This window comes from Mchenga conophoros, linkage group LG9 (genome assembly GCF_057382185.1).
Source record: "Mchenga conophoros isolate Kocher_MC1m ecotype Shallow Benthic linkage group LG9, M_conophoros_male_GT1.1, whole genome shotgun sequence".
NCBI lineage: Eukaryota > Metazoa > Chordata > Actinopteri > Cichliformes > Cichlidae > Mchenga > Mchenga conophoros.
The window spans coordinates 25,386,324-25,669,463 of NC_140534.1; the positions used below are offsets into that span (position 1 = coordinate 25,386,324).

A 283,140-nucleotide genomic window follows, 5' to 3' on the forward strand; every position below is an offset into this window, starting at 1 on the left:
ACCAGGACAGAGAGCCCGGCGATCGAACCAGATACGCTTCCCAACCCCCTGAGCCACGGTCGCCCCGAGAAGAGAGATATTGTATGCATGCTGGGAAATATTTGTTCCATCATCTAGTAAGACCAAAAATAAGAAGTAATTTCTTTTTTCTTTCTCTTTTTTTAAAATTTATTTTAAAATGTTTTACGATGTTGCAATCATTTGCTTAATTCTGAATGATAACCGCGCTAAAAAAAAAAAAAGATAATTTCCCCCTATATCTTTGTCAACATCGCAGATACCTCAAATTTAGTTTGCATCCATACAATTTGTTTTACCCACAATGCACAGCTATGCTAGCGGCTCTGTAGCACAGCACAGAGGCTGCGAGCGGAAAAAACAACAACAACAGGCTACTTTACGAAGGCAGCTGCATGGATAGCGTAAACAACCAAAGCAACAACGACGACCAGGATTTCACATGCAGTGATATTTCCTCAAACCAAAATGCTCCTTAGCCTTAGAATGTGAGTACTCTGGGATCTTAAGTGTTTTCCACCACCCGAAGTGACATTAACCCGCTCCTTTAAGTGAAAACTGGTTGAAAGCTAGCGGGCTAGCACGCTAGCTTCCTGCATCTCTATGTTTGAGCGTCTTCCGGCAGCAGTGGCGGCAGCAGCAGTGCCATGAACAGTGGACTCCCACCTTCAGCTGCTCCGCTCGGGGGTGCCGGGATACCCAATGTCAAGGTGAAGTTTTGTCGATACTACGCAAAAGACAAAACCTGCTTTTATGGAGATGAGTGTCAGTTCTTGCATGAGGATCCGTCCTTGGCGAGTTTGCCGCTGCACGGCGGCGGCGGCAGCCCTGTCCCGTTGTCCATGGCCGGGGGTGGTGGGACGCCAGCGGGGTATTCCCTTGGCGGCTCCGCGGCGGGCTGCCCGGGCGGTGGGGGCACCGGCGTGCCCAAGAAGAGTGAAACATTGGGGCCTGCGAGTACGTCTCTGGAGGGGCAGCTGTTAACCAGTGAGTACAAATGACTGTAAACCAAGGCCTCGTGCAGGGTGACTGACTGTGACTTTACTTTCGGGCCTCACGGAGCTTTGTTAAAATTTTGCCCGAGGATTCACTGAGGCCTCTCAGCGCCAAAACAACGTGGTTTACTTTTACTTGCCAGACATTAGCAAAACAGCCCAGCGTGCAACTAGCATATATCGCGCTCTTTAACTGTCGCCTCACAAGTTTTGACTACACGTTGTGTTACCAGTATCTTAAAAACACAAAACATGAGCCATGCTGCTGTAGCCGAGGAGGCCTGTTGTGTTGTGTGACAGCTGTGAGTGGGCAGAAATCCGCGTCCCACTAACGTTAGCTCCTGCAGCTAATAGCCAGCTAGCGTTAGCTAAACTATGTTTAAACTGACCACTTTAACTTATTCTACCTGTTTGGGTTTCTCCTCCAAAAAAGGAGAAATGAGTGTTTTTATCAGCACTTTGCATTTTCTTCTTCACTTAACTTAAAGTGAAGTTTAGTGTTGTTCTCCAAGTTGAGTCTTTTCTAACACTAGCCTACCTACGCTAACGGTTTAGTAGGCATTGTTTTTGTGTGTTGTGTTTTTGTGTTTAAGTAGCATGCACTTTGCAGTCGTGCATTAAAAGCTGCCCTGGAAGTATTACTAAAAAAGTTTGCTGGTGGTAGCTATCACCTTGGGTCAAGCTTCAGCTGCGGCTCACTGTTTACATGCTTTCAAACTGTGATTGGCTGAAGACGCGCTCACTTGTGCACACATTAGCATGAGTGCATTACATTTTGGACTGTGTAAGCAATTATCTCTAACTGATATGGTCTGGTTGCAGTCCTAATCTGCAAAACTCTGCTTTTATTGTCATCTACAGTCCCAGGGATGGAAGGCGCAACCCTGAGCGATGCCAATCTTACCAACTCTTACTTCAGCAGCAGCTTTATTGGGGTCAATGGATTTGGAAGTCCAGCAGAGCCTAAATACTCAATGATGCAGGTACAAGAGGGACGCTGTAGGTCTGTCACAGTAAATGTACAGTTAAACGAACTGAAAATGAATATATGCGTGTTTTGTTTTGCTATGTTAGGAATACAATGCCTATGAAATTCTGAGTTGATGGTATACCAGTTACATTTCTGTATTGAGTTTGTTGTTATTGCCCTTTCTTTTTTTACAGGGAAACATAAAAACAGCTTCACAATAAACCAAAGTCTTCAAGTTCTTCATCACTCCAACTTTGAACATTTAGCTACTGTGAAATCGATGTGACACAATAGGTTAACGTCAGCCACTGCCATCATTAAGTTTCGTCTTTTGCTGTTGGGAGTCATCGAGGCATTTACTGGCGGGTATATCGCTACATCCCCAGTCAGTGGTTTTCACATGTACGTGACTGGCAACATGGTTATGTTAGGGTTGAACCTTATTTCTTTTCTTTCTTTCTTTCTTTTTGTGCCGTATGCAATAACTTTACTAGTAGACAATGCCCTCAGGCATGCTTTTGAAAGTTCAGATGCTGCTAACGATCTAAACTTGACTCTGCAGGTAGACTGCGTTGCTTTTTGGCCAGTGTTTAATGTCATTGAGCTGCCTCTCCAGTGAGTCTCTCATCTTGCTTTTAGACCAGCTCTGAATCCTTTGTCTTGGACTGTGGCTAGTGATGGTAGTCCTTGTTCAGCTCTCTGGGAGATCTGTTGTGAGCTTGAGGGCCACTCAAACCAGAACCTGGAGCCAGGTGAAGAGCTGGTTCACGTGCTCCTATTTCAAGCTGACAGAATGCTACAGAGCAAAACAAAGAGTGACGTGACCAGCCCAAAGCAGTGAAGTTGGACTATATCCAAAACCCTGGCCTCATGAAAGAGGCAGCTGAATTTGTAGATTAGTTATTAATTTGACACCAACTACTTTGGAACTAAAACATTTATAGGTTTAATACAGCAACTGGCTACCAGCAGCTCCAACCTACCACCACAAAAAAAAGTTTTAGGTTTTTGAAAGCATAATTGGAGACTAAGGCCCTGCAGTTAAATTATTTTATGGTACTTCGTTGTATTTTGATGCACATAATTGGACAGCAGGGTGCTTTTTGTAACACATCTCCTCTGGATGCTGCTCTCCTTAGCGAATGACTACCAGCAGCAGCTCTCCCAGTCTTCTCAATGATGGTGCCAAGAACTTCAGCCACAGCACTCATGGTAAGCTGTATTGAGATATCTTTGGGGCACTAGCTGACACTCATCCACTGAAGTTTGGAAGGGGCCTTCAACACTTTGTGCTTTGCAGATCCAGTGAACTCCCCGACGTCCTCACTGTTCAGTGATTTTGGTGCTCTTAGCATTTCCCAAAGGAGAAAGGTGAGCGTACAAACATTGGGTCATAGCATTAAAGTTCTTTAAGGGTTCAGGATTACATTTTTATATAAGGAAGTACTTGAAGCCAAGATGAGTTAATTTGCCTCCAACAAGACTGATAGACGACTTTTAATTTTTCCATTGTTTTCATTTGTGTTGGCAGGCTCCTAACCCGGCAGCGAGTGAATTCATCCCTAAGGGAGCTCCACGTATGGCCAATATGGCTCAGTCCACTGTCCAGGCCTTCCCCTCACCTCTCTTTGCACATCCTGGTCTCAGCAGCTCCACAGCTGCTGCACTGGCTCCAGGTGTGGGTTTTTTGAGAACTACCCTCTACCCAAACACTTTCTGTTGGGCTCAATTTTGTTTTTCATCTTTAGAAATTGTAATACTTGAGTTCGTGAGGGATTTCCTTCATATATTACTGTGAAATTAAATCTTTTCCTAAGAAACGTTTCTCATGTTCTGTCTCCTTTTTCAGGAATGTCGTTGTCTGCGGGATCTTCTCCTCTTCACTCCCCTAAAATTACGCCACACACCTCACCTGCTCCCCGTCGACGCAGTCACACCCCAAACCCTGCCAATTACATGGTGCCCACCACCGCGTCTGACCAGGGTGCACACATTATCCAGAAAGAGACTGTAGGGGGGACGACCTACTTTTACACAGACAACACCCCGGCACCAATGGCTGGGATGGTACGGATACACTGTGCATTCAGTCACTTTAAACACAACAAAATGAATATCACTTAAATCAGTCTGCATTTTTAAGTTTTGATATAAATATGAGTTATTTAATAGGCTTCATTGAGATGTAAATTCATGGCCTAATAGGGACTGTAATTTGGTTTGTTTTTTGTTTTTTTTGTTTTTTATGACATCACAAGAGTTTCATTCTCTCGCATTCATTTGCATAGCTGCCTGAAAACAATATTTGTATGATCAGACTGGTTTCCATTTCTCAATAAATAGGAAGCTGTATTTTCTTTTTTCTGGTTGTTGCAGGTGTTTCCTACCTACCATATCTATCCCCCCACGGCGCCACATGTGGCTTATATGCAGCCGAAAGCCAATGCCCCGTCCTTCTTCATGGCTGATGAGCTTCGACAGGTATTGTCCTTGTTGACCAAACATTCCCCTTCTCTTCTCTGGAGCTTTATAACTGATGTCTTCTCCACTTGTTTCTTCTTCAGGAGTTGATAAACAGACATCTAATAACCATGGCCCAAATTGACCACTCAGAAAATCCAGGTAGAGCATCTACATTGTTGACATTATAAGGGATGCTTGTGACAACTGACCTTAAACATGCGCTTATAAAACTAAATGGCTGTTTCAGTGTTCTATTTTCTATATTTACATGTAAACAAACTAGCACTAGTGCTCATTGCAAGTCTGATGTAGAGTTATTCTGTCCTGTTAGTGTGCAATATGTTGGTTGTGGGCTCTGTGGGTATGTGTGTGTGTGTGTTGCTAAGATTGCAACTACCACAAACACAGCACGTCAGCAGTGCTGTGGAGCAACAGACAGCTTTTCAGTGTCTTCCTTAAGGCACGTGTTGGAAAGTCTGGCTCAGATTCAGTTTTAAAATAACTCAGGCTAGTAAGCCGTCATTTTTTGTTAATAGTTAACTCACTGGAGATGATGCCACACACGTTGCTTTTGATCACAAATCCTTGAGCTTTTGTAATAGAGTGAATGTCCGTTTCAGGCTCAGTCTTGTTTTACTTTTGGTTTCTGTCACGCTCCTACTTCACCTTCTTCAGGGACTTTTTTAAAAATTCTGCTGTGACTGGTTTTCACAATTATTCGAGATAGTTTACCGTCTGGGGAAAAGCTCTTGGTCACTAACAGGGAAAACAAGATTTCTGATTGTTTTGCAAACAAGCTTTTTGTACCACAGGAATATGAACTTTACAGTAAATTAAACCAAAAATCTTGTTTGTTGCCACTAGGGTTGGGCGATTGGACGAATATATCGACTATAGGTTGAGCCCATCGGCGATCGTTTTAACGAGGGCGATTTATTTATTTGCCCATGAACAAGTTTTCTAATAAGGATTTAGCTAATAGAAGCAGCCAACAGAAAAAATAATAATAGCGCTGTTTTAACAGCACCCTCTTTCATCTGCGAGCAAATGCACCCTCTTCAGAGCGTGCCCAAATGCACCCTCTTCAGAGCGCGCCCAAATGCACCCTCCTCAGAGCGCGCCCAAATGCTTGTTGATGGAGCTGCAGAAGCTGGTGATAGCCTAGCATACTAATTCGGATGGTGGACACGTACATGCTCATGTAAGTTAGTCGTGTTTGAGTACTTTGCTCGCACTATACGACTGCACAAGCGGCACACCACTTTGGTTACATCCTTAGGTTTACCGCTCTCATCCCAAATTGGTGACTTTATATATATTTTTTGTGCTGTCAGCGTTAATGTGCGGTCATCACGACTAACGGGATTAACAATTAACCCATCTGGAGCGCAGACTGAGTCAAAATCCTTGAAATGTCTCTGTCAACGCATTTTGGACAGTTTGTCCAAAGTTCATTCTGCGCTCCAGACGGGTTGAGCGCGTTAAAATTTTTAATCGTGATGATTGAATTAACACCGCGTTAACGCTGACAGCCCTAATCTTTTTTGGAAATTAGTTTGTCCATCTTTGGACTTCTATCTTGTAAATGCGCAAATCAGTCTGTGCATGATTATATTGCTCCGCCTATCAAAAAGTGAATCTATCACCCATTGTCGATTATTGGACTAAGGATTGTCGGTTGGAACATTTTTACATATCGCTCAACCCTAGTTGCCACTTACATTTTAAATCTTTACTTTTTGTGCAGTATGTGGTGTTTTTTCTCTCTCTAAAAATGCCTGTTTTTGGTAGATGTACCATCTGAGGTGGACAGCTATCACAGCCTGTTTCCCCTCGAGCCCCTTCCCCCACCAAACCGCATGCAGAAGACCAGCAACTTCAGCTACATCACCTCGTGCTACAAGGCAGTGAATAGCAAAGATGACTTACCGTACTGCCTGAGGAGGATACATGGTAAGAAATGTGGCCATCATATGCATTTTTCTCAGATGCCACACACCATGTCAGATAATCCTAAGAGTTGATTCACCCTCCCAATAGCCCAGTTTAATAAGCGAAAGAAGCTGTTCCAGCATTTCTAATATTGTAATGTTGTATTGTAATGCCTGAGCCTGGTTCTGCCAGAGGTTTCTTCCTGTTAAAAGGGAGTTTTCCTTCCCACTGTCGCCAAAGTGCTTGCTCATTGGGGGTCATATGTTTGTTGGGTTTTTTCTCTGTTTGTATTATTGTGGGGTCTCCTTTACAATATAAAGTGCCTTGAGGTTAGGGCTGCCACAAACGATTATTTTGATAGTCGACTAGTCACCGATTATTTTTGCGATTAGTCGACTAATCAGATCATCATCCATTGGACGTACAGCGTACAGCTTATTGCACCAGCAGCATCTGGTCTTATATAACTATCATTAGCTTACAGCTTGAAGTGTTTGTGCTAACTAAAAATAAAGACAAGATGGTAGTTTATTAATTTTTAATGAAATTTGCAGATTGTTTCGGTGAAGTTTAATAAACTCCTTGCTTTCTAAAATATAACAGGACACCGGAGTATATTCTCCAGCGTCTCACACTTCTGATAATCAGCTGTCTGCTTGACAGTTTTAGCTGTGCAAAAACTATAACTTTAATCTCAGCCAAACCGATTTACTCAGGAACAAATAAAATACTAAAGAAAGCCAAACAATAACATTTTTAAGTTATCTAAGTGACTTATATATATGTTTAACCTGACTAGCGAAAGACGGCGGTGGGTTTGAAAACGATTTGCCGGGAGTCCGGTGTTCTCACGGCTCTAGTTAGCCTTGCCCCCGCCTAGCTAACGAGCTAGTGGGTAACAGATGTCTCCGAAAACGTCGGAGCGCTTTTGAAAATATGCGGTGTCTTGATAAACTGAGCAGATATTTGAGGTTTACACAGCTACATTCTCGCCTTAAAATATGTTAAACGTTTATTTTGTGACCCAGAAAGAATAATAAGAGTAAAGTTAAAACTACTAGCTGCCGCCATTGTTGACAACTGCGCTGGGCTGCGCTATGAATTCTGGGACACAGCTTCTTCTTCTTCGGGGTTTAACGGCAGCTGGCATCCTTGTACATGCAGTGCTGCCATCTTCTGTTTCAGTCCGTTATTACACTCTTAAATCCTACTACTCATTCCTGCGTCCTTTGTGATCTTACAAAGCTTCAAACGATGCGTCGACTATTAAATTAGTCGTCGACGATTTTAATAGTCGACTAATCGTGGCAGCCCTACTTGAGGTAACTGTTGTTGTGATTTGGCGCTATATAAATAAAATTGAGTTGAATTTAATTAAATGCTTTCATGGGTGCACTGCAGCTCTAAACTTTCAATACATTACTTGGGGGGAGCTGCGACTCAGTCTGACAGAACAGATTTTTATCTCGTAAGCTCTGTAATGCAACGTTTACTTAATGTCCAGTTGAGTTCATGTTAGAATAGAACATTCAATACCTGAGTGAATCCAGCAAGCAGGTGTAGTTCCACCTTCATGCTCTTTCCAGGATCTGCTCCTCCCCAAATGAGTATTTCTGTAACAACAGGCTTTCTAATCTTGTCTACTACATTTGGCCAATGTCCAGACCAGAGAGGTATACCCCACGAAAGTTTGAATATAGCTCAAACTTGTGAGTGTGACTGTGTGTGTGTGTGTGTGTGTGTGTGAGTGAGCAAGCTGGTTTGACAAAACCGAAACTCCCAGTCGGACAGTGGTTATCAGCTGTCTCTGTTAAGACGGCTTTCTGTGTCAGGCTCTGTTTTGTTTACATAAAAGGGAAGTTTCACATATCATCTGACACTTCTTCACAAAATAATCCCTATGAGTACCGCCTACTCCAATAAGAAGCATGTAAGATGAATATGATGATGATAGAGACCATATCAGCATTAACAGTAGAAATCAACACTGCTGGAAATAAGACAAGAGATGAATGCTATAGAAAATAATGTTAATATTGGGATTTAACTCACAGAGCAATAATTAATTAATGAATTTGATCAAATTATTTTAATGCCAAGGACGTTCTGAAACTTTAAACTCCATAGATTTAAACATGAAATGTTACCTTCCCACAGCCTAATAAAGGAGTTGTGGAAATTGCTTTAGTTTTATAGCAGATAAAACTGAATATTAATTTTATTGACTTGCATCGTGTGTGTGTGTGTGTGTGTGTGTGTGTGTGTGTGTGTGTGTGTGTGTGTTTTATGAGCTGCAATCCCAATCTAACATAAAATGAATGTCTTATAAATAATTCATATTTTTAATATGCAAAGGTTTCCGCCTCGTTAACACAAAGTGCATGATGCTGGTGGACATGTGGAAGAAGGTTCAGCACTCAAACACTGTAACATTGAGAGAGGTCTTCACCACCAAGGCCTTTGGAGACCACTGTGAGTGTAATCAGCTGTATTTGAACAGAAATTTTATATAGCTACATGATTTTAGACTTGCATTTTATCTGGTTACATAACTATATTTTATACTAAATTGGCTCAATGTTTTCTCACGCTTTTGTCTTCTTCCCCAGCTTTGGTGTTCTCGTATGATTTCCATGCAGGTGCAGAAACCATGTTCAGCAGACACTTTAATGACCCAGCAGCAGACTCGTACTTCACCAAAAGGAAATGGGGTATGCTGACTGTCCCTCCCTTCCTCGTCCTTTGCTACGAATAGGCCTAGCATCACCTCACACGCCTTTCTGCACTCCCTCCCCTTCACACATTTCGACTCTGTTTACTTGTTTGATAATGAGGTCATCGGCCCAAGTCTATTTGAGTGCATGCTTTCATGATTGCATTGCATGCAGTTGTGCTCATGCCATGCTTATAGGTATGTAGGTAGATGGGTTAGATTGTGCAAACAAATAATACATGATGTTTTTAAGAAATTCAAAGTGTCTAAAAATATGTTTTGGAGAGGGTTTTTTTGTGTTTTTTGAAGTCTTGTTTGGTAGCCTAAGCTGACGGTTGGCAAGCATGGGTCTTTGTGATAGACACACGGGGACTTGGAGGAAACTGTGGCTGAAACTGATCCTAAGGCAGGTGCTGTTAAATAGCCTGTATACAGGAATGACAGACAGAGGAAGCAGAGGCATTCAGACCTTGGTCTTTGTGTCATCCATTCCAAACACTGATAAGAAACCACAACAAATGAGATGTATATACAAGCACGTGTGTGTATATAACAAGTGTCTCTCAGATGCCTTTGCACACGGGTACATGATGATTATACACCGAAATACCAGATAATGTCATCTGAAGCCATTTCATTCTGGAATGGTCTTTAGTGAAACAAACAGGTTCCTTATTCTCACATGTTGCATTGTGGTTTGATTGTGTTGTACACACCCTAACGCTCTACTGCCTGACTTACATTACCCAATGCGAGTGGTTCACATTGGTTGTAAAACTTGCAGGGGGATTACGAGAAAGAAGTGAGTACTGCCCCGATAATAAACACGATTTCTAGAAACGGTAAGCGGTCTTGCCTTATGAGACGCTTGTTCAAACTGACTGAAACGAGTATTTTGATGAGTAAGAATTTCATTAGCGGTTCTCAGTGATGTAGTGAACTCGTCAGTTTTACGTAAAGTAGGCTTCCACAGTTAATCACATTTTAATCTCGGTCACAACTTTGGCTTCCCACAATTAAATGACCATAATTGACTGATATTAAAATTGCGTGCTACATCAATAGAACGCAAAGTAAGAGCAAATCCAAGTGCTCCTTAATCGTCTCCCATGACCCTAACAGCATGTGCTAGTCACAGCTGTTCCCTGCATCCGGTTGCTTGAAGTTTCCGGGATGCAGTCTGGCCCAGGAAAACTTTGTTAAAAGATCAATATAAGATGTAACAGGCCGTTTCAAAACAAAAATCAAATGTCAGGACTGGAAATACTTTGGCTTCAGTGCAAGTGATTTTTAAACAAGAATAAATCCTATGCAAAGCATACGGAGTTGTCTGCACCACAAAGCAACACAGCTAACTTACTCGGCTGTCTGAAAATAAACTGCTGACTAAATGCATGAAGGCCGGAAAGAAGCCTGTACAGCGCATCAGGGTCTCCATCAGCTCACAAAACCACACTGAAATCTCCAATGCCAATAACATTTGATGTGTGTCCACCAAACGCATACATAACGAAGGCTTCAGAAAAGTTGTGGATGACTTTATCCTCCTGCGCAATTTTTCCAAATTGGTAAAACCTGCGCACAATGCAAAACCTCACAGGGATCTCACAGCTGTTGAGTGCTTTACAACTAGTTTAATGTGCATCCAACAGATGCACATTAAATGAATGAATGAATGGAATGAATTCCTTCATATTTTGTTTTTAGAAAATGCAATTAAGTCACTTCTTAACTGCAAACAAAGTTGCAATTAACAGGAATGCAGCATAGTGTAAAAGTAAAGATACAGTAAACAATATGTCATTGAGCTTCTTGATTTTATCAGGAATTTTTAGTTGTTTTCTGAGTCTGCACTGTCGCTGAGCTTGTTAATCTACACACTAAAGTTCATGCGTTTTTACTCATATCAGACCTCTAAGAAACAGCTTGTCATGAAGATAAGGTTACTGAGGAAGTAGTCTGAGGATTAGTTCATAAGTAATGTAAAACCTCACACCACTTTTGTGCAATAAAACTTTTTTCTCATGTGCAGGACAACATGAACCCCCTCCACCACGGCAGCACGCGGGTCTTCTCCCAGAATCCCTCATCTGGGCATACATCGTCCAGCTCAGCTCAGCCCTGCGCACCATCCACACGGCGGGCCTGGCCTGCCGTGTGATGGACCCCAGCAAAATTCTCATCACTGGCAAGACCAGGTATACACGCTATTCAAGTGTCTAAGCACATATTTCATTGTTCAGTATGGATATAAGAATCATAGCCTGTCTCTTATAACCATAAATGTCCATGTGTGAAAGAACATGAATTTATTGTTAAGCTCAGAGATGAAACTATGACTTAAGTGTAAAAAAAAAAAAAAAAAAATCTATTAAAAGCAAAAGAATATTTTCATTCAGCGCTTACGTTTTTCATAACAACGCTACTGTGCATGCACAACAAACGTGTATGTTACCTAATGCCTAATGCGCTAATCTTTGTAGGTTACGGGTGAACTGTGTTGGGGTGTTTGATGTCTTAACATTTGACAACAGTCAGACCAATCATCTTGCCCTTATGCCACAGTACCAGGTACTTTATCAGCTTCATGTGAAATTATTTTATTTTAGTACTGTCGTTCTGTTTTACTTCAAAAGCTGAGGAAGTGTGGTTAAAGTTTATTTTTGTGTCGTTTTTGTAGCAAGCAGATCTCGTGTCACTGGGCAAGGTTGTGCTGGCTTTGGCATGCAACTCCCTGGCTGGCATACAAAGGGAGAACCTGCAGAAGGCCATGGAGCTGGTGTCTATCAACTACTCTTCAGACCTCAAGAACCTCATTCTGTAAGGGGGTGGTGGTGTGATGTTGCCCAGTTTGGGGGGGGGGACTAAAATGCCTGCACTTAATACCTGTTTTGGGTTATCACTGGTATCTGTAGCTTGGAGGAATCTTCAGTTTACTTCCCTGTTTTTTGGTGGTAGAGTGGCTAAGGTGATGGCAACCAGACCTAAATTAATAAAATGAAAAGTAAACAAGTCAGTTAACATTGTCCACCTAATTTATCTGTATTAGTCTAGCTTGGTGTGAGAGTCCAAAGGCTGCTACATACTGCTGTTATTTCCTTTGTATGTTCCTTATTTTACTGCCTGTTACACATGTCGCGTGTCAGTGTAGCTGACAAACTCATGCGATGTGAAACAATATTAATGGACGTGGCGGTAAACGCATTGGTTTTATCGTAAGTGCAATAAAGGCTTCTGTACATGTATTGCAACAAACACAACCACATTGAGACTGAACAAAAAAGTGTTGTCAACTCATTCTGACCACAATCCGTGGTTTAACTTAAACTATTTCAAAAACACAAATAAAAGCTGTCCGTGGGGCAAGAAGGGACTACTGAGCCTTTACTGTTAGCTTCCTCTATGTTATGTTAGCTCTACCACGAGCAATCAATGCACTTCTGCTGACAGGTATTGTAGCAATACCTGTCAGCAACTTTGGAGTCGTGTCAAACTTCTGTAGGATTAATTGTAATCGGAAATGATTAGAACATTTAAAAAAAAATCTTGACCTAGGATTCAAATAGTCAGATTTTATGCATTTCTCAGTGTCTGTGTTAGTCCTATGCAGTGTTTCTGTTATCTGAAAGACGTTTATCTTTATGAAAAAAGAAAAAAAGACGAGGTCTTCAGCACCTAAACATGCAATCATGCGATTCGTGTATTGAATAAGTAAGAAGAGCTGAGAAAAATATCTGCAGGGACTTTCAGTCAGTGTGACCTTTTTGTGGTGGTGTGAAGCTAAATAACCTTTGAAGTTTAATGGCCATTGACTTATCAGATCTGCGTCCTGTAAATGAAGTGAGAGTTGACCTCTTAATAGAACTGATGCTTTTATACTTCAGTAAATTGTGACATGCAGTATACTCAGGCTACTGTCACAGGTGGCATAATAACATGTCAGCTGAGTTTTCACTTAATTTTGTCTGCGTATAGATGAAATTAACCAAAACTTAGCATATAAGAGAAAGCTGGAATCTGATTGGTTAGTAGCGTTTGATCTTCTAATTGAAGCACTCACACTTGTGCTGTTTAAGGTTTTAGCAGTGTTTTATACCTTTTTGTCCACGGCTTGCACCTTATACTTAATGGTGAAGAAGAAAATGGCAGTGTGTAAAGAAACCGCCTTCTTGTGAGTGCAGTGGCGCCTGACCTGAACTCGCACGAAGGTAAATTGTTGCTGTGTTTTGCAGGTATCTGCTGACCGAACAGTCTCGCCTGCGCAGCGTCAATGACATCATGCCGATGATTGGAGCCAGATTCTACACACAACTGGATGCGTCGCAGATGAGGAATGACGTCATTGAGGAGGATCTGGCCAAGGTATGATGAAAGTTATGTTGAATACACAGAGAAGGTCTGAACAGAAAACGTGTCTGTAACATGAATCAGCCATATTGTTTACTCCATGTGCGGTGGATAAAAGGGGGTATTACCTTGGTTAGCAAATAGGGAAGTTGTGTGTGTGTGTGTGTGTGTGTGTGCACGCACAGGATGTTGTACAGTATATTGTGGACTTGTTGGAGCATCGATGTGTGAAACGCCCAACCCGACCCCATCTCAGTCTTTTTCTTTCGGTCAGGCCCCAGCTTCCTCTTCCGGCCTTGTCTCCGTGCTGACACGCCAAGTGAAGTAGCTTGTGGGGTTTTGTTTTTTTTCTTTGTTTTGTGTTTTTTGTTTTTTTTGTTTTTTTTGTTTTTTAACCCTCCTAGCTGCAGACCCTGTTTACTATCTATTCTGAGTAGGTGTTATGAAAACAGAGTTCTTTAAATTTGAGTGATGTCAGTAATGTTTCATGAGAACACAAATGGTTCTCAGTAGTATGAGTTTTTTAGTCCAAACTCAGCTAATGACAGTATGTAGATGAAGCTGAATGCATGCCTGCGTGTGTAAAAATAGCAGTAGCCCCCTGCGTTTTCCTGGTCACTCTTATATTGTTGAAGAAAAGCTTTATTTGAAAGTTAAGTTTCATGTAAACCATTTTGAGTTTGTGGTTGCATCATTGTAACAGTGCTGCTGTGTTAAGTTACAGGTTGTTGTTGCTTCAGCCATGATGCTGCTTTTAAAGACACTCGTTAATCTTTAATTTAGATTCTAATTTGGTCATTTTGCCAAGAAGCACTCATTGTTTTGTTTTCTTGTGATGTAGATGTAGTAATACAAATACAGCTGGTATCTATCACTGGTACCCATGCTTGATATTTTTAGCCATCTGGAACACATCAGATTGAATGATTTTGAGGTAGACAAAGGAAATCTCATGTTTGGCTCTGCTTGCAGCTGTAACTGTTCATCAGATAGGGAGAGGGTTAACAAAATGAAACAGACACTGTTCAGTCAACTCCAGAGACCCCCCCCCCCCCCCCCCCCGCCCCCCTCCAAACAATGTATCCGTAGCAGTATGTTTACAGTAAACGGTATGTAATTTAAACACTATGGTTATTTGCTAACGATACAAAGAGGAGATTTGAAATGTTTTTCTCCTAAACTGTATGAACTGTGTGAATTAATTGCCAGCAGGATCTTTTAACAGAAGCTTGGACAGAGCATTGTTTGCACCTCATTCTTTTAACAGGTCCCTGTAAGCTTTTCATTTGCCTCAACCTCATTCTTTCACAGTATTTCAGTTTGTAATACCTCAGTGGTAAAAGGATGGGTGAATTGCCGTCAACCCGCTGGGCGGGCGAGCGGTTTGGACAGCTAAGTTTATGAATCCGATAACTGGACAGCCAGTCAGCGCAGGAGCTTCAGATTCATACCATAGGTGCATCTACTTAAATTTCTTGGATGTTTGAATCTCAGTAACTTGAATCTCAAGCTCAGAGTAAGTTTTCTGAAAATCTTGTGACTGCGATAACTTGAGAACAAGCGGACGTGCAATTTTGAACAGGTGCACAGGTGTGTCTACTAGAAGGCTGAGGGGGTAGCACTGGTGGTTGTTTTTATTTTTTGTAAATTAACGCTTTTAAGTGCGACAGACCTGAACTGCAGTCAGCCCTGATTTAGGCTTCTGCAGTGAATGTCTGTAGAAGCTATGATGTAGCCAGCGTAAGTGGCTGGCATTTATGCTTGTGTAGCTGCTTTGTGTGTTAATTACAATGTGATTGTGTCCCGGTTGTTTACATGTGGTGCCAGCCGATGGAAAGAAATACAGTTCCTGGGACGTTTGTTTGTTTGTTTGTTTATTTTTTTGTCCCTCTAGTTTTTCCTCTTTGTTCATTCCCTCGCATCCACTCTGATCATTTGCTGACATTTGTGAGTTCTTATATTATTATTTTGATTACTATCCCTTCTACTGAGACAGACGCGTAATGTGGTTTGGCATTGCCTTACTGAAAAAACTGCCCCATAAACCTATACATGTCATTTGGTATTGGTAGTATCGTCACAGATGTGCAAGTTACCCGTCTTGTGCAATAATGCAGCTCCACACAGTCATGAAGACTTTGCTCTAATGGCAGGCAAATTCAGCCTGAAGAACTCAGCATCTGTGATTTGCAGAAAGAATGTCTAATGTTGATTAGCCAGGCCACAGTAGAGGTAAACACTTCACTTCAGAGAAGACAGCAGCGTTTCTGGATCTTGTTATTACAAGTTCTTCCATTTGCATGGTTTTCCGCTTTCCTTTTTAGTCAGTGTGGCCTGAGTGGTGTTGAGCCTCGATATTTGCATGTGTCTGCATTTGCTGAATTTTTAAAATTATTTATATACTAGACCAATCTCTGACCAAATCCCCAAATTCTTGTTTCTCAGCATCACAGTGAGAAAAACCACAGTTTTTCACAGACTTTTTTAAAAGACTATTGACTATTATTAACTCATTTTTTTTTAAGCGGCATGAAACTATTCCGGTCTTTGTCCCCAACATCATCGAAACTTGTTGCTGGTATCAAATTCCAAAACGGCAAATATTTATTATGAATCAGTTCCTTAGTTTCGGCGTTTTGGATGTTCTCATTTTCATTTTTAAACTCTATATATAGTTCAAATAGATCATTGCATTCTGTTTTTATTTCCTTTTAGGTTTATTGGATCCTGAAAAAGTTTATTTTTTTGTTAGTGTTAGTAGTAGTTTTCTTCTGATTCAGTTAGTGGACACAGAAGCTAGTCTGAAAATACTGTTACAGAAAAATGAATCCTGAATACATTTTCAAATGAGCCGAAATGATTGGCCAGTTGATTTTCAGTAATTGTCGCTTTGTCCAACAGTGAAGATACAGTTGACAGGGTGAGACAGAGGAAGAAGAGAAAGGAGAGGCAGGAATTAATTATATCTGCAGACATGAAGGTGAGCTGTAATTTGCTGCAGTGCAGTAATCTGTCATGGAGTGAGCAACATCACGTTTTCAACAACTTTAGGTGCAGATTTAAAGTTACAGTACGCGTTGGTGAAGAGTGTCTAGCATTCTTGGGCTTGGACACGATATGAGAGTGTAAACAAGCTGTTTTTCAGAGGAAAGGTGTGAATTTTGGGACACTCAAGCATTCACTGGCATACCATTAGTTTATAACCATCTGTTGTTGTTTAGCTGGCCTGTTGTCAGCTATCCAGAGATGAGAGGGTCCCACGTGTAATCTGCTGCCAATAAGTAACTGCAACAATATCTGGAATAAGCAAGCATGTTTATGCCTGTTTTTGTTCATTTGTGCAGTTCAGGAGATAAGGGATGAGGTGGAAATGAGGGAGGATGTAACAAGAAGGAGATTATTAAAATATACATGTACAAGTGTTAAAAGAGATGTTCGTGCGTGTGTGCTTTTTTTTTTTTTTTGGTTTTTTTTTGGGGGGGGGGGGTGTTTAAAGCTATACTACATGTATCGCCAGTCTCTAGCCACAGACAAACAGGGAAATGGCGACGTCTATCTCAGCATGACATGACAGCATGGCAACTTCCACAAACTGGCACCTGCTCGCATTTATTTTTAATGGATTATTTAAGTTAAAGATGTTTATGAGAATGCATCACATAATTCCACCCTAATCAATGTATATTTATGAGTACATCATTCTTTTCTCTATTATGTGGATTAGGTTGGGTGGTTTTGATGTGTAGGAGCCATGATGTAGGTGTAATATTGGTTTACTTCTGTCTTGCACGTCTTTGATTTCAGAGAATTGTTTTTTGGGTTCACTTTCAGTCAGAGGGAAGTATCTTGTAGACCCCGTGAGAGAAAACTGAGCTCAGCACCATGTATGGGCAGAAAGTCAACAGCAGCGGTTTCAGTTTTTGGAAGCATTCCTTGCAGGGGGAACCTGAGCTTTTGATTTGAAATTGGTGTTTTATAAGAGAAAATCCCACTGGAATATATGTTTGTTTATTTATTTATCTCCCTGCCCCACCCATCAAATTTAAACCCCCTCTCATTTGGCCCATATTCATTGCACTTAACATCTGTACTCTGTTTACAGCTGCAGGAATGAAAATACAATTTAAAGCAGCATTCACTGCATGTTGGTAATGAGTGGGGAATTTTACTGCCTGCTATCGCCACTAGTGGCAGAGTATTTTTCTCCTCTGGTGTTGCTTTCAACGTTGCTTCTTTCAACTGAAAGAAAAATGAAAATTTCTGGTGCAGACAAATAAAATTGGCCCCCCTGTTTTGTTTTGTTTTTTCTGCAGGAGGTGCAAAATGGCCGACTCTTTCGCCTGCTGGCCAAGCTGGGCACCATAAATGAACGTCCAGAGTAAGTACCACTTGTTGAACATTGCATCATAGTGTGTGATTTATTTCTGTTACAACTGCATAGTCTTGTGTTGTGCCAATCAGATTCCAAAAGGACCCAACGTGGTCAGAAACAGGCGACCGGTACCTGTTGAAGCTTTTCCGGGACCACCTGTTTCACCAGGTGACAGAAGCGGGGACGCCCTGGATTGACCTCAGCCACATCGTCTCCTGCCTCAACAAAGTCAGGGAGCTTTCTTTTTTTGGTCTCTTTTAATACTTTTGTTTTTAAATAAGCAGATATTTGATAAGTTGTGCACTTCGTGGAACTATTTAATGTGTACAAGTTAGGCAAACATGCACAGCAGCCCAATTTTCTGTTAATGCTTCAATAGCATAGGCTAAAATCGCACATCAGTGTGCCCAGTGACTGCAAATGGAAGTTAAAAAAAAGATTAACATGTTTTACAGTGTAGCGATTTTCCAAATTTCAGTTCCAAAACACTGAATTATACAGTATGTCAGTCTGAACCAGCACCATACATGTGTAGATCCTTTTTAACCACCAGCTTAACTTCCTTGTCAAGCTGTCACCGTTTTTCTTAACACTTTAGTTCCTCTTTTCACTTCATTAGCCTGAATCTAATTAAAGCTGTGACTTTTCGCAGTTACAGCCTTTTCATTTGAGTAAACTGTTGTATGAATAGCTGCACTCACTGTTAAATTTGTGTCAGATAGTCTTATCCTGTTATCGGTGCACCCACATGACCTTGTGACTTGCGAAAGCGATCCCAACTGATTGTCAAAACAGTTGCTTTTCTCATAAGAATGAATTGCTTTTGTATGCTAACTGTAGCAAAACAGAAAACAACACTTACAAAATATACTTTTTTTTAAAAAGTTCTGTTTCTTGTGTTCATTTAGCTGGACGCAGGCGTTCCTGAGAAGATCAGCCTGGTGTCTCGGGACGAGAAAAGTGTCCTGGTTGTGACCTACTCGGACCTGAAGCGCTGCTTTGACAGTACCTTCCAGGAGCTGCAGGCCGCTGCATCCGGCTCTCTGTAGCGCCGCTTTCAGGCCCGGCAGGGTGGAGTTGCCGGGACCTGGAGCACATTTTTGCACTACAGTGGAGGACCAGGCTCAAAGAGATGACATCAGCATGGCAAAGGCAGCGGGGCAGGGCTTCGTGAACCTCAGTCACATACACTGACCCTGTCCACCAGGAAGGCTTTTCTAAAATGTAACTTTTCTTTTTTAGTTTTCTTAAACCCCACAGCTGAAAGTTTAAAAACAAAAGGAGGAAAACAAAAGTTTAAGGACAAACATGGAAGCTGTGACGAACACATATGATGACATTTTTTTAAGATTTGGGGAACAAAGTGAGACACAAAACATGACGTTTTGAACTTTTCCTGCTTTTATTGTTTGTTTCTACAGCTGGGGTTTATTTTTCTGAGGAGGATGCACTAAGATTTTAATTTTTTTGTCAAGTTTTGTTATTTTTATGAATATGTGTGAGTGGCCTACAGGGTGAACAGAGAGCTAAAATCACACATGGACATAAATTACCAGAGCAGACTCGGAATTGAAACAAAAACAAAAAAAAAGAAATCTAGCTTTCTACTGACTGCATCTTTCTTCCGGTTGGAGACCACACCCCTTCATTCTGAAGCACTTGGAGACGGGAGACACCACTCAAGGCTTTCATTGGAGTTGGACAGCTAACTAGCTTTAGCCTTGGTTGATGGTTCCCTTTTGACAAAAGGAAATAAAACCACTTGGGTAGGGCGGGAAGGGTTTGTAAAACTGGAAAACAAATAAGGTTTTCAGACATTTTGGTTCAGGAGATTATGGAATTTGGATTCATTTGCAGTGGGGTGGCATGGAATGGGATTTGGGATTGGGTGGGTGGAGACTTGTGGTGTCTATGGGCACTCAGGAAGAGGTGTCTTCTCCTGGGGTAGTGTGAGATGGGGTGGGGTGGGGATGCGTGGTTTCTGTTGGCACTGAGGAAGGGGTGTCTTCTCCTGTTGCCGTCTACCAAGTGTTTGTTTCATATGCAGCAACCACCTTTGGTCAATGGACATGGTCGTGGCATCTACCGCTCAAGGAAGGGTCATTTTGGCTGTGCTACCCAACACTTGGGTGTAGCCCATGGGTGGGGCTTCTGTTGAGGTGGAGCCATAGCTGCCTCTTTGTGGAATGTCCTTATTTGGTCCCACACCTATCTTCTCACCTCTAATGTCCCTTATATATGTCTCTTTCTTACTGTTCCCTCTTTTTCCATCCCTTTTATCCCAAACTTCACCTCCCCTCAGGGGGTCTGGGCCCCTCTACTTTTGAGAAAAAGCAATGCTTTTGTGACTTTTTCCCAGCTGTTTTTTTTCTTTGCTCAGTTGTTGTGCAGGAATGCATGATGGGAAATTGGGAGGGCTGTCAAGTTTTCTTTTTTTGCTTTTTTTTTTTTTATTCTGTGGACCAATTCCAGCAGGGGTTTAGGTAAATGGGAAGGGGATGGAGGGCGAAGGAGGATACAAACAGGGCACCACCTGTAATTTGTTTTATTTGCGTGTTTATTTTTTTAAGATCATGAAATACAAACGTGCTGGAGACACAGCAGCAGCGCTGGCTGCTGCACTCACTTGGATGACTTGGCTTTCTCTCAGGATGACGAACAGCTGGATGGGCCCAATGATTGAATGTGTCTGGCTGTCATTGGCTGCCCCTTGTCCAGTCATATAGATGAGCTACAGTGGAGTGGGCGGGACGTCTTCAGATGGCGGTTTTAGGAAGTTAATGTAAGTTTAAGACATTGTGGGGGGGATTTCATGTTGCCCTGAAGCACAGATCTACTTTTGGTTCATTTAACATTCAGACATTGTTCATTTACCTTCAATTACCCAGAAAACAACAAGCTAAGTTCTGCCAAGCTACAATTGCTGATTCGTCCGATTCAGATTTTTCATAGAAACATTTAAATGTTACAAACACGAGACTTTAAAGTGACAAAGACTCTAACACACAGTCGACACAGTTGAATCATGATGATAGAGGTCAAAATCAAGTAAACTGTCCCAGATGCAGTCGACTTATGTGAGCTTTTCAGTGCGGTCTGTTCTTGGGGGCAACAACAAACCTTCAGGGTGCTGGCTGTGTTAGATCATGTACTACTTCCTCTGTTTTAGTAAATGAGAAAAAAAATGAACCGACAAAACTTATCTGGTGAATGTGGTGCTTTAGGAAACCCTTTGAAACAAACTTGCACACATTTTGAAAAACACACACGCCCCTCCTGACTCGGCCTGTGTAACGTCAGTGCTCATATCACTGTATTCCACATGATAACACACACTCCGGTTAATATTAGTGATGACCTTCTCCTCTTCCCCAACATCAACACACCTACAATCACCATCTTAGTATGTTTTAAGCCCCTCTTGTGTTCTTGTCTCAAATTTTTGCAATATTTGTGTGTACAGCAGTATTTTAATAAAGAATACCAAAACTGATACTGATGTTGAGTCTTTTTTTGGGGGGGGGGGCAGTTACAGAGACCATCATTTTTTAATATATAGGTAAAATATAACAGTCATACATAATAAAAACATGGATTTTACTGTATTATAAACACATTCCTCTTTGGTTTTCTTTGAAACTGCATGATGGGCTTTAACCTCACTTATTACTGGTTTAAGGCACTGCTGTAGCTTATCTCCTTGGGTGGGTGGCTTGTGCGGAAAGGCTGCTGAGACCTGAGTTTAAGCTTGCCCTGGACCATTTCTTGTGTGTCATTTCCTGCTTTCCTATACCGACTTATCAAAATAAAGGCTGAAACTGCACAAATAAATAAAATGGAAAAAAGTCTTAACTCACTCCTGTTTCAAGACAAAATTAAGATGCTTTTATTTTCACAGCAAGGTCATGTTAAAAACTCGCAGTGTGACACACAGGACTTCATCTGGGAATAAAACTGAGACCATGAGCACACTGAATCTTTTCCAGTGGTATTCCACCAAAGTGAGATTTCAGAGTTTTTAGATAACCTTGCAGTGAAAATAAAGGCATTTTAATTTTATCTTCAAATGGCAGCGTCTTAGGCTTAAATGGAAACAAAACAATACAGGTATCCCTTCTAAAGAGCACCTCAACTAGAGGTGGGTTCAATGGAGGACACACTCAGAAAAAAAAAGAAAGGGTGGTCTTTAATGTGTAACCTGCATTTGGATGTGATATAGAAAAAAAAAGAAACATTTATGTTGTCCAGAAAAGGCAAAAGCAGCTGTATACGGATTTGGGCTGTGATGAAGTCTTCAACAGAGCTGTCTGCCCACAACTAACCAACTAGTATTATAAAGAGGAATATACAAACAGGATCAACTAATCATAACTAAGCTAATCTTTGCACATTCAAAGGTTTTTGCAAATGGAAACAAACCCAGCATGAATGATTTTATGAATTAAAGAATACATTGAATTAAAATACACATACTCAGTTGACAGTTTATTAGATACACTTAAATCTTGGAGTCTAACACCGTGGCCTAAAAAAAAAAATCACATTGAGTCTTGGAGAGCGTGGAGGATCTATCGTCCTCACACCAGTTTCATTGTCAGATATTTACCGTAAAACATGAAACGTGTTGAGGCGGCTGCTGTTGGGATTTGATGCTATATAAATAAAATTAAATAGATTTGTTTCGTCTGCAGTGGAGACTGTGAAAAAGTTAGCGGTCTAAAGACGCTTCCTATTAGAACAGCTTTGCATTATTCACTGTCGAAAAACAAAATCCTTGTTTATCTTCAGACTACGCCTTAATGCAACTCCAGTTTGTCACCTTTCTAAAATAACTAGTCTTAGGTACCAGCTTCCCTCTAACTGGTTGCCCTTGCAAACGGATGTTTTAAGCAGCAGTTGAAAATATAGACTTACTAACATGGTGACCTCATTCAATATTATGGCCATGCCGCTGTATTTTTATGGTAGGAATAAGGAAACTGATAGCAGGTTCCCTTTAATGAATGTAATTTTTTACCGAGGCTGTTGTGTTGGACCGCAAGATTTACAGCTACGTGTACCTATTAAAGTGGAAACTGAGTAAAATCTACACTCACAAATGGTCAAATTTAAGGTAGTAACATTTTGGTTGCATAACTAAAATAAATACAGGTACATACATTGCGTCTAGCTGTATAATTCAGTGGATAACAACTTTTTCCAGCATGTAGTGGTTGTGCAAGAGGAGCAGTTATTTTATACAGCAGTGCTCCTCTTCACAAGGCTTCAGGCATGAGGTACCAGTACAATAAGCTCTGATAGTTACATACTAGTGAATACATTCTGCATAACTGTACGGGTATAAGTATTGTCAGGTAAGACTTAGCTGCTCGTAGAAGGGGTAATGTGATGGAAAAGCACTGAGATAATACTTGTGAGGACGCTTTGTTGTACAACAGCATGTGATTTTGCAAAAGTTTCTTAACCTCCTAAGACCTGAACTCTTACACGGCATGCATTTCTAATTTCTCTTTGATATTTGGGCATATTGGGGCCCGATGAATGTAAGAACAAAGAATTACCGGATTCTTTTTTTTAACCTTATTTTTGTTTTTAAGAAAAATAAGAGCCACATAAGAGGATATTATTTTAAGATTTTGATAGAACAGTAGTAGTATAATGTCCTTGTAAGTGGATATCAGGCCCTTGCAGAGCAAAATTGAGTATTTTGGTCAAAATAACCCAAAATGTGATGTCCACATATGTGGACGCCAGGTCCTAGGAGGTTAAACGAGTTTGGCTGAAGTATCTGGGGCATTTAGACGTGCAGATACTATAAAAAGTGAGGTGGGGTAGATTAAAAAGTGTAAGATGAGGTCTGGAGAAATTATAAAAAGCTGTATAAACCCTGTATGAAATTGTGAAAAATACACAAGCGTGGATGCTAAAGGGAGGGGTAGAGGAAGGCTGAGTTATAGTCTGGAGGAGGGGAGCCTCCCTCGTCAGACTCCCAGTCACATGGCAGGATCGAGGGGTCATTTTCACGGAGGCCTGCAATGTCACTGCACAGGAAGGGCACCTGGGTGTCTCGACACTTGGTGAAGGTGAAGAACCTAAACAGACAGATTGAGATCAATTGCCTCGTTTAGCGTGCACTGACAGATGAATTGAACATCGAGTGGTCACAGATTATAGATCTTTACCTGCTGAGTTTCCTGTGCTTGCTGCTGTTGCTCTTCGTCATATTCTTCAGTTCCTCAGATGGGAGGACCATGCCACTGTCGGTCTGCTCATCCTGAAACCAAAAGTATCAGTGTTAATAGATATCCTTGATGTGATATGTTTTCAAATTAGCAGAAGTGGAGGTGTTTTCTTACATCAGGGGTGGTTTGGTCCTCGCAAGGCAAATGCTCAAAAGTCTGCAGTGTGGCCATGCCCCTCATGTAACTGCACAGATTGGGTTCAGATTGAAAAAGCAAGTTGGAAATAGAGGAAAGTCACTTTCTGTCCATTTTTTTGGTTTTATTTCTCAAGACTTCTATATTAGAATTTATTATTCATGACCGTTCAAGTTGACACTTATGTGCTGCACTTGCTCATTCTCTTTGTTTTTCCTTTTTTTTTTTTTTTTACCTCAGGTTTGTGACTGCAAGCGGATTTTCTTTGAAGGCCTCACAGCGATCGCTTTCTCCAGTCATAAAAGATCCCAGAGGAATATAATCCTTCCCATCCTGTTAAAGAGAAAGTATGAATTGGGGGCATTTTTAAGGCCCTTTGTGTAGACAAATGTTGTTGTAATGATCTCTGACCTGTTGCACTCTCGCTTGTAGCAGCTCTCCCATTGTCTCCACCAAGTTAGTGAAGGTGGGTCGGTCGGCGGGGTTGCCCTCCCAACATGCTAGCATTGTGCTGTAACTGTACACAGAAGACACACAGGTACACAGCATTTGCAGAACTCTGCAGTAATGTGAAAAACTAAATATAAGCACCTTTAACACCTTTGCAAAACCACTTTTGGCAGCAATAAAGTTTAATTAATCGTTTTCGGTATGTCAATGACATCCCGAGATCCTGTGGCTGCAAAACAAGCCCAAATCATCACCTTTTCTCCACCACCGTGCAGCTGGTATGAGGTGTTTGTGCTGATATGCTATATTTGGCTTTCACCAAACAAGGTGCTCTGCCAAAGGTCTCCACTTTGCACAATTAATCAAATTTTTTATCTTGATCATGATTTTCTTTTTGCCTCACGCAATTAAATTGAGCACGACTGGGTGATATTTTAATTGCATACAAAAGCAGATCAAGCACTTTCTAAATCAGCACCTGACCACACGCTGCATATACTGATCACAGCTTCTCCCTGCACACAGTGCAGCTTAAAGTTTCCTGAACTGGTCTGGACAAGCAACAAAATCTATGACAAGATTTATAAATCAGTCACATTAAAAGACTTATTTATGACAAAATTCAAATGGGAAGTGCTCGTCCCTCAAATTCGATCATCATCATCAACACACACCTGAATTCCCCAGAAGAGCAAACTGCCCAAACTTCTACTTTCATAGAAGCAGCTCATTGTTGAAAACAAGTTAATCACGTGCATCTGATTATTAGCACCAGGCTGCTCCTTACCCTCTTAAAGCCTATGGAAAAAGTAAGAATGTGTCTGATTGCACACAAACAGACATGATAGCAGACATAATAAACTGGAAAGTGCGACACACAGATAGCAACAGAGAAAAAAAGTGTCTACTCTAAACACACTTAAAGATTAGCAGTATGATAACAGAATGGCTGTTTTGGGAGTCCAAAACAAACATCTTTCTGTGAAACTAAGAGCTGTGGTTAAGGTTGAAGTCAGTGGTTGGACCTATTTTGGGTTCAAACATCCGCTCAGATCTCTGGTGAACAGAAGGTGGCAAAACCTGCTCCTAACCAGCTCGATCAAAGTTGATCAAGTTGAACAAAAGAGAGCAAATATCAATCAGCTTATCTGAACTTGAATAACCTTAAATGAACCTTAACCTTAAATTGTAAGTTAAAGGTCAATTAAGGATATATAGTTTTTGATTGTTTAAACTTCTAAAAAAAACCCGTTTAACTCTCTTTCATACACACACACGGTCAAAACAGTGTCCAAAGTTTTAAATAATGAGGTCAGCATATGTGAAGATGATCCCTGTTTGCCCACAGCTCAGGCTTCAGACAGCACTGAATGCTTTGATTTTGTCGTAGTCTAGCATGAGCTCTGTGCGATATCAAAGAGAGCAGATATGCATAATGTGGCTATCCGAGGCGCACGGCTCTGGCTGTAAAGACACCAACTCCGCCCACATGCTGTTCAAACCTTTTGTTTGTGACGAGCACACAATTAGAAGAAAGCCTGCTTCATAAGAAGGCCTTAACGGAGGCTCACAGAGAGAGGAGCTAAGCAGCTTCTGTTAGACAGTGGACGAGCTACATAAGAGCTGCACAAGTTGCTAAAGTTTAGCCAAGAATAAAAATAACAGAGCTGGAAATGAGCATTGGTCACCTTACAGTGTTTTTTCAAAAGAGGATAACTTTATCAACCATTTCAGATCTTTTAAACCTTCCCATCCATCACCCATTGATCGATCAATAGGTCTGGATGGGTCCCTGGACCGAAGGTCAATCAGTAAATAGATAGTGGAGTATATTTCCTCCCCATAAGCAGCTGTTAATAGAAAGTGATTGAAGAGACTGGCTATGATGATGCGCTGACAACTAAAGATTAGCAACACATTTTGTTCTTGGAGTTCTACATGCAGGGATTTTCTTACTGTACAAAATAATAAGGTATACATTTCTGCACAACCCAAACCACCAGCTCTCCAAATCACTGTGCAGCTGTGCAATTTTTGAGAAATAAATATCAGCTCACATCTCAGGCGTGCTGTATTCTGGCACCCGCATCCTTGTTCCCCCTTTCAGCCTGTGGCAGAACTCTTCATCTATGTGAAGTCCAGGGTACGGGGACGCTCCTATTAAGTGCACACATTTTGGTTCATGAGGCTCATATGCTTGTGCAGACATTATGTAATGATTGTCCATCCCGTGCCTATGTTCAGAAAAAGCACAGGTCTCTTACCCAAAGAGAAGATCTCCCACAGCAGTATGCCGTAGGACCACACGTCACTCTGGGTGGTGAACACCTTGTCAAAGATGGACTCGGGAGACATCCACTTGAGAGGGAGTCGGGCCTGGCAGACGGTGAAGACACAGGATTACCAAACCTGGCTTATGTGAGAAAACTTTGAAGGATGGCTGATTCCAAAGAATCGCAACAAATCTTTTTAGGGAAAACAAGTTCATGATTTTTTGCTTCATACCTTTGAACCACTCAACATAATGAGTTTATTTATTTATAAAAGCCTTGGTGATAGACTGCCATGACAAAACTACTTCCCCATTTTGGACTGAAAACCACACTATATGAACAACACTTTGCAAGATGTGTCACTTTGTGTAAAAAAAAAAAAAAAAAAGAGTAGTGTGTCATCTTTTTCAAACTAGGTTCCTCAGAAATACTCACATCTCCTTTGCGGACGTAGTCGGGGTCTTTGTAGATGTCCCTGGCCAGGCCGAAGTCACATATCTTCACCACTTTATTGTCTGACAGTAAAACGTTCCTCGCGGCCAGGTCTCTGTGAATACACTGATGCAGGCGCACACAGAACACAGATGAGGACATAAAACCAGTATACGTGTATGTGTATGCCCACAGGTGGAATAGCAAAGAGTCAGACCTTGCGAGAGGCCAGAAACTCCATTCCTCGTGCCACCTGAAAGCTGAAAGAAATGAGATCCTCCAAGTAAAGAGGGGAATTGGGAGCAGTTTGTGGATCTAGAAGCAGAAGAAACAGAGAGGTGTCAAAAGCAGTTTGATTAATGACGAGAATAAAATGTTCACCAGGCTCAGGTCTTACAGAGGCCCTGCTCATCTCTCTCATCAAAGTCTGTGTGAAAGCTGCTCTGGTCGTCGGACACGCTGCTGTCCCAACACTGCCCTCCACCTTTTACTCCAGCCAGCTGAGTGAATCAAATAAAATACTGCATGATGAAGTAAAATTTAACATCTTTAAGATCGTCCAAGTTGCTGGTGAACCACATAGTGGTAGGTTTAGGGTTAGACTGCAGTTTAACTGTATATCAAACATGCCTTACAAAGCACGTGTCTTGCAGGTATTTTGGTCTTACAGCTCCTCTGCTATAAGATTACACTTCAGGTATGTTAGATTGGATTGAGGACTGAGGCAGACGTGTCCTCTGAGATCTTCTAAATTGTAGTTTTTAAATTATTTGTTAGTGGAAAATGAATGAAAACATATTTTGCTTTTGGGAACTGAAGAAACTTTTGAGCTATTTGTGAACTTTGAAATTAGAGAACATTGTGTCCCGCTTAAGAACTGATAAACATCTTTGAACTTAAAACCGATTGCAGAAGTGAGTTTTTTAAGTGTACGGTTTTGTAACCGTGTACAGCACAAGGGAGTTAGTATTGTTCTGTCAACCACAAGTAACTCAAAGGTCTGTTTTATTTTAAAAAATAAGTTCAGCAGCTGAACTCACCCGGTCTTGTACAAACACGTCTCTCTTGTTCTTTAAGAAGGTTGAAAGATTTCCAAAACGACAGTACTCGACAATGACCATGAGCGGTCCTGTACACACAGGACAGACACACAGTAAGTAAGTGCAAGGCAAGGTTATCACAGCTAACTAAACCTAAACTAAAACTTAAAGTAGATGTGAAAAAAAAAACACAGTTTAGTTAAGAAGAAATAAAAATAAAAACTGGACTTTTGAACAAAAATAATTTAACTGAAATTATTTTGTGAACTTGTAAACTTACAAATTAAATACAAATATAGAGGAAATATCCTTAACTTTAGTATTAGTTAGTGTGATAAACATTATAGTAAATTATGTTCTTACAAATTTGGTAAAACTTTGCCTGATGAGGCTTTGATGGATGTGCTTATTGAGTTTGTTTTTACAGATTTTCCTAAATATGACATATGTCCTCTATTCAATAATAATTAAAAATAAAAATAGAAGATCAAAGCTAATGGAAGAATAGTGAAATTAATAAGACCTAACCCAAAACAAATGGGTTTCAAAGAGTTAAAACTAAACTGAAGTGACAAAAAACTGTCTTGAAACTGACTGAAACTAAACTGAATTAAATTAATAAATGAATTAATAAATAAAATAATGATAAAACACAATAAATACAACAAACTGTAACAACTCTGTTGTAAGGCCACAGATGCGCAGGTTCAATTAAATTAACAGGAACACAGTGACTCCACACATATGTGGTGACAAATGCATGGAAACCCCTCGACACACACACACACACACACACACACACACACACACACACACACACACACACACACACACACACACACACACACACACACACACACCTCCTGGTTTGGTGCAAGCTCCCAGAAGGTTCACGACATTCAGATGGTTTCCAATGTGGTTGAGGATCTTCAGTTCAGTCATCAATGCGTTGTGTTCGCTGGCTGTAGCGCCCTCTGGTGGATAGAAGGAAGAATAGTAAAGTGAGTGTCAGAAAAGGGTTTTAGTAATAAGGTAAGGGTAAGGGTTTTAGGTAGTTAAATTTAACCGAATATCATGGACCTAACCTTTGAGCATCTTCACAGCCACAGTCTTGCAGCTGGTGCCGTTGTCTATACCAAATGCAGTTGCCTGCATGACTTTACCAAAGGCCCCACGGCCTAGAAGCTTTCCTGAGAGAAAAAAGACAGCGTGAGAATGTGAATGAAACGGATACGGGAGGTGTGTTTTGTGTCTTTTTAAAACAACTCAGTTAATTATGATTATCATCCAATCCAGATGTGAGGAGCTGATAACAGAAGACTTTAGACCGTACCAGCTGCCCATCTGTCCAAATCCCGCCCTGATGACCGTAAGAGCTGATTAGTTTCGGTAAACACTGTTTACATGTCTCATGCTGGGGTTAATTAGCTGAGCACAGACAACACAGACTAAAAGTCTGATTAATGGAATGAGAGTCACTCCCAATAATAAGCTGATAAGGTCTATGAGAAAATCCTTGTGTTGTTACGTGGGCTTAAATACCTCCTTTCGCTCCCACTGCATTCACAACATCAGTCTGATCTCAGCCCACACAAGAGTATCAGCTAAAAACAAATTTTCTTTAATAGATTGAACCAGCATACCTAATTTCAGGCGCTCCCGGGGGAACTCCCATTGGTTGGGGTCATAATGCAACCTCTCGCACTGCTCATCTATCGGCCCCTCTCCTGTGTCCAGTACGATTGACAAGTACTCGGTTTTGGTGTATGAGCTGTTGGGCTTTGGAAGACAGTCGGTATCAGTTAAAAGAAAAAAAGAAAAGAGAAAATACTTACTACCGTTTTTCATCCAGAACCTGGCAGATCAGCTTTAGAGGGACTCTGAGACATTGAAAAGCAAGCGGACATAAATAACTATAAAGTCAGATTTTTAGTTACTGTGAAGCTGAGAGCATCTTTAAAAGGTTTGTCTATGCATAAAGGAGACATTAAAATCATAGATTTGTCATCAAATCATGTCGTCAAAAGCTATTATTTAATGAGCTAGTTTCATTTATCATATTCTATTATAATATACGATATTATATATTTTATATGTATCATATTATTACTATTATTACTGTATATAAATGTACCAGCATAGAGCATAGTTTGCACCCTAGCAACCGTTTTCTCTAACAACGGCACGTTGAAAAGGAAAAAAAATTTAAATTGTGCAAATTAATTGTGCATTCAAATGCACAATTAATTTGTTTTTGTGCCTATCGATGTCAACGCATTAATTTGTATATTCTGTTGTAGACTAAGCCGTCGAGCGGTTTCCGTAGTGTAGTGGTTATCACGTTCGCCTCACACGCGAAAGGTCCCCGGTTCGAAACCGGGCAGAAACAGACCTTTACTTTAATCTCTCTAAAATAAATAAATAAATAAATAACTGAATATCCCGGAGGAACCCACCCGAGGGATTAATAAAGTATCATCTAATCATCTAGTTTAATCTAAGCCACTAGTTCTTTAAGCATATACAAACACCTTGCATCAGTCTAGGAAAATAAAATTATTACGGAAATTGTTATTTCCTAGCATAAAAATATTCACTGAGAAAAACGTGAAAGAGGAGAGGGAGGTTAAAGGAAGAGCTGAGGTGCTGGTGAAAAATCGCCCTCAATCCCAACACAGTTAACTTTGGTTCTGTGAATTCAGGATGATCGCCAAAACATGATGGGCATTTGTCATGGTCATCCTCCATCAGTTATTCTTTCAGAGACATAGAAAACATAACTGACTGCAGGATGGAGTACCTGCGCCAACTTGGAGGGGTAAGCGGATCTTAAGAGTAAAAGTGGAGCCTCTTCCTGCCCATCTAAAGCTACCACCAAAGCTACCAAACATCAGCCAGAGTCGCATTACACAAGTCCAATAAGTGGGATAATGGTAGGGCAGAAGTGCTACAGTGTGGGAAACACTTAGACAAATAAAATAAAAGTGACAGTACGCAAACTGCTGTGAGGCAATCAAATTGGCAGGAGAGTGAGAAACACTCAGCCACATGACAAACAGATGAAAATAGCATATACAACACTGTAGGATCACAACACAAGGCGGCTGCGCAGCAAAAAGGCTCAGCTCTATTATTCACAATCAGCACCTGTAATGTCGACATGGCTGTTGGATAATGGCTATTACTGTAGTGTTGCCTCTGTACATAATTACAGTGGATGCGATAGAAGTGGAAGACGTTCAGTTTTAATTACAGGGATTTGCAAAAGTATTGGATTTACTGTTTATGAGTTATAGACATTTTTTATACAGATTGCCTCGTTTTTAGAGGCTCAGAAATAATTGGCAAGCAGTTTCATAAGCCAGTGAGGGCTTTCCCCCATTTCTTTTAATGACAAACTAAACAGATGAAAGATCTGGAGCTGGTCTGATTCCAAGAAACAGAGGTCATTATTAGACCAAGAAAACGCTCAAATAAACCTATCAGCGAGAGAGGAAAAAAGAAGGAATGCAGTGGGCAGCTCTGCAACATCAAGGGGCCTCAAAAAGAGTCATGGAAAAACTAGTTTGGACAGATGAAACCAAGGTTACCAAAATGATGGGAGGAAAAAAAAAGATTGGAGAAAGAGAGAAACTGTGGATGGATTGTGAAGTGTACAGGATAATGATCTAAAGCATACTGTAAAAGCAATCTAGGACTTTTTCAAATATATGAAGTATAGAAAACATAAAAGTGATAGTACATATTTTTCTCATTATGCATAAAACAACAAAAAAAAAACCAAGCAAAATAATCCTCTCACCTGCTTCATTTTTCGTATGAAGAGCGTGATCAAAAACCAAAAGAGAGCAGCCACCACACAGGTACAGGTGAGAGTAGGGATTTCAAGAAATGAGCTTTCTGGAGCACCTGCACACATAAACACACCCAGTAGCTTAATGCTGCTTAAGTCTCAAGGTATTTATTCTTTACTCTACATAAAAATCCTGAGCAGCGGAGGGTAGAATATATGTACATAAAAGAATATATTAATTGATAAAATTAATGTTTATTCCTTTTTGCAGTTATGAGAATTACAATAGTTTATCAGACTGAGGTACTTGATGCTTTAATTATCCATCCGAATGGGGTCACTGTGATTTCAAGGTCACATAACGCACAGAGACCATCATCCTTCCCTCTCATTAAATGTGGGTTTATTACTATTTTCAAATCTTTTTAATGGGATGATGAAGAAATGCCCAGCTCACTACTATGTGGAGCCTCTTGGAGACGTAGGCCGGACCCTTCCGGAGGAAATAAAAATGGGAGACAGCTTCCTTCCTCACTGATCCGAACACAACACACACACACACACACACACACACACACACACACACACACACACACACACACACACACACACACACACACAGACAGTCAGTTCTCTTTTTCCAGACCTGGACTGGGAGGAACCCCAGAGGTCCTGCCTCCTCTACTACCTCCGGACGTCAGTGTGTGTGTGTGTGTGTGTGTGTGTGTGTGTGTGTGTGTGTGTGGGTGGGTGTGTGAATGAGGGAAACTGAACAAAAGGCTGAGTACGTTTATGTTAAGACGTACTTTGATCAATGTTTACTTAGAAATTAATAAACAGACGTTCATCATCCTCCATTAATAGAACTGACACACTCTCTGTATAAACACTACATCAAAACAATGTGATGTACTTTACTAAATGTCTGCATCCACATTACACACCTATTTAAACACGTGAAAACAAAGCACGTTCAAAAGTGGTTATATATGGATGTGTTACATAGGCAACTGTGTGGAGAGCCAATTAAAAGGCAGCGATTCTTACCGCTAACCCATATGTAGGCCGAGCTCTCAGCAGACCCCCTCTCATTGGTTGCCTGGCACGTATAGAGACCCTCGTCCTCCACTGTGATCCGGTCAATATGGAGCCTTGCTTCCTCTGCTGATATAACAATACCTAAAGACGGCATCAAATAAATTACAGACCACCGGTTTACCGCTAAAGTTTACGCGTTAAGATTTCTTTACCTGATCCCTGCAGCAGAGCACGCTGGTCTTTGTACCATGTGATGGTTGGGGGTGGGACCCCTCGAGATGGACAGCTGAGGGTCACTGAGCTGCTAACATTAACGGTGCAATCTGTCAAATTACTCACCAGGACAGGAGGCTCCAGGACTGAAGGGGGAGAAAGAGATGAATTATGATAACTTTAATCTGAATTTTCTGCTTAATCTGTCTCATGTAATATTTGAGAGATTGTGTATTTATGGGACTTATATTGCCACTAGTACTACTTCTAATAATAATAATGAGCTCAAAAACATTCTGAGTGGTTCCTCGACAAACTACTGCAGCAGTGTCAGTGGTTCCTTGAGGATATTTAGCATCTAACAGTGCAGCACAGATGAGTGTTTGGGTGTAATCTAACTGAATGCATTAATTATACTGTCCTTGTGGTTTATGCATGTATTTCCATTTCCCCCTTGTTTTATACTTCTGCTCCACTATATTTCAGAGGTAGGCGATTGATTTTACTTCATATCATTATTGAAGACGTATAGTAGTTTTTTACAAATATTTTTTGCAGCAAAAAACACAAAAATAATCAAGTTTAAACATTCATTTGACAGATTACCGAGACACCAGAGTACTGTTTAAAGCAAAATCATCTCCACTTTGATTGTATGGTAACATTATGCCATAGTGAGTTATTTTCCTTTTTGATGAAATAAAGAAACATTAGCGAGCTTCAGACGTTTGTGTCATCTTGTACATTTCTATTGCAAGAATAATTTGTACTTTGAGCACATTGTTTCTTGCAGTTTCCACTGCTGTGTCTACTTTTAGCTCTGTTTTGATCTATACTAACTAAGGAAATGGAAGTCTCTTTTGCTTATTGCCAACTTTGTTCATTTTCATACTCTTCATTACAGTTTTTCCGCTTTGCCTGTTGTGGCCAAAATTAGTGACTGCTGAACAGTAAAAATACACCAGAACAGGAATCATGAGCCAAAATACATGATGATTGTGTATTTTAGCTGTATATACAACTACAGAGTCACCTGAATATGGCATTAATTGCACACACACGCACACACAAACATAAATTTGTAAGATTATTGTTTGCTGAGGATTATTTAAAATCTGTAGAAATGCAACCAGAGCTATTTTCTCCCACAGTTCTCTGGATCCGTGCCACTTCTGGACAATAAGTATGAGCTGGTAGTGACACATGTAGAAGAATGGGCTTGATGAAAACAGATTTTTCTTTATCATGGAAAAACACAACTGTGCCCTTGACTTTGGCCCTACAGCTGCTCATGTTTGGGTCGTCTGGCACCTTATATCGAACTGTCAGCTGTACGCTACTTGCAAGTGTCACCAGTAGTGACACTTTGAATAATTGATAAATAAATGTATAGATGAATATGAATGGAGTTGCATAGATGTTTTCTTCTTCTGTGATTTAAATGTTAAATTAGCAGACATTTGGATCATTTTAGGATTATTTTGGTTACACCTTTTGAGCTAAAAGTCCCCGTAGTTGACCTTTAAAGTAACTTTATAGTCTCTACATAACTTGAGGTACAGTAAGGATCCATTTACCCACTGCTGATAATAAGAACTAAAAATAAGAACTTCTCAGTTCTTGTGGGCTAATCTGTTTTTTCACCACTTGATAATTAACAAAAAAACCCCAAAACGGCCAGTTTTTACAGTAGTCACAGTCGTAGTTACAGTCTTGAACAGTTTTGTGATAAAGTGAAACTGCTGCTATTTGTTTCCCATAGTTTTCTGGATCCGTGCCACTTTTGGACAATAACTACAATGCTGTAGTGACACACGTGGAAGAGTGGCCTTGGCTTAAACCTGTGACTCAGCTGAAGTTTGGGTCCTCTTGGGCCTTTTTTTTTTATTAATAACCCTGCAATACAAAGAGCAGCAACAATGGGGTGAATTCAAGGTTAATAAAATTAAACTCAAAACTCAAACTAAGTCTGAAAAACTAATAATAAAAATGATTATTATTATTAGTAGTTTTTATTGAACTTCATGACAGATTAAAAAAAACAAAAAACAACAAAAAATTAATTTGGATTGGAGTTTTAACTTGCATTATATTTGCAACATTTCTTCCCTTCAATTTATTGCTTAAAAATCTATTGTGCAATTTTATTTTTTAAATTTTATTTTATTTTTGCCTGTCCCATTTGGTTCTTTAGCCGTCAGAATTGTTTTCTGAAGACCAACAAGGAGACCCAATGGATTTACTTTGCCAAATGGATCATCACGGCCTTGCCGTATTGGTCCATTTGATCGACCTTTGTTGTTATTATTTATTTTATTTTATTTTCAGTTGTTACAGACGGGACAGACATGAGTGAGGGATAGGAAAGGGAGAAAGAAAGATGAAGGAAAAGAAAAACAAGGGAAGAGGGACAGTGAGAAAGGGCACTTAAAAAGAGAAAGAAGAGAAAAAAAAATCTCCTGGATCACCTGTTGAGAGAAAAAGAAGTGAAAACAAGCAAAACAAAACAAAACAGAGCAACATACTAAACACAACACCATCACGTTAATCTAGCTAAGTGTAAACAGCAGTAAATACTAAATATTGAATGTTGTTGTGTAGCAAGCAGGACCGACAGCGCACAATGTGCTTGGAAATAGCAGCCAATAAAGGTGTAGTTTATGTCTATGAACAGTGAACACCCGTTTGCACACCTGTGTGCATCAGCGCGCTTGTATTCAAAAGGTTTCCCCATGTAATGGTCTGCTAGAGGGTGTAGAGAGCCATAGCCCTGTCCCCCAGGGCATGAAGCAGGCATGGAGGAGTTCCAGGCCCCAGACATCCAGAGGCCCCAGAGTGCGAGAGCCCAAGGAGGACCACCGGAGGGGCATCCATGCCACCCTCCTGGGAAGAGCTGAGGAGAGCCCCAGATGAGGGGTCACCCAATAGCCTCAGAGCAGAAGCCAGAGGGGGCTGCAGTGATGTTCTCGCCGGCTCTGCCGGCAGCCAGCTGTGCCAGGGTGAACCGAGTCACAGGCCCAGAGCCCGGAGGCCTGAGGGCCCCCTTTGCCCCGGAAGAGGAATGACCGAGCAACAGGCACCAGGCCCTGCCAAGTAGCCACCGGGAGTGAGCTGGTACATACCTGAGCGCCCAGCCCCCCTGCCCCGATGGCCAGCAGAGAACAGGGGTGTGTGCAATTTTTTAGTGTGGGCGGTAATCACACTTCTGCTGTAGGAGTCTCAAAAACGTACAAAAAACTCACGTAACAAATCTGACTCATTCAGTGTGAAGGGGTTAAAAAAAATAAGCCATCTGAAATAAAATAGAAATATCCAGGAATTGTTCTTAATTTACGTCAACGCAACATTCTGGACAAAGCTTTGGTACATTTTCTTTACTAAGACGTTGGATGTCTACATGACACGACTTTGAGTTCAGAAAGTGTTGTGTGTATTCATAGACAGAGAGTGACTCCTGTTTTGAAGTGATAAATAAAAGGAGTAAAAGTGAAAGTAATAAAAATGAAAGTAAAACTACGGATTTTCCAACTAGAAAAACTGAGCTGAAACAATCAAAAATCACTCCGGAAATGAAGTGAAACTGAATTGAACTAAAAACAAAAGAAAAACCAAAACTAATTTCAGAACATTTTCATTGTGCGGACAGCTGCTTGTGCGTGAGTGCATACAATGAGGCCAACACAGCTCTTATACACTATAACTGCACAATGATACATGATAATAAAAATAGATGACTTCATACTCTCCATGTTTAAAATTTTTCTCAGTTTCTCCCCTTTTCTTGTTTTTCCAGCCCCACCACCACCACTTCTTTCATCCTAGTCACCCTGTATCTCTAGTAATTCCCTTGCTGGGTGTCCCGTGGGAGGAAGTTGACGCGCTAAGCCCTGATTGTATTGAGAACAGCCGTAAAAGACACGAAGAAAAGTCACTTAACCACAGCAACTGATTGTTGTTTCCTCTATCTTCCTCCTGCACAACAATTGATGATTGTCTGCGAGGGCTGGGGCCTGACAGTGTCTGATTGGCTGATTGTTCCTGCAGCGCTGCACAGGGGCCTGTAAATGTGGCATTGTGGGAAGTGCCATTGTGTGCTCTTCCTCCAGTCAAGAGCTCATTCCCACGTGAAAGAGGTGCTGAGCTGGAGTGCAAGAGCAAAGCTAGGGTGGGGCCCCAGGAAACTAAGGGGACCCATTCCCAAGCAGCAAGACCTCTGTGAATGTGTGTGTTTGCAAACAACTGCAACATAAAGTACTAGAACAACATGAAGAGGCTGTGAGTTTAAATGTCCTCAATATGTCCTTTTTTTTCTTTTCTTTTTATAGAAAATTAATTTTAAGTTAAACTCCTTCTGTAAGTATGCAAACACATATTAAAGATCGCCATAAGCAAAACAGTTCAAACTACAATAGGTTTCACTTATCTTCAAAAGCTTTGTGCAGTTTTAAAAGGGTACTGTAAAAAAAAAAGCTTTCTTCTTTATGAGTGCGTTAGGTTGAGATGACTCACTTGTCACCTCCACCTGTGTGTCCAGGTGTGTCTCCTGCCCGGTGACGATGTGGCGGGCGGAGCATCTGTAGGCTCCACTGTCTCTGGCCGTCAGGTTGCTTATTAACAGGACCAGCGAGTTGGAGAACTCTCCAAATGTGAACTGCTGATTATTCAAGCCGCGAGACTGGGCTTCCTCTGTGTTGTTCACTCTCTGCCATGACAGTGCTGTGTACAGGTATTTATTGGCTAAACAGGTGAGGTGGAGGTCTCCACCCTCTCTGGCCTCCTCCAGCTGCTTTACACAGAAGCCTCCAGGGACATCTGATGGAGACACAGAGCAGAGAAATACATGGATTAGTTGGAAAGAAGAAGTAAGGAGGAGGTATAAACAAATAACCCTCCACTGAGATGAATAAGCCGTCTCAGTTTCCCAACATGCGAGTCTGGATCCTGACTGGTGCCTGAAACCAGGAGAGCTCATTCTACCAAGTCTTCATTTCTATAACCTTTGATGACTATGTTGAATGGCTATTGTGGGTTAAAGCAGCTAGTGGAATACAGTAAAAAGGCTTTTTATTTACTTTAGCCATCTGAAACTTCCCGTGGAAACGGCTTGAGAGTTTCCTGATGGCAGATAGTGTTTATCTTTCTCGAACACCCCAAGGCCTCCCGAAATAAGTGGACCTGCCAGTCCAAGGAAGTGCGCTGCACGGGGAAGTGGAATGATAAGAGCGCCAGGTTCCTGTTTCGCTCTTGCTCACACACTAAAAGCTCAGCGCAGCCTGACTGCAGACACATACACACTCAGGTTTTACCTGTACAACACACTTCACATGGCATGCAAAACTACAGAGTACGAAATGTACGTGATGCATGCAAACTGTTATGTGCTACCGGGTATTTTCAACTCTGCCTGATATCTTTGTGCAGGCATTTCTGCTCAGCTTTACTTCAGTTCTTGTATCTGAACAGTAATTCACACTTCTGGCTGCCCTTTGTCTCCGGTTCTGTTCATAATTTTTATGGACAGGATTTCTAGGCGCAGCCAAGTGGCGGAGGGCTTTCGCTTTGGTGGCCTCAGAATCTCATCTCTGATTTTTGCGGATGATGTGGTTCTGTTGGCTTCATCGGGTGAGGGCCTCCAGCTCGCACTGGAGCGGTTCGCAGCCGAGTGTAACGCAGCGGGAATGAGGATCAGCACCTCCAAATCTGAGGCCATGGTTCTCAGCCGGAAAAGGGTGGAGTGCCCACTCCGGGTCGGGGATGAGTTCCTGCCCCAAGTGGAGGAGTTCAAGTATCTCGGGGTCTTGTTCGCGAGTGATGGGAGAAGGGAGCTGGAGATCGACAGACGGATTGGGGCTGCGGCTGCAGTAATGCGGACGCTGCACCGGTCAGTCGTGGTGAAGAGGGAGCTGAGTGTAAAAGCGAAGCTCTCAATTTACCGGTCGATCTACGTCCCTACCCTCACCTATGGCCACGAGCTGTGGGTAGTGACCGAAAGAACGAGATCGCGGATACAAGCGGCGGAAATGAGCTTCCTCCGAAGGGTGGCTGGCCTCTCCCTTAGAGATAGGGTGAGAAGTTCGGCCATCCGGGAGGGGCTTAGAGTAGAGCAGCTGCTGCTCCACATCGAAAGGAGCCAGCTGAGGTGGTTCGGGCATCTGGCAAGGATGCCCCCTGGGCGCCTCCTGGGCGAGGTGTTCCAGGCATGTCCCACCGGGAGGAGGCCCCGGGGCAGACCCAGGACACGCTGGAGAGATTATATCTCTCGGCTGGCCTGGGAACGCCTTGGTATTCCCCCGGACAAGCTGGAGGAGGTGGCTGGGGAGAGGGAGGTCTGGACCTCTTTGCTTAGGCTGCTACCCCCGCGACCCGACCTCGGATAAGCGGATGAAGATGGATGGATGGATGGGCTTTAAGTATATCTGCATCATACTGACTGCAGTTTTATTTTATTATTATTGTCAACCATTTAAATCCATTGCTCTGAGACAACAAGGTCTCTTTTTATATCAGTGTGGTGATCTTGCTGCAATACTCTTGCAATACTCAATATCCTTATCTTTTTTTGTTTTTCAAACATGATCATTATGCGAATAAGCTTGTATGCACATTTGCACATATTTATGGCCTCTTCATTTACTGCTAATGTTGACTGAAGGGTATTTTGTTTTTCATACAACATAGTAAAGATGTTGTAAGCTCAAGTTCATCATAAAACCCTGAAAATGTGCCAGCCATTAGGGAATGCATGAATGTGTGTGTGCGCGCATTGGTGTAAAAAGCAAATCAATATGAATCATAGATTTCAGAGGATTTTAATCTTCATGCTAGTAATGGAGTTGTTTACAGTTAAGTTTTTGAATAAAGGTGTTTTTCATGTGTGCTATTTTGCCTTTGTGGATTTCAGCTTTAATTCAATGCAAAAGTATTGCATTAACTGTTCTTACACACAGTCCCACATTTTTAGAGGCACAGAAGTAAGAGGTCAACTGGCCGACAAGCAGTTTTTCCCTTGAAAGTTATCATTAGACTAAAAAAACCCAAATAATCTATTATACTCCTTAAAAATAATGATTCATGAATCCACTTGCCAGCTCTGCAACACCAAAAGGCCTGAAATACCAGAGAAGGTGACTAAAATGGATGATCGCAGAATTCTTTCCATGGTTAAGAAAAATCCCATCACATTATCTAGTCAAGAACAGTCTCGAAGAGGTAGATGCATCATTGTAAGGTCTACAATGAAGAGACCTACATGCGTGTAAATACAGAGGGTTTGCAAAGGTACAAACCATTGGTTACATTCAGGAACAAGAAGGAAGCATTAGACTTTGTCAGAAAACAAACTAAAAGAGCCTGCACTGGTGAAAAAAAGATCTTTGGAAAAATTAAAACCAAGTTAAACTTGCACCAGAATGAAGAGAAAACAGCTCATGAAGTTTACCGCATCATCTGTCAAACATAGTGGAGACAACGTGATGAACCTGCCTCTTTTGGTTGCTGGGCTGGCAGGTTGTCTTTGTGTGTTTTGTGTTAGAGATGCACAGCGGGTGTGGTTAAGTTATTAGTGACTGGGAACACCTCGGCCCAGTCTTCACCAGTATAGACGCGCACTCCATTTGCTCCCTCGGGGGGAAAAACAACTCGACCTTTTTCCTTTTCTCTCTACCCAAACAACATTTCACTCACCACGTTAGGCAAAAAGCAAACATGCCAACACTACTCACTTACTGACTGAGGAATGTTTTTTTTCCTTTGTAACTTCATTGAGTTTTGTTGAATTCAAATAAAATGTTTTTGTTGTTTTACTTGACTAATGGTCTGATTATGTGTCACAGCTTTTAAGCCACTCGTGACAGAATAGTAATGTATGGCTGCCAAAGGAATTAAGGCACTATTGTACATTCATGATGTGAGAGCTGCTAGAAGTAGTAGGATGGATTGTAAAGTGTACAGGGTTCTATTCTCTGCTCTGATTCAGCCAAACGGCACAAAACTGATTGGACAGTGCAACCCAAGAGTTTCTTAAGTCAAAGAAATGGGATATGTTTCAGTGGCCAAGTCATTCACCTGATCTCAACCCAACAGAGCACATTTCACATGTATTAAATACAAAACTGAAGGCACAGAGACCCACATACTGAAGGCAGCTGCAGACCTGGCAAAGCATCTTAGGGACGAAAACAGGACATTTGGTGATGTTCATGGGTTCTACACTACAGAGAGTCACTGACTGCAGATGGTTTTTTTATCCAAATATTAAAAACAATCCTTATATTTAAGATTATGTTAGTTTATCTAATTGAGTGTTTAAAAAAGGGTGGGCTTGTGTTAAAAGCTGTCATTTTTAAACAATTCATGCAATACCTTTTTAAAGTCCCTGAATTAAATCTGAGAGTCTGCTCTGCAGTTTCATCTTGAATGTTTGAAATTCCACTATAGTGGTGTGCAGAGTCAAATCTGCAAAAAACTAAAAGAAATCTAACTATATATTTGAATGGGTAAAATAATCAAATAAGTATAAGATAGTTTGGTGTTTCTATTTTGGGAACATGCAGGCTCTGCATAAAGAGACTTCGAGTTAATGTACAAAGGATCAAGCAGAAGCTTTACTCCATGTTTATGATGTGGGAATAAGGAAAGAAAACTCCCACAATGATTGATCTTGTCTGGGATCACCTGTGATGTAGAAGTGGATGTCTAGCTGGTCTGCCCCCGCAGAGTTGGAGGCGATGCAGCGATACACTCCAGACACAAAGGCCTCTGCGACAGTCAGGACCCCCACCGTCTATGGAGAGCACAAACATCCGCATGAACAAACCGGCACTTAGGACATTATGAAAAACACCCACATTCATAAAGTTCAGGCTCATTACCTCTGCCACTGATGGCAGGAATCATGTTTTCCATGGGCTCACAATAGCGGTCTCTGAGCCAGACCTCTTGCCCATTTCCAACTTAGTAGGTCAACACTCGTATTATAGGTGAGAAGCTCTAAGTGTGTGCGGGAGAGACTTTACTACGAGGGAACCTGCAAGCGTGTGCAGTGGAGTGTCCCTTTAATAAGAGGTTTAAAATATTATGCACACTCTTTTTTGGATTAGTGCACCTGCAGGAAAGGAATATGCCAGAATTTGGACATGAAATTTTTCCTATAGAGCAAACTGGGATTTTTTTTAAAGCTTATTTTCTACAATAATATATCACAGCTTTTCTGTCAGTCCCAGTGTGTATTTCTGTTCTTTACTTACCCTTTTCTTCCCCCGAAGCACTTCCTCTCTGTGCGTAACACTCAGGATGTGGTTGTGTGTAAACAAGGCGGGAAGACTCTCTGTCACAGGGCTCCATAGTGAGGAAGACGTGGGACACACACACCTTGAAGGCGGAGGAAGAGAGGGACTCAGCTGTGTTTGACAAAAATAATTTTTGGCTGCTTCCAGGTGTGCAAGTGTTTTTCTCAGCTGTGCTCAGCAGGAGGAAGAGCAGAACATCAGGAAAACGCTTTGACAGCTGCTGCTTGATGTTAAACCATGAATCACATCATCGTTACTATCACCACATTTTTGTCAATAGCCTCATGTCGTCTTTCCCTGCCCTGCAAACTGACAATAGTGGATCTTTGAAGTGCTATGTAATGTTGGATTGTTCATCTATGAAGGATGCAGAGGTGGTATTGTCATCCTGCCGATTAACTTCCTTCTATTCTTAACAAATTAGCCCACATTTCCAGGACACGAGTTCCTGTCCCTCAATGACTCTTGCAAGTTTAAATCCATAGATTACACACCGGAGGAGCTGTGGGAACTTGAGCTTATGCAAGACGCTTTTTGGTTATTTACGCACATCACCTCATGACGAAAAAATTCTTAAATTATACAAGAGTTGGGTGGGGCCTTAATACACATAGACTGCTTGATCAGTTAGTTTCGCAACTCTAGGAGAGAAGATCATCGCTTGGGTTTTTTTTCTCTCCATGTCTTGTAATTAGTCTGTGTAGGAAATGCTAAATGCTAAATTCATGAATTGAAATTATCTAGATCAAATATGATGTGATGTAAAGAGAAACAAAAATACAACCAGGAGTGAGTTATTTTTTTGCAATATAATAATGATGTTAATAGTATCGTAATCTGTAGATATTAATTTTATTTCCTTCTTAAACACACTTTAAGGTGTTCCCAGTGTAGTAAAAATAAGTGCAGGATTTCATTATTTTAATAAACTTGATATAATTTTGAGTATGATTTTTTTAATTTGTATATAATATATGCATTTAGAGTAATTTACTGAAATTTGTTTAAATGTTTATCAAAATATATCATGTGAAAAAAGATTTTGACCATAAATTGATCTTGTTTACCAAAACAACCCCAAAAAACATATTCAGAAAAATTGTACATGTATTCAAATGAGTCATTACTTAAACAATTACTGCAGTGTACATAACAAAGTCATAACAACATAATTTTCATATGTGATACTGTTACGTTCCCCTGAGCGGTCTAGGCGGGGAGGGGGAAGTAACAGAATTGACTGGGTCAGAAAAAGGAGTCAAGGAGGCAAAAGGGTTAAATTAAAGAGTTTTATTAAAGTTTCAATTTATACTAACTAAAAGAGACGGACAAGCCGCTATTACCATTTAAGGAAACAAACAAAACTCAGGCGTTGGTCAATAAAGTAAAACGTAAGCCAAAAAGAAAGAGCAGCTCACTAGCTGAAAACCACCAAAAACACAGCTCACTAGCTGTAACCACACTACTGGCACTCTGGCCCAGAGCTCACCTTTCCCTGGGCTTAAATACTTTTAATTACTGATGTGAGTCAGCTGTGTAACAGGGAAAGGTGGCACCTCAGGCAGAAGAGGTGGTGGGACACGCCCACACAGGCACCTTCAGGAGGAGAGAGGCCCTGCTAGGGCCGTAACACCCCCTCCCATAAATACAAACCCGTGGTTTGTCAAACTATCACGATAACCAAAACAAGTCCATAACCGTTTCATCACCTACTTGCAGGCTTTCCACCTACCAAACCCCATAGCAATGGTTGGGCATTTCCTGCGGAAGCTGCCAACCCCATCTCAGTGGGTTCACAACATTGACAGAGAGTGGCCCCAGACCCTTGAAAGAGTGTCCCATGTGATAGCCAGGGCTTGGAACCATCATATGTGGAGAACCCAGCAGGCAGCTAGTGGGCTTTACTGAAACACTTTGCAGACGATTCCTCAAGTCATCGGTACAGGCATGTTTGTTAGCCAGGGTTGCGGGTCTTACTGGTGGTTTTATACACAGTCTGTTCCCCTGCAGGTCATTTTGGGGACCTGGGAAATTGTCAACCAGCGGCCGTTCAGGGTTAATTGACCCCTTACACTGACCACAGGAGCCCCTTACACAACTATGCCCCAAGTGTGGTCCTTTGCTGGGCCTGACAACCTTGTTAGTTTGAGAACCATGAGTGACTGTTTTCAAATCAGGCCTTCTTCCCTTTCGATACGCTTTCCGCTTAAGTTTCACACAACCAGCAACCACATGGCCAGGCTTGTGGCAGAAGAAACAGTTTTGCTTTGGAACTTGAAACCACCACTTTTTCAGCCTCGTTAGCTGGCTCCCTCCTAGCTCTCCAAGATGTATTGTAGTGAGAAGGGATGTCACATTCTACAGCATTTGTTTTATGAGTTGGGGTAAACTCATCGGCCAGTATGGCAGCCTGCTGTAAAGTGGAAACCCTCTGTTCACTTAAATAAAGAGCAATACACTCAGGAACAGAGTTTTTAAAATCCTCCACAAGCATGAGCTCACGTAACGACCCCAAACTGTTAACCTGGCTTGCAGAGCACCACCTACCAAAAAGCTTTGCCTTCTCCCGAGCAAAGTCAAGGTAGGACTGACCCTGTGCCAACTCCAAACCTCGAAAGTTCTGCCTATAGGCCTCAGGCACAAGTTCATAGGCTTGGAGGACGGCACTTTTGATCTTTTCATAAACTAGGCTGTCCAGCCTAGACAGACCAGAGCAAGCTTGCTGAGCCTTACCTGTGAATTTACACAGCAACATCAACCCCCACACGTCTTCAGGCCACTGTAATGCAGTTGCTATGCTTTCAAACACACTGAAGAAGCTCTCAACACTGGATTCACAGAAAACGGGAACCAGGTGGATGTTACTGCTTACAAACGAGCTTCTAGACACCTGTGCACTGATGGCTTCATCAGCCATTTTGGGGGCCGGAGAAGGGTTAGAAAACACCCTAATTAGGACACTACCACACCCGTCTGCCAACTCACTCAGAAACTACACAACTTAGTTTAACTGACCAACTGACCTCTTACAGCATACACAATAAACAAACAACTTACCCAGTTCCTAAGCACAACAACCTTTACCTACCCATCTTCTGGAGCGTGCTGGGCTCGAGGCGACTTGAAAGGCAGAACTTCAGCGACCGGGGCCCTGAATTGCCTACCCCCAACAGGGAACTAATCCCCGCCCAGGATTACTCCGAAAATAAAAAAGGCAAAAATAACAAAATAGTGCCCGAAGGAAGAACTTAATAAGCTCAGCTGGACACTCACCTAACTTAACTGGGAAGTTGAATGTCTAAAGGTGAAAAAAAACAAGATAATCAAAAACCAATTCCAACTCAAAACTTCCTTTTCAACAATCCCGGACGAGCCCCCACTTGTTACGTTCCCCTGAGCGGTCTAGGCGGGGAGGGGGAAGTAACAGAATTGACTGGGTCAGAAAAAGGAGTCAAGGAGGCAAAAGGGTTAAATTAAAGAGTTTTATTAAAGTTTCAATTTATACTAACTAAAAGAGACGGACAAGCCGCTATTACCATTTAAGGAAACAAACAAAACTCAGGCGCTGGTCAATAAAGTAAAACGTAAGCCAAAAAGAAAGAGCAGCTCACTAGCCGAAAACCACCAAAAACACAGCTCACTAGCTGTAACCACACTACTGGCACTCTGGCCCAGAGCTCACCTTTCCCTGGGCTTAAATACTTTTAATTACTGATGTGAGTCAGCTGTGTAACAGGGAAAGGTGGCACCTCAGGCAGAAGAGGTGGTGGGACACGCCCACACAGGCACCTTCAGGAGGAGGCCCTGCTAGGGCCGTAACAGATACCTTATGTGCCTGGATGCTGTCAGTACAAAGAACAACAGTAAGAAACATTATAATCACTTTGACCTTCAGATCGCTCTATTAACCCTTAAAGGAGAGATCAAAGGTCAAATGTGACACGACATATGAACCCGTGACAACACACTATACAGTTGTAAGAATCATAGTTTATTTTTATAAGTTTACAAGTTATTTTTCAAATTCTGACCAATAAATCATTAAGTTGACTTTGAAGACATTGGTGGATGTACGCCTGTCTTTAATGGACACAACATTTTTATCAGAATTCATTCAAAACCTTCTGACCGATCATGTTTGCCGACCTACAGGCATAAACTTCTTGGTATAAATAATAACTCTTGTGCTTATTCAAAATGTTAACTATTCAGATCAAAATTTTAAATATTTTAGCTATAAGGAAATGCGTGGATATAATTATTTCTACTATATAAGTGATGTTTCTGGAGAAAACACAGTCACACTGCATTCAAGCGTTGCTTAAAAGCAAACAAACATTTAAAGGATTTATTATCTGAATGCTGTTGAAGTTTGCTGTCTCTGAAAATGATTTGTGCTTCTTGTTGCTTTGGTAGCTTGAATTTCTAAGGTGCATCAAACCAGATGAAATGTCATGTGAATTGCATTTTAGGAAAGATTCAAACAATAATAATGTCACCTCTCAGGAACTGAAACTAAGTGAAGGATGATGCATTTATGAAGCAAGCTGCTCACATTTGAAAAAAACACAACAGTATGGCTTCTGTTTGATTGTTGGTCCACAATTTAAATATAGAAGGATGTATAAATTAAAATAATCCAAAATTCTGTGATTTATAGAATCGTTAAACAGTTTTATCAGTGGAAAACAGAAAAAAAATGCACTATATTAGGATATATAGTTAGTGTTGGATCAGGTGACCATGAGTCCTCCCTTAGTTATGGTGCAATAGGTCTCGGCTGCTGGGCGACTCCCATGATGCACTGAGTGTTTCTTCTTCAGTCACCTGTTTCACTCGCTCTGTGTTAATACACATTTCTGCATTTCATTATTATTAAAATCTGGCTCTCTTTCACAGCGTGCCTTTGTTTGTTTTCCATCCCTCAACCTAACAGGTCGCGGCAGATGGCCGCCCCTCCCCGAGTCTGGTGTTTCCTTTCCATTGCTCATAGCAACTGTTGTTGTGATTTGGCTCTAAATAAATAAAATTCAACTAAATTCAATAATAAATGGTTAAGATGAGCAAATTGTTAAATTCAGCACCAACAGTCACACAGTTCTGTAAAACGTTTCAAAAAAATTGACAGTGAGGCAACAATACACTGGAAAAGTTACGCAACGCTAGCAACGCTGGTGAAACCTGTAATGTTAGGAGTGAAGATGTGGAGGAATTCACTACTCTGTGAAAGACTGTGTGTGCACAGAGCAATGTAAAATGTTTCTCAACATGAAATTACAAAGAACTGGGGAGTTTCATTAAGAAAAAAAACAAGTAAGCGCAGACTTTCAGTACTGAGCAAAAAGCAAAACTGAAAGTCTGATCTACATTAGAAACAAGTTTGAAATCATTGCACCTCTGAAAACAACTATCAGTTAACACAGCTCGTCTCTGCGCCCACATATTCAGGTTAACACTGAAACATAAAAAAAACTATATATATATCTTGCCTAATTTTTGCAAAACCAGATTGCAACAAGCTAATTGTGTAGTTGCGCTGCCACTCTGGTCCAGACCTGCTATTGAAAACAACTCATTACAGTGAGTAAAACCCACGCTATAATCAGATTTGTCATTCTTTTTTTTTCTTTTTTTTGCTGTAAATCAACAAGCAAAGAAATCCTCAGAAGTTTCAAAGGACCATATAGTCAATCATATATTTTTTCTAAAGTTTACAATTTTTATTTATTATTTATATTCTTTTCAGATTTTAATAAATATCTTACAATGCCTCATGTGAAAAAGGCAACCTTTACAAACGTTCAACGTTTATGCTTGCTAATTATTTGTGTTGAGATTTACTTTTTCATTTAAAAAAAAAACGTGTAGATGTTATTACAAAATAGCTAAAATAGTTTATATTATAGTGAAAAAAAATATTGCACCCTCATTTCATCTAGTGAATACAATTTTGCTTGTTTAACCTCCACTCTTCCACGGCATGCATTTTTAATTTCTCTTTGATATTTGGGCTGATTGGGACCTGATCAATGTAAAAACAAAGAATTACTAGATTCTTTTTTTTAACCTAATCTATGTTTCTAAGAAAAATGAGAGCCACATATGAGGATATTCATTTAAAATTTCGATAGAACAGTAGCAGTATAATGTCCTTGTAAGTGGATATCAGGCCCTTGCAGAGCAAAATTGAGTATTTTGGTCTAAATAACCCAAAATGTGATGTCCACATATGTGGACGCCAGGAGGTTAAAGGGGAAATGAGTCTGTTTGCAGAGAGACAGAAAACCAAAGTGTGACACGGATTAGATCTCCGGTGGATTCAGTTTATTTGTTCTCACATTTAATTTGTCACTGATCCGGAAAAGTCCTGCGTGTGTTATCCTCTATCGCCTCTCAGCTGGACAGCTACTGCCCAGTTCCACTTTCTCTCGCTTGCAGAAGGCTCAAATTGCAGCAGATCACTTCTGTTTTAACTCGGCCGCACTGACTGCCTGTGAAGTTTTGAATAGATTTTAAACAATGGATTAGCTCCACGATACTGATCTTTTAACTCAGTATTTTGCCTCCAGGTCACTGAGGTCATCATTCCAATGACTTCCCTCACTGCCCTCACGTAAAAGCTAAAGGCGACCTTTGAGGTTATTGCCCTCGGGCTCTGAAACAGCGTACCTTCCCACAGAAGAAGCTGTTCAGCTGACAATGTTAAATCACCTCTAAATACGTCACTGTTTTTAGATTTTTAGGTATTTTAGTCAAATCTGAGGTGTCTCTCGGTTTGGTTGAGCTCACTATAATTTTTTTCTGTTACAGTCACAGTTTTTTATCATTGGTAAAAATTTATTTGTGTTTTTATTCAAATTTTCTGACTAATGTTTTTCACTTATGATCTTTACTATGTTCTCTGTTTACGTGTATGTGTATGTTCCTGTTCAAAAAAAACTGACTTCAAGTGATTAAGCTAACACTTACTGAACTGTTAATTATTCATGTCAACCACTAATGTGAAGCCAGTTTAAATCCTGAGCAATGAATAAATTCTCAGTAACTTACAAATGTTAATGTCTTAAGCTGAGGTATTTGTAGCTCACATACCTCAGCACAACAAGTACAGACTTCACCTCCACAGATTCAAGCTCTCCTGTTTGTGCCTCACTTTCAGTACACTGCAGGTGATCATCTGGCTGCACACAAACAGCCTAAATAGTGAAGAAGCGTTACTTAAATACGTAGAAAAATATAATAAGGGTGCGTTTAGTTTCTAAATTCAACTATAAAAGCTTTTTAAAACTAGCTGTTATTACAGAATTACATTTTTAATGTGAAAAATCTGGTGCGCACCTGCAGACCAAGCCACTGGGCTGAAAACTGAAGTTTCCTCACATACCCACTGGAGGCTGGCTCCACAGGTGAGTGAATCCCTGTAGACTCCCATGTCTAAATGGCCAGTTTTGCAGCAGAAATAAACAAACCTGGACTTTGTGTGCAGGGGTGATTTCTTTTTTATTTTTATAAAACAGCTACCTTATAAAAGGATGCCCCCTCCTTTTTTTTAAGACATTAACTCTCCTCCAGCTTGTAAACGATCACTTCCACTTTGTTCACTGATGCTCTGCCTGTTTATGGATGTGCCACTGCCCCCCTCCTCTCACCTCTCTGTCTCTGTCTGTATCCTTGTCGTCATCTTTTTCTGTCTGCCCTGAGCTCCTCCCTGTCTTCGGTTCCTCTCTGCTCACTGATTGCTCTTCCTCTTGGCATCGAGATAGTGTGCGAGTTACACAAGCGACCCACCCTGTGCATGACACCAAGGGCCTGACACACACATGCTATGCGAATGCACACAGACACCCACACCTACAGTACCATACCACCCAGCTAATACTCCCACGCCTCTCAGGAAACACTTTCTGACTCAAAGTCGCCCTCACACACACACACACACATACACAAACACACACACACATAGAATTAGTTAGATGGATGCGTGAACATGAACATGGTTAGACACAGAAAATGAACACGTATAAATTTCTATATATGCACGCAGACACACCACATTCACACAGTGTGTGCTTGCAAACAGGGTGAGCAGCGGCTGCTTGGGTATATGAACGGACTGCTTCGAGTTGTGTATCAGAGGGGTCATCTGCTGCCTTTTCTTCCTTTCCTGTTATGTTGCTTAAAATACACTTTTACTGCTGCAACTGTGTGTTCCTGTATGAGCCCCCAACCCCCCAAAATAACCGTGGCGCATGTAAACGAATACACAAATATAAGCAAGGTTTAATGCAAAAAAACACAAACAACTGATATAACACTTCAGTACAGCTTAAGAGAGTCATACAGAGTCAAATATTGTCATATGTAAGTTAGTTGTATAAAATTATTAAATATTAGATTCATATATTACTCATAGAACATCTGTATACAAGCAATTAATCACATTAGCAGACACCCGTAGAATAGGATACACACACACACACAATTGTGCGCAAGCACACACGCTGTCACCCTCTTTACGCTCACATGCACAAATGGACTTTATTCAAACACTTATGCTACTCATTCTCATAAAATGGCTTGTAGTATCACGCATACACTTAGATTTTAATTAACTTCTGATACAAAGACAACAGGGCTGTTATACTGACACCATATGACACATAAATGAGACATTTTGATATGGGATGATAGTGAACGACACAGGAGCGACACAGGATCGTCTCTGGCCTTCTCAGACTTCCTACATGGTAGGTATCTGCAGACACTTAGTCTGTTAATAGAGAACTGAAGGAATCCCATAGTGAACAGCACAAAGCATGTCCTCTCTCCTTTTTCGCCCGTCCAAGGTAAGCACACTGATCTTCTACTGGTGGTTAAAAAAATCGCAACAGAAACTCACAGCTTTTTCTCGTTTTCTCTTTTGGTTGTCAAAATCAGATCGGGGCTTGGGACAGGCAGGCACGGTTCATGCACCCATTTTAGTACCACTCTAGGACACAAAAAACAAGCAAAGCAGCTCCAGAAATGTGGCTGGTGGATGGGTGGAATTGCACTTTTTCTGGCTCAAATGTCTGTGAAATATAAAAAGCATCGAACTACAGGACAGCCTGGTGTAGCGGGGAGACTTAAACTGGAAAAAGGAAGGAAATAAATAATCAGTGAAGCAGGTGTCCTTATATCCTTAGTGTTGTGGTGTATATAACTCCTGGTTTTTTGTATCTCCTGGTCGTCACTGCTCAGCAGTGTTCCAAGTCACTTTACTCATTTTCCAGTATACCGAGCTTGCGATTGTCACTATGGATCACTGATGATGTCACTGAGGGTTTTGGCTGCTGTCGAGAGGCACCGATGAGTGTGTGGAGGTGGCGGTGATGTAGGGGGAGGGCTCCAGAGTGGGAGGTGATGGGGAGTTTTTCTTTTGTAAATGTGAAGGATGCTGGGTTGTGGTGCAGGTCAGGGCTGGTGATGGAAGGGGGTTTAGAGGTATGTGTAGGGGGCAGACGAGTTGGGGAAGGGGTGTGGGGGTGCTCTCAAGAATAGATCAAGCTCTTGAGGAAGCGGGCCGTGCCACGTTTGAAGACGAAGGGACAATCACGCCGCTGGGAAGCGCCTCGAGTCGGAGAGGAAGCCAAACAACGAGAGGAAAAGCGCTCTGATTTTTGCACAGGAAGCCCAATGCACCTCCTGCTCGGGCCAGATAAGAGCGCTGCAGTTCCCAGGGCCAGACCCAGCAGTGGACCCAGGACCCAGGCGAGAGGCCCCCCGTCAGCCTGGCCCAGCCTGGTCCACTGTCCCTGGGCCTCCTCCAGCACGGCGTCAGGCTTGTGGTGGTGCAGCCGGGCTGCAAAGAACAAGGGGCCCAGTGAGGATCCAATCAAAAGTACCAGTCCAAAGAAATACAATCAGCACAGAAACTGAAGCTGAACCAGAACAGAGCTTTACAAAGGACCGTGAGGCAGCCAGTTAAGAAGCCAAATGTAATCTGCAGTGTAATTACTGTGCAAACATGCTTGACTCATTTTTTAGGTATACTATAACTTCTGCTGTTCTACTTTGTTGGGAAATACAGCCTTTTTGTTTATTTTATGCCTCTTTCTTTATGTAATTACAATACTGCTACAAATCACATTATATTAATGGAATAAAAATGGCTTAAAGTCGAATTATTCATCTAAGTGATGATTAAAAACTGGGCTTTGCCAAATTTCTCACATGTGCAGATTGCATCTGACATCTTACTGTGAAACAAGACAAAGGTGCTGTCACACATACAATAAACGGCATGAACAAAAGAGCTTACATCACTTGACCTGGATTTACTCTGACACTGAAGATTGCATACTTTGGCGCTGCCAGGCGGCCTGAGACAATCCTAATGTACATTATGTAGATAACTTTTGGCATTTGGATGAGATTGATTGGCGTGGCGCCTTGTGAGAGTGCCAGGGTTAAGGGTCAAGTACAGTTATGATGTCAGTGTGTCTCAGGGGGCAAAAGAGCGTGGGCAGCTGCTGTGGTGCTCTCAGGTAATACTTAACCTTTCTGACTTGTTTGTAAGGAACACAATACGTGTCTGACCTCCGAGAGCAGCTCAATCAATGTTTCTGCCAAAATGCCTGCTTGGATACTGGCGTGTGTTTAAGGCTGACTGTCCCTTCGCTTCATCGGGCTGGGCCATTTCTCATGAGAACTTTGTATATTGAGTGTGTGTCAGATATAAGAAAAAGCATCACAGGATGCAGTGTGCAATCACAATAATAAACAGGCCTCTCACCCTGCCTCCTGGACAGGAAATTCATTAAATCATAGCGTTTGATTTGGAAACCAACAAATCGTGACTGAGAGCACGGAACTGGCTGCTATTGAAGTGTGTTTTTTTTCTCTGTCCTTTCAAGTCTGAGATACAACGTGTACTGTGTTTGTGAATGTACCAGGCACACACACACACACACACACACACACACACACATAGGATGCAGATTTGTATGAACTTAAACAAACATATGGAAAGGACACATGGACAGTAAGAGAACAAAAATATGAGAAAGAGCTGCACAATCAAACAAACATGCAAACACTGGGCCGATGAAATACACACACACAAACACACACACAGACACACACACACATTTTCACACATTCCTGCACATGAAAGGCCCCCAAAGGCATCTGTTCTGGTTACAAGAAGGAAACGCTGTCTGAACACACGCAGAAATAGACAAAACATGTCTCGTTTTACAACAAAAAAAATAAAAAATCACACATACACACACACACACACACACTCCAATGAGTAACATAGAAGAAACATCATTATTTATTCTATGTGCACATGAAGTGTTATAATATTATTAATATTTTTAACCTTGCAGCCAAAAAGGTAAAAAAAAAATATATATGCCTTTTATTTTTTTACATTTTTGCAGATTAATTATGCACAGTATGTGAAGTAAATTTCTGAGGTGCCAGATTTTAATATAATAAAAGCACTTGAAGCTCTGTATAGCTGTATGGTTTTTATATTTGGCTTATATTGTTCTTCTGGTCAATTATGTGCATACTAGGAAACCAGCTATCTTTATTTAAGAATTTATAAAGTATAGAAAATTATACATTTTAATGGATTTTATAAATTAGTTTAGTGCTTTAGTGCTTAGTGCTGGTAAGGTTGTGATGTTCTGGGTACTTACAGGCCTTTAGACGGACAGGGATGCCAAAGCCACTGGATGTGTGGAGGAGGGACTCCGTGGGATGTGCAACGCAGGGCTTGTCTGCTCCCCCGTGGTACGGAGCCCGGGTCCTGCAGCAACACCGCTTTCTCCCCTATTTTTGGACTCACTACAAGACGAGATGATGCCGAGATAAACATGATAAAAAAGTGAGGTTTAATGTCCTGAGGACAGGACATTTAGAGCTGAAGAAGTATTTTTGTTGTTGTTGTTTCTCACCGTTAACCACAAGTGTGAGTGTGAGATTCTGGTAGAGTCTGTGTTCCTGGTTTCGTACGAGGACCGTGTACTTCCCAGCATCCTCTTCTGCAACATCCCGGATAACCAGGGAATTTCCACTCATGTGGTATCTGGAGCATTGCTCTGCTGCAACCGTGCCATCCTTCAGCCTGCCAGGAAAAAAAAATAGACCTCTGAGTAAAGTGGAGAGGAGGGATGTTTCCGAAAAGCTTCAGGTAGTGTGTGAAGGATGAAACAAAGTTGCAGGGAAGGAAATAAGTTGGAATACTTAAAGTGCTGATGAGTCATATTTTATTGGGAAGTCATTCCCTCTTTCCAAGAAATTAAGAAGTTAGCTGAGATAAGCTTCCAGGTTAAAGGAGGTAAAGCATAAATAAAAAAAAAAACACTGGAGAGGTATGAACACTAAAGAAGAAGCTCTCAAGTCACAAATTTTGTGAGGATACAGGAGTATTTCTGATCACTTACCAAATGACTTTTGGGGCCGGGAACGCTCGCAGTTTGGGAGAGATTTTATAAGATTTCTCTCCTGCTTGCACCATCATCACCAGTCCGTTTCTGGGTTTCAGGTTGATAAATGGTCGGTCTGAAAATGAGGGAAAAATGTGCATTAAAAAAGCTGATGTCAAATTTTGGAAACCGCTGTGACGTTCTGGAGCCTGTGATAAAGAATGCGCTGGTCACAGAAACTTAAAAAAATTAAGCAAGCATGACTGGAATGAGTAATCCGGGCAGATGACTGGTGAATTTCCTGAATGTCGGGATGGGTCAGCGGAGGAAACTCACCATAGACAGTAACATTGACGTGTTTGTGCTGGCTTTGATCACCACTCTTGACGCGGCACGTGTAGCGGCCTCGGTCTGAACGCTGGAGCTTCGGGATGGTCAGAATACTGTAGAACAACATTTCTGTTTGATGCTTCACAAGCCTTTTGAAAGTTGAGCCGGCATTGATACTCTGCAGGATAACATGACAGAAGAGCCATGAGATTAACACTGAAGGGTAATCTTTTGATTGTGCAAGGGAAAGAGTTATGCACTTGTTATAAATCAGTAATAACGCCATTAATTACAGCCCTAACTAATAGAGTATAAAATGAAAGACATTTACCAACCCTAAAGGGGATTTCATTTGCACAGGCAGTGCTTTTGTGTTACCTACATACCTTCCACTTATTTTACACTTCAAAATAAATATGAATAGAATCTCTAAGATGTTTACTTGAGTATAAGATGTAGCATGCTTGGCTGATAGAATATATATTTTGCGAAGTGAGGCAGGAAGTTGGTTCTTCCCTATCAAAGGTAATTTTTCGTCAAAACATGTGCTTCTTTCATCTCCAGAGACTGTAAAGTAGCTCTGACCTTTCCAGGGTAGTCCCATGTGAAGTTGACTCTGGTGTTCAACTCTGCAGTGGCAGAGCAGTTCAAGACCAGTCGCTGTCCCTTTAAGGCCTGCGTATGTTCACTGCTGTTCAGACGCACATCTTTGATTTTATTCACTGAGACAAAAATAAGTAGAATATCAGGGATTTTGCACAAAAACCATTGATGCACACATACATGTTTACGCGTGATTTATATAGTTGTGCAGAAAGAGCTTGCTGACCTATTCTGTGTACAAAATATCTGCGTGACTGGTGTCGGACTATGTCACCAGTGGTCTGGCAGAAGAAGAGGCCGATGTAAAAGAAGGTGGGAGATCTGATTGTGAAGCCTCGCCTGCTGTTCCAGATAATGTTCCTCTGGTCTGGACTCAAGCTGTGGCTGCGGTACTGTGAAAGAGGCAAGGAGAAAACAACACCCATCACATGTCTGACTGCACCACAGTCTACAGCACAGAAGCGATGACACAGTTTAACCACACTGAACAAACAATTGTCATGGCTCAAGATACAAGTCATGGTGATTAACTTTGAAATGTGAACACATGATAAATTACAAATGTGGAAAGAACCTGCTTGTACCTCGAGTAAAATAACTGTAATTTGTGACTATTTGTCATTTGCAACAGTGACTTGGCTTTTTTTTTTTTTTTTTTTTTGCTTTGAGTCAGAGGCATCTGCCTGCTCCAGAAAACAAGTAGGAATTCAGATTAATGTATTAGATGTGAAAAGTTTTGTGTTAAATCTATCTGAAGATAGACATCAAATAATGTATTCATACAACTGATAATGGGACATGATAAAAAGCTCCTGAACAGGTGTTGGAAATCAACCTTTATTTTAAAACTCCTAAAAGTCCAAGTCAAGCCTCATTTTGGACGTTTTTCTCAAAGCAATGTTTTTAAAAACAAAAGTAGAGGTGCCGGGATCATGTTGGTTCTGCGGTTAGCGCCGTTGATTCACAGCAGGTGGATCCATGCTGTGAGGAGTTTGCATGTTCAACTTGAGCCCCAGCAGGTTTTTGGTAGCTCCAGTTTCTTCATGCAGTGGTCATGCTGCCAGGCAATCACGCAGCAACAACCAAAAGTTTGCTGAACAACAAGAAATTCATGCACTTGATGTCATTTGAGCTTTTGTTTTCACTTCAATGGACAGATCATCCTCGGGCTTGGGGGAGATAAGTCCTCTGGGATGCTGTGCAGTTTCTTTCAGATAAAGACCTCCAGAAGAATGAGGCTGCCTATAATCCCACAGGGTTTGTTTTATAATTCTTGTCTACCTTGTATAACTGAACAACCTTGTTGTTTTCTTGGAAGTTGCTACAAGGAAATGTTTACTAGAGTTTCTGTGACATGGTGGAAGCCTCCCACCCTCTCCCGAGGGAACAGGTAGAGCCCTCCTCCACCAGCATCACACACAAACAGTTTCCCCCTCTCGTGCACCCCTGATGTGAACTGGTTGATATCCCCCTCCCAGAGTGATGTGACCCCCCCGAGACAGCACTGAGCTCTTCCTTCTCCTGTCCCAGGCCTTTAAAATAGATACTTCCTCACTTCTTCCTCTTCTGAACTCATTGACACCCAGCCCGTGAGCTCTAGCACCCTGTGTGCCATTCTTACTCCAGTGTCTATGCTGAGAATCGGTAAAAATGAAGAAAAAAGTGGAGGGAAAAGGGGAGGAGCAAAAGAGTCAGGCAGGATATGAAAAACGTGACTCCAGTCCATCTCCTTGCATCCTGTTACTACAGGATATAGACTTTTGACTTGTCGACCCCGTGATCCCGCACCTCCCGGTCACTTTCACGGCTAGAGCGAGAGAGCAGAACCTCCTGCGCATTGTTCTTCTCGAGAAGGGTCATATTAGACAAGCAGGCAAAGTGCAAAGTCCTTCCAGGAAAAAAACACTCCAGTGACAGCGAGTGGGTTCCAGGTTATGACCAGAAACTGGAGGGGAAGAGGAGGGATATCAAGGAAGAAGAGGACAGCTATTTTTAGAATAATTACCTTAGCTGATCCAAGCACCGAGATGGAGGCAGGACAAATGTGGATGTGACATGCACGGCTTAGTTTGTCCAAGTTTTTTGGACTTCCTGTGTTCTAAATCACAAGAATCTAAAATTCCTTCATATTTCTCTTTTGTTAATGTGTCAGTGCTTTGGGTGTGCTGGTCCAAACAGAGAATATCTAAAGAAATATTTCTTACTTTGGCATTAAAGTCTGCTTCAGCCACTGACCTCCACAAATGCAGATGGAGGGAAATTAAAGGGCTTAACAAAGAGTGGATGGATGAACATGACATTTTCATGATGAAAGGTGTAGTTGACTTTTAAAAAAAGATAAATCCATGCTGCTGCTGCTGCTGCTGGACTAATTTTACACACTTTCTAATCTGTGTCTTTACTGTAAGTGCAGTACTAAACTGCTGAGGTTGCCTTTAATCTTCAATGTATTCTTTCTGTTTTGTGCATCCAAAAGCAGAATAACCAACACTTACTTAGCCTTCTTTCACTGTCTCGACCTGAGCCAGTACTGTATGTTTTATAACTTGTTGACTGTAGATATCATTTTCCAATAGTGACGCACAAACCGTCATTTTAATGACGAATGCTCCTGATTAAAGAGAATAGACTCTACTTTGATCTATTGGGGCCAACAGTAGCCACCTCTGCTTCCTCCACCAGGCTGTCCAGCTGTTTAAAGCATCAGTTGGAGGAAGTTGGCAGCCAGTGTTCCTACTACAAGATGTAGAGGGTGAGATGTGGGAAATGGTGCTGGCCAGTGGCCAGTGGGGCACTCCAGACCCAACAGTGGTTCCCAGTAAAAACCCTCAAAAACAGGTAGAGATGTTAAAGACATGAGCAGGGAATCACGTTTGATTAACCCGCAAATAGTTTGCACTTTTACTCTCTCTGCTCTCCCCCTCACTCAGCACTCGAGCGCCAACACTCACAAACATATCCGCACACACTTTCACACATATCCGCAGACGGACACAAACAAACGGACACACACGCCACAGTGCAATGGCTGCCAAGATAAGAACAATGTGGCGAATGATCTGGACAGGGAGACATGACTGAACACTGTATCGCGTGCATATGTGAGGCCTGATTGAAAAAACTGGGCAAAGCAACGATGATGTGCAGAGAACGGAACGTGAGCGATTGAGCGAAGAAGTACAAAGTGTGACACGAGTGCCCAAACACAATCAGAACATGGATCGTGATGCAGAGCAGGTCTCTGCACCCATGCACAGTGCATTAAATTTAAAAGGTGTTCAGTCACTTGGTAGATAAAAAGCACATCTCCTGCACAAACCTTTACTAGTTCTGTGGTGACGTTGGGGCTGGTGACCCGGCAGGGGATGACCAGTGGCTCCTTTTCCTTCAGGTACAACACGTCTGGGCTCATATTTCCATCCTCCACGAATAGCTGCTGGCTGTCTGAAACCCAAACACTGCGGTCAGGGACACATATTGTACAATATTAAGTGTGTAAAATAAATGCATGAATAAAGAGTCTTTCTTACATATGATATGTTAAAAAAAAATATTGGGGGAGTCAAGGTTAAAATTATGCATTAGCAGAGTGGCTCCTTTGTGGCTACCTGTCTGTTAAATCTAGCAGAAAATCTGGACCTTTTGTTCCTGGTTTTGTTCTCGACTGGCTAGCATTCATTTCATATTGCATCCTGGTCCCATTAATGATGCATGTATAAAGTGAAAGACAGGCCCGTAAATAAATTTCCAAACAAGCTCTTGCATCACTCCTCTTGCTGTTTCCACATTTTTAGATCCCTTTCATCATTTTGGGCCAACTTTTAAAGTCATGCACATATATAGAAACTGCCTCTTTGCACAAGACACACCCACACACACAAACACACTTCCAATATCAGTCTCAACAACAACAAACAAAAGCAAACAGACACACACTCCTAAACATTCACTGAATACCCATTCAGCAAATGACTGTCTGTAGTCAGCGATAAACACTCAGATTGTTTGGAGGCAATCAAACGGCTCTCCATGTGTTTCTCCTCTCGGCTCGACTACTGTAAAAGCGCTGTGCCATTCAAAGGTGTGGGTGTTGCTCGCTGTATTGTTTGTGACCATAGGGTGTTATTCAAGGAAAGCAAATCTCTGAACATTCAAACAAAAGTACCCCAAGGACTAGTAGCCTGGAGGCTTCCTTCTTCTGCTTTGATTCCTAATAGAGAAGTCGGGGAGGGAGGCAAATGTCTGAGCAGAGCTGCAGGCCAAGTCTGACGCTTAATGGACATGGTGACCTGAGCGATTGATGGCTCCCGAGGGTCCTGTTGGCTAAACAGTAATGTGCCCTGTGACCCTGGCTTCCAGCCCAACTCTGCCTCATAATTGCGCAGACTGAGCAGCGTCACCTTCCAGGACAGGGAGGAGCTGGCTGGGCAGACATCATGCCTCCTCTGCCCCTGAGCTACTGCCCTTCATCTTATCCTTCTCAGCTCTTCACACACACACACACAAACACACACACTTCCACACACCGCCCTGCCGCCACCTTGTAGAGACACAGCGACATTCCCTCCCAGCACACCCCCTTCGAGCCCTTCCCCTCCTTCCCAAAGCACAGGATGCTTCAAGCAAGGCTGAGCAGAGCAGATAAGGCTGATGCCCTGGGAAACCCTGCCCGGGCCTGAGCCTTTCAGCAGCTGGGCTATTCCTGGCCTCGAAGTAGCACGTAAACGAAAGTAAAAAAAAAAAAGGAAGAAGAAGAAGAAGAATTTATATATAGACAAAAAGGAGGTAGGCCTGGGATGAGAAAAGGGGGAGGCAGGGGAGGAGGGCAGTGAAACTGTGCCAGAGTCATCTAGAAGGATGTGTTGTTAGGACAAACAGTGTTTAGATATAATTGGCTCACTGGCATTGGTCTGTATTTAGCGCCCACTGCATCCTGTTTAACCTGACATTACAAACAATACACATGGCAGGGTGAATGAGTGAAGGGCTTCTCAATGAGCGGGCTAAAAACAGCTATTAAAAAAAACATAACGCAAAACAGAAAAAAGTGCCCGGGGTAGCGGTGTCTTACCTGTGACATAAACGTAGATGGATGTCTGTTTATGGGGTTTGTCCTGGTACCTGCAGCGGAACAGGCCGGTGTGCTGGGCCTGGATGCTGCTGACTTTCACCTGGCTGCAGTAATGCTTGCTCATCCTTCCACAGCGAGATTCACTCACGTCCACCTGATCTCTGTCCAAGCCTGCTGGGAACGTCCAGCTCAGCTGCCAGCGACCCCTGGTCAACAGTTACAGTGAGTTGGTAACCCTCTACAGCTTACATCACTGTAACTGTATCCCTTTATCCAAAGATGATTTCAACATGTGTGTGGAAGATGAAGATATATATTGGACTCTAATGAACTTATAATACATTACAATCTCATTCTGTTTTAGCTGCACGTGGTAAGCGTGCAATAACACGTAATAATAGGTGCTTGTAATTTATTTAGAAAAAGGATCACTAGTAAATGTTGAAGAGATTGTTTCAATGGAAAAACTGACTCATGCTTTTAAGCTGCTTTATGAGATGCTCAAGCTAGAGAGGAAAGAATGAGGAACAAGAAGTAGGGGGAAAGATGTAAGGTGCTTGCACAACAACTGATGGTTTATTTTTATTCAATGTTCTAGTGTTTATTTAAGAGTTTTCGTAATTCTGTGCCTTCATTAAGAGATTTCTTTAACCAGATATCAGTCATGGTGACTGTCTCATTCAATCCCAACCCAGGTTCAGCCCTTTATCCAAACTACAGATGCCTGGCTCAGATCTCTCTACCAAAATCCTTCTAAGTCTTAGCAGCAGGCACCCATCCCAAAACACTTCTGGATACTTATTTTGGGCAGTTAGTTAATAACGTTATCCAAACTTGACTTTAATTTCAGTGGCTATCAGCACATAAACACTGCATTCATAGAACACATTTTAAAAGGCTTTTTTCCTCCAGGAAGTTACACTTCTACCACCATCTTTACTAAAAAAATGAATTACAGATTTTAAATCACAATGTTTCCGCCTCTACCTGAAACTCACCTGCAGTTGAGCGTTAGCATCTGGTTAGCATCCAGAACCTGCTGCCGAGTTTTGACATCCAGGAGAGGGACGCTGAACCTCCCCTTCTGATCTTTATCTGCAGAGGTCAGAGCGCCGAAAAGATGAGTAAATTTATAGAAACAGTTCAACACCCAATGACCTGTAGTGTGGTTTGTCTCATAGCAAGTATCTATTAACCTATGGATCTCTCCAGAGAGGTTAGAGGTCAAGGAGAACTTATAAATGTCAAAGTGAAAAGGGTACATCTGGACTGAGTTTGTTGACTCTGGTTAACTGCTTAATTCAGGTGTAGAGACAAGTGTCCATGTGGTTGGGACGTACACAGTGAAAAACCCTTTTCAATCACTTTTAGGGAAATCCTGAAAGATAACACACTTCCTGTAAGGTATGCCAACCAGTCTGGGTGATTCCCACCTCCACAGCACGTCCTCCATCAGCATCTCTGACCCTGCTCACATCTCCTCGCTAAACCCACTCAAGAAGTTTTGTGGAAATGCGTAAGCAGTGTCCCTCTTGTTTATCAAATAAAGGCATTTCTCCACTTCATCGCTGAGGTTTATTAATGAGAGATAAAGACTGTCCACCCTTCCTTCCTCAAAACAACAGAGGAAACATCATTCAGGGAAGCCCGTCCTTCACTCGGACTCCTCCTCGCACAGCAGCTCATAAAGAACCACCTCCACTGATCTGTGAGCAGTTAAACTGCTGCTAGGGCAGTTAGCGAATTTATCACTTAAATCCATTATTGCCTTTCATTGTCAGCATCATTGTTCCCAGTGGATCCCCCATTGAGCACAGTATCTAGTATTACTCATACTGCTAACACTTCCTATGCTACTTCCTTGGGTTTCACAGGAGGCAGCAAATACACACACACAGGCAGGAGAATGGAAGATGGAGGGGGAAGTCAAGGATCTCCTCCAGCTTTTCAACAAGCTGTTTAAACAAGTGTCTAATTAGCACACTTTCTGTGTTATCAGGTAAAGGAAAGCATTTCGCAATCCTAACTACAACATCACTGCCATTACCAGGAAGTACTGTGGTTAGTTTCCACAAAGGCTCATTACACTGACGTACCAGGGAATCTAAAACAAACACCTGAGGGCAATGAAATATTTAAAGTGCCATGAACAGAAACATGCAGATGCATACTAAGGTGAAATTCAGACAAATTAATGAGGACATAGTAAACTCTTTGAGCTGAAATTTACATCACTGCAATAAATCTCAGGAGCATGAAGATTTCTAGACAATCAGCCGACATGAAGAATTTGTTTACCTGTAGTGAAATGTGATCATATGATTTTATTATCAGTTTTAAAATACTAACAGATATAGAGAGGTCCAGTCTAGAACAGTCTCTCCAATAATTCTGATTAATATAATGTATTAAAGGTAACAGTGACAGCGGGGTGTGAATAAATGAAGAATTTAGTTTGTTCTGTGTAAGAAGGTGTTTTTCAGAACGGCTGATTATGCATTATATTTTATATTATGTATTAATCATTATTATTATGTATTTTCTGCAGTTATTCTGGACTGATTCACGTTATTTGTCACATTCAGTTGAATAAATATTGATGCAGAACCTTTTTTATACTTCTTCCTTTCTCTGTATTACACTGCTATATATGTACATATGGATTAAGTACAGGTATGCATGTATGTGCGTGTTTTACTTGTCATCCAGCAGGAAATAATTGGTGGAGTTTTTGTTTCAGTGACAGATTTAAAACAAACGCCATGATGCATTTGGAAAATGAAAAAACAAAATTTTAAATAGTAATAGCACATGAACAGTCGAGGATAACTAGAAGTGATGTAATAAGTCGTTACACGTGTAGGACATCTTTTAAAATTCACCGTATGCAAAATAAAACAATTAAATTAAAACTTTTTAAAAATGCCATGTCCCGGATCAAGCTCTTAATGTAACGCACGATTTGATATGCCAGTTTCGCTGAACATGTACAGTGACAATAAAGGGTGATTCTACTCTATTCTATTTTGCACCTGTAGACGCATCATTTTTTATTCCTTGAACTGCTTCCACTGGACTCCATAAATGCAACCTAGCGACTGTTTGAGCAATGAGCACAAATTCACATCGGTTCCTGCTCAGAGGAGTTTTTGACCCCTCATCCATTTATATTATTGACAAGCTCACTAGCTTCAGGAAACAACGCCTGCGCGCATCCATTCAGCAGAGGCCATGCGGGCAAGGAGCCGGGCCACAGGGGTCCCGGTTATCCAAACAAGTGTCCGGGTGGGATATGGCTCTTATCATCCTCAGCGCAAAAGGAGGTTTACAGCTTCAGACACGCAGCCACAGCGGCGACACAACAAGCCGATAAATGAGGAGCGGCAGCGCAATAATTAAGGGGGATTGGCTGTCAGTCTGTTGTTTTCTACCTTGATTAGTTGAAATACTTATTTTTGTTAGGTTTGTCAGGTTTACAAGAAATAACGATCATGAAGGATTTTGGCTCTAATTAACTAACTATTACAAACAAGTTTCCTTGACTGTAAATTAGCGCAGGTCTGTGTAAATTAGCAGTTATCCTTGCTGCACGCACTCTGTGCGCCCGTAACATCTGCAAAACTGACCCAGTTACTTACCTTTTGCTAGAACACCATAAAATCCAAACAGCAGGGAGAAGAGAATAACATTCATCATGTCTGGAGACTCCGAAGCAGCTTTGCGCTTTCAAATAAAATAACGCATGAAAGAAGTTGTATTCCTGCTGTGGCTCCTTTCCCCCTTTCCCCCTTGCTCCTTTCTTTTCTCTCCACCGGACTACAAACGCAGCACAGCGCGGTTGACTGCTGCACTCTGAGCTGAGGATCACCGAATGGGAGACAGTTTCCTGAGTTTATCTGCGGGAGATCACGCAACAGGACACCGCGCTTGAGCTCCAGTGCAACTTTTTCCCATCGTTTCGGATTGTGGTGCGGCTTTATACTGTTCCCACAGTGCACCCACCGGATAGACGGCTTCCGTTACGTCCAGTGACACACCCAGCGCGCGCAACAGCGGTCCCATTTCAGCTGTCCCATGTAGTAAAACCTGCTAAATGTTATATTTTTCTAATATAAGAAAAATCAAAACTCTGTTTCCTCGGATTTTTCACACTTCGGATTGGACATTCACTTTTTGTTCCTAAGCCAAGAGTCTACATGCGCTATTTTCCATCGGGACGTTTACGCTTCACTGGAAATGATGCGCACTGATCAGCCGCTTGCGTATATCTTGTCAGTACCCAGGGCTGGTAAACGGGATGATCAGCACGTAGGCATTGGTAAACGAATAGTGAACTGATCGACATTTTAAAAAAAAAAGTGCTCTGCGGAAGGTGCCAAACATTCCACTACTGGAGAAAATCTGGTCTCACCACTAAAGGAAAGTCACTCACGTTTCCTTCAAACTGTAGTACAGGTGCATTTCAGTAAAAAACAAACAAACAAAACCACAACAAACCCCCCCAAAAAACAAAAACAAAAGAAATTAATTATTTCTGAAGCAACAGGAATGTTCAAAATTAAATTCAGTGGACTGAAACAGCAAATTTCATTGATTTATCTTAACAGCAAAGCAAATAAATTATGTAATAAGAGATACAAAAACAAAGAAAAAAGATGGTTCTGCATTGATAATGTGTCTTTAATATAAAGGGAAATGGACTATTTAACAATGATGTAAATTGCAGTTTTTTTATTCTTCATTTCTTCAGGGGATATTGTACATGGCACATTGTAATGGCACAGCTTGTCCACTGGGTGGTGGGGTGAGCTGAATGAGGATGGAGAAATGGACCAAACTCTTAAGTGTCTGCATAGAAAGGCTCACTTAGGTCTGGTAATGGTAATCTTACTGGGTCCTCAGGTTTAATGTGGAGGCTTTTTAATAGGACATAAAGTATAAAAGTGGCACCGTTAAGATAAATTAAATCACAGTAAAACTGAAAAGCACCTACTATGGATGGACTGTTCTCTTATCTACAGTTACAGCATATACCGCACATAAAGCTATTACTGTGGGATATACAAATGCACAGACGTACATATACAGTACAAGAACAACTCTTAAACTCAGAGTGAGCTGTGAACACATCCAGTAGCATACAGTACACGGGGTAATGCAAAAATACAGGGTTACATGTATTGTTCGAGAAAGAACTCTTTTCACAATAAGACTGCATGCAGCACAGGACACGGTTTGTTTCTGCAGTGAACAATGTAGCTGTGAATGGAAAAACAGGAAGTAATTGGCAACATTTACACGCACAGGATAATGTAGCCCACCTCAGATCTGCTCTGAAACCTGATGCGTACCAGCCTGTGTGATTGCGACAGGCTGGTGTTTGGTGCCAAATGTGAAGACTTTTACAGGGAACTTCGCCAAATGTAAAAAAACTGAAAAGAAAAAACAGCCTCTTGATGGGAACTTGGGAGTGTAATTCATAAAGCAAGTTGCAGGCTGCAGAGCCTTCCACGGCTCTAGAGCGAGCAATTTATGTAGCTGGACTAGTTTCTTGAGTGACATTGTTTGTCTTGGATTCCAGTGTTAACGTTTAAATGCAGCAAGCCAAAACAAACGAATCGATAATCAGCTTAAGATCAGATTTTTTTCTTTTTTGTCCATGCAACATTGCTGCAGTTGTTTGAGGAATATGAGGAAGCAGCAAGGTTTGGAACAGGGATGATACCCCCACTGGCCCAATGCCTTGGACACACTGCCAAAAACTGACTCATTGTGTTGCCATCCGTCATGACGACAATCTGAAGACAGACTTCAGGTCTGAAACCTCCTTCCTGTGCATTAGCTCTGTCGTGTAGTTCACGTGAGTAAGACGTTTGATTGGTCAGACCTGTCCCTTGGTCTGCTGACGAATCCAGTCGGTGAATTTGACCACCTGTGTGTAGACGCCGGGGCGGTTCTGCCTGGCACAGCCCTCGCCCCAGCTCACGATTCCCGCCAGGAACCACCGCCTGCCTCGCTCCAGACACACTAATGGACCCCCAGAGTCACCCTGAGGACACACACACCGATAAGCATGTAGACACAAACATAAAGATCATAAAGAGGAAGCAGTCAAAAATTCCTCCAGGGCGTTTTATATCTGCTCATAACTTTTAAGCTTCAACACCCGAGGATTAGACAACACGGAGGATGGTAACTAGCTGTCGCAAACATTAGCAGCAACTTTGACACTCTTAGATTTACTTTACCAGGTAAGTGGCTAACTAAATACTCACAAACATCGGGTATTTCCTAAATGCCTTCGTCAGGGATTGATGTTTGTTTCTTTGATGCAGCTGTTTTATGAGTTATAGCACAAGCTCCCTAATATAAGTTACTTCCGGTTTCAGACAGACTGAGCTTGAAAAGCTTTTTGAGAAGACAGTCATTATTAGGAATTCTAGGTGAAACGACCCTTTAAACAGCCCAGTTTAAAAAGCACCATAGTGAAGCTCAGATCTGCTGTATGTATTTTTTTATTTGATCTTTGATGATTTTCAGATAAAAAAGAAGTTTGTAATGAAGAGAAAGTCAGGTAAGGGTAGGATGAAAGATTCCACAAACGTTATGGAGGAGTAAGTAATGGATAATAGGCATTGATTTCTAAATAAAAGGACATGAAAAACTTAAGTTTTATTTTATTATTTATTATATTAAACTTCAGTATATTTTTAGCTAACTAGGGAGCTCAGTCTTCTTCTCTTGCCAACACTTTCTTTAAAGATGTCACACATTTTAGGGTCAACTTGAAAGAAAGGCAGATGTGAAATGTAAAAGTGAGGTCAGAGGTCAAATGTGACATGATATTTGGACACATGGAGTGAACCACCACTCACAACCACTAGCACTTTATATAGCCTCTGTAGAAATTATCCACACCCTCACTTACCTTAACTGCACTACTGTATAGCCCTGTGTAAACAATCATTCTGTACATACGATAATTTTTAACCCTACAACTGTTTACAACTTGCATAGTTCTGTATAGCTGTATATCTCAGATTCCTGTAAAGTTATTTATTTCATATTCTGTATAGTTTTTCATATTTATATCCTGTCCATATCCTGTACATAGCTTGTACTCACTACAGCCTGTACATACTTATAGTTATAGAATATTCACAACATACTTCATACCGTGTACATTATAACATAATAGACCCATTTCTGTAATATACTTGCATATCTATATTATTGCTAATATATATTGTAATATATCTATATCACTAAGCACTTCTGGATGGATGCAAACTGCATTTCGTTGCCCTGTACCTGTGCATGTGCAATGACAATAAAGTTGAATTCTAATTCTAATTCTAATTCTAAACTGTAATGTGATATTTAGAATCTCCATATATATGATCAGCCTGAATCAACAAACTAAACTTCAGCTCATGTTAGCGTTTGCTGAAATTACTGGCATTGTTCGTAAATCACTATAATAATGTGTGTGTACAAAAAATGCTTAGACTTCTAAAATTGTGGAGGTGAAATTGTGACACTCACCACAAACATGAAAGTTCCTGTAAAACCCTGACAGCTGTGTAGCACTTTCTGCAGAGACTAAATGATTATCTGCACTGATTATCTGATGATAACATGAGGAATAACGCTGTTAAATAAGGCATGTGAAACCAATTCTCTACTATTTTATATCTCGTGAGCACAATTTTATTTGTTTTCACGCCAGAAGTGGTTAGTTGGCTAAATAGAGGAGTCTTTACACAAGAAATCATAGGAAGCAGCATGTGATTAGCAAAAAGACACTGAGGAAGTAGATTTCTCTTGTATGGTTTAGATAAGATTTCTTGGAAATACTCCAAGAAAGTATCTTAAACCATTTCTGGTTAAGACTAAAAAGAAAGTTTTGAAATTTCTTAAGAAACCAGTGCAATGTTTTCCATAAAATCCATACACACTCACTTGACATGCATCCACACCTCCCTGCAGATTCCCAGCACAAAGCATCCTGGGAGTGACGGCGTCATCATACAACTTGTTGCAGGTGCTTCTATTTATGATCTTCACCGAGGCCTCTTGTAGGCGAGAGGCTAATTCACCTACAATCCACAGAAACAGTCAAAGTTTCCAGTAAAATTAAGTAAAATTTGCATATTTCTATTCAATTATGAGTGCTTACCATCCTCCATAAGAACTCCCCAACCTGTGACATAGCAGCTGGTCCCTGTGGTGAAAGTGTGAGAGGAGGCGGGGACGCACACAGGCTGCACCAAGTCACTGAAAAAAACAGGTGCGCTGAGCTCGAGGAGGGCGATGTCATAATCAGACGTGAACTGGTCATACTGTGGGTGGAGGAGGATGCGGCGGATCGGTCTGGTGGCTGCTCCTTGGTTTCCTGTGGTCATCACACGCATTCCCATGTATGCACGCCACGCATGTGCATCTGAGTATCTAGGATACACTGCGCTTAAATAAAGTGCTTATATATGAATCATCAACATAAGGTTCTCTGTAGTTTTCTTACTTAATGGCATCAGAGTCCTGGAAACAATGAGCAGCAGAGATAAGCCAGCGGTTTGAGACCAGCGTGGCTCCACAGACATGCCCGTAGCGATCCATCTGGAGGCTGACCTGCCATGGCCATGACCCAGCTACGGTGTCACTCCCTCCCACTATCTTGGTGCGTTTTTTGGGCCTGGTTCCACAGCCTGAGGAATAGATAAGGAACACATATGAAGATGTTAGAGCCTGTATTTTAATGAGCAAGTACAGCGGTATGAGGTGTGGTACTTGAGCAATTCCTGTACCACAGCGCAGCTCATCAGAGCCATCGTAGCAGTCTTTAACGCCATCACACTCCGGGTTGACCTTACTGACACACTTCCCATTGGCACATTTGTAGGAGGATGAGGAGCAGCCTTTAACATCTAAACAGAACAAAGGTTGTAATATTATTTTTTAAGAGCACACTGTTGCACTAAACCATAACTGTGACATCATAAGCACTCACATGCTCTGGTGCAGTTGAGCTCATCGCTGCGGTCTTTGCAGTCAATGACACCATCACACACAGACGACTTAGACAAACACACCTTGTTGGGACAGACGTGGTAACATTTACCTCCTGAAAAGCAAACAGAAGGCAGCATGAAACACATGACCGAACAAAACACTGACATATGAAGGTATTAAAAGAGCGGCGGTGTTTTCTGCTCACCACAGCTGCCCTCCTCACTGCTGTCCGCACAAATGCTCTGACTGACACACTGGCTTTGAGGTTTGCACTGGTTGTTCCCACACAACAGTTCCCCAGGCTTGCAGGATGCTAAAGGTTTGATACAGAGCACAAATAAATGTGGGTCTAAACCAGGGTTTGTGTCTATATCTGCATCAAGATGTATAAACATAATTCAAACCAGAGATCCCAAAACAAAGAATACAAGATTAAGCGTGTGAGGACAGCGCACAGGACTTAGGCAACAATACTTACAGCATTTAGCCTCGTCCCGTCCGTCTGAGCAGTCCTTTACTCCATCGCACACCTTCTTCAGAGGGATACAGCGACTATCTCCACAGCGAAACTGGCGAGGGCACGCTAATGACAGACAGCAAAGAAATTTTTAAAAAACCACAAAAACATAAATTAGAGGAAGAACTCAAACCAACCATATAATAACGAAATAACAACACTTTGTGCAGTAACAAAAGATGGGAATTTTTCAGGAGTTTACAGGGGATGAAACTAAATTTTACATTATGCAATCAGGACCACTTCAGATATTTACAACTAAGGAATTTTTATGATAGTGAAGGAAAGCCCAGTGTAAATCTGGACAAAAATAACTTAATTACAGCCTTAGTAGGGATCTACAGCTCTAAGAAATAAAGAGTAATATCTACTTATAGTGAAAGCATTCAGTTTCACTTACTGCCCTCTGGGGCGAAGGCTCGGTATAGCAAGTAGAAGCCCTTGTTGGTGAGAGATTCATCAGAGTGGAAGTGGAGGGTGAGAGGAGAGGAGTAGACTCGCTTTTTGCCGCTGTTTGACACTGGATTGCACAATCTGAAGATACAGTAAAATGAGGAGTTTCACTTTTAACTCTTAAGCATGCTCCAAAACATGGAGATAAAACACACCAGGAGTTATAATCAGCTTACTTCACTCCTCCGATGTCCAGCCAGTCCTTCTCACAGCCGTCTGATGATAGAGAATCCTGAATGTCCATTGTCACGATAGTTATGGAGATCAGGTATCCTGGTAATGGCACCTGAGGAAGTAACCAGAGATTATTAAGGAAAGTATTGCGATGCTGGAATGTCAACAGGCTACAGAAGAATATTCCATTGTTTCCTAACACATGCACACACTCTGTGTATGTACACAAACATTTTTATGTAGCTCACCCTCAGTGTCCATATGCAGTCTATATTGGGAGGATAATAGGAAGGGTAGTAGGGTGAGGAAATAGAGCCATTCCAGGAGGAAATTGACCCTCCACAACCTGCCCAGGAAGATGGTGACGCGGATAAGTGCACAAAGTACACACATATGTAATTATGTATGCAATTCAAAATGAAATTAGATTTTTATATGTCTGTGTGAGAGCACTCAAACCTGCTTTTGGGATGGCCTGGAAGTAAGCTTTAAAGATGGCTCCATCCCTCTGTCTGCTGAAAGAGAACGTGACTAGCATCACATTCCCAGAGGATGTCAGCTTCATAACCGGAGATGAGCCCGAAATAGGCAGCCCACACCACCTGCAGCAGTCACGCGCATCATTTTTAGAGACGGAACCAAGTTAAATGAATAAAAATAAATGTTACTTATCAGTTACTACTGCGTGTACACAAATATCAAAGCTCATAAAATGCTCTTTACCTGGCGATTATCTTGTTCTGTAAAGGAAGTAAGAAGTCATATGCAGAGAGCTTGTGAGTGGTGCAGCTTCCTGGTGTGGCGCCATGAAGGGTGAGGACAACCAGTCGAACCACGTGACCCGAGGGCACACGAAGTCTCCACTGGTAGTATGGCTTCTTGGGACTCACAAGGCTCAGGGTGCGGTTGTTACCATATTTGGCATAGAGGTCAAAGGACATGGCTAGACAGTGGAAATGATAATGATGCTGATGTTGTGAGTCAGATTAGATCTCTCTCACACACACACTTACACAGAAGAGCAAAGCATACTATTTATACAGTTAGTGCACATTTAAGCTCCTTTACAAAGCAACTCCACCTTTCCTGCTTTGTCTGACTTAATCAGTGTCGTATCTGATGTCTGCACTTGTGCTCTGCCCCTTCTGGTTTTCTGTGTACTTGCATGGAAAAGCAGGGAATTCTCAGAAATGTTTGACTCACCAAAACAGACTTAGGAGTTTTAAAGTGTCAAGCCAGAAGAGTACTGTCCTCACCTTGGAAGCCAAGCTGCCATTTCCCGCCCTGGATACTATTTGGATTTTTGATTTTGTCAGATCTTTCATCTGGATCAAAGTCGTCAGGGTCCAAACCTAAAAAGAAACAAATCAAGCATCAAAAATCTAAAACTTGGGTATAAAATTAGGCATTTATGAAAGTCTAACTATGTTATTTCTGTTTAAAAGAAAATCATTTTGCAGTAAAAGTACTTTATCTACCCAGTAAGTGAAGTATGTCATCATCTTGCTGCATAAAGTAGCGCTGCTCGTTGCGGCTTTCCCGCTGAATCTTGTTGCTCCCGGGAAGCCGCCGCTGAAGCCTCTCTGGGCTGGAGGTCTGAATTTCCATCGCAACATTGTCTGGGGCAGAGAATTTACTCCAGTAGAAGACGGTGAGCCCTTCTGCTCCTTCACTATCACACACAGAGGTTGGATCTCAGCGTGCTGCTGTCATGTATGTTCTTGGCATGCAAGAACCGTTGCAACACACAAGCAGATTTTGTTTAGGTGTAGCATACCTGAAGGCAGTAATTCCTGAGCGTACGTGGTAAGGGCTCCACGGAGAGGACTTGTAGAGGTCTGAGAACTGCGTTTTTAAAAAAAAAAATAAAGGTGTGGGGGGGTGACATCACAAATTGCACGCGAGATGGCTTTTTCCACTGAGGTGACATGAAAATACACCTGGTTGTGCAAATGCTTTGTTCTTGTTTGTGTGTATGAGACTCTTCATGTGTGCGTGCTGACTCTGAGCTGCACAGAGCTCCTTTGTGTCCCTTCCTGCCCGCTGTGAAGAGGTAAGATACTGGGTGGTATTGGCTCTTGGCCTTCAGTTCACCTGTTCTTTAATGAACAGATGGCCACAGAGATACTGTGACCACTTAACAAAGAAGCTAAATTGCCATTGCAGCTGCTTACAGGGATGTTAAACTATGGTACTGCAGTGTTTGGGGGAATTTTCACCTATCAATTTACTGTCAGATCCACTGCTATATACCTGACCTTCTGCTCCAAAAATCTAATCATATCTCCCTCGGCCCTTCTGTCATTCCAGATTACCCTACTGCCCTGTCTCTAGCTCTTAACCCCAGCATCAAACAGAGGTTCACCTGCTCTCTGTAGTGTCCGGTGCACAGAGTAGCTGATTGTGTGAAAGCAACACAGACAACGTTTTTATTGAGGGCCTGCTCTTCCTCTCACTCTTGCTGCCTGAGGCTAGCTAGGCTCACAAATACTGGGCTTGTCTTCAGCCCTGAAATGGCCCTGTCCCCCGGGGGTCTCAGGAACCTGCACACACACTGTGCCCAGCTCTTGTTACAGCTTTACATTTAACACTACCAGCGAGAGAAAGAGAAAGGGGCAGAAGAAAGTGGTGTGCAGAAAAAAAAGAGCGGAGATGGGAGGCTGAAGTAGATAAGGAGAAACTCTACAAATAAGAAAGCAAGGACAGAGGAGGAGGAGGAGAGCGGCTGTGTTTTGAATGTGCGACATAAAAAGAAGCAGTAACCTGCTGTAGAGAAGGATATCAAAGTCAGAGCAACAACAACAAGATCAGCTTCAGCCCAGGGGCAGGAAGGTCAAGCAGCACTCTAAAGTGTCATTCAGAGGGGAGGCAGTGACAGACAGGATCGCCGTTCCACTTACATAATGGTTCAAAGCCTGAGCCTGCAGGCGGAACTGAGGGGAGGTGGAGTCAGCCAGCTCAGAGGAGAAGCTCAGGTTTGGGAACTCCACGCTGCCTCCGAGAAAGAACACTGAGCAAGGCGGAGCTGTGGAGCAGGAGGGGGAGATTTGAGACAGGTGCACCGTGCGACTCAAAATAAATAACATTTAACACCAAAGGAATGGACCAGAAAAATCTCCTGCAGCTCCGTACTCACATGTTAAGTAGTGGAGTGTCAGTGCAATGGCTGCAATAAAGGGAAAGAAAGGCAAGAGACCCAACATCCATCTCCTCCAGGAATCACACACTGGAGCTTTTACCCCCTCCACGTTCTCTTCTGCCTGCTCCTCAGGCTTCGTGGGGGGGCTCAGTGAATGGGAGGGCTTTAAGTTCCCTTCTCCCTTTCAAAGACAAGGACACGACTCAAATATCATACAAGGTTTTTATGTCTCAAATTGCTTCTAATTGTTATTTTCATGGTAAAGAAAATGAAATCTATATACCACAAAGTCAGTAGAACAACATTTGACTGAGCCAGAAGCTGATTTTCAGAGAGCAATGGAGAACATCCTTCAGATTAAAAGATCTACTAAGACATTTAAGGACTTGGCAGGTTTCCCCCAGGGAAGCAGACAAAGAGTGGCTGGAGTGGTCTGCTTTCCCACGGCCTGGCTGTGCAGTGTCAGCAACTCAATCAAGTGGCCCACTCGGATGTGGACATTCATAAGAATGGGACCCAGAGACATCTAGAGCAAGATTTTACACTTAAGAGGAATCATAAGTAAGAGTCTGATGGACTCTAAATAGTATGTAGCCCTTTTGTATTGGGGGAATAAAAAGGGGGTGAAACAAGCAGACGGACTTAAAGAGTTACAATATGCTGAAAAAACAGTTCTCGCAGAAAGGTTTCAAAGAGACGCACTGATGGCTTACCTGTGGAGCAGTGTAGCCTGAGTGTCCATGCCCGGAGACGCAGTACACTTCACAAATCTTGCTTTTGGGGAGAGTCCACATAGCACTGTCCCGTTTAGCTCCGGAGAGGCGATATGCAACAATACCCCGGGCATAGAAACGATGGAGAGAGAGGAAATCCCCGCTGTCGCTTCCTCTGGAAAAAAAAAAGAAGGGGGAAAAAATCCCCACACCGAAACCTGACCCGAGGGGGCTTGGACGCAGCGGGCATTCACTGCCTCCCATTTACCTGAACCTGGCGGCAGGTGTCACACGGAGCCCCAGAATGCAGTGCGGGCACAATGAGAGCACTATGAAAGGGTACGATCCGCACAACCATCCGTGCGACAGATATTGTGGGCAAACTTCCTTGCCGTGTATGTGGGAGTTCAGCTCCGTGGGACAAAAGAGTGTTTGAGGGAAACGTGTGAGGTATTACAACTGGGGCTGGGCCGCTGTGCCCTTGGATGGTCCTTAGGGGACAAAAACTTATTGTGAGCTTTTATTCAGTATGTGAGATTAACGGCACTTTATAACATCAGTAAACTATTAATTATTGGATGCAAAAAATACACAACACAGGACACAAGGTATCTAGTAATGATGTTTTAATTTGGAATATTGTGCTGGGAATGGATGAGTTTCATTGTGTCATCTGATATGGCTGTAGATCCAAGAGGTGAACTTTGTGACCCTGCTGTAGACCCCGGGTAGGTTTGGTCTGCCGCAACCGGACCCCCAGCTGACAATCCCGATCAGGAACCAGCGACCCCCGCCTGGTGCCTGACATGACAAAGGGCCACCCGAATCTCCCTGAGATACGAAGAGTACACAACAGTAACTTGCAATGATTCACTCACTAATGTGCACAGAAATGCACGTGAGTCTTTTCTTTAAGAGTCTTTTCAGTTGGATGGGAGCATACCTTGCAGGCATCCCGCCCTCCTGAGGGGACTCCAGCACACAGCATGCGTGGTGAGATGATTCCGTATCGCTTCTTACACTCCGTCTGACTCATTACAGACACCTCTGCTTTCTGTAGCACCAAGGAAAGCACCGTGTCTGCAGAGCAGCGAGATGAGGACCACATATCAGACAACACATCACCTCCCAAATGGACTACTGCAATGATGTCTTGTCCTGCCTAACAATGTGCTGGATAAGCTGCAGTATGTTTAAAACTCAGCTGCACATCATCCTCAGCTTTGTGCACCTCTACTGACTCCTGGTCAGGCGGTATCTCCTATAAAAACCTCGTCGTCATCTATAAATCTCTACAAGCCCTTGCTCCCCACTGCTCATTCAGACCTTTGTAGTCCACAAAAGCCGACTCTCCATCCCCCACACCATACTGTGGTCCTGTTGCTGCCCGCACTAACTCTGACCACCCCCAAATCCACAATGCCTCATCTTTGGTTTTTTCAAAAACCAGTTCAAATGTCACCTATTCACTGAGGCCTTAAGCTCAGGCTTTTTTTTTGTTGTTGTTGTTTTTGCTTTACACACACACAAATCAAAGGCTTGTATTACTTCTATGGGATTTCTTTTACATATTTCTGTTTGTATTTTGCAAGCATGTATGTATAATTTTTTTGTCTTTATTTAAAACTTCATTTGTTTGCATCCGAAATATTTTGGATCATCTTGGGAAACATGGCATGCATGCAATCAACAGTTGAAGGCATTTGCCAGTAACTGCCTCACAAAGAGGTGAATTTAAATGAGTCCCCTAAGAATGGGCCTACATTTTATGCATTTATTGTTTATGTCTCTGAGGTCAAAAAACAAGTAGTTCAGCATTAAATATCATTTGCATCTTATAGCACTGTCCTAAAATAAAATAAAGGTGCTGTCCAGATTGTTAAAATTAAATATTTTATGTTTTTCGAATTGTTATTGCCAAATATATCTTGAGGATCTTACAGCTTCTAACCCAGTGACAGCTGGGGTAGGTTCCAGCCCCTTTGGATCCTAAATTTAAATAAACAGATAAAAAAAAGTCGATGGACAGATGTAAAAATTCTCAGACTTTGCTTGTACTTACCATCCTCAGTTCGGTATCCCCACCCAGTCACCACACAGCGGTGGCTGTCGGTGACGGTGTGGGAGGAGGACGGTAGGCACACAGGCTGGACCAGCGGGCTGAGGGAGGGTGGCCAAGGCTTCTTCAGCTGCAGCAGCGCGATGTCGTAGTCAAACATTTGAGAGTTATAATACTCGTGCACCACGATCCGCTGTATCTCCACCACGTACTTGGCATGGCCTTGTGTCAGCATGCCGAGGTGGGCGCGCCAGTAACGTGGATCAGAGAGCCTGCAGAGGTCAAAGTTCAGGGACATTAAAGAAGCAGGTTGTATAAACTGGAACTTACTAAACTAGATCTTACACAGCTAAAAGAAAGATAAGTTGAGCTGATGAATTGATAATCTTTAATCTAAAGATATCATGTGAGGTCTTTGGCAGATTATAACCTGTGAAAAACAGTGGGCTTGCAAGTAAACCAGCTGCTCAGAATAATTGATGCAATGTTATCACTAAATTAAAAGAATACTTATAGTTCATAAGAACACCAGCGAGCTTGGCTGACCTTTGCTTGTTGAAGCAGTGAGCAGCTGAGACGAGCCAATCAGTGGAGAGGACAGAAGCACCGCAGTACAGGTGACCATCAAAATAGAGGCTGACCTGCCAAGGCCACTCCCCCTCTGCAGAGTTTACTCCACCCACGATACGCTCCAAGCCAGTTGACGTGAACACCCTGGTCAATGGGGAGGGACGACCACAAGCTGAGGGTGATAGAGATGGGTTTGTTGTTACACTTGTTAGATTTTAAAGGTGACCACAGTGTTTGTGAGCGTATTTTACCATTTAAACCCGTCTGGTTCTGCCACATGATGCAGTTAAATTTAACTGCATCATGTGGCAGAATCTGATATTATTATGTGTATGCACAGATCTGCCACACATTTAAATGCATGTGCATACTATGTCTTTATCAGTGTGTACAGCTCGTGGCACAAGTTACACACACACAATAATCACCCATGTTGACATGCTGATTCATCACCATGGCTGGCAGTCCCTGCTGCCACCTTATTAAAACTCAGAGCTTTGATGCACGTGTGTGTGTGTGTGTGTGTGTGTGTGTGTGTGTGTGTGTGTGTGTGTGTGTGTGTGTGTGTGTGTGTGTGTGTGTGTACTAAGCTCAGTGTTAGTGAGTGATCAAAGGCAGACCTGTTCCCACCACCTTGAGACCCCATCATGATAAAATAACAGCAAACAGAGAGAGCTACGGGTCACCTCAGCGCTGCAGGTCAGCAAGTTTGCAGCTCAGTGCCCAGAGGGTTAGAAAAAAAGACAGCTTTCTCATGAGACTGCATGAAAGATCTGGCAGTGTGGTGGCAGCATAATCACAGTCATAAAAATCAGATACATCAGAGGGTAAGCAAATATAATTTCAGCAAATATTTGTGATTACAGCTTGAACCAGCTTTATTTCACTGAATCTATTTGCCAAACACTTATGATGTTAGCAAAGCAAACAACTGAGGAAATAATAAAAAGGTGGAGCCAACAGCATTTTAAAGGCACCTTACATCTACAGTTCAGCATGTACTGCTCCTGCTGCTGCTCTAAAACTCAAGTGAACTGAACAAAAAGCCACTGAAATTCAATCTGGTAAGTATAAAACGTTTTAAGCTTATTAATTACACTATTATTATTCAGGCACTGAGGTGGCCACTCCAAGGATAATCCAGGAACAAATTCCTACCACAAAACTGTTACTATTTCCAGTATTAGATGTGATAATGTTACTAAAACGCAAACAAATTTAATTAACAAGAAGTCAAAATCCGAAAATCTCTGTCGGGGTTTCCTTCCGAGTAGGAAACCTCTTTATTGTGTAAAACGTTTCCTACTTGGCAGCGTGATTGCAGCTTCATCCTCGCAGAACTGGATGTTCTGATTTTTTTAAAAATAAAAAAAGCCGGACAGAACAATTCAACCTTTTTTTTTTTAATAATTTGAAGATATTTGAGCATAATTATGAACTATTTATACAAAAACTGAAAATGAATGCAGTTTATGAAAGAGTTCAAATGTAGTCTCATACAAACCCAACATCACACAGCATGTTGGGAGTAGAGTCACCTACAAGAGCGCAAACTGTAATTGTTGCATGCTACAAAAATACGATGTGTACACAGGGCACGTATCGAGGAGTACTCACCACAGTCGGCCTCATCACTGCGATCCTGACAGTCATCGAGTCCGTCACACTTTGCGTTCTTTTTCAGGATGCAGGAGCCGCTTTTGCACTGATATCTGATTGCAGAGCAGGTCGTTTCTGATGAAACAAGTCTCAGTTATTAGTGGCTAAAAGGCACGTTTCATTTTATAAAGTTGCAAACGACACGTACCATGAGTGCAGTTGAGTTCATCGACTCCATCTGTGCAGTCTGTCTCTCCATTGCATCCTAGCAGAGGATGCAGGGGACTATTGGCACCACAGCTCATCGTGGGCCTTGCTGTGAAAATATGCATCATTTTTTAAAGTGCAGACTGAGTTCTCAAGGAAATAAACACATTTAAACCACATGCCAGACATCAAGAACAGTGTAACGTTTCAACAGGAACTCACGATGCTATTTTAAACAGACAAGGAATGAAAGCCGAACATTCCCATTGTTTAAAAAAACAAAATCAAAAATGGTTAATTGGAAAACAACTTACAGCAGAAGACCTCGTCACTCTCATCCTGGCAATCATCCAGGCCATCGCAGAGTCGAGTCTTCTGCACACACAGTCCCGTGTTGCACAAGAAATGGCTCTCTGGACAGGCTGGTGAGCAGAGAAACAGAAACAAAACTAAATCTCTATCATTTTGTTGTACTGGCTCAATATAACACAACACAATAAACTTCTCTGGGGCTGCAATACAGTGACAATTAACAACAAAAGAGCTACAAGAGTTTCAAGAGCTACAGTAAAAGATTATCTTTTTTTTCACAAGAACTTCCATATTTATTTTCCAACATTTTCACTTTGTAATTTTTAGAATCCACTTATGAACAAAGTTCACATGCACACAGATACACAGAGACACGCATTTCCTGCACCCCATCCTAGCGGTCACAGTGAGTCAGGCTGGAGTTATGCTGTGCTTACGCTGGTTCATACTGTAGCTGCTATAAGATGCCTGGAAAGGCTGAGTAGAGGTACGTGAGCTGCAGCGAAACTCCATATCTGGATTGTAGTCAGCAATCCGAAAAACCGTGTCATGTCCCACGTAGCTTCCACAGTAACTGTGGAAGGAAAACAAGCATCAAGAAAAATCATCACAGGATGTGGGACAAATATGGTCGTGGTCAAATGAATGGTCTAAAAATATCCAGGACATTCAATACATGAGGTGACTATCCATCTCTGTAGACTACTGAAAATACCCAATAATAATAGGCAGTGGAACTTATTATTTGAATTCAGTGTGAGCAGGTGTAGCCACGTACATGACTTCATTGACCTTCCACCAGCCTTGGTCACAGCCATTCATGTCCTTCAGTTTCAGAACATAGTTGTGGAAGCGCAGTGCAACTCCTAAAGTGGAGTTCTGGGTCTGTTATAAAATGACAGAACACACAATGAACGAAAACTAATAATAATAATAATGTGTGTGTGTTCGTGTGTCACTTGTTTGTCTACCTTAAACTTCCAGGTACAGGAGCACTGTGGGGGCAGCATGCTGGGGTAGAAGGGGCTGTACATTCGATCTCTGATATCAGGCTCCAACTGGGTCTCAATTTGAGACATACAAACTGAGAGTGACAGAGAGAGGCCTGAGGGTTATAGTTTCCCAAGCTAATGCTAGATGTTACATAAATCTGGGTGCTGGAACATTATATTATTGAGAAATCATTCTTTAGAAGCAGACTTATTATACATATTTTTAAAAAATCCTACACAATTCACTAAAATATTAATTTCATGTCGATGCTTTGCTTTCAGAAAACTTGTTTGTCAAGAACTACTGGCTTATAAGACAGAGCAGGTAAATGTCTCATACCTTCCTCAGCGATTGCCTCAAAGTATCCTCTGAAATTTTTATTCCCGTTGGTCATTCTGAAGGACAGCAGCATGAAATTGGAGGTAGAAACGATGGAGACGGCGCTGGAGACCGGCTCACACAGGCTGCAGCACAAAGAATGTAGATCAGCACATGTGAAATTTGTATTTATGAGTGTATAAATATTCTTGGTAGTCTAAGTGCCAATGACTGGGACTTCTTTAAGTGAAACGTGGGGACCGACTTATTTAAACCTCTGAAAAGATGGATGCCTGAAAAGACTGAGCAGAGGTACGTGAGCTGCAGCGCAACTCTGGATTGCAGTCAGCAATCCGAAAAAACGTGCCGTGTGCCACGTAGCTGTGAGTCTGTCAGTGAAGTTAAAAATACTTATGATACCTATAAATACTTAGAATATATATGTAAATGTCAGATGCTCTGGAATAACCTGCTCTGGACTGATGAATCTAAGATGGACCTTCTGGCCACAGTAAGAACAGATGTGTTTTAATGTAAGGCCATCTGAGGAAGGCTCAAAAAGCAGAAATGGTGTGATATTGGAAAGGCTTAGTGGTATTGATCATCATACCACTAAAAAAAACCTTTAGAAATCTGCAGGAATTCTGTGTGTTGTTTTAGAGAATCTTAACTATACTGTAAATCAAACTTGTGCTCTGGTGCAGACTCGCCTGTGCAGAATGCGCCCTCTCATGGGCAGCAGAGCGTCATACACAGTGAGGGCATCGTTCACGCAGTCACTGGGCTCAATAACAAATGAGGTGATGGTGAGGCGGATCAGAGAGCCAGGGACTGCAGTGAGCTTTACATGGCAATTTATACCGCCCCATGACGAGAAGACGCTTAAAGGGACCATCACCCCAGGAAGGTTTGCATACATCTTATCTACACACTGAGAGTCTGGAAGGAGAGAGAGAAAAAACCTCATGGAAACAAAATGCAGACATGCAGGATGTTCGTTATTCACCTCAGTAGTTCTTACCTGCTGTGTTGGATGAATAATCTGAACGCTGAACACCTGCAAGAGAGCAGAATAGTCAGTTTATTCTAAGGTTCAGAGTGATAAATATGCATTAGACTACAGGTGAGACACACAAATGCACCATTGATGAGGATGGAGTCTATGTCAACTGGAAGACCCAGCAGGTAGCCTACAGAGGACCTGTTCAGGCTGGTGTGGACTGAATCTCTGAAAATGGCTGCTAAGCACTCCTCACACATCTCTGAGCTCTTCAGTTGAGGGACCACAAAAGCCATCCAGAAATGCACCAACACGCCACCCTTGTTGTTGTTACTTGGGGAGGAAAACAGATTGATAGAACATCTTTAAAATCATAAAACTAAATGAAAAACAGCAGATTTGTTTGGTTTTAGTTCATGATGACAAGGAGCACCATAGTACCTGAGGTCTGAAATGACAGCTTGCTTGTAGAGTTTCGCAACTGAGGACATTTTGTACACATTGTTCACCTGCAAGACACCAATAATGACACCAATAATTAACAGCAGATTAGTACAGACCAGCAGTTCACCAGCAGGGTTACACTGACACCTACCACGTGCTGGATTTTATTTGCCATGGACACAAACTCATGAGACTGTGGTTGCCGGTACTCTGGGATAAACTCCACATTGGCTACACGGAACATCCCAGCGAAATATGCTCCACTGTTACTTTCCCTGCGAACTGAGGAAATCTGGTCAAATTTAGCTTTTTTTCCCCCCATCGAGCTACTACATTACAATAATACATTTTAATAACATGCTGCCAATAAAATTAGCTAAACGTTTTTGCACAGCATCTAAACACTGAACTTTGCAAAGATATTTAATGGACAGTTCACCTCAAAATCTAATTTACTCATTTTTCCTCTGGCCTGTTGTCACCTAGATTGTTTTAGTGTGAGTTGTCCAGTTTTGGAGATCTACTCATGACAAAATAAAAATAAATAAACCATGAATTTTTTTACATATCAACAAATAATAAAAATGATCCAGACCTAAGCAAATCTTAAAATCTATCCAACCTCAAAGGAATTATAAAAAATGCCATATTGCACAGTGTCATTATTTATTTAAACAAATTAAAATGCAAGTGTGTGTTAACAAGGAGGAAAGACATCAATGATGATCTTGAAGAAGTAATTGCTGATGCCCATTAACTTGGGAAGGGTTTGGCCATTTCCAAACAATTTGAATTGCATCTCTCTGTAGTGAGAAACCAGGACAGTTTTCAGTCTTCCCAGCAGTGGACGACACATCAAATTTAGCCCAGGGTCAGAGAGCAAACTGGAGATGGTTGTTCATAATGCACAGCACCATGTTTGGCGAAAAGAAAATGCAGCATATCAGCACAAACACGTCATTGCATCTGTTAAACACAGTGGTGCCGGAAGGTTGATTATTTGGGCCTGTTTTGAAGCCACAGGACTTGGGCACCTTGCAGTCAACGAGTTGACCATGAACTCATCTGTGTAGTAAGTGTTTTAGAGTCTTCATGCAACAGGACAATGATTGGACGCACAGAAGCAGAACACCTGAACAAAAGTCAGCAAACTGAAGCAACATTATAAAGAAGAGTGGGCCACTTCCTCCACAGTGGTGTGAGAGACTGATAAAGCCATACAGAAAATTGATTCCTTCAAGTTATTGCTGCTAAAAGTGGTTATACAGCCTGCTGAACCACGGAGTGTGCTTAAATTTTTTACATATAGCTCCTGCATTTTAGCTTAGTTTTTCTTAAATGAATACCAGCACACTGTAGCATGTGTTTGATGTAGTTCCTCTGAGGTTATATTTAGTTTAACTTAACCTGATATGTAAAACCTTAAAATTGAAAGAGCGCGTACTTCCTTTTTACTGTATTATTTGTGTCATCCTTCAAATATAGTGGAACAAAACTCTATTTTTCTTGTAGTTTTAAGAAGCCAAGTCATGATTTTTTAAAAGAGACAGCGATGATGAGTTTCTTACATTTATTTTTGAGCATGTTTTTTTTATTTTTTTTTTATGAACCTTTGACCCAAACTTGGGTCACTGGAGGAATCAAATACTAAAATTATTGTTCATTTGTAACTGCTTCAAAATGCTCTTGCATCAGTTTTTCACTGTTAAATAAACCAATACACATTTATAGACTCGTCATTTCTTTGTAATTACTTAAAATTATGAATGCAGCAGGGAGACAGCCGCACACTTTCCTGACTACAGATGAGGCCCAAAGAGAAAACAGTTTAATCTGTGGTGAACTGTCCCTTTAAATATCTTTCAGGAGCAACATTTTTGTTTTGTTTGTTTCTTTTTTATATAAAAGTGTAAGAATACTTCCACTTACAAATAAAGACCCACAGCAGCGACCACATGATCACCACCACCACGAACACTACTGCTGTGATGATTACAGTTATGTATGGGATGTTCAGCAGACGGAGCCACAGCCTCTTGAGTCCTTTGGGCTTCCGTCTAGTCTTCCTGTACTTCCTGCGCAGCTTCTGCAGCGTGTGGTCCACCGTTGCCACCTCCACTGACACATCTGCAATCTACAGCCAGACAGGGGAACACGGTCATGGCCATTCAAAGCTGTATATCACATGGACAGCACATTTTGCTTGCCCTTTAGAGCAATCACACAAAAGGGCAAACTATGGGAATGGATTTAATGGTGCTGAAATAATAGGAAAAGAACACCAAAAGCAATTAACAGTTCACTATGAAGATTCAGGATCAGGACGAAAGGGCACAAGAGGGTGAAGCCAGCTCTCCGGGGCAGACCATCCTCCTCTTATCTCTTTACTGTATCTGCAGGTCAACTTTCTTCTATTACAGTAAGCTGAATAATCAATCCCAAGTGCATGAGTGACAGAGGTTCTGAATAATGCATGGTTCAAAATCTATTTGATCTGCTACCAGTGATTCAAATATGTGCCAGCTAAAAACGAGGCTGGTTTACTTGGCACCTTAGCTCGTGACCCAGTGTCTGAAAGCAGTACCAACTCCATCAGATGTAACTTCAGTGCTCATTGAGTTACCCAATGCACATGTATTATTCATTCAGTGTCATCCCATACTGTGCAACTGGCAAATATTCCATCACAAGTTAGCAGACCATAGAGACGTAGTAAAAATATCAATATCCATTTAAGCACATTTAAATGTGAAATAAGCTGAGAGATTTAAAAAAGTTTTGAGATGTGTCAATAAAGTAAATCTTCCAGGATTTGAGTCTGGAGACACGGCTATGCTGAAGCGCAAAACTCAACACAAAAGCATCAAGGTTACACAAATCTACACACACAGCTATTTGTTACCAAGTTAACGATACAGCTTACTTACACTGGCACAGTCCTGTCGAGATGGATCATCATCTCCACTGGTCTGCTTGTTCTCATCGTGCTGCGCGCCCATGACACAGGCATCCCTTCAAGCCGCAATCATCTACTTTCTGACTTTTGTTCTTTCAGATCCATTCCCACTGCCTTTTAGAACAAGAACAGCCGTTCATGAAAACAGCAGATTCGAACAGAGCCAAAAAGCACACCGTTTGGCTCCACAGTCGGCAGGTGTCTGAAACCAGATCCTTGACCACAGACGAGCAACGGCGAAACGGGGAACTATCCAGTCGTATGGCTAATGTTTCATTCATTAACTTCCATCGATACCTTCTATCAAATGCACACGCACTAATGTTCACCAGGCACACGCTAACATTTTGCTTGGTAATCACGAGAAAGCAGTTGCACGACAAACTAGTCTCTTTAGGCATTTTTATACAAGTTTTTTATTCACAATGTTAATGGGGGAGGTCAACGTGTCAGTTAATTTACTCTCTGGCTGCTTTGTGCTCAGAGCTGACAGACTCACACTCACACACACACACAAAAAAAGGGTCCAGCCTTTGTAAAATAACAAAACCCATGTTTATCAATGTGAAAGCAGAATATGAATCGTTGTCATAATTAAAGTAAAAAAGTCTTTAAGCTGGAATTAATAGGAGATAACAGGATGGGTGTTTTCTGAATGAGCAGCATTGTTCCACACACACACCTATAAAATGGACAGTCAGTATTTTAACACTTTTGTCATGCCCTTTTACAAATTTTAGGCACTGAGTTTCAACATTCAACACAAACATTATGACGCACACGAGGCACAAAAACAAAACGTGACATTTACAGACAGGATTACAGGAGAAACACGGCGTTCTTTCAGACTTCAGGACGGTTTGGCTCTGAACGTGCAGAGAAAGAAACAAAGGAAGCCAAGCTTCATTTCCTGAAAAAGGCGTTGCGGGTGATGCTGTACAACAGGTGATGAGGCTTTCGCTTTGGAGGTTCAGCCAGTGAAAAGACCTGCTGCTGAGGCACGCTGGTTGGGATGGTGATGTGACGCTGGTGAAGTGGGTGAAGGTTTTGGTGCAAGTTTTGGGGGTGTGGGGGGACAGAACCAGAGTAACCAACATCTAAAAGGTGCAAAAAACAAAACAAAAACAAAAACAAATGAGTACGTAAAGCAAATTATACAAAATCTTTATTTTTTTTTAGAATATAAAGTCAAAAGCAGCTTAAAATGAAGAAATATTTTGTCCTTACTTTTGATCTTCCCCTGTTTGGCCCTTCTGGCATTAACAATCGCCCGTCTCCTTTGCTCTTCGCTGATATCAATTCCTGCCAAGGCACACACACAAACACATCTTCAGGCCAAAATATTTACTACCCACTTACTCAGAAATCTTTTTACCCTGTTCACCTTTCACTTGACATCTCTCTACAGTGGCTGCTTGTATTCTCAGTGAAAGGAATTTGGCTCGACTCACCCATCTCCTGGTCCTCCTTGACTCTGTGCCTCTCCTTGGCAAACGCTTGTAACCACCTCTGCTTGTCCTCGGCCTTCCTGCAGCAAAGCGCACACATAAACTCCAGAGTGGAGGAGTGGCGCAAGCGCAGAGCATTCTTCAGGGTCAGTCCCAGGTCCGCGTCCCGTCCGTCGGGCACGTCCACCACCTCAGTCTGGTCCATATCCAGTCGTCCACGGTAGTGAAGCAGGTCTCTGCGCAGCACGTCTTTTTTACAGTAGACCAGCTGATGGTCGAACAGGAAGAAGCTGCGCTGTTGCATTTTGCCTTGCCGGACAATTCGAGTCAGCTCACCAGAGTGGATCAACTCTGAGCTGCGCTCTAACACATCGGGTCCCTGGGACAACATGTTTCCAAATATATTCAGCCAAAAGATTTGAGGCAGCATACATCCAACACTATGCTGAACAATTAGAAACAGAATTAAATGTGATTAGAGGGCATATTCACCTCCCAGTGCAATATGGCGACCTGCCAGTGAGCAATGGTGTCGATACTCTCTAGCCGTCTCTTCCTCTCATTGATTAGACTGGCGACATTCTTCATAGCCTCGTATGCTTCGCTCACTCCATTGTGGTCGCTGCATTAAATCAACAACACAGCAGTGAAAACAGGGCCCGCAGATGGAAAAGCACATTTCCATTAACAGTGAAACATCGCTTCAATCTCACTAATGGAACAGTAAGAAATCAGTAAAGTAGTGGGATGGACAGAGCTAACAGTGAAGCTAACAAATAAATAAAATATAATCATAATTTATTTAGTGACTTAACTCCTTCCCCCATAAAGACAACATCTGACGCCCTCTTTGTTAAACGTTTAACAACTATTAGAAGAGGTTCTGGATTTTTCCAAGGTATCCCTGGTAAGCTGATGCACAGTCATTTTATTCTGGAATATATTAATCAACACTGAAGGAGTTTGTTTACGGCCGACACTATGGAATGCATGCTACAGGTCTTTAAACAGTGCCTGAAAGTACCTGTGGTCTTTGGGCGTGTACTTGAGCAGTTCTCCTAGCTGCAGAGGGTATTTACAGATCTTCTGGACAGGTGTGAGTAAGAAACCAGCAATAGAGATGTCAATCATCTGCTGGAGGAGGCGACAGGCCTCAAAGAAATGCTTATATTTTCCCAACTTCATTAGCCGCTGCAGCTCAGCACAGGCTGCGGGATGAGTATTACAGTACTCCGAGTAGAGTATGGAGAAGCCTTCCCCCTTAAAATAAAAAGACAAATGATGATCAATCATTCAGACCAGAGTTAACATAGTTAATTAACAGCATTAAGTGCAGCCACTACCTGCTGGAGAAAGCATGAGCCTATTTCACTGAGGTGTGGCTGGTCCTTGTTGTACTTCTTTTCTAGTTCTCGGAGGAACTGCCTCTGAAACTTGTAGATGTCTTCTATGTTGCTGAAGATGGTTTTCAGCTGCAGCTCGGTGAACATGTCAGGGTGTTTCCGGCACTGGCGGATATAACCCTGAAACATAAACGGCATCAGTGTTTGGGACTGAGAGAAAATATGACATGACAAAAGTTCATATACTGGCCAACAGGTGGTGCTGGAAGGTGGAATTTAAAATTCTTGGAAACATGAGTTTGATTATCAGGGATTTTGCATTTCTTGAAAACAAGCTTATTACAAATGCTGCTGACACTGACTGGAATTCAAGATGTAAATCATCTCTAGATCAAGTTAAGTGCCAATGTGAGGCACATAGTTTAATCCAGCTGTTTTCAGTGTGTGGAGTGAGGCTGATGCAATCAAGCTGTCCTTTATTTCATAAAAAAAGAAAAAATCTAAAACAAAACAAGACACCTTGGACCATTTTGTCTTTGTTGTTATTGAGTGGTGAAAGCTGTTGGATGGTGGGTGGAAGGTAAACTTTTGTATTTGGAAGCCAGGGTATGCTAGAGTGCTACAAGTCTGAGAACCACCAGCTTTGCTTTGAAACCCTTACCTCACAAATGTCTTTCAGGTGTTTGATGTAGATGCGCTCCGTATTCATGATTTCTTGAACCACATTGGTTCTCATCTGCTGCCTGTGCTGAGAGCTGTGTGTGTCTCTGGGAGCTGGATCTTCCTGGTCTGCTACACTCTCCACACTTTCAGCACTCGAGTGCTCCTGATTCACACGCACCTGAAACACATTCACCACCGACACAATTGGACCTCCTGAGCATCATCTGAATGATCAGAAAGCCTAACTTCAAGTCGCAAAAAATATTCAGCCAATGGTTTCTTTTTCCAGTTGCAAAACTTAAAATAAAATGTTAAAGCTCATATGCAAAGTGGCATAATTACAACAATAGATACTTAAGCCACAAGAGTCTTTTGAGGTTTAAGTACCTTTTATATCTAAGATCTGTCCACATCACTTAGGTAACAACATGTGCAAGTTTAACCAGCTCCTGTTCACCAACATTGATTCAGCTACAAGCAACTACACAGCAATCCTCACCTGCCTGTCAAAGAACCTCACCATGGTGACCGCCTGCCTAATTAACACTCAACTGTCAATCAAGTATGGTCACTACAGAAACCAGCCGCGCCCCTTCTTCAGAGGGCTGCTGGGGTTTGTTTGGAGCTAAGCCAGTTTGAAAGTCTTTTCTGTGCTGCCAGAAAGCAAACACAAATCAGACACACGGGTCAGGAAGTCCACTTACCCTCACAAAGCTGGAGGGGAACCAGGCCTCTCTGTCGGCCCCCCTGCCCCACCACCAGTCCTTATGTGAGGCCTCCAAGACACGGATTACATCTCCAGCCTTGAAGGCCAGCTCCTGCTCCTCCATGGTCACATGGTCCCAGAGAGCCTCAGCATAAACTGCGTGGCCAGAGCTTATCCACTGAGCAGCACACAAACAGATAAGATAAACATACAATTACATGCAGGCCAAACCCATGTCTAACATGTAAGATTATGTATAGGCTTGTGGACCAAGCACTGGTTGTGTGTTCTGCTGAACTGAGGCCAGACATCTTGGAAATGGGCACATTAACATTTGTGCACAGCTGTTTGTGAGCCAGCAGGGTGGCAAGATAAGTACGGCGTCAGAAACTAGAAGCACATTTTTGGAAGAGATCTTTGCAAGTGTTGCAACGTGACAAGATTCCCTCCCTCAACCTCACCTCACTGAGCACAGAGAGCTCCACCCCTGGCTGGAGGTAGGGTGTCACGTCAGTGAGCTCGTCGAAGCTGCCCTCCTCCTCCTCGCTCACGCTGTCATCGAGTGTGGCAGAGCACTCTGAAACACCATCTGCAACATGTATGTAGAGATGAAAACACTGTAGGGACCAGAAGAATCTCAGCAAACTCTCAACAAACGCAGAAAGAAGCCACATACACAGGAAAGCTTGTGCCTGACTCCATATCAGCATTTTCCTGCAACACACTTATTGACATTCCTACACTCCAGTTGTCCCACAAACTAAATTGTTTAATCTCTTGTGAAACACAAACAACCCCAGGGGCACGTTCAGTCTGTGAGCGGTGTGCAAAGTTCTGCTGTTTTCTGTTTCCAAGGTATTAAAAAGAATTAGAACAGTATTTAGTTCTTATTGCTCAAAACTGCCTGAGAACTTGGGTAAAATCTACCCTTTCATAGGAAGTACGCATTTTTCAGTATACGTTACTCCCCTACTGGATTTAAGAGAGACCAACTGCTCGACTATGATCTCAGCAATTCTGCTATATAAGCGGAGGGACAGCCATGCAAGAATCAGGATGATTGGCTAAATTTGGTTAGCAGTTCAGCAGTTGTAAACAGAAATAGAAGATAGGCCAGGGAGGACTGTTAGCACAAACCAGTTTCAGTAATAAAGATGGGAGAACTAAGGCTCAGTTTCCCAGACATGGATTAAGTCCATGTCTTTTGTTTTTCTTTGTCTAGGACACGAGGCTTAATCTATGTCTGGGAAAACTTTCATTAAAAGTCACTGGCTGACTCTATACGTTTGATTTTGCTCCATTTCTTAACTGAAAGAAACAAGACTGGATTATCTTGTGATTTATTGATATCACTTAAGTGATGGTAAACTTATTAAGTACAGCTTCATACAGTCATTATGCTCAGAGGTAGCTAAATGAAAACGAGGGGTTTCCTTTAAACTGTTCAACAGGCTTTAAGGTGCGTTTGCTCTACCTTAATGGTGCAGCAGCTGCAATGTTTGAACACCACCAACTTTGTGTTACATTAGCACAAAACAGCTCTCACCGCTGAGCACCCTGTGGAGTCTACGGCGGCCTACGCGGTCCAGTCCGATGGGGGTACTCTGGGAGAGAGCGGAGGGTCGAAACCTGGCAGACACTCCTCTGTAAGGGGGCACCTGATGGGAAGGGATTGGTGGTCGCGACAACGCCTGCAGAGAGGGCGAAAATGAAAAAGAAAATTGTCACACAGAACTAACAGACAATACTGTGTGCAAATATAATCATCAGCTGCTATTTATTCTCCCCCATATTCTCTGAGTGCTTTAAGTATTACAAAAAGAAGCGAAGCCTGTGTGCATTTGGTTGAGATCCAAAAAAAAGAGTCTTTATGTATAAAGACTCTTTGAAGCATGACAATATATCAAACTGGAGAATGCGGGTGATGTGGTTTTGTTTTATTATGCCTGATATAAGTGTTTATTTATTTTGCCAGCCTTCTCCCACAATTAATTCAAAGACTTTACAGCTGGAAAATAAAAGAAACATACCAAACCACAATATTTACCAATTCTGCCCACTAAAAATTGCTTGTGTGCCTTTGCAATTTTACCATAGACGTTAAACTTCTACAGGAAGACAGACAAGCTTGAAGCTGGTGAACCAGATTGGGAACAGATCTGCAACTTTGTTAGTGATTTCTTCTTCCAACTTTCAAAGAGATGTGATCTATGAATTCTTCATCTAGGGTCAGACTATCAACACGGTTCTGTTGTACGTACCACTGTTTATTTTTAGGATGCCATTTAGAAGATTCAACGGTGATCTGATTCTGCTTAGCTTTTTGAACACACCCAGAAATTTGACAATTTAATCAGATACCTGAGCAATGATTTTGCTCACTACTTGTCTTAAGTGTCAGATTTGCCTCACTCTTACTTTGTTTTCTTCCCCAAGATCAAGTTCAAGTTCATGGGTTGCTACTGTGACACAGTAGAGGACATCCAATTGTCCAAATGGTCCGACTTTACTTTGACTTTCAATCAATAACGACCAAATTCAAATCAGGTCTTGCTTTTACTTTAACTGGACAGAGTAACAACAATTTTTAAGAAAGAGTCAAAGAAAGATCTATAACTAATGAAAACAACTAAAGTTTGAGGACTTTTGCACAAAATGTATAAAACCTGTAAAAGCTTACAGTGGGAAGGTTGTCTTCCTTCAGCTCAGCATCAGGAGGGAACAGATCCACTGGTCCTATCACAGAGATGGGCCGCTGCCTCCTGGCCTGAATGTCCCCATTCATGCTGCAGCTTTCAGGGCTCTCTCCGTTCATGTATGCATCATTACCAGTGCCGTCTTTACGCTGCAGTGGATTTGCACTCCTTTCCTCAGAAAGAAGCTCTCCGACTTCCTCGGGGATGGAATGTTTCCTGGAAAGCAGCTGTCCATAGTCAGAAATGGGCCGTGGTCTCGGGCGCCCCCTTTTTTGTCTGGACTTGACAGAGGATGTTTCCGTGGTAGGTGTGGCTTCATCTGTGGGAGATGTGGGGGATATGGGTGACTCTGAGGCGGATGATGGAGAGATAGGTGTGCTGCTGGTTGACGGGGAGAGCTCCTCCGTTTGAAAAAGAGCTTCTTGTCCTTGGTGGTCTGACGTCACCTGTGAGATCAAAGCAAAAAGTTGGAAACTAAACTGACTTTCCCTTGTCCTCCAACCTGCACTGGAGAACAATTATCTACTAGGAAGAACATCTGTTAATCAGAAACAGAACAAGCTACTTTCAGCTGCTCCTTTATTCACAGAAGAGGGTCGCCATCACGGGTAGCTCCTCATGTTTGATTTCGCAGTTTTTAAATCGCCTTTCCTGAAGGGCCAAAAGTTTTTTCGGCCATCCCAAGATCAAATTAGGAACCCGTTGCTTGTTAGATGAATGTGTAAACCACTACATTAGAGAGTAAAATTAAAAACCATTAGAGTTAAATGCAGAAAGAGCTTTCTTGGAATCAGAGCAAAGGTGTTTCAAAGCTTTATCTCGTGAGAAACATTTTTTATCAAGTGAAAGGACTCTTGTTGACGCAGTAAGAGGCTCAAAATACTGAACACAATCAAACCAGGGCTTATCATATTCAAACAAAAACTGCAGCAGAAATTGCAACAATACGAACAAATAGATGTTACCACACTGCATGTATCTGAGCAGGTATTATATATTTAAGAGTCCATTATTGGGTAAGAGTTACCCACGGCGAAGTTATTTCTCCAAATCTCACCTCCTGCTTTTCTCGATCTGGGTCCGGACCCCGGCAAATACACTGGAAGGGCACACAGTAGGCTAGCACCATTGTGAAACGCAGACTAACACACAGGCTGGCTTGTGGTCCCAAGGCCAAGTCCTTAAAAACTTAAGTCCTTAGGTTTTTCAAGCCAGTAACAGCCGCTCGATGTCTGATGTAAACAAATCTGTTTTTCCTGTTCATCTTTCAGGAGAAAATGTCATCCATAGGCTAAAAGTCATCTTGCTAAAATCATCTCTTAATGGTCCCTGTCTACTTGATGGTGCTGCTTGCTGTTCCAGGCCCAGTGCTCATGGCGTTGGACTTTGCTCCGCTGGGCTGCATCTAGAGGAAAGGGGGAGAAATGAGGGCTGTACGGACTCATAGCCTCCAACCCTCCCACAGCAACAGGACTTGCTGCTTTGCGCAAGGGCCACTAATCATAAACAAAGCCTAATCATTAACTCGTCAGCATGGAACAGCTGACTTCACCATGTGACTCCACAGCATCAGAAGTGCGCAGTCAGAACTGACAGAAAAAAAGCAATGTGAATCGATGGCGTTATTTATTTGACACTCAAGGGGACTTTGGACAGGATAAACCTCTCTCTCATTCGTTTCCTTTTAGCATACGTGCATCCTACTGACAAGCCTCACGTCAACACAAGTACTTATCTCAATTTGCTGGAATCCTGCCAGATTCAAAGATCGCTCTAAAGTGGGAGAAGTAATATTTCACTTCCCAAGACAAGGGTCAAAGTCGTTCAGCTGGCACCTATAAGTCACCACTCAGTTCTGCATGATAAGAAATCGAACCTTTCTTCTGTCTTTCAGCACTTCTTTAAACCCAAACAGTCATCCTAAAGATATGAACCCCATGCTCTTCTGTGAATTGATAAATAATCTGAAACATGCTTGTTCTTGAGCAGTAGATTAATTTATCAATAACCAGCTAAATAATCGACAGGCGAGTTGCACAAAAATAACATCCTAATTATTACTGTTCGACAACGTGTTAAAAGGTGTCACATCTGTTAATGAGCATGGAAAAGAGACACACACACACACAAAAAAAGACATTACTTCAGGTTGGACTTCAGATTTGCAGCCTTACCTCATTTGGTGATGCGATGCCCTCAGTCTGCTCTTGTTGCTGTGAATGTTCTCTTTGGCTGAATAGGGATGAACTGCATTCTACCATCTGCTTATAATCACTTGTTGTGGCTACAGCCGGTGACTCATAATGAGCAGAGATATCGGGTAAAGTCTGCTCTGTTGTCTCGGGGGGCTCCCAGAAAGGGGCGCTGATAATCACCTGGTGGGGTTGTGGGCTGTTGTTGTGTTCAGGCTGGGGCTGGACCAGAGGAGTGTGCTCGACAGACGTGGCCTGAGCCGTGACGAGCACGGGCCGGCGCTGTCGCTCATTGGTATGCAGGAAAGGGATACGACGAGAGTAGTCATCATGGAGGCGGCACGAGGGGGACATGGGAGATAGAGGTGTGGAACTCGGGGAGGGACTTCGCCTGCGTCGCACAGTTAAGTCAGTCATGCTGCCGACTAGCTTCAACATCGGTGGCTTAGTCTTAACAGGGCTCTTCTTGCGTGTAATACCTTGGCCCCGGAGATCAACTGAGGAGGTGCTAGAGGTCCTTTCGATGTTTGTTGTCCCATTTGATATGCTAGTCCTCAGGAGGTCTTCCTGTGGGGAAGGAGGACCTGGAGATGGCGCTTTACGTCTAAATAGATTGAGGTTCTCTGCACTTTTGCTCAGTCTGCTCAGCACCTTCACATTTGTGTTGTCACTTGTATTCTCAGTTTGAACATCGAGCTTTGATGTCTGATCTGATTTCTGAGTGGTATTTGCATTGCTTCCTGCTTTTCTCCCATTCCCAGAGTCAAATAAAGTGATGCGCCCCGCTCCATACGCTCTCCTGATACTCCTGGACAATCGCGAATTGCGCGCAAGACCATCCCCATAATTATCCTCCTCATCGTAGTCATCATTATCTGAGCCGTACTGGCTTAACAAAGCCAATGTTTGGCCTGTAAAACTTCCCTTAGAAACAGTATATCCTTCAGAGCTCTTTGAATGATTTGCTAGATCCGCTACACACAGATTAGAATTATTTACAACTGTGCCATTAGCCCTTTCCTGATTGGGCAACGAAGGATTATCTCCATCAAGGTTGGATGCCCCTCTGGTCTGAATACCCTGAAGCACAGACGACCGCAGTTTTTTGAAGGAGTCCACAACACCTATGCCTGAAAGTCCGCTGCCTTGGGCTGAGGTCGGATCATCTGCATTTGGACTTTGAGCAGTGACGGTGCCCTTCCTTGAGTTAGAAAAAAGCCTCATAATTCTTGAGGAGTAGGGCTTTCCTTCAGGCTGACATGAAACTGAGCTGGACCAAGCAGAGGAGTTGATAACATTCAGTTTGCTCTCATCAGAGTGAAGACCAGCACTCATTGGTTGCACCTGGGCACCATATCCAGACAGCAGGTATGGGACTGCACTTCTTTCAGCGTGGTTCTGGGATGGATATATATCACTGAGGGGTCTGCTCCGGATCAGTGGGTCAGTTTTTGTATTGTGGAGTTGTGAGAGAGGGTCTTCGCTTGCAGACAAGACCCTGTCCTTTTGTCCTGCCTGCAAAACAGAGGTTAATTTAAAAATCTTTCCATTTTTCAGTGCTTTTCAAAGTTCACAAGAAAAAAAAATACAATTAATAATCAAATTAAGTTTGATCAGCTCAAATAAAATGAAAAGACTGTCACCTGAATACATTCTAAAGCTGTGTATCATCTGTGTTTTTGCCTAAGAATAGAGGAAGTGAATCATTAGGAGTGTGAGATTTTACTGAGCATGCCTCATGTATTTGTCCTTGATGCTGTATTTCAATGTCCAAGGCAAACTGAGGCCCAGGCTGGGGGTGGTGCCAAGTTCAGCTTTACATGTGTGTGATTCAGGACAGAGGCTAATGCAGCTGAGGCTTTGAAGTGGGGCTTTGTGAGCGTGACTAAGCAATGAAGCCTGCTAATCCATTGTGATTAATGCAATAAATTGCCCAGTTTTCTCCCGAATGCATAGAAGATGAGGTGATGGTGAAGGCTGTATGGTCTTCAAATCAGTGACACTTTTCACCTCATAGCACATCATACTAAATCTATAGCTGAACTCTGAAATATTTCATACATAAAATATAGAAGTCTCCATTTTATTTAAAAAAATGCAAATGTTTAGTATTCTTTTCAGTCACAAATAAATAATGATTTTACAGCACAATTTTCTTCATTTTTAATGTCCATAGATTAAAAATGTATATATAGACCTGATCTTGATTTCTATGTAAGGAGCTAGGATGACATACAATGATATTATAAACTAATAAATAACCAATTATAACAACTGGTTATACACTGAGACCAAGGAAAGTTTAATTACAGTTGAAAAGAACCAATTTATGTAGCTGTTAACATACACAGATAGTTATTCATCAAATATAAAATCTACAAAAATATACTCATTATAGTCAGTTCATGTATTTTGCTTAGGAGAGCTCGTATGCATGCTTTATTGTTTTACATTCGTTACACTAAAACTATTTAAACAGAGGAAAATGTCAAAAATAGCCAACATGAATTACTCTTAACAGGATGAAGACAGTCTTTTATGGTTTGAAGAGAGCACTGCCTTCAGTTTTTGTTGCAGGGATCCTGGAATGCTCCCAAACTCCCTGGCTGCGTGCAACGTTAAGAGCAGATGAGCTTTCTCCGTCAACCCCTCAGTGGAATCTGCTGTCACTTCAACCAGCTTGCTTCATCGCTATGAACACTTATGTAAACACAGAGCCACCGCTGCCAAGCACCGCTGCTGACAGACAGTAAACACCCCCCCACACACACACACACAATCCTAAACAATGCGCTGCTTTCAAACTATTGCTGAATTGTCTTCTTGTGCTTTCTCCTCCACAGCCACTGAGGAATCACGCAGAGCACCAAAGTGGACCCCCCCCCCCTCCCAAAAAACAGACAAGATCGATTATTCCATCTACTTTCCAAGCAGAAAGATAGGAGATAGGGAAGGAATGTCTTCAGCCTCTGCAGCTTGTTTTTGTTTGGAATACTCACCTCATGCTATCAGCAGTTCTAACAAATGCCCTATCCTTTAGTACCTTTACGCCTTCTTCCTGCAGTAGGACACCAACTGTCACAGGCCAGTTGGCGTCGCCTAATGCTTGGCAGTGGCATTAGTCAGAGTCAAGCTGACACAGGTGGCTACTGTTTCACATGCTGGCAAAACAGGCTTTAATCATCAACAGCGTGTGTGCAAGATGCTTTTACATTGCAGTAAATCTACAGTAACCATGACTTTTGCTGCATGCATCAAGATAACAATGTTAGCTTTGATGTGGATATATATTTAACACCCAATAGCAATCCACACTTTTGAGGTTGCAACAGGAAGAGGATCCTCTGCCAAAACAAACATGCGGCGCTACCTGCCGTCGGGACCCCTTGGGAATAAGGAAGCAGCTGAAAGCAGCATGTTACAGGGGAAATATATAACAGGCTATTTTCATAATCAATTAATAGCTGACATTAGATTTCAATCGGACTTACTAAACTTTGCTGCAGTTTTGTCACATTAATATTCTAAATTTCTTTAGGGTGTTTTAGGGCATCCATACATCCATCACATATTGCTTTCTATATTTATGCTTTTTATTTTGCGTTAATACATTACATTTTCTATGAAAAGGTTTGATACGCACCTCCAAACACATTTTTTCTCAGCTTTAACAAGTCTTTGACTCATGCTTTATCTTTCCTTTTAAGTTAGAGGAAATATCGAAACAACAAATCCTGCCAGTAAATACACTCCTCGAGCTCATAAGCATGTCAGAACAACCAGACAAGCAGTACTTACGTATGCGCTAATAAATCACTTTCACAACCACAAACTTGGTCATGCTGCCCGAGTACCAGAACCACCGCTTTTCTCCAGCTTCCTCTTGCTAATCTGTGGATGGGAGCGGCACACTGGGGCCCTGGTCCAGAGTTAATTAGGAGCTGAGGGAGGATCTCCCCCTCCTCACTACCACGAAAGGCGGCCAGCTGGATCCAGTTTCAGATTAGACTCCCAGGATGAACATGCATCCACATGCATAAACACAAACATCCATACATGGGCACAAGCAAAAATGCACTTAAACCCCCCCCCCCCCCAAAAAACACAAAAAAAAACCAAAAAAAAAAAACACACACACACGTACGTGAGGATCCTCTCCTGTAATGTATGGCCTTTGTGCATAAGCTTGGATACTGCAGCACATATACACATAGAGCACGGAGAAAAGCATTGAAATGACTGACTCCCTTCCTGTTTGGCTGGAAATCTCCAGCCGTCGGTTATGTAAGTATTTACAAGAAACAAGCGTAAGAGACTTTCTGCCCACAGTTCACCTCTGCAGAGGTATGCCCCCCCCCCTTGGCTAAGCTAAAACTTATTAAGAAGACAAAATGAAGTCAGCATTAAACTGAAAGACCACCAGACAGACGGTATCAAGGGAAAGTCTGATTTTTCATTTTCTTCTCTCCGGCTTAACCCTGAGACAGACATCACCCTGCAGCAATGTCACTTTACTAGTCTTCCATTTGCCTCAATGGAAAAAAAGCTGTGAGGAAGAGAAGACTGTATTCCTCTGGACTGAACAGACTGGCTGATTAGCTAAATTGGTGTGCGTAAATGGGGTTTTGTGAAACGTAAGCTGAGCATATGTCGAGTGCAAGAGGAAAGAGTTCAATATATTTGTCTTTCTCTTGTTGCGAAAGGATTTTTGCAAGATTAAGCAACTCTTGACAATATTCTGTATGTGTATGTGTCTATATAGTAAAGTCCTTTTTATGCTTGTGACCTGGACTTTTATTCTGCTTTCAAGCTGAAAAGAAAAGCTTCAGCAAATGGACTCAGAAGGAAGTCTACTGTGTTTGGGATCAGTGTATAGATGTGGGAGTGGGTATAGCTTGTTTCTTTTCCATTCCAGGCATAATCTGATTAGAGCAGCTCTACCACTCTGTGTTCAGAACTGGTTTCATCTATAGGCCGATAAGGAAGATCACCAGGTGACTCGGCATTGACTGAGCGACATCTAAAGCCTGTAAATGCCCCCCAGGATTGCATGGCGCAGGGACACAACACTGTAAATCTTTAGTATTTGATGTGATTACGAAATACACAAAAGCTCATGCCTGGATCAGCTGAATTTAATCTATGAGTTCAATTTAAAGGTTAAAGTCTTGCATACATCTGTGACCCAGTTCCTCATTTTTGATCAGGTCATATGCAGGAGAATTGAAGAAGAAACCACGCCCCTTTTCACAGAGCGTGGGAAGTACAGGTGGACGCCAAAGCAGGGAGTGTCACCACTCTCACACAGGCAGCCACTTACTCACCTGATCAAGTGAGGACTGTCATAGACACAGACTGCCAGAAATCTAATACCACACAGTGTAAAAGGCTCAGTGAAGACAAAACACCACTGAGCCTGGTTTCAAGGGCCAGCAGTGTAACCTGACAGCACCGCAAACCACAAGGCTGGACCATTAAATGAAAACAGAAATGTAAAAATGTAATAAGCTTTTTTAAACTACAGAAAGATGAGTTGTAGGCGTTGTATTTTATGTGTCATGAGATCTGGAAGAGAAAGCGGACTACAGTAAAATTATATTGTAGTCATTTGGCTCTGCTGTAAAATTACTGTTCAGGCCCACAATAAATCAGAGGACTCTGGCCTGCGCCTGATTTCACCTCTACAAGTGTCTGTGTGGGACCCAAGTTCATTAAATTGGAGTAAACTCTCCTGCGGCTCAGTGTAGCTCAGTTAGATCCGCAGCAGAATCTGGAAAACAGGGAGTCACGAAAGGGGATTACATCGAGCACTTTTTCTAAGCTCATAAAGAACTAGGGGCCTAACTGCTTATTTATTTCTGCATTAATTAACTTTCTTCGGCTCTTTGTAGTTGCTGGCCCTCCAACTCCCCCCTCCTCTTCCTCCTCCTTCACCAACTCCCTGCACAGCCTGGCATCTCCCACATCACTATAACAACCACGGCTGTAATGCACCACAATATCCCCCGCACCCCGGTCCCATTTCAACTGGTAGCACAACAGAGAAGGTAAACGAAAAAAGAAAAATCACTGCAGCTGTAACCCAAAACCAAACTTCTAAAATCAATTATTAAAATGAAGAGTACCAAAACTTCTGCTCACCCTGCTCATAGTCGCTGATGTTGTCCTCCTGACCTTTTCTCTCTCACGCACATCAACAGAGCAGCTGTTGTAGTTATTTATCCATGGTGTCGGAGCAGTCTCTCGGACCTCCAGGCGCTCGCTGTGTCGCTCTCTCGCTCCCCTCGCAAAAACATATCGCTCACAAATAATTGAGAGAAAAAAAATAGTATGGCAGCTACCTCCGTTAACTAGTCACCCCCCGCAACATACTGAGACAAATGGCTGGCTGACTCCTTGAGCTAGCACCTTAAGCTAGCTCAAGCACGGCTCCACTGATAAAACTTGTGAATTGCGCAAGCTCTGTGGTTTCTTATTTCGCTTTCACCAACCGGCAAAACTCGTTGGTGTGCAAGCGACTGCGATGATAAACACTGAATCATGAAATTTCTCCCGACCTAACTCATGGGACACTCCTAATGTCGCTGGTGACTCCAAGTTAAAAGTGGACTCTCTTGGAGGATCGTGCTGGCGAGCATCACTAATGCACTTGTTGCTGTGCTGTTACAAGGGGCGGGGCCATCGCGAGGTTAAGCTCGAGGTTAGTGGTTGACCACAGGGCGACCATTTTGGTTTGGAGCCAATCGCAATTCAGTAAGTCGTCACCACCGCAAACCACGCCCATTCCAAGGCTCTTCAATGAAGTTAGAACACAGAAGAAAATGCTTCACCTAGTTCCAGCGTCTCTCCGACGACTAAAAAAGACTCGGCCTTCCAGTTGGTGTTGAACTGTCTTCCTCGTGTCATGCCAAGCAATTATTGTCACAGATATTTCTGTACCGAGCCCATCCCAAAATACCAGAAGAAGAAAAAAGAAGGGACTGAGTGATTGTCGCTCCCCTTTGTTCTGAGAGAGTAAACAGGTTACAGAAATAACACAGAGCTCAGTCAACCTTTGTACAGTGTTTAATATCACTGTTTGTTTTCATGTGATCAATGCTCACATGTCAGCAGAATTTCATGTCCTAAAAACAAAAAAGAATAAAAAGAACCCACACAGAATTTCAGAAGTGCTTGGAAAATCATGATGTTTAATAAAAGTAGCAGTAGATGGTGTAAAAGCACTCAAAAACGTGTCAAAGTTTCCTATAAAAGCTTTTAAGGAAGCAAGGAATGTAAAAACAAATTCCTCTTTTGATTGCTATATCTGTTATAGAGCACAATAATCCTGGGTGACTGTCATCCGTGTTAATGTTTAAGAAGAATTTTGAACCAGCTTTCTTGTGTAGTTTAATCTACAACAACCAGTTCAATCTCAACAACACCCTCACTTGCTTTACATGTTAAATTTTAATGAGCAGTGTAAATGCCTTATATAGAAAAGTGTGTCGTTAGCTTGGTGGAGAAGGAGTCACACAACAGCATTAAAATACTGAAGTGACAATTCACATTTATACAGTACTTGAATAAATTAGTTACATTATACCATTGCAACAGGCATTTTAGACTTAAATGTATGTTTCTTCCTGTTAAAATTGAGTTTTTCCTTCCCACTGTCGCCAAGTGCTTGTTCATAGAGGCTGTATGATTGTTGGGTTTTCTCTCTGTTGTTGTTACACAATAAAGCACCTTGAAGCAACTGTTGTTGTGAGTTTGTGCTACATACATACAAACTTGAATTTCATTTAATTAGAATTTGTTGACATGTTGAATCCTACTGACTTGTACTGTTCTTCTGCATTTTACTGTTTCTAGTCATAGTAATTATAAATGATCCCTTAATTAAGCCTCAAAGATCAAAAACCCAGAGAATGTAGTGTCGTCATCCTCATCAGCAAAGAGCCCATTAAATGGCTCTCCTCCAACCACCTGCAACCACACCTTGTCCCCCATCCCCAGATGCAGCACAGCTCCCCCTGCTGCCTGGTCCTCGCTGCCCTGGTAGTTGTCAGTGGTGTGGATGATTTTTGCACCGTTCTTCACGAGGGCCACTTTCACATTTCGGGAAAATACAGTGATGTGGTATGTGAAGAAGTAAGCACCTGCCGCGGAGCAAGTGAATCTCCCTGTTTGTGGATCGTAATGATTCTGCTCATTGTAAATAATCTTGTCAAACCGGATCGGTGCATTAGCTGCTGGGAGTTTAGTTTGAGCACTGAGTCCTACGGAGAAAGCACTTTTGGAAACAACAATTTCGTCTCCCTTTTCACCCCTATCGCCCTTTTCACCTCGAGCTCCTCTATCCCCACGATAACCAATGTTTCCTTTGTTACCTGGAAAACCCATGTCCCCTTTGGGACCTGGCCTGCCAGGTGGTCCCAATGGCCCTGGAATGCCTCTGTCACCTTGGAGGCCAGTTTCCCCTTTTTCACCCTGTGGTCCGGGTGGCCCTAAATGTCCTTCAGGTCCTGGGGGCCCAGGGAGCCCAAGCTCTCCTTTATTTCCTTTGAGGCCAACAGGCCCTTGCACTCCCTGTGGTCCCATTTTCCCAGGAAGGCCCCTATCGCCATTATCTCCTCTTTTCCCCTTGAGCCCTGCTGGACCAGTTGCACCTGTAAATAATAAGCACACAATAAACCTTCTTTGAACTGTAGGTATGGTGTTTACAGTGCAGTAACATATTGCAAGTTACATACAGTGCAAACATTTTGATAAATTGCATTAATAAATGACAGTGGTTGTGACTCCATTTGCAGATAAATACACATATAGGTGCACATAGTGTATCGTAAAGACACATACCAGGTTCCCCTTTGTCTCCCTTGTGCCCATGATTGCCTGCTAGCCCAGTAGGTCCAAGTTCACCTTTCCAACAATGATTGATGAATTATAACGTTATTATAAACTGTGAAGGTGGCACCTAAAACATGCAAAAATAAATAAATAAATAAATAAAGTTTCTCTTGTAAACTTACCTCGATCACCTTTGTCACCTCGGAGTCCGTCGCGGCCATCTCTGCCAGGCATGCCATTGTTCCCGGGATCACCTGGTATTCCAGGATATCCACAGACACAGCCTTTACTTTGGGTTTCTTGCTGTGCAACACATCTGAATGCCAAGACGAGGAGCAGTAAAGCGATCCTAAACCTTGTCTGCAACATTTTACCAGTTTTACCTGTCTAATGAAATCAATTTCCCACAACAAATAAGCCTGAAGTCTCAATCTAATGCATAGCTAGCCTTGTTGCAGCACGTTTAACTTAAAAGCTGGCATGCACAATGAAAGAAGAAAAGATATCAGCTACAGAAAACACAAGCTGAGAGACAGTTTCAGACGAGATTGACCTTAGACCTCTCAAAGTCATTGGTCTCTTTGTTGTTTTTGGTTTACTCATTGAGCCTGCCACACTGGTCACACATCACCTCTTCTCCAGTCTAGCCAAGGCTAATAATAAGCTTACACTCAAAGAGCCCTTGAGGGCCACACATGCAGAAGGCCACATAGTTGACATGAAGTGCCTATATAGTGAAGCAAACAAGATATTAACCTTAACCAAATAATTACATATTGAGAATATATGCTGCCACACCAGAAGATACCAAGTTTTTATTAAGCAATTAAATAAATGGTACTATGAATGGACAGTAGACTGGCTGTTAATAGCAAACTAAAATGTCAGTTAAAGCATGTATTTCGCATATGTGCCATTTAGCAGCCAAACAGATGCAAGCAAGTGACCCCATAAACTGGATCACTGAAATAAACGTGACCTTTTGTAGTCTAAACATTACATACCAGGACACTTCAAAAAGGCGTCACTATAATTGCATTTTGTTAAGTATCAAAATGGATCAAAATGGACAGAATAAAAGGATATGAAGGTTACACACACTTTGAAGTAGTTCTAGTCTTTGTTCTTACAGTGGTAAGATCATCTATTAAAGGGCGTTACAGGAGCAGGGAGGGATTTAATATCTGACTGAAGTCTACTCAGCAAGGCAAAGGTTTGCTGGCACACAGGCTTGAATCAGAAACAAGCAGCCTAATCATTATGCTGCACAGCATATGCTTTATTAGATTGTGTACAGTGAGCAGAGAACAGAGGGATGGGCATGAGGGAGGAGCTGGAACATAAAACCAAGATAACGGGGGAAAGAAAAATTCACCCAACACCCTGAGTACACAGCAGTTGCTCAACTTTTGCTTTGTAAAAACTGACACAAATACCTCTTATCATAGTGTACTTTATTTTATTTTTTATTTTTTTTAAATAATTCTTCTTACAGGCTTCCAGATATAAATATATTTTAAAAATATAATACACATAAAAGGGCACATTCAAGCAGTGTAATCAACTGGCATCAGAGATGAAAAGTCCACTGTTGTACATGTTGGCTACTGCACATTTACTTGCTTGTTGCGCACAAAAGAGACACAGTACAATATGTAATCTAACAAACAAATAACAAGGGCATGGCTCAGAATGAATGACTCTCATTTATAATTTGAGGCCAGTATATCAGGACCCAGTCTTTGTAGTCCCATAACCAGGCACCACGTGAGGTTGATTTGGTTACAGAGGATACTGCAACAAGTCTTCAGACAAGATAGCAGAGACATCGTCAATCATTAAGTTCCATTAGGTTTAAGGCTAAATAATTACAGGGTAACAGTAGCCATCCTAAAACAAGCAAAGAAATGTAATGTGTCGATAATTAAAAATGCATAGCATACGGCATGCTCTAACAGTGGCTTACAGTACTTCCGTAAATATATGTACAACTCTGATGACTTGCATTGTATAGAGATTTTATTTAAACACTTTGCAAGACTAAACCGATGCTGAAACACTGAGTTCCATGTAAAGTAAACATCTGGACCTGAAAAGTAACCAAATGGAGTTAAGAGTGATAGTTAGGAAACAGCACGTGAGATCCTGGGAGAGAGGAAGGGAAGGAGAGTCCAAAGAAGGAGAGCTACAGCATCTGACATCATTTTTTTCAAAGTGTGAATAAAACACTGTGTGGAAAAAGCAGCACTTTCAGGGAAACTGAGGTTAACGTGGCAGGTGCTACGAAGCTTAGGAAGGTTTTTGGGGCTACAATATTTGTGGTGTTAGGAGAGAGTAAGGTCTGGAAGCAGAACAGCAAGGGTAGTAATGGGTCTACATGATCTGACGGTGCATGCCATAGCCTGTCATACCAGACTGGGAAGCCCCACGGTTGCTGCCCATTTGGAGGCCAATTAAACTCTGTCCTTGGCGTAGCTGCTCGTCGGTGAATTCTCTTCGGTACCCCTGGGCTTTCCTGAATAGAAACAGCAATATGGTTACAGGATTAGCTGTGCAGTTGTGAAGATATTGAGTTCTTTTTGTTTTGCTTCGCTGTGTATCCACCTGTGGAACCAGTCTCTATCGCCTCTGTATTGACCGTCGTCTTTGGTGACAGCCAAACTCCCCAGAGCCATTAGGGTCCTTTGGACTGCTGCCATGTCTTTTCCTGTAGCCAGATTGTAAACATTTTGTAAATCATCTGGTGACTATTAAATAGAGTAAACATGACTGCATCAGAAGATAGAGTTTACCCTCCCAGAGATCTACAGTTTGAAAGACGTCAGTGGTTGTGACTCCATAAGCTTCTGCGGCTTGCAGGAACTGGGAGATCTTCTCCATTTGTTTAAAGGCCATCTGAGACTCTGGGATCTTTTTGATGGGTTCCTTCCCCCTCGGATAAAGGCTGTTGATGAGTCTACAGAGAATCTGGGACAAAAGAGGTCAGGAATCTGCATTGACTGTCATCAACCGACATACTGACCATACCATACTAATGACTCATGGTTCTTAAAGGAATAGCTCACCCAAAGACATTGTCATTTGACACGCCTAATCTAATATGGACATTTTTATTCTGGGTTGTAGTCTTATCTTCCCTTTCCAATTTGTACTTTAGTAACAGCTTAATTTCGAGAAGAAGTGTGGTCTCTGGAGAGGAAGAGTGTCTTCTAATTCACAAAAAGTCTGAGTCACTTTGCTGTGAACATGCAATGGCCTCTGATTGCATTACACTCTTATCTCTAGAGTTAATTATTAGGTCATAAATTGATGTATCTGCGTCATATGATTGTTTTCTCTAAGTATTTTTTTTTTTAGCATTAGTCAGCTAAAGAGCATGGCAAAAGACAGCAAAGTGAAGGGTGCACTGGTAAGCATCTTCACTGTGAAGATAGAGGAGTTTTTAAATCAGAGGCTTACAGAGATCAGTATAGCCATAGTAGTTAGCAATTTTCAAACTGCCGTTTGCTATCAGTGACTTATCAATAACACAAAACACAAGTATTCTTTTAACAACCTAATTGCAACTTAGCCAATAGTACATAAAGAAATTCTAATAAAAAGAGAATATTAATATATTTATATTTTATATTTTTAGTATATAAAAAATTTAAAAAACTTTTTTTTTAGACTTTTGCCAACCTTGAGCTCTTTAAATCTCACAGAGCTATCCTAAATTATTTAAGGCAAGCTTCTATTTCAAGCAGAAAACTATGCTGCAGACACTCACTGTTCCATCCATCAGCCATTTCTGGAAGTTCTGCTTTCCCGGCTGTGGTTTCTCCAGGTTTCCTCCGCACTGTGCAATTATCCAATCGACCAACCTTTGCTCCAGGTCAGGATCATACTTCTGCTCAATCTTCTCCTGCACCTCTCGACTCAGTCCGTAACTGGGCCCTCTGTTTGCCATTGTGGGTCTCCCAGGAATCTAGTATATATTTTCTATGCAGTGTGCAATTTGCCTGAAGAGAACAAACGATTTCATCATCAATCATTGCACCAGTGCAATCTTCTCATGTTATATTTTATGTTACCATTTTGTCTGATCTAAATCAATTTTCCATATTGGTTACAATATTCTTTTAAATAAAACAAAATGTTAATGTTTAGATAAAAGCCACATCAGCACACGTCTCGCTTCCCATCCATCGGTCCACCCAGAGACATCTTTGGAGCCTCTAGCACAGAATGGGTGTGGTCCTCTCACTGCCGCCCAGAACACGGACAAGCCCTCTTATTGCTATGGCAACGATGAATCCCGTTTCCGGCACACCGAGCGCAAAGATGCGCTGTACTTGATGTCCGTTCAAGTATAACCTCCGCGCAGGCAACATGGCGCAAATTAAATAATCAAATGTATTTTCACGAAAAGTTTATATCCTTTTTTTTTTCATTTTTAAAAGGGAGCTTCCAACAATATACAGAAGTTCACGTTGCGCTATTTTTAGCTGCAATAGAGTTTAATTTAATTACGTCAGTCCCCTTTTACGCATAAGCGTTTTGGGAATACATCACCTGCCGTTCACTGCATCGTTCACAAAGTGCGCAGTAAACTTAAATGTAATGCATGAAACATAAAGTCCCGTTACCTGATAACACCATGCCACATTGCTACGCATTCTGCAGCTTGTTAAAACAGAAAGGGAGCCGTCCAAAGCTCACATGGCAGCCGTGACGCCGCATTGTTTGCATATATGCATTATATGCTGCAAAAGTCATGCACTCACAGCGTTTTTATCGAGGGGGTGAAAAGCAATGATGCACTTACTACTGAGGACAGCAGGGAGAAAGGTCAGATTCGTCCCGTATCCGATGCGTTAATTCCGCTGAGCTAAAGCTGAGCTGAGGCTGAGGATGCTGAAGTGCTGAAGCATCCGTGCTGATGGCACGAGGCTGGACCTCACTTTGTCCGGGAGGAGCGAGCCACTGGTTTTATATGGCAGCTCCCCCGGGAGGTGTCCCCAGAGTCACTCTCAGCACAGACTGCGACGTGACTGCGCTCCAGGATAGTGGTCACTGTAGTGCACGCTCAGCTCATTCGGCATTGAACGGATCCTCGTCAAAGCAGAGGCACATGATGGTGTCAAATCAAATCTTTGAACTACCGCCTGCGACTTTAAGGCAATAGTAGATGGAGATCACAGCAAACAAGATAATCCTCTTTTATTTCATCATAGCTGATCAGTTGGCAGCTACACTGACTTGCTCAACAACAGTTGTCTATGTTGTGTTCTTTAAAGTGCTGGTCTACCTCCTGGGTTTCTGCACAGTGCAGAGACTGTTTGATTTCAGCACTGGGACCCATTCATTATAGCTAATTGAATTTGAGCTTTATCTTGGATGAGCACCATGGTTCAACTTGAACAGTGTTCTTTTTTACTTGATCCAGCTACACGGTAACATAACTAAAACATGGGACACTTCTGTCCAAGCAGGAGCAACACAGTAAATGTAATTTATTAATACAGTCACAAGCTGACATCTGAGTTTAGTTTAAGCATGCCAGATGACTGGATACCCAGCTCAGCCATAAGTTAAAGGTCACTGCTGCAGTTATGTGGACCTGAGAGCTCCCAAGTGGTTGGTTTCACCCCATTGAGCATAGAGCACCCAGTGGCCAGTTACATGTTAATAATCAACAGCTCAGTGGCTCCTTTCAGCAGGCCGGAGTTATGTAACAGAAATGTTGTGCAAATACAAAGAAACCAAAAACTCTTGGTTTCTGCTCGCACTGACAATTTACATTGTACAAGTATCACTATATTCTTAACCCTACTTAGTAATGGTGCTGATATACGTTCGGGTGTGACTTTTTGTATTTTCCCCAGTTAGACAAATATATAGATAAAAATCCTCTCCGACTCTGAATAAACTATATTTTCCAACTAATATCTCCCAGTGCAATTTATTCTGAATGCACCTGAATGCAGCTTTCAGTTGCTCTTTGTCGCCACATAATGTTGCTTGTGTTATCTGTGTGTGCACTTTCACAGACTTGAGACCTGCACTCTAGTGTGCAAAGGTTTTATTAGCCAAAACGGGTGAAAAGTGATTAAAAAGGCACAGGAAAACTGTGTTTCTAAGTAAAGATGGAGGAGGGAAGGAGGGGAAGAGACAGCCAAACAGTAAGAACAACGGCAGAGACAGCAGCAATGGCAGACCTAAGAACGGCTTACCAAACGTAACACTTGATACAATAACCTGGAGCACATACAAATGCAACCTGAAGATACAAGGGAACAGCTAGCAGGAGGGCTCCCTTACAATATAGTTTTCAATTTTCCAACATGTTGACATGATGAAGTACGGGATGAAAAACATAGATGGATAAAAGGTCATATTTGGCGGTGCAACATGCCGTTGTTTGGTAATATCCTTGAGGGTTGACTTCCCAGTTAACAAAGTCATTATCTTTTAATCTTAGGAACATCTCTGGCTCACTTTCCTATTCCTTACTCAGACCATAGTGGTCAGCTTATCGATGAGATCGTCAATGGTGTAGACCATAAGCTTGATGTCGTCCTTGTCAGACATGCGGTGCTGGCCATGTCGTCGGAGGATGACGTCCACGTCGGAGCTGAGGACACGCTCTGCAACCTGCATGGAGATGTGCCAGGGGACATCCTCGTCTTTGAGCCCATGAATGAGCCGCACGGGGCAGGTAATGGGGATGGGACTCTGGAGAACACAGTGATTTTCTGCCTCACGCAAAAAGTCCATGTTAAACTTGTAAACACCCTCCTCCATGTGTTTGGTGGGTATAGTCCACTCCCCCTTGGCCTCAAACTCCTTGCGTGTCTGCATTTGAACACAGAAATATCACACTTAGATGAGAAAATATTTAAAACAAAAAATAATTACACATGTTATTCTATTTTATATTCTCACCTCCAGCGGAAGAGAGTTGAACGCTGTGACAACATGATCAGCGGCAGTGGAGATGCCCACCAGTGCAGCTGTCTTCTCTGGTCTGGCAATGGCTGCCAGCAGCATAAGCCAACCACCTATACTGGAACCAACCAGTATCTACAAGATGGCAAAAACACCACAAATTAAATATAGCTCAACTGATAGTTGGTAAAAAAAAAAAAAAAAAAACCCAAAACAAACAAAAAAAACAAAACAAACTTGGATACCTCACTTCAAACATTTTTAAGAAACCACACATTCATGCAGTAGAACGGTTGAAAACAAAAGCTGTGGTATAAATGTGGCAACAGTGCCATCTTCTGGTGAAATGAGGGGGAAAAGCAACACTGGAGGTAGAATTTAGGAAGGTTTTACATCTCTGTTATTGATTCGCTCATGAACCCAGTTTAGTTACTGCAAATGAGAATTTTAAATGCACCCATTGAGGTGTCACTAAACCTGCTCCCAGCCCTGTTTTGCCTTTACTTGTTAGCTTTGGATTCACTGTGCAGAATAACGTTAAGTGCTGAGTTTGACACTAGAAGGCTATTTTCAGATTCATCTGGTAAAAGGGGAGATTTTCTCCGCGTCCACCTTCAACAACAGCAGAATTTCAGGACATTACAAGTAGCTGTGGCTACTGCCAGCTATGGCTGAGTATGCAGCTTACACGTAAATGTAGAGATTTGAAGCCTCCAGCACACAGACTCTAGGGAAGGGTTTTCAATGCAGCAGCAGAAATGCCGTGCTCAGCAACTGACCTTATGAATATTTTTGTACATTTATAAGATCAGAATTTTTCAGTAGAGGACAATAAGATATTCTTTAGGTTTTGAATTGGGGAATATTTTGCATGTCATGTGCATATGTCAACTTATTTTAGGTATTTTGTTGTGTGTATTTTGTATGCGTTTTATCGGTCTACAGTCATGTGAAAAAAATTAAAAATAAAGCTTTCACTGGAGTCCTGTACTGCTTAATTGTATCCTCTTGCGGAGCCACGCACTGCTCCCATCACTTCTGCTGTTTCTGTTGCCCTCTGACCACCTGCAGGTCCAATCAGCTTCTGTATCATACCGTCTCAAGCTTTATTTTAAGGATCATTGGTAATCAGACATAAACCCAGCACTGTCAGTGAAAGACCCCACAACTTCCCAGCCTAAAATGAGACTCATCCTCATTAAAAAAAAAAAACATTTACAGGATTGTGCATCGTCAATGGAGTCAGTGGGTCAAATTTTCAACACGTATGTAGCTCAACAATATCCTTTACTTAGCACGCTGGGTCTCCTGCGGCTCCCTCCTCTCCCCCAAAATGTAGTTTACGCTGCAGGAGACTCATTGCGCATCACAAATGTGCATGTGCATAAGTATAGAAGTGGGACTACTACTATACTACCACAATACTTTGCTCACGACATGACATTATTTGTCTATTTAATATTTTTGCAATATGCTGAATACTAGAATAAAATAATCACCTCCTTTTATCAATATTTGTTTTATCCCACAAGATAAAATTATCTTTATTTATTTATTTTTGCAGCAAAATGAGATTGGCAAGCATACCTGCATTTCTGGTAAAACCTACTATAAATGTTGCCAGAAGACAGACTGACTCTGGTAATTGCCAACTTCAAATACACTGAAACGTGATGATGCATTACTTACCTGTAGGTTATTAAAAACAACATAGTTGCAATTTAACAAATTGAAGAAATGATTGAAGCTCTATTGCATTTAGGTCCTTATTTTCAAGGTTTCATATATTTGTTTGTCTGATATTACTGGTCTAATGAAAACCTTTGAGGATTATTCTCAGGAACCTGATAATCTTAATGCAGGACCAATGACCAAGCCTGCCGTTCAAAATTTACATAACTTGACTGATTACTTACCTCCTCTAACTAGCAATGGAATTAGCCTAGGAAATATTTACCTGTGGCCCCTCTGCCAACTCATCCAACACAAAAAGGACATCTTTTTTCCAGGTACCAATAGTTCCTTCTGATAGCACACCTCCTGAGGCTCCATGTCCTGTGTAATCAAACCTGGAAAACCACAAATAGCACAAAGTGGGTGAATATCTGAAGCTAAAACAATGGCAAGTCATACAAGGCTACAGACAAGTTTATGCGACCTAACAAGCCTCTTATTGTTCAGAACTGGAGCCACTTGATTAACCAGGAACTTCAGACTTCACACGATGAAAGGTGGCGGTATTTTTAGGATAATTAAATTATTCATCAATTCATTCCTCCGTGCTTTAACAGACAACTATTCATTTTTCTTTCCATCATATAACTCTAACTCACTTTTTTTTCTTCCTGACATTTGTTCTACTGTAACAAGTGAATTTCCCCAGTGTGGGATTAATTAAATCTATCAATTAATCTATATATATTTCCATATAGCTATAATACTTTTGGTTTTCAGTTTACTTACTAGATCTTGTTTTGGTTTCAGCTAATATAAAAGATGCATCCCAGCAAAAAAAAAGTCTCAGTTACAGTATATTCAAAAGGTATATAGAAATTGATATTGTGTGCAAACAAAAACACCGTATAGCAACAGCATATTTTTAATACTCTCCTACATATAGAGGTGTTTTCCTCTATTAACTTCAACATTAACAAACACATTAAAAGACAACGCAGCTGTACTTATTGGTCACTTGATTCTTGTTTGCAGATCAAATTTCTCTATTTTTAATTCTATATCAGTTGGATGATGGGTTTCCCCCCCCCAATTCATTTATTTCATTTGTGCCTCTTGCAGTCCTATAGCTCGCTTTGGATTGACTGTGTTTAGCTTTATTTTTTAAACTTGATTTAATGCTATGCTCAGCATCGGGCTTCTCTCTCAGAGTGATATGTTTGGATAACTTACCTGAGGTATGAGTGTCCCAGTGACCTACAGAACTCTTCCAGCGCCTCAGCTTTCTGTCCATTCATGTTGGAGCCATAACCTGGGAGGAAAACCACACCTGGGCTCTTTCCCTTCACTCTTCTGTAGGCCAGCTTTGGGAGATCTGGTCGTGAAGCATACTGAACCGAAGATTTGTGCCTCCTGGGTTCTGTTTCACAGAACATTAGTTTTGTTATTTATTGACATTGAATATTATTTATTGATATTGAATTTGTTACATTAATGACTCCCTGTACAGAATTTTCGCTCAGTTTTGCGAACTTTGCTGGACACATGTCATGCCCCGCGTAGGATCAAGCTCATCTCGATGCAAGAGCATGGGCATGGGCATTTCTTTCACATCGATGGAACATAGCAGCGATTTACTCAAGCGAGTGTAATTAGCTTTCTAAGCATTTTAGAAATTCTACCAAATCTGACCAAAAATGGCGCAAAAGCATTCCGAGAGTTAACATTTCGCCGTTCATGTCCTAAAATATTTTTAAGACGACGCAGTCTGTGCGAGCCACACCCCCTCCGACGTGTTTAAATACCTCTGTAAGACACACGAACGTTACCAAGTGTTCCTGCCATAAGAGGACACCTCAACAAACCTTCCAGACGCTTTGAAGACAGAGCTGCGAGCCCCCCATTGCTTAAAATCTGCGAAAGTCCTCTGCGGCAAGACCTCAGCGCGACGGCTGCCATACTGCTCCGAGACCACTGAGGAAATATCGCGAGAGTTGGAGCCGCGAGTCTTGTTTCAAGCCGCACAACAGTTGTAGTTCAAAGTAGATGTACATTGCGTCCTGTACTACATTCCTTTACTTCAGTGGAAATATACTGCCTTAGCAATAAAAGCCACGCATTAAACTTGCACTAAAAGTATAATGAAGAAAGAAAATGTAGACATTTACACATTTGGGTGGGTAGGGGGTACCTCAAAAGGCTATTAAAGTGGAATACTTGGGAAAATGTCGTCACCTGCACCAGTGCAGTAAAGCTTCTTCATCTTGGCAATCACGAAAAAAAAAATCTTTAAAATGAAGTTTGTTATTATTTCTCTAAAACAAGCATACTGTAACCAAAAGCCCCTTTTGGTCACTCTTTAATTCTTAAGTGCATTCACTGAACTGACAGCAACACTCAGACTTAGTAATACTAGCTCAAAACGCATTAAGTTGTTAAAAAAAAGACTAAATAGATAATAATAATAATCATCAGTGTGCAGATTATCAAACCTGTAGTGCACACATGTATTCAACTTAATAACTACAGATAAATAGAAAACAAAAAAGCACACATAAAAACAAACAGTGAGGTCTCTTTACATACAACTATGTATTATATTACGTATATATTTAAGAAAAAGATCACAAATTAAATAAGCAACGCAAATCAAGCAAATCAAAATAGCTGTTGTGAGCAATACTGCCTTTATTTATGAGTAAATATCATCTTTCATGTTGTAGTTTTATAGTGGTTTTTTAAAAGTGTTTGTGCAGTGTCATGCATCATGTTTGATTTATTTTAATATATTTAATATTAAATAATATAACAGAAGTCACATGCCAAAAAAGAAAATATAACATAAGAGTAACAGAATACTATGAAAACTAGTAAATGTACTACTTATTAACGTTTCTATGCGGGTTTCACGCATGCATCCAGTGCTCGGGGTTAGCAGATGCGCGCTAAGCTACAATCAGTGAAGCAGTGTGCCTATTTTACTGTGAGTAGGGGTAACAGAGGGGGTGACACTGCTGCGGACATGGTAGCCGAGAAGTTGTTGTGACCGTCATGTGAAGTGTCAGTTTGTAACATGACTCAGAGCGTCACAGGCGGAAGGTCACGGAGCAGCAGAACGGAACGGAAGCGGGAGTAAAAAGCCTATCCGCCATTGTGGAATATGGTAAGGGATATTCCAGTAAGGCACTAGTCAGTTTGGGCTTGACTGATAAACACCATCTGTGGCAGGATCGGACACGTTAACTGACGCCCTCTCCGCAGACACAAAGTCGCCGTTTGTAACAGCCAAAAGCAGCGAATCGTCGTCAGGATCTGAACACGGCAGGAGGAAAGGAAAAGGGAAAAAACGCCGCCTTGTAACGTTAACAGAGTGATTGGACAATCGAAGAGACGAGCCAGCAAAGCACCAAAGTGCAGAGAGGGAGAGAGAGGAAGCCGTGGACAGTCTCACAAACAGCCATCAGTTTCGGTTCCTGGAGGATGTCTGCGACCACCGTCGATCAGGTTCGTGTGTCGGAAGCGGAACGGTGCTACGGATTTAGCGGTGCTGCGGAATGAAACTTTGCCGACAACAGTTTGATCTGGCTCGGCAAACAGGCTCCAAAGTCTTTGATGTGTGATAGCTATTAGCTGTAATGTAGGCCGACTGTACTACTAATCAACTCTAGCTGTAGCCGGGTGGGTTTGCCAATGCGGCACCGTTTACTGGATGTCAGAGCGTTTGACATCCGGTCAATAATACGAAGCAACCTGTAAATGTTAGCATCCGGGCTGATGCTTCAGCCTGAGGTTGACTGGATCGTCGACTTATATATTTATTTATGTAGGGATACAGCCTGCTCTGTCAGTGTGCGTGTGTTTCTTGTTTCCTGTCGTGATCTGATACTAGTCTCATTTCTTTTTTTTCTTTTTTTTTTATGTATTTTTTCCTCAGAGACCTAAAGGACAAGGAAATAAAGGTAAGGCTTTATACTGTGGCGTTTCCAGTGTGGCACTGCAGGCTGTTTTCATGTCCAATTAGCTACCATGCTATTCAAAACTGCAGCTTATTTATGTTAGCCTTGTTTACTTTAGCTGCTGAAAACCTGTGAGTAAAATGTTTCTGATTACATCTTTCTTTCTGAATTTCTCGTATTGAATGTCCCTTGTTTCTGATCTTAGTGCAAAACGGATCAATGCATCAAAAGGATGGTGTAAATGATGATGATTTTGAGCCTTACCTAAGCGGCCAGACAAATCAGGTAAGGAGGCACACGAGTACCATGTATTATGGACAAATGACTTGCACACAGAATTTTCTTGCTTGTTTGTTGTCACTCTGTATAACCTGTGACTTTCTTTTTGGCCACACAGAGTAACAGCTATCCACCAATGTCTGATCCCTACATGCCCAGCTACTATGCTCCATCCATTGGTTTCCCTTACTCTCTGGGGGAGGCTGCTTGGTCCACAGCAGGAGACCCACCTATGCCCTACTTAACTACCTATGGACAGATGAGCAATGGCGAGCCACACTTCATCCCTGATGGTGTTTTCAGTCAACCGGGTGCCCTGGGAAACACCCCTCCCTTCCTTGGGCAGCACGGCTTCAACTTTTTTCCGGGCAATGCAGACTTTTCCACCTGGGGTACTAGTGTCTCTCAGGGCCAGTCCACACAGAGCTCAGTCTACAGCAATAGCTATGGGTACGCCCCGAGCTCGCTGGGTCGAGCCATCACGGACGGACAGGCGGGCTTTGGAAGCGACACCCAGCTCAGTAAGGTCCCGGTGCTGAGCAGCATTGAGCAGGGTATGACGGGGCTAAAGCTGGGTACAGACATGGTGGCAGCTGTCACCAAAACTGTGGGCTCACCTTTAGGAGGCACAGCAGGTATGAGCAGCATGTCGGCCAGCAACCTCCCTCCGTCTGTCAGCTCCTCTGCACCTAAACCCGCTTCCTGGGCAGCTATTGCCAAGAAGCCGGCCAAACCACAACCCAAGGTCAAACCCAAAGCCAACATGGGGATAGGGGGAGGCGCCGCTATTCCCCCACCCCCTATAAAGCACAATATGAACATTGGTACTTGGGATGATAAGGGCTCTCTGAACAAGCCCCCATTAGCTCAGACTATGATGCCCCCCCAGCCTCTGGTGCAGCAGCCTCTCCTTGGTCAGCCACAGCCCTTACTGCAGAACCCTTTACCCCCTCAGCCTCAGCACCAGCACCAACACCAACACCAACACCAACCCTTCCAACTCCAGTCTCTCCAGTCCCCTCAACACCCCCAGCCTCTGCCCCCTGGTCCACCACACCTGCACCTTCCTTCCCAACCCCCTCAGCCTCTTCATCAGCAACCACCCCAACAACCTGGCCCGCCCCCTAACCGCTGGGTGGCTCCGAGGAACCGTGGCGAGGGCTTTGGTCTTTGTGTTGGAATCCCACCGAGTGCCTCCCCTTGCTCTGGAGAAGTGCACCCAGTGCTGGAGAAACTTCGTGCCCTCAACAACTACAACCCCAAAGACTTTGACTGGAACTTGAAAAATGGGCGCGTTTTCATTATCAAGAGCTATTCAGAAGATGACATCCACCGCTCAATCAAGTACTCTATCTGGTGCAGTACAGAACATGGCAACAAGCGCCTGGATGGTGCTTACCGCTCCCTGGGCAACAAGGGGCCCCTGTACTTGTTGTTCAGTGTCAACGGCAGTGGGCACTTTTGTGGCGTAGCTGAAATGCGCTCACCGGTGGACTACAATGCCTATGCAGGCGTCTGGTCTCAGGATAAGTGGAAGGGCAAGTTTGAGGTAAAGTGGATTTTCATCAAAGACGTGCCCAACAACCAGCTGCGTCACATCCGGCTGGAGAACAATGACAACAAGCCAGTGACCAACTCCAGGGACACTCAGGAAGTGCCTCTGGAGAAGGCCAAACAAGTGCTTAAAGTTATCGCCACTTACAAGCATACCACCTCAATCTTTGATGACTTTGCACATTATGAGAAACGTCAGGAAGAGGAGGAGGCTCTGAGGAAGGTGAGATAATACATGCTATAAGAGCCTTGTCCTCTGTAAATATCTTGTTTGCATGTGCCAAGGTAGTTCAGTTTTATCGCCCTTTAATTCAAAGGGAGGCTAACTTTCACACAGTCACTGCTGCAGGCTGTTGTCAGACTGTAATCAGCTGATCTTGTTCCACCTGCTCAGAGGTTGTAACATCCTGTTGCTGAATGAACAGTCTGCTGTAAATGGAAGTTCCCAGAGGCCTGTCAGCAGATTGACATGGCACCATTACTCATAAGCAGGCTCAAGAAAACACTGATTTCTCATCAGCCATCTCATGCTGCTGAGATTGCGACGATCTGCCCAAATGGAGCTGGATGCATTAAGTTTTCCTGAAATAGTCTAGATTCCTGGCATTCCTTCTGCCAGACAAAGGCAGACGCAGGCTCCGATCTTCCTTTGAACACCGAGCCCCTGCTCTCCACTGGCTCCTCATGCTTTATTAGCCTTTACCAACATAAGCTCCTGGCCTACAAACTGTCTGCAAATTGCCACGGCACAGTCGGCGCAGTTTGCCAGGAATATGTATTCTAAAAATGCACGGTGAGATTGTAAGTAAAAACGAGCACAGAATAAGCTTCTCATTGGGGAAACTAAAATATGTTACCGTGGTAATAACAGCGGTGTACCACAAATGTAGTGAAAACTCCGTGGGAGGCTGCTGCTGTGGAAAAACATCAGCCAAAAAGGCAAACAACATGGTATCACTGATAGCTCTCTGCTGCATCCATTCTTAGATTCACCGGTATGCTAATCTAATGCGTTTAGAAACCTACCCCATCCCACGACCCACTCCCTTCTTTTCCACCTACTCCCCCACTACTGGTGCTCTATTGATGCTGTATTGGCTGCTCACAGCTGACCTTGTTAATATGCGCTGGGTTACTTTCTCATAAATATTTCAAGTCAGTGTTTTCAGGCTTCTGAAAACAACCTGTCAGTAGAAAGCCAGTTTCATCCTGCGCCGTTCTGCTTTTTGTATCCCTAACCTCCTACATGACAGGATCGGCCGAGTGAGGGCTCCGCCTCCTAAGGCTGACAAGGTTAATTGTTCTCTGTTGTTTGGCCAATCCTTCCTGAACTTTGAGAGGTGTCAAAGCAGCACAGCTACCTGCACAAAAAACACCTTCGCAGAGTGTTTTCTTTAGAAGTAACTTTGGATCTAAATGTTGTTACAGGATTTGATTAGCATAACTAATTTGGTGATTAATACTCAGAGGGAAGCTCCTTTCCTGTGGTGTGGATGCTCATAACATGATGGGATGAATTCCACTCAGCTGTAATACATGTAATACATTCCCAGTCTTAGCTGATTATTAAGGTGGAAAACCCTTTTTCTTACTACTTTTTACTAAGAAATGAATTACACGCTTTTTTTAAAATTAATGTGACCCCTTTTCATGCAGCGATATAGACCTATAAGTCAAGTCTAGACTACATTTTGTGAAGCTTTCTGTGCTAAGAGCTCCTCTACTGGGGATAGAGTTACTCTGGGGCCTGGGTCTCTGTGGTTTTCCCAGAGCACTGATATGGACACCTTCAATGAGGTCACTACTCCGACTGAAAACTGGAGAAAACCATCAGCCTCTGGGGGTTATTTTGACTCCAATGCCCCACTTGCATTTTACCTATTTTAGTGTGTCTTTACCAACTCTTCTAAATCTGCGACACACCCTTGTGTATTTGTTTGTCATTACTCATGTTTTGTTGAGTATGGCTGTCTGGAACTTGGCTTTAGAGTTATTACTACAAGCTGAGTGTCGTTGCTTCAGTCTCATGCCAGTATAAACATAGCTCGTTATTTGGTTAGTGCATACCTTAGGTCTTCTAAAGTCATTTTCTCTGTGTTTGTCTTACAGAGGACACTCGCTCGCTTGCTGTCTCACTTATTTTCCCCACCAAACACCAAAATGCTCAAGGCATTTCTTACTTCAGTGACTGATTACTTTGCCTGCCAGTGTATTTTAAATAAATCAGCATGCCAACTATAAATCACTAAACAGCAGTATGTGCTTTTTAGCCCTGTTTATAGAAGATTTTGTTTTGTTTTTAAATTAACCATTTTTTTTGTATCTTTCAGGATTTTTCTGATGTCTTTAAGTGAAGCTGTGCTTGTATTTGTATGGTTTATACTGGATTGCAGTATTTAACACAGTATATATACATCGTTTTAGTATTAGTATTCTGCCACTAACCTTTAAATATTTGGAAGCCAAACTTTACATTTAGGTGGTTTCTTTATAAAGCTGCATAACCACTATACTCTTAAACACATGCACTCTGGTAATTATTCTGTGGCGATTTTCTAACACACATTATAAAGAATTACTTAAACTCTTAATTCATAAGTCAAGTATTGCTTATATATGTAGAATTCATATGAATTTGTATGTGAAGAAATGAGATTTGCTGACATGTTCAAAGGCAGTCCTTTGATACGTGCCTTCTAAAAACTGTATTTTATTGTATTTTAATCTCTGACAATCGTGACTATTAGTCTTTTGACAGACCTATAGGGCTTGACGTGTAAGTGTTACTGAGTGTAATCCCAACTTCTTTGTGCACAGGAGTGCATCTACATGTTGACAATATAGATGATTTTGGCTTCAATATATCTTTATTCCATTACAAAAAAGGGATGTTGCACTTTTTAGATTTTTTTTTTTTTTTAATAATTGTTTTTTCTCCCTTGCTGCCCCAATTCTGGTACAATCCACTGATGATCTCTTTCTGTTTTTGTTGTTCTTTTTTTTTTTTTTTCTTTTGCTAGGAGCGCAATAGAAATAAACCGTAACCTTCAAGCAAGCTGTCTGCTAGAACTGCAACACTAACGATGTAGGACCTTAAATCAAATTTGCCTAACGACAAGGAGGAAAGGCTTTCGCAATCTTTCCGCTGAAGATGACAATGTATCTGAACACTTGAACATGACCATAGTTGGACTCATCTGTATCCGTTGACTGGTGCATCAAACCCCGTGTTCCTGTCTCACAAGAAAAAGAACGTAACCCACAATGAAAAACTCTGTCTTTAAAGCACTTTCGAGTCCTCAGCAGCCTCTACCAATACCCTTAACTCTCTAACTTTGTTCTTCTTCTTTGATTTTGTTTGTGAGCAACTAACTGACTAACCCGAGTAGTCAGATGATTTCACCAAGCTTATTTGTCCTTTTTTGTTTTTGTTTTAAATGCCTCAAATGTTTGGGATATTGATGAGCTTCATCAGGCCCGGAAGACAATTAAATATGATATGTATAAATTAGTCTTGTACTTGAATCTGTATTCAGCCATCTGATCCTCATCAGACAGAGGCTGGCATTGACAGGTGGGATGAAATAATTGAGAAGCAGCCACAATCATGCCAATCATAGGATGTATCCTCCATCTACCTGTTTCCATCCTTTCTGCATTTGTTTCTGTGTACCAAAAGATAACAATAATGCAGCAGGCTGGCAAGTGCTGGCTAGTGCACATCTTTGGGGTTTTTTTGCCACCCACCCCCTTTTTTCCTTGTGATTCTGTCATTCTGAAGTGCATTTGTCTGAGGAGAAAGCTGCTGCTGCTGCTGCGCTAGAACTATCGGTGGCCTTCGCTGGCCCCATGGTTGACTGTCTTAGCTCTGATGTTGGTGTACTCTACCGTACCTCAGGCCCAATCCGACTGTCTGTCCTCAACAACTCTTAGCACTTTTGGGAGAACCTCCACATCAACACCTGCTGGACTTGACAGAGATTCCTCCAAAAAGGCAAGACATCATCTGCAAGGATGTGACAGTTTTCTCCTCTAGGTAACTCACTAGCTAAATAAAAATTACTCATGTTTAGCGAAATCACTGCTTTTTGTGTCTTTTCTTATATTTGCCTCAACATGTGTACACACTGTGTTCTGCCTTTATAAATAATGTTTTTTTTTTCAGTATTTAATGCATTCAATAATCTTAAAAAAATCCACAAAAGCCCCTTACAATAAACAAGTACAGTAGCAGAAACTCTCCTTTCCGCATCATTCCCGCTTATTCTTCAAAGAGGTCGGACAATATGATTAAATTAACAGCCAAGGGATGTCTGGATATTTATGAGGGATGCACGAGGCAAGAACCCTGTCTAAACCGTGTCAGTTAAGATCACACAGCACATGCACAGTATAAGAACCAACACTGGAATGTATGAGATTGGCTTCATTGTAAACCAGGTGCTACAGGCTGCTCAGAAAGGTGTTCCAATCAACACTTGATACACACAAAAGAAAAAAACCTTCAAAACACTAAAGCAGTGGTTCTTAACCTTGTTGGAGGTACCGAACCCCACCAGCTTCATATGCGCATTCACTGAACCCCTCTTTAGTGAAAAATAAAATGTGATTTTTTTACTGGTGCACAAAATGAGCCATGCATGTCATGGCGAAGGCCCTGAGACCGACTCACCGAACCCCTAGGGTTCGATCGAACCCAGGTTAAGAACCACTGCACTAAAGGGAAGTGCATGTAGAAAACAAATAACAGATAAAATACTTTACTACTCAACTATGAGTTCAAACTTTTAAAGCATCAGCATTCAGTTAGTGCAACATGAAATCAAACACTGAAGATAAGCTCATGATCTCATTTACTTGTGATAATGCTAAAAGGTCAATGAACCAAATGCATTTACTTCTGCTTTGCCCAACCAAAGTTACTTAACACTGTGGGTGCAAATATTTAGTTTTTTACTCCACATTTAAGATATAAAAAAGACTTAGCAAAACTAAGAATGACAACCGAAAAATTACAACAAGCTTAACAAACACAGGCAGATTAAAACCCTTTGTTATTCTGCCCAAAACAGTCAGTTTGTGGTTAGTGCACCTTGTCATAGTTTGAGCGTTTGTGGCTTGTTTATAGCTATACTAGAGAGACGTTTCAATTCAGTTTAGTTCAATTAAATTTTATTTATACAGTGCCAAATCAAATAAATGGTAAATGGCCTGTATTTGTATAGCGCTTCACTAGTCCCTAAGGACCCCAAAGCGCTTTACACAACCAGTCTTCCACCCATTCACACACACTGGTGATGGCAAGCTACATTGTAGCCACAGCCACCCTGGGGCGCACTGACAGAGGCGAGGCTGCCGGACACTGGTGCCACGAGCCCTCTGACCACCACCAGTAGGCAACGGGTGAAGTGTCTTCGCCCAAGGACACAGCGACCAAGACTGTCCAAGCCGGGGCTCGAACCGGCAACCTTCCGATTACAAGGCGAACGCCCAACTCTTGAGCCACGATCGCCCCCAAATCACAACAACAGTTGCCTCAAGGGGCTTTATATTGTAAGATAGACCCTACAATTATACGTAGAGAGAAAAACCCAACAATCATACGACCCCCTATGAGCAAGCACTTTGGCGACAGTGAGAAAGGAAAAACTCCCTTTTAACAGGAAGAGATCTCAGACAGAACCAGGCCCAGGGAGGGACAGCCATCTGCCGCGACCGGTTGGGGTGCAGGGTTGGGGTGTATGCAGTAGTTGTGTATTAATTATTTTTTCTTCTTTTCTCACTCAAGAACCGAACTATAACAGCTAACTCTGACTTGACCAACCATGAAAGTAAAATTATAATAAGTATATTTATCTTCGGTATGTTTAGTAATTTGGAGTATTAATGCTTTTACAATTTACCTCAAAAGGGATTTTGCATGTAGGATTTGTACTTTTACATGGTTGTTTTAGTTTTTCCTCCACTGCATGCAACATTTACCCTGTCAATATTAACCAGGCACTGTGAACTACAGAAATAAACTTTTCAGGTCTGAAAAGTCCCAGTTTCAACAACACAAACATGCTGGTAGATTCATGCTGTGCTACAAGAAACAAGGTGATGCACTCATTATGAATGGTTACAGCACAGATCAGTGAGGGCTGCAGCAAACCTGACATCAATTCCATTTCACAGCTTTGGGATGAACTCGAGACTACATCTTGCATGACGTCCAGTGGTAGAAAAAGTGCTCAGAATTTTTACTTTAATTGAAGTATTAATACTACACTGTAGAGATATACTGTTGCTTGTGATGCATTAAATGTTTGACTTCGATAGAAGCCACAAACTGTGATCCAAATGCTACTGAAATGTACTCGCCTTTACATCCACAGTGACTAAAACAAAACAAAACACAGCAACCCCAAAATACAATTATAACTCGTCAGCAATAATGCTAATGGTAAAAATTAAAGGAATTCCTACATAAGTTCACCTCTTCAACATCTGTCAGTACTACCTGGACCATGTATTATTTTGGATGTGAGCCAAATTTTAATGGATTGTCAGCATCAGAGTATCGGTGGACATTTGGGAAACCTTGCACCTGCATGTTAACAGATATAAACATACATTCTTTTTTGACTCTTTGATATGAAAAGATGAAGTATGCAGAATTAAGCTGCAGCTTTATCTTGGGGCCAATGATTTCCTTTATCTGATGGCTTAAGTTTAACTGCGTTTACTATAATTGATGAAATGAAACTGTCACAAAAAGATGTTAGTGTTTCTTTCAATGTCCTGTCCACTAGAGTGCGCCATCACATCACATTCTTCCAAATGTTCCCCCTGCTCTGCTACCAAGACATACTACAAAGCCTTTCCTGTAAGCAGCAAATCCCTCTTTCTTCTCAAGCCCTCCTACTCCTACAGACACAATTATACCAGGATGAGAAGCACTTGTTGTGCTTCCACTGCTTTTTGGAGCAATTAATGGCTGCTCACCAAGCTGTGCAGTGAGAGGTGGGGTAGAGAGGAGCGAGAGAAAGAGGATGCAAGCGGGGAGTGAGAAAAATCCCCCTTTATGTTTGTCAAGGAGGAAGAAAGGGCTGTAATTATAACATTGTAGGCTTTGGATTGCAACTTCTCTCCTCTGTGTGTTAATTTGTGCCCCCATCAGGTCTTTGCAGGCAGCTTTTGAAAAGACCACACTCTTCCTGCCTCCATTTGTCTGTGAACACAACAGACAAACTAAGCGGGAAACTCGTTATTTATTCGCCTCACAATGCCCTCACAATTACTACTTGGGTGTGATGGTGCACAAAATTCTTAAATATGCAGAAACCACGAATTTAATTAGAGACCTCTGATGTGTTGTTGATGTAACCTTGCTCATTTAACTGATGAAAAGTGCAGCAAAACCACCTCTTTCTCCACTGTTTTGTGAATACCACACATCTGTAGCTTTTAAATAAGTAGGATTAAACAGAGAAACATATGCACTGCAGACCCACTCCTCTTTTGGTTCTGTTTCAATGGCTTGTCATGTTGTACTTATCTTTTAAGGAGTCAAAGTAGCTGGTTAATGACTTCGTCACCCTGCAGTTAATTTGCTCCTATCCACAGTGGTCAAAGCTGTTCCAATAAAATGCCAGGCAAGGTTTCTATTTATTTATTTATTTTTCTTTTTTCAAACTATCAAAATGTCCTTCTGGAGAGAGATTCTGTCGAGTGAAGATGAGAGAGAAGAAGCAGCATCCACTGCTCAGAGAGCTGAAATGCCTTTGAAGTTTCAGTCACACTGAAGGCTCATCAACACATGGCTCAAGGCAAGGTTAGGGCAAGTCTCAGGGTTGGCACTTCCTCGATGTTTTGAAGTTTTTCATACTCTGGGCCAAGGCATGTCACTCAATACGTCCTCACAGAACATTAGTCCAATTGATGACTATGTTAACTGACAAGCAGTTGATCAGAGGAGCTTGAAATCATTCTTTATACATATTTAGATGCTACCAGTTAAAAGTGACGTAATGCGAGAGCATCAACAATTGCAAATGTCAGCGGCGTCCCATTCAAAGCCGTGCCCAAAGTTTCAAGGTGTTACTCAGCAAGCCAAGTGAAATAATCAGCAGAGTTTTATTTCCCATTTGAAAAAGCAGGGTTTTGACTGACAGTAATGTCTAAGTATTCTGCCTGCCCTTTCCCAAGGTGTCTCTGTTGCCATGGTTATATCATTATCAGAGAACTGAAAGTAGAGACTGAGCATTTTGCCGAACACAATGATATAATGTAGATGTGAGCTGAAAAGACTTTATTACCGCTCACAATGAAAAAATAGACATGAGTCATTTGCAGTCTAATAGTTCCTCAATATTTTTTTTGTAATTGAGTTAATGCAGGTGTTGAATAGGGTCAATAATTATTAAGGAAATTACATTTTGATGTGAAAAGATCTGATATATCACGTTTCGTATAGACTTGTTATACCTGTACATGTACTTGGAGCAAGGAATAAAAATTCAAAGGCAAGTTATGCAATGCATTGTGGTTAGTGTTATTATCTCTCATGTCCACAGGGAGGCACCATCCATAACAAGGACAAACAGATTTAAATCTACCTCTACGAGATGCACCTGACTTTGATATGCCCCTCTGCCCTTTTAGATTTTGCTAAGTGACGCTGCTATTAAATATACCTCACTCGACAGTGTGTTTTGGTCAAAGTGTGGCTTTTACTGCACAAAATGATGAATGTTTAGACACTATAGGAGCATTCAATGGTCCTTTGTCATGTCAGACCTTTTGGCTTTCATAGAAATACAAAAACAGTATTGCATTTAGTTGATCCAAATCTACCTGGTCCTGTGTGAAAAAGTAACTGCCCCCTAAATCTAATAAAAACGAATGCCAGGCTTGGCAGAAAGAACTGCAATTAAGCATTTGTGATAACTGGAAAGAGTTTTTCACATCACTGTGTGAGGAATTCTGGCCCACTCTTGCAAAATTGTTAGCCACACTGGAGGGTTTAACTACGTCACTTCAAAACCTTTCTTTTGTTTTTGTTTTGAGACATTTAAAGGTGGACTTGCTGATGTATTCAGATCATTGTCCTACTGCTTAACCCAAGCGAGCTCGAGCTATAGGACATGAATTCTCCTTCAGGATTTTCTAGTATAAAGCGGACTTCGTGGTTCCATCAATTATGGCAAGTTGTCCAGGTCCATAAGCAGCAAAGCAGCCGAAGACCATCACACTACCACCACCATGTTTGACTGTTACTATGATGTTCTTTTTATGAATGCTGTGCTAGTTTTAATGCCAGATGTAACGACACTCAAACCTTCCAAAAAGCTCAGCTTTTGTCTGGCCAGTCCACAGAATATTTTCCAAAATATATGTGGAATACGACTTTGAATACATCATCATCTACAGTACATAATATTATTAAAAATATGTTAGAATCTGAACTAATCTCTGTGCACAATGCATAGGACTAAAACTGTAATTGGATTTCTGTTAGCATTAAAACCAGACACGATTCTGCTCTGGAAAATAACTGCGCGGGCTCAGCAACATTTCCAGAAATCACTGAACACAGATCACAAATTCAGGTTAAAGCTCTATCAAGTAAAGAAGAAGCCATTTGTGAACATGTTCCAGAAACAACGCTGTCTTCTGAGGCAAAGTGGACAACTGATATATGGTCAGAAAAATCAAAATTTGAAAGTAATTTTGGAAAACATGGATGCCGCGCCCTGCAAACTAATGAGCAGAAGGACCATTCGCTTTGTTATCAGCACTCGTTTAAAAATCCTGCATCTCAGATAGTATGGGGATGCATTAGTGCCTGCAGGAAAAGTCAGCTAATATTTTTCTTAAAATGGTACATTTTCTTAGTTTAACATGTGATGTTTTCTATATTCTATTGTGAATCGTTTTTTGTGAGATTTCCAGGTCACTGCATTCTGTTTTTATTTACATTTGACGCAGTGTCACGACATTTTAGGAATTGGTGCTTTAAGTAATTTAATCTTAGGCTGGCTGGCTTAAAAACGATGAAGATGAAAACAGGAAATAAAAAGGAAGAAAAAACCCCAGTGAATTCCCTGTTCTCCGTAAACCCATCTGACCCTTTGATTTTTCAGACTTTGCTGATTTGAAAGGTTTTTCACATTGACACCAGAGTGAATGAAAAGGAATATTAGATGAGCTCATTAATTTGTGGGTGGTATTGCTGATGATATTTTGTGCAGGCTGACCTTAAATGATAAATGCACAAGAAATGCAATGAAATATATGATTCTGTGAAATATGTACTGAAGAAATGTAGTTTATATGCACTTGATTCAACAAATAATGTTAATACCCAGGAAAATCAGCTAAATATTTAATCTTGGCAGCTTATAAGCCATCTGACAATATGGTGTACAGCAGGAAGAAATAATTAGGTATAGGCTAGTGGGAGGTTTAAGATACCGCAGCTTGTCAGACAGCCTTCAAAAGGATAACGACCTAACAGTGGCAAAAGTTTTTCATGGAAATCAGACGACATGAAGAAATCAAGAAACAGCAACCCACTGTGGGCGAGACAACGGAACCCCTAAAATTTGCAGAAAGATGCAAATGTGAATATGCTGAAATTCATTACAGATAAACGAAAGCAAAAAATGCACATGGCAATGGCAAAAAGGAGTTCTGTAAAAAGGACAAACAACCATAGACACCAACCAGGTGTAGAATGCAGAAAGTGCATAATCGAGGCTTTTTTGGTGCCATATATGGTTGAGTGAAACCAAAGAACCAGGAACACTAAGTAAATGCTGAATTTGAAACGTTAACCAGCCTTTAATCAGGACACTGCTGCAGACATGGGAGCCATTTGAGATACTGTTTAAAAGCACAATGTTAAGAGCAAGGCATTGGTGCAACGTGAGCTATAACCATCTAAAGGTAAATGGACAGTTCAAATGAATAGAATAGAATAGAACAGAATAGAATACAAGACAGCAAAGTACGTGCAGTCTGGCTTGACAGAAATCAAGGGACTGCAGTTATGTGTCAAGTTGACAGTATTCAGAAAATGAGGTTGACATCAAACAGCTATACATCACGGTCTTCACAGGCCTCGAATGCCTGCAGGGGGAGTGTAGAATTGAGTTGAGGAAAGGAGCTCAGCGCTTTGTTAATGCCACGTCAGGTGCCACTATTGTTGATTGACAAGGTTAAGGAGGAACCAGAGTGGAGAATATGGGCCCGAAAGCCCAGAAATTGGTCCACAGGTAAGGTTCTAGCATGATTAAACCACCTAAATCAATGTGCCAGTAAAGATCTGTCCAGAAATGACAGATACAGATGCTGTTAGGATGAGAAGGAAAAACACGTCACGCAGATGACCCTCCTTATCTTTTGGTCACCTTGTAAAAAAACATCACAACAGTCAACACCAATTGTTTTGGTTGAAAAAGTCATATTCCTAGTTTGAGGCACTGGTTCACAATGCACAGAAGCAAAACCAAAGTCATGGCAATCATGGACATGTTCAGGAGATTTAAAGTCATTTAAAGCCAAGTTCATACAGTGATTACAGATCTACGGAGCCCCTCTGATGACATGGTCCAAAAAATAAATAAATTGTGGCCACAAAATACTACTTCGTGCCCTCGAAATAGACAGAACTGGGTATGGGGGTGCATGCAGCAGCTTAAGCAGAGAGGCAAGGGTTACAATAGATGCTTCCTCATTTGAAAATGGAGGTAGTTACCACACAGGTCCATCAGCAGGCCTGACTCAGATGAGGATGACACAGGACATACAGTAGGTGTTATCTACTAATTACCAAGAACCTGCTGTAAGCATGATGGGTAATCAGAAAGCCTTTCCACCTGAGCTTAATCGCCAGGACCTTATAGAGGGTTAAAACTTGTCATCCCTGCCAGTATACAAGAGGAAATGTGCAACAGCATTCATTAAGGTCTCCAGGGTATTATTTTTAGAGCTTTGCCCATTCAACTGGAGAAACCAAACATGTCAAGCAAAAAGTGGAGAACCATTTAATATGTGCAATGTCAGATCACAAAGCACCAGAGCTACTGCTGATGAATCCATAATCTGGTGGACCTTGGCAGTGTGTTACAGTGAATCTTTTCCAGCATACTAGTGTAACGCACTTGATGGTATGACTCCAACCTTTAGGCACCAGCTGGTCCATCTCCCTCATGATCATGGCCTTTTCAGCAGAAGCTTTGGCGCACTGCATTTTCCACTTTTTTTTGCCTCACGTTTGGTCGAATCTGGCCACCATATGGACTGCTGTGCTCTGGCAATATATGTTGTCATGCCATGGTGAGCTTCATAAATCTTTAACCACGAGGGAGATGGACCAGCTGGTGCCTAAAAGTTTGTGCAAGGTTGGATCAGCTGGAGGAATAATATTTAATTACTCTTGAGGTTTTATTTTTTAGTTATACCACACTGTGAGGTGTTTAAGAAAGTATAATGGTGTACACTGTGAAGCTGATACACTATACAGATCATTTTATAAATAAAGTAAATGGGGCAAATGTCACATTAGCGATTGCTCTTGTTGAAACATTATTGATCTGTCTTCACAAAGCTTCTGACATCCAACAATGAAAACCTCATCAAAGTCATAAAATCAACTTCCTTTTTTAAATACACATCAAAGAGCAATGCTATGAAGTCCACATGTGTGGAGGGATCTGCGTTTGTTATATTTCGCCATTTATTCGTTTTTCCGCCTTTAATTTGTCAGCTATTTCACAAACATTTTAAAATACAAACACATTACATTTTATTCACTATTATTTGAATTACTTGATAATAACCACACGTAAAACATGTTGTTATCATGATGCTTTAACTCCCAGGGAAGTGCTTCACCTTCAGAGTTCTCTATATTCAACTGATTTATGAAGCTACTCAGACATTACAGTGAATAATGCAGTGTGCTAGTCAGCAATCAGTAAGAGCAATCTTCAAAACTTTATATTTTTTTCTGCACAAATGAAATGTTTATGTGGTGCATCTGTGCAGCTCTTAAAGCAACAGGGAATAATTCAGGGCCATTAATCTATTCAAATGTTTGCCGGCGACAATCAAAACGATCAAATTAATGTTAATGTAACTCCTTGGGTGCAAAAAATATTTTCCTTGTGTGTCCATAATGTGACAAAGTACACAGGAACTGTTCCTTATAAATCTATATGTGCACATGTCTGGAAAACAAAATAGAGGGCTCTTATCTAACATAGATCTATATATATATATGTATCTGCTCATTGCACAGTCCTGGTCTTCCCTGAGGATCTAGGTTATTGTCAGCCCACTCTATATTTTAGGGCCGGGTCAGATCAGCTGTACTGTACTGGTTTATTATGCACTAATATCTTTTCTGTATGTTCATTATGCTTCACTGCTGCCCTGGGAACTTGGGCATCAGCACCGGGCCTCATAAATATGAATCTCCAATCTATGGAGCAGATGAAGGAAATATATGACTTGAAGGAATGCGAGAAAGTACTGCGTCCAAAGATTTGGTACCACATCACCAGTATACTTCATATCTGGACTGTGCTTTCAGTTCTGTGCAGATGACTGAAGACACTCAAGCTGTGGGCAGGCTGCTTATTGAATTCAAAGGTTGGAATGTGTCCTGTGCTAGCACGGTATGTTCAAACCAAGGCTTTGCATTGCAGGGGGTAGCACAGAATGGAAAGGTCTGAAATGTAATGCATTTGAAATGAAATGAATAGGTGCCAAGGAATGAAATATGACATGCTCACTCCTGAGTCCTGAAGTCTCGGGAGCCCCCGGCTGGGACTTTATACACAGCTGTGCATATATATTGCGTGTCTATATGATGACACACACACACATATATATATACTTACAGATATGTATGTGAGAGGAAATGTGCGTGCATGTTCTACTAGAAGTCGAGTGTGTAATGTGATGCAGGCTGCTCCTGTGACTTTTTCTTCTCTTCACCTTCCTGCTCAGGTCTGATGGAGATTAAGGGCCATTAAAAGCTCTCTGCTTCACGAGCAGTTTCTATTGATCACATCGACTCAACCCACTGTAGCCAATGATCTGATTACAAGTGTTGTACCCCCATTCTTATCCCCTCCCCCTCCACCCTCTCTCTTCTTTGCCCCTCCCCTCTCTTCTTCCTCCCATCCGCCGTTACTGGTTTATCCTTCTCTGTGGATGTTGCCCTGCCTCTGCTGATGTCAGCACCGGGACATGCCCAGAAGGCCCCGAGGCCCCTCGGCAAGCCTCTGAATATTTGCTCGCGTGTCTATCTGTATTTTTGTCTTTTGCTCTCAGTGTCCACTCGTGTATCTTACCCACTCCTTGTTTCTGTGCTCTCACATCCAGTCGTTTCTAAACACAGCAGAGTTGATGAACCTTATTTCTACATAAGAGAAATGGATTGGCTCTGCCCCTAAGCTAAATGAGCTGAGACAGTCTGAAAGGCATCAGCTAACACCCTCCTGATTCCCACCCCTCTGAACATCACCTCCTCCCATCCTTGCATGGTCAAACAGCCCTGCGGGAGCACTCTTCAAGACCACTTTGGTTATTAGCACTGACAGGGGCTCATGGAAATCTTCTTAGTTTGTACTGTACAGGAAGTGTCCCACTATCCTGCTAACTCAGGGGGATTCCCGCAGAACCGGATATCTATCCCCTCTCAGAAATGCCTTATCTTAAAGCCATCTGGCATGATGAGAACAATTGATTATTTTTAGCCACAAGAACAGCATTTAACTATGAATGGCAGTGTGTGCTGATCAGTTCACCACTTTGGTCCAGAAATACCCCAATAATTATTGAATTGATTTATTTATTTCTTTTGCAGAGATTTATGGAGTCGAGAGGATGAATTTTTATCACTGGGGATCCTCTGACTCGAGCAATACCAGGAGGCTATATTTTCATCCATACATTCAAACATCTTGATTGATTGCAATGACAGTTTGTGTAGATGTTGATGGTAGCTACCCATATGCATTCAAATGATTTAATGACTTTAACATCACCAGCAGATGAAAATTTAGGAATGTCTGATACTTTATGCCCCCCCCCCCCCCCCCCCCCCCCCAAAAAAAAAGAACCTGGCACATACAGTAAACTTTGGTCTCAACTAGGCCCAACATGCAAAAAAATTGACCAATAACTTAATAAACCCACAGCTGTTTCTTTCTGGTGTGAAGTACATGTACATTCTTAAGATACTCAAATTTAATCAGCTAATGATTTATAAAACAGGTGACTAACAGCCCGAGACAGTCCTAAGGAAAATAAGACCAATTTCAACAATATGTCTGAGTTTTTTCCACTTTCAGTCTGCTATCATTACATGTGCAATCCATTTTAAAGGTCAAAGTGGCACAAACCCTTCAGCTGTTGAGCACTTTGAAACTAAAGAACAACAACATTTCACTTCTTTATCATTCAAACAACTTGTCAAGGTCTAGAAATGAACTTTCTACTTCATCTGTGTGTTGTTGCTGGCATCACCACAACAGAAGGAGCTGTGCGTTTGATTGAAAAAAAAAAAATCCTAATGGCTTTGCTGCAATTTCTTACACTTGTCAAAGCCATCCAGTGGACCTCTTGGATAGCTAGTTCTGGCCACAGTGTCAGTGTCCTCTGTGATGTTTGCATTAAATGAAAGTGTCAGCAACAGCTGTAAAATATTCAGCACAAACATACTTTGACTCCTCAGCTGTGGCTTAGTGAGAGGAGCGTGCTGAATTGTTTTACACAGTGGTCATGAAGTCAAGATTTTGCCTGCTGGGATTAGCAGACTTACATTTCAACAGCCTTTTTGATGAAGACTGACTGAAAACTCTCTAAATACCTCACGGACAAGTTTGATTCCACTTTAAATACTGTAATACATAATGTTATTCTTTAAAGGAAAGGCACATGCTGTGACAGAACTGGGTCTAATAGCAGTTATAGCTATGTGATAGGAGCTGGTGCCTGTCCTGGTTCTATCAATCAGCCATAGCAGGGAGGGATTCACAGGGCCCAAAACAATACAAAGAGAATAACTGAAGTGCATCACATCAGCAATGGCAAAACTGCTGGATTTTATTTACAATGCCCACATTTTATAATGCAGGAAAAGGTCTGCATTGACTATGAGTTTGGGGTGCTTTGCTTTGATATAGAGTAAAATCCTTGGGGCAGAATCAGGGGAAGAGCTGGAATATGAATAAAAGGAAGATCCATTATATTCAGAACCAGGAGAAGCCATGAGAATAGGACCACATGGGTGGGAGGCTTGTAAACAGCTTTACAGCTTGGATGAAAGGCCCACTGTGATGTGTGTCCAAGCAGAGAACATGAGAGTGTAACACTGTAATGTGAGATTCAGACCCCCGAGAGCATAAAAAGTCTGGCGATAACACAATTAAAGCAGATTTTCATCTATTTTCATACCCCTATCAGCAGAGTCATCCCCAGTCTTCAAAATGCATGAAGATTACCATAAAGAAACCTAAGTGGTTTGTCTACATCTGGGCTTTGATATTGTGCGGATGCTGGGCAAAGGCACTGACCTTCGCCGCTACTGCAATTACATCATAGAGAAGCTTCCGCTCTCATGCATATTAATGCAGGTTCTGGAGGCATCACCCACACCTCTGATTGCCAGGATCTGAGCTTGCCATTGCATGACAAGTGTATCTGGACGTAAAGTGTATGTAATGGGTTTCTGCTTCAGGAGTGATATAGACTACGAGCAAGACCAGATCAAAGGTGCACACATTTTTCTCCGCAGGGGGATACAAGAGATACTCTGTGAGGAAAAAGAGAAAATATGCATCAAAATGAGCATGTGGACTCAGTAACGCTCAAACGTGGCTAAAGGTTAGCCACAATCCTCTTTCATTTCGCTGTGTGGTGCTCTTCGTTTCCAAATGGGGTCACTATAATCTTAAGACAATAGGATATTTTGGAGCGGATATATTTAGACTGCAGGACACATAATAAACCTAATTGCAGGGGTATCCTTGGTATAGCCCAGTAATTTCTTTTCTTTTCTATGGACGACCAGAATGTAGAATTACAATAACACCAGTGTTTTTAATCATCCTGCAATCCACATTATTACAACAACTGCTCTTAAACTGGCAAAAAGCACAATAAATAAATAAATAAAAATCCAGATGGACAAGCAATGAAGAGACTTAAACAGGAGACTCATTTTGCTTGTGCAGAGACTCTTGTTACCAGTAGGGGGCCTCCTTGTTATAACATAAAACACACACATGACTGGTTCCATTTTCTAGCAGCCACAGCTTGATCCTGAGCAGACGATGCTGATTCAGTGCTGAATTTGTTAGTGCACCGGTGATGCAGGATATTCACATTTTGCTGATTTACCTAAGAATTCTATTTGATTTCATGAAATCAAAAATTTTTTAGCAACTTAAAAAAATACTACTATACAATTACAGCCGCAATACCAACAAAACTAGTTGTTTTCACTTTGACCATGTTAAAGAAATCTCCACAATTCCTAATGTAATATCTTTGCTAAGCATAAATTTAAAAAAAATATATATATATCAGATTTTAATATGATGACATGGTGGAACAGAAGCGCTACACTAGCCTTGAATTAATAAACAGTTTTTAATCATATGAAGTCAAACTGCTCTTATTCCCTTTATGCCATAAAAGGCCTGAAGCAGCGTTAACTTCTTTGAAAGAGCTTTGCTCACCAGGGAGCCAGTAGGGGACTAACCATCATGTGAATGGGCTCCATTTGCTGCATCTGCTGCTGCACTCATCGTGTCACGCCTGAACATATAAAAATAATAATAATAATAATCTGAGGAAATAAAGTAAGAAGGATTTCTGTAATATTTCAGCCTCACTAAGCACAGTGTGCCACAGAGTGGATGGTTCTGAGTGTGAGGCTCAGGCTCAAACTGAAGGACACACTGAATTGCAATGCTGTGCATTAGTTACTTCTGATCATTGCAGTGCTACTGTCTCATATTAAATCCCCATAATGAGTAAATTAGTGGCTCTCCATCTGCGGCATTGCAAACTTACAGTCACACATGCTGACTATATTCACAGACCCCTGCTGGGTGTGTTGGTAGAGAATAAACATACACACATTACATCTCACACATTGGAGCAGCTACTGTACAATACACAAAAGACCACATTATAGCTTGGATATGCACTGTAATTCATGCACTTGCCACTGAGAAAATGTTGGCATGGAGAACCCTGATTTACAGTGTGAAGTATAAGAAAAGGTCTTTTGAGCAGTACTATTGATCTGACTACACCCCTCCCCCATCTCCCCTTTAGTGCTGCCCTCCCTCTGTGGTTACATTCCTTCCTGTGTCACGGACTGCACTGTAACATATATGTCTGATTCACTGCACATTCATCATCGATCTACAATCGCTCGCGTTTCGTGCTATGAAAGAGCAGAGACCAGCTCATGATTGGCATCAAAAGAGCTTGTTTCAAAAAGAAAAATATCTTTGAAACCAGTGAAAATGTCGCCAACAGAAAAAAAAAGGAAAAAGGAAAAAGAAAGCAAAAAAAACCCAAACGTCTCAGTAGACTCATTATGACCTAGCTTTGGTCAGATGACTCTATAGCTCACACTTCCTAAAAAGGCTTGTGCATTTAAAAAAAAAAGAGGCTATGTGTAAAACGATTAAAGCACAAATGTGAGTCTCCAATAATTTAAAGCGAATGCACAAAGCAGTAGTTTAATTCTAATGTGAAGGAACAGGATGTTAAACATACATTTAAAATGAAGACATGGGCAGCTTGAAGGAGGCTGTGAGTAACTGCAGAAAAATTATTGTCACCTATAATCATGATCTCAGTCATTAACACTTTATCTATGTGCAATAAAACAATTCATGCCCTATTTTAAATATATATAAAAAACATCTTCATACCTACATTAGATGTGTGTGAATATTTTTCTGAAAACACAAACACATATATGTAGCCATATTAACAATCACACACACACAGATACACACACACACACACACACACACACACACACACAAACACACACACACATTTACATATCATCTGCAGCCATCTGCTCTAAATGATAGGTAATTAACTCAGGCCTGTCTTTGTCTCTCTCGCTGGTCGGCTGACATATAGGAGCACTTCAAATATACGTGAATCGAGGACTTCAAAAGAATGAAAGGACAGGAGGATGAGTGAGGGGAAGAGGATGAGGAGGAGGACTGTATGATGTTTGTGAATGATGCTGCACAAACCCAAAGAGGCAGTGCAGAGAACCATTACAGCGATGAGAGAAAAAAAAAATGGAGATGATGGAAAGAGGACATGCTGGGTCAGAGAGGCTGAGAACACGCACACAATCACACAAGCACACACAGCGCATTGTGTGTGTTGGTTTGTATGTGCGTGTGTGCGCGAAACTGCCTTGCAGCTCACCTACAGACTTCATATCAAGGTCAATCTGTACTGAACCTGATGCTTTGCACTGTGTAGGTTGGAATACAGAAATGCTAAAGCTAATATTGGCACCGCCTCCTTCATCCCCCCAAAAAATAATAAACTGTGGAGTCTATTTTGGATCTTTACATCACATGCGGTGTTTTTGAGAATGCAAAACACATTTTTCATAATGCACAGAATACTGAAAAATATACATGACCAAAAAATCCCTCCGCACAATTATTCTAGTGAAAATGTTATCTAAAAATCTCCAACCAGAAAATAAAACGACACATGAAAATTTCTGAGTTTATACACACACAGAAAATAAACTCTTTCTATCCTCTTGCAGAGATGATGTCTTTTACACAGTCTGAAAAGCAGGCAGATTCCTTTGTTAAACCTCCTTTTCCGGCAATGTCTGCCCCTCCCAGACACCCTGCCATCCAGGTCTGTATCTGTTACAACAGTATGGGGCTATAATTAGCCAGGTATCTCCTGCAGTAATGGTAAGGGGGAGAGAAGCCCTGCATCTACCTTCTAGGACTGGAGACCCAGTTCTCATCAAATGGGATAATTAGAGTGTGTATGGAGATGTGATTCCAGGTAAGAGGTGACAAAGAGCACAGGAAAGGACATTTCGCTACACATTCACCTCTTTTCCTCAAATAGTGAGTGGACCGGGGCTTGTGTCACAGGCTGAACAAGACAAGGGCGGCGGCAAAAGAACAAGATACCACAAGGCACTGTGGTAGATCAAAAAGAAAATGGTATGAAGACAAAAAAACAGATGAAATGAAGATTTAGTGACAAATTTTTGCCCCATGCACATTTGAGGCGGGGCATGAGGTAAGAAAAAAACAAAAAGGTCATGACTTCAACTGCTCAATACACCTAATCGACAGCTTTGGTGAATAGGGAGCATAATGATGTATGGAGATGCTGTATGAGACTTGACCTGGCGCAGCAATTCCCCAGTGCCTCTGCCTCACTGTGATAGAGCGAGGAAGACAAACACACAGTAACACAATCAACATGATGATGACGATGACGATGATGACATGGGGCATCCTGGTAGCCTCGATATGCTGTAGATCCCCACATCTGCAGTCAGCATCCTCTCTATCTGCAGTGTCCCTCCCAGGACGCCCGGCTGACACGTCTGCACCGGTCAGCGGGATACAAACACTCTAATGCACCATTTCAGCAAACAAACAAACAAGCGCTGCCATGGTAATTGCAGTGATTACGAGATAAGCGTCAGGAGGAGAAAAAAAAACAAACCCCACACACACACTTTTGTGGAGGAAGCCCCCCGTGTGACCTTTCGCTGGGATGCAGAAGCAGCACTGCAGCTTGAATCCAGACACGTGTGACTAGCGACACATAGATCCACAGGATGGGTCATGCTGGCGTAAAATACGGAGACGCTAAAGCTTCTCCAGACCTTCACCACACCTTGAGCTTGGCTTCAAAAGGTGCAGCATTTCCAAGCAACAGTCTGAAACTGATATATTCACCACAATAATGGCCTCAATCCAAACATTTTTTAAGACTCTCAGCAGAGGGTGGTTCGCAACTTTCTGCATGGGTGATATCAACCTCCCCCTAAAATTATTTTCCATAAATCATATCTTTACAAAGCCTCTTGGCTTAGTTTTTTCACACAACTCCTACATTCTTAACTTTGCATGTACTAATTAATTTACACATCGCCTGCTGTGAAATTATAGCTCTTTTTTTCTATTATATTGTTATTTTTTTAATTTTTTTTGCTACATACACACATCAACTCTAACTTTCTTTCCACATTTCTATTATATTCAAATTTATTTCTCTTGTACTATAAGTTAAGTGTGCTACTTATTATGTTTAAATAAATCTTGAAACTCACCGTATTCGCAACATGTTTGACATAGATTAAATAATTAAGGAAGATAATGAAATAATTATTTTATCCATCACTGAAACTGATATGCAGTTCGCACTGTAAAAATGATCAAACGCCTTTGTTGTTTGATATTAACTTATTATTATAGACATATTTATTTACTTTGATTTTAACTAAATGCATTTTAACAACACATAATATTGTAACATGGTGTGACAGAAACCCTTGCTGTCCATCTCTAAGTAAAAAAATATTCTGGCAATACATAAAGCAGCAGTAGGGATTGCCCTGACCTTTACAAAAAAACCCCAAATTCCCAATTCTTTGAGTTAGAAACAGGGCTCAAAAACCTCATGAAATATTGCCAATGTCGTTTTTATTATATATACGCGGCACATTGTGGGCTTTGTTAGTGATTTATGATTTCTTTTCTCTTGACGTGTTCATCTAAAATTCTGACTTTTAAATATTTAAATTCTGTTACTTTTCTTTTGAATCTGGCTGGTAGCTCACTAACTTCTGGTGTCTTGTAAACCCATGCAAGCTGCACAGATCTGCATGCATATCAAAATAATAAAGAGTTAACTGATTTATTCATGTGATGGCACTGTTGTGGTGGTTCTACGAAATACTCTGTGCGCATTTTTGAGCTTGTGTGATTTGAAGGTATTTAAATTATTTAGAAACCATTTCCCCCCCAGTTTAGCAGGTCTAAAAACAACATTTTTAAAGCAGGTAATCTGTTTTTTTTTTCTAAATTTAAATGTTAAAGCACTATATTAACTAAAGTCTAAAATTCCACACACAGGCAATCAGATGAAGTTTATTTGATTTGACATGCTGCTGATCTGAGGTGAACTGATGCAAGTTTAACGATAATCTGATTAAGGTTCCGACAGCAGTATGTTGATCCAGATTTTATTGCGTTCAGTGAAGACAGGAAAGAAGAAAAATATGATAAAATGTTTATGCTTGTTCTATTTTTCACAGAAATGTCATGGCTGGTAAAACTGGCTTAGTCACACATACAGAGCTGAAGGTGTTAGAGGAAAATCAATGGTTGGATTGCAGTGTAAGGTCCTCTGGGTGAGGTAAACACAGTTTGCTATACATTCTGCCTCAAGAACATTGTGAGAAAAGCCTCCAAAAAAGGAAATGCATGAATTTAATCATGAACTCAAGCGCACAAATGACACACATGCACATCACGTGCAAAATATTAATAGTAGTTTTAATTTTTGTAGAACACAATTACAACAACATTGCTGTTGCTTACAACTGGTTCAAAAGGTATCTCATGTTTGGGCACACGTGACGTGACTGCCATCCCCCTTCCCCGCATACCCCCCCCCCCCATTTCACTTACACTCAGTCTTACACACACACACATCTCCCCGTTCCTGTGCTGCTACCAAACTCTCAGGCTATGAAATGTACATCACACCTCCGATCTAAGGGAATCTCACCCAAATCCTTCCTTTGAATTATTGAAGAGGACCAAGCCAGCTTGACTCTGATTATCCTCCAATCAATATGCCTCTCCTCTCCTCCTATAACATCAAATGCCTCCGACGATCGATTCAGCCAATCAGAGGAGTCGGTGCAGCTCGAAATGCAGAGTGTATTGTTCTGCATTGTTTACACTGACACCGCCTGGCGTGTATAATAGGTGTGTTTATGGTCAGGACAGACGTGATTGCTGATTGACTTAGATGGTCCCGTGTGTGCTTTAGCTGTCGGGTATGTCGCCGATAACGCCACCTGTTTGTTTCGTTCTCGTGGTTTGCAGGAGCATCAAGTTGAGAAGAGATTTCACGGAGTCTATTTTTCAAAGGCTTTTCTGAATTGGACACGCAGCGCCGTGCTTATGTTTATCTTTTGGCGGCGTGTGCGAGAGCGAATGACAAAGACAAGATGCAAGTACGCATAACAAGGAGACTGCTTAAATCGTTTTACACCTGATAAAGTTTGAATCCAGGGCGTTGCTATAGCTCACATGGTTGAGCAGGCGACTTGTATGCTGAGGGCTTCTGCAGGGGCTGAAGGGGCTCCACTGTCTTCCCGGTCTCTGCACCTTCCTATCAATAAAGGCAAATAAATAAATAAATAAATGAAGCTTGAATGAGTTGTAGAACATAGACCCTTGTCAAAGATAACCTCGAAAGCTGAGTTGAGCACTAATAAAACTCTTTTAATTTCACCCTAACAAGCAATTTTGTCCCGAGTGTGAGTCTGAGAGGCTTGCAGCGATTTTCTTTTTCAATCACAGACTTACAGGTGAATCAACACCTCACAACCGTTTTACAATAAGCAGACTGAATACAAACATACATCTGTAACCCTACAATTATACAAGACACACACACACACTCTCCCTCTCAGGCCCATATAATGGTTGCAGGAGGCTGCTCTGTTATTTGCGAAATGGAACAGTTGATGTGTGATTGTTGTCTGTCTGTACTTAAAAGCTGCTGGCTTCTTCTTAAGATGCTGTCAGGCTTTTGCACATTTTCTCCTGAAAACAGAGAATCCTCGCTCGATCGGCCCTGATAATTGTGCCATAACACAGATCACACGGAATGGGCCTCACGTGAAAGAAACACTTTGACGATGGAGGTATGCTCTGAATGTGTGTGGACGCTGGATACTTTGACTCAAATCGTAATTTTAGGATGGGCCTAAGGGTTTCAGGAGTTTGACAGCAATATCATACCGGACCAAACACCTATTATTTCATGACCGCGCACACACAAATACCTTCACTGCAGGTTGCACAGATCAGCTGCTGCATCTCTGCACACACATGCGATCTGCAGCAGGATGGATGTATCAGCGGGGGCCAGATGATGGCACTCTTTTCTCTGTAGCAGGCTGCTGGATGCCCCCACCGCGTGCATTGACTGCATGATGCAGCTGGCCTCATTTTAATGATTTAAATCACTTGAGGTCCGCCGCCACACATTTTAGCGGCTTGACTGAATTTATCCTCGTTGATAGAGATCAGTGCCCTCAGCCCTGGACGTTGCCAGACTACAGTAGAAGGAGAGACCTCTCCGACTGACATGATTGGATACAGCTCTCCGCTCTGATTTTACTTTTGATCCCGCCGCTCTGACTCTGGCCCTGGGGACAGATGAGTGGAATGGAGCGGTAGAGATAGAGCAGAATGCCATGCACTCTTTTCTATCTCACTGGTCAGCCTTTTATACAGATGCAGGTCCAGAATGAATACTGTTGAAATGTACTAATGTTCTCCTATATTAAAAACAGGCATTTTGAATGCTCCACATAACATGCTGCACGTGAAGTACGGTGGCTTTCTGTAGTTAAACGAGCCTAAAAACACATTACTGCAGCGCAAAGTACAAAATTTACACTGGCAACAAATCACTTGATGATTATGTGTGTTATAATTGGATCACAGAGGCACGTTCTCGATACATAGCAGTTAATCAGAAAGACTTGAGAGAACGATAATGCAATGCTGCTGCACAGAAAAAGGCTTCTGTTCCTGGAGTCAAGATAGGCTGAAACATACACACGTGTGTTACCTCCTCCTGTTCAACAGCAAGGCACTGCGAGGTGCAGGCGGAGGATGAGATGATACAAGTGTAACCTCTATAGAAGAGGTTTAGGAGCCTCCATAGCGCCATCACCATTCACAGGCTCAAACAGCCCACATAGAGAAACACAACGCTGTGAAGTGAACAGCAGGTCATCGGCAAAATATCGCTTTTAGCATTTGCACTGCACTCATTACTGAAAGTACATACACACAGGGAACAGGGACGCACGCCACTTTGCATGCATGCAGTCATTATAATGCAGAGACAATGTTTCTTACCATGTGATCGGGCATGCTCAGTTAATTCCCTCTGTTGACCTGGAGCCCAATGCACTATTGATTAGCAGGATGGCAGTGTGTGTTTGTGTTTGTGTGTGCCTGTAATGACGCATTGTCGAGCTGAAGCTATAACAGCGTGGCGTCAGAGGGCACCGTGGTGCGGCAAGGTCAAATGAAGGACGTCGGCGAGTGCTGCAGAATTAGAGCTGAGAGCCTGAGCGAGGGCCGTGCTGCAGAGGGAGAGCAGAAAATAGCACAGCTGAGGGAGACAGAGAGACAGAGCACATAAATAGCAGGGCTAAGATTTCACCCTTCCCTCCATACGCCGTCACTTTTACTTCACAGGTAGCGCACTGTGACGAGTAGCCGCAAGTTTATGTCGCCTGAAAGCTTTTCACGAGCCGTCCCACCAACGAGGGATTCGCTCTGATAAGACTACAGTGATTCCACCATAAACACAGACACACACATACACAGTAAAAAAGCCAGGGAGGAGTTTACACAGCAAGCTTTCCACAAGTTGCAATATTACACTCAGTTACACTCAGTTACATCAATGTTCATTTGAGGAAACTATTACTTTAAGAATTACAGCACGGCTGTTGCTGCATGCTGTATTTGTGGGCAAGTGTACAAGTGAACTTCAAGAACTGGTTATCCAAATTTAAGTTATTAAAAAAATACAAATACACAATACAAATAGATGCAGCTGCCTGATAATTTCGTACTTTATCGGTATATTATTCATTAATGAAACTGTATGAAAGAGGAGAAGCTATAGCTAAAGCAGAAGTACCTCAGAAGTACACTTTAATCAAGAACTTCAGTTAAGGTTGTCACCAGTCATTTCATTTTTGTCCTGTGTATAATCGTGCCACAATCATTTGTTACCATTAAAATCCCCTGGACAATTAAAATTATTAATACTGATTTAATGCAGCATTATATTTAATACTATTTTTTATATATACTGTACAATAACGCCCCAACTTTCTTCTGCAATTTCTTTTGCTTTTCTGCCTTTACGGTTACCGAATTTGTCTTTTTTTCCTTTACAGTGTCATCTATCATGGGAAATCTGACCCATATTGTGTAATTAAACGATCGATACCTCTGAAATAGTGAGGGATGTGTCGCGGCCCAAACGCCAGCTACCATGACTGATTGGGATCCGTTGTCTTAGATCTGAGTTGCGTCCTCTGCGGGGCAAAAACAATCAGAGGACACTCCACAGAAAGTCCTGCAAAGGCCCGGGAGCCACAGAGGGCATGACAACTTCTGCAGGAAGTTGAGGAACGTGAGGAATTTTAATGCGGAATGTGAGATATATTTTCAATTAGACTGCCTAAATGACTTTTCCCTTTTTCAATAAAAACGGCTGTAATTGGAAACAGAGTTCATTCTATTATAGTTTAATTATTTCAGTTATTTCAGAAGATATACAGGTAAAGGTTTGCTGACTTTATTATGGACAACACTGGCAACACAACTTATAAAGGGGACTAAGATTTTCCATCAAATTATATACAATTTATAAAGCACAGCGTAAAAGTCAGCTTCACTTCATTTATTTAATTTGGAAACATACTATATTTTTATTAGATTAGTGACTTATTAACTGAATTAAGTGGATTTGAAATAAAGGTTATATCACAAAATTACACCGCATCAAGCAAAGTTTACATATTCCTCTTCTGCTGGAATAATGAGAGAGCGTTCCCCGACAGGTGTGTGGGTGTTGCAGAGTACACTGAACACAGCTGCGGCTGACACAAAGTGAAATTAAGGCAGCTGCTAAAAGCCAATGGTGGAGTAGTTCTGAAAATGCCAGCGGCCATTTCTTATCTCACATCACAACAATTAAAACTGTCTGGGAGGTAAAACACAGTGAATCGGACCTGGACTTGTGGGTTTCCATAGTAACATGTATAATTATGGTAATTAGACCATTGTGAGCAATCTATTCCATCCAAATTAGGTAAATATGCACGGAGACCTAAATGTGCTCTGTGGAGGAAATGCAGAAACAACATTGCAGGTTTCTTGGCATTAAAAGCACAATAAAAACTTTTGACCCCTTCAGGCGTAATGACATTTATTTATTGGAATACAGGAACGGAGCTCTCTCCATCCCTGATGATTTCTACAGTAGGGCCGGTAATTTTAGAACAAAACACATCTCACCAGAATATATCAGTGTCAGTGAGTTTAGACTCACTGTGAAGGCGCTTTTTCCAACTTGTTTTTGTGTTGTCGTTATTGACATTGCAAAGTTAATTACAACTTTAATTATTTTTGCTCCATTTGCTGTATCTAAATGCATAGAAATAAACTGATGTACACTGTAGTGTATAGCACTGCAACATAACTCAATTCTGTGCTTTACTTAACGTGGTTTTAAGTTATTTTGCATACATAATATGATTATGGAGAGCAAAATTGCATCTTTTATTGTATCACATTTTTCTGCATCACAGACCGCTTGCTAGCTACTTAGCAGCATATTTTTCTTTTCATTTAAAGGTTAGAGGTCCAGAGCGGTAAACATATCTCACTTTCATTTGCCAATTTTTCTTTTGAAAACACAAAAAGATTAAACATTTTGGAGAAACAGCCCGTGTCCCCAAATCCTTACACACAAACAAGTAGCTACATGTTGCAGCTAACTATTGTTTCTTGTTACCAACACCATTAATCATCTCACGACCCCTCAGATTTATCTCGTGGCCATTTGGAGGGGCTCAGTTTCTGGTTTGGCAACCATGGGACTAAACCTAAAGTCTATATAAAGGAGGTAAAATTACCACCACCTACCTAATAAAACATGGTGAATAATGAGAATTGGAATAAAGTGGAGCTTAAGCGGCAGCAAAGTGGGAACCAAACGGCTCGTCTACAGACTTCGTCTCTCAGGATAAATTGTCAGGGCTTCTGGTGGGGCTACAGGACATCTGATTCAAGGCTTCCTGTAAAATTATGAGCAATGGAAAATACAATAAAACACCAGAAAATAATGAATGCTTTAGTTTCAACATTGCATAAATGCAGGATTTAAAAATTTTTTTAAAATCCAAATAGTGATCCAAATATCAACGGCATGATACAAGTGCTGGTACAGTACTGGTATCGTTTTGATAGCTGAACCGATCATCATTAAAATGTGTTAAGAATTTGGAAATTGATGACGGTTCATCTCATGAATCACGACACACCGCACACCCCTACATAAGCTGCCTTTATAGGACAAAAGTATTTGTATTAGTATCGGCGGTGCTGGGCCTCTAGTTACTCGGTACTGGATCGATACCAAAATTTCTAAAGTCACACAACACTAGTGTTTGCTTACATGTAAACCTGCTCAAACCTTACTTACCTACTGGATAACAACCAGACAGCTGCATATTCATATATAGATATATAGATAATAATCAAAAATCATGATTAATCATTAAGCACCTTCAGTTTTTGACACTTAATTACATGTTGCTTATAATTAATGACAAAGAATCTGAATGTTATTTTTTTTACACTGCTACTAAAGTGGGTGACATTTTCTTTCTTCCAGTTTGTCATCAAGCCAGTTGTGTCTGCATTCAAATAACATTTCCCTTCAAAGTAAAGCCAAGCTTACACTGGATGTTAGAGTGACTGTTAGCATCTCCTTTAAAGATTTATGTTTCTACTCCAAAAGCTGAGCTTTCAAACAAATGTCAAAGGTCGACGGTACAGCATCAAGGAGAGGCGTTGCCTGTCATATTCACCCTGTACACCCTGCCCTCAGGGGTCAGACACCATCCAGAGCAGGTCACTGGGTTCTCGGCCACATGGTCACAGAGGACAGTGCGTGCTCAATATGAGACATGAGCTACAACCATGAAAACACGGTCAGTGTGTACAGATTAACCTCTGAATTAACATCCTGTCCTCAACAAAGTCCAAGATCTACAGTAGCTGTGATTTATGGCTGCACAGAAGACGCGAAGGGCTCGGCGTGTTGCAATCAATGCTGGTCACTTTGTTTGTGATCGACTGTAATAAAATTTGAGTTGTTGATGGTATAACCTTTTTAAAAAAATCTTTGTCACAGACATCACACTCCCCTTTACTCTGACCACCACTAATATTGATTCTCCTTCATCATACATCTTCAATTTAAATTGTCCACTGCGACTAGACGATGGAGGAAATATTAGCACGGTAACAGAGAAGGCACTGATTTGTGAAGTGATAGATAAAAAGCATTTATCATTTCGGAGTGCCCGTGATAATTAATTGATATCGATTGAAATGAGGAGTGAATGCTGATGCTAAGCGCGCAACTACGAGAGGCGGGAGAGAAGTGATGATCCAACGTTCACGCGGCTCTCACGTATAGTGTCCTCAGAAGTGTAATGCTCCTCTTCACTGCATTACAAGAAGTAGAGGAGATAGATATGCAGATATCTTGGGTAATTGAAGGCTATTATCATAATGCATGCTACCTTGTGTAGTATTCATATTCAAAAGGACAGGTTTGAGCTGAAAATATTTCAAGACCCTCAGCCTTGATTGCGGTTTGAGAGTTAGAGGATTGCAACCATCGATTCGAATTACATATGTGAAGAGTAGCATGAGGACTTGTCTTTTGTCTTTGTCTGGGAGTTCATGCAATTTAAACATCAAATTATTAAGTTCAATATTTGATGTTTCTACCATTGATGTTAAGAGGGTGATGTGAGATCTACTTGTGCATTGCTACAAAATGGAGATTTCACTATGCAGCAAACTCTTTGATCTCTATGGCACGGTGCTCACGAATGAGTCATTTCAGTGATAAGAAGGCGAAATTTGCAAGAACAGCCACTGAATTTGTTTAAGCTGAAAGAATATTGTAGCGTTTGGAGTAAAAAGTCTCTTTTTATCGAGAGGTTGTGCTCAGGGCATAGGAACTCCACCTAGCTGTTTCAGAGGGAAGCCAGAGAAAGAAAAAATCCACACTTTTTAGCTCCAAAGCAATCTGCAAAATTCTTCAAGCCCTTTTTCACATGGCAGCTGCTGATGGATAGATTAAAGAAGCTCTATAATTTCTCTATAATTTTCCCCACCTTTCTAACATCTCAGAACCTTTGCAGCTCACTAAATCATTTGCTTGGTTCTCCGGTGCCAAGGTGTCCACACAAAGGGGACTCAACTTTGTGATCCACGGGAGCCCGAGAACACCTCTTGATTATATTTATTTCTCTGGGAAATATCAGGAAGCTTGAACTTTGCTCTCTCTGCCCCTTGTTGCGCTGCAATCAGACTCCGCAAAGCACCCTGTAATTACAAGAACCATCTCCTATTCATCAGTGGACAGAACGAAAATGCCTGCGTGTATAACGGACGTCTCTATTCTGCTGGAAAGTATGACTGGGGTGATTTCTTTTCCAACTAAATGCCAATAAAAGGTCAGTAATAGAAAAAAATATTTGTTGTGTTGAAAGAGAGGAAAAACAAAGTAAATCTGACGACAAGACAATTTTAGTTTACTTGGCCCATGTATTTTGAAATACATGAAATCATTTTAATACCAAAAGTTAGAGTTATATTTGTGCAGCTCTAGGCTGACTCGATCTGTCACCACAACTGATGGTTAGTTAGCAAGGGGACCTCCTCAGGGCTAAAAAACCGAAGCCTGTACAGAAGATTCAAAGTGCTAATGTGCGTGCATACTGCAGTTTCTCTGGCAGTCACTGGAGACTGGCTCTAAAAGTCAGTAAAGTGTCAGATTTTACTGCTTACAAAAGGTTCTGTTAACTATAGTAAGTGTTTTTTAAAAATATCTCACTATTTAAATTATATTAAATCATAAAATAATGCATTTTCACTGGTCTGGCTACTCTAAATGACAAGCGTACAACTAGTTAAGCGCTGGACGCTACCTGGGCTAATTTGAGCCACCGAACTGGATGCCTTGACTGCTTTGCTGCTACCTTTTTGAGCTTTATAAATTTAATTATCTGACAAATAACAAAGCTTTCTGTGGGATTAATGGTACTGACAAGTCATGTAAGAAGTCTTATGTGGTAAGACTTCGTATTTTTTTTATGACTGACCACTAATTAGCAGGTATTTGGTGGTAGTCATCTTGCTAACCAAGATAGCTAGTACTAGCTGATGGCTCATCAAAAAATGGCTAACACTTGCTAAAAAACTAAAAGTAAATGCATAAATCATTCATTATATATCTTTTATACAGACTTTTATACAGAAGCAGCTGTATCAGTCTTCCATCTCCAAAAACTGAATATTTATATTTCCCAAAATATCAAATTACTCCTTTAGAAAAATGCTCCTAACTTATTACAATCCAAATATTTTTTAGGTCTCATAATATCAGCTCAGAGACAAAACGAAATGTGCAATTTCTCTAGTTGTTCTGGAAAGTCGCTCAATTAAGGCCAGCGATGCAAGTAGGAATGAAAGCAGTCTCACGATGTGACATTTTACACATACTGAGAAGAAAAAAAACTGAATAAAGAGGCTCAAATAAATAATGCTGCACTGCAATGATAATGTTTCAGTTTGCAGAATCAAAGATTGGCACAGTGGACAGATGAGAATATAAGATATATATACATATAAAATCGTGAAATCCACAAAAGTAGAAGACCACGAGATATAGATTTTAAAAAAGAGAGACGGGGGAGAAAAAATTAAAGAGTGAAAAAGACAGAGGGATACAGACAGAAGTCTTCATAGAGATTTCTTCATATGCTTTTCTGCGATTTGCTGAAAATTCATTATACGCTCTCTTCCTTTTCCCACACCCAAAATCCTTTCCATAATTCTAAGCACTGAACCAGCCCCCCTGTTCATTTTAAGACTCCATTGTTTCTTATCGCACCGAATGTGGTTGCTGCTCAGATAGGGCGTGCTTCTTTTACACACCAGCAGCAACAACAGCAAATGATAAACACCTCAGTTTGCTCCTTCATTCTTTCTCATCCTTCACAGTTTTTCTGCTTTGATTTGAGCTCCTGCAGTGACCAAAAGATATGAACAACCAGTGCAGAGCGGCACAGAGGTGTAGCAGGCTTTCACCGCTGCTAAATATATACCGTTACACTCATCTCTTGTTAGATTTTAATGGCTCCAGTGCACTCGTGTAGCAAAGTCTCTCCAGGCCAGATTCTTTCTCTTCCCCTCTCCTCTACGGCCCTTCACCCGCTTGCCTCGGGGCATTAGCGGGCCTGCCGAAAGAAATCAACCCTGCATCACTGGAGACACGCGGACCCCAACCTCCCTCCCCATGCTAAAATAAACTGCTCACCTTCCCTGTGTATTATTAGCACATCAGCCTGTTTTCAGGTGAATGGGTTGCTTCTCCTGTGCACTCAAGGTTACCCAGTCGATTATTTAAAGTCGAATAATGACAGAACAGCTTGTGTTTAAGTACTAAAGCCTCTTAAAATTGAGCTTTCAGTGACGAGACTAGGCTGGCTTCAGGCGCCTTGCACTGGCATACACCTGTAGTTATCCCATATGTAGCAATGATTTTGGATGCACAGATCTGGAGGGATGAGGAGAACCTAACATCATCACAATCAACTGGATGCAGATTTGGTGCAACGGTTTTTGTTCCCGCTGGCTTCCTGTGAACACCTCCTCCATTACACGAAGCTCCATACAGCTGTTCCAAAATGGCTGCCTGCTTCTGTGCTTCTGTTTGGTGTCAGAGGGCTAAAGCGAGGGAAGAAATATATGCTCCTGCGGATACACAGAGATTAGGATTAGAGCGAGAGCTGCAGCATTTGGGGACTTTGTCATTAACAGGCAGTTTTAATCAGGGTCTGTCCCAAGGCTCTGCTGCTGCTCGCCTCAGGAGCCCTGCAATCCTCAGAGAGCGGAAGAGGCAGAGCAGGAGAAGAGGAAGAAACAAGGAGAGGAATATGAAAGAGGGAGGATAGGCAATGCAGGGAGGAGGAGAAGATGAGGAAGAGGGAGGGAAATAGGAAATGAAGGCCCTATAGTATCAGGAACAGTATTGGGAACAGTGAGGGGGAGGCAGCATGCAGAGTAAGGAATGCTGGATGTGTTATTGCATGTACAAGCTTTGTATAGTCTGTAGTAGGCAAGATGCTTGCTGGATGTGCTTTACGCTCCCTCTATGTGCTATTGATTTTGCTCCGGCTTGGTGTCTGTGCATTATTTGAATCTTAAGATGTCAGTGTTGGTAATCACCAGCTCCATTAAAAGGCAGGCAGCACGGCCACAGCCGGGGAGCCTGGGAAGGCGGATGAATTATTAAGGAGAGGATGAGGTGGTGGGACATTTCCACCATCGTCCTCACGAATGTCATCCCACTCAGCCGGGAGACACACAGGCACAGGCTGGCTTGACAAAAATCGACAGTGACTTTCTCCTCCCCCACCCGGAACCGGTTTGATCCTGATTGCAGACACTGCAGCTGGCAATTTCCAGAATAATCTGCAGCTCCAGCCCTGCCTGCCTGCCCTGCCCCCCCTACAGATCCGCCAGCTCTTCCCACCCCCACCCTGCCTTGTGCCCCGGCATCCTCCACGGCCCTCCAGCAGCATCGATAATATGGACAGGAGGATAGGCCTTTGATTTGCTGAATCAGAGGATCCCATCTCGCCACCCTTGTGCGTGTGAACATGTAGATGAGAGAGAGGCAGAGTGAATACATGCAAGCTAATGTGTGCTTATAAAGTCAATAAAGCTACAACATTTTTCACGCAAATAATATTCCCACAGAAATCGGAATTACAACTAGTTTGGGTTAAAGTATGAACATATGAATGTAAAACAAAGAGCGGACAAAAGTGATTTTTTTTTAAAGGATGGAGCATTGAGACCCACACAAATCATTTAAGATGAATAAGAGACAACAGTTGAAATTATTCATCTGTACATTTGTCTGCTGGATTTTTCCATCCTTATACTTATCCTGGAAGTTGTGTTTTCATGAATTGATCATGCTCTTACAAAAAAACTGAAAGAAACTCAACACTTTTACTGCTTTTTATGGTGTCTATCTGGAGGTTGTTTTTTTTAGTATTTATCAAAGATGTACATATTGTTATTGTAGATATTGCCACCATTTGGCAATGGTTTGTTGTCATACTGTTATACACTCACTGCCTGATTCTTCAGATACACCTGTTCAACTGCTAGTTTGAACAATACAGGGAGTGCAGAATTATTAGGCAAATGAGTATTTTGTCCACATCATCCTCTTCATGCATGTTGTCTTACTCCAAGCTGTATAGGCTCGAAAGCCTACTACCAATTAAGCATATTAGGTGATGTGCATCTCTGTAATGAGAAGGGGTGTGGTCTAATGACATCAACACCCTATATCAGGTGTGCATAATTATTAGGCAACTTCCTTTCCTTTGGCAAAATGGGTCAAAAGAAGGACTTGACAGGCTCAGAAAAGTCAAAAATAGTGAGATATCATGCAGAGGGATGCAGCAGTCTCAAAATTGCAAAGCTTCTGAAGCGTGATCATCGAACAATCAAGCGTTTCATTCAAAATAGTCAACAGGGTTGCAAGAAGCGTGTTGAAAAGCCAAGGCACAAAATAACTGCCCATGAACTGAGAAAAGTCAAGCGTGCAGCTGCCAAGATGCCACTTGCCACCAGTTTGGCCATATTTCAGAGCTGCAACATCACTGGAGTGCCCAAAAGCACAAGGTGTGCAATACTCAGAGACATGGCCAAGGTAAGAAAGGCTGAAAGACGACCACCACTGAACAAGACACACAAGCTGAAACGTCACGACTGGGCCAAGAAATATCTCAAGACTGGTTTTTCTAAGGTTTTATGGACTGATGAAATGAGAGTGAGTCTTGATGGGCCAGATGGATGGGCCCGTGGCTGGATTGGTAAAGGGCAGAGAGCTCCAGTCCGACTCAGACGCCAGCAAGGTGGAGGTGGAGTACTGGTTTGGGCTGGTATCATCAAAGATGAGCTTGTGGGGCCTTTTCGGGTTGAGGATGGAGTCAAGCTCAACTCCCAGTCCTACTGCCAGTTTCTGGAAGACACCTTCTTCAAGCAGTGGTACAGGAAGAAGTCTGCTGTCACGGACCCAGCTCTGGAGGACTCGGGGTCCGTGAGCAGTTTTGACTCACCTCCCGTTGATATTGTTGTTATTATTATTTTGGTGATGTGTGTGTTTTTCTGCACTGTGCTGTGTTAGTCTGTGTCCCACTCATATGTATAGGCAGGGTATGGGTGTGTATGTCTGCGGGTGTGGCTGGAGGATGGAGCTCAGCCACCTGCAGGCCTGAGGGGTGTGGCCCTGCGGAAGGACTGGCCACACCTGAAGTTCATGCCACACCTGTTGGTGATCAGGGCTCGTCGAGGGAGCTACTTAGGAGAGAGTTGGAGCTCCCACCGGCGCGGGATCATTAAGCTAAGACTCCAAGTCAGTGTGTAGCATTAGGAAGTGCGGATCGTGTGTGTGTGCGCGCGGGTTCAGTGTTTAACGGCTGCTTCTGTATTGTCCTGCAGGTGAAACGAGGGACCAGAAGGGCAGCATGCACAGGGTGTGCAGTAACACAACAGCGGGGAGCACGAGCACAGACGTCGGAGGGAAGCACGCACATGGGGTTCGAGGGAGCAACGGGGAGTTATTGTGTTTACAGCTTTCCACTGTAAATAAAGAGCACTGTTTGCATCGCAGAGTCTGCGTTTTGGGTCCTCCTTTCCCCACATCCCCACGGTCTGCCCTCCAGACCGTGACATCTGCATCCTTCAAGAAAAACATGATTTTCATGCAGGACAATGCTCCATCACATGCGTCCAAGTACTCCACAGCGTGGCTGGCAAGAAAGGGTATAAAAGAAGAAAAACTAATGACATGGCCTCCTTGTTCACCTGATCTGAACCCCATTGAGAACCTGTGGTCCATCATCAAATGTGAGATTTACAAGGAGGGAAAACAGTACACCTCTCTGAACAGTGTCTGGGAGGCTGTGGTTGCTGCTGCACGCAATGTTGATGGTGAACAGATCAAAACACTGACAGGATCCATGGATGGCAGGCTTTTGAGTGTCCTTGCAAAGAAAGGTGGCTATATTGGTCGCTGATTTGTTTTTGTTTTGTTTTTGAATGTCAGAAATGTATATTTGTGAATGTGGAGATGTTATATTGGTTTCACTGGTAAAAATAAATAATTGAAATGGGTATATATTTGTTTTTTGTTAAGTTGCCTAATAATTATGCACAGTAATAGTCACCTGCACACACAGATATCCCCCTAAAATAGCTAAAACTAAAAACAAACTAAAAACTACTTCCAAAAACATTCAGCTTTGATATTAATGAGTTTTTTGGGTTAATTGAGAACATGGTTGTTGTTCAATAATAAAATTATTCCTCAAAAATACAACTTGCCTAATAATTCTGCACTCCCTGTATTTTAATAGGCCAATCACGTAACAGCTGCTCAGTCCATGGTCAAATTGATGTGCTGAAGTTCAAACTGAGCATCAGAAAGGAGAAGGAAGGTGCTTTGAATGTGGGATAGTGCCTGGTCTGATTATTTCAGAAACTGCTGATCTACTGGGATTTTCCCAGACAGCATCTCTATAGTTTATTATAAATGATTTGACAAACAGAAAATATCCAGTGACAATTCTCTCAGTGAAAATACTTAATAATAAATCATTGCTGGTGTCAAAGGTCAGAGGAGAATGGCCAGACTGCTTTAATCTGCTAGGAAAGCAACATCAAATAACCCCTTCGTTACAACCGAGGCACGCAGTAGAGGATCACTGAATGCACAATATACTGAACTAGGAAGCAGCTGTAGTTGGGCTACAACAGCAAAAGACAGCACCGGTCTGGTCTGATGAGTCTTTATTTCTGCTGAAACATTCAAATGTTTGGGTCAGAATTTGGCTTGAAAGCACGGATCCATCCTGCCTTATATCCGTGATTCAGGCTGCTGGTGGTGTGATGCTGTTTGGGATATTCTCTTGGCACACTTTGAGCCTCTTAGTATTACCTGAGCATTGTTTAAATGTCAAAGCCTACTAGAGTATTTTTAGTACGTGATGTCCATCCCTTTATGATCACAGTGTACTCATACTCCGATGGCTGCTTCCAGCTGGATAACACACCATTTTTTGAGTCACAAACCTCAAATCATCTCAAACTGCTTTCCTGAACACGATCATGAATTCACTGTATTCAAATAGCCTCCACAGCCTTAAAGGGAAACAAGCTAAAATAGCTTGTTTCAGAAAGTACAACAAAATGACCATAGAAGGTTAACCTGTCTGTGACTTTTGTACTGTAATACAGTTCACAGTGTTTCAGACAGTAAAGCATGAGTAAATTATAAAAGAAGAAGACAGGAAACATATCTCAGAGTTAAGATCATACAATTAAAGAAGAATAAAAACCAACAACTATAGCTTAAAATTCACATAAATTCTTTGCATTATTCACTTAACACTCGCACGACTCAAAAAGAGTGATTTAACATGAACTATGACATCAACACAGCTGTGCCCTATGCCAGTTTTTAAAAGTAAGAGCCAAATTCACATCATCCAGTTATTTTGAAAAGCACCAGTTTATGTGTGCTCTTGATAATGGCATTAGGGTTTTAATAATGGAGCGAGAATATGGAACAATGACCACACTGCTTGGCCAGAATTCATGTAATATCTTCAGAGGCACCTGACATGGTGACAGAACGCATCAGTGTTGGGCAGACTAGGACGAGTCACTATTTCCCCCAGAAATGGAGAGTAATTTTCTCTCTATTTGAGAGACTGCGTCTCAGCACAGATAGACATAATAAGATGTAAATTGGCTGAGGGCTGATATAGGGAAGGGTTGCCTCACTTGGAGAAACATGAACAGCAATTAACCATGGGAGAGACGAGTGCGCATTGTCTCCATGGATGTGAGCTTGAGCTGCTCCACCAACCACAACATTATCGTCAAAATGCACCAAAATGCTCGACCTAGGAAGACTAACACCACACTGGCTCACTGTCTATATTTTTTATAACACGCTCAGACAGCTTTTCAAATGCAATTATTTTGACAACCGTTTAAAAACGCTTATACTACTTTTGTTGAACAAACAAGACACACATTTAAATTCAGATGTAATTTTTTTGTTTATATTTTGACTTCTAGAAAGTGAGAAAATGAAAATACAGTAATACTATAATCTGCGAATCACAGGATATCACATTCAGAAATGACAAGCTCGGGATTTACATCATTTATTTTTTCTTTGTGGCATTCAACCTTAAGTCTGCTGGTTGAATCAATTTATTTGTTTAACTAGCGAAACCAAAGGTAAGGAAAAGCATTTGGAAACAAAACATTTGAGCGAGTGCGTGTGCACATGCACGGATGTGTAAAGTGTTTGCATGTTTACTTTTCTGCTCTTGTTTTGGTGGTAATTGGCAGCCGGTCTGGCAGGGCCATTGTTGAAAAGTGTGGCCTGCCACTGACAGTGATCCCCTATTATCACTGTGAGAGAACTGTACGCTTAGAAGGATTCAGGCTGAGAACATTTCATTCCCACATAACACCATAAATATAAAAGCAGGGGTTTGTGATCGAGGCCAAGTTTACAGAGATTAAAAAAAACACTGTTTATTACATTTTCTCCTGTAATAGACTAAATAAGCGGAGTTATCTCTAACTCATGTAACATCTCTGCTGGATGTAAGCCACACTGAGACAATGTGAGTGGAGGAACTCAATGAACGACTTATGCAGAGTCTGTCTTTACTACTTGAGCTCTGTGGCACTGCTGGGCCACCATGCCAACTAATGTTACTATGAAATATTGTTTTCTGTTACTCTGTTACTTTGTGGTTGGTTCAATTTTGTAATATGCATGAGTGGTAGGTGCACATAAGCCGCTGCTTCGGCCTACACGCTTTCTGTCTGAAATATAGTTGGGTTTGTGCTTTTGTGTGTTTTTTTTCTTGTACTGCTTGTTTTGTTATGATCATATAGAAATAAATAAATTCATTAAAAACACAACAAAAAACAAAACAGATCTGACCAATCAGACTGCTGCATTTGGTAACAAGCGCACTCATTACTCACAATGTGAACCGGTTCTGAAAATATAATGATATGGAAATAGTAAAGTAATAATTTAACCTCAGGCACAGCTAGATGCTGCTTCAGCCTCCTTGGATGTGGTCAAAATCTCCCTGCTACTGCTTTTTCTTGAGAATTGGATGAATCCACAATCTTTGTTTCTTCCTTTTCTTGTTTGGCAACATCAGGACCAGCGTTACACAACAAGTTTCCTTCTGAAAAATCTGGTATTTAGCAGGAGGGTTTTTCCGCAATGCGCTCAGTGTATAACAGCTCTTATTCCCGTGATATACTGGTAAGCTATCCAGGGTATACCCTGCCTCTTGCCCCATGACAACTGGGGTACACTTCAGCCCTCAGTGACTGGTTATGCAAAAAAAAGGGGTGGATGGAGCTACAAATAATTAGTTTAAAGATCAAAAGATTGAATTATCACAAAAATATACAGAGAATAGACATAGTTTACAGTAAATATCACATAATTACTGCTCAAAAAATTAAGGAAACAATTTTAACTTTCAGTTTTAACTGAACCCGTGCAATACCACAACTTGGGCAAACATACGTATACATCGGTGGGCAGACAGGCAAAGATGTGTTTAAAAAGAATTAGTTTGTATAATGTGTCTGACCGCATTGACAAGCAAAGGAGTATATGCTGAGCTCTGAATGCCACACTGGGCAGTGAGGTTAAAGCTGGGCACTGAGAGGCGAGAGCTGTAATACTGTGTGTATGGAAATAATGATGCATGCTTTCAGACAGTCTCCTGAAAGCCTTCATGGTGTTGTACTTATTTGCACAAACAAACAGAAATTGCTGTGCCAAGAATATAAAAGAGCTTTAGAAAGAAGTTCAAAGCCTTTCGCTAACTTTCTTACCTCTGTGGCCCCTTAGTTCTGATGTCAGAAATTTGTGGGAGGGAAGGGTTTCCGAAGGTGTTTGACCATCTGACAAGCTCTTCTGCAGACCTAAAAGTGGATTAGTAATTGTGGGGGGTTGCAGCGCAGCTAAGAAGTTTATACAAAAGTTAAGTGTAATTCTGCAGTGGGAAACACGGTTAAGTGACGAAGTGGTGAAAAAAGCCTCTGGAAGCAGTGGAGGTGACAAATATTGCAGTTCCTCAAAAGGCCACTTGAGGCTAGCTTCAAAATTGAGTCAAAGGCAGCTTTTCAGCAGAAATGAGGATACTTAAGAGTATGGTACACAAAAATGTGACTACTATAATGCATTTTTTAAATTAAATGTTCCGTCATGTATAATGTGAGGACATTTCGTGTGACAGGTGAATGCCAAGTAGTAATGAAAGGGACCTACATAGCCACATATGTAGTATTGTTGTGTCTCTGTTCAGCAGGCCACTATGCAGGACTCCAGAGAAAAACAAACAAACTCAGAGGTAGCTTTATTGCTGGAGCATAGAGGGACAAAATACAAACAAAGCTAGGGTGGAGCCAGAAGTGAAAAGTCGGAGACAAAAACGGAATTCACGGAATGAAGGAGCACAAGGAACTGTACAAGGAACTGAGGAAAACTGAGGGGCTTAATACACACATGAGATAATAGTGAAAGAAGACAGGTTAACAGAATCTAAGTAATGAGGCAAAAACCTGAACATGAAGCACACGAGAGGGAGGGAATGGCAAAATAAAACAGGAAGTAACCAAAACATGAGAACACCTAACTGAGAGAGACTTAACAACTGGACACGGGAAATACAGGGAAAGCAGGATAATCTGAAATAAAGATAAAGACAAAAATAACAAAAGGAACCACTGAAAAAAGAAACTAGGAACAAAACTCATCATTCACAAAAGCAAAAAAGAGTAAAGAAAAGACAAAATGCAAAACACTGAGTCAACGACCCATCTCTGTCTGTGCGATGCATTCACTCTATGGCTACACCTTGCTGATGATATCTAGCTTGTTTGAGGCTACAGTGGCTTCAAAGATATCACGTGTCTTTTCATAACTGTGCCTTTTCTGTAAGGTACATTTATCGAAGCCATGACCACTTCAAACCCACTGCATTCTCTGACCACCGCTCCCAAAAAAACAACAACAACAAAAAACCAGGAAATAAACAGCGTAAAATGTGCAGGCGCATCAAATGATCTTACATTCAGTACTGATAATTGATTTTTCCCACTGGTGCTTTTCTCCCGAAATGAATGAGGGACTGTAAACTCAATTTCTCTGTGTATTTCACAGTAATCAAAGCATGATATGGCCTGGTCATGTATGATTCACGTGGCTAGCTGCAGAAGTTCAAAGTTCCCCCTGGTTTTAAAGACCTCGGCGGTGCTGTGGAGGTTTCTATGAGGTCTGGGAGTTTGGAGGTTTGTTTGTGTCAATTACATGCACACACCTAAGCTTTGGTGAATAATAGTAGATATCCATTTCATCCCTCATTTGCACACTCATTTTAACTATATTATACCAGATGTGCAATATAAGCTGGCAGAGCTGCATGGTGACATGTTGGGGTCAAACTGGTCTTTACGCACTTCCAGAATATTGACGTTTGGCCAAATACCAAGAAAAAAAAAACTTTAAAAAAAAAACCAGCCTATATCTTATGACCTATTTTTCTAATATAACAGTTAATTACCATGTTGGTCCCGTTTAAAAACAGACAGCAGACAGCACACTAAAAGCCTGGTGAAGCCAAGTGCCGGTGTGGTAGTAAGAAGCAGTCATAAAGCATTTATCATGGCACTGCCAAGTGGCATGTCCATCAAGCATCCAGTACTGGGAAATGGAGTCACCCCTCATGTCTACATGTGCCATGGACCGTAACTCTGAATTGAAACATAACTTTTTTTCCCCTTTGTTTACAAGAAAGTGGCACAGAGCCACTTGAATTATAAATAAATACATATATACAGACATATATTTAGTAATATATAGTAAATATATTCAGCCATATATTTACTATGGCTAAAACTGTTCTTAACCTCTTCAAGTCTTCAGTTTTTCCTGCCATGTCTAGAAGTGAAGTGTATAAGAACGCCATGGTGCAAACTCACTTCCAAAAACGTAGGGGCACTGTTTGAAGTAAATAAAACAGAATGTTGGAAATCTCGTAAACTCGTATTTTATTCATGACAAAACATAGAAAACGGGTATAAAAAAAATTGGGACAGGCAGCAAACGCTGGGAAAATTAAGTAGTACTAAAAACAAGCAGCTAAAGGGAGATTTTGCAACTAATTGGGTTAACTGACAATAGATCATTAACATGATTATTTATATATTTTTTAAAAAGTATCTTAGAAAGGCAGAGTTTCTTAGAAGTAAAGTACAAATTGTGGAAAAATTCCAAAACAACATTCCTCAATGGAAAATTGGGAAGACTGAATATCTCATCAACTACAGTACACAAGATCAACAAAAGATTCAAAGAATCTGCAGAAATCTCTGTGTGTTGCTGAAAATCAATATTTGACGCCTCTGATCTTCGGGCATTAAAAACAGGCATGATTATGTCACGGAAATGGCTGCACAGGGTCAGGAGCACTTCCAGAAATCACTGACTGTGAACACATTTCACTGTGACAGCCACAAATGCAGGTTAAAGCTCTATCCTGCAAAGAAGAAACAGCACATGCCACCATCTTCTCTGGGCCAAAGCTCATTTAAAATGGACTGAGGCAAAGGGGAAAACTGTTGTGCAGTCAGACGAATAAAAATTTGAAATTCTTTTTAGGAAACATGGAAGCTGCACCCTGCTGTAAGTGAAAGTCAGTGCTGAAAGGTACTGTATATACAGGTTTTGCAGTAACAAATGATCAAGATGAAGCCCTTTTCAGGGACTGGCTTGCTTATTTGAGCTCAATAATGCTAAACTGCATACTGCATCTGCTACAGGCTTTGTAGTAGAAGATTGCTGAAGATGCTGAACTGACCTGTCTCCAGTCCAGAATAATCAAGTTAAAACATTTTACATATCATGAAATGAAAAATACAACAAAGAACACCAAGGACTGTTCAGCAGCAAGAATCAGATATCAAACAAAAAATTAGAAAACATTCCTCTCCCAGAAGTTCATGTGCTGGTCACCTCAGTTCCCAGATGTTTACGAACTCTAGTTAAAAGAAGGAATGCTACATAGCGGTAAAATCATCTTTCTTCATTTTTTTTTAATTTATTGCCCCCCTCAAATTCCAAGTAATATAATAATATAAGGTCTACATTTTCTACTGTTTTCTATGTTCTTACTGTGAATAAAATTTTCAAATATTTCATTCAGTTTTTATTAGCGTTTTGCACAGCGTCCCAACTTTTTTGGGCCTTAGTTTGTAAGTTGCAAGCAAGCTTAGCCATGTCTCCTATAATGGATAATTAAGAACACTTTCCATCTAGATCTTAATTTCAGTTTTTAGTTTGATTTGCACGATGACGCACCTCAGATACAGATGGGAATCTTGACATGAGAGGATGGAAGCAAACTGGCATCAAAAAGCTGTGGACTTTCTTTGGGCATGAGATTTTTTTCATTCATATCATGCACAGAAGCTTCTCTACCTGTCCAAAGTTCAAGTTCAGTTGTTTGATGTTGGCTGTCTCTGTATCCCTGGTGTGTGTGTGCGTGTGTATATATGTGTGTGTGTGTGTGTGTGTGTGTGTGTGTGTCTGTAGATAGGGAGAAACAGCCAGGGAAGGAGTGAGTGTGTGAGTATGTGCGCCTGTGGCTGAGTCTCTGATGTGACAGTATGTGTGCACCCTAGCTATGTAATTTAGTCCTTGTAAATTTATAATTTGGTTAGCCCATCTCTCAGAGACTGCTGGAATGCTGCCAACCTCAGGCTGTGTGTGCATGTGTGTGAATACATTGCTGCTACTACCGCTCTGGGCCTCTAAGGTTCACTCAAAGCATGCTCTTCCACATCCTCTTGGCTTCTCTTGGTGATGCACCACAACCTTTCAAGAACAAGGTTGCAGCTCCTCCGTGTGCAACATGACAGCATGACGTAGGTCCTCTCTCCAACTCCCGGTTTCCAGCGTGACCGTTTGTCGTGCACAGCTCAACATCTGTATCTGCTGGCTGTCCGGTAATGTAATTGAAGCTCTGTAATCTGTATCTGCACAGAGCTGTGGTGGTGCCCTAACGTAGATGGATGAAGAGCAGTTCGCAGCGCTTGGCTAAGATAATCAGCTGGAATGCTGGCACGGGCAGAACAACACCTGCTGCTGAGGGGAGTAGCCAGTGCTAATTGTGGGAGAGTGATGGGGGGCCTAGCTGCTGCAGACTCCACCGACAGTTCAGCCTAATGCAATTAGACGCCATGTTCTCCTCCAGCAAAATTGCATTATGGTTTTTACATTTAATTTAGCCCATACAAAATGAAACGGTATCAGAGAAGAGAGATAATGAGAGCAAACTGATATTGAAATCTGAATTGTGTTGGGAGGCTATTAATGGGACAATGAAACGCTGTGGCTGACAACATGTTATGCTGTGGTAAAACAGTTTAATAGTGTCATTAAGAAGATCCTTTTTGGTGATATTGCTGCAAGCCTCCAAGGTGGCAAGCATATTTCTTCCTCTCCGCTGCTTCCCAGGGCTTCATCCGCTCATTGTTTTTTTCCAAAATTTACAGGATATTGATCACCAACTGATTTTTCTACATCTTTTTGATGGCCATCTGTTGAAGTGCCTGTTTATGAGGGTTTTCTATTGATCTTCCTAAATGGCTTCTTCCTCTTGTCTCTCTAAGTGCACCTCTAATCAACAGAGAGTACCTTTACAATAAATGCTAATATTTTCATTTTAAATATTCATGAAATATCTGGTTTTACTCGGTTGTCCAGCTTGTATTTAACTTTACATCAAAGAGAATTTTGTGGTCTACCGCTGTGGGGATGCGGAGGTGATAGCGGGGTCTTGGCCCTATTACAGGGAGCTTCTTCCAGGGTCTAGTCATCAAGCTCGGCTACGGTGAAAGCAGTGTGTACGCCTCACCCCTGGCGTCGTTGCCCACCTCTCAATTTTAAATACATGTAGACATTGAGGGCTAGCAGGAGGGACTATGCGCTTACCTGCTGCTCTCTGGCAGGTAGCTCTATGCCCTCCTGGGTTTTAATTGCACCTTAGAACACACATGCATCAACACTACAATGAGCGGGTGGAGGGAGGTTTGGAGTCTTCTCTCACCCCCATTCTCTGCGGCCTACTGGAGCGGGGGGGCTAGGAGGAGTTGGCTGTCCGACTGCGGTCTGGAGTGTGGGGCCTCCCTGCTGCTGCGGAGTCGGGGCGGTCTGCCTCCCCCCACCGCAGGGAAAAGGGTAACACCACCTGGGTCTGGGTGCAGTTCCCCCCTCCAGGGGTAAGGGTACCTAGACCCGGTTTGTAGAGTACGCTTGGGGAGTGTGATTGTGTGTACAGCGTCTCTTTATGTCTGTCTCCACGTCGGTTGAGTGTGAAGTACATATGAGAGCATGAGGGTGGGAATGGATGTTTGTGTCTGTGTGTGCCTGTATGTCTGTGTCTATATGTCAGGTTGGGTATCAGACGCCACCTCTCTGGGGACATCTCGGGCCCTCCAAGGTTTGGAGGCCTATCTCCACCCACCACCACTTCCCCTGCCGGTGGCGGACTCCCTCAGGTATCGGTGCGTTGGTGGTTCTTTGTATCTGGGGGTGGGCGTCCAGGTACACACCGGCTCACTCCTTGGCGGCCGCTTATTGGGGCTCGCTCGGGCCACTTTGGAGGTGGGGTGCCCCCGGCCTCTCGGCCTGGGGCTCGGTCACTCAGGCACAGCTGGCTGCCGGCGGAGCTCACGGGCGCGTCACTGCAACTCCCCCTGGCTTCTGCTCCGCGGCTGCTGAATGAGCTCTCATCTGGGACTCTCCTTAGCTCTTACTGGGACAGTGGCGCGGCTGCCCCTCTGTGGGTCTTCCTTGGTCTCTTGTGTTCTGGGGGCCTCTGGATGTCTGGAGTTTTGATCTCCTCCATACCTGCTTGATACCATAGAGGACAGGGCTGTGGCTCCCCACACTCTCTAGCAGATCATTACATGGAGAAACCTTTGGAATGCAAGCATGCTGATCCACACAGGTATGCACACAGGTGTACACATGGGTATTCACAGATGCGGACTACAGCTTTCTTGGTTGCTGCCTCAAAGCACACTGTGCGCTGTCTATCTTGCGTGCTGCACAATATCGTTTATTATTTAGTAACTATTGATATCTATGACTAGCTAGTTTATTGTGATGGTGCTTTTTTTTTTTTTTTTTATTATTATGTTGCTCTTTGTTGTTTGCTGTCTCCCCTGTTTTTTTTGTTTTTCTTTCTCTCCATACAGGTGACCCAGGAGTTTTTTTTTTTTGTTTTTTTTTTCCCTCTTCCCCCCCTTCTCACCGTCTCTTCTCCCCTTTGGTTTTCTTTCTTCCTCTCCCCCTCTTTCTTTCATTCTTTCCCCCTGTCCTATTAAAAAAAAAAAAAAAAAAAAAGGATGACAAAGGATGAACTGAAGCTCCGCCATCACGTGATGTCACATGCTGCTGTTTCTGATGTCACTTCCAAAAAAAAAAAAAAAAAGAAAGCAGTGCAGAGAGACAAGCTGCTGCAGTGTGACTTTGCTCCTCTCTCATGCTTTGATTCATTATTCAGAACCCGAGAAGTCGTCCTGCAATCCCACAGCAGCGCAGAGAAACACGCACACACACACACACACACACACACACAGATAGATGGAGATAGGCACGCAGGCAAACCGAAAGTAAATTCAAAAACAAAATCTTCTTTAAGCTGGAGAAATTCGCACAAATATGAATAAATAGAGGCGCGCGCGCACACACACACACACACACACACACACACACGCTTCTGCTGTAAATATGAAGCATCAACAGTCACACTTACATATAAAAGGCAGGATCAGAGAAGTGCACGCATACACAGACACACACATACACTGCCCCCTTCTGCCAGCATTACTGGCCTGCATGCTGTATGGAAATGTTGTTCCTAATGACTCCGTAATGACAGCGACTTATGTCCTTACCATAGTTGATTTGTTTCCTGGGTTTTAAGAGTAGATTATTTCCATGGTACAGACTTAGCGTAAGCTGTTCAGAAACCACAAGCACTGCACTTCAGCCCCGGTTTGGGATTTTAGCCAGGTCTAATCAGATTAAAGCACTGTTTTTCCCCCCTCTTCTCCTTTTTGAAACAACATGCCACACTGCTCTCTCAGTCCTGCTACATGAGCCTGAAGAAGCGAGCCAAAAACAAATTGCTTTTAGTTGAGGCTGACAAGTAGTTGTGTAGAGAAAATAAAAGGTTGTTTGGAGCAGATTAATTCTCCTTGACAGGAGAGCCTGACTGCAAGGCTGCCGTTTGAATTGGTCCCTCAGTGACGGAGGAAAGATAGCTTCTTTTTGAATATTCTGAGACAGGAGGAGCTCATTGTTGTAGACTTAGCCACACGAGAGGGAAGACTTTGCAAAAGAGATAAAAAGCGAAACAAACTAGCTATATTCATTTCTAATACACAGCAACAGCGCGATGCTGCAGTTAATTCAAACTTAATCTTATCCCAAAGATGACGGCCACGTTAAAGAAAACAGTCCAGTATGGATTTAAAACCTGCTACTCCACTAAACACAGTCCAACCAATAACCGAGCTTGATGTTCTCATCCAGCCTCATATCAGCTCTTTGTTCTGCAAGCCCTGTTGAGCAAATATAATTTCAGAGACATTCTGTTCTCATTAGTTTCACAGTCATATTACAAATAGGAGGGGAAACAGAGGCGGAAATATGTGTAATTCTTGCGGGTAATAACAGATTATGCCTCTGGACACATGTGATTTTATTCTTGCCTTAGTTTATTGGAGAGGAGCCCTGACTTCTAACCTGTGAAGGGTTCTTGCGGGCCTGACCTGGATCCTTCAGCATGAATTAAGTGAACAATGGAAGAGCCGGCTGAATGATGGCTCCACGCGCCTTTGTGCCTCTGTTACAAAACCACTCCTAAAAGGGTGGCCTAGATGACACACTCTCTAGAAATCGATCACATTTACTCAGCCTCTGGGCCTTCCAAAAGCTGGATTTAGAGCGAAAAAAGTAAAATGGCAAAAGGAGAATGAAATGAAATCCCCTTTGCATTTGAAAACAGAATGGAACAAAAGTGAATAACGGCGGGTGCAAAGAAATGTCTCGGTCCAGGTCTACTTTGCAGACTCCGATGCGCACTCATGCGGCAAATTTCATCAGCAGTAGCCCTATTGATTTTTAACCCTGGAAATATAAGACCAGGGAAGTCGGGTACAGAGATATCCATGGATGTTTGGGTTGGTTATCTGTACCGCTCCCTGGTCCCTGCCTCCTTCCTGGGAGTGTGAGCAAGCCAGTGCTCTGTCAATTGTCTGACAATATTTGGCTAACACAGAGGCTGAGCTTTACAGACATGATACTAGATTGAAAAGATAGACCTCGAATCCAGCGCTGGGAAAATTCAATATTTCTACTGTAGTCACTGATTCCAGTACAATGAAGAACAAACCACACTAGCTTTACTGCTGAAACTGATGGTTTAACTTACATTCACAAGCTTTTCATGTCAAAGCTGATGACTGCTCTTGAAACACAAACAAAAAGAGCGGCGATGCCTCATACATCTGTCAGAAGCCACCTCTAAGTGGAGTCTAAATAGAGGTGTAAGCCTTTGGCTCTACTGTGCACGAATCCCAAACTGCATTTCCAGGCTGCCTGTGCGTGTGTCCTCGCGCTTGTAAGCTTCAAGGCCCAATCTCCGTGACAGTCCTGTCTCCCGCAAATAGGTCACATAGCCATTAAAGTGCACGGGGTGGCAGATCACTCGCTCTGTATGTTGGATTGTTTCACTGTTTGGTTTCTTACTGTCTGTGAGCCGCAGCAGTGTGCAAGCTGAGAGCTGGAGGCGGAGAGGTCTGTGAGCCATGATACTAAAAAGGACAGGGGAGCAGGAAAGAGCTCTTTAGTCTCTGAGCACAAAGCTCAAGTCACTGCTCTGAAAGGGACCGGGACACGGGGACGTTAGGCTCCCATTCCGTTTGGCCTGCAGCTTTTGGAAAAAGTTGGAATAAAGAAAGGAGCGTAGCCTGCTGTAAGCCTTCTTAATGGGAGTTGCTTGCTCAAAAGTGACTGAGTGACCGCAAGGCAGAGCACTCTGGATTTATATGGGTTCAAGGTTAAGCAAGGGCGTCCAGCTATACTGACGCAGCCCATTCCATCTGCGCCAGGTCTGACCTTGTTTTCCATCACAAATCCACAAAAAAAAAGGACACATCAAGAGGCACTAGTTCCCCGCCCCAACATATAAAGGGAAGTGATTTCGTAATGGTGCCCTATCAGACCTCCACGCGTCAAGGTTATCTGTATAACAAAGCAACTTTCTTATTCCATGCATTTTCATGAGTCAGCCATGAGAGGTAGATGAAAGAGAAGTGTAGCAGTTGGTGACCTCCAGGTCAGAGGGTAGAGGGCTCCAGCTGGTCACACTACCTCCTCACTGACTGATTCTGCATCCACCCTATTGTGTTTGGCGCGTGTCCATTGTTCCGCAGCAGCATTAAAATGCATAAATTCCTGTCACCCATTTCACTGCTAGTTGACCTTATTAGCTAAGGTGGATACATAAAACATGAAGTTTAGGATCATTAGATATATGAGATTCACTGAAAGAGAGATGCTACTCGGCAATGGGTATATATCTAAGGTGATGCTCAGCGCTCGCAGCGCAATCAATAAAACATAAAGTCTATCGTTACGCTGGATGAAAGCAAACAAATCCTTGGTGTAGGTGAGGAGATATATTCAAACAATCACCAAGGTATAAACGCCTCTGGAAATTCGTTGGGCTCCATGGAATCTCCAGGCAGCCTATTGTAGGTACTTGCCACCCTGCCCCCACTCTCCTCTCTATTTTTCTTCTCTGCATGCTTCTTGCAGAGCACACACAGACATACTGCAGCGAGCAAGAGGAGGAGAGAAGAAGAAAAGGGGAGTGGGGAGGAGAGAAGAGGTGCTGATACTCAGTAATTGAGGGGCAACCCTGTCACAGTTGACCTGCAGGAGACCGGGGATATAATGTATTCCATTTTCTCTCTGCTATCCTGGGACTGACAGCCTGCAGAGTCCCAGGTCTGACAGACCTAACTGAGAGCTGTCATCCTCTGCCTACCTTATAACACCCATTTCTAGCTTGTGCTCCGAATCACATGCGCACACATATTGTGCATGCACAAATATTTGACTACCATTGGCTTCTACTTGCAGGTTGTCATGAAATTTACAAACAAATACACAGTAGAATTTGTGTGAATTTGTGGAGTGAAATGACTGCACTCCCTGTTTTATAGAGACTCTAATGCTCCTCTAGTAAAAACAAAGTACCGGCGCTCATCACCAGAAGCACATCTCCCAAAAAATGGGACAGATGCAGTGACGGATAAAGGGAGTATATTTAGACCCTGAGTCCTTGCCCTTTGTGTCTTCCTGATTTGTTCTAATGTGGGAGCCTAATCCAGGAAAAGCAGATTAAAAATGTATTAAATTCCTTAAAATTGCAGAATTTTTTTAATACCACATTTGCAGTGGAAATGCAACTGAAGCAGCTTAAACAACATAAACCTCCCGAACGTCGTCTCCGCAGCAATGAAAGAGGGAGCCGAGATATGCAAGCAAAATGAGTCACGTAAATTATGTTTTGAAAAATGCATTGTTACACTGATGATGTGTATTTGTAAAACAGCAAGAAGAAAATGCTCACCCAACCAGTCAGAACAAACCAAGAGTTAGTGATTGCAGATTGCTGACACGTGCTATATGTGCGTGTATGTAATTGATTGTGCACTGTGACCCAAATAGTTGCACGGGAAAAGTGAGAAGTTTTTTTTAACTTTTTTTTTTTTTTACATTACTTATGTTACTTCACTAAATCAATATAATATCACTTTGCAATTTCCACAGTGCTTCACTGCATACAGATTATTTTTTCTTTCTGTCTCATAAAAACCCTCAAGTGGATTAGCTCCAAATGAGAACATGGAAGTGGGCAGGAAGAACAATTCAGCTGAGTTTCTGCCTTAAAGGCCTCCTGCGCGTAGTCTAAATCACTTTTTGCTTTAATAGCTTTTCAAGACAAGAAAAAAAAGAAAGAAAGAAACTAAGCTCCACAATGACATAATAAATCAGCCAAGTTAAAGAATGAAAATTGCAAATAACCTAAATGGCATTTACATTACTGCCAGGGAGACTGGGTGGATATAACCAGTCGAAACAAAGGCTGTGTAAAACACTACAGTCAGTGCTCGCCTCTGCTCACCTGACCTACCGAGTGTCCTCTCAATGACAATATGGCCGCCCCCACAGGCTGTAGCTCAGCCGCCATTATGACACAATGCACCCATCTGCCCTTCAAACCAACCCAGCAGCATGAAGCTGGCCAGTGTGTGTCCATGCACGCATGTGTCCCATCTGCCCTTTCAGCCAGGCAAGCAGCATGAAGCCGACCTCTGACCCTTAGGATTATGGTTCCACCATGTGCCAGTGAGCAGGGTGATGAGACTGACCTATGTGGGCTGCTGCTACTGCTGTGTGTGAGTGCATATTAGTGACAGATGACAACGGGCACGATCCACTGGCCAACACACACACATACACATACAAACACAAGCAAGTGAAATACTGCTTGCACTGGTCACTTTTTGGATCCATAAATCAGCGTCTCTGCATTGTAAGAGCATGTTGGTAAATTTGATGAACTGAAGAGTGAGTGGCTTTCAATCATTTACATGCATGTCCCACAGTGTGTGCGTGTACATACATACATTTACACAAGTGTCTCTATAGCGAGTGATCTAATGTCGATCTGAGGACAAGCAGACATCCTAAGCTCTGACACAACCAATCAAGGCAAAGCCAGCATGATCGTCTTGGCAACCCCTGTCACCACATAGTTTATCCGGAGCTTCCTCCAATCAGGGAGCACCACAGCCTTTCCAAGCCCCTCCCACAGGGGTCGGGGAGGTGGTGCCAGCCGATACTGCAGAGGCTCCTCCATGAGCGGATGCTCTAATCTGGATCCAGTGTGGAGAGGATCACTAATCCCAGATTATGGCTCTTTGGGATTAAGAGATGCTGATGCACAGGTTTGCACTCACCTCCAATCCCCAAACATCTCAATCTGGCTCTCTGCTTTCCAACTATTTATTTATAAGTGACTTATGTATGTATGTATGTATGTATATATATGTATATATTGTACTATTCTTAGTTAGCGTATTGTCTGTCTTGTCTTAATGTTGGTTTAAAATGGAGCACTGTAACAAAAAAAATAATTTCCCCCAGGGATCAATAAAGTATTCTGATTCTGATTCTGATTCTGCTCCAAGCCTCAAACCTTAGTCAGAGGCATCTACAAAAGCCCAAGCTGTGGTAGCAGCGCGGGTGCCTGAAATGAGATGTCTTGTTAAAGGTGTTGACATGTTGATCTGAACGATTCAGAGCACACCTGCTGTTGGGCTTTAGCCGTTTCTCAGCCATTTGATGTTATAGTTGAAGTGCGCAGAATGATTTGTAGCACGCTGATGCTCAGAGCTGTTGGCGCACCGAAGGCGGCGGGTTAGTGGAAATGAAAGTTTCTCTCTAGTTGCCACTATCTCGCTGAGCGCAAGTGACAGGGACAACAGGGAGAGTGGTAAACAAAGCAAAGCAGACATTCCACCTCTGAGGGATAGCAAATCACCACGCTGATACCTACTGCATGTCATACAGAATAAAAGTGGGGACAACACAGGCGGGAGCTCAAGCGAGACGAACATGGAACTTCATGAAAATGTTTTGCCAAACTCTCTTCCCCTCATAGGAAATTCCATCTCTGCTGACAGCTTTTCTCAAAAGCGATATTTCGCCACTGAAAAGCGCACTTGAGTGAACAAACGAAGGGAAAATCAGAGACACTGAGCCTGCAGTTCAGAGGGAGTACATGTGTGCGAAGGAGAATTCCCTCAGACCGCAGAGTTTGATTTATAAGTGACAATCTACAAGATTTAAGCCTCTACAATATGAGTTTGCCACGTGGTGGTATTATTTCAGCACACAGAGAAAAATCAAGCAATAGAGGTCGGTAACGAAGAGGGGCGGTGGAAGAGGGAGGGGGATAGAAAAATGGTGGCAGTGGGAGAAATAACTGCTCAAATATTGTCCATTACAATAATTCATACATCACACGGTGATGTGTAAATTAGGACCTCAGAGTCAACATGGGCACAAATAATTAAGTTGAAATATTAATGATGAAATATCCTCACAAGTGTGCGGCTCATGATCAATTTGGGGTTAATGAGTCGTTTATCTCTGTCCAATCCCTGCTCGTCTTCCTGCCAGTTCCTGCTGCGGGGGGAAATCTACATAACAGGTTCCTGCATGTAGTGTGGATAAATGTGCAAATGATCCCATAAACAAAATCAATTTATCCTGCTCAGGGTTTTTTTTTTTCATGGTTGAGAAAGGGGATACAGTAAGTGCAGAAATGAAGCCACAGTCGAGAGCCGGCGCAGCTACACTGTCAATACTTCTTCTGCTCTGTTTCAGGGTGCTGTCAGCAAAATTGAGACTGAAAACCTGCAGATTTCACAGTCTCTTCTCTTCTTCTCTGTCCTTAATTCCTGAAGACTTGAGTCCAGCCTTTTTCACGTTGTCCAAAAAGCAGTGAATAGGAAAATTAAATATTGGCTACTTGTTCTTATTAGTTGATCAGCTATCTCTATGCTGACTCAGTAAGCGCTCTGTGGTTGTTCAGGCCTGTATGGGAGCATTTTTGTTTGTTTGCGTGACATGACGCTTCTTTACACAGGGCAGCAGTCACATCTCTACGTCTTTCTCTCTTTTAGTTATAAGGACCTTCCCTCTGTTCTGAAGCTGATTAGTTTTGACCTGAGCAACCTAGTGCTGCTATATCCAATCAGCCTAATCACTCAAACTCTTGCCTTCCCCCACCTTCTTTACCCTAATGGGCTTTCCCTGCTCTGGTGACTTAGCACTTAAGAGGTAGGGAGGTGGAGGGGAGGGGGTGGGTGGTTATTACTCCAGGAAAACCCTGTTAAAACTTCTTAACAGAGCAAATGCTGTCCTTCATTTTACAAACAGCTCAGGTACTTAAGGAAAAAATAACCGGCGTCCTCCATCGTTACCCATATTTACTGCTGTGAGTGGTGGCTAACCCAGTTGCCAGTATGCTTTTGTATGAATTTGCATCACCTCCCAAAGGGCAAGCAAATTAATGAATATTCACACTTAATCTATAGCCCACGGCAGCCATGCATTATTCATGAGCTGTTGCTGTTTTTGTGGTAGCACGCACACATCTCAGATTTGTCATCGCAAATCATAATTTCATTTTCTCCTGACTTCGATGTGTGCCACGTGCAAGCGATGGCTGCACTTGCTAAAGGCACGCGGCAAATCGGTGCACGGCTGGGCCTACGTCTCACTGCAGGTTTTAATCTCACAATTAATGTGAAACCACGTCCTCAACGAAGAGATTCACGCTCCCAAATGCTAACGATGACATTCCTAATCTCAGATTCTCCGATTCTCACAGGGGTTTTCACGTCAGAGAGGATTCAGGCTGTCACTAAGCTGCAGAGGACTCAGAGCAGCAGCGGTAAAGACATCAGCGAGACAGGTGCCATCTTGAATTATGGCAGTCTGTCAACATGCAAACAAGACTTGGAGTCCTGATGTGGTACGTATGTTTGCAGCACCAAAACTCACAGTGGCCAAATGCATACGTCCTTAAAAGTAGAACTCAGAGAACCGATCAGTCACTAGACTACCGGCTAACTCGGCAGCAAAAATCAGAATAAGGTAACAGCGTTGACACCCCATTGTCCAACCCAGCAAAGAGGACGTCTAAAAGGTTTCCGTATGAAGGAAGGAGAAAGTGTGGTGACAGTTTAAAAGCCTTTCCTGACACTCAGCAAAATGGGCCAACCTTCTTCCAAACAATTGCACCTGCAAGTCAAATTGTATTAGTGATGCACGATGTTTTTCACATGGAAAAAAAGAGTCACAATAGAGCTCAAGTGTGGTGCATCGAACTGAATCAGTGTTGGGGGGGTTTCTCTTGTAAAGGGTGGAAAAATAAATGCAGGATTATCTTTCACAACAAAATAAAATCACTACAAAAACTACAACTTCTGGCAAAACACAGAAATTGCTCACTGGGAGAAAATTATGAATCAACCTATTAAATATACACTTGGAGAAAAGCGCAGCCCGTACATTTTAGCACCTTTGTCAGTGGTGCAATCAAAATATTCTCTCAGCACTCACATGTATGCTCCCTTAAAAGAAAATCAGGAGTTACCTCTTTGTTCTTGAAACAAGTTTCTGACTACCAAATTGTTTTATTGAGAGAAAGTATATATATATATGTGTTATGCTCAGTAAAATAATTGCAATGTTTTTGGTTAAACATGAATATTCAAAATCCTTGAATTTGCTGTGAGAAAATAATTAGGAGTTTATTAGCATTTGTTTATTTGTCCATGCATAAAACCTCCTAATGAGAGTGTATTAACAAGCCCTCGACTCTAGGGAGGTAAATTCTCAGTGTTAAGAAGGTCTTCCGTGTTTGGAAAATGCTATGCTGCAAAAGGAAGGGGGGGGGATAAATAAATAAAAATAGAAAACTGATTAGCCTGTGAACAGCTAAATTAACCTCACACGTCTAAAGCGGTGACATGTCCTCAGCCAACCTCTGCTAGCAGGATTTGCTCTCCATGCATTGAAACATAAAGAGGAGGAAAATACCAACTCAGGGTAATTATAACACATACAGTGACTTGACATTTAGGGCACAGTGTAGAGAAGGGGAGATAGTTGGCCTTATCAGAAGCTATAATGAAAGGTCAATGGCCTCCTCAGTGTTTACCTCCAATCATGTGGTCTGAAGAATCTTCTTCAGTCTCTATTGAAAGAGCACCGGTGTGGTTAGGAGATACAGCATTTCTGACTGCAGGTGAAACCAAAAATAACACTGGCTCATTCTTTTTCTGGACTCTCTGTGTTTTGACATTTTACTACAAAAAAAGTGATTTCTTTTTTCAATTTCATAGGACTTTATAATAAAATATAGGATGGAATAATATAAAATAGTACTGTCACACTCCCACAAAAGCACCCTCTAAGAAATTAAATGTATACATTGCACTACTCCCATTCATCCTGTGCTGTGCCTACACTCTGCTTGTGTGAAAACTGAGCAAAGTGTATTTCTTTCACTCTCTCTCTCTCCCCGTGCCTTTTTGGTTCAGTCTCCGTCAGTGGAAGGAAAAAGCTGCATTGATAAATAGGTCAGAGAGCTTTTCCACCCCCCAATGGTTTCAGGCCCAGCTTGGCAAATTGAACATAATTAAGGCCCAAGGCAAAGGTTGCACTTTCCTTGAAATAGCGAGAGGAGTGGTGCAGAAGTTAGCTTGCTACAGGAGGAAACACGCCGCCATGCATGTTCAGTACACCATGCCTGGGCACCGAGGATCCACAGAGCTGCAGCCGTAAGCAGGAGGAAGAGGAGGGGTTGGAGAGAGAGAGGATGGCAGCCATTACAGAGCCAGGAAAACTCTCCTCACATGTCTCTCTCTAGCACACATGCAGCTTTTGATGCTTCTTTATTTCTATCACATTGATAAACAAACATTGGAGGAATATTAGGTGGTTTTGTTCTCTTGCAAAGAGTCAGATAAATAGATTGATGCTCTCTAATAGATAAATAATATAGCTGCTGGGCAGTAAGTCTGGTTCTGTCCAAAGGTACAATAAAGGGCTTTGGATCACCTCTAAAGCTAACAAATATATGTTATATCTTTTAAATAATTTATTAAAAAAATGCAAAGATATAGAACCAAGAAGGTATTTTTTAAACTAAAATAGATTCACTAATGTAGTATTTATTGAAGTAGAAGCTGGATCTTTGCCTGTAGACTTTACATATGTCAGGTTATCCGAGTGTGACAGAGCGTAGCTCTCAGAAAAAAGAGAAACAGCACACTGATACACTCACAGTATCACTACACCTGTTCCCTTTTTTCTTTCCTCGTCTTTTCCTGCAGCTATGATTTGCTGATTGGTTTGAAAAACAAAACATTCACTGATTATATAATTAATGTGAGGGCTTCTGCATCCTGTCCCTGTATATTCCTTGACTGGTTGCTGGGTGGTTACTGGCTACTATTCTCACCAGGTAAAATTGGCCGCAAAAATGATAGGCTTTATGATAGCTTTGGTAACTAAAGGATTGTCTCAGTCACTGACTGTGACTCATGAACTAACCCCAGATCTGTGATGAAACTTGAAAAACAAACTGAAAACAGAGATTTTTTGCCTTCAAAGTAAAAAAATGCTGTTGTTTCATCCTGAGACCAACGTGTTGTAAAAGTGCAACTTTTACTTTGAAAAGAAACTGTTGCCAGTTCTGGTAGTTGGTGAGAGTCTGGAAATAAGCCTGCATCCATGCAAAGTAATGGCAACTGCGCCAACCTATGGAGGGTCACTTTTGCACTGATTGGACTCTTGGCCCGTGTGACCTTAAAGACACAATTAGGCCACAATGTGTCAGAAGCTAAAACAAAAGGAAAATGCAATCAATCAATCAACCAAATCAAGGCTTCAAAATAGTGATGGAGGAGATGGCCATCATTTATCTACAGTTTATAGAAATGTGTTTCCTCAGCTGACCTTTGAGGGAAGCTATTAGTACAACTGATTAATGATAATGTCCATTAATCACAGAATTCTGACTTTTTCTCCAAAATCTGGAACAAAAAAAAAAGGAGAAAATCCTAAAAACCCTTGTTTTTTTGTTTTGCTTTATGGGTTTTTTCAGTGGCCCTAATCCTCTTCCAGGTCATGTACATCTATTCCTGGAATATGTATTGGGTTTACTCTGTGACTTCCAGGAGAAATGGTTCATCGCAAAAATATTTATTTGTGTTTTTTTTAAATATTGATTAGTCTTAATCTCAAAAATTCAAAATGAAAATGTTAATTAATACCTTTTTCAAATTTTGGACAGTGCTTTGGAAAGGACTTCACACAACAAGCCACATTCACAGGCATACAGGATTTTAAATTCTTCCTAATCACACACACAGCAATAGGTGCAACAGAAACTGGTACTTAAAGAGCACTTTTGTACTCAGTTTGAGCCTTCAAGGTTAGTACAAGCCACACTCGCCTTTTTCTATGACTAATCGCGTTTAACCCAACACTTGCAGATACATTGGGGTAATTTTCAGTGTTGGGTTCAGTGTCTCACTTCCTGCCCAAGAATACTTAGACTGGTTCCCCTAGTCTGCATGTCAGATCCCCCCCAAAAAAACAAAATCAACCCTCCTTCGAGCCAGCGACCTAAGGATTTCTGGGAACCCACTACAGTCCTCTGCTCTACCAACTGAGCTATCGAAGGGGACAATGGACAGTTAGGCGTCTCTCACTCAAGAATACAACATGCAGGCTAGAGGAATTTCCATCCTTTGTGATAAGTTGAGCTATGTTAGCTTAGCACAAAGGCTGGAAATTCCTGAATTGAGCTGAACAATGTTAGCTTAGCTAAGTTGATGTTTACTGCACATGCAGGTGAGTGGTGTTCTTCTTCTTCACCGTTGTTACTATACAGACAGTTAGAACTTTTATAAAGAGTGATTTTTTTCCTGCCCCCTTAGTGTGGGCTTAGTGTGCCATTATAATTCCCCACTCTTCACAGTGGTATCCTGAACGGTCTGGGATGCCGTTAGTGAGCTTGGATGCCAGGCTCCATTAGTGTCCCAGCATCCTCTGCTCCGAGGGCTTTGCCTCTGCAGGGAGGACAAAGCAGAGCAGAACCACACAGGGATCGCACAGGTTAAAGATGAAGAGATCCAGGTCTGGGTGGAGGTCTGGTGTCTGGTAAGGAAGGGCAGCTATGTTAACTATCCCACCACATTGTCAGGCTGTACTGGTGAAAGCCAAATACAGCAGGTTGGCAGTGTATTGGGGATTATGCTCTTTACACCACAAAAACCCATAGCTATTAATGAGAACTCATGGAGAGCAAGAACTGTATGTGGCAGTATTTTTCCTACAAGGAGGGAGCTGAGGGAGAGGAATATTTTTAGTGCAGTTCGTCTGTCGGTAAGATTCCTCAAAAACTTCCAGGCTAAAATTCATAAAACTTGGTGGACAGGAAGACCAGAGAGGAAAGAGTACATCCAATCAGGGTGCAGATCCCAATCACTTTCTTTAGTGCAACATCATTTATAACAACACAACGGCATTTGAGGAGCTACACCCATGAAATCAGCAGTTTCAAGATGAAATACATTTTTATGGAAAAAATTAACCAGTAGTATGAAAGGAAACATGTTTGACATGCACAGCATTTGACAGTGCACACAACAAATGATGCAAAAGTGGGGAAGATTGTAGCAATTCAAGTAAAAGGCTATAATTTAAGGCTAAAAGCTGCTGTAATGTGCATCAGCAAAACGCTAACACTGAATATTAGAAGATGATTGAACAAGCTTTTCTTTTCCACAACTGATGTTTGCAGGAGAGGGAGTTTTAACCAATAAAACTCCACCATGGCTTTTATTGTGTGCAGTCATTATCAAAAATAATTACATAAAAATTTAAAAAGATCTTGTGGCTTAAGCTGATGGTTTTGACTTGATTTAAATTATTCACACTTAGCATTTTCCTAAAGAGCACCATGAGCGATGCCAGTAACCGTAATTTAATGTTGCTGTTTCCAGGCAGAATTTGTATTTTGCCTATTGCACCTATTGCAAAAATGTTTTTTTTAAAAAAAAAATATATTAACATACATTTTTTTAGATATCAGATTTTAATGCTTCGGGAAATACACCTGCCTATTTCTGAAATTGACGTGCAGCAGCATCACACCAGGCCTCCTCTGCCTTCCATCCCCCACCACAGACACCGAGTGCTAGTGGACGCCATATGGCGAAAGATTTACCATGGTGACACGGACATGAGGCTCTAACTCAAACCTCCATCAGAATGTCAAGGAATATCACAGAGAAGGAAGGAGATGGAGAAAGGAGGTATGATAGCACTGTTCCCTCAGCACAATCGATTCAGCTGGCCTGAACAGTCCCAGTCCCTTCAGCCTCATAAGACTAATGGTGGAAAATCACAACCTGGGGGGTTCGATCCTCTAAAGGGCCTCTGAGACCTTATTAATATGCAGCTTTATTTATTTATTTGATTTAGATTTTTTTGAGGAACGGGCATGCTCTGAAATGTTTGTCGCGTACACTCAATTTTACACGTATAAACAAAAACATTTGAAGCATGTGGATAAAGTATCAGCCGCTCGCTGAGCACAGCGCGGGAAGGCACAAAGACACGCGTGCACACGCTGCAGCCACGCACGCACGCCGCAGAAGGAAACAGAAGCCATAAAAATATTCAGCTGATTGCTCCCTGACTACGCAGTCAAAGTAAGAAAACCCGACAGGTACTATCTCCCCACTCTGCGTGGTACATCTGAATGTGCTGTGCAGGCATTTTCGCCATCTCGGTTCTCTAGGTACGGCTTCCCCTCCCCCCGCCATCTCCATCATACTGTATCCTCATGCACACAGCAGGCTCCCCTCCCCCAGCCCGCCTTCACCATCCCCTGGGAAGATGGAGCAACCAGAGAGAAATTAATTGAAATCTAAACCGCGATGCAGGATTAACTAAGTAGGTGAATTCTAGTTGTCACATAATCAGGGCTAGTGTACTGTTTGACTTTCATCAAATGGAGCTGACTGAAACAGCGACCGGGGATAATGACAGGGAAAAAGGAGCCAGCTGCTGTGCCCCCCTCCCCCTCTTTCTCTCTCTCTCTCTCTCTCTCTCCATCCCATCCCTTCCCCCCTCTCCTCAGCATCTCTCCCTCCTGTCTCCTACCCTCAGATGTAAATTTGGGTCCTTCCTATGGCTGACGAAGTGTTGTTGTATGGAGGAGATCCTAGAAGGGGCAAAACTGCAAAATTCTGCTATCACATACTCTGACCTCCCTGCCTTCCACATACACAGATCTGATACGGAGACAGATAAGCAGCACTAACAAACAGCTGCAGGATCTTCATCTGTCTTTATCATGACCGTGTGCCACTAGCGAAGGAAATACTTTATCACATACAAGAGAGTGTACTATGTCGTGCACGCTGGCAACGATCTGACTAAGGAGCTCGAATTATCGCACACTTACACAAAAAAGACAAATCACGTCGATATCATCTTCCGTAAGCATCTATGTGTCATTACACATATCATGTAAAGCAACTGTGGTATTTGCTGTACTAGCACTTGAAAAATGCAATCTGTCATTTCCACCCAACTACTGTAAATGCACCGTGGTATTTGGCTTTCTTCTGAGACAACAGAGGATGAAATGTTAAAGTAAAGTGGGTCAAACAGCACGCAGCTCTGATGAAGCATGACTTACTGCAAAAAAATGAGAGCATGTCAAAAGATTTCTATTTCCCTTTGAAGGGATGGTGTAGATAGGGCAACGCGATGCGCTGTGAAGAAAAGGCACTTGATCTATTTTGAATGCTGAAAATGTCCTCAGTTCAATCTTACATGGTGTTTTTTTGATCAGACGCTGATGCAAAACACAAATAAACTATGTATCTTGTTCAGCGTATAGCGCCAACTTGCAGGGAAAACCATCAAGAAAAGTTGCTTTTCAGAGAATATTTGTGTTGCAGATCATTTAAACTGCTTAAATTACACTTTTAATAATATGAATACTGCATTTGCCTTTTATTTAGCAATACCTGTACTAATCAACTGGAGTAAAGAGGCAACATTTTGGTGTTAAAATTGGCGCAGCTCTGCTGCTGCTGCTTCCAGCAATAAAATTATTTCTTTAGAATTTCACGCCGTTTAAAAATCAATATTGTAGCAAGTTGTCCGTGAATGTTTCTGTGTGCATCTCTATAGTGTGGATAGCAGTGGGTGTGGGCAGTACAGCAGAGCAAGCTGCCAGCTACCCAGTTGATAATATAGCTTGGGCTTATGCCCAGCAAGGTTGACCTCAGTCTGTTGGCTTGCGATGTCATTTACCACCTGCCACACACACACACACACACACACACACACACACACACACACACACACACACACACACACACACACACACACACTCTATCACTTTCACTGCCTCGGTTCAACCTCTACACATCTTTGTTTCTCTACAAACACACACACAAATATACAGGTCTGTCCTCAGGTAAAGGGGGTTGCTACATGCAGCTACAGGCAGCTGTGTGATGGACTAAAGTGTGCTCAACAAGTGTCAGTGTGAATATGTGAAGGTTCAAGAAAACGATCAACAAAAGAAAAAGAGGATGAAATGAAGTTCATCTTGTGAGAGGTTTGTAGTTTCCAAGAGCAAAGGCCACAGAGGCTAAAGAAAAAAGCAAGAGCGAGAGAGAGAATACAACACGCACCAAAACAGACACGTACCCAGGCTTGTGCACAAATTCAGGCACTTCGACAGAGATGTGTGTCGCAGGCATGCGGAGCGGCATACCTGGACAGATGGCAGGCAGTCATCCCGATGCACCTGCCATCAGCGTGCCGCCCGAGAGGCAGAACAGAAACTGTTTCATCTCTCTCTCTCTCTCTCTCTCTCTCACACACGGATGGATCTGTTTCTTCGATAAAGGCACGCCGCATGGATGCTGATGTGAGTATGGCTGTGCACCGCTGTCTGTTTTAAGTCATTTAACAAATAGAAGAGCAGAAGTTCTTATAAGCATCTGAACTACCTGCACTAGCTTTAACAGTAATACAATATTTAAAATATATTAATATATAAAAACGTACACTTGACTACAAGCAAGATTAATTCCAACAATATCACCTGTAATATTTCATTTAGCATCACTGATTAATCACATGGTTTGGTTTATTAGTACGAGCTTGAACTCTGACACCTGGATTAATTTCATCCGATCTAATTAAGATCGATTTTTGTTCAGTCAAATGTTTTACTGTGGGACAGAGAGGAGGCTGTGGCTATTGCACGATTGCTGCAGTGTGCGTCTCTGCCCAGTAAAAACCTGCGAGCGACTCTGATGCTCTCCATTACAGAGAGAAGCGATGGATGGAGAGGCTAACAGACTACCAAAACCCACTGCTCCAGCCTAAATCACATTTCAAAGCATACAGGAGTCTATTATAGGAAATTAGAAGGGCCTTGGATCTCAACAAGTCTATCCTTCAATTTTATTGAGTCTTCTCGGTAGCCCTCGGTGTGTTGTGTATACTTGTCAATAGCAATTCATCTACATGTGTTCTGTTGACAAACAGTGCCAAGCGTGTGTCTGCAGCTCAAACGAGTGCATGTGTGTGAATGCACGCACACACTGGTATCCTTAACCCCGCCCTTAGTAGCAGGAGAAATAAATGCACGAGGTAATAGTTTGAGGTCCTGGGTGACGTTCGGAGAATCTGATATTGAGTGGATTTTTCTAAAGTCCAAACACAAATTCAAACTAATCACCGCCCACATGGAAAAGGAATAGAAAAAAAAGTTTTACATTCCTTCCAACAATTTTTTTTATGACTTTTATACATCTCCCTAGATGTATATGTCTCATATTTGGATAAAAAAATGCCCCGTTTACATTTTTCTTAAACAGTATAATTACACAAATTCAGCATGAATCCAGTTGTATGGCAAAAATGTGAAAGGGGCCTCTTATATAAGCAAATCACAGTATGAGATACATACAAGTCTCGACACGCTATATATATAAAAGAGGAATTTATGTCTACGTTTGCAATTTTTTGTCTATTTCCTTCTATTTTGGAGGAGCAATGTTAAAAATATAGTAAAATAAAGCCGAAGCTTCTAAACACTAGTAGGAAGTATGAGTCTCTGCTATCTAGGGATCGGCGCTATTATTGGATTCAACAATGAAACTTTGTTGTCCTGCTATTCTACACCACAAATACTAGTCAGTTAAATAATATACCACGATTAATACATTTTATAACATTATTAATACATAAAGTATTATTAACACTTCATGTACAACAGCAGTTAACTGGTGGGTCTAAGATGAAACACAACTGCCTGCCACTGGTTTGCAGCCGTGGTAAACAGGGACCTTCTCTTTCAGCGCCAGCACGCTGGAAAGTGGGACAGATGACATCAACATTTTGATTTAGAAAATAAAAATGAATAGTTGCATTTAAGCCTTGTTATAATAAAAGGACACATAACTCAGCTGGAGCATTGCATTAGCACACTGATCGGCGTCACTACAAATCTTTAGGACAAAAAGGCTGCTGGTGGTAGCACCGCTTGTTATACTCAACAAAAATATTAGTGTCGTTACTGACCACACATTGGCGAATCATGATGAGTTAAAAGAAAAAAATCACACCGAGTAATAAATTTACTGGACACCTTATTAAACACACCTTGTCATCTGTGTTGACATGGCAGCATCACACAGTTGCTGCAGATTTGCTGTTTTCACACCCACGATGTGAATCTCCCATTTCACCACATCACAAAGATGCTGTATTGGATTGAGATCTGGTGAGTGTGGAGGCCGTTTGAGAAAAGCAAACTCATAGTCATGTTCCCAAAACCAGTTTGAGATGATTAGAGTTTTGTGACACGGCGTGTTATCCTGCTGGAAGCAGCCATCAGAAGATGAGTAGAGTGTTGTCATAAAGGGATGGACATAGTCAGCAACAATACTCAGACTGCGGTGTTTAAACAATGCTCAGAAAAGAAGAACTGATCCCCCACACCATTACACCACCACAAGCAACACCATGCTTTCATGTTGTTTACACTAAATTCTGACCTACTATCTGAATGTTGCAGTATATCAGTATCAGTATCATCATTTTTCCACTTTTCTGTTGGCCAATTTTGGTGAGATTGTGTAACCTGTAGCCTCAGCTTCCTGTGACGACTGAAAGGTGGCACTCGGTGTGGTCTTCTGCTGCTGTAGCCCATCTGTTTTAAGATTTGCTGTGTTGTGCATTCAGAGATGCTCTTCTGCATATCTTGGTTGTAGCGAGTGGTCATTTGAGTGACGGCTTGCAGCCTGGCCATTCTCCTCTGACCTCTGCCATCAACAAGGCATTTTTTCCACACAGAGCTGATGCTTATTGGATATTTTCTCCTTTTCAGACCATTATCCGTAAACTGTAGAGATGATTGTGCTGGAAAATCCCAGTAGCTGGCAGTTTCTTAAACTCGCCAGCTCATATGGCACCAACAGCCATTCTAATATGGTAAATTAAGGTAGATGTCTTACTTAAAGAGTAACCAATAAGTCAAATTGTTTCCCAGTTGTACTAAGAAAACTCTGCTTTCATCCAGAAAGAATGAAGCGTACTGGATGTGTACTTTATTCAATTACTGCTACTTTCATCAGGTGGTAAAAAAAAGAAGAAGAATCATTTGAATCTTAAATCCAAACTCTGTGTAGTTTTAAAAAAAAATCTTTTTCTCAGCATTTTATGGCTTTAATGAAAAAATATATAGGTAGGAATATCTTCATGCTGGCAGCTGTAAAAATTCCTAACCATCATATTCATGTTTCCCCTCCAGCCTTCAGACCCCCTTCTAAATTTCCATCCACCTCCCTCCCATCCACACTCCCGCTGTCTGTCTGCTCCTGCAGAGAGCCACAGCTCACAATCCATGTGCATCATGTCAGATAATTTTGTGGCGGCGAATCAATAATGCAACCGTAAATTTAATTTAAATAAACATTAGTGGCCTACTTAATTAATGAAACCTCGTCTGCAATTTGTCAGTGTCAGGAGTGCTAACCCCTTTGATGTTGGTATGAATATTCTTTTTCAGAAAATGAGGCGCCCGCACGATTAGAGCTTATTGTGGCGTTAGCCTCTTCCTCACCGTCAGCGACGCTGCCTCAATTTGTGCAGGGCTTATCAAGAGTACACAGCATCACCAGATTAAAATCATTTACTGTGCAGAGGAGACAATGGGAGGCTGTAAAATGAGTGTGGGGAAACATCATGAAAAATAGTGGGGGGAATATCTAATGAATCTAATCTACATACAAGCAACTTGATCAAATGCTTGAGCAATTTCAGAGGCCATACATCAAACAGTACATGACATTAACATCGAATCAATATCTAGCAGGTCCACACCCATAAGCCGTAGCGCTGAGCGCTAATAACCGGCAGGGTTATGAGAGATAAATAAAAAGACAAATATAAACAGCCGACTATCCTTTTGTGAGACGAGCATCTGACCTGTCCTTGTCGGTGTGCGGAAAACAGCTTCTCGCGGCCCAATTTCATTCAGCTACATAATTTAGCGGTGAGCCACGTGACTTCATAACCACTGCAAAAATATTCATCAAAACAAGTTAGCGAATCTATTTCAGCAGACTCGCTTACAATCCCTGGTCCCACCATTACAACTGTTTCATTAGTTGGGAGAACAACTCATAAAGGCATAGCTGACCTAAATAAGTCAAGTTGATCAGCGCATAGCTCAAGTTGATAAATTTAAAACATTCAAGATGGCATAAAAGGATTTGACTTTTAGCCATGGAACTAAAATCAGACTGACAGCAGTTCAGCTAATACAGAAAGTGATATAGCAGCAAGAGACTACCTTGACTGTCAAAACGTGTTTGTAAGTCACATTTCACCTGAAACATATCAGTCAAAACACAGTCACTGATCAAGATAAAGAGCTATAAATGGGAAATGTTAGAAAAATCTTTATCCAGGTGTTAAAACAAAGGTACTGACATATTTCTATTCATCCCTTCTTATCCTTTTTCTTTTTTACCGCCCCTCTCGTTGCTGGTGATAAAGCCAAATTGCAATTATTTGGGGGAGACAGTGGGAATAAAATACAAATGCATACAAAGCTGTGTTGAAATATTCTAGGACATTTAGAAGTATAGGTTTCCTATCACCACAAAGAAAGACCGACTCAAATGCATCTATAAAGAGAAGCGTCGTGGATAAACGCATAAACGTTTTCTGTAGCGCTTTGCAGTCGACTCCAGCAGTTCATTCATTCTTCAACAAAAACCAGGTTACAGCGCAGAGCCAAAAATCTGATTAAAGCTCAAGGTATGAACGAGACAGAATATAGAAACTGGAAATCACACCCCCAACCAATCTTTATTTGGGACACCTGAAATAGGCCAGTGGCTGGTTTCCTCCTATCAGAGGAGCCCTGGGAAACCTGAGAGAGAGACTGGAGGGAAAAGAAGAGAGTGAGGAGGTGGAAGGATGACTGTGGTGGTGGTGGGGGTGGTGGGGGGATTCAGCGGGGCCTTAAGTGTGCTATCATAGGCGTCTCTTGTGCCTGCCTGCTTTATTTGCAGTAGTCAGGTTAATGAGTCCACCAGCCCACTTGATGTTGAGAGGCCTGCCACAAAGAGCTGCCTCATTAGAGCTAGCCTGGCACGCTGCTCTGAGACAAAGGGACATTCACACTGCTGAATGCCTTTACGCTCCTCAATGCTGCCAGCCTGTGAGAGCCAACACCATGGCATAGCCCCCTGCACACGTCCTGGCGCCTGGCCAGCCACGCCACGACCCCAAGTTTGCTGGCTGGACTCGCAGGCTGCAGCGGTGCTAGTAAGCGGCAGGGTGTACTAAGATCAGCTGTAGCGTGCTGTGGGTTAGTAATGTAAAAGCCACGATGTAGGAAGCTGGGAGACCAGCTGGAGTATTGAAGATTCTGATTGGTTCCCCTGGCTTTCTTCCTTGGTTTATCTTTGTATTTGCACCAGGCGTTGCCTCAACATTCATCTCTTTCTGTGCAGGCAACTCTTAGCTGACAAGGTCTAAAATACATATGCAAATTATCTTAAAAAAACAAAACGATTTGCTGCCAAAATATATCTAATTATATGACATAACAAATGAAGTGCTGTCAGCGAGCGTGATCCCTGCCTGTGATAACAGTTACTTTATCAGCTGAGGTGCTGGAGGTATTTAAAAGTCACTGCTCTGTGTAATTTCATGCTTGGCAACTAGAGGCTGCAATATCTGTATCTACAAGAAAACCAGCCTCCCACCTAACCTGAAGTCTATAGAGAACTTTTATGTTTTAGAGGCAAACTCAAACTTTTGTTTGTGACAACAATGATGCTAATATCTTAGATGGCATGTATATTTCAGATCTTACATTTAATACTGTAAGAAGTGGATACGTGGACTTGGATATTTTGGTATAAAGTGTCACTTTTTAACTCCTGTTACTGTTATATAGTCAACGCAGAGCACGGGATTAGACTTTATATCAGCCGTATTCCATGTTAGATGCACTGGCTGTGATCCAGTTCACCGCTTCAGCACAAAAAAAGGAAAAAATCTCTTAAGGCTTGGGGTCAGGAGTTAAATATTTTCTGCATAGGCAATCCGCTCTTTCCACCACACTATTTATAGCGCAGGCAGAAACAGCTGAGCTGACTGCAGTGATGTCACTTGCGCTGATGGAATGCTTTGTTCCACAGCGTGTGCGCATACCACCTCGGTCTGTGCGAGCTGCGAGGGAAGCTCGATGCAGGAGCCAAGATGGCTGACAGTTGCCCCATTTTTTTTCCAAGTGTTAAAAAGAAATGAAAAAAGAAAAAAAATGTCACTATCTTCTTAACCCAGACTGTCCACAGCCTCCAAATATAACCTCATAAAAGCATTAGGTCCTCTGACACGGCTCTGTGTGTTAATGTCATAAAAAGATAGCAGCGTTTGGGGCTGCCGTTTAGCGCTCATGCCAAAGTAGGGTAACATCAGCGTGAGCTCTCTCTCTTTCTCTCTCTCTCTCTCACACACACACACACACACACACACACACACACACACACACTGCGGCTGAAGAGGAGAAAATAACACGTCGCCATCTTAAGCGTTTAACTCTTTGTCGTTCTGTGCATGGCGTGCATACGGCTGAGGTGTTCAAGAAGCACTATACCCATATATATATTTTTAGTACGCCTTTGGGCTTCTTTCAGTGTCCCTAAAAGAGCATGGTTGCCTGGCAACCGTTATTGTTGCCATGGAGATTCATGTGTTGGCAGCTGCTGCAATCAGCATTAACTCAAGGCACATATTCTCATTCCGATAGTCAGGCGATGGGAAGGCAACTAGGACACACAGTCAGAGAGGGATAGTAATCACTGTGAAACATATGCTCATCCATTACTTGCTGCATTAATACAATTATATCAAAAAGAAATTTATGGCTGTGCTTTGATGCAATGATCGCATTTCAGACAGAGGCATAAAATTCCACCTCATAACGGATCCCCACTTTTATTTAATAAATGGCACCAGGCTGTAACGCAACGGAAAACAATGCCATTTCTCCTCTGACATAAGAAGCAAATCTGTTCAAAACGTCCCTGCTCAGAGTCACATCTGTTCCCATTTGTCTTTTAAAGCAGCAAGGTAAAAAAGAAAGAAAGAAAAAGAAACAACAAAAAAACTCAATGTATGTGAAAATCTGTACACGATATAACCGGATTAAACGAGACAATGGCAACCCGGCTGAGAGATGTGAAAAATAGATCTCGCGAATGGCACGTTTGACAACACTGTTCGCACATTAAATAATTTCACATAGACCCTTATTACACAGTAAAGTGTATAGCGTTTGAGAGACAGTGAGGCTTACGTTTAGTGATAAATTTCAGACTAAACTCAATATTTTCAGCAGCTCTCTGCCAGCTGCTGCTGTTTCATTTCGACCTGTTGGGGGATAAGTGATATTTACCTCTTTCCATTCTTCATATGGGGATGCATCCATGCCCGCTGGAACAATTGCAGCCCTGTTGTGAGCAGAAACACACGCAAGATCATGATAGTAGTTATTTCCCCTCTTTTTTTTTCCTTTTCCATGCTCCCAGCTCACTCTGTCACTTTGCTGTTGACATCACAGAGTTATGTAGGGATAAAGAGGCAGAGAAAAACAATAACAGACCCATTGACCCCTATTTCACAAACCTTGGGGGTATGGGAGAAATCCACTTACAAGGCTGGAACAGACCTGCTGATTGGGCCTCAATAGGCTTTCTATTAGGGAGCAGCAGAAGTGCAGCAGAAGGTCCTGACTACTGCCATTTCTGAGTGAGGATGTTTCTGTGATGGTGCAGATTTACATCTAACCTCCTGTACGCCTCGGGTTTGAAGCAGACACCGGACTGTATCTGGAATCAGAGGGAAAACTGGATAAGTGTGCGACGCAGTTACACAGCTATACATTATTCCACACTGTACCTTATAAAATCAGCAATCTGATCATATCACTCCCGCTGCATCTGTTTTTAAAGAAAAAAATAAATAACTGCGACCGAGCAAAGCGAAGCAGCGGCAGCACTGGAATACAAGTTATTAGAGCAAAATGATTTCCAGAAGGATGAGCACGTGTGTCCAAAATAAATGAATTCAATTTTTAATTCAATTACTGTTTTATGTTCAAGGTGGGCAATGCAGAGGAGGCAATCCACTGCACTTTAAGGCTAAAGACACAAATCTTTCCGAAACAAATCAAGATTAAGCCGCTCGTTTTACATTTATTAAAAAGAAAAAGAAGGAGAAGAAGAAGAAGAAAAAAAAGCCTGGGGTTTTCCTTTCAGCAGAGCAACCTTCAGACTATCGACTTCACTAAAAAGAAAACCTTAGGTTAATGGTTCTGTAAATTTCCCCTCTCTAACAGTTTTAATTGCACTACACAAGAGAAACATGGCTTTGGGAGTCAGACGCTATGATCTCCTGCCATAAGCATTAGAATGGAGGCTCACCTTGCTTTCTCTGGATGCTGCTGGTTGACATTTAACATCACAGAGAGAGGGGAGGTGCAGAGCCAGGTGCCCTACATGCACATTTGACCCCCTGCTAATGTCATAAGGGGAAGGTCCCACACACCCTTGCTTCGCTCATACAAAACACTACAAGGCTGCAGAGTACTATCTAAGTAATTACAGATAGACTTTAGTTACCTCTTAATATTTACATGTATATAGCATAATCCTGCAACTTAACGTTTCCACTGCATGAAATAAAAAGCTCAGTGTTTTATTGAATTATAAAGAACATATCAGTGTCTGCTGCTAGAAAGTGCAACGCTTCCTTATATTTGCACATTGTTAAATGTGCAAATATAAGAGCATTTTAGGTAATCATTAGGAAATCAACATCTCTTTTCTTTATTTTAACTAAGGCAAAAACACAATTCTCTGCAGCATGAGGAAGGATGCAGCACACTTTGGAGGGCACAACAAACACAGCCAGCAGGCCTGTAACCCAGTGCAGATGACCTGGTTCAGCTTGCACGCAACCATGAAATAACAACTGCTGTTTAGAGTTTGATGTTAGCTTGGGGAGCGTACTGTCCCTGCTCAAGCTAAGCAGGCAAACCTTACTGTCAGGATTTGCTTGGAAAAAAAAAATTGCAATCAGGTCATGTCCTAAAACAAAGCAGGTGCTGCATCTACTGGGTTATTCTCTAATTCTGGAGTCTGCTCATTGCAGGTCAGGACTGGTGGCACATATAACGATGTAACCCATATAGTCTTTTTTTTTTTTTTTTTTTAAACACACTGGATGTTGAAAAGTTTCTATAATTTCTGATGACTGAACACATAGAGATGTCAGAAAATAAGCATCTGTGATGAAAAAGCACAATACAAAAATATGTGGAGCTTACTAAAATTTAATAGTTAACTATTTTGTTCGTAACAACCTACTAATGACATCTGTAAGGACTCAGGACAGCCACATATATGCATTTTATAATATAAATGTTTTTATATAGGTTGTAGAAACACATGGTGAAATGTGTGTGTTTGTGCACTTTTTTAAGCCACTTACAAAAGGACAATTTGAATAATTTGAATACTGTGTATTTATTATTTTTTAATAAACATTTTTTAAAGAATAAACATATTCCAAAGGCAATAATAAATCCACACAGCGGTTTGCATCTTTATAGTCATCCCGTGGATGATTTTTGAATGTAAAGTAACAGCAAGAAATTGTCACTACCGAAGGCGCACAATGTCTCACTACCACTGCTAAGTATTCTCCATATTTCCACTCACATTGTGGAAATGCACAGTATGCCCCCTCTTTCTTATGTGGTACTGCAGGTATGTTTACCTGCCTATGTTGCTTATGTGCCATCACAGATTGGGCATCTTTTAATTTAAGCCAGAAAACCAAAATAAATGCCTTTTTTTCTTCCCCGCTTCCTCACAAGATCATTGAGGACAGCTGTGATTGCTCCTAACTTGATTTAATATCAATTTTGAGAAATTACAAAAGCCATTTGGAAATACATCAGAATCTGTTAAGTGAATGATACTGCCACACATTTTAACACATAAAAATATGCAACAAATTTGAACTTGGGTTTAAAAATAACTTGGCATTGATCAGCAAAATCAAAGCATGGATAATAATATCCCCACCAAAAAATATATAAAATAAAATATTAACTACAGTTTAACTATTGTGTTATAACATTTTTTACTAGAACTAATATGCTAAAAAAAATAAGACAAAAATTATAAGCATATTAAACCAAGTCTGCATAGATTTTATGGAGTAAACTGTAGCACAAAATGAGCCCCACTGTGCAGGCTGTGTGATGTTGGGGTAAGGCCTGATGCATGATACAAAAAAAAAAAAAAATTAAAAGGGAGGGGAGACTGATAGAAAGGCAACGGTTACCAAGGCATCTCAGTTTGGTTAAAACTGATGCAACTACAACGTTTACTACTGCAGAGCACATAGCTCACAGCGACCCTGCACACACTTTCCTACAGACAGCACGTTCGCGTTTCGACCTGACTTCCAATTCGTTTCACTGACTGCCAAAAATAAAAGACCAACAACACCGACGCTTATTTGGGAGCTTTTAATGCTCACGCATGCCACACAGGTTTGAAATGAAATTAATATCTTGTTGTTGTTGTTTTTTTAATTAGTTAATTAACTAATTTTACTCCATAGGGTCACATATAGTTTGATCTTGAGTAAAATGAATGTGGTTGTCAGGACATTCTCACACAGGTACGGTTGATGTGGCCATGCTGCAGAGGAAGGCCTCCTTCAGATTTTTTTTTGTCGGCTTAGACAGCAGCCTCGATCGAAGACGCACAGCACAGACCGCATTTCGATGTCGCCTTACATCTAGTTTTGTTGTTGTTGTTGTTGTTGTTGTGGCACTTGTTCCCATAGGCTCCGTGTGCAGAACGCTGCGCACGCAAAGGGCGTTTCGATGCGGCAGTTTCTCTGTGTTTTGACGTTAAAGAACGGCAGTCACGGCGATTATGCGACTCCCTTACTTCACGCAGATCGGTTTATATTTCTGTTGTACTCTCTTTTGTTCTTCTCGAGTCCAGAACAACGTGTCGGTGTGCGACAGAAATCCCTATCCGGACGTGTTGATCGCAAATCCAGCAGAAGTGCGAAACAAACAGGTTCGGTTCGATAAGAAGTCCAAATCCTGCTGTCCGTGAGTTCCCATCCGCCTTCTGCGCGGAGTCCCAACTTCTACCATTAGCCCACAACTTTTACAAACTTCCACCTCTGTCCAAATGATGGAATTTGCAACTGCAGCCACAAGTTATTTCTTTCTGTTTCCTCCCTACTTCTTTCCCACCCTTGACGCCCCCCCCCCCCTTCCTCTCAACCCCCTTTTTTTTTCTCAAAAGAGAGGCCCACCGGCTGCCTCTTGATTAATAAATGTTTAGGCTATGTGTTTTGAAGTGAGGGACAAAAGGGGTTGGCCTGTGACCCCTAGGAGCCCCGACCTTGCGCAGGTTCATTGTGAGGCGCTGGGAAAGGGGCTTTGGGACGGAGACCCCGGGCCACTGACCCACACACATCCCAGAGCCCTGCCATTCATGTGCGCACCGCTGCATGTCGCCCCGCAGCTTCCATTGATTCAGCGGGAACAATAGCCTTACACCCCTCTACCTCCTCCCTCTGCCAGAGAAAAAGCAGCTTTCAAACTTCCCTATATGTCGCCTGATGCAAGCCTGAACAGAATTTCTCCTCTAACGCTTTAAATGAAGAAGAAAAATGTTGACAAAACGTTAACGCTCTCAGTGGTATGTTCACCCGAGTTGCATCACAACTTGGGTGAACGTTGCATCATTGCACTGACTGGATTCTTGCAGCCGTCAAAGGCCAACACTGTAACAGAGTGAAACAATGAAACGGTAACGGAGGGAAACTGTGAGACAGAGGATGGATGCTCGGAGGAGGACGAGATGACAGAAAGGAAAGAACTCGAAGAAACAGCGCGTGAATAACACCTGTGGGGTGATTTTAACGCTGGAGTCAGATATACGTTAATAAGTTGGAGGTAAAGCGGGCATTATTGCGCCTGGGCCACAGGGTTAGCAAGGTTACTCTAATGACATCATCCGTTTCGATTGGATCTTTGCCTGGAAGTCAATCACGGCAGGGAGTGAAGGGGACACAAACGAGCAGTGCAGGACTGCCACTTGCTTCAATCAATTACTGCTCCAATTTTGAATGCACAAGCAAGACTCCCTAAAAGGAAGCTACGCCTTTGCATGTCAGAAGTTACGTGTGGTAAAGGAAGAGGCCGTAAGAAAAGGAGAGAAATACAAGAAAGAAAGAAAATGCGTGTAAAGAAAACGCTTAACTTTATTTACAGGCCTTTAACAGCAAAACAAGTTTTATGGGTCTATTTACAGAGACAACAGCCCCCCCCCCCCCCCCCCCCCAGCTTAAAATATTCCTCATTTAATCTATGCAGAGACAACACACAATTGAACTAACAGCCTATAGAAATTGAGTTGCAAAACCGGTGGCCTGATGCGTGAAACTGAAATGAACCTCTCAAGACAAATGGCGTTAAACATGATTAATTGTGGCCGGCAAGAAGGCGACCAGACTACACAGTCCTACCGTCAGGCTTCACCAGATTATAGAGCAGTTATTCCCACGTATAGACCACATAAACTACAACATGCTGCTAAAATCCCCACTGAAACGCAGTCTGACGTGTATAATAATGATAATAATAATAATAATGATAATGAGCAAATCAGATAAATGATCGCTTTAAATCACTGGATATATAGAACTTCCAGAACGCGCATATTTGAGTGTCTGCGAGCGAGCGCGCGGGCATGTGAGAGGAGAGAGAGAGAGAGAGAGAGAGAGAGAGAGAGAGAGAGAGAGAGAGAGAGAGATTTTACTCATTGTAATGCACAGAGCGACCTGCCCTCTTTTTGAAAAAAAAAAAGCGAGAAAGCGCAGCCATGCTTTGCAGAGGCTACAGCGTCGCTCTCATTGGTAGCGTCAGCTTCTCGCCACACGGAGTCTTTGCTCGTTCGCTGCTACACGCCGAGAGAAACCGGGAATACACAGCGACTGCCTAGAGCTGCGGTGAAGTAATAACGCTCAGATGAAGTGAAAGAAACAGCAGGGCACGGATAAATACGAGCAGAGCGCACGGTGTGCTTGGGATCCACCATATGGCGTGGACCATTTCCACGGTGAGTATTTTCCGCCGGCGTTTGCTTTATAATCAAGCCTTTGAGCAATTATTGATGAGCTGATTTGCGTCTTTTTGCTCCCGCCGTTGGTAACGCGTGCGTTTTAAGAGAATAAAACGGATGGCGATCGTTCTCCGTGCAGATAACGGGTCCCTGTGTACGCTGCACTTGCCATTGTTATTGCGGGCTTCAGGGAAAAATCCACTACTAGTTTAAAAAAAAGGATGAGTAAAGACGTTAGAAAAAGCCGAGCAGGCTTAACGAGCGGGATTTGTTTTTATGGTTTCATGATTGTTCAGAAGGGGGAAGAGGACGGAGGATATCTGAGCCTCATCGTTTGTTCGTTGCACGGCGCGTGAGGACAATAGGGGTCATTTTCTTCTGGGAGGCGAGAGAGGGAGAGGGAGAGAGAGAAGAACTGGTGAAATATGGTGATTTGCTGACAAGTCGCGATGGAGCTCCAAACAGGGGTCGACGCGAGAGTCGGACTGTTTTCAGGGGATAGGGACGTTTCCGTCTAAAATGGCGATTCCCTTTGTTTCTGTATCCCTCTCCTCTGTGTTCCAGCGAGTGGGTGATGCATTGCAATTAGTCTACAATCTACGAGCCTGCGCCTTCTCTTTCCCACTCCACGGTGCTTTTTGTGTGTGCGCGCGCTCTTTAACTGTAAAACAGGAGCCGTAATTTTTTTTTTTTTAAACGCTGAGCTCAGGAGATCCTCACAGTTGTGGGCAGGTGTCCGATGCGACTCTTACTCATAAACAGCAGTGACTTGGGTTGAATTTAAGCTGCTTTCGCTCTAGTTTACAAGATATGCAAATCACCGTGTGCTCCGTGAAGTCTGCATCGCTGCAGATTTCACCGGGTTATAGCTGAATTGCACAGATTCTAGGATCTCTGTCAGTTTCCCACTCAGTTGAGGCATTCGACAGGAGAGGAATTCGCATTTATGCACGTCTGAGCCACTTTCCCGTTACATTCAGCGTGCGCGTTATATAATCTGGCCATAGCACGCATAATGCACCTTGCAGTTTAGTGAACGTCACTGATTAAAAATAATAATAATATTTTGAGGGAGTAAAAATCAGCTGCAGCTCATCACCAGAAGCTAAATGCAGCACTTGTCAAACTCACGTCAAGCGGCGCGATCAGAATGACACAAGCGTCTCTCCATCGTTACTGTGTGCAGGGAGTGCGTGTGCGCATGCCCACGTGAGTGTGGGTCTATGTGTGAGTGTAGGTACACGTGTGTTCTCTCTTCTTTTCTTTTCTTTTTTTTTTGAATAGTGCAATGTTGCATAACTGATCACAGCCAATGCCAGATTTGGGGCTTCACAATTTGCTAGACCATTGTTGGCATTTCCTCTGCCAGCACGCGCACATCCGCATGCACGCACCAACGCAAACACACACACCAACCAGCAGCAGAACTATTAACACATGTCGGCGATAAACGTTAATTCTCGGATTGGGAAGTCGTCAATTTCCCTCCTAGTTTCAAGGACACGGGGCAGCGATGAGGAGGACGCTGGGTAATATAGAGGAACATCTGTTTGCCTGGTGACGTCAGCACCCCCCCCCCCCCCCCCCCCTTTCATCCCAATCCTCTTGTGCTGAAGGCAGATGCCTCATTTGTTTGGCTGGAGCACCATTAATCCCAAAGTCAGAGGAAAAGACCGGACGGAGAGAGATCAGTCCCATTTAGGTGGTGCCCGCGCCGGGATCAGCTCGGTCTCGATGTCCCGGTGCGTTTGCTACGGATGCACGCGCGCGCACAGTGCGCACCGATGCGCTCAGGACACCGGCAGTTTCTCGGGGTTCTTCGGCTGCCCGGTTTGCGATTTGCGGCAATTTTAACCTGTGACCCGCAAAGAGAGGCTGCAGGCGTTTGTGTGTGCGTGTGTGCGTGTATCTATAGATGATGTGAGGAGGGCGTTATGAGGCTATAGGAAAATCAATATTTTGCACGCGGACCTTTTTTGGACGCCGAGTGATGTTTCTGAACAGGTCAATGTGGAATATGAGAATTTGTCATTTGCAATTCAATATGACGCATTTGTGTTTTCTTTTTCCTTAGGTGCACTATGGGATAATGGAGGATTTTTTTTTTAATGCCTTCCTCGGTTTTGGACAAAAAGCAGTCGACGGACACGGATCAAGTCATTTTTGACTGCTAAAGCGGTCTGGGACGTATAATCACTTTGCCTCCAAACTGGCTGTTCTGCGTTAAAGTCCTGTAACTTAACCTCTTTTTTTTCTCCAGCTGAATGTTTTTCCCCCGCTCACACATACACTCTAAGGTAGGCCTGTACAATCACCGGGAGAGGATCTGATCTCTTTTGATGCATACGGGATGCTTTGGATTTAAAAAAAAAATCTTTACATTTTTGGCCAAACTTGACATCCCAAAAACATCTTTAGTTACACGTCAGAGGCCTCGGAGGCTGCAGAAATAAAGACTGATTATTATTTGTCGTAACAGGTTTTACGCAAAGGTTTGGAGGTGTCTGCCCTTTTCCCACAGTAGAGTGGATGCAGCTGGTGGACGGACACACACACACGCGCAAACACACACAGATGAGCGGGTTGTGTCTCTCCGTGTTCACAGCGGACCTTGATTTAATGTCTTACAATTAAGGCACGCGGTGAATGCCAAGAGATGATCTTCCTATCTTCTCCGATCTGCACACCCCAGAAATCAAAAGTTTAAAGTTGCAGATTTATTTTTTTAAGAAAAAAAAAGATAGATAGCCTATAATGTTATTAAAACTATACTGGTGGCGTTCTCACACTGAACTTTTGCTCTTGTGTTTCAAACTGTAATTCGTGTGCCGTCATTCGTGTGCTGTCTCTTTTCCTCCTGCATTTAACAATAAACAAAATACAATATTTGAAAGCTCTTTATTTATATGAACATATTTGCTCCAGTGTGTGTGTGTGTGTGTGTGTGTGTGTGTGTGTGTGTGTGTGTGTGTCGGTGGGAGCTGTCCATCCTCACATAGGCTACCCGGAGCGCTGTCCACCCTCTGTGGTGCTGAAATCTGCGCGCCACCGATCAGCCTTTTGTTTCACTTGCCCGCCGGTGGAAAAGCGGAAATGGCTCAACTTCTTCTCTGTAGTGCAGGAATGCAGTCCGGACTCCTCGACGTAGAAACGCAAGCAACTGCGTTAGAAGAAATTTCGACATTCTTGCATTTTGCAGGCACCTCAAATGTTCTTTATGTACATATATTTACTTATTAATTTATTCTAAGTCTGGAAATTCGTGAAAATCTGCAAATGGAGTGACGGCTGGCATTACCGTTGAGCTCATTCGGTTCTAAAAATAGCATAAAAACATCCCCACACATTTTTACTTCTAATCATCGTCGCACAAATTTATCAGCGACCCATTTCCCCCCTAAAACTTGCTTACAGGAAAAAAAAATATTTTGTACAAATGACAATTATCACAGTAAAGAGGTTCTAACCCCCTCCCCCCACAAAAACCATATAGAGCCTCGCGTGACAAGGATAATAAACCATGATTTATTGGATCTGCATATTAATTTCCATAAGTACGCGTGGTGCCTTTGCGGAATGTAAATGAGGAGGACGACCGTGGAGCGTGTGGCTTAAACACTCGCATGGACTTTAAACGAATATCAGGTTTTTAAAATGTGCTTCACCAAAATCATTGGCTCAAGCAGATGAATGCAGACCACTAACTGTGAGAGTCTTGTGGCATTTCCGCTGGATGAAATAACATCCTTCGATCTTAGTGTGTCGCCTGGTGGCGTCCGCACGCAATATCAAACCGTAATGGAGACTCTCTCTTCCGGACAGTTAAAGATCAGTGGGGCTTCATTTAGTACGACTCATGTTAGAGTATTTATTTATTTATCTGGACGCATTTCTGTTTTTCATTCAGATGATTGGCTCCATGTTGCACACACCGACAGAAAATAATCAGATCTTAATTAATGACATGAGTCTGTGCGCTTCATGTAGATAGAAGGATAAGCGGGGCCTGGCTAAAGTGGGGAGGGGAGCACATAAAAGTCATTTCACCAAATCATCAGTTTATTTCCTTTAAGTCTTCCAGAGAAACATATCTGGATCAGCGTAAGCATAAACTGAATCTCTAAGTACAGTCAACGGATTCCACAGTGCGCATGATCGGTTGCCGTAGTGTTTAAAATCAGCTGAGTGGTTAAGGAGGGGGACTGACAGTTTAAGAAGTCCGCTCTAACATCCACCTGCTCGGGTGGTTAATATCATTACAAATGAAACTACAACTCGGTCGCCTCATGAATTAAAAAAGAGCAGTCTGCCTGTCGTGTCATGTATTTGGTACACTGGTGGGTCTCAGTGCAGGGAACCACATTACAAAATTGAAATTTCATATCTGAACTCAGCAGCCCTGGAGTCTGGTTTCTACTGATAACCAAAATCTTCAAAGTTGAATGAAATCCATGAGGCTGCCATAAAGCATGTTCATCATGCTCCTGCTTTGCCTTCAGCTCCTCCTGCACGGGCTGCTCAGGACGTCAGAAGAACTCTGCTGCCCTCTTGTGGCGGAAATTGATAAATGCTGTTAAACAGCACATACAAGATTTAGTAAAGAGCAAATTCTTAAAGATCCCCTGAAGGCATGTTTATAAACAGGCTCTCTTTTGAGTGATATTTTTTTGGGGTGATATCGGGGTTTTTTTGTTTTTGTTTTTTTAAAAATTATTTCCATAAAAAGCTCAGCGTGGTTGGAAAGCTTGAAAATGGCACTACGAGCTCTTCCATTATTGAAATAATGGAGAAATAGATCAGTGTTGTTTGGCTTGTAACAAACAGGAATTCCAGCAATACAAGGGTCAATGTAAAGAAATAAGAACACATTAAAAAAAAAGATAAAACACCACAGATTAAAAATTTTTTTTAAAAAAGAGTGAAAAAAATAAAAATAAACATGTCGATCAATGCCTCATCAAACAAGTTTTGTTCTAAAACAAAACAAACAAACAAAAACCTAAGGATTTTTCCTCCATGTTTTTTTCTATCCATCCATTCTCTTTTGCTTATCCAATTCAGGGTTGTGGGCTGGGCAGGTGGGTGGGGGATCCCATCCTAGTTACCATAGGACAAAAGTAAAACCTGGAAATGTCGCAGCAACACAGAGAGACAAATAACCATTCACACTCACACTGGACTGTGGGAAATACTCAAAGAGAACTCACACAATCACAGGGAGAACATGCAAACTCCACACATGAAGGTGGAGACGAACCAGAACCTTCTTGCTGTACAGCAACCGTTTAGTTAACTAAAATGTTCCTTCACACATGTAGTTTTAGTTTTCAGTTTATATTAATTAACTACAATAACCTTTGTTTTTAGTCAACTATAATAACCTTGCTCCAAAGCAAGCTGCATGTGTTAAATTCTGAAACATGCATCATTCTGCAGTGAAGCTTCCATGAAGAGTCACCAATACACCTTTTTAAATGAGGACAGAGGAGAAAACAGATGATATTATGAGTGTTGGTAAATTGCATTTAGAAAAACGTGATTTCAGGAGATAAAAGCAAAAAAAAAAATAATAATAATAATAATTTATGAGCATTTTGTTAATGTATTTGTTTGTCTGTTTTTAAAAGCAACAATTCAAATTATATTTAATGGAGTCAAAGTGTGTCAATGGCAGAACATAAAAAACTAGATATACTTCTATAAATAATGTGTCTGACCTGGATTATAAAACGTGGATTTATGTCTGGAATAGTTCCAAGTGTTGCAGTCCTACAACAAGCTCCAAATGCACAGTTTTGTCTGAGAAACAGTCCAAGTCTCAAAGATATTTTACAATAATATAAGGCAAAAATGATCATTACTACATTGGAAAGGCTCCCCCTTCTTCTTAACAACTCTGCTTGGAAAATGAGTCAGTTTAATCCGTCTATGTGTTTTTGTTTTTACTTTTCAGCATCTAAACTTCTCTTTTGTCCCAGCAGAAATCCTTTTCTTCGACAGTTTTGCCTTCATGGTCTCCTCATTACCAAAGTGCTGACGTACTGTGACTGTAATGGCTGTGCCACCGTCCTCACCCATCTTATCTCATTAGCCGGACCTGATTGGCCATGAAGGTGTTCTCTTGCCATCTCAGAATAAAGTGACTGTCTTTGCCACTTCTTAGATCATAACTCCCCAACTATTCCCCCCCCCCCCCCCCCCCAAGAGAGACATAAGCAAATTAAAATATGTTCGGAAAGAGCTAAAACGTTGACCTTGAACGTGTGGAACAATTTCAGCGCTTGTGATGCTGTTGCAAAGAGAGGATTCTGACTTTAATTACCAGTTTGTATAATTCTTTACAGTAACTAAAGGGAGATTTAGTACTTATATGAAAGATATGAACATAACAAAGGCCAAACGATGTCCTTTTTAGAGAACAAAACACATCTTAACATTAAAATTAGAGTCTACTTTAAACATGGAGACTGATATTTCATTCTTTTACTATAAATGTTTCTAACTCTGAGGATCTAGCTACAAATCCCAGTAAATTTATCAATAATACTTTGTAATGAATCATTTTACATCTGACCAGATACTGTCAACACAGTATCTGTTAACTCAGAACTTGCTAAGATGCTTTTCAGACTGTTTTTGAAGTCATGACTGCAAATGGATTTTACAGACTAGCTAAGAAATAAAACAGGGAAGAATGGCATCGCAACTATTTAAATTAAAATATCTCAAATGTTTCTACTCTCTGACTCCATTTCTCTCCATGTCACAAATGGAAAAACATGATTTCAAAACAAGACGACTTTCTGGAATATCTTCAGTGGGTGACTCACTGAACAGACTTTTCCACTGATATTTAGCTGCCAAGAAACCAAACCAGAGGGCGAAAAGAATTAAGGCACATTCACTGCGGTTTGAAAGCAGTGGTCAGCTCTAATCACTGCTAAAGGTACCTTTAATGTGTGCAGCAGACATGCCATGGTAAATAACCATGGTTACTTGGATAGAAGAAGGGGGAAGAGTGTGTCCTTTAAGGCGTTGAAACGAGCGCCTACGAATGAGTTCTTGTGGAGAGTAATTGCAGAAATTACTGTTAGCAGCTGAAATGTCTGTGAGAAGGCTGCATGCTGCATTGTGAGCTTCTCTGAGCTACAATGAACTTAAGTTTCACCTGTGGAGTTTAGGCCTGTACCCTCTGCAATGAAACCTAGCTCAGATATAAACTATGGAGCTCTACGCTGAGCTCCAGCCCACCATAACCCTGCAGTTACCTCTTTTAAACCACATTACTCACCAAAGTGCAATTTAAGATCAAACTTTCAATGGGCTGGAAGTCATGCAAAGCAGTGAATTTGATTAGACCCTTCCTCAGAGTCAGTTAATATCTTCCAAACATGTTGACAAAGGTTCACAGGATCAGTTATTCTCTCTAAACATAAGTCTCAGGCCCAATCAGAAGTAATGTTGCCTAGCAACTATTAACAGATTACAGACATCTTAGTGTAAATTGTTTCTAAATGGTAAACAATTAATCTTCACTTGCAAAAAAACAAGCATTGAAGCACCTTTTTAAACTTTTTAAAAGTTTAAAAGTTATATCTAGTATGTTTCTTTAACAGTGTGCATCTCCTTGTTTCTTTTGAGTGTTTATAATCAAGCCCATAATTTATTTTGGTTGCTTCGGTGCTTAAAAGGAACGTTCTTTATCTCATTATTTCACCACTATAAAACCTTAACCCTGCACTACAATCTGAAGTCTTGAAATACAGATTCAAATGTTAAAAATCAGGATTTTTTAAAGCAAGAAATCACGTGATTTAAATGCTAAAGGAGGTCGTGGGCTCTATCTGAATAAAACCTATGACGTTTGACTTTCCAGTATGGTTGTACTGCACTATACCATCCACAAGATGGCAGTATGAGCACAGGTAAAGCTTGGCAAGCCCGCAGATCTATCATGGGAAATCTGACACAACGTGAGATAAACGCTACAACAGTGAAATGAAAAGGTTCGTGTTGTTCTGGAGTACAATTGTACTCCAGAATTGTACTTATTGTGATAAAACTAAACTTAAGTGGGCGAACAATCGAAAAAGCAACAAAAATTATTGAATTAAAACATTATGCCAATATCTTTTCATTTGAATAAAGCAGTAAGAGATCAGCGAAATTATCTCCTCTCTGAGCTAAAACAGCTTTAAGATTATAGACGTTGGTTAATTTGCGACTCTTGAAAAGGATACAAACTGATGTCTCGTAACCAAATCAGTGAAGCGGGCTATTTTATGATCGGGGGGGATCTTTGCAAAGATCTTGAACCCAAAGCGTATTACAGAAGAGAGACAGAGCGCATGCTGCTTTGTTTGCCATCCTTTAAATACCAATAATTAAAACGTTAACGTGATTGGGTGGTGAGTGCCAGGGGGAGAGGGTGTCTGTATCCCAATAGGCGAATCCTTTTTAATAACCCGCCTCGAGATAATGATGTAAAAAGGACCGAAGCGTCTTGTGCGTAACCAGGGTTATCGTGGAGATCCGGTGAAGGTGAATCAGACACAGAAAGGGAGAGAGGCAGGAGAGAGTGGCTCTTATTACGTGAGGCTCCTCCTCGTCTCTACACCTCAGCTGACAAGTGGAGCGAGCCTGCAACTTCACCACTGACACACAACTAAACTCGTGAAGGACAAACAGAGGAAGAAACTCTGAGACGTGCGTCAAGAGTTTCCCGAAGAGACCATAGCCTGCAACGACGCGGAATCCACGAGGCTATGGACAGGAGGATGAACTTGAACGTGAGCGGAGGGGACATTTTTCACAAAACTCTGAGCGCCGTGTCCACTAAAAAAATGGACCCTTTCAGATCGTCGGCCGGCATCGAACTACCAGCCAGAGACCGCCAGTCACCAATCAGCTGCTTTGACCAGGCCGAGCCAGACCCGATTCAACCGGGAGGACTGGCAGGAGGCAGAGGGGGGACGCTGGGTCTGCCGACGGGATCTTTGTGCGTAAAGTACGGAGAGAGCGCCAACAGGACCTCGGCAGCGGAGAGCAGCGGAGGTGAGCAGAGTCCCGACGATGACAGCGACGGCAGGTGTGACATGGTCCTCCTCAGCGATGGGCGGACGGTGAGCGCAGGGAAAGCTGAAGGAGGTAAGAAAACCAAAGAGCAGAAAATACTGAGGCTAAACATCAATGCCAGAGAAAGACGACGGATGCACGATCTGAACGACGCGCTGGATGAGCTCAGAGCGGTCATCCCCTACGCGCACAGCCCGTCAGTGCGGAAACTCTCCAAAATTGCCACTTTGCTGCTCGCCAAAAACTACATCCTCATGCAGTCACAGGCGCTGGAAGAGATGAGGAGGCTAGTGATGTATCTCAACCAGGGCCAAGCCATTTCTGCCGCTTCCATACCGGCCACCACTGCCCTCGCAGCTCCCGGCTTGGGCGCGTACGACCAACCGGGTGGATACCCCTTCCCCACCGGAGTGGCCGGGTCCTCCTGCCCCGATAAATGTGCCCTGTTCAACAATGCCACTTCCAGCCTCTGCAAACAGTGCACTGACAAGCCTTAACGCGCCTGACAAAGACTCCGAGAAGCACACGAGAAAGAAGAACCCACTTTTAAGGACACTTTTGGAGAGGAAAACCAGTGAAGTCAGTAGGCTAGAGACAAAAAAGGAAAAAAAGAAAGAAAAAGTAATGGCGACGAATACTTTTATGATATTTACTAAATGCATTAAAACGCGCTTTTTTTTGTTCAAACATTACTTGATTGTGAATATAAATCATCCTTAAAGTGCTGGTATGAATGACAGTGAAGACCAAACAGACGTACAGTAGGGCCTGTGAGAATGGCTGCAAGTGTTGATTTGAGTGAGTTGTTGATCACTTGCTCTGTGATGGACACTTTTGGAAATTTGGGTGACCTGACAACTTGCGATTCTTTCCACTTGAGTAGATGGACATCTTGTCGAAGCGGTCCACACTCACTCTCTGCTGCTTTCTCATTTATTCACGGTTTTCTTTCCATTCAAGTCAGAGACTTTTCCTCTTTTTTTTTTTTTGGTTTAAGGCCTGCTTTCACGAAGTTTTTCTGCTGAGCAAGTGGAATGCTATGAGCAAGGAAAGTCAAACGAAACAGCGAGTTAAGAGGTTGAATCAGTCAGATGTTTATGTGCTAATTTTAGACACTTGTTAATCGTTGCGCACGCCTATTGCAATTCTTTTTGGGGGTGAGGGGGCACTGTCATATAATAAACATCCAGATTTCTTTTTGTTAAAATCCTGAATTGAAGCTTATCACGTGTTTCGATGTGCTTTTGTAATTTATTCATTTGAATATCTATGATGGATATTTTTTGCTTGCATTGCACATTGTCGTCTCTCTTTTTCTTGTATTTTTGTTTTCTTTTGAAACATGACGATTGAGGTCTTCAGATTATTCGCGTTGTCAGGTCGGGCTGTGGATTATTGTAGATACCTTAGTTATTATAAGAGCAGAGGAGGGCCGTTTGTATGTATTTCAGTGTTGAAAAGCTTTATTAAAATATTTTGAACAACAGAAAAAGAAAATCTGATTATTCATGTGAAGTGTAGCGCACGTGGAATCAGAGCGAGCTGCCTTTAACTGTTAATTGTTCTTGTTGATTTTTATTTGATTTTTATTTTTATTTTTTTTTTGGGGGGGGGGGGGGGGGGTTAATTTTTTTTTTTTTTTTAAAGGATAACTTTAGAGCCTCTCTGTTCTAGGAGCGATGCAGCTCTCATTTGTCAGTCTCTGCATTCTCACCAGGTGTCATGCAGAGAGGGGAAATAATGCTCAACAATTTTCTGCTCCATCAAAACCGGTAACTTTTCTTGTCTTAAGTCTTGGGAACGAAGGCCAGACGTGGGTGGGCGAACGTTCAGGGCAACATTAAGATGTTTGTGCTCCACGGACTAAAAGAAAAAATAAAGAGAAAAGAAAGAAAGACAACAAACCCCAAAAACAAACAAAAAAAAACCCCACACACTCTGATGACCTTTACTGTGGATGTTGAGACAATTTCCACGCCTGTGTGTAATAATATGATAATGCGAAAACAAGTGTGTATGAAAACTGTCGGCAGTAATACCTGGCCTCGCATAATCAAACAGATCGTTAAGGCAATTAGACCTCCACACTGTGATTAAGAAATGTAATTAAGACTGTTTCATTGCCGCAATTTGGTGTCTTTACTTAGAACGCAACCATCAGCTGCTCTGCGATCGACTCAAGCTTCGTCCCCCTCACTTCACTGTCCACATCGAAAACAATTTGATAAGGAAATGCTTTTGAAACAGTAAAGCCAATCTAGCATTAAATCTCCACGATCTCCCCCCCCCTAAAAGGCAGGGTAAATATCGTGAAAGCTTCAGCACCATGGACAGAGGCCACAGACTTCACATTTCAGACCATGAATTAGCACCGATCATTTCGCACCACAGATTTCCCCGAACTTTTTAATACAATCAACTAAATTCAATACAGCAAACGTCTTGCCAATAAATGTTTCTGTTGTAGATGGATACTGTGATATTTTAGGCACAGCTTTCATTTGAAATCGTCAAACAAGCTTCAAGCTTGCAGAGCCATACACCAAAAACCTCTTTAAATGTAACATGCTCAATGTTTTATCCTAATAATTTTAACCAAAAGCCTGCATCTTTATCTCATTTTTCCACATAGAAGCAAACAAATATGAAAATGTGTTAACAATGCTGGTTTCTGATTTTTTTTTATTTATTGTTTTTTTATTTTTACTAGTCTCCGATCTAAGCTTTGTGTCTGTATGATGAGCCATTCTGACAACAGGGTCATTACAGTGTCCCATTTAATCCCATCACACCCCTGAATGCCTTGAATCTTCACAGAAGAGCCCTTAATCAAGACTGGAAATAATCAGGAGACATCAAAACAGCTCTGGAGTGAAAATCCTGTCAGCAACTCACGTTACAGGATTTAAGCTTTTATTTATTTATTTACTGTAGTTTGAACACAGAGATGAGGCTTTTTTTTCTCCCCCTGCTGCTGTTTGAAAATGAGACTTCACAAAAATATTAATTATGCAATATGCATTAATGCATAAATGAGTGGAGCATTTAACCCATACTAATATTCACATTAGCCCATAAGAGGAGATTCCCCAGGGATGAGAGAGAGCCATATGGGTGCATAAAACAGAACACAACATCCAAAGGAAAACAGACAACAGCATAAAATATCAATGTAAAGGCAGAGGACAATTTTAGAGCAAACATGAGGAGCAGGTTTGTATAAGAAAAAGTAAGAAACTGAATAATCGAAAGTCTCCATGATCCTCTTGATAAGGGAGCTGCTAGATACTTGGTATTTCAGCCATTTTTACAAGTAGGTGAAATGTCATGTACACACAAGGGTGCCTGAAATGTTAAGCTGGGCCGGGCAGCGATAGAGCCCCAAGATGCCTCATGAAAACAGAAAAAAATGGGAGGATTTCAAGCTTCTTCTTTTTTTATCCATTTTTTTTAAAGTGGCCACCAACCAAGTCATAATAGGGAGCATCGCTTTTATCCAAAAGCCTAATAAAGCTGCATCTGTCTTTAAAGCATTTACAGTGGGAATCGGGACTGACGAATAAAACTGGAAGATAACAAAAAACCCACCCCTTTCATAAACTATAAAATGTCCAATTTGCCATATCAGTGGGCAGCAGGGCGCTCGTTCATAACGCAGCTGCTGTGTATGCTAAAGATGATAAACATTAAAAATATACATAAGTACGCCAAATTGAAATGTCTCCTTCATATCAGTAGCTGGCAAAACTCTGACAATGGATTCATCCATGCTGTGTCACACGCTGTGTATAAAGATATATGTGCTGCACTGGTTGAGGCACCAAATCAACTGCTGGGCGGTACTTCATTTTTGTCAGGCCACTGATAGCAATGCATAATGTTGTTGGTGCACGCAATGCTGGCTAATAGAACTGTGAAGCTAAAGAGGTAAACTGCTTACATTGAGTAGTACAAATTTGAACTTCTTAACAGTGAAACCGTCATTATCAGATGCACTGTAGGGCCGATATATGAAGCTAGTCTTCGTAGATGAGCCCATTATCACATTCGAGAAATTTACTTGAGCTTTTTCTGAACTTCAGCTACAAATCTTTCCAATAGCACTTTTATTAGAAACTTTGCTTATTAGACAAGGAATACTGAATGCAGTTTTTAGGCTAAACCGTCCAAACTTGCTGAATATTTCCAAATCTTTACAACAATTAAATACATGCTTACCACCTTTAAAACACAAATAGGGTTGTTTTAAGGAGCTAAAAAAATGTCCAAATCCATCTACTCATTCTTTGTGTGCAGGAAGATAAACACCACATTTGATTTAAGGTTGCCCTGAACAAGACCAGGTGTGGATCTTACAGATTAATGCTATAACTAAGCCTTTCCTTTCAAAACAGAAACGATCCCTATTATAATATTTAAACATTGATGCTTGAAGGAGCTGTTTAACTGTAATAAAGGTTTTTATTTAGAGATGCTTTGTTGTAACTCTGAGCTGCTTTATATCTGTAAATATAAAGAATACTGACGCCGACTTAGACCACTTTCGCTGCAATAACATTCAGTATTTCCTGCATATTTCTAACTGTTTTCCCACTCACCTAACGAGCTCCTAATTCATTACATCGCAAATGTTTTTATCTCGGAGGCAGCCTCGAGGTCAGGTAAACATATGGCAGCTCGTTTAGCTCTGAAAGTTCTAACAGGGCACAATAAATGACGTAGCAAAGTGTGATTATCCCCTCATCTGGAATACAACAGTTGAGTAACATCTCTAATATTCCAACTGCCTCCATATTAATCAGATTAAAACCCCAATCTCCTAATCCCTGTTTACCGATGGCTCTGTCTTTCTGCCGTAATCTGATGTTCTTTTATTCCGCTGGGATTAAACTGTGTCATGGCTGAGCACAGTAATTTGGTGGTGGCCGTGTTGTTGTTGTGGACAGCACTGGCTCTTTGTTGCTGTACAGGTTGTTTATTCCAGAAGAAAAAAAAAAGACAAAAAACAATTTACTCTGTGGCTTGAACAAACAAGAACAGGCGATGAAGTGAAGTGCATTCATTGTTCAAATATTTGTGCCAAATAAATCAAATTATGAACGCCGTTGGGAGGCAATTCACTCGATTTGATGCCGTTTTATGGGGCCGTTGCCTGAAATATACTTTGAGCTTTGGTGTGCTTTCCATGCGCGTGTTGATTTTATTAAGAAATTACTTGTTATCCACACATCTTGATAAAAGAAACAATTTATTTTTCATTGAATTTACAGATTACGCGATCGTTTTAACGTCAAAAACTAACTTCCGGTGGCACAGTGGTCAAAGCTTCCCCGACAGCTGTGAACTTTCCATTTATGTGACCTTAACATCGAGATAATGTGCTTGATTAGAGCGGATGGAGAACTCACAGTGACCCGAGCGGCCGCTCTGGATTATGTTAACAGCACCACGCTCGGCTGCACTCAGCCACGTCGATGCAAACCTTAAAAAGAGTGAAGGATTTAAACTAAAACGTGAAACTGCAATGGTTTTTGTGTACTTCACCTGTGAGAGAGACAGATCCTGCTCGTCCTGCTCAATATGCAGATCGTGACCCTCTCAGGGTTCATTAAAGCCAAGGCGAGGTGGATTTCATCTCCATTTTCTCATATTCATTAACTCTGGCTTTCACACTGAAATAAAGACACGAGGAAGACACAATAACACCGAGAGTCACTCACTTCTCATTTAATGTACACACACACTTTTTCTTTGTTTCCCTCCCATACACACGCCGATCACGAGACAAATGAAAGGCCTGACCAATAGGGAGGTGTGTAGCGCTATAAAGAAGACATTGCCTGATACAACCTCAATTCTGTGTTGTGATAATGACAACCACCTATTTATGTGCTGTTCCTACAACAATTCATCACCTGATTGCTGAACAGGTTTCTGATTAGAGTGTAATCTGAAGATTAGGATGCACTATGAGCAAGGTCAGCTATATAGCAAACAAAGGCATAAATTCAGTCATAAAACAGTTCAAACGGTGACTGGATCTGAGGCCAGCTACTCAATGATAACGCGCTGCCACTTTCTAGGAACACAGAAGAATTTACAAAGTGGGTTTCGGCCTAAAACGTGGGAAGAATAAACCAACAATCTCGTTCCCTCCCTTTGAAAAATCTGTCACGTTACTAGAGCATGAAACCCCGCCGTTAGTGTAACACTTGCTTGGCTGATCTTCCTGATGTGCTGAGTGCCACTCCAGGCTTCAGTATATCTGTCTGAGCAGAGGTCTTTAACAGCCATGAATGCCAAGCATGGGGGAGGCAGGCCAGGCCAAGCGTAACCATGGCGGCCCAATGTCCTTGGCTCCTTGGCGGCCTTCACCTCACACTCCCTGCACAGTGAATTTTATGGCTAATTTCCGGCAATTTATCCTGGCACTTTCAGAAGAGAGATTCCTGCGGGAATAATGTGCATAATTTGCATAAATCATCCTGATAGAATGCATATCAGCATGTAACCCCCCTGTCTGATGCCGCAGCGTTTACTTTGTAATCAAAACTGACTCTTTTCCACCGGTGGAAGCACAAGAGCCACGAGAAGAGGGTCTGGGTTTAGGTGAGTAATTACAAAGAAATGAAACACGCATACAGGGGCTCGTGAAGAAAAAGCTCAATGAAACTTTTGGGAATAAAAAAAAACAAACAAAAAAAACATGAAATCCAAGCTACAGGGAATACATCTGAACTATATTAAGTATTTATATATTTAGCTGCTTTTAAAATGCACAAAAAGAGAAGTAGTCTGAGCTCCGTTTCTCGTGTGGCACAGTTTAGCACTAGTTTTCCTCTTCTTTTTCTTTTTGCCACATTCTTATATCAATTCCTAATTTAAAACAATTTCCTCCCACTGTCTTTCCGTGTCCTTAGCGCCGCATAAGTGAGACTTCGATTGCAGTTCAGTCCACAGCGCCTGTTCTCAAAAGCTCCCTCTGTGTAAGCAGCCAGTTGTCTGAGGGGAAGAGACGTGGGTCAGTGCGAGGCTTCCCCCCCTTGCTGTGATCGAATCTGACGTACAGTGAGAATGTGCATATTCTCTTGGACTGCCTTCGTTACAATAATCAGCCGTGGTCAAATCGACTTTGTTGGTCGAGGAAGTGCGAGATGAAAGAGAGAAATGGAGCACAATAGGAAGAGGAGGTTTTTGTCTTTCAGCGCGCACGCAGACAAAAGGCATGTGGCCTGATGGAAATGCTATAGAGCATGCAAGCTGCACAAGAGGTAGTGGGTTAACTAATCAGAGAAGACACACAGACAAAACATAGCTGCACGGGGAGAGAGTGCTGCACTCGTTAAATGCATTCGTTTTCGTGACTGACAGGGTGTGTGTGGGGTTTTTTGTTGTTTTGTTTTTTTTGGTGCGTGTGCATTTAAGAGGAGCAGCCTTCATTGAAGCGAGCAGATTTGTGTATCCACACTACCAGGTTCCTCCACTGGCCTTCACCCGAGAATCTCAGGATCTCAGATGGTATCACTGGTGACAACGGGACAGTCGTCCGCTGGATAGACGTTAATCACAATAATACAGGGCAGGCTAATCACGACTCACTGATCAAGCGCTTAATGACATGCCTGCCGTACCCACTGTAACCAGCCCGCTGCTGAGGGATTCATACACCAAGGCTAGCCCCTTTTGTGGGGGGCAGGAGGAGGAGGAGAAGGAGGATGGCGGTTATGAGCCTGGTGCACAGCCATCCAGACAATAATTACTCGATGACTGTGGTCACATTAAGGATCAGTCAAAGCAGATTAATTTCGACTGATAGCATTGGTCCCTCCTAAATGCAGATTTTCTTAATAAGAGTGAAATTGTGCCACTGCGAGGTTAGGCACAGAGAGAGATTTGCTTATACGGCGATACTGCAATTACTTATCTGGAGAGACAATGTCTTCTTGTTTGCACAAATCAAACTGTACTTCTGAATGTCAGTGCAAAAATTACCACACAAATGTGTAGTTTTTTGTTGTTGTTTTGTTTGTTTTAATATCGACTGGTCTGACGTGTGTGTTTGCATGCAGGAACCGTATGCATCACCACATACGAGACTGCTTGTGTGGTACGGGTAGGCCTTTCAGTAAGTACCCAGAGACCCCCCAAGAATTACCCAGAGCAGAGAGGACAGCATCTGTTTGTGTGCTTGTGCCGAGCAAACAAGGCAATTTAGAGAACACCAAGGGAGCTGCTAATAAACACAACCTTATTCCCCCTTCCTCCTACACCTGGCGCTGAATATTGCAGCACTACAGTGAGGATGCCTGTCTGCATGTGTGTGCATCTATATGTATGTGTGAGAGATAGAGTGTGTATGTGTGTGATGCAATGCCTCGTTGACTTGACCAGGAGGGCTGTTATGGGGCTTTTGCAAGTGTGCATGTGATCGAGCGTGTATGTGTTATAAGGGAGCATGAGAAAATGTGCAACATGCGTGTGCAACCATTCATCATTCTGCAGTGAGAGGCATGCCAGTGCTGCTGGGAAATGGCAGGTCTGTGTCCCATCACACCCTGGCGTCTTTGTCTGTATGGTCAAAGCTGCGCCAAAATGTCTGCCCTGGATACCTGGCATAGAAACGGTGCTTTACTGTACACAAAGGTGTGTGAGTACCGGGCTGTCAGACACTGGACTTCTCCTACTTGGATGCCAGTCACGATGGCCTAAATGCAGTTGTCCTTTACTTTATTACGGCCAGACGAAATGGATTCTTGTGTTCATTTTTAAGGTGTTACACTTTTAAAAGCAACATTATCATTTAATAATCCAGGACCTGAATTTTCATTCATAAACATTTAAACTCTTCCCTGTTTTGCTTTTTTTTATTTTATTTTCCTGCACTCCCTGCAACTGTAGCAGTAAACATGCTCTAATGAGACCTGCAGCTTTGCTCGCCGCCACCACTGACTGTGATATGAAGCCAAAGTGACACCCAGTGAAACCATGCATCAGACCAGACACAAAATGGCCGTCCAGTGCCAAACTCCGCCTTGGCTTTCACTTCGTATCACAGCACAGAGCCTGGCTGGGGAGTGAAAGCTTTACAGCACATTTAGATGAAAAACTCATGGCCCACTGTCAACATCTGTCACTACCAGGTATTTAAATCTTTTCATGTCCTTCCAAAGTACTGCAAGCCTTATATGGAGAGAAACATACATTTAAAACAATCTGTATTTACATTTGAGAGGTCTAGTTTGCATTTTAAGTGTAATTTGTTTGATCAAAGCTCAATAAATTCAGTCAAATCCATGAAATGATCCTGTTCGCCCTTCAAATATAAAAACTTCAAGGTCTCCTTAACTCTCATGTCACACACCTGGCAGCTTCAGAAAACAGACCGCAATCTCTCAGCCTTTGAGCCTTCGAGCCAAGAACCTCCTGAAATAAAAGAGTGTGAGAAAATAAGTGCAAAAGGGGAGATTAATCTGAGTTATTACATTGATTAGATTTCCAGAATGCTAATTAAAAGATGTTAGGACATGGGCCCAGCCAAGGATCAGTGGGCTCTAATGAGGACCAATAAGCCTCTGTAATCTGCGCTGTAATGAGAGTGGTTTAAATGTAAAGTTTGCGGGGAGACGAGTGAGGAGGAGGATAGATGTGGCGATCCCGGAGAACCAATTCCTATGCCGTCATTATAACCAGTAATAGCGAGGATTCACAGCCTCAGCAAAAAAGACAGAAATAAAAGTGAGATGAGCGAAAGGCAGACAGAAATTCAATTACACTAAAAGAGGGTTTGTACAATAAAAACATTTTATTATTAGACAATTAACAGGCTGGTTTAATAGCTGAAGGTCACATACCCCCTTGTCTTGTATTAGGAGGAAGCCTTTGCAAAGTAACAGGGTAATATCGTTTAATGGGTGACCAGTCACCAAACCTCGGTGCTCCTTTTATCTCGTTTTTCCCTTAAGGTTTTAAGATTTGCACACTTTTACCATATTTGAGGCAAAAATATCTGTCAGTCCGTTTATCTGATGGTATATTTAAAAATATATATCGATATTTCACGCAGAGACAGAGTAGTAAGCCTTCCTGAATATATTTATGAATCTTTATTTGCAGTACTAAAGAAAAGAAGTTCTGCAAGAAAAAAAGCAACGTGTACTGCCATGTTTATGTTTCACTGACTATCATCTTTTTGTCTCTTTTTATGAATAAAAGCAAAATAAAATGCAACGAACAACATGATCAAGGATATGAAATGATCATCAATACCAGTTCAGCAAATAATGAACTGGAATAATTCACATGTGAGTCTAGGAAGCAAAGAGAGACGGAGGCTTGACTGGGAACACATTTTCAAAGAAGGAATCAATCTGCAGCAAAAGAAAACGGCAAAATAATACAAAGCAGACGGTAAAGGAGTCAACTGAAATTAGGAGGGTTGTTACTTATTTAGTGGATGCTCGTTATTAGCAAATGAGCCTTACTGACAGGTGCACCCCACTCATTTACAAATTACAACATATCACTATCATCAGCCAGCTAATTTATCAGGAATAATGAGTTGTGTGAAAACAGGCTGCTAAATACTCAAGGAGAATATCACCCTAATGGGTCTCACCTGTCACGCGCTGTTTACGGCTTCTGGGGTGCTTGTTGGAGTGGCTTCAAATAAAAAGTATTTTTATATACGTGTCTTCCCAGCGGCCTGGAAAATCCCTACACCTGTTTACCTGCGTGGTTTGTAAAGTCCAAGAACTGAGCTGCTCTGTGAGGCACTAGCTGAAGCTAAAGTCACGGGAGCATTCAAACCGGTTCACGGTAACAATGCTAACATGTGGATGTTAAGCAGGTGTTGACTGTGTTTGGCGACTGACTTCGGTGTGTCTGCAGGCCAACAAATTAGCACTAAGTACATTAGGGCTGATGCAAATGTTATTAGTTTGGCAGGGATTCGGTCATGATCAAATTATTTTGTTTTGTGCTGGATGAATAAAAAAGAACCATCAAAGCTGTTATTCAGACCAAATTTCATGACCATATATATTTACAATAGTGCCAGAGGACAACTAAGAGGGTCACCCAAGTTATGTACAGATACAAATCCCACTAATTCTTTGGTCTGACTAAAATATACAGAAAGTGGTAACATGGAAACCCCCAGCATGGTGCCAGTGCTGCCAAAAAGCTGGAACTGGCACAAGTGTAAATAAATAAAACTGGTTCCATATCGATGGTAACTAAACTAATAAACTTCATATAAAAAAAAGCACATGTAATCCAAAAAAAGTGGTCTTTAAATTTTCTTTGCTGTTGATGCCAAATACTGATAGTCTTAAGTCTTAATCACCTCTCATTTATTTATATGTTACTAAGAAAATGGGAAATAGGTGCAGTGAAACATATAAACACAAATGGTAATACCAAATACAAGGCAAAAACAATTCTAATGAAAAAGTTAATAATTTCCTTAAACACTTTCACTCTTCAGCACAGTCTGAACTCTCTTAGGCAGCTTTCTTATAATTTAAGAAGTCTTCAGGAAGAGTTCTTTGGAGTTCTTGAATCCCATTCAAAGCTCCTCTTTAGATGTTGGCAGGCTTTTGTTTCGCTCTCTGTTGAGATGATACTACACTGCTTCAATAATGCTGAAGAAACTTTGGATTCATCACTCCATAAGACCTGCTGCAAATAATTTTCAGTCCAGTTCTTGTGTAATGCGGCGCACTTCAAGCCTTTCCCCTCTTCCTTAAGAACGGCTCCTTTACGCCCACCCTTCTCCTGTGACCATGTCTGAGGAGGCTTCAGGGAAAAGTTTTTTGTTTTTTTTAAGTTCTGCCACTTGTCCTGTTTCCTCAAACTTTTTAAGGACACACTGCACACCATGCTGAGATATGCCAATTTTCCAGCCAAAAGCTCTTTGGGAAATCAACTTGTTGGCACAAAAATACAATTTTATACCTTCAAACTGGGTTATCTTTGGTATTTTATAAAGTTCTGAATAAAGAAATGGGAACAAATGATGTGTTTTATGGCAGTTTATTGGTTCTTTGTTAAGTTGTCTGTTATTTTTAGACACAAAATTGGTTCATACGTTGAGTTAGGTGCCTTTTTATGCCTGAATGATTCATAGGACATGGATTTGAAAAAAATCAATCCTCTAAAAATAGTCAGGTAAAACGACTGAATTGAAAATTCGAGAAAAAGCTGCCAATCTCCAAAGAAACGTTTTGAAAGACCTTCAGGAAAACCACCTTAAAAATCCAAGAAAGTCTGGCTCCTTTGAAGCAAAATATAAAAAAAATGCTGGGTGGCTAAAAACTTTTGCACAAGTACATGGTAGCACTTGAAGTGTTCTGCGTAAGTGTGTTTAACGTGGCATATATTCAAACCGCATTATTGTACTGAAAAAAAGACATTCAGCTTACAGCTGAGGTATGACAGTGCTGATAGGCTATAAAATCATGTCATTTAATACCTCCTCTCACGCCTCCCTCTGTGTGGCTGCGTGGTCCCCATTAAGCCAATTCATCACCCCTTAAGAGAAGGCCATGAGACGGATCTGGTCTATCAGTCTCTGTGTTTAGGATATGGTTACTGTTCTCATGACCAAGGATTTCTGCCATATTAAACGTGGAAGTAAATGGCGAGGCCATCCAAACAATGGCTTTAGAGAGCGGCTTGGAGGAAAGCATAGCTTTATTGAAAATGAGAATTTATTGAGAATGCCTGAAAAGCCACTGTAGTAATCAGATATCAAAATATGAGCTCAGTGATGAAACATTAATGTAAGGTTTTGTCTGCCACTCGAAGCCAGTTGTTTGACGTGTCACTTTTCAAACAACCTCTTGAGAGTGGACCCCAGATTTGCATTTTTAGCCCCTGCTGCTGTAATGAAATAAGGTAGAGCGGAGCATATTTCAGTGGCCTGTCAAACCCACTCACGCCCCTTTGCAAAGCACTCAGAAACTTCATTTCATCGCCACCCATTCTCACGGCCATGCTATAAAATTGACTATGACAAAATTAGCAAACCTAGAGTGTTTGGACACATTCCCAATATAAAGGGTTTCTCTTTTTTTCCTCTTTGCAATCAAGCCCGGGAACATCAAACATGAAGTCTCCTTGAAAGTTATTCAGTCTCTTTGGCGACACTGCAGCTATAGATTTATGTAATCACAAGCTTGTTAGGGAGATTTCTCAGGCCCACTGACAGTGATGTGCACCGGGGTTTGGCAGACGTGACATCTGGGAAGCACAATTCTGCTGCACCACCACGCAAAAGCAATTAGAGATCTATATTCGCGGACAGGTCCAGACTTTGTTCTGTGGTGGAGGGATACACGGGTTTTAATGCCTTTATTAACATGACATGCATGTCCCACAGACCATCTTCAGATGACAATCAAGGAGTCATCATAAAAAGGGGGGCAGGAATCAGTGAAATCATGCTCCACAGACAAGTCAGGACATCAGGACGGATTTTCCAAGTGAGCTGTTCAGGGAATAAAATAGTGCCTAAGAAGATGCTGTGAGGACCATACTGTTTTTTTTTTTCTTTTTAAACAGACAGGAGCTAACTAAAGTGACACCAGTTATCAGACAACGCTAAAGATACTGTAAGGAAGCAGAGGAGTATGATTAATTAGAAATGAGTCAGTTTCAGTTGGGCAGGCTCCACTCAAACACACACCACTTACTCTTCAGCATTAAATGAATCTCAACTGGCTAAAGTAATTAGTTCAGTCTATTAATTACTATAATCACCCATTATCATGTTGGCCTTCATTTGAACATGTTTCATGGATGTAACGAGCCTGTAGCAAAGCTGTTTCCAAAGGATATTCTCGGTCTGAGTGCTAATTATTTTGTAGTTAAAGGATAAGGATGGTGGTATTCTATATTTCTTATTGTCAACAAATATCATAAAACACAATGTTGGACTCGCTTCCCCCATCTGTGTTGCCTAGAATAAAGACTTTTTTATATATTTCTTTTTAAAGGGTCGAGAGTAGAGAGTACAAGAGATGAACGGTACTTGTGTTTTGCTCTGCAATCCCAGAAACGTGCGTGTGTCCGTCTGCATTTAACTTAAAATAGAGTGCCAATCATAATAATGAAGAAATAAAACTACAGAAAGCTAAAAAAGATTGAAAAATAAACTTTTACAATTCCCACTTCTACATTTGTGTAACATACTAGACAGCGGGACACAGCCTCACTGTGGAGATTATACACCCGCACATTTTGCTCACTAGATGACAAAAATCTTCCACAATATCTCAGTTTTTATCTTGGATTATAATGCCAGCCATGTCCGCAGCACTAGGGCTGCAGGAGCCTTTAAGTCGTCCCTCTGTGGGCTGTGATGAAATAAGGATGAGGTCTGAAGGGATGGAAGTGGAGTGCGGTAAACACAGCGGCCCTGCCACCCAGCTGTGAAGGTGACACAGGGACGCTACACACAGAACAAGCCCTTTTGATTAATCACAGGATATTTACTGGCTCAGATCTAATCAAGGACCGCAGGATCACAGGCTACATCATACACGGCCCAGGAATTTACACAGCAGAGTTAACCTGTCACCTGCCACTGTCCTCTTCCCTACATCTATAAACACTGTGCGTATAGGTCGGCCAGCAGTTACACAGCGCATGCAGGCGCCTTGAAACGACTCCAAAAGTGATTGTTTTATTTCCGCTGCAACAATATAACCTGCAGTCAGATACTCAACACATGTCGTTTGATATAAAACCTTATGGCAGAAGGGAGAAAGAGCCATTTATCTCAAGGTAGTCATGGTAATGGGATACAAGAACATGAGCAGTTTTCCACCCTAAGTAAACTACAGCACGGTGTGCAGTTGACTGTCCTGCTGGCCTGTGTGCAGTGGGATTGTTATTTTCTGTTGAGGAGACGTAAACCGAGGGCTAATCCAAGATTACAAGCGAGAACGGATTAAGCAATTGTGATCTCTGCTGGCTTGTGACTTTTATAATCGATTTAACACTCAGAAGATATTTCGTTTTCAGCGAGGGCAGCTGGCAATTTTAAAAGAAACACTTCCGTTTTGGGGAACGTTTTACAATTTCATCTTTCCAAGACATGCAGAGTGTAATTTTTATGACTCTGAGCACTCTGAGGCTCTCTATTCATGGATGTCTGGGGAATCAATTATAGCTCAATTATAAACACTGAGGCTAAATAGACTCAGAACCTTCATCCTTTTGACATTTTTTGAATAAAAAATAGATAAATGACTTATGACTAAATATGAAAAAGATCAATCTGTAGCGTAATTTTAGTACACAGACTGTCTCTCAGCTATATGTGGTTCAGACCACTTCCAGCTGGTTGTTTTGGGGTGTTTTTTTATCATAACTTTGCTGTTGTGGTTCTCTTGTGTCATTTTGAGGAACATGAAGAAGCATAAAACTCTAAAAAGGCACATAGGCAGGCAAAAGTTATTGTGGGCTTCATATAAACCTCTATAGAGCTCTATAAACACCACTTTATATGAATATTGCTTTTCATTGCCTCTACACGCAAACCCCTAAACACACATGAATTTGTTGTACTTTAACGCTTAACACTCTAAAGCATGAAATAATTGCCAGAATTTTTTTAAAATTAAATATTAATGTGAAAATATGAGTTTTAATTTGTACCATATTTTCTAGATTCAGCAGTTATTTGGGGGTTTTTTTTCTTACTAAAAAAATGTATCAAGCAATTTATTTAGGTTTTTTGGTGTGGAAAAAAAACCCACTGATGATGAGGAGTCTGAAAAAGTCACAACATAACTAAAATGAAGAAGACTTGTGCGGTTTTATCTGCTGTGCATATCAATAATTACATGAATTCAAGTTGTAAAAATCATTTGTCTAAAACTGCATGAAACAGAAAAGGACATAACCTTTAACGTGACCTGTGTCCTGTCTTTTGTTGTTAGCGCTTATACAGACAGAGACAAGAGGCAGCGGTGGAGGTGCCGCAGCCCCGCCGTGTTTATAAAGGGGTCCAGATTAAGTGTGGCCTACGCCATTGTGTCACCTGGAAAATGTCACTCCACAGGGGTGAGGAGGGGGAGTCTTAGTTCGAACAGGTTTACAGAAAAACACAGTACTGGAACAGAAAAAGGCATTTCATTTTCTTTCTCTTTTTAAACAAACTAAAACAGACAAACTAAACGGGCCAGGATGATGACGTATCAAATATCTCCCTCGATCGTGTGTTAAATAGCCAGTGATCTACAATGAGCAATGGATTTTCTTTGTGCTATCGAGCCAGATTCCTGCCACAAAAGCCCTGAACAAATAGGCTATTGGATGAGAGTGTTTTTGTCTTCCCATTTCCAAGATATTTCTTGAGAATGACGAGTCACATTAGGAGCAGGGGGAGGAGTAATTTCTGTGTCACATCCCTTTAGCCCGACCTCACTGACTCGCCAACATGAGAGCGTTCTCACTAAAAATTAATCACATTTGCCTTTTTAATGGCATCCCTCATCCTGCTGCCAAGAATTCACAATCATCTTCCTGCTGTTGTGTGGTACTTCAGCAGCCTGGCATGTCTGGTGGTGACAAAGTGATTTCAAGAAGTGTATCAATACTTACATCACCCCTCTGGCCCTTTCTCGTCACTGTTGACACTGCGGCACTCGGAGTAGGCCCAACTGGCAGGAGGCCATCCACTTTAAAGATAAACACACACACACACACACACACACACACACACACACAGATCTGCAGCAGTGGGTTTAAAATATGTCGTGAAATGAGTTAATATAGTGTTAGGAAAAACTGCATTTACCATGTTGAGGTGCATTTACGGTGAGAGACAGATCAGGTTTGTCAGGTGGCACCTATTGGGTTGAAAAAGTCACCGCTGTCGCTCAATGACATTTTCACAGTGTAACACAGAAGAAGGAAAATGTGACACTAGATGCTCTCTGTTATTTTTAGTGTGGCTTGAATAAAGAGAAAAAGAAAAGACAGAAGAGGAGAGCGATTACAAGTCCACCCTGAAACACCTCTGGGCAATTATTTGGGCTGTTAATTTGAAACATTATTTAAATTACCAGGACCTCTTATCTGAACCAACCAAAATCTGAATTTTCGGATGAGGTTTTAAACACTTTTGAAAACCCTTGGTTCAGTTTCAATGGCCACACCCAGACCCGATTACTGCCAGACCTGTTTAATAAAACAAAAAAACTCAAATAGAAACTGCCTGACAAATTTAAGTTACCTTAAAGATCTCAAAAAACAACGCATCATGCCACGATCTAAAGAAGCAGCTTAAAAACAAAATAATTTACATCCATCAGTCAGGAAAGGATTACAAAGCCATTTCTAAGGCTTTGGGAGTCACGTCATCACATGACAAAGAAACTTAAGGCTCAAATCACAATTCCTTGTTACCTTTAACAGAGGAAACATCTCGTGTTACATGACAACTACTAAAATGAATCTTAAATCCCCTAAAAATCACATAAAACACAGTATATCAATGCGATGATACACACACACTCCATATAACACACTCCTAGCGACTGTGCATGGAGTTTAAACATATGAGCATCTAAAAAAAAATTAGTAAAACACAAATCTAATTTCTTGTAAAGAACCGCGGTGCACAACTTGCAAACTGCAGAATTACGACGATAAGAAGACGCAAAAGTGTCTCCATGGCTTCTGCCATCAAATATTCAGACACACTTGTAATTCCTTGTGAGTGAAAAACCCTGTAAAATGGCTGGGAAACAAAACACTTGTGGTAAAACAATGTTCTGAGGACATTCTGTCAGATTCTTCTCTTTTTTACAGATTTCATCACTGAGCCACTGTGGCGTAAATGCTTTAAAACACTTTGACATAACATGCTGTGTCCAGAGACTCTCTGCTTGTGAATAATGAATCTGCAGTATGTTCTGAACAGCTGTCTTCTTGCAAGATGTTTTTTTTCCTCCAAGGTTTTTTGGTCGCATCCTGTCCTCGAGGTTTTGAAACCTGCATAATTTAACCGATTTACCTGCTTCTCGTGATGATGGCCACCGACCAATCGGTGATTCCTAAACTTGCAACAAGTTGCTGCGATTGGACAAGTAACGGAGAGTCGAGAAGTATGCTCAATTCTTGCAACCCCCCCGCTCTTCATATTTAATTCAGAGGTTGTGTATTTCTTTATGATTGCAACATCTGTTTGCTCCCAGTGCCAGCTCGCTCTGTCAGCCACCCTCTGTTCAATAATTCCTGTTCTGACCCCTAAGAGCCCCTGACATCACAGCGCCGGCTGCTGCTCAAACTTCACTGAGAACAGACACAAAGAGACAGGTGCCTACATGCCACCAAATCATCTGCCTCACAAACCTGGTTCTACATAAACACATCAGTGGTCATGTTGCTCTGGAGTAGGACAGATCAATCCAGTACTCTTCTTTCTATCGTTACCAAATGGCTGATGTTGGACATGGAAAGGGACTTCCTAGGACTAGACAAGTTCAATATTTGCATGAATGCGTCCTTGTGTCAGGAACTGGGAGTGAGAAAATGTGACAACTGCAACTGGCTTAAGCTTTAAGTAATTTATGAATTTTAATTCACCTTTATAGTACAGGCCTGGCAAGTTAATGCTTTAAGATCTAAACTACAACTCCAGCAAGGTTGAATAACACTGAATGTACACATATGAAGAGTTGGCATGCAACTAGTGTGACCAATCTCTGAGCTGTTTTTGCAGGGAAGTATGCTCTGAGGCCAAATCATAACTTAGATCCAAAACAATGGATCAAATTGCAGTACTTAGTACAGAGATACTGCATGAAGTGGTCAACAGTGGAGAGCAGCTTACTAAAACAGTGTTGTAGCCTTGAGACACTTCACCAAAACATTAACTCTTGAAAATTGCTTAAATTAAAAGTTCTGTCTTTGAAGCATTCTGTACCTCTGTGTCTTTGACTTGTTGTATAATTATAAACAGAGTTGCTGAAAAGAGCTCAGTCCTTCCTATTTTACAAAAATCCTCTAAAATGAACTAGAAAAAAGACTGAAATAGAAAAGGTGATTCATATTTATGCATATTCATTCATATTTTGAGCTATTTATAATAACTCAATCCTAATCAGTACTCACTGTGCTGCGTGATCTCAGAAAGCACGTGGAAAAGAAAAGGAAAAATCTACACCGTCTCCAAGGTGACATTAGGAAGTTTGTTTTTTTTTTTGTTTTTTTTTTTTTTTTTAAATGACATCAGAAACAGCAGTATGCGACATTACGTGATGGCAGAGCTTCAGTTCATCCTTTGTCATTTTTTTTTTTTTTTTTTTTTTTTAAATAAATAGGACAGGGGGAATGAATGAGAGAGAGAGGGGGAGAGAAAGAAAGAAAACCAAAGGGGAGAAGAGACGGTGAGAAGGGGGGGGAAGAGAGACAAAAAAAAAAAAAAAAAAAAAAAAAACTCCTGGGTCACCTGTATGGAGAAAAAAAACAAACAAACAAACAAAAACAAACAGAGGAGACAGCAAACAACAAAGAGCAACATAATAATAGAGAAAACAAAGCACCATCACAATAAACTAGCTAGTCATAGATATCAATATTTACTAAATAATAAACGATATTGTGCAGCACGCAAGATAGACAGCGCACAGTGTGCTTTGAGGCAGCAGCCAAGAAAGCTTTAGTCCGCGTCTGTGAATACCCATGTGTGCATACCTGTGTGGATCAGCATGCTTGCATTCCAAAGGTTTCTCCATGTAATGATCTGCTAGGGAGTGTGGGGGGGCCACAGCCCCGTCCTCCAGGGTGTGAAGCGGGTATGGAGGAGATCAAAACTCCAGACATCCAGAGGCCCCCAGAACACAAGAGACCATGGAAGACCAACAGAGGGGCAGCCGCGCCACTGTCCCAGTAAGAGCTGAGGAGAGTCCCAGATGAGGGCTCGCCCAGCAGCCGCGGAGCAGAAGTCAGGGGGAGTTGCAGTGACGCGCCCGTGAGCTCCGCCGGCCCCCAGCTGCGCCTGAGTGACCGAGCCCTAGGCCGAGAGGCCGGGGGCACCCCACCTCCAAAGGGGCCCGAGCGAGCCCCAGGCCCCAGGCCCCGACAAGCGGCCGCCAAGGAGTGAGCCGGTGTGTACCCGGACGCCCACCCCCAGACACAAAGAACCACCAACACACCGACACCTGAGGGAGTCCGCCACCGGCAGGGGAAGTGGTGGTGGGTGGAGATAGGCCTCCAAACCTTGGAGGGCCTGAGGTGACCCCAGAGAGGTGGCGTCTGATACCCAACCTGACATATAGACACAGACATACAGGCACACACAGACACAAACATCCATTCCCACCCTCATGCTCTCATCTGTGTGTGACATTAGGAAGTTTAAGGTCTTGGGTACAGGCTCGGTTACAATATGGGATGACTTTTCTGCATCTGATTAACAAAAACACGAGTGAGAGAAATGCCACGCAAAAAAAAACAAAAAAAACCCTCAACACAAATTCAAGTGGGAAACCAAAGCTGGCAGATCTTATCCCAAAGAGCCAATCAACAGGAAAAATATGAACTAGTCATGTTATTGAACTGACTGTTTCAAGATTGTCTTTATACATATGCATGTGATTTAGAATAGCATTTGTTTTTAAATATTTACCTTTTTTCTGATATGACTTTATCAGTTTTGGAATTTTGGCCCACTATTCTTTAGAGTGTTGCTTAAGTCTATTGAGGTTTGCAGGCATTCATTTATGCACAGCTCTCTTGAGGTCCCAACGCAGCATTTCAATCAGGCTGAGGTCTGAACTTGACTGGGTCACTGCAACAACTTTATTCTTTTATTTTTCATGCATTCTCTTGTGGATTGGCTGCTGTTTACTGTTACTTTGGTATACAGAGGAGTTCAAAATATCAAAATGATATTTTTATTTCTAAAGTATAATTGTTGTTGTTGTTGTTATCCATGATTGTTTAAACTTACAGTTTTACTAAAAAAGCTGAAATAAGGCACATTATTTGTTTTATGTCAAATTACAGTTATTTACTTGGACTCCTAATCAGAAAAAAATTGTCTTAGTACTTGAATAATATCATGCTTGATTAATTTGTGACTCCTCAGAGAAGTCCAGTGTGACGGCTCAAATTAGGATAAAAGAAAGAAGAACACCTGTTTATTACTTGCCTAATAAATAGCAATATCATTTTCAGCTTTTACAGATTTCTATAAAATTTGTGTTTTCTTGTTTTTCTGGCAGGTGCTCTAATTTATTTTTTAAGAACTGTATATGAACAAACACACTGGATTTCAAGACTATTTCATAAATTACCAGAGCACCGCAATGGATTGCAGCAGGTTTACACGCATCAGGTCTACTTCCTGTCAACAATTATAACTGATCAAAGTATTTTGTCTGGTTTTCTCAGCGTGATCTTCATTGTCAGAGACACTGAAGGTGGTGGGGTCTATAACAGATGCTACCCACTGACCTTAGAAAACATGGCGGAGGGGCCAGATGTTTGGATGACCTCACAACCTTGGGACCAGCTGATGTGGCAGTGATGGAGATGGGTACTGGCAGAAGAAACTGATCTAGTGGCAACAAAGGTTCCCATTTTTCCCGCTTTTTCTGTTTTGGTCTTTACCCCCGAAAGTGGGCAATCCTGGAAGGCAGGAAAACACAGAGAACAGAGGAAGAGGGATATACAGACACAAAAGAGAAAGAGACATGGAGAGGACTGGTCAGTGGTGCTGACAGTTGTCACAGATGTTGAGTTCAGCACAAAACTCTGCCAGAAGCCATCATGTCAAAGCTAAGTTAGCTGAATGAACAAGAACAACTGCAGGCCCTGCCACTTTAAATCTCGCTCAAAATTCAACAGCTGTTTCTTGAATGAATACAGATGCAAAATAATGATAATAATGTCTACTTAAAGCTCCTACACAGACGTAAACAACCCTTCTTAACCACACCCTGCACGCATGACGTCTCATTAGCTTTGCCCTGTTGCAGCTCTTTTGGTAGATTTAATTTTAGACACAGGGAACATTTTTATGTTTGACACTGAACTGTCAGGAAAATAATAGCTTTTAAATATATATATATATATATATATATATATATATATATATATATATATATATACACACACACACACACACACACACACACATATATGTATACATATATATATATTTGATTTGATATACCTTTATTAGTCCCACAAGGGGAAATTTCATAAGGCTGCCGACCATATATATATATGCTAAATAATTTTTAGTAATTTGTTTATTTCTTTAGATTTTCAAAGCACTAACAACACAACCAAGCAGGGAGTTTTTAAAGCTGTTAAAAACCCGTAAAGCATTTTTGTCATGTGTATCAACAGTGCTGCTTCAACATCATTTCTCCTCAAATCAACGCTTGTGCTTGTCGATTCTGGCATGTGAAATTCTTAACATTTTGACTGGGTGCATCTTGGCTCTGAGCATCTTCACTCAGCTCGGAGAATGTCTTTGTGCCAAGGCCACAGCCTGTGGCGGTTTTCCTAGTGACAGATGAGCATGTCAACATGTTTGTGTGTGCGTGCGTGTGTGTGGTGAAACAATAGGCCTGGTAAGCTGTGAACTGTGCTATCAGGCACAAAACTGCCAAGCTATCCAGTACGCAGTCTACCAGCGCTCTAATCAGATATTTTAAATCTGCATGTAAGTCTGTAAAATGTTACCAAGTGAATAGAGGTGCACCTGAGGGGACACACAAACAAAACTTTTGAAACACTTTTTTATTGGTCTACATCGTTCAGCCTCGAATTACCCTCACCTACAACAGCAAAGAGTGAAAAATAATGACAACAGAGAACTGCGACATGCGAATCTAAATGTGTTCGTCCTGTCTCCAGGCCTGTTGGCAAAGGGCAGCTCAGCTGTAGCAGGCAGACTGTGTGAACAGCAGACTATGAACATCTCTCCACAGGCCATACCAAGGTGTCTAATCCAGGAAACGCTGTGAACACACACCCTGTGGGCTCCCACAGTGCACCATGCAGCCGAGATCCAACCATAGCACTGCAACGAAACCATCCGTCTCACCTAACTAGTGTGTCTAATGTAAAGTTAGAAAAGTCTTCCATTTTTATGACACATAAAAAATATGCTAATAAGGTAAGATCACTCAGTTTGTATTCTTATACAGATCAGCTCAATGACTCATTTATTGAGGGATGAATATTAAATTAGGTGCAAATAAGGATTACATTTAAAGTGTAATATAGCTAGGCAGTTTTAAGATCTTGGACATAACGCTTATTTTTTTGCATGCATTAGATTAAGACTGTTGGAAAATTTTGATATCTTCATGAATGTCCAAAGAAGCATTTTAAAGATGCTTCGTGGATTTGTAAAATGAGTAAAGCTGGTTATTAAATTGTCTTGAATTTTTAGTTGATAAATATGAATAAACCAGTCTAAACTAGTGATATTTAATCAAATGCTGACTTTTTTACTGAACAGAAGGGTGACTTTATTAAAAAAAAAAATGTGCAGAGATAAATTTATCAATAATTCGTTTACACATTTCAGCACTTTACCTGAAGAAATATTGCCAGCTCGTCTACGAGTGTGTCTGCTGTCCAGCACCTGTCAAAGCAGCTGAGTGTCACCCACATCACAGGGTGTTGCAAAATGACAGCTCCCAATGTCTGCAAAGATGAAGCCTCGGGAAGGAAAAAAAAAAAAAAAACAGGACAGATCTAAATTTCATACTCCCAAGTATATCAAAGTGACTCCTGTCAGCATTGCATCAAAGCAGAGAAACAGGAACTGTTCATTTTTACAGCTCGGAGTGGGACTGTGGAGGGGCTTTCTTGTAGGGGGGGAAACAGGCTGGGAAGGTGAGCACCGTAAATTATGCTGGGTGACTTACAGGGAAAACGATGACAATGAAAAGCACCTTGTCAAAAATCCCCTTGTTTGGAAGTATGACAGCGGAGTGAAAATGAGGTCCTGACACAGGGTGAAGGGAGACAAAAAAAGTCGGTTTCCACAGATCGAGTTTCTTTATGTTGAAAAGCTGCATCCGTGTGGACTTCATCTGACACTGCAAGTCTGCTGGTGACAGTGCTGCCTGCATGGTGCAACACTGTGGTAACACCTGTGATTTCGTCTTAGATCTTTTCAGGAAATTCTGTTTCATCAGTTGCGTTTTTCTTTCCCTTTTCTTTTTTTTGGGGATGTAGCCAATACTGGTAAAAATATCAATCTGACTCAAATATGAAAGTGTGGATTACAATTTACAACAGATTTTTTCATTGTTTTATTCGAAGGGGCCGTTTTTGTGGAGCAGAAAACAAGTGCAGACAAAAAAAAAAAAGAGATCAGAGCTAAACACAAAATAACATTGACAATTACCATGGGGCAAGCCTTTTTACCTAAGAAAGCTGAATAAACAAGTGAGTGTCTTTGCCTCTATAGGCCTACAGTGCTACAAGATACAGAGATACAACTTGTGCGGAGATGACAAATATTGAGACTTGAGGCTAAAAGAAAACCAAGGCAACCAAAATCTGGTTTTGTCCCAGGGCCAAAGCCTGCACTGCACTGTGGGCCACTTCTGATTTCTGCACTAGCTGGTGTAACGCAACCAGCCATGCATTAGCATTGGCCCTCCAGTTAGAGCAGGCTCTTAGGATCCTGTCACCCGAACTTATCATACACTCTTGTTTTTCATGCACACACGGCAGACACAAAAAACAAACATGGAAGAGCAGCTTGCTAGCTTGCTTTTACTGGACACAGATCTCTTTGAGCTTCCTGTTGTCTTCAGATTATGTTCACATTTTTAGAAACATTTAATCCTGCTCAGACCGCTAAAGCATCTCCAGCAGGGCTGCTCCTCTACACAACATAAAAGCTTGAATCTACCTGAATATAAAGCTGCCCCATCTCCCTCACCACTTAGAGGGGGGGCCTGAGCTAGAATACAAAGTTCAACAACTGTGAAGAAGGAACTATTAAAGAGGACACACAAAGCAGTGACCTTGACTGACAAGTGCTCTTCATTCTGGCCATAAACAGCAGTGGGGCCTGATAAGTGTTCACCGGTGCGGGAAGTAATGACCTATCCGTCAGCAGTGGTTGGGCTGTGTGAGGTAGTATAAATGGAACATACATAATGTACAGCAATAATACCAGCACGCTCACAGCCTAATGTATTATCATTATTCTTGGGGACCAGGGTTTTTTCCCCCCTCCTCTAACCCCGAACAGCGTGCCTCAACAAGGCGGTTAAATGCCTTCCGGCCACGATAATTTTATTCTAATCTTTGTTCCATATTATAATTTTCATGGTCAGAAATACACCAGGAAGCAACAGCACGTTTCTATCAAGGGCTAAACAGAACACAGGTCATAACTGGGGGTTTTATGTGACTGTATAACCACTCGTTCTCAGTGCACCAGTCAATTTACGATAAGAATGGAGAAAGCAGTAAATTTATGTGTGATGGCCCATCTCAAACAACATCGTTATGTGCTGAACTAGCTTCTGATAGCATAGCTGAACCTTCTTAAAAAAGGTTATTGGAAATTCCAATATTTCCAACATTAAGGTACATTATCAAATTTTACTACAAAGTTAAAATAAGTTTGGGGGGAAAAAACAAAACACCTGGCGTCTATGTAAAAGCTTCAACCTAATACAAATAATTCAAGTTAAAGGCCATTACTGAGCACAGAAACTCCATCAACATCCTGTAGTACATACAGCTCATCATACTCAAATGTAATTATAGACAGACACCAGCGTGAGGAGGTACACTGCTGACAGAGTCACCACTGGACAGAACAGAGTCACTTCCTTCTCAGCTGATTATGCAAGTCTGCATTTACTGCAGACGAACGTGCACAGTATCAAACATTACACATCTTCAGCAGACAGATAGGAGCTGAAAAGTTAGACTGAATGTAAAAAACAAAAAACAAAACAATGAGTGATTTCTTAGCCTGCAGGGAAAAGTGAATATAAGACTACAGCCAGTTAGCTTAAACTAGCTTAAAAAATCCACTGCGTTGTGAAATTTTGATGATTTTGATACACATCATTCTTGACATTGTTGGATCATCTCATGCTTACTATCCCAGAAAGACTTTTTTTTTTACATATAAAATAAAGTTACTATCGCAAACAGTCAGAAGCAACTCCTGGCAATCTTAGTTAGCACTCAGAATTAGATGCATCTGATCCTTTTAATCTAAAATGTATTTGAGAGAAGATTTTTTGAATTATTTTATGCCAGTTATGTGCTGCAAGCCAGCAGGGAGCCAGATGATCAGTTCAACAACACCTGTGGTACTCAAGCTTTATGACAATAAAGCTTGAGTATTTATACTGCATAGTGCCAAATCACAACAACAGGCGCCTCAAAGCACTTTATGTTATTATATTATTATTTAAGATAAAGACTCTACAAAAATACAGAGAAAACATCAACAATCAGACTATCCACTGTTATCAAAAATCTGGCAAAAGCGGGAGGGAAAAACTCTCTTTTAACAGGAAGAAATTTCCAACAGAATCAGGCTCACGAAGAGGCAGCCATCTGCCGTGACCAGTTAGAGTTGAGGGAAGGGAGAGAGGACAAAAGCTACGCTGTGGAAGAGAGTCAGAAATTCATAATTATAAATGACTTAGTGCACAGTGGTGCATAAACTGATAGAGTCAAAAGATGTGTGTGAAGGAAGAAACACTTCCCAGTGCATCATGGGAAGCCCCCAGAAGTCCAAAACTATTCAGCGTAACTAAGGAAGGACTCAGGTTTGTTCTCGACATTGTAGGGCACCAACAGACTGTACATAAAAAATGGACAGCTTCAGGTCTGAAACATGAAGAAATGTTTTGTTTTAAGCCTCATTAGCCAAAAGCATCCCACTTAGAAACACAATGAAGAACGTATGAACCTTGATAACCAAGATAGCTACCTCTAGAATTAGCAGACCAACCCTTTAAATATGGTCACACCTAGTTTCAAAAGATTAAGATGCGACAACCAAAATTTATAACTTGAGGTAGTTATGTTAAATTCCTCATACGTTCATTACATGGTGGCTGCTTCCATCTTTGATATACAGTCTAAGGACCACGTTTCAGTTTCTTATTTCCTAAAAAGGCAGAAAATTGTTGTATCACTCAAAGCTGCTGTAGTGGATATATAACATTTTTAAGAGACTATGACAAAAGTTTGTCTGATTAATAGCTTCAGATAAGTATAATCAACTTCAAGGAGTGGAGCATTAGCATTAATCTATTCATCGTGAGTCAAATGAGTCAACAGTAAAGTATTTTGTTTCTTTCACGGCAGAATATTGAACAAAACTTATCACATCCCAAAATATACCTAGTGATAGCTCATTCTGTCTAGTTGCTGTACTAGTTGTGCTGAGAGTAATAATGTAACGCCATTAATTAGCAGGCATTTCTGAGGCCTCCCACACACATATCGCATCAAAGTCACAGCCAGTGTCCTTATCCAAAACTCATTTCTACTCCACAAAAACACGGATATGCAGTGCTACTACGCAACGTAACATTCCCGTAATGCTGCATATCACAGAAATCAATTCCCAGATACATTTTCGAAAATACAGAAAGGGCAGTAGTTAAAATGTTGACTGTAAAAAAAAGTAGCTGTAATGGTTTTAGCAATGAGAATATTCTTGTCACATTTAAGCATTACAAATCTTGCGTGCATTCCCGTCTCATCTCTCCCAGGTATCCCTACAGAGCAGAGAAAAATGAAGGATGCCTCTAAAGCTTGGAGACAGTAATCTCCCCAGTGGAGGTCAAATCTAACATGGCAGGTTAGTGTCTGTGGAGATTGACAGCCTCGAGAAATACTGCTGCCAGGCACCCACAATGCACAGTGACAGTGAACACCTCCCAGGAAAAAGGCTGGTTACCAAGCCTTATAGAGCGACTGTCAGAGGGCGCCTGTTGTCAGAGCTGCTGCCAACTCTGCACTGACAGACTCTGTCAACCTATCTCTATCATATCGAAGCCATCTCAATCATGCGAACACCAAGCTGATCTAACCTGAACACATCTTTATCAGAAGCGTTCGCAGGCAACATTTATTCTTCCTGCATTTAAACCGTTTTCATCCAACAGGAATTTATCCACAGTTGAACATTTGCAGTTTCCAGTTTCTCAAATTGTAGAATTTGCTAATCTTTCTCTGTCAAAATGCAAATTAAGCAACATATCATCAAAATAAACTAGATTTTTTTCATTTTGTACATTAATTCTGCAGTTAATTGAAAAAAGACAACATAATCATTTTGCTCCATGTAAACATGTATATGGAATATAAGTGCCATAATATATGTTGTTTACTGATACTCTGTAGAGAAATGCTGTACAGCAGACCACTAATTGCATGAAATATGTTATCTTACAGGCTTGTGCTGTCTGCGTTTCATAAACAAAGGCTGACAGATCATGCCCTAAACCAGTGACCCTGCTGTGAGCATATGCACTAATGCAAGGTCACACTGGAGACTGGCCACATGAGGAGAAAACAGCCATCTAATTTGCTTTGTGAGCCCAGCAGACAAACTCCTGATGTAGTCATCACAGGCTGCTATAACATGTCAGTGTGTTAAATGGGAACCTTTTTCATTAGGAGCCCTAATAAGTGTCCCATGTATGAAACAGAGATTCCTTTCTCTTTTATGTCTGAGGCAGAAAAAAAATGACAAGGAGAATTTCGCTGCCAAAAACATGTTATACTCTCGGCGTCGAGGAGGCTTTGTTGGCTCTCACAGTGCTCAGCTGTGTACAAAAGCATAGCAGCTGATTTTCATAATGACAGGTGGCCATCTTTAAAATAATAATACCAGCCACAAACAACCGTGGTTGGCCTATTTAGCAATTGATAAAAGAACATCGCAACAGCTTCTGGTCCCCTTGGGGTCTAAATACTGATATAAAATCTATATAAATGAGTGAAGGTTGAGGAACCATGACTTTTAAATAGAAGCAATATTTTAGATATTATACATAAAGATACATGTTTTTGCAATATATTTCTGCAGAACAGCTGTTACAGATAAGGAAGTGTCACTGGTTTGATAAACATGGGTGGAGGTTGAGTGTTGATGGCAGCATGCTATAAAGGAGGGGGTGATGGTGGTTGAGAGAGAGGGGGTGGGTTATTGAATCCAGAAAAGACAGGCAGACGTACAGACAAACAGACCTATAGCCTGACGCCGTTCCCCCTCATCCTCTGCTTGCCCTTTGTCATGCACCCTCCTCACCTCCAGAGCTGTCACTGGCTTGTCAGAACCAATCACAGGATGCCATGCTGTCTGCCAGCCATGTACCAGTTTGGACAGGATGACATCAAATTTCTGGTGCTACGTGTCAAGGACCATATGAAAACAGATGTCCTCATTACTGGGTTGCCCCGTGCTTTAGACTACTTATTCAACTTTTCACAGATCAGGGGATTAAGGAACATCACAAGGTTTTTTAACTCTAATCTTATTATTCGTTCAAGTTAATGTTAAAATATTGGAAAAAAAAACAATTAAATAGCGTTTGCCATAAATAATATTGTCTTTTACGTTGATGGCGTAAGACTAAGGAGAGAAAAACAGCAAACTAAAATCCAGTCAAAGCCCGCTCACACTGTGATAAAACGGTTACATGTCCAAGCCCAGTGTTATGCATATATGAGGCCCTCTGAGATCCAGCATGACAAAAGTAACTTTATTGAATAGGACAGATCGCTGCTTGTCTGACTGACTTAATCTGTTTGATTGAGCAACGGGATGCCTTCGGCTTCACAAGTCCTTCAAAGGCCGCAGATTCTGCAAGTGTGAAAAAAGAGGGAGGAGAAAAAAAAGAAAAAATATCCCCCTACAACCCTTCTTCTGCAACAGACATGCACACATACACACAGCAGTGCAGCTTTTGGAGGGCTTATTTATGAGCTTTAAACATCTTATTCATTGCCCTACCACCCAAGCCTTTTTCAGATCATCAGCCTCTGACAAAGACTGCAAGCTTGGAAAATCTGTCATCTGTCAGCGTCATTGATTAGGAGCAGAACTCTGGGCGGATGCAGCCAGCCGTTGAGGAGTAATAAAGGGCAGAGTTGAAAAGTATCTCCCCCCCCACAATAATACTGCCGCTGCAATTTTCCTCTAGAATCAATAGCGTGCCACATTACAGAGCCATACATTCATTTCCTCATGCTTCACGATCTTATTATGGGAATCCAACTTTCCACTCCGCCCCCTTTTTTCACCCAGCCGTCCACACACAAAGCAGAACTCAGCTATCATTGTGCTTGATCTGAATTTTATTTAGAGCTCCATATGCTTCTCCAGCCTCCTCTCAAAGCCCGGTGTTGATGCTTGGCCTCTCTTGGCCCGTTAACCATTAAAAGAGGGGCCACTCTGTCACTGCACTGCTTATTGTGAGCCTAGGAGGTTAAGAGACAAAAGTGTGAGATCATGAATGAGTGGCTGGCAGTCTATTGGAGGTTGCCGCAGATCTGAAATGAGAAACTGCACCTGATGCATGCATTTTGAAAGAGAACCGGGGATTATTTTGTCTCCCCGAGTGCCCCATTAAACACAACGACTGGCACGCCTATCAACACCTCGGCAAAGGAGAGGCTCGTCGGTGTGGCGCCGTGGACTTATGGGATTTGCTTATTGTTTCTCTGCTGCTGTCTGAACTAAATGCAGCTAAATACCTACTGAGATCTCCTGGCTGCTATGAGCATCCAGACTAACATTCAGCTAAACACGAGACAACAGAGGAGCTGGATGAAACCCCAGAGATACTCTACACCTCACGGCGGGGACAAAGCACCAGAATTGTCCTTCTGCTGTTTCAGGTCCTGCTCTGCACACACATTTCTCTACACTTTCTCCCCTCAAAATACCCAAAGCCGTGTCTCTCAGTCTCTAGGTCCCCCCTTAGTGACAATTTGTCCACATCAGAGAACCATCATCTCTAACAAGATCTGACTCGTGACACACAGATGGGGAGGGGCTGGACACGGGCAGTGCTAGCGCTGGGTGCCTGCCTGCCTGCCCTGGGGCTACAGAAAAACGCCATGCTCAGACTGCCGTGTGAGAGAACACAACTGCTTTCTGCTAAACTCTGCTTTTCCACCATAAGCTCTACCAGCCCACAGCCGGCATCGCTGGGCCATTACAAATGAATGAGATGCAATAAAATGTCAAGAAAAAACAACAAAAAGGGAATGCTACTCTTTATATTATTAAACACAAGAAACTGAAATGTAATATACAGCCTAAAAGTGCAGAAAACTATTTTTAATCATGACATTTGTCACACTAAGACCTTTAAAGTTATTCATAGCTGTTAACAAGCTTAGCGAGTGCTACAAAGAACAACAGACTGCATTATAACACAAGGAACTTCATTACTGCAAGAAGAGAAAAGATTTTCAAAGCATCCAAACACAATAAGCCTGTGACCAAGCAGTAAGTCATGTGAAATAAGCTTTGTATTGTGACAGAAAGAACAGACCCTATCAGGCCCTCATTTATTCATCTGTCAACCCACACACGGGAAGAGCCGGGAAAAATTTTTCTTTGGTGCCTTAAGGCAACTGTCATTAACTCTGCCATCAACATCATCCAGAAGTTTCACGAGTGTGCTAGAATATCATAAATAATGTCAACTTCCATCTCTAAACAAGACCTTTTTAGTAATGGCATTATATTGCCTGCATATGTTGGTTTAATGTCGGGTTACACAAAGACCCTCAGATATGAACTTTCCATTATTCTGACGACATTTAAATGCTTCGACTTCATGTTTGAATGAGCGCATGAGGTCGGATCTCGTTAGATCATGTCTAACATGTCTTTCACAAAGAAGTCCAAACTTCATGCAGGCATACACAAAATTACAACACAGAGACTTGGGCCATTGCTACCTACAGCGGGCGTCACCGTGGGCTGTCGTCTGTGCATTTGTCTCTTGAATTTTACGAGTCACTCAGGTCAATAAAGAGCAAGACTGTATGGAGAATGCACTAAACAGCTATAAGGAACATTATCGTTCAAAGTGAGCGATGTATGAATGCCAGATTGATGAACACAACAACGGTGTACATCTCACACACACACACACACAGACACACACTGAACTTATTTTTACACCCCCACACGTGTGGACTCGCAGCCTCTCTGTTCCGGTCAAGTGCTTCAGCCAGGACAACAACGTATGCAATTAGGTCATGCTGGTCAGTGTCACCCACACGGGGGACAACAGTCATTATGAATTTCAAATAAAAGTTAAATCGTACCAGGAAAGAGGACAGGAAATTGTCCAGAGGAATACTAAGTAACAAAACAGAAAAATAAATTGCAGAATACACATTTTACATGATATGAATAAAATTTTAATTTGATGGGCTTAGCCGGTACCAATCTTTTTCGTATCAGCGTAAAAAATCATAACAACCTAACAACAAGCCTTCCTTTCTGTTTCTTATCTTTCTATTTGATTTCTCAGTAAGATCATCACTGCATCATCACTCTGGAAACCTACATATTAAATATAAATGCAGAGCAATAAAATCAGTGTTATTAAAAACCCAAAATAAGCAGAAATATCTAGTTTTGAATGAATCTGCTTTTGCTCCAAACGCATGAAATTGTTGCATTTTTTTGTTTTTACCAAAATGTATTCATGTAGTCCCAGCCAATCTTCTTAGTCCAAGCCAAGTAACGAACAATGATCTCTTTATTTCTGTGTTTCACTATGATTGCAAAGTGGGAGAAGCGGCAGGTTTAGGACAGCCGCAAACAATAAGACCGACCACAGAATCACAGGAGTTATGTTATGGCTGTTTCAACTGTTTTTTTTAGAGAATTCATGATTATATCCACATTTGGTATGTCAAAAAAGCACAGTGCAAGTGCAACCAGAAAAGTTGTGGCGTATAACATGTGTGTAAAACAGTTGATGGGAACAGCAGGGTAATAAGAAATATTAGCTAAGTTAACAGTTATAGGTCTTTTGGCCTGGCACTGGTCAACTTGTGCACAGCGTGCTTACAAGCTTGCAATACCCTGGCAGAAACCTTGAGCATCCATGAGCCTCAAATTAACAGGAATTTTCCTTCTGCACTCCTGGCTGCCAACCATGGACTCCCACCAACACCAGCAACACCTTTTTCATGCAAGTAAAATGGAAATTAAAGACAAAATTGTGTTGCTTTTAATTACCAACATACATTTGAAACTCTTAGAGTTAAGCAGCTCACTCAAGCAGTGCACAAAACTAAAACAAATCAACATTTTGATGCTCCTAATAATGTTTCCCGTCTTTACTACCATGCGATATTTTCATGCTTCCACTCTCCTGCAGTACCCCCCAACCCTGCTGGCTGCTCTCACATTCTCACCTCACTCTCCTGGCCCTCTGGCCCTAATCCCTGGCTCTGGCTCTTGACAACCTCACCCACTGAGCTACAGATTGGCCGGCACACAATGCCCCAGATCCTCATTCACCAACACAATGCACTCACCGGCCATACACCTTCCCTTCTCTTTAACTCTCTGACCACATCCCTTCTGTCCAATCCCTCATTTTTCTTTCCCCTTCATTCATTCTCTTCGTTCATTTAATTTCCTCAAGCTCTCTCCAAGTCTGTCTCTCTTGCTCTGACTCTGTCTTTCTGCCAACTTGGTGGCGACTGGTGGGGCAAAACACGGAAACCGTCTCCCGCCTGGTTTCATTGCAGGGCATCGTGAGCAGGACGAGCCAGACCTCACAAAGCCATTGCAGAGTGAAACAAAGGTTGTGTGCTCCATCATTCAAACCGGGGCCACTCCGACAGCTGCCTCCGCCACGCTCACACTGACAAACGGCCAGAAAAACAGATGGTTTGTGCATTCATGACCAGTTTAGTGGAAGCCCAGGAGTCACCCCCATTCAAGGGGAGGGTTTTTGTCAGCTATTCCGTGATAAAGCTTTTCAGTCTGGTAGAAAATTAGAAATGCATTTTAAAATTGTCCCTTAATTATTGAGGTCATCCCGGCCCCATGGAGGAGAGAGGAAAGAGCTGAGGCTCTGGCTTTGTGACACATGACTGATCTGAAAAGATGGGCTGCCTCATTTCACTTTTTGAATCCTGCCAACACATTAACATACATTTGTCAGTTGCTTCTGAAGAGCAGATGCATTGAATGTTAGAAGCTAGCTATCCTCCGAGGAGAGAAAAGTTCATCATCTCAACATCTGATCAATACTGACACTGAAATCGTTCCCCCCACTGAAAATTAGCTTAATAAAGAATACTCCCCCTCGTTAGGTCAATTAGGTACTTTTTTCATACCTGCAATGCATTCATGCTTTCTTGTGAGGGACCCGTGCTGTTCCCTTATCGGGACTTTCTCATCTTCTGTCAGTCACAACGACACATGCAAGCACATCTGCATAGCGTTGATAGCTGAAGAGTGTGACCAAGCTCTGAGTCTTACACCACCTCCTCACTTTTAAACTCATTTAGATTAAAAATGGCCCAAGAAAAGAGAGAAGTAGACCCTTACCTTTCAGCCCAGCTCAGTCCTGGGTAAGCTTTGTCTGTTCTAAAAGCCTTTATTTAAAGTATACAATATGGAGTTCATATGAATTTCAACCCTTAAAGAATGAAATTCAAACAGGCAAGGATAGCATGTGTAATATTTGACATTTCACAACTTTAGACAATACATAAACAAGTATATGAGACTGAGACAACCACAATAATGGTGTATGTCATGTCATTAAAGAGAGCTTAACAATTGCTTTAAAGCACTGAGGCGTGAACCATAGTGGGGCTTCTGAGCATCATCATCAAGCTGTTGGCAAGACACCCCAAAAAAGTCATTTCCAATTGCGAGAGAAAGCATTCACCATGTTGAACTATATCATACACAACACTGTTTACACAAATTAGCTGAAGTGCCAGCCAAAGTGACACTGACTAAACTTACTTTGTTTGGTCCTCCGTATAAAATTAGTTTCACGTCTCCCAGCGCCTAACAACGCAGGGAGAACGGCTGAGCAGATATGAATTAAAGATAATGCCAAGCCACAGCACGTCTGTCTCTGCCTCGAAACCATCTGGACGTTCAATATTACATCCTCGTCTACACTTTTCACACTGATCAGGATCACAGTTCTTTGACGTGTCCCCGTGATGCCCATTCGTGGTTGCTGACTGAACACATTTGTCGAGGTATCACTCTCGTTCTTGAGGTAGTCATGCGACGGCCTTTACAGAAGTTGTCTGTTTGAGAAGTCACAGCTGGAGCAGAGATGAGAGCCGCTAACCTACAAAAACATCATGTTAAAGTAATTTCATTAGATGTAAAATTTGCTATATTTTAAGAAATAGACACGCTAAAATATTAGCTTTGTTTTATGAAGTGATAAAATGGTTAAAATTTTGGTGTCAAAGAAAAGTGACCGGAGAACTGGAAGCATAACTTAACCGCTTTGTGATCTAACATGTTGTGATCCTATTAATAATCATGCAGGCTCAGCATCATTGCACTGGACTGGTAGAGGCAAATTAACATAATCATTGTCTTCATTAGCATAATTTCTGTGCTAGTTTGTCTGTGTTACTTACTGTAACGTATAGCACAATAGAGACACCCAGCAGAATGCTACAAGCTGCAGATAACAGCAAACCACAGACTCTCACTGAGCTGTGAGAGAGCCACACACTATGATACAAACACAGATACACCTTTGCATAAACACAGTTACACACACTTCAAACACATGAAGCCGATTGCACCCTGACAGCTTTGTTTGCACTTAAGCACTGCCCTCCTCTGACTGTCCAAGGAAGTGCATACAGTCCATACAGCTACTCATCAGCGCTGCTCCGAGTCATTACACTCTTTAAAGCAAAGATGATTTCAAGATTAATTTTATTGCTGGTAAAGAGCCTGCAGAAGGTGGATGAGCGGAGTCCTCCCCACCCCATTCTCATCCCCCCATCACCACCACATCCAGTGCCATTTGTTGTTGGACTGCACCCCTTTGGCACCAGACAGGAATCACTTCCTCAGAACATGATGTGGGAGGTGTTCAAAGATAGACGCTGACAGAAATCTGCTGCCGTTGCCAAAAGCGCTGGCATTTCCACGACACAAGCAGTGACTCTCAGACGGATGTGATCCGATCAAATAGACGTGATAAAAACGTGTGAATTTGGACAAAAAATAGCAATCAGATTGAATAAATACAAGCTAGAGGTGGGCATAAACAACCTGAAAAATAACTCACAGTATGTTGCTATGCTGCAAACAAAAAAAAAGTATCTTTCAACAGGAAAAATATATCTTATTTGCCAGCGTAGCCCTTTGGTTAGATTCTGACTGGTGGTGTTGTTATTTTAAGCTCAACCAGCTGGTAACTTGATGATACTCAAAGTTGTTTAGTGGCCAAAAACGGATACATTTTCCATCTTTTTTTCCAAGCCTGTACAAACTGCTCTTCAGCATTTAAGCAGAAAGTAATTAAACTCCCAGTAGACTCTAATCAGCATTCATGAGTGGCATCGGCTCTAAGTATGATATACAGTACAGCCCCTGTCAAGGTGATTTCTCACCTCTCACCATTTCCTCCAACAGCTCTCACCATGGCCATCACACACACACACACACACACACACAGCTGTTGTGTGCTTGTCCCTCCCAAATTAATACCCACAAGTGAAACCGTGACCTGCAGAAGGCAGCCCCGACCCGCCGTCCCGGAGCGACTCAGTGGATCCACCCCCTGAGCACGTGGCTCTGTCTGTCTTCCCCTACTCTCCCACCCACCCCCAAAGACTGAGCAAGGACAAGAGCTTGCAAGAGATGAATAAGGTAATCGCTGGCACGGTACTATAAAGCGTAGGCGTGCGTGATAAAAGATCGCTGATTTGTTTGTTAAGCAAATTAAAAACAACTGAAGTTCTTTAATTTTTTCTGATTATTTCTTTACTCCATACTTCTCCTCACAAAAGGAGCAGTTGTGGAAGTCCTGAAGGATTGCACCCTGGCTAGACCACAGAAAATAAAAGAGACTCAAGGCTTCAGAGACAATAATGGACCTTGTCTGTACAGTCACCAAATGGCTACTGCTTGGTTAGCTGCAAGCTCCATTTTGGGACCTTTGGTTCCCACATTTAATTAAAAATCCATTATCACCTCTTAGCATAGCGAGCAGCACTTCAGCCTATACTATACAGATCTGCACTCCTAATTGGCCTTAAATGGCTAAATTTATTTTCATGCAACCGGACTTCAAGTTTTCTTAAAGGGGAAGTCAAACTATTGCAAGTAGCTTGGACTCGTTTTTAAAAAATAACCCCCCTTGGCAAAAGTGCACCAGTGTTACAACAAATGATTCTCAGGTATTAGAGTGTAGACACACACCGCAACAGACCTTGTGGCAGACCTTGCAGGCAAACTGTTTTTAGGTGATGCATTAATATTCAGAAGGTGATGTTGCCAAAGCACCTTGAGCAGATGCACACTGGCACACACTGATGGTCTGAGTGAGCAGCTGAAGAGGGAACAATGCAAAAGGAAAAGGATAGATAATTCAAAAATAAAACAAAAGGAAAAAAATCCAATTAAAACAAAAGACTGAGTAAAGAAACCAAAATGACGAATTGGGATAAAGCAAAAAAATAAAATAAAAAGAAGAGGAAAATGAGCTCTCCTTCATATTCCAGCACCGCTCTCCTTCATTGTTACCTCGACGATTGCGGCCAGGCCCCAGCTCCCCTGGCAGAACCTAAGTGGCTTGCTGGCATATGGTGTAACCTCCATTTGAGTGCTAAAAGCTGGATATTGTTTTTGTGGAGCAGATGTTGGCGGGCATGGCAAAAGGCACAGCTGACTGGGCTACGCAGCTGGAAACAGTGTATGTGACCCACATACAGGGGGAGCAGTAGTCAACTGAGAGCCACAACCTTAATGGAGAATAGCGAGACATAATATGAAGTTTGTCCCTCTGTTGTCTTTACAAGCATGAAGTTGAAAATAAAGCCAGTTTAGCTGTTTTTAGCTTGTATTCTATTGCTTTTTCTGCTGTTAATTACTCCCTGATAGCATGAATACTATCCAAGCAACTTGATGACTGCTGCACTCTAATTGTAGCTGTAGTGGTAACCTAGAGATGAAAGGATCTGATTTTAATCTAATGCCTCAATCGTGACGTTACAGTAGATGCCTGAAATGTGTCAGGAAGAAGCCTCGATCAGGTCAAAATCAGACTCACAGATTGATGAGAGTTTGTTTCTATGACCGCTTTAATTTGGGGAGTTTTATTCAGGCTAATCACAGCAGGATGGAAAACAACCTCAGCTCTCTGTGCCTCCAAATAATACAGAAACCACCATGTTTTAAATTGGAATTAAATGAGCTTTCATGCCTAGATTTGAGCTAATGAAAACGAAACGAGGACACTTAAGAGTCCTGACCAATTTCTCAAACCCAGAAGTGTCCTGGTGCCAAAAGTGGACAAATGAAGATTATGCTGAGATTATAATAAGGATGCCAAAGCCATTATCCAGTCTACTTTGACAAATGCTGTGCCTTTCTGTGAGCAGATGGGACCTAGAGTTTGGGTGGGGAAACAGGCAGAGTATCCTTCACCCAGTTGGCTAGAAAAGACTAGGATAAACGGCAAGCCGGGACACCGTCAAGAATCCCCAACATTACATGTAATTTTGTGTCTGAGTGCTTAAGTTCTGTTAATTTCGCTCCGTTTGATGAAAACTGACCTGCTAATGCAACAATCAACACTGTAATAGCACGCAGTTATTTATTTTGAGTCATTCTGCATCATTTCATGTCTGTTTATTATCAATGTAATATTAAAAAAAGGATTTTATGATGTTTGCAGGGCCTCAGCGATCCCCCGCTGATGTCCGCCAACGCGAGCCCAAAGCCGCAGACTGAACAGAGCGTTTTGGTTTCACCCTTTTAATTACGAGTGTGTTAAATGCTGTAAAGGCAAAACAAACTGACCAGAGGCTGCAACAAAGCCTGTTTTCCCTGGTGAAAAGGATTAGAATGGCCTGTCACTCATCAGGGTCACGCAGTGCAGGGGCACTACTTAAAAAGTCATTTAGAGAATTAAGATGCCCCCAATCGGGCGAAAACACCACGCTAAATAAAACAGCAAATAAGTGCCCAGCACAGCCTTGAGGCGTCCGCTGTTGCCACTGTTGACCTGTCTCCTGCAAACTATTTTGTTTTGAAGGTCTAAATCTGCTCTGGCCTGTTTAATCTCTCATGGAGGTCTCATTAATTAAGAGGTTTCTGACGGCACACTGATTCCCTCAGAGGGAAAAGCAAAATATGGCCACACCTTTATGCGCTCTAATGAGAACCGTGATTCCCTTTGGCTGGGTTTAGCTACATTTGTTCAGGAGCTCCTACAAACAATAGAAAAAGTGCCTATCTCAATATTTACAATGCAGGTGTCCTCTTTGAAGCTTGCCCCTGACCAAAGGACCTAGGAATGAAAAATCACCTGCAGCAATACGGGATGACAGAGAACAGATGAAAACATACTTTTCACAACGCGATCTGTAATAATTACCACACAATTACCTCTGATTACTGCTGTATTTTCTGCCTGCTGCATATATTATTGTTTTGCTACCTGGAGGGCACAATGCTAAAAAAGCTAGCAAGGAGTCGCACAAATTAATCCACAATTAATTTGTTTTTGAGAAATCCCTTAACCCTCCATCGGCCAAGTTTCCCACAGACCTGATGGACTTACTCTGTAATTTTGACTGTAAAAGGAAAACATGTAATTCTCATCTTTCAGGAACCATTTGATTTTTTTTCCTCCAGCCCAAAACTGGTTGAGGAACAAAGTAATGTGAAGCACACATGGTAAAATCTATCCAGAGCCAATTCTTTCTGTCTGTGTACACATAGCAATACCTTACAAATACCTTGTGCTGCTGTGACACACTGAAAATGCCCGTAAAGGTCGCCTTCTTTCCCAAACTGTTTGAATTTGGCCTCTAGCACAAACGGCAGTGGAGTAACAGCCATTTAAAGAGTGCTTGTAAAATAGGCCCACCAGGTAAATAAAGGGTCACTGATGTACAACTGTCTTGGTTACTAAATGACTTAATATGACTTAATTCGTAATTTATGATATACTGATCAATCAGTAAGAGGAAGCAAGGTTAGACCTGAAAGCTTGGGGTTAGTGTGACTCATGACTTTTTAGATGTAGACACCTTCACAAAGGGTACAGTGAAGCAGCACTCCAGTGATGCAGGTCTGTATCTACCCATTAAGATGGATAATCTGAGCAGGTTACACAGATTATATCCAGATTACTAAACACTGCTCCTGCCGCTGATCGTCTTCACAGCGGCTCGGAGGACACACTTATGGACACTCAGGGCCTCTGGGACTGAAATCATCGGATAGCGAGATATAGAACTGCTCGAGCTGCTAATACAGAAAAGGTGGACGGTGGGCACGTGAGCGCCAGCTGGTTTAGTATGCTGTGCTGTCAATGAGGGGGAAATGTGAGACCTGCAACACACATCATCAAAAAAATCAAAAAATATCTTTAAAAGAACTACAAAAGGTCATCAACACCACACAAGTTTAAGTTACACTGAAAAGCTATTTTTCTAGCTCATTAGTTTGTTTAGCTCATACAGGATTTACTATTAATTGCCCAATTTATAAATGCAACTTGCAAAAAACGACATGCGATAATTTTCTTTGACATGGATCATTTTTACAGTAAAGGTTCTTTAGGACAAATGGGATGATTTATGTTTATTTTTTACAGTTGAAGTTACTTACATTTTATTCGTTTTATTTTGTATTTCAAACTCAGATTCTAATAGTCTATTTCTATAAGAAATTGTAGTTGATGCTATGCTATGAAATGCAGATTTAACAGTGTTTTAAATCATCTCTGGGGTGTCTTAATTAAGAACTGTTTGAAATACCTCCTGAATAAATGGTAACCTGTCAGCACCTGACACTGGTAAATACTGCACTTGATCCAGGAGTTTCTCCATAGGATCAGTGTGGGCTGATGCACTATGGCAGTGTGCTGTGCTGAGAGTGACATCCTGATTCCTGAGCTTCTGCATGAGTCAGTCCCATCCTTCCATCTCTCGTGGAGGCCTCAGCCCTCACGTCTCATATCAGCCTGACTTTGATGGACACATGGTCCCCCTGTGCTTGGCAGGACGGTCTTTTGAGGAACTTGAACAAAAATGGCAACAGTGATCGGGTCAACACTCTTCCCCGCCCCCTTACACAAAAGAAAAGAAAAGAAAAAAAGAAAATTGCACACCGTTTTTTCACTAGGTGATGGTTCGTGAAGAAAGACCCGAGCACTTCAACTTACAATCACCTTGACAACATTGGTAAAAGTTATTTGTATTTATATCTATCATATAAAAAGTTAGGTGAACATATACAATGATAAATACCTGACAGAAAACAAACTGCTGCTGTATCTATCAAAATAACTGCAGTGTTATTCAGTTAGTGTAACAAATAGATGTGCAGCAGACTATAAACACTCTACCTCACGGGTCTGAGCATAACTTGGATCGATTGTGCACTCAGAACATAATTGCCAACACATCACATACAGTGCTAAAACTCTTCATACTCTTAATTCAGCATGGCGGCACACTTGACTGAAGCAAGGTCTCCTCCTTCGCCAACAGACAAAGGGAGTCCTTCACTACGTCTGTGTCAGTCTGCTCATCCCATTATATCCACTCTGCTGCTCCCAGTCATCAGCTATGACGAGCCTTCACCTGAGTTGACAGGTGACTGTCCTGAGGCAGCGCAGCGCCCAAAAGGGGAGCCTTAACCTGCCAACTATCTGTCAGTTTCCCAAAACCAGCTCTGTCATGTCATCTCCTCCATGCCAATCACGGTGACACATCAAGTTTGTGTCAGGAAACAGTGTTGAAGATTACAATCTAATACAACACTGCCCTGAGCAAATGGGAGGGGCAGGCAATTATTATGACACGGCGATGGTAATGTAAATGTTGGCAGGTCACATGAAAATAATTACAAACAGGACATTTCTTCCTAAAGGTTTGACTTTTGTCTGTGCAGTATGAGGGGTGATGATTCAAGAGGGCAAATTCATAAGAACATAAAAGATTCAACACAAAGATAAAGACAAAGACGGACGTTATTCAAATATCATCTTCATGCTTCATACTTTGCTTCCATGTAGCCAGACTTTCTGGCTTTTTTCACTCATTTTCCGTTCAGTCCTTGTGCCTTACCGTTTTCATAGGAGTGGTCTTTGTTTGTTTAAAAAGCCACTTTATCGTGACCTGAATCATTCAAGCATAAAAAGATACCCAACTCAACCAGACTCGTGCCTACACATCTACTTTCAAGCTAATTAGAACTGCACCAACTTTTGCCTAATATACTATATTTCCATTTATTCCATTTATTTCCCATTTCAAAAGTCGCTCCACCTATTTCCCATTTTCCTAGCAACACATAAAAACATTAGGGGCGGTTCAAGACTTTCACGCATAACAAAACATCAAACTATATCCCTGTTGGTACAATAATAATTGACTTATAATTTAATTAACTGAAAGAAAATTGATCAGTAATTGGTGTGTTAGTATGTCAACCATATAAATAATTTGGAAAGCACCAAAATCCTCTAAGACAATATCTAAAATAAAAGTAGGGTGAATATTTTAACATCTACATTCACAGAGTGACTTGAAGTATGACTCCTAGTGAATGCTAATATATCCCAGTATCTGTTCATTACCTGAAAACAATTTTGTTAATTCAGTGTAACTGCTGTGTCTTAAATCTCACTGATCCATATTTACACTTGCTAATTTGAGTGCATTCACGCTTAAAAACAAAAGCGGGTATCAAAAAATTGATGCTGTACACTTCTTACCCTCAATGTTCACCATCTTGGCTACACAATGGAAAAAAAGTAACTACCAACTGAAGGATTGCTTGGTAAGTCCAGAGACAGTATTAAAATATGGATATAGATTCCAAAGCATAAAAACAAAGACAGAATGGAAACACCTTTGACCTGCATTCTACATAAAGACCACCAGATAGCGATGGCTAAAAACCTTTTGGTCCCAACAGATGTCAGTGGGAAACATCTTTCTGTCCTGACCTTTGTAAACACTTTCCTGTTGGCTTTATGGGTACAGTAACTCATTTGGGTCATACAGAATTCAAACTATGAATATTTTATGAAATTTGGTCAACCTGTGCTTCAAAATGGAGAATTATCTGTGTCGTGAAAGCGGACACCCATTGGCTAATGGGTGACTAACGAATGACTTAAGTGTGGCTCAAGTCTTTAGCCAATGATCATATCTGGTTTTGTAGCCAATGGTGATGGCAGAAATGTTCCTCAGAAGGTTTAAACTGCCTGTGGGTGCAGTCTGACCACCGCAACCTTTTTTTTGGTGTTTTAGTTTGTTAATCCTTTGCCTTCAGTGTGGAAGAGAGGATTGACAACCTGTAAATATTTGCAAAAATGCAACAGATGCAAAATGCACATGACAATCATGTTCAAAAATAAAATCTATAATTTTGCATAATTGTCTATCTTTATAATCTGGATGTAAGGAAGTGTAGGCCTAGTAGGTAAGTAAGAGATGTAACTATGCAAGTTAGTAAGATTAGGTTTTCCAGCCAAAAATGGCTCTTGAATGAAGGTGACATTATTTTGTGAACTACTATTTGCAATTTGATGAAATATATTTTATATCTGTATCTGTGCACTTCTCATTGTGACTCCCCAAACTCTCACATTTCTGTTGTCCTTTGTTTCTGACTAGACTGAGATTCATTTGCAGAATGGTAAAGGTTGAACTGACCTAGCCCTGTAATCACCGATTTTTGGGTGCTGGGGGGGAGCAAAGCAGTCTGTGCCATATGGCTAACGATCACAATAATAAATCAATTTTAGGCACCCCGTCATAATTTATCTAAGATATTATGAATTTTTCCATTCAGTTGTTTCCAGTTACTTGTCATGGCATTCCAGGAGCTCATTTGAAAAGTGGCAACGAGGCAAGCAGGCAGAGTTTTAACCCACTGCTGAGATTTTACATGGGACTAATCATGAATCATTGATTGATTGAAACTCTGTTATCAGTGGAGGCTTTTTCCTCCCCATATGTAAATGAGTAACCTTTAGGAGGGCTCTGAGTGGCAGCTGTGGCAGATGGGCAGTAACTGTAATGGGGTGGAGGTTGGCCTGAATAAATATCCCATAGTCTGGAGCTTACCTAGTATATACACTGCCCATGGAGGCTTCATGATGAGCCTATGCCAAAAGAAAGGTTAAGACTACAAAACAAGGAGTATCTGGGTTGATTTGCTGATTAGAGAAAATCAGTGGAGGGGGACAAGGATTTAAAGTGACCTAGCAGCAAGATGCAGCCTCACTGACTCTTAATTTTAACTTGTGTCAAAAGTGTGGACTTCAAACTAACAGTGCCGTTATGTGGATTGCGTTCAACAAAATAACAATCATGATACATAAAAATGCTCTGAATCACATTTAGTATGATATTTTAGATCATACTAACTTTAGATATTTGGGATTCAGGTATTTGTTTTACTTTGATATTGCAAAGCACCATTTGCTAGCAATAGTTGGTGCAACTTTCCCAAAGTGCAGGGTAGGAGTAGGGTTAGGGTTTGCACATATGATGATTTAACACAGGGTTATTAGTGCAGCAGAGAAAAGCAGATGTGCAGGAGGAGAGCTAGGGCTTTTTAGAAAAATCCAGTTTCATCAAAATTTGTGATGGTGCGCTCTCTTATCTTTAAGCATCATTCTTTAGACCCCGAGCGTCCATATTAACAGAAACATAGTACCTTAAAAATTAAGAAGGACCTAGTACTAGTAGATGTCTAGATAGTCATAAAATTCAAACGCCCTGTTAAGAAAACAGTGTTAAAAAATAGATAAGTTTATCTTTAAGTGGATGAACAGAGATGGAGGCAGTGTTAGGTGTCCATCTGAGGCACTGAGTGATTAAGCATTTTGATTTGATGTAATTAGTTAAAACTATAAACACAGGGGAGGACGTCGCCGAGTACCACCTATTTCAGTTTGAGAATTTTGAGGAAGAGAGAAGCAAAAAGATTTTTATGTAGATAGAAAGAGAAAGACGGCAAATTCATCGGGAGAGAAAAACTAAGACAGGCACAGAAAGTGATGAAGACTCAAAAGTAATAAAAAGCCGCAGAGACAAGTTAGGTCACCCTGCTCGTGATCTGAAAGCCACACAGAGAGCAAATGAAAACATGGCAGCACAGACTCAGGCCTACTGAGAGGCAGAGGTGGAAATGTCCATTTTCCCCCACAGCCTTAAATTATCGTGACAGCCAGTGGCTTCTTGCTACTGCAAAAGTGAGTGATTAGTATTATCGTTTAAATTGTAATTTGGCAGTTAATTAAAGTGACCTTGGTGTCTATTGCTGCATCTGTAAACGGGCAACCAGAGTGCCGTTCCGTCTCTCAGCCGTCTGTGAGGCCGTTGTCACCGGGGCCCGCTACAGGATTAAGTCACCCTGGTGACAAAACCAAATTAAGCAGCTGTCACCGCCTACCTGCAGCTCGGAGCTTAAGATGATCAACTTATGACCGGTCGGGGAGCAGAGCCTTTTCCTGCTCTCCCTCCTCCCATTATCATTCAGTAATTCATGATTAGTTTTAAAGGTTTTTTTTTTTTTGAGCATCATTAAAAGCTCGATGTTAAGAGCGCGTTGCATGAAATCATCAGTGCCACGTGTTAATGTCTGATGAAAAGTCTGTGACAACATCTTTAAAACTCAGTGGAGTGTCTTTAACAATTAGTTGTGTAGCTCTGACTGTGGAAAATTGTTCGCTGCAATTTCAGAGTCGGACTAAAGCGTGCAAAATGAAAAATAACAGAAATGCAAATGTTTGAGATTGCTGGCCTTTAATGTTCTAATACTGAGGGAGAGATCCGACATGACTGAGGGGAACTGCTGGAAGGTGTCCACTCGGTAAACAGCAGGATTTTATGATAAATATTTCATATGGTGATGTAAACTATAAAGTAAAAATGGACATACACAGAAAATATGCTCACACATTATCCCAAGAGAAATACATTTCTATAAGGCTGCATTCTTAATTTATTGACTGTATAAATGTTTCATACTCTCAAAACAGTTTAAGGTAAAAAAAAACAACTAAAAAAGCAAAATCACATGAAACTTGGAAATTACATCTCTGCTAAACTTACTTCCCCTCCACTTGCCTATCAACTTCAGCTTAAGGCTCACGATTTGTTGGATATAAACAATTTTTGTTGTTTCGTCTCTATACACCAAAATCTCTGGATTTTAAATCATTCAAGATATGACAGAAGAACAACTATTTGCGAATTGCAGTCATTTTATACTCAAACTTAATCGCACATCTTTTTTTATATAAGCAGTCAATGACTGCTTGAAGCATAGAGCCTATGGACAAAACCTGATGCTTCTTCAATGAGTTGAGAGCAGGTGAGTTGCTTCTGCAGTATGCTTTAGGTAATTATCCACTGGCACTCTGAAGCTTTGACCAATCAGAGACCTGGCTCCACTGGCAGCCCTTTATACCTATGTCACAACATTGCGTCCAGCATGTTTAAAGGATAATGTGGTATATGGTATCATGAAGTGTTTCTCTCCTTCTCCCCACTTTTCTCCTCCCGTTATTCTCGTACGAGTTGATCTTGGTTTCGTCTATTCAAAAAGATTTTCAGTACCATGGAGACTTTTTTTAGATGTTTTCTGGTAAAGTCTAATTTGGCCTTCCTCGTCTTGAGTGTAGCTAGTGGTTTGCACCTTGTTGTAAAAGCTCTGTATTTATATTCAGGAAAACATTGTTTGATTGCAGAGCATCACAACAGTATGCCTTCCTCCTTGTGGGTCTTCTTCACTTGGTCATATTTTTGTGAGGTTGTTTTTCTTAACCATGGAAATAATTCTGTCATCATGCGCTTTAGTTTTCTTCTGTTGTCTTTCAGAAATTTTGAATGTCCTGAGCTGGCAGCAATGCACCAGATTGTTCAAATCTTTGCTCTCTGAGTTTTTTTGGTTTTTTTAGCCTAATAATTGCTTCCGAGACTTACACTGATATCTCTTGGGGACATGTATTTAACATTCTAGTGGAAAGATATTAAATAGAAATTTAACATTTTGAATTAACTTCATCTATTATGTCGGCTTCATCTGTCATCTTTTGTTTTGCAATTTGTCAGCACTGATATAAAGAACCAATAAATGAGGAGACATGTGACTCCAATGCACTGAATTATATTGAACCAGGTTTTATCTGGAAGTAGTTCAAGTCAAATCTCTAACTGAACGCGCTTTTCATTCCTTTGGCCTTCTGTTGCAGCCTCATTACCACAAGCGCACTATTACTAATGTTAACCTGTCCCAGTGTAAATTTCTCTATTATGCACATCAGGATTAATGGAAAGGAGGAGATGGCATGAAACTTTGTTACTTTTTTACTAATAAACAATAGACAAACTACAAGTCAAAGATAAAGCCCACGTTTCACTCTAGCTCAGTACTGTGGATGTTCCAGTCAGAAGGCTACTTTTGACCATGGAACCAATAAACATCAATACAGATGATACAGAGTGCAGGACCAATACAGAGTTCATGTTACAACAAACACTGCTGTTGTTAATGAAGTGACTCATATATGTGCACACAAATGTCACACTCATTCTTATCAGACCTGTGCTCAGCCCGATATTTTAAAGATATGAGAATTACATCCCGTTACCAACTCAAGTATGCAAAAACAATTTTCATAGGTTATTATAAGTTGACGCTGAGTCACTATCACATTTTCATGGCTTAGAGTACCGCTTGAGTACAACCGAGCCATTATTAATGCTATCAGTAATATGTCAAATGTGTGAAAAAGGTTATAGCAGGCGTCCAAGCACTCAGACATAATCAGCCAAATAACTCCAAGAACCTCTGTGATCTCTTTGCAAAGCAGAGCCTTCAAATGATGCTGTCCTCAGAGACTGTGATCACGGGATTTCGCTATAGTTAAAAAATGATGGCCTCAGAATACTTCTCCACAGACTCATCAGCCTGAAAGACAACTGCACGCAGATTTGTCACTCAAGCGTGCAGCTTTACGTAGCTGAGGTTAAAACAGGTGGCAGGAGATGCAAGGGGTGGGTGAGTAGGGAGAGTTGGTGTGGGAGACATCACAACAAGCCCTCATGATAAAACAGGCCCATACAGACTGACAGCAGGTAAATTGTATGTCAGCAAGGTCTGCATTTCAATCCTTGCATATTTTCAACAGGCCCGGATGAAAAGCCTCCCTGCTTCGCTGCCTGCAAACAGTCTGATTCAGTGCTAACTGTTTTTGATTAAAATGTCAATAAGGCTGTGGGCTCCTTTCATCTCTTGGGGCCCCAAGCTGTCTGTCTACTACTCACACCCCCAGCCCCCACAAGCAGGGTTCGACTCGTGACATGGGCAGCTATTTATCTACTCTGGGAATTGTGTCAGGTAATAAGCCCGGTCTCTGGGGAGCATTTAGTCTGATAGGAAAAGCTGATTGGGACAAAAGGCCCCTGAATCTCATTCTGCCTCCCGCAGTAGCAGGTGACTGCCGAGGTAAACACAGTTCTCTTGGGATGAAGAAAGGCACAGGGAAGATTTGGGGTAATACACAGTGGAAACAAGCAAGTGTGTTTAATCAGAGCAGAAATTGTGATTCACTGAAGAGGAAAGAAACACCCAGGATGCTGTTTGCCTCAATCATTAGCAGAAGATACAGTAGTGGTAACATTGCACTATACTTGCTCTAAACATAAAAGCAAACCCATAAAACAGAGGAGACTTGCTACCCTGGTACATTGTGACGGATTTTATCTGCTCACCAGAAGAAGAAAAAAGCCACGAACTGATGTCATAAAAAACTCAGCCAGTAGATTACAACACTTACCCAAAAACAGGCACATGAGGATGCTGTCTTGTTTGGCTTTGTTTGTTTGAGCCTGAGAGAAGCAGAGAGGAGAAGGCAGGATGGTCAGAGCAAGCAGCAGCTGTATCCACAGATGCTCATGTAAAAACATCCTTATTCACATGTTCCCCTCCACTTGTTTGTTTCCTGGTAATTTAGCCCTTCAGCATGAGAAAAAAAATGCTGCTTTGTTTTCATACTAACAAGGCAATTAGCAATCATTACAAATTTCTACTCTGGGTGGCCTACAGGCAGATACTGGTAATGATTTCACCACATTATTTAATCTACAATTCATGGGTCTGAGAGCACATGTAAGACAATAAGATATGCATAAAAGTTGGAATCCTGAATCCTGGGCTAAAAATTTATTTTTCTGCCACCACTCCCTCTGCCATATCTTATTAACCCTATGTGCATAATAGATCTCCAATATCTGCATAGTTTAGGTGAGCGCGGGGCAAGTGTTTCAGGTAAAGCAGTTAGGTGGAAATTACAGCAGACAGGAGGCACTGACACCAAAAAGGGTTATAAACGGTGCTCCCTACTCCCCAAGGACGATCTGTCACACTGCAATCACCGGTAAGGCCACCGGGAGACCAGAGCAGACCAGAGGGAAGGGAGACGAGACTCCTGACAACTAAATGACAACTACACATAAAACAGAATTGGTTACATTAGAGCAAGCGCAACAGTTAAAATTTGCCTAACAACTTTAGTCATGTGGCTTGGCAAAAAAGCAGCGGACGCCAGAAACCAGCCCAGGTTGTAAACATAGCCATAAACTACGAGCATTTAGTGTGGCTAGCAGGTTGGAAGCAGCTTTTCACAAAGCTAGCTGTTAATTAAACAGCTTCAAACACTGTTACTGACCTCTGTCAACGTCCTTGCACTCAATACAGCCAAACCTTCCTCTGTGCAGCTGGCATGATTTCACCACGCAAAAATAAATAAATAAAAACGGAAAAGAAACAAAGAAGACTTCCTGAATCAAATTTAATTTAATCTGATTAAATTTGGATGATTTCATAGGTCCAGTTTGACAGCACCTTTATAAACATCTGCATCTAACCTAACTGACCGAACCATAACATCAGTCAGAGCACAAACACAGCCAACATGCTAATTTTTCAAAATATGTTAGTTGTTTTATTATGAAATGTCTGCAAGGGCACTATACTACAAGGACAACATGTTTTTTTAAAAGCCCTGATCTTACAATGACATGAAAAACCTTCAAACAACAGACTGTATATTAAAGATGGATGCTGCTTCTGGAGCTGAAAAGAGAAGCCAATGCAGAAATTCCTCAAACTCACAAGTGGAGGATGCTATTCCTCTAGTTGTAAAAATAAGTTCGACTGTCTAGGAGAGAATGACTCTAATGTTTATCTGTTTTATGACCTCAGTAAACAGTTTCCTGATCACTTAATGTTTCAGCAGCTAGCTTCAAATCTTTTTAATATAGCATGAGCTTGAAGATTATGGCTCCATAAATAAAGCACAGGATTCTTTGAGGAGTGATTTTACAATCTATCCTATCCTGTCACAGATGCTGGGTTTAAAAGATTTAAAGCCACTAATATTTTCATAAATATTAGTGGCTTTACTTCTGTGCAAACAATCTTTATGTGGGAATGATAGGTGTGCAAATCTAAATTAAATTTGCTAATGAGTGAATCTATATTCTCTGGTTATTTACTAAAATAACCATAGCAGATGCACAACCTCCACTTTTCTCCATGTTCATGGTCGCCAGCTCTCTGTGGCCTCATTTCATATGCAGGTTCATCTGGCTCTGGACAAGCGTGGGTCCTTGCTGCAGAGTGGCCCTACAGTCTCCAGGGCCAGGCCCTCTATTCAAGGTCCCCAGGGGCCAACCCCCTACCCTGCTTACCTGCTTCAGTTAATATGAGCAAGCTATGGCTGCCATATGTGAAGCTGTAGGAAAGCAGATGCTGTTTTTCCATTTGTGAAATCAAGTTTTTGGAAAGCAGTCAGCATTTTGATGGTCAGGCTGAAGCAAGTGCAAAGGGGTGAAGGCAGCAGAAAGGCAGCAGGGACAGTTGTTTGGTGTTTTGTGCACATACTGCAAGGTCTCATCATAACTGCGAGGATGTGAGGATATGCTGATCTCGCAAAGTGAGGGCATGCCATTGTTTTTAATGCGTCAACTCCTGCATTCATCCATGAAAGTTCAAAGACACACACACACACACGCAGGCATAAACACAGTCACGATGTGTATCTGTCTGTAGCTGAGCAGTTCCTTTGTCAGTCATCTGCTGATACTGATAGACAATACGGGGTTGAGGATGCGTGTCATAAAAGAGAAAAGCCTGAGTGAAATGACAGACTCTCTCGCCATCCCTCTCCTCCACTGCCTCCATCTCTCACTCTCCCCAAACATCTCACCCACAGCAGCCTGGATTGCTATGACAAGCCTGACACCTGTCAGTCATGCACTCACAGACAGGATGGAGAGGACAGCAGCATACACAGGTCCACATGTTAGAGCAGAGTAGTACTGACCTCACTTTACCACTCATCCACACACACACAGTGCACAGGTAGTGCTGCCACACTGGCACTCCTGATGTGGCCCCTGTGAAACAAACTGTTTTTCCTAACGTGGCTGTGTAGCATTTAAAGCAAACAGGGAAATTATTAAATAAAACACTGATAATTTAATTCCTTCTGCAACAGTCTGATAGCAATAATCCATAAAGTAATACACTGTGTAATGTTTTGATGTGGATAATATTAATGCTACAATTAAAGTTGTGCTGACTTGATGTTTGAAAGGTTAGATTTCACACGATTATGTGCCAAAGCGCCCAACGACCGCCACCACCGACTCCCTCCTGGCGACAAATTTCATTAACAAACCTGATGTATACAGAACGCGCAGCCACACTTCAAATGGAGGACATAAATTTCAGCCTGTGGGGTACAGCGGTCACATTACAACTAATCAAGTGCTCTCCCTGTACCGTTCTGGAAAAAAAAAAGTCTTCTTCTGTTGAGATGGGTGGGGGAAGATAAAGGAAAATATGACGCTTTATTTCTAATCAGCATAAATTACTAGCATCCATCAGGTGAGGCTCAAATTAAAATCCTCATCTGACAAAGCGATGGGAAATGTGCGAGCTCACTCATGAATCAGTGTGATTTAAGCCAATCATAAGACGGCCTCAAAGCCAAAACTCACACTAAGGTTTAACCCAGTTGCCCCTTCTTTACATTCTGTCACTAAATCTTGAAGGGAATGTGTGGTTCTGAAAGCCAGACAGGGTTCAGACACAATCGCAAAGGAAAACAAGTCCTGGCTTCATCGTTAGCGCATGTATCAGTGGCTGTGTTGCACTGTAGCCTTATGTACCGTCTAGGGGTTGCGCTGATCTATTTCATGCCAGACATTTTGTCACAGTAGGGAAACCTCGGGTCTATTAATGAGGGCTGCGTTCTACTTAGAGGAGGTCATGCTTTTGCGCATGCTGGTTAACTGTCATGGCTGACAGGGACACTTAATGCAACTGAGCCATCATTAATCCCACCTATGGTCTCCCCAAAGCAGACAAAATGTCTGGTTTGAGAAAGGTCTATTAGCTACCGCTGCAGCTGATGATACTTTGCTAGCACCAACACTGCTCCTGCTCTGAGGTCAAGTGGATCGCCTGCTGAAACAAACCCAGCTGGCAGTTACTGAACATTTCTCTTAAGGATTGCCTCCACACTCTTAACATGTTAACATATTCTCATGCTTTTTTGTTGTTGTTGGGGGTTTTTAATGACACATCCTGAGAGAAACAAGCAGTGAACACTACAGTCAAGGCTGCACCAAAGACAGCCCCCCCAAAAAAACACTTAAAAAGACAGATAGGGTTTCACAGTATCAAACTAGTGGATCAAATCCTGACAACATGAGGGGCAAGGCCAACTTGTCAGAGCTGGCAATTACAGAACAAGGTTCATCTAACATGGGCAACACATTATTAGCTGCTGACAACACCAGTCAAATCAAAGGATGTTGTCTTTGCTCTATCTTTTCACTTCAGCTCAGCGTGAGAGTCTTTGCTGCTGGTTTGCTGCTCTCATTGACTCTGTTTCACTGTGTGCACGCGTGCCTGTTAATCTATGGGCTCAAAATGTGGTCATAAATATTTTGTACTTGTAAAAAAGATTTGTATGTGTAAAAAAGATTTGTGTGTGCGTAAAAAAGATTTGTATGTGTAAAAAGAATTTGTGTGTGCGTAAAAAAGATTTGTATGTGTAAAAAAGATTTGTATGTGTAAAAAGAATTTGTGTGTGCGTAAAAAAGATTTGTATGTGTAAAAAAGATTTGTGTGTGCGTAAAAAAGATTTGTATGTGTAAAAAAGATTTGTGTGTGGACTTAGAAAAAAAACCCCTGCAAGTTACAAGTACGGATTTTTGACCCTATTTTTCTTCCCTTCATCTGATTGGTCAATGTCATGTCAATCACACATGTAACAATCCAATCAGAGAACAGATGGGTTTGGCTGTCGGAGGGGCGCTGTTTTGAACTGCAGGTCCTTGAAGGGTGATACCGTTTGAAGCTGGAGGATCGCTATATAAATATCCGATAGCAGCTAGGTCCCCTAACTTTCAGTAGCTGTTGAAAGGATAAAGTTGTGGTATATCAGTGGTTAGAAATAACATTATTACTTTAGGATTAGTTTAACACAAAGTCAGGGCTGACCCAGGACCATTGCTGTGAGTCACAGTACGCAGCATAAAAGTCCTTTCACATCGGATGCAGGATACGCTGCTAATGCTAACTAAAAGCAAAGGATCCAGAATTTGTTACGCTGGCTGCTGGGCTCTGTGGGTTTTTGCAGCAGCTGCTCTACCTGTACTAGATGCACCTGCTCCTTGTCTTTTCTATCTCTGACTTTATGTCCTCTACAAGAGTTTTTTTTTGCTAGTTCTTCAAATGTTCAATAAAAACATGTATGCTAATTCATAACGAAGAAAGCTTTGTAATGAAGACTGTCATTTCCAAAACACTGCCCGCCCCCACCCCGCGGTCCGCAGCGCTGTTGAAAAGGCTGTGGAAGTCCCTGTATTAAACACGTAGACCTGTGACACAAAAATCACCAAACTCGGACGACCACAGACTGTTTTCCTTCGTGGTGATGAAGGAAAAGGCTGGGTTGGCATGTAAAAGGGCATTTATTCCCTTCAAAGACCTGCAGTTCAAAAAAAGCCCCCCTCGACAGCCAAACCCATCTGTTCTCTGATTGGATTGTTACATTTGTGATTGATGTGACATTGACCAATCAGATGAAGGGAAGAAAAATAGGGTCAAAAATCCGTACTTGTAACTTGCAGGGGTTTTTTTTCTAAGTCCACACACAAATCTTTTTTACGCACACACAAATCTTTTTTACACATACAAATCTTTTTTACGCACACACAAATCTTTTTTACACATACAAATCTTTTTTACGCACACACAAATTCTTTTTACACATACAAATCTTTTTTACGCACACACAAATCTTTTTTACACATACAAATCTTTTTTACAAGTACAAAATATTTATGACCACATTTTGAGCCCATAGGGCTTACAGGATGTGAGGCATGAGCCTCTGATCAACCAAGGCCTTAGGAAACATGAGCTTCTTTATGTTTTACAGCCTCTTGTCATCATGCAAAATACTCAGCAGTACCTACAGAAGAAGGTAATAGAATAGAATTAGAATAGAATTCAACTTTATTGTCATTGCACATGCACAGGTACAGGGCAACGAAATGCAGTTTGCATCCATCCAGAAGTGCTTTAGTGATATAGATATATTATGTCTAATAGACATGCACATAACTGTACTCCTTGTGCAAAATGCATTATTTCATGAAACTAAAGTATAGCAGAAACACTGCAGAATAAACGAGAACTCTGAGAAATGTCAAGTAAAATGCTTACAGCATCAAAAGAGCAACCCTTCGTTTACAACGATAAACACGTGGCGTCGCATGACTTGCCAGAAGCTCAAGGACAGTACAGTAATGTTTTTATACAATATGGGCTCCACTTTAAATGAGACATATGCGTAAAAAGAGGCGAGAAGAACGGGAGGTTGTATTTAATAGGAAAAAAATCTAAATGTGTATTAGTCTTGACAAAAAAGAAGAGTGTTTATCTGAGATACACGTTTGAAGCAGGCGTGAGAACGACAGCGGTGTATAGTCGAAACTTGGCTTACCTGGACTGCCTGGTATTTGCTGTAACTAAGCGGGACTTTATCATGTTGCAGAAAAAACAGAAAAACACAAAAATAAAAACGTGTGCTGTTAAGGGACATTTTTCTAAACTTATTCCAACCAGAAGTTCAGAAAATTAAAAGATTAAAACGGCTCTGCTCTGGCTAAACGGTGAGCTAATTGACAAGCCCCGCCCACTCCCAGACCCGCAAAAGAAAACGTGGAAGGATTGGTCAAATTTAATCTTGCTATTTTTGGTTTTTTATCATCTGTCTGCTATTTTCATAGGTCAGAGTTATTTTTAATGTTGTTGTTTTTGTATTAAAAGTTCACACAATATTAGTCATTAAAAAAGGACACTTATTAAAAAGCTAAAGGTAATAGCTTTGATTTTACTAGCAAGTTAAAGCCAAATGTTTATCAAGAGGTGATTGTTATCTCACTGGTCCTTAAAAAGAACCCCTGAGTATGAGATATGTTTTTGCAGCTTGGCATGTAAAGGCAGAGATAATTTTTGTGTCTTTGTTGGCTAAATGGTTTGTGTTATGCCATACACCAACAGCCATCCCAAGGAATTATGGCTTCAGTGTGTTGTCTGCTAAAATTAATCTCAGAAACACTGTAGTCCTGGCAGTCCAAAGATATACCTTTGTCATGATCATTGATTCCTATGACTCTGAGTGAGGCACAGAGTTGTTAGATCAGAACTAGCAACAAACTGTCCTCACCTGAATAATAAAGCATGCATCTAGACTTAGAATGGAGAGAAGTTTACAGTCAGTTTGATACCGATGTTTCATTTGCTCACTATTATGCAAATTACCTGTTGGAAAATATTGCACATAAAGATTGTTAATTTTTTAAAGATACAGGGAACATCTGGTCTTATTTAACGATATCAATGATACTTCAGTTTAAAATAGAGTCAGAGGAGTGTGGAATCTGTTCTCGGCCTTTTATGTGGCTTTATTAAAGGCTACGTTGTTAAAACGCTGTAAATCTCCTAATTTTCTGCTCATAAGTCACAATAACTTTCACTTGTTCAAATTCACATTTTAAACAAATAGCCAGTAGGTGGTGTTTACTTTTAAACTTACTGATTTCTATATCTGAAAAACAAGTAAATAAATTAAAAAGTTTGTCACTTTGTGTTACAATTAATTGCAAAACTAAAAAGTGTACCTATTTTAAGGCTGTCTTTTTCAGTCTTTTTCTTTTTCAGTACAGACAATAGCAACATCTCTGCAATGGTGCAGAGATGTTGGAATAAATTATGGAATAAATAAGGGTTCGATAACTGGTTACTATACAGAGCCATAGTTAGAACTTAGCTACGTAGGAGTCAGTTTGAAGCACATCAACAGTATCAGACATAATTCTGCTTTATGGACTATAATCTTACATCTGATATTTATCAGCAAAATAAAACCAACTGAGATTAGCTTAATTTTAAGTACTATTATTTTAACCTAAAGCGTGATGACCTGATGAGAGCTCTGATGTTCTCATACAACGTCCAAACCAGCCACAGGTCGCAGATTTAAAACTGTAGTCACAAAGATAGCACACTCTATATATGAGACATAAAAGCCACTTCAGTGTTTTACAGTTCAACTTATGAAACTAATTAGTGTAATTGATCTAATTATTAGTTAAAGTGCACATATTTAACATTGGTAAGATGTTTAAAAGTGGATGATTAAGAGTACTCTGAAACACCTCTATAAAACATAGGAGGTAAAGAGAGACTACAATGGAACACATCCAATTAATCAAATAAGTGCGGCAATTAACTAAGTGAGTGCTTAAGGGCAGCAGTGGAAGAGAGGACAATTGATTTTCTGTGAAAGTACTTAAGGCCTCACATTTTATTAGAACTAAAGAGTGAAGATGGTTAGGACCCCGAATCCAGATATACTATGTACAATAAAAATGCCCACAGCTGAATTTATAAGATAAAGGCAGAGCAATGTTTAAAAGCAAAGTTCAAAAAGCATAGCAGAAAAATTTAGTACTAATGGAAAGACTTACTGGGTTTGTTTTTGCCCAACATTTTTGCAAATGACAATATCCTGAGCTGATTGTGAACCGTGTGGCAGGGAGTTCAAAGACAAGAAACGTATCCAATCAGGGCCGCCTTGGAAGCAGCTCTCCCTGCCTAGATTAGTTTTTTTTTTTTTTTTTTTTTGAACAGATGGCTTTCAATTTTGAACTTTTGCACTGGTGCAAAAAAAGCTTGGAGAGTCAGGCTGTTTTTCTCACATCACTGACAGAAGCTGCACATCAGATGAAGGGGATGTGTGAAATAGCATTCCCAAGCATTTTCTGTCTCCATGCTCAGGACACAAACACGCACATGCAGGCAAGGTGCGGAGGCCGGACCATGCTGCTTCATCGGATGCTTAAACAAAAAAAATATCAGAGGGAAGAAATTCAGGACAAATGCTCCTCGCACTGTAAGGCTATTTTACAACAATGAGTTGTATTATATGCTGCACAGTTGTGTCAGGCTTTGTGTGGTTGCCTGTGTGTGAGTAAATCTATAGTTAGATAAGCACATAGAGGCAAATCACAGGGGGTCCTGTCGTGTCAAAAATAGATTACGAGTCAGTTATTTAATGTCTTACTACCACCATCGGCTGATATTGTCCCACATTAGCAGCATCATGTTCTCAATTTTCCCCCAGTAGCATTGCTCATCCTGGCAGCCAGCTTGCCCACGCCGGCACGAGTCGAGAGGACAACTGGAGAAAGATCACAGTTCAGGCTCAGTCACATGGAAAATATGGAAATCAGGCGGTGCACGGACGGACCGCTGTGTGTTCCCCCTGTTTCAGCAAGCTGCCACAGTTTGACTGACAAACTGACTTTTTGAGGGGCTTGTGCCCATTCCAGTCAGAGTTTATTGAAGGTGATTTTGATCTCCTCCATGAGGCCACAGCAGTGGTGCTGCCATCTGTCACCTTGATTGCATGGCGGCCTCTCTAGGGGGAGCGCCATGGCTCCTGATCGTTTACAGATTGTGCTGCTTTCGCCTCCATAAGGGCCACATGCACAGGGCCAGATGGTGAGCATACACGCTTATTATGAGTCTTTATCTCTGTGCAGGAAGGAGTGGAACCATTAGGCCTCCCTCAGGATCTCCACTCCTCTCTGCAGCCATGCTGTTCCTCCACAAATACAGTCCTCTTCTTCAGCTGTCACGCACACATACCCGCATAAGCACACACATAGCACACAGGACCACTTGTCAAAAAAACAAATACAGATCTACTCAGGGCATTCGATGGCTGTGTTAATACATCTGCACACTCACACACACACACACATGCATGCACACACAAACACCTGTTTCTAATCCTGAATAATAGGAAAATATGGCATGTGGCAAAATGTTAGGTGGGATGGCTGTTGGTGGTATTCATTGTCATGTAATAGACATTGTCATTTAATGTGTGACTTCTAGGAGCACTGACATATGGTGTCAATGTCACACCTTTATAAAATACAGCAACAGTATCCTGCAGGATCGTGGAAAAAAGCTGTGTGACCACATGGGCCGGTGATCAACACTAATAAGTGCCTATAAAGAGGCATCCGTGTGTGCGCCTGGAAATTGTCATATTAAAAAATAATCAGAGCACTATGCTGCGCAATAGAGTCTGCGTGCACAAATGTCCATTCATGCATGAGTCTGATTCAAACAGATTCAGCCTGGTATGAGACATTGGCAGGAGGCTGTTGTCCCTATCCCTGACATATGTACTGCATGACCAGGAGGGTGAAGAGTATGTTCAGGATTAAAAACTGACATGTGTAACGTCACCACTCATTTGTCATGCTCCTTTAGAAGCCAAAAGTTCATTCACTTTAATGCCATTCATTGTTTGGTAAACTGTGTGATTATATAGGGAGGCAAAATGGAATTCATAATTATTCAGGCATTTACTGTGTAATGCCTTAATGAGCATTACTAAGCTCTTCATGAGAGGTAGTATCCCACTTGATCAGAGATTAACAAAGAGCATTTCAGTGTATGCTTTAATGCAAAAGGCTTAACTGCTTGAAGCATGGCTTCATTTCTCTCAATTACATCTAATCTAATGTTTGGATTCCCTCAGCAAAGATGCACTATTGAAGCGCATAGCTGACCTAATGACTGTAGAAACACTCCCCTGCATAAGTAATGCTTCAAAACCTTCACTGTAGCGTATCACCACACAAAAAAATCTGCATAATTCCTTTGTGTGACTGAAGTCCTCTGAATTTCAGCGCTTGTTTAAGAGTGGGTTGCTGTCAGTAGACAAATGTACTTCATTGTCCTTTGCTGTCCCTGATTTTCTGTCCTGGAGCAATAATGGCAATGTGCTGCAGTTTTAGGACAACAGCCGGCTATCTGTGAGGGTGAGCCCCCTCGTCAGTCTCCAGCACGGTGCACAAACTGACATACTGTATGCCAGCCTGTGGTCATATTTCAGCTTAGAGCAAAGCAGAAACTCTCCGCAGCCAGACCCTGCAATATGACTTTGATCATATCAAAGCAAGACAACTTTAAAAAGTACTGTAAGCCCATCTTAATGTGTATTAATTAAAAGAAAATAGCTCCTGGAATGCTTTTAGACACATAGGCACGACACCTCAAGCTTATGTCTGTTTCCTATTGAAATTTCACATATAAAATCATCAGCTGACAAGCTAAACGACCACGTGTCACTATTTAATATCACTACAGTAAATATGAGCATAATCACTCATAAAAGAAGGTCACCAGGGCCTTCAGGGAGTTTACTGTGGTGAGATGCACCTGAACTGGACCCAACTGCAGATCAGTGGGGTATCATGAAAAGTGCCACAAGCACCCAGCCCTTGCAGGCCTGTCACAGACTGAAGGTGTCACCCGGGAAACAGCAGTTAAATTAACCTCCGCGGGCTCCAACCAAACAAAGCCCGCAGCATGCCAGCGCAGTCCACCCCAACCCTCGTCAGTTTTTGCCCAGTCCATGTGATGGGATGATATCAGTTAAGTCAGATGAATATATTTTAAAGTCAATCAGTCATTTTGCTATGGCAGGCCACAATCCAGTCAAATGCATTTAAAGAATGGTGCTATTTTCCTAGTAAGGACTGCGCCTCTGTATGAGACAAACATACTGATGGAGCATTGTTAACATCCAGGCCCTGCTGAAGTGAAAATTCTTACACAAAGCAGCTACTTTCAGATAAAAACCGATGATTTTAGTGTGGAAATCGTAAAATTCATATTCCTCACAATGCGCTGGTTGTTTTATAGGGGATTTGGTGGCCAAACTTCCATGTAATTGAAGAGGCATTGGTAGACCCCACTGGAGACATACCATTGGAGCACACCAGAGCTGAGTTACTTAGAAGAAGCTTCCTCTTGTTTGCGTTGGAATTAGCACTGAGAGCATATACACACATACACACCCATTTCAGCACACACTCAGTCTCAGCCTTTTTCACCCTTCTGCATCAATCTGTTCCCAAGCTGTTCCCACATTTTGGTGAATTTCCCAGGCTTATTTGTTGGCAGAAGTGAATACTGGGGCTGATTACTTTAGCGTGAACCCATCAAGTCTGCCCAGGCTGCATGCTCAAAAACCAGCCACCTTCCTCTCTTGCGGTGAGCTTCTCAAAAGAAATCTGAAAGGCGCGGGTGCAAAGTTGCAAGATACAACATTAACGTTATTTTAGGAAATACAAACAGCGACAGTGTCGTCCAAGACGCCACGGCATCTGCATAGATCTTAAATGCAGAACAACCATCAGCAACAAATCCAAACCTCATTAAAGAATATAAATTCAAAATCTATTCTGGCACTCAATCCATTGCAGATTTTCCCCCTCTTTCTGTCTCATAAATTACAGTTCTGGTGCACTGTGCAAATATTACCAAGCTGTAAGACAGCTGTGCCCCATTAAAATGTGTTATGGTTGCTGATTTCCTACAGCACATGGTCATCTTGCCAAATCTACAGCCAGCAATTAGCAAAGATGAAATGTTTAATTGTGCCTTAATTTTGATAAAATTTATCTGTCAGCCATCCTATAATCAGGCATTATGCTCACAAATCAACGTCAGCAGATTTAGGGAGGGGAGACGTCCGCTAACCTGACAGACATGTCTAGATGTCACTGCCCTGCTCTAACTCCTCCTGGAAACAGGAGGGTATGTTAATACTCATTAGAGTGCTGAGAGGATAAAACAGAGGGCTTCATTTTACTATCTGTGATATTACGGAGTGGATGCTATTACTGTCCAGACAGGACTCTATGCAGTTTGATTATGCGCATGCTCATGCAAATATTTTAGAGAGCGTTGCTCTTCAGTTTACTGCGTGGTTTAAGAAACAAAGGCTGCATGAGCCGCTTGTCTCCCTGTAAACGGGTAACAAGATGGGAACACGTGGGTGATCTTGTCAGAATCACAGGACAACAGGACGAAAGAATTCTCTGACAGATGGATGTCGGCAGTGCAGGAGTGGGAGAAGGTCACGATGGGAGAGACACAAAGCCTTCTATCGCGATGGGGGGGGGGGGGGGGGGGGGGGTGATTTCTCAGGGTGCTAAACCATGTAGTCCTGCCAAAGCACGGCCAAGGCAGGCTGAGAGGGGCTGCTTGTGCCTCTCTTGGGGGATACAGGGACTCAAGATGAAGTAGTGGAGAGGAGCTCCCACTGAAGCTGAGAGTGATGGGTAATGGTAATAATAGCAATTGATCAGCGGTGGACTATTTAAGTGCTCAGCCAAGTGAAAATTCTTATTCTGGTTGAACTCAGTGGGGCTTTATGCATCCTTGCATAAAATCCTCTGATTTTCAGTAACACGAAAACTGTCACATTTGCTATCAGATTTTATCAACTTCTGTTAATGGTAACTTATATGTTTCAGGGTTGTTGTTTTTTTTTTTTTTTCAAATAGAAGAATACAGTTAGATCAACCTTGAACTGAAACAAAGTGTGTTTGTGAGGTAGCGTGCGATAAAGGACAGCAGCCGTTTTGCATATTTATGACTAATGTTGTCCCCGAGAGAGGCCTCCCCCTCCCTGGGGGCATTATGGGTGATTATTGTCATCTCAATGCAGCCAGTTATTCACCAACATGCACCGCATAAAACACATCATTACAAAGGGCCACGACAGGAAATGAGATATGGGGCAGGGCTCCAGGAGCAGCCCTTTCTAATCACAATGGCCAACTGTCACCTTCTGCATCCGCTCGTCTGCCACAGCTTTAAGCAGCAGTGTGGAAGGATTTCACTGCAAACTTTTGAGTGGCTCTGCAGTGGTAGGACATCCTGCATAACATGTGGCACCCATGATAATTACGGCAGAATTAACACAGGCGGGTTTATAGCCCTTCTGCCGCCAGGAGATTGCTGCCAGATAGACACAGGCCTCGTGTTTGAGCAGCATACTTGGGTCCAGACGCCCACCCGTCTCTAACACTTCTCACTACAACAACTGTTCTGGAGGAGCGGACCACTTTCAGCAGAGCTGCCTGTCACAAACCCTCTCATCCTTGCAGCAAAGTCTGAATAAATTGAGAACAGTTCTTGGAAACTGGCAAACACGGGGAAGCCAAATGAATATTGTTAGTGCTAGACTTATAGTATACATTTCAAGTCAGTATCAAGCTGTCATTCACTGAGGAAGAAACCCTATTTGTGGTTTGTCGTGGCCCAAATATTAACATATAATTAAAATAAGTTAAATAAAGTACACATATATGTATATGCTTATTTCCTAGTGATTTAATTTTCTTATTCACACATTTTAAATTCACTGAAGGAACAACCTGTGGGATAACTTGGACAGAAACACAGTCCTCTTTACCGTGAACCAAGCCTTTCATTCTGCAGATGACAGAACACAAGCGATCATCAGTTTCATGTACTGTATATATGGCGACTTGATAACCAGGCTCATCAAAGCCTTTGTGTTCTCCCATACGGAAACGGCATGTATAAAGCCGCACTACAAGGGAGAGGACATCAGTGAAGGCGAGCCAGCCACCCTCTCGTCCTTGATTTCTTGGGTTTTTGTTCCGGGATTAAAGAAGAATCTTTGTGATTTGCATTTAAAAACATCGTGATCAAAAACAATTACCCTCCTCCTTCTGTATTTTTCTCACAGCAAATGAATCAGATTACAGGCCTTGGTGAGCACTGGCTTCTTATGGCCTTGTTTCACTGACAATATTTGAAGTTTCCTGCAGTAACTTCATTAGGCGTATTTTGTCCAGAATTAGTGGAGCGTGCTGAAAATTGCTAATGACAGATGTTTCTCCACACTGTCACACTCCTTGTATCATTTGATTTGGAAAGCAACATACGGTGTTCTGCTCCATCAGTATGTCACAGACTGTCTGCAAACAGCTGGTCATAACTCAGTTCAGTGAAAACCATTACTTTCCAATGAAGTGTTGGATACGTTCCAAATTGGGTTTTGGCATGGCCTCAGCTGCACCCGTGATGCAGTGCAGCCCAGTACTGCAGGTACACATGGAGGAAAGAAGGAGGGGTGAAGGGAGAAGGTGAAGAGGTTTTCTATGAACCCTCTGTCTCTCTGATCTCTAGCCGAGAGGGGCATCGGATAGTGGATAATTTCAGATATGGCAGATACAGCGCAGAAACAAAGACGAGAGCTGAATACTCTAACACTGCCTGATGATTGTAGGATAACTTTTTAAAAGATGGTTGCTTTGACACTACGCTTTAACAGTAGCAAATGTTAGCTCAGAGGTACTCCACTAATCCCTCACCTTAACAAAAACCAAATCCCAGCACGACAAACACAGGGCTAAAAACTCCACATATGAAGATTGTAGTTAGCCAGGAAGCTGCTACTAGAGGGTAATTAGCTAGTAGCTATGTTAGCTAGAAGTTGCTTTCTTCCTAGAATTTGATGAGTTTGGTGGCAAAAGGACATAATTGATACCTTAGTTTAACACTGATTTGGATAATTGGTAAAAAAAAAAAAAATCAGGCTGAGTTTAAATGAATACTATATGTGACCCAACATAGGCAAAAGTCAGCCAAAGAAACACAAATGATGCAATCGGACAATTTTCCAGTGTTTCTTATCTTATCTTTATTCTCTGCAAAGGCCTTGAGGTAACTGCTGTTGTGATTTGGTAATATATAAATAACACTGAAAAGAACTAAATTTAATTGCAACATCTCTGAAAAATGTTGTTTATCGAACAGTTTCTGATGCATAAACTGCAAATAAACAATAGACAATTTTGCCCTGCATTAAATGTTACTGAACCACAACAATCCAAAGAATGGACACATATTAACATCAAGTTAAAAACAGAAAAAAAGATTGATAAATAAAATCTGCTAATCAAGAAGTTTTGACATTTTAAATATTTGTAATTTTAAAGTAATTAAGACAACGAACTTGTTTAAATTGTTTGACTTTTGGAGATCTTATTTTCTTTCTTTCTACTCATAGACCTTGAGATTTTTAATGGCACTGCCACTGCACACAGAGTTGACTCAGATTTGCTCGGGGAGGTTTGAATTCACACAAAAAAATCTACAGTAAGTCCAGTTTGGCATGGATCAATACAAATTACAAATGGTCGGGCAGCTAAAATCACAGAAATGGTACCCGGCAAAATATGATTTAACTTCATGTCTGAAGTTGTGGATGAGATCCTGTTACCACGCTTTCATCTATCAGTTAAATTTAAAGCTTCAGTAGGATTCAGGTAGATTAAGCATAGAGCCTGGTAACAGGGGAAATGGCCAGCTTGGCTCTGTCAAATGTGACAAAACCTGCAACATAAGAGGTAGTTTGTTGAGCCAAACAATAATGAAGCTTACCAAAGTAGCAAGCTGTGGTTTGTGGTGCTGTTTCGTTTCTTCATTTCTTATATTTTCTTTGAAGAACCTCATAGTCAGACTGACTATTTCCTTCATTATTCCTGTCTTTAGCCTATCAGACATTTCTCACACTGCTTTGTGTTTATGTTGCCTAGCAGGACAGAAATAGAGTATTTAAGTATATAATTTTTGTACCACAAATATTTCATTTTTCTATTCTGCAAGAAATAGGAAGGTTTCATTTAAAGACCTCTTAGAAAAAGAGACAAAGAAAAAATGTTTAGCTATAAAAACAACATGCAAATGAAACTGGTTAAAAACAGGCTTAGTACAGTTTGAAACCCATATATGCAGTAATTATTCCTGTAATTATAAGGTAAAGATTCTGGGTGTTGGGCTGCAAAGCTCTGGCCAAGAAGTCTGCGTTGTGTGCCAGGACATCTCGCAGCTCAGCTGCTGCCTGCATGCAGCAGAAGTGTCATTGACACCTCGCTCCATCTCTAAAGATAAGGCAGTAATGACGTTCTGTATTCCTGGGCTTGTCGAGCCTGGGTGTTAGTCACTATTTGGCCAAAGTGGTAAAGATCCCAAGAGCAAATTAGCCTGCAGACAACATATGCTGAATTCATCTAAAATTGTTTATTCCTGAGCGTCCCTCTTTTTATTATAAAAGTATTATCAGGAAGGTCAGAAGAGAAAATGAAGGATGATTATTCCCATGAAGATAATATAAAAAGTGTTCGGATTAAATGTGTGCTGACATAAATCCATCAGCAGTCAATCAGTCAGCGATTCATTACATTAAATGACACCATCATCACATTCTTTAAAGGCTCAAAAGCACCTGAGGGACCTTCATCACTAACAACATGAAGCATTCTCATTTACTGCATCAATTCTGCAACCTCTGGCAATATCTGGTCCTTTTATGTCTTCACCAACTGCATAACTGTGTAGCTGTTCGGTTGAAAACCTGACAAAAGAGAAGCGAATTGGATTAACGAAGACAAATATGTGAACTCGGTTGTATGAATGTGGTCATGCTAGTCCCCTTGGATGGTATTTCTGCTGCAAAGGGCTGTTCTCTCAATCATTGTAATAAGGCTGATCCCGGTCAGAGCTGTGACAGCTCAGAGATGAGGCTGCCCTGTTTCTATACAGCACAAGAGCTGGCAAAATGATTGGAGTAACAAACTGCAGCCTATCTAGGAGCGCTCAACAAACTGCATACAGCAGCACATTTCATTTATCTCTTACAGTCAAAAAAAAAAGACAAGACCTTAAAATCAGCCATCCTATTTTTAATGATTTAAGTTTTCTAGACATCAACGAGTCATCAATATCGTCCCTTAAGGCAGTTTGATAAACTACTGTATACTTATTTAATTTGAAAAATAAGAATTGATGGTCACTTTCAATCAAAGCAGCATAAAAAACATGTACCTTTTGTGAAATACATTCAATTCAAATCCCTTTAAATCTTACCCAGCAGATGTAAATATGAGTCTATATTCCTCCTCACACAAAAGCTCATTCATATAGAGTTAAGAAGCTGCACTGATGTACACAGCAGTGTTATCTCATTATCACCACTTGCATTGTTCGCAGGCCATAAGCAGTACAGTGGAAGTGCATGAGCATCTTTAAGGGATATCATCCCATTAGGCTGCTAAGGATAAAAACCCTTTATTTCTTGTATTAATATTGCTTCTATGGAGAGCGATAATGTGATGTTGTTTAGCCACAAAGAAGTGAAAAATGAAACATCATTTGTGCTTTCATGGTCATGTAAGCATCGAGCACACTACCCACAAAGCATGTAATGTCCCTGCTTTTAATGGCTTGTTATTTATTTTGAATTGCAAAAAGCCATGTCTAATCGAGCTCTTCCTCACATCGTCACCGCGTGTGCTGCACAGACACAGACTCGTGCTGTAGGTGCCTTATTAAGGGAAAAGTGACAGCACTAATAATGCTAACATAACTAATTACCTCTAATAAATGAAATATTTGACCATTTTAGTATGCCGATCCTCGTCTCCTATTCCTTGACCCAAAACTGACAATTGTGTTAATTACACCTGATGAGGTTAGTTGATGGAAATTTATGTTTAACAACGTTAAAGTGAAAGGAAGAGGACATCGCCCTTGGAGTCATCAACTCAATCAGCAGTAATGACTCTAATGCTTCTTTGAATTTTATACTTATCACACACTTAATTGAGGCTCAGCCTACATAAAAGTAGAGAGGGAAAGATGAGGCAACACCTCTGCAGTGTTTGGGTCATTCAGCATTTAAATGATTGGACATATAATGAAGAACAAACAGATTAGAATGAAAAAAAAACAGCAGAAGATCATGCTTCACGTTTTATCTTCCTTATTTCTAGCTCTTGACCTTCACATCGTCTCTGCTATCCTCTTTTAGTGGATCAGATTTCCATGTCTAGCATCTCTCCCGTCACTCTAGCGTGCTCCCAGGCTCTCTTCTGATTTCACGAGGATCGTCCTCGAAACAAAAAAGTCACATTTATCTCGATAATTGGCCCTAATGTTTAAGTGGATAATGTGGTTATTACTGCATTCTTTGTTTCATTCCTTCCCCTCCACGGCGCTGTCGCCCTCTGTTTCTCTTGCTTTTTTTTTTTCGCTTTTTTTCTGTGAAACTGTTGAGCTGGTAAGTTCAATGCAGAGGCACGTATGCACTCTGGAAAGGTAATCTAGAAGCCAGTTGAGCCATGACAAATAGGGACAGCTGGCCTAATTGAATCATTTGAGCTAAGACAGCTCAACTTGGTTATCCCCTCTGCAGCCCACACTGATATTAGTGCAGGAATCATTATCCATGAAATCATGTCTGCGCTCTCTGACTGCATCCTTTATGACATGACAGGCAGCCCAGCCTGTCTCTTTCACTCTCACACCAAAAAGAGCCCTTCATCACAAACAGGCAGAGATGGAGACAACCAGGACGGAACAGGATGTCTTTTTGTCTTTTTCTGGGTGCTTGTTCTTATTAAACTGTTTCATCAGATGCTGTGTCCAGTGCATCCTTCTACCACAAAATCACAAGCACAGAGCTTCATTCTATTCAACTGCACTGAGAATATTATTATTATGGTTATTACTGTTATTATTAGTGGTAGTAGTAGTAATAAAAGTAATAGTAATTATAATAATAATGATAATAAATTGTATATTGATATCAAATTAAGCTTTAGCACTTTTTAATAAAAAGAAAATAAATATATTCCCTAATAAAAAAGTATTAAACATATAAACATTAGCATTTTTTAGTCTATGTGATATAAGATCATTTATAGAATTGTAGCATCAACCTGTAGTTCTTAGCTGACATGAGTGGCTTCCCAGTGTGGTCTTCCGCTGCTGTGTCCCATCTATCTGAAGATTCAATGTGCTTTGCATACAGAGACGCTCTTCTGCATATCGTGTATATAACATGTGATTACTTGACTCACTGTTTACTTCCTTTTTAGCTTAATTGTTTTAATCTTTGGCATCAAAAAGGTATTTTCAAAAATTTCTAAAATACTCAGAGGAACCTGTCTGGCACCAATAACCACTCCACAGTCAGAATCACATTTCATACTCATTCCGATGCTCAGTTTGAACTTCAGCGGGTTGTCTTGACCATGTCTGCGTGGTTAAATCCATTCAGTTTTGCCATGTGGTTTGCAGATTTGATATATGCATTAATGAGCAGTCGGACAGGTGTACCTAATAAAATGGCTGGTGAGTGTTTATTGTGGTTTAGTAATAAAGCTTTCATTACTGATCAGTGACCTTGTATTTGGGCGTCAAAGCTGTTTAGTTAAAGCCGCTGGTCGCACTGACATGCACAAGGTGTCCTTTAAGAAGCATCTGTTAGAAGGAGGACCCAGTAGATGCACTGGACCCTCTTGGGGGCAGGAACCCTTGGCATCACATTCAAACACCCTTAAACCTAATTTTTCAACCTTGTAGTAACCATACAATATTTGTTCATTGGTGCACTATGAGCAAACTTTCAGAAACATCAGTTCCAACTTTACAAAAACCATGGAAGCAGTGTTCATAGAGGCTGTAAAAGACAACTATTAACCACCAAGTAAATAACATTATGGATAATTTTAATGTTTGCTAAAAATAAAAAATAAAGCTATAGGTTCCAAAATGATGTAGAACATTTTGTTGCCTTTGAAGATATTTTTGGAAAAACACTTTCAGTCACTTCCTGTTACACTTCATAGAATTTAATGAGACACAATTACTTTTATTCCTGGAGACCATTTGCAAATAATGTAATCAGGTGGGCTTGATGGGCTCCACTGAAGGCTCAGGAAACCGCTTGATGGAGAGAAAGAGGGATGCCACATGTTCTGAGACCCCTCCTGTCTCACAGCCTGTTCTGTGCGGTTCCTCTCTGCAGGACCCCCCTTCATGCCAGGCAGTGCCGTGGGCATGAGCCGAGAGAGATGGAACAGCCAGACAGACTTCTTCACTGAGAGTGGCACTGGTTAATAAAGGGGGGGGAGCAAAGTACTGAGAACTGAGATGTTTTCTTCTGAATATTTTAACTGAAGATGTTTTATTTGTTTAGCCACTTTAATATGCCAAGGACTTTTAAAAAGTCCCCTTTAATGCCCCTTATAAGTTCATTATCCTCTCCTTTAATGTGGTGATGTAGGACATGAGGCAGTGTGTCTCTAGACTCAATGGATAGCCCTTGTGTTCTGCGTAATAATGGACATCCATCCCACAGTGAGGATGCCTGGCTTAATGGAGCTCAGACTGGGGATACTGTGCAATGTTCAGGCCCATTTCCTTTTGACTCACATTCCACTGGGGATGGCATGACCCCAATGAGACGCCTGCTTTCCCCAGGTGGCAGTGAGCGATGCTCCTCTGCAGTGTCGGGGCAGGGGAGCGAGGAGACCCTTCTTTGCCCCGTGGGTTGGGCTGGAAAAACAGACGCCCACGGGCTCGCACATCTCTTATGCACGCATACACTCAGTTGAACCCTTTGCACCCTCGGGGCTTCCAGCCCACTTTCAAGGAAATTTCAATGTAAGCAATTATTGGGGGTTAGGGGAGTGACAGGTCTATTCCAGGTTCCAGCAGACACACAGAGGAGAAGCGGGCTGACAGTCATGTGGAATTACCACTCGGGTTGAGGCAGTGTGCTAAACTAAGTGAGCTGCATGTCTGTCTGCCTCTCTTTTTCCCCCTCTGGGCTTTTTTTTAGACGAGGGCTCTGCTCTCCCTGGATGTTTACACATCATTAAGGTTCTCTTGTCTCATCTCTGTCCTTTAAAGAGCAGGGCTGCAGTAGGTCTGAGGTAGAAGAGAAGACAGTTTCTGATCAAGTGTGAGGGAAACAAAACAGGCAGTGGGACAGACAGTGAGAAAACATTTCAGGTCATGTCAAGAAGCACTGCTTGTGCTCTGCTAGGAACCTTTTGGACATGTTTGATATTCAGACTTTGAAATAAATCAGTTTCTGTAAAATAACGTCAGTGTTGCTAAGCCTAAACTTTTGCTGCAGCTTTTTTACTATTAACAGTTTACTTTCAAATGGCTATATTAGAGAAACTCCACAATTATTATTAACAAAAGGAAAGCAATCAGCAATCGTTTGCATGCAAATAACTTCAGAGCTTTAAAGCAAACTTTTTAAAATCTTCTGAAATCTTCTTTCCTCAGAAAGAAAGAAAAATAGTGTTGCAGGAAAGTGTGGTGTGTGGCAGACACGTTAGACAACAGTGGTAATGAAGCATTGGCAGAAAGTGATAATTATTTTAATTAATGATAATGGTTTTAATGATTCTACATTTTGGCTAATTGATTATGATTGATTGCACATTACTAAACAAGGAAAGTGAATCAGGGAGGTAATCAGGGAGATGACAGCACAGGTCAACACTACAGCGTGACGGAACATACACTACACATGCTAATCAGACCCAGAGAGACGGCAAGAGGGAGAAGCAGAGATGGGCAGATGGAGGCAGGGATAAAGAAATGGAGCAAAATAAAAGAGAGTGGAGATCTCTAAACCAATTAAAGAAAATATCCACAGAGGATTGGCTGCTTGTGTTTTTGCAAAAAACACACAATTTTTAGATGATTTTCACCTCACATTTGGCATCATTTTTTTAAACCTCAATTATTTGCAAAACAAATTGCTTATCACTCGCCCATAAGGCTATACCATAGACACATAACTAGCTAAGAGTGCAAAACACCCTGATAAACAGGGCCTTGTGCCAGCTTCTAAGCACAAACAGGTGCACCTTTCCTTGTCCAAGAGGTATCAGTAGCACTCGTGTCTCTTCACAGCCACTGGAAGAGTGTGTGTATGTCAGGGTGGAGGAATCGAATCCCTTGCATCCTCATCATATCATCCAGGATCACCCCGGATGATATGACCCGGCGTGTGATGAGCATTTAAGGATGAAGATGGCCCTACCTCTTCTCCTCTCCATCTCCTCCTCTTGTTTCTCTCCATTGTGCAGACACTTATCAGAAGGATTTTTGCCTCATCCCAGACTCTCCACTCCACCTCCATCATCAGATGCTATTGTCTAAAGCCTCCACTCGCTCCCAGTCCCAGGATCCTATGACATGCAAATCTGTCCCCTTGATTTCCCTTTGGAGAGATGCTGAGTGGAGTGGTGAAGTGTCCTGCCCTCTGACCTCAGCTCCCCACCCCACACGTCCTTCTCTGTCTGCAGACTGTGGACTGTGTTTGAGTTTAATTAATGAAATGTATGATAATGTGATTTCTTTAATAGAATGACATAGTCTAATGGTGTTGTGTGATTATGATTAATATAGTACTTTGGTGGGAGAAAGCATCAGCCAACGGCTAAATGAGGCACCCCTCTCTGTCCCTGGCTCCAGTCCTGGAAGCGTTTCAGCTCTGTGAGGACTTCTGTAACATCACAGTGCAAATTCTAACATTTCTAAGAAAAAGCCTGCAAACCACTAAGGGCCTTGGAAAAAAGTATAGTGGAATAGAAAAAGTATGAAGTGCTAACAAAGATTTTTTTAGTTTCGTTTACTTACACTTCTGTCTAACTAACAAGATAAAATTGTACCGAGTACTTGATATTTTAAGTAAGACTACTCAGGATTACTATTTTACTATTTTAAACAACTAATGTGACAAATTCTATTTACTTGAGCAGGAATCTCACTTACTTATTAAAACCATGCAAACCTATTGCCTTAAAAAAAGCAAGTAAGTGTTATTCATGTGATTTAAGTGCTCCAGAAATTACATACACACTTACATATAACAAAGTTAAAGTACAGTTCTACACATATATATATATATTTTTTATCATCAGTGGAAGCATCTATAGAACAGGACAGTCAGTCATGAAAACAGGTTTAGTCTGCACAAGCTGGCATTGCTTATAAAAAGTTATAGTTCCACATGTGGTGGTTACAAATCAAGTGTGCAGACATTTGTTTAATCACATTCAAACTCAAAACGTTTTTCTAATTGTAGATGTTTGCAGATTTGATGGAAGTCTCTTTTTCCTGGCCCAAGCAAAGCATCAACCTTTGAAATAAGTGTTTTTCATAATGTCCTCTCTGACTCACTCACACGCACACATCATCCTTTAAATACACATACTATTGCTAATTCACACCCATCAGTTATGTATGGCCTTTAACTGATCCCTGATCTCCCAGCTGTTCCTCGAATCTGATTCTGGGGTCCACTGTCACTTTCATCACTGAGGAAGTGACCCCCAACTGTCCAATCCCATTTTTATCTCCCATAAAAAGCTCTTCTGCCCATTTCATGTAAGTTAGTACAGGTTTATGTTATGTTAATGATGATTTGTGCATGACCCACGTACCCCACTTCTCACAATGTTAACACAGTGAATCCAATTCCTGCTCCATCACACCGGATTCAGATGATAAGCTGGGTTTTAACTGTTACAGTTACCTGATAATAGATCATTATTTGATGTTGTCCTGAGGCAACACCAAATGCTCTTAGTAATGCTCTTAGTTTTAATACATTCATTTCAATATGAACATGTAAAAAAATTATTAGTCTTAGTAGTAGCTGGTAATGCCTCCTACACAGATGTGGTTCCTAAAAGGATTGCTCCGCCCCCATGGGTCAAAGGTCAAACCTTCTGCTAACCTTCATTTTATTGAACTGTGATGTGTTTTCCCAGGAAGTTGATTCTGTTGATGTGGACGTTGCGTTGAACACACAAGACATGTGACATGTCATTAAACAAAAAGGAAAAAATAAGCAAGTTTTAAGGGACAACGTAACAACCCAAAATTTGGTTTGTTGGCTGATGATGACATCGTGGCATAAGGTGCCAAGGGACTAAAATGAGCTTTGGAGCATGTATTAAAACTGCATATATTTAAAAAAAAAAATCTGTGCTGTAGACTGATTTTTACAGTTTTTTATAGACAATGTAAAAATCATTTGTAGAAATCACTTAGAAATTAAAAAGTTAAAACTTCCCAACTTTTTTGTCAAAGTCAGGAACTTTGAGGTTTGCACCACCTGACTAGCCTCAAAATAACACTGTGTATTTAAACATAGAGTCTGCATTGACATGTCACCGATAAATGTAAATCCAATATTCCTGCTTCTTTTATTAATATGTTGGCTTGCAGCAATTCAAGAGGATACTATTTTACCTTTCAGGTACTGAAAATGTGCTGGTGCAGCCATTGCTTAATTCTATATGACATGTTGTGTTAGGAAGATAATGAACTGTTTGTTTTTTCCTTCTTCTTACCTTCAAGTACCTGCTGTGGCAGAAAATGACATCATAAGAGTGATAAAAGGATCACAAAAAAACAATAATGTTGGAACAAGAGAAGCATATATAAAAGGAGCTCTGTGGGGATGAAAAGAGCTTCAGACACTCCGTATGTACAGTGTGTCAAATATTAGCAGACAATTGATTCATACTTAATGTAATAATAGTAATTTTAACAAAATCTCTCGTTTGCCTAATCTGTACCAGAAGTAAAAGAAAATAAAACACTGAGCTTATGATAACAACTATTTCTTGGCCAAATGTGGAGTCTCGCCACAAGTGTGTTATGTTTGGAAAGAGTCAGGCTAGATTTTTTTTCCCTGAGATAAGCTTCGGTTGTGGCTTCGTATTAAGTGTGCCGAGATGAGAGTGGTTGTCACCTAACTCTCTGGAAGAACACAAAGAAGCACATTTTCTACAATTATCCTTACTTTAAATCGTGAGCGTGTAACTCTTTATCCTCATCAATTAAATGTAACCAGATTTTTAGGGATCCGCTACATAAAGCTGCTCCGGTATCCTTTATTCATGTGTGAACAATAATGCAGCCCTACTATAAACACACAGGGTCTCACACCGATCACCCATTCCATATATCTTCTGTTTGTAATGATCCTATAGGTCAAAGATCACTATTTTCTCTTTCTGATGGAGATGTGGCGTGAGGCGTGAAGTGGCAGTCAAGCATGAATCATATTATCCTTGAGGAGATTAATGTATCTGAGTGAATGAAGGGGGTAATGGTGTAGATAAAGGCCACATATTTTCTTTTTAGACTGGGATTAACTACTTTTTTTCTACTGTTTTCTATCAGCTACCCCCCAAACCCCATTTTCCACATAATCAACCAATTTCACCATATGGCCATAAAACTTCACATTTAGAAGTGCGTTTCAGGTGTGACTTCCTGCTTTGACAGCTACTCCTATGCGGTAAATCAAGGTAAACACTTGTCTTTCAGAAACAAAGCCCTCCATCATATCTGTTCTCCTGAAGGTTGCTTGAAGGACACAAGCGAAGCCACTGTCTGGAGAAACAGGAGGTTCGAGGGAAGTGCTTCTCCACAACCGTTTGTCACTCTGATATCTGGTAAATGTGATAATTAATACTGTAATTTAACTAAACCCACTCTGTGAGGTCTGTAATTAAAACTGATGTACCTACTTAGCACACCAAGCATCACAGGTGGGCCCAAATTAATCTGCAAATAGAGCTAAATTGCCTGCGCTTAGCGTTTTCGTCAACGTCACTCACTTTGGGGGGAAATATCTGTAATTAATTCTGATATAACAAAGCCATAAATTTGAGGTTAAATGCAGCCTTGACAACAGACGCGATGACAGCAAGAGACCTCATCTAGTCGTCCCAGATGGGATCCAAGACTCTGCTTTCTCCCGAGAATTTGGCCAAGAACTCTTCTGACAACTGCTTGCTGCATCAAAGAGGAGATATTCCGTTTTCTTGTATTCCCTTTCGGTCTTTTTCAGCTTTGAATAAATGGGAGTGAAGCAAAGGTTGTCTTGCAGGCTACAGAATGGAAAATGATGTGATTAGTTTTGGATGGAAGCCAAATGAATGAATGCATTTTTGATTTTTGACTGAAATGAAGCTGCAACCACAAGACATTTCACAAGCTCCTGCAGTCTGAAGGCATTTCTGTGTGATTTTACTTTATGTGTCATGCGTTACTGAGCTTTTCAGTTCGTACACCCTGTTGCACAGATAGCTTGGTAGATACAGGTTTGTTTGGTTTTTTTTTAAATATGTCAGGATCTTATTTTTAGTTTTGCAAATTCATTGCCATAAAGATCAATTCACAAAATGCAGCCAGAAAACCTTTCCACCTATAAAAAGGGTTTCAAATCAGCAACTATGAAGATGTGAAATTTACATAATAGATAATGTCAAAAAAAACCCCAAAAAAACAGGTGTATTGAAATAAAAGAGACCTCTACTATGAATGTGCAGTATTGTTCACTGCTCTCTCCTGGGTTTTTGCTTTGCTTGGTAGACGCGGCACAAGCCGGCACACTGCTATTGTTGAGGAAAAATAGTAGATTAAACTGAACGACAGTCAAATCAGAGAAATAATCGCATATTTATGAATATTTAATATGGTCATGGCAAATAAGGCAAGTAATTAGGAGTTTCCATAAATTAGCAAATTGTTATTTTATGTTAATGAGAGATCTTCAGCTTTTTGCCTTATGAATAATTTATGAATCAACAAAAAAAAAAAAAGTTTAGCAGGAAAGGAATGAGGAAGTCTGACTGCCGTGTTGATCAGACACACGCACACGTGTGTGGAGACGAGCAAACACGCAGCTTTCCCTTCAGTTCCCATTGTTGTGTTCAATTTGTCTCTGGGTATTTGTTAGGATGGAGATGGCAGGTTGCGCAAGTTGAATGTACAATGCGGCCGGGTGTGGAGTTGTTTTGGAAGAAGAGGTGATACTGGCATCACGAGCAAACGCCTCTTCATGCCCACTTTATAATACAGTAGCCTCTATTCCAAAGGTAGAGAAGAGGAGAGTTGTGGGGAATGTGGGTAAACTGGTGAGTATTGTAGTGTCAGCTGTCACATTTTTTACAAAGCTTTTTATGGATGAAATATAGTGTGAAGAATGAAGATCCAGGCAGGCTGGACGGAAGAGGGAGGGGGGTCTCCCTAAACGGGTTAATATAAAGGCGGAGGAGAGGAGTGGGTGGGGCAGGAAGGGCAGCGAGTCAGAAAACAAGAGCAAAACAAATCTGTGAACTGGAACTCAGAGAGCAGCCACTCAGGAGGGATTAATGAGAAGTAGGAGGCTGTGAAATTATGTGGCCTTTGAGTGGGGAGAATGGCCCTAGCAGAGCATGGCCCTGAAATGAGGTGAGACAAACTTCACCTGATCCACAATTAACGGCATCATGCGGATGGGTGGCACGGAGACACAGCAGGGGAGGGATGGATGGAGGAGGTGGGGTGGGAAAGCACAATTCACTTTTGTGGCAAATTATCACCCCTCTAAAAGGGGCACCCAGAAGAAAACGGGAGAGGGGAGGCTTAGTGAGGAGAGGAAAGGATTTTACACACCTGTCCTTTTTTTAAAGAAAAAGAAAGAAAGAACGACAGACAGAAGCAGGGATGAGAGGAAAGATTTATGGTTAGTGAGGACAGACAGTAGCTGGGGATGGAGACAATTAACAGTAGAGAAAAAGCATGAATAAAGAGTGAAAGAGTGAGAAACAGTGGAGGTAAATGGGGCAGAGTTGATTGCACACAGGGTGAGGAGCAATAACAGGAGCACGAATGATTAAGTGGTGTTAGGGACTAGGAACACTTGTTTGCAAGGACAATCTTTGTGTGCTTTTGTTGTCTGCCGGCCGCCTTTATCTTTGTGTAATTCTCCATCTGATGAAATGTGTTTAAAGAGATGAATTGGGATCGGAGGAGCCGTCCTGACATGATTATGAGGGATTCATCTGCAGCCATCTGCCATCGTTATGAAGGGGGGGCTAGCAGAGAGATAGAGAGAGAGAGACATGGAGGGAGGGAGGAGGGAGGGAAGTGCAGACCTTCTGTTCGGCAACCCTGCCACAGACCCACCATTACACAGGCCTCTGGCCTACAGTTTAACATGAAGCCTTGGTTTGTCCCAGTAACGTGAAGGTGAGTTTTTTTTTTGTCTAATAAAAGAAGCAGAAGTGGGTCATAAAACTTGTGCACTTGTATTTCTTTTACATGAACAGCACTCTGAAAGAATACATGATGTTAAATGCAGAGAGGTGATAACTGCTCAACCCCAGGGGCACAGTCGGGTATGCATAAAATCAAACTTTATTATCTTTGTAATACTTCCCAGGTACCAGTGGTATTATATTCTGTCTTGGAAATGGGACCTACAGACTACATCATATTCACACACCAGTTGGAGGAGAGGGCACAGCAGATGGGTCCATTGCTCATCACAACGTCCACTTGTTCTAAAGGGGAAAGCGGGGGCCTAAGACAGCATGTCTTAAGTTGTGTAATAGGCTTTTAGTGTCACAAATGAAAGTCACACGTTTGCTTTTTTTTATCAGGTTGATTTTTTTTTCTTTTCTTTCTCTTTGGACTGAGAGATTATCTCAGGGATAAATATGGACTTATAAGCAAACTGTATAACATAAACCAGGACTGCCGGAGAGAGGAGGACAAATTTAGGAATAATAATATCAGAATTCATCACTTTTTCTTGAACGGTGTTCATGACTAATGTGTCAATCTCTGCTGTGTGACAGCAGTTGCCATGGCATTTGGCATGCAGTTTCCCCCCATTGTAAAATCCACCTCTGTGTTATTTGCCTCTATAATTTTGAGTGGGCTTTTTTAATGCATTGACAGCTGCCTTCTTTTTTATGATTACTTTGCTCCAGTGTGAAAAATCATACAATTCTCCTTCTATTTTAACAAAGCACCTATTTCATTCTTGCCCACTATACGAGCGTGCCATCACTTCATATCACAGGTCAACGTTACGGGGCTTAATTATGTGCCGGCTGCTTGGGGCTTCTAATAACCTGTCATTGAGGGGAATTTGAATGTCACACCATTTTGTTGGGCCCTAATGGCAGCAGGCAGATCCACTGATGAGCCGTTTTGGGACAATTACAGCGGATATTCAAATCACTGGTCTGGCTGTGTGGTGAACTGCAGTACGACCTAACAGGGGTTTGACCAACGTTGTGCGTGCACGTGCACGCGCTCACGCACGCACACACTTGTTGTGGGCTTTCTCGACCCAGCAAAACCACGAGGAAGCTGCTCTCCCTCCTCCACAGAGCTAGTGCTGAAAGAGTTTCACTGTAGCCTGATCGCTTTTATTATCCGACTAATCCAGATATCAGCGATTTCATCAAGCCGGGAAGATACGCATGTCATGAATTATTTTGACACTGGGACCTTTTAATTTTCGCCGGCAATATTTCATCCCACCAATCAGCGCCTGGAGTGGTTGTCGCCGGGCGGACGCGGCGGTGTCAGAGGACGACACTCCCCCCGGCGGATCCAAATCATCCGGGGAACAATAATGAGCTATGGCCACAATTATGAGTTGCCTGTGTGTGCATGCATCTCATCAAGGACTCCATGCAAGCTGCTACAGGAAGGGAAGCACGCAGAGGTGCACAATGTAAAAAAAAAAAATACATATAGCACATCTTAAAAAACGCACTATAGGATGGGCTTATACTCAACTAGTTGCTCAGTCAGTAATGGAAATAACTTAATCGCTGCTTTGCGATTGTTTTCATTAGATACTTAAAGTGAAAGAGAAAGGGTTAAAATGCTGGTTTAAACTTCCGCAACACTGCATTTGAGCGAGTGGACACAGAGAACAAGAAAATCTGCAAAAAAATTTTTTTTAAATGTAATATTTCAATAAATAACGGATATTTTATGTCAAAATACAGAAATTTCCTGTCTTCTTACAAAACATTAAATTAAAAATAGTTATTTTAAGATTGAATTGACAGAAATTCTTTTGTATTTTAACAGATGTTCTATATTAAACAAAAGACATTTACACGTGTAAAAGCAATGAAATAACCTAACAATAAGGTCAAACGCTGTTCTAATGCAATTAACTAGGCTTAAAAGAAAATTGCTGTTATTAGTTCGGTTTTATTATTTGATTTTGTGCAAAGAATTTTGTACTTTTGCTGGATGATTAATGTAATAACATGATATACCACCCATTTAAGAATGTCAAAATTATGTTCCTAAACTAGTAACTGTGTTTGTAATCACAACTTTTTACTGTTGGTTTTTGATTATATCAGCTGTAAATAGGTTTTTGCGTCTATTGCAACGCACAAACCTATTTACAGTCTATCCCAACTTAAAAAGTAACTTTTACAGTTTAATACTACAAAAAGTTCTGGCAGCCATTCTACTTTACATATATAAATATATATATATATATATATATATATATATATATATATATATATATATATATATATATATATGCTAATATTTCTGTAGTAAAGATTGAAACATTGTAATGTGCTTCAGTTTTATATTTCCATCGCAGTCTTCCATTCTGCATATGGATGCACACGAAACATAAAAGCAGCTTATGATGCATTTTGCAAAATGTGCCTGCACATTGCTATCCCACCACTAACATCATATGGTTCTTACATAATAGTTAACCAGTATTATATAACACTGACAGGAGCTATTCCACTTTCAAGACTGTACCCCGTTTGGGCAGCTCTTATTTTTAATATGTAACCTAGGAAATGCAGAAAATGTGCTTGTAACACAAACTCTTTAACTGAAATAAAAATTTGTAAAATTTTCTGATAAAGCTGCTCCACAACGCCAGCGTGAG

The 283,140-nt window shown here is 41.6% G+C and overlaps 10 protein-coding genes, 3 long non-coding RNA genes and 1 other non-coding gene across 23 annotated transcripts; 5 read left to right on the forward strand and 9 right to left on the reverse strand.

Moving 5' to 3' along the window:
* The first annotated feature begins 328 nt into the window (after positions 1-328).
* Positions 329-21,303, forward strand: pan3 (poly(A) specific ribonuclease subunit PAN3). 2 transcript variants are annotated; one of them, XM_085287199.1, is made up of 18 exons: positions 329-1,005; positions 1,875-1,996; positions 3,123-3,195; positions 3,284-3,354; positions 3,515-3,659; positions 3,833-4,050; positions 4,360-4,464; positions 4,548-4,605; positions 6,238-6,399; positions 8,734-8,850; positions 8,988-9,089; positions 11,124-11,289; positions 11,575-11,662; positions 11,772-11,911; positions 13,324-13,453; positions 17,752-17,816; positions 17,900-18,038; positions 18,719-21,303. In XM_085287199.1, exons 1-18 carry the CDS (start codon positions 666-668, stop codon positions 18,857-18,859), a joined length of 2,382 nt encoding a protein of 793 aa, XP_085143325.1. In that variant the 5' UTR covers positions 329-665; the 3' UTR covers positions 18,860-21,303. The 2 variants fall into 2 exon arrangements, with proteins under 2 accessions (XP_085143325.1, XP_085143326.1); XM_085287200.1 differs by lacking the exons at positions 329-1,005; positions 1,875-1,996 and adding an exon at positions 2,108-2,385.
* Positions 21,304-22,282: 979 nt separating this feature from the next.
* flt1 (fms related receptor tyrosine kinase 1) lies at positions 22,283-65,098 on the reverse strand. Its single transcript, XM_085287198.1, has 30 exons — positions 64,775-65,098; positions 62,135-62,231; positions 61,137-61,342; positions 59,385-59,509; positions 56,292-56,457; positions 56,048-56,184; positions 55,469-55,640; positions 55,151-55,268; positions 54,662-54,831; positions 54,404-54,551; positions 42,672-42,795; positions 42,100-42,208; positions 37,936-38,238; positions 33,426-33,572; positions 33,223-33,354; positions 32,185-32,291; positions 30,026-30,161; positions 29,468-29,572; positions 29,243-29,356; positions 28,383-28,471; positions 27,740-27,842; positions 27,560-27,657; positions 27,346-27,468; positions 26,902-27,013; positions 26,695-26,794; positions 24,599-24,704; positions 24,423-24,520; positions 24,167-24,236; positions 23,993-24,084; positions 22,283-23,902 (listed from the first exon to the last, which is right to left on the reverse strand). Exons 1-30 carry the CDS (start codon positions 64,830-64,832, stop codon positions 23,734-23,736), a joined length of 3,834 nt encoding a protein of 1,277 aa, XP_085143324.1. The 5' UTR covers positions 64,833-65,098; the 3' UTR covers positions 22,283-23,733.
* On the forward strand, positions 30,699-30,771 carry trnav-cac (transfer RNA valine (anticodon CAC)). The gene has a single exon. It is a non-coding gene; the product is annotated as a tRNA-Val (tRNA).
* A 722-nt stretch (positions 65,099-65,820) lies between the features above and the next one.
* On the reverse strand, positions 65,821-75,225 carry LOC146567383 (suppressor of tumorigenicity 14 protein homolog). 2 transcript variants are annotated; one of them, XM_085287203.1, is made up of 19 exons: positions 75,145-75,225; positions 74,429-74,612; positions 74,193-74,317; positions 73,070-73,137; positions 72,771-72,964; positions 72,549-72,644; positions 72,016-72,235; positions 71,752-71,894; positions 71,541-71,638; positions 71,295-71,404; positions 71,066-71,199; positions 70,627-70,731; positions 70,354-70,461; positions 70,147-70,260; positions 69,944-70,063; positions 69,661-69,844; positions 69,316-69,587; positions 69,099-69,235; positions 65,821-67,185 (listed from the first exon to the last, which is right to left on the reverse strand). In XM_085287203.1, the coding sequence occupies exons 1-19, from the start codon at positions 75,223-75,225 to the stop codon at positions 67,018-67,020; spliced, it is 2,661 nt and encodes an 886-aa protein (XP_085143329.1). In that variant the 3' UTR covers positions 65,821-67,017. The 2 variants fall into 2 exon arrangements, with proteins under 2 accessions (XP_085143329.1, XP_085143328.1); XM_085287202.1 differs by lacking the exon at positions 75,145-75,225 and having other exon boundaries at positions 74,429-74,600.
* A 531-nt stretch (positions 75,226-75,756) lies between these two features.
* tmprss7 (transmembrane serine protease 7) lies at positions 75,757-85,701 on the reverse strand. Its single transcript, XM_085287204.1, has 18 exons — positions 85,574-85,701; positions 84,576-84,780; positions 82,798-82,928; positions 82,644-82,711; positions 82,345-82,535; positions 82,224-82,259; positions 81,913-82,141; positions 81,224-81,348; positions 80,863-80,975; positions 80,670-80,776; positions 80,329-80,465; positions 79,894-80,001; positions 79,581-79,688; positions 79,391-79,507; positions 77,750-77,945; positions 77,207-77,475; positions 76,088-76,224; positions 75,757-75,975 (listed from the first exon to the last, which is right to left on the reverse strand). The coding sequence occupies exons 1-18, from the start codon at positions 85,643-85,645 to the stop codon at positions 75,814-75,816; spliced, it is 2,511 nt and encodes an 836-aa protein (XP_085143330.1). The 5' UTR covers positions 85,646-85,701; the 3' UTR covers positions 75,757-75,813.
* A 301-nt stretch (positions 85,702-86,002) lies between these two features.
* On the reverse strand, positions 86,003-101,377 carry spata13 (spermatogenesis associated 13). 2 transcript variants are annotated; one of them, XM_085287205.1, is made up of 13 exons: positions 100,792-101,377; positions 94,633-96,165; positions 92,443-92,904; positions 91,309-91,453; positions 90,224-90,351; positions 89,761-89,940; positions 89,055-89,234; positions 88,394-88,573; positions 88,075-88,310; positions 87,543-87,672; positions 87,054-87,429; positions 86,830-86,904; positions 86,003-86,699 (listed from the first exon to the last, which is right to left on the reverse strand). In XM_085287205.1, the coding sequence occupies exons 1-13, from the start codon at positions 100,798-100,800 to the stop codon at positions 86,506-86,508; spliced, it is 3,828 nt and encodes a 1,275-aa protein (XP_085143331.1). In that variant the 5' UTR covers positions 100,801-101,377; the 3' UTR covers positions 86,003-86,505. The 2 variants fall into 2 exon arrangements, with proteins under 2 accessions (XP_085143331.1, XP_085143333.1); XM_085287207.1 differs by lacking the exon at positions 100,792-101,377 and adding an exon at positions 98,449-98,683.
* Positions 101,378-101,737: 360 nt separating this feature from the next.
* c1qtnf9 (C1q and TNF related 9) lies at positions 101,738-104,140 on the reverse strand. The gene is made up of 3 exons (XM_085287208.1): positions 103,665-104,140; positions 103,492-103,554; positions 101,738-103,301 (listed from the first exon to the last, which is right to left on the reverse strand). Exons 1-3 carry the CDS (start codon positions 103,849-103,851, stop codon positions 102,532-102,534), a joined length of 1,020 nt encoding a protein of 339 aa, XP_085143334.1. The 5' UTR covers positions 103,852-104,140; the 3' UTR covers positions 101,738-102,531.
* A 781-nt stretch (positions 104,141-104,921) lies between these two features.
* tagln3b (transgelin 3b) lies at positions 104,922-108,555 on the reverse strand. Its single transcript, XM_085287209.1, has 5 exons — positions 108,290-108,555; positions 107,252-107,483; positions 106,275-106,449; positions 106,087-106,189; positions 104,922-105,997 (listed from the first exon to the last, which is right to left on the reverse strand). Exons 2-5 carry the CDS (start codon positions 107,429-107,431, stop codon positions 105,856-105,858), a joined length of 600 nt encoding a protein of 199 aa, XP_085143335.1. The 5' UTR covers positions 107,432-107,483; positions 108,290-108,555; the 3' UTR covers positions 104,922-105,855.
* A 978-nt stretch (positions 108,556-109,533) lies between these two features.
* On the reverse strand, positions 109,534-114,099 carry abhd10b (abhydrolase domain containing 10, depalmitoylase b). 2 transcript variants are annotated; one of them, XM_085287216.1, is made up of 5 exons: positions 113,952-114,099; positions 113,320-113,506; positions 112,370-112,481; positions 110,410-110,547; positions 109,534-110,319 (listed from the first exon to the last, which is right to left on the reverse strand). In XM_085287216.1, the coding sequence occupies exons 1-5, from the start codon at positions 114,043-114,045 to the stop codon at positions 109,978-109,980; spliced, it is 873 nt and encodes a 290-aa protein (XP_085143342.1). In that variant the 5' UTR covers positions 114,046-114,099; the 3' UTR covers positions 109,534-109,977. The 2 variants fall into 2 exon arrangements, with proteins under 2 accessions (XP_085143342.1, XP_085143341.1); XM_085287215.1 differs by having other exon boundaries at positions 113,892-114,079.
* Positions 114,100-115,033: 934 nt separating this feature from the next.
* ythdf3 (YTH N6-methyladenosine RNA binding protein F3) lies at positions 115,034-121,953 on the forward strand. 5 transcript variants are annotated; one of them, XM_085287211.1, is made up of 6 exons: positions 115,041-115,249; positions 115,348-115,590; positions 116,021-116,045; positions 116,248-116,327; positions 116,440-118,098; positions 120,896-121,953. In XM_085287211.1, exons 2-6 carry the CDS (start codon positions 115,567-115,569, stop codon positions 120,917-120,919), a joined length of 1,812 nt encoding a protein of 603 aa, XP_085143337.1. In that variant the 5' UTR covers positions 115,041-115,249; positions 115,348-115,566; the 3' UTR covers positions 120,920-121,953. The 5 variants fall into 5 exon arrangements, with proteins under 5 accessions (XP_085143340.1, XP_085143338.1, XP_085143337.1 ...); XM_085287214.1 differs by lacking the exon at positions 120,896-121,953 and adding an exon at positions 119,985-120,888 and having other exon boundaries at positions 115,034-115,590; XM_085287210.1 differs by having other exon boundaries at positions 115,041-115,590.
* An 18,662-nt stretch (positions 121,954-140,615) lies between these two features.
* LOC146567390 (uncharacterized) lies at positions 140,616-191,778 on the reverse strand. Of its 2 annotated transcripts, none has more exons than XR_014893921.1 (4): positions 191,374-191,778; positions 188,215-188,389; positions 187,957-188,011; positions 140,616-143,316 (listed from the first exon to the last, which is right to left on the reverse strand). It is a non-coding gene; the product is annotated as an uncharacterized LOC146567390 (long non-coding RNA). The 2 variants fall into 2 exon arrangements; XR_014893920.1 differs by having other exon boundaries at positions 188,187-188,389.
* A 1,532-nt stretch (positions 191,779-193,310) lies between these two features.
* On the forward strand, positions 193,311-196,616 carry LOC146567391 (uncharacterized). Its single transcript, XR_014893922.1, has 2 exons — positions 193,311-193,720; positions 195,798-196,616. It is a non-coding gene; the product is annotated as an uncharacterized LOC146567391 (long non-coding RNA).
* Positions 196,617-202,224: 5,608 nt separating this feature from the next.
* Positions 202,225-204,295, forward strand: bhlhe22 (basic helix-loop-helix family, member e22). The gene has a single exon (XM_085287218.1). The coding sequence runs from the start codon at positions 202,489-202,491 to the stop codon at positions 203,293-203,295; it is 807 nt and encodes a 268-aa protein (XP_085143344.1). The 5' UTR covers positions 202,225-202,488; the 3' UTR covers positions 203,296-204,295.
* Positions 204,296-222,005: 17,710 nt separating this feature from the next.
* LOC146567393 (uncharacterized) lies at positions 222,006-251,915 on the reverse strand. Its single transcript, XR_014893766.1, has 3 exons — positions 251,869-251,915; positions 226,373-226,498; positions 222,006-224,446 (listed from the first exon to the last, which is right to left on the reverse strand). It is a non-coding gene; the product is annotated as an uncharacterized LOC146567393 (long non-coding RNA).
* Between the last annotated feature and the right edge of the window lie 31,225 nt (positions 251,916-283,140).

What these genes read in the sequence shown, in the direction of transcription:
- spata13 (XM_085287205.1), bottom strand. An exon ending in ACTCCACAGGGTGCTCAGCG is followed by an intron (nt 90,352 to 91,308) that starts GTGAGAGCTGTT and finishes TACATGTTGCAG; the next exon opens with ATGGTGTTTCAGAGTGCTCT. An exon ending in GCTCATGCTTTCTCCAGCAG is followed by an intron (nt 88,311 to 88,393) that starts GTAGTGGCTGCA and finishes TTTTATTTTAAG; the next exon opens with GGGGAAGGCTTCTCCATACT.
- flt1 (XM_085287198.1), bottom strand. Translation starts at nt 64,832, where the DNA reads ATGATGAATGTTATTCTCTTCTCCCTGCTGTTTGGATTTTATGGTGTT. An exon ending in CGTCAATGTTACTGTCTATG is followed by an intron (nt 55,269 to 55,468) that starts GTGAGTTTCCTC and finishes CCTCATTTTCAG; the next exon opens with ACCGACCATTTATCAACCTG. An exon ending in AAGCACAGGAAACTCAGCAG is followed by an intron (nt 23,903 to 23,992) that starts GTAAAGATCTAT and finishes CTGTCTGTTTAG; the next exon opens with GTTCTTCACCTTCACCAAGT.
- tmprss7 (XM_085287204.1), bottom strand. Translation starts at nt 85,645, where the DNA reads ATGGGCGCGCAGCACGATGAGAACAAGCAGACCAGTGGAGATGATGAT. An exon ending in CAAATAAAATCCAGCACGTG is followed by an intron (nt 82,712 to 82,797) that starts GTAGGTGTCAGT and finishes GGTGTCTTGCAG; the next exon opens with GTGAACAATGTGTACAAAAT. An exon ending in CCTGTACCTGGAAGTTTAAG is followed by an intron (nt 80,777 to 80,862) that starts GTAGACAAACAA and finishes ATTTTATAACAG; the next exon opens with ACCCAGAACTCCACTTTAGG.
- tagln3b (XM_085287209.1), bottom strand. Translation starts at nt 107,431, where the DNA reads ATGGCAAACAGAGGGCCCAGTTACGGACTGAGTCGAGAGGTGCAGGAG. An exon ending in AATGGCTGATGGATGGAACA is followed by an intron (nt 106,450 to 107,251) that starts GTGAGTGTCTGC and finishes CTTTTGTCCCAG; the next exon opens with ATTCTCTGTAGACTCATCAA. An exon ending in GATAGAGACTGGTTCCACAG is followed by an intron (nt 105,998 to 106,086) that starts GTGGATACACAG and finishes GTTTCTATTCAG; the next exon opens with GAAAGCCCAGGGGTACCGAA.
- pan3 (XM_085287199.1), top strand. Translation starts at nt 666, where the DNA reads ATGAACAGTGGACTCCCACCTTCAGCTGCTCCGCTCGGGGGTGCCGGG. An exon ending in CGGCACCAATGGCTGGGATG is followed by an intron (nt 4,051 to 4,359) that starts GTACGGATACAC and finishes TGGTTGTTGCAG; the next exon opens with GTGTTTCCTACCTACCATAT. An exon ending in CCCTTATGCCACAGTACCAG is followed by an intron (nt 11,663 to 11,771) that starts GTACTTTATCAG and finishes TCGTTTTTGTAG; the next exon opens with CAAGCAGATCTCGTGTCACT.
- ythdf3 (XM_085287214.1), top strand. Translation starts at nt 115,567, where the DNA reads ATGTCTGCGACCACCGTCGATCAG. An exon ending in TAAAGGACAAGGAAATAAAG is followed by an intron (nt 116,046 to 116,247) that starts GTAAGGCTTTAT and finishes TTCTGATCTTAG; the next exon opens with TGCAAAACGGATCAATGCAT. An exon ending in AGGAGGAGGCTCTGAGGAAG is followed by an intron (nt 118,099 to 119,984) that starts GTGAGATAATAC and finishes TTTGTCTTACAG; the next exon opens with AGGACACTCGCTCGCTTGCT.
- bhlhe22 (XM_085287218.1), top strand. Translation starts at nt 202,489, where the DNA reads ATGGACAGGAGGATGAACTTGAACGTGAGCGGAGGGGACATTTTTCAC.
- abhd10b (XM_085287215.1), bottom strand. Translation starts at nt 114,045, where the DNA reads ATGGCAGCCGTCGCGCTGAGGTCTTGCCGCAGAGGACTTTCGCAGATT. An exon ending in AGTTGGCAGAGGGGCCACAG is followed by an intron (nt 110,548 to 112,369) that starts GTAAATATTTCC and finishes GCCATCTTGTAG; the next exon opens with ATACTGGTTGGTTCCAGTAT. An exon ending in TCAACTCTCTTCCGCTGGAG is followed by an intron (nt 110,320 to 110,409) that starts GTGAGAATATAA and finishes GTTCAAATGCAG; the next exon opens with ACACGCAAGGAGTTTGAGGC.
- c1qtnf9 (XM_085287208.1), bottom strand. Translation starts at nt 103,851, where the DNA reads ATGTTGCAGACAAGGTTTAGGATCGCTTTACTGCTCCTCGTCTTGGCA. An exon ending in AGGTGACAAAGGTGATCGAG is followed by an intron (nt 103,555 to 103,664) that starts GTAAGTTTACAA and finishes ATTGTTGGAAAG; the next exon opens with GTGAACTTGGACCTACTGGG. An exon ending in GGGAGACAAAGGGGAACCTG is followed by an intron (nt 103,302 to 103,491) that starts GTATGTGTCTTT and finishes TATTATTTACAG; the next exon opens with GTGCAACTGGTCCAGCAGGG.
- LOC146567383 (XM_085287203.1), bottom strand. Translation starts at nt 75,225, where the DNA reads ATGTGGACTCTCCCCAAAAGCAAGATTTGTGAAGTGTACTGCGTCTCC. An exon ending in CCAGGCCATCCCAAAAGCAG is followed by an intron (nt 71,639 to 71,751) that starts GTTTGAGTGCTC and finishes CTTCCTGGGCAG; the next exon opens with GTTGTGGAGGGTCAATTTCC. An exon ending in AGCCTTCGCCCCAGAGGGCA is followed by an intron (nt 70,732 to 71,065) that starts GTAAGTGAAACT and finishes GTCTGTCATTAG; the next exon opens with CGTGCCCTCGCCAGTTTCGC.